General features: G+C 37.8%; 1 pseudogene across 1 annotated transcript; it reads right to left on the reverse strand.

Moving 5' to 3' along the window:
* Window positions 1-68,761: 68,761 nt before the first annotated feature.
* On the reverse strand, window positions 68,762-206,931 carry LOC309826133 (small ribosomal subunit protein uS17-like; annotated as a pseudogene). The gene is made up of 2 exons: window positions 206,463-206,931; window positions 68,762-69,024 (listed from the first exon to the last, which is right to left on the reverse strand). The product of its transcript is annotated as a small ribosomal subunit protein uS17-like (transcript).
* Window positions 206,932-288,358: the final 81,427 nt, after the last annotated feature.

Below are 288,358 nucleotides of genomic sequence, written 5' to 3' on the forward strand. Positions count from 1 at the left end.
AGAAGTTGGAGCCTTTAGCAATCTCTGACAGCCCACAGCCTGGCAGAGAGAGATGAGTAAATGAATATCACAAACCTCTCTCTTCTGCCCTCTCATCTCCTGGTGGCATCTTCTATTGGCTAAACCCAATCAAAAGCCAGATGGAAAAAGACCCTAGTCAATACAATCCAAAGAGTACGGCCTCTCAGCTTAGAGTGCAGAATGGAGAAGAGTAGAGAAAAGGAAAATGCAAATGAAGACTTTGAGCATAGGCTGGGGTCAAACAAAGTTCAGATCCAAACTTTTTCTTTTAGTAACTATGGGGCCCTGAGTAAGTTGTTTACTAATTCAAAGTCTTCATCTCTTCATCTGTAAAATGAGTCTCTTAATAACACCTCCATTATGGGGATGTAGGGATTAAATAAGAACATCTTTAAAGTGTTTAGCATAGTACCCAGTCCGGTAGATGCTTAATAAACATTACCTTATACTAGATGCTTGTGGAATTCTACAAGATGCAGTCAGTACTCTCAGTACTTCCAAACATAAACCCTATTAGATATTCATTCATCAAACATTTATTGAGTGTCTACTGTGTATCAGCCAGTGTGCTAGACCATGGGGTACAGAAATGAACAAAACAGGTAAAAATACTTGCTTTCTTGGATGAATGAGAAAAAAAATCCCTGCTGTAATGTAGTTTTTAAACTGGCTGGGGGTACAAACAAATAAACAAGAATTTTCTATATAAAAAATAAGCACAAAGGATGTAACGTCTAAGGGCTCTGGAATCAGACTACTTAGCTTTCAATCTTAGATCTTCTACTTACTAAACTTTTTACTTTGGGCAATGTTCCAGTTACAGCAGAACTTAACAGTTTAAAACAATCATTTTATTACACTCACAGATACTGTGATCATGGATTTAAAGAGAACATAATGATAACTTATCTCGAGTCCATATGCTTCGAGCTTCATCTAATAAGTCTTGGAAGCTCAAGGTGAGGATGACTCAGGGCTGAAATCATCAGGAGGTGGGAGTCTTCATTCACATGTCTAGCAAGAGACACTGGCTGAGACTCTGGCTCTGGCTGTTGGCCAGAGCACTATGGCCAGTCCTTTTTATCTCGGCTTTCTCACAGCATTACAGCCTCACATCTTTTATCTGGTTACTGAGAGGTTCAAAAGTGAGCATCCCAAGAGAACCATTGAGAGTCACTGACACAGCTCCCAGTCTAGCTTTAGAAGTCAGAGACTACCTCTTCTGTAGTCACAAGCCACCCAGAATCAGATATAGGAAACACAGACTCCATCTCTCACAGGGAGATGATTTAAAGTCACACTATAAGAGAGCACATAAGATAAGGAACATTGTTGCAGTTAACTTGTGGAAAATACAGCCATGCTTAACCTCTCTGTAAATCTGTTTTCTTCATCTATAAAATGGAGATGGTATTAATACCTATTTAATAAGATTATTATATCAAATAGGATGACACATATATGCTTAAATTGTGCCTGACATACAGCACATGATCAATAAATATTAGGTAATATTTTTAAGAACCAGATACTATTGAAAGAACATATATAAGGTCCCTGGACTTGGTGGGAGGTCAGTCAAGTAAGATATCTAAATTTAGACACAAAAAACAGGTAAGAATATCCCAACCAAAGCAAAGAGCAAGGAAAAGGAAGATTTTTATTAAGCAAAGACTGAGATGCTGTAACAAAAAGGCCCAACAATACAATAACATAAAACACAAAGAAGTTTATTTCTCTCTTGCAGATAGTTCAAATGAGAATGCCTAGGTCAGCAACACAGCTCTTTTTCTCACAGTCAGTTATGGACTTGAGTTCTTTTCAATCTTTGCTTCTCAACTTTCTAAGGCATAATTATTGTCTGCTATCATTGTCAAAGCTGGTCATACAATATCTGGGTTCCAAGCAGTGGAAAATGTGAAAGAGGTGTACCCAATATATTCAGACTGAGTCCTAGAAGCAACACACAGCACTTCTTACTTTTTGTTGGCAAATACTAGGCCATGTGACTTTACCTAATTGCAAAGATAGTAGGACATAAATCTAGCTGGGCAGCCATGTGTCCAATAAGAAGAATGGAATAGATATTGTTGGAAAACTATCACTCTTGCATCAAACTAAGGGAAAATAGCCCAGAAGCAAGAGAGATCCTGGTGACTACAACTTAGTAGTTTAATCAAATAAAATGGAGGGTAGAACAAGATGGGAAGAAGAATGACACAAAGTTGGAAGAGATGGAAAGAGTTAGATTACAAAGATCATTATGAGCCAAGTTAAAGAGTTTTTATTTTACATTAATAGGAAGCCAGTGAAAGGTTTTAACATGAGAGAAACGTCATCAGACCTGGAATTTCAAAAATCACTGGAAATCATGTGGAGAATGAATTAATGAAGTTAATATTTGGAGTCACAGAGATGAATTATGAGGATGTTACAGTAAATGGAACTTCATCTGTAGTTCTTAACATGGCATAGGAGAGCATGTCTAGGCAGGATGTACTTACAAAACAGGTGAATAAAAATATTACTTCATTTATTCACTGAATATATTTTTCATGTCTTTCATGAACATAATAAGAAACATTAATTAGGGCTTCCCTGGTGGTGCAGTGGTTGAGAGTCCGCCTGCCGATGCAGGGGACACGGGTTCGTGCCCCGGTCTGGGAGGATCCCACATGCCGCGGAGCGGCTGGGCCCGTGAGCCGTGGTTGCTGAGCCTGCGAGTCCGGAGCCTGTGCTCCGCAATGGGAGAGGCCACAGCAGTGAGAGGCCCGCATACCGCAAAACAAAAACAAAAACAACAAAAAAAGAAACATTAATTAACTGATATCCATATATCAGAATTTATGGCCATATTTAAAAATCTACATTTATTTGTTTTGTTTAAAAATATCTCTACACTCTAATTTTAACATTTGGTAGTACTATAACTGATACTATATATAGTATGTAACCATTCTCTATGAAGTGACCTCCCAGAAATATGACTTCCTTTGAGCAAATACCACATTTGTTTGCAGCCATTGCATATAAGTAAGTTAATATACTTTAATTATCCTGGAATTTTCCACAAAATGAACCTTTTACTTTTCACTAACATTCCTGAGCATTCACATTAACTCACGTATAAATTTGATGTACAAATACAAACTTTATGTTCATTAACTCAAGTAGAAAGTTGACAAAATGACCCTGTGGCAACTATCAAAATGTAATATTAACTGTACAACAGATATCTGAAAAGAAGAATCTAGGTTTGCTTGTAGTAGTGCAAGTGATAAGTAAACCTTACTTAGATCTGGAGATTGAAAAAGGTAAATAAGAGGAGAAATGAAAGTTTGTGCAAGTGAGGAAGGCATAAGTTTTTGAAACAGATATATATGGGGTTTTTAACCTCAGTTTTGTCACTTACTAGCTGTGTTACTCTGAAAAAGTTATCTTACTTCTATAAGCCTATGTTCTTTTATTTAAATTTATAATAATAATACCTATTTTACATGAAATAGGAATATTGTGACTATTAGGTCAATTTATACACACATAAAAATGAGTAACCAAGTACTGTCATGATACACACTTCCTAGAGAAAATCTCCTTCCCTTTTACTCTCTTTTCTGGCATTTTGTTGGCAGCCAATCCCCTGCAACCAAGAGGAACTCTACAAAGCACATGAGTAGCCAAAATGTTGGGGATTTCATCTTTGCATTGAGAGCAATCTGTCAACACAGGAAGAGAACACTGCATAGAAATACAAAATGTAATGGACTTTTAATTTGCGAGAAAGCAATAATTTTAAATAAGGTGATAAAACAAAAAATTGAAAAATAATAATTCTCCATTTTTGGAATGACAGTATGATACAAAATCAATAATATTTTGAAGCCCTTTTATATAAATGCTTTAGAATAATAAACCTACTAAAAGAATAAGTTTAAGATGTGCCCTATCTTTTATTTCTCTTTCTAGAGTGAATTTACTTTTAAATGAATATAGAATGGTATTCAAAATCTGCCCCATATAATGTGTCAAAAATCCTAGAGGATAACAGAAATGCTCTAATTGAAGACAGCAGGAAAGGACTAGGAATATGGGATTTAACAGTAAAGGTAGATGAATCCAAATGTGAACATGTGTTTTAAAAATTCCAGTCTTCAGTATTTAGCATGATTGTCATCCTTTGACATTAAAGACTGTAAATGAAGCCTTATGAGAAGAGTATTCAACATGTTTAACATCTGACCCATGTTTTCCAGGCCAATGTAATAGTGAGGATAACACAATTTTTCCCTAGATAACTTTTCTGTATTACAACTATTCAACTGAATTTAATAAACATTTATTGTATGAATGTTACATGAAAAGTGGAAGTCTAGATGGATATTGGGGGAAACACAGCAAATAAAATACCATGCCTTCTTGATCTCACAAGATAAAGGAGTTAGATCACAGATACATGCTGATAAATTATTTTAAGGTTAACTTCACTTTTAAGATAAAACAAAACTTGAAATCACTTAATTTTCTTTAAAAATAAGAAATTTGGGGGCTTCCCTCGTGGCACAGTGGTTAAGAATCTTCCTGCCAATGCAGGGGACATGGGTTCCAGCCCTGGTCCGGGAAAATCCCACATGCCACAGAGCAAGTAAGCCCGTGCACCACAACTACTGAGCCTGCACTCTAGAGCCCGCGAGCCACAACTACTGAGCCCGTGTGCCACAACTACTAAAGCCCGCGTGCCTAGAGCTTGTGCTCTGCAACAAGAGAAGCCACTGCAGTGAGAAGCCCATGCGTCACAACGAAGAGTAGCCCCCGCTCGCTGCAACTAGAGAAAAGCCAGCACGCAGCAACAAAGACCCAACACAGTTAAAAATAAAATAAATAAATTAAAAAAAAAAAGAAGTTTGGGAGACAATGTATTATGATTACCTGAAGAAAGAGGACATTAACTTTATGGTAAGTGGGAGTAAAGGAAGTGCTTTAAAAAAGGCAGTATTTAATGCTGGCTTTGAGAGATGTATAGGAATTCAGGGGACAGAAGTAGTACAACTGAAAGAATAAATACCACAAATAAGGGCATGAGGAAGTAAATCTTCAGGGAAGAATAAGTCCTCTATGTTCATAGTGGAGTTTGTGTGCTGGGATGAGGATTGGGAAATATATAATTTTTAAAAAAAAATCTGAAAAGGGAGATTTTTTAAAATAACAGTGTACTGAGATATAATTTGGTACCATACTATTTATTCATCTAAAATGTACACTTTATTCTTTTAACCATGTCTACAGTGTTGTTCAACCATCACTGCAATCAGTTTTGAACATTTCATCATCCTGAAAAGAAAGCCTGGACTCATTACCACAGAAGTATGTGAGATTGAAATAATTTGGGAGAAGTTAAGATATGTAATGGTTATTCTCACTTTCTTCAGATTTGTTTAAAAATGTTTTAGAAACCCAAGTATAGAATTAGGAAATGCATTTTGTTAAAGAATAGCAAGGATATTACAGTTTCTTAGTATGAATTTGACAAGAAAAGTATAGCGACAAACCTGCACCTATGACAATTTAAACCCTAGAATACTACTAACTAGTGCATAGACAACCACCACTCTAGAAGCTGCAACTCTTAAGTTGACCATTCCTAATAATAATTAGCTTTTAACTAATAACCAATTCTTTAATTCATATGGTCATCCAAGTAATAAACTTGCTCAGGTTATAAAGGCCATCTCCATGCACCATCTGAGAGCAGTTCTCACAGCAACTTTACAAGGTAGAAAAGCTAAGGCTACGAGAGGTACAAAGATTTGCCCATGTCATTAGAGTCACAGGTCCACTGACTCCAAAATCACAAGGGCATTTGAAAGGGCTAAAACACAGAATGCACATTTTTCTCATTCTCCTAGTCTTCCAAGGGAAGAGCTATTTATTGAACAAGGTTTAGATCAAATTCTATTCCCAATGCAAGTCCTGGGCATTGGACCTTGACCTGACACAAGCTTAAGGAGTGTTTTCTCTCTTTCTAATGTGCCATACCATGTATATTTTAAAGGCTATGAGGACATATTATCTTTCTCTACTCAAGTCCTCTACCTTAACATCAGCCTCCCAACTGCATCAATAGTATTCTTAGTCTAAGATTCCAGCCTCCTTAATGAATGCTTCTTTTCTCTAGGCTAATTGTTTTTCTAACCTGTGGACTTTAATTAGGAGCCTCAGAATCCTGAATCTTTAAGACCTCTTCCTCTTGAGCATTCATAGAAAGCTTATGTGGAGACACGATGTATGGATTCAATGTGGCTTCCTTCACTCTTTGACATTTCCTTATTTTAGTGTCACCCTGATGGTTACAAATTTTGACAGGCAGAGACCATGGTGTTTCACTGACTATGTTTCAAAATGTTGCCAAGTATTTCTTGGCAAACATAAAAGCCAGTCTAAAGAAAAAGGCCCATAGTAAATACATGGGATCCAAACACAGGTGAAGAAGAATTTCTTTGGAGATGATATCCTCCAAAAGGGGTATCAAAGTGATTTAGAAATTAATATTCATGCTGTATAATGAAAGTTCCTACTTTTGCCACTAAAGGAAGGATCACAGGGATGGATTTCTCCAGGTATGCCCCTAACATTGGCAGGAGTACAAATGGAGAGTTGTCTGCCATATGTCTAAATATTTAAGGATGTAAATCAAGCTCACTGTTAAAAAGTGTTCTATCTCTGACCTTTATAATGACCTGGAAGGTCAGATTTAAATTCAGAATTCTCAGATTCCTCAGAGTTATCTGCTGCATGGGGAGGGCTCGCCTGGGCCCAGCAACTTTCTTTATTCATACCTTGCTCCATGCCATTTGGGGGCCCCATCTACATTTGGGGGAGTGACTCAGCCTCTAGTCACAAGTCCTATATAACCCTTCCCAAATAACCTTCTTTGAGACCTAGAAGTCAGGGCATCACTTGCAAATTCCACCCTGGGGGACACATCCAGCCTTGGAAGCTGTGTCAGGTTTAAGGAAGGCAGGGGATTCTTGTGCTCTGATATCCATAGTGTGGTGTAGACGAGGGCATGATATAAGTTTGGGCACAGTTTTGGGGCCCCAGGAAATTATTGCATAATGGGGAAAGGTGTAAACAGAGGAGAGGCAGAGAAGACCCTTTAAAGAGCAGGATGCAAGGCTTGGTCCCCTCCTGTCAGGGTCTAAATATTGTCTCTCCTAGACACATACTCCAAGCATAAAATCCATTAGCTGCCCACCTTGAAAGTCATCATGCAACTAACTTCAGCTTCTAGCAAAAATGGAGCGGTAATGACATTAACTTAGTAGAGATCAAAGACGTCACCACGGCCCTCAATGAGCTCAGTCAACCAGAATAGATAGACAAAGGGATATGAAGTTCCAAACAAATTTAATACAATGATCAAAGACATAAAATAGTGCAGAAAAGTTAATCCCTTAAATTATCAATAAGTGGAGAAATAGCATACCTAGCAACAGATGAGGAGACAGTGATTCAGAGAAGTTAAGTAACTAGCCATGTGTCACAATGATAATCCAGAAGAGATTTAGTCCCAGGTCTGTCCATCTCCAAAACGCCATGGTTTTTCTACTTCTTGGAAACTATCGTTAGATGTATGAAATTTCTATCACAGATAAGTGCTTTCATCTCTTTTCTCCTTTATTTTCCACCAGAAATATTTTAAAGGACATCTTTTTAATAGAGAGTCTCACCTCATATGCACTCTTTATCCCCTTTCCACTGCTTCATTTCAGAAACAGCCAGGAAGAGTTGCTTTAGTTTTGTTCATTTTTCCATTTTCCGCAACCAGTGCTCCCTGTTCTCACCTCTTATCCCTTTTACTTTCTGTCTCTACCAACATAACAGACTTCCAGAACACCAATCTGATCTGTGAAGCTCAGCAGGGAATACTGCTTATCTGGGGCATTTCATAAGAGGGAAGAAACTTGCACTTGAATAGCCAACTCTATTCCCTTCTGCATGCCTCACTTGGCTCATTACCCATTAAAAAAAAAAAAAGTCCTTCCTTGCTAGTTTCGCACTAGGTGATTATGAAAAGAATTAAGTGATGTGAATTTCTTAATCAGTTTCATGCTGAGAGAGGATCAGCAAGTTATAACAGAAAGAGAATTTGAAGGGAATTAATGCCCCATCTAGGTTGAACCTTTCTCTGTATCCACCAGGCAGGCCTATATACTCAACATTGTCAGCAAAAATAAACAATACATCAATGGATAAGTAAAACAGTAATCTTCAGTTATACCTTTTCAAATACTAGCTATCAGAGGCTGTGTATAGAATGATAATGACATTTGCAACTATTCTGGAATATTATATCTTCATAAAGGTAATATAAAATAGCTCCAATTGGTAATGCCCTACTTGGTTCCAGATGCTTTATATTTGCAATTTCTAATCTCTGCATTTCTCTAGTTATTTCTCTCCTCATATAAGAGATGAGAATAAAAGATACTGAGAGGTAGAGAAATTTCCCCAGGTCACACAGCTGATGAGAGGTAAAGATGGATTGAATCCAGCTTGCCATTGAGCCATACTGCTCTTCCAAGGTAAGCCAAGGACAAAAATAACCAAAACTTTGGGAGAAAATAATTCTAAAACTTAGGGGACAACACTTTGTTGTCCTGAAACTGTCTCAGTTTATTCTTTTTCCATAACTCAGAAGTCTCAGTGGTTCCTGGAGTGATAGCCTAACGTGGTAGAAAAGGTGGGGTTCTTGGAATTAGATGGACCTGTGTTAGAATCTTAGTTCTCTCTTTAATTACTTGTGAGATCTTAGACAAGTCACATAATCTGAATCTCAGTTTACTCTTCTGGGAAATGTATATTATATATATAAATTCTAGTCCACTGGGAAGGCGAGCAAGAAAAGTAACTTTAGTAAACTTAGCTAAGTTTCTATAAGCTTTCATTCTGCAAAGAAGGTAGAAACATATCTCCGTCAGTTGGATGCCCCACCCTACTTCCTTCATTTTGGAAGTTGAGAAGGCTTACAAAGGTGTTAATGGTGAACAGTAAAGAGGAGTGATTCTAAGTATCTGTCTGGACCAGCATCCACTAAGGCCAGCATCATCTTGTATTGTGTAGAGACTTTAGTTCACAAAAGTCGTCAGAGAGCCATCTACAGGCTCAGTGACTTTCTTGACTGTATTATTATCACTGTGGAGCACATGGAAATCCTCCTGATTTCAAAACATGCTGGGACAAGGGATCCTCTGTGACACTACAACCTCATCTACCCAGTAGAGCACTTGCCATTTCTCCCGCACAGTCTTGCCTTACTCTTGGGCTCTAACCAGACAACAAGCCAGCAGTGGGCTTGCCTAATATATTTGTGTCTCAGAGAGCTAGTTTTGAAAACTCATTCTTTATACATCAAAATTATTGTCAAATAATGACGAAATGACATGAATAATAATAATGGTCAGAAAAACGCATTCAGTGAAAATTTTTTTATTAAACTTTGTATATATGATCATACCAGTAAAGTAATAAATAATAAATATAACAGTACAAAAGAAAATGTAATAAATTTGTACTTTCTAATTAAACTGATGTTCCTTTGGGGGAAATTTAAATAGTACTCTTCTGCTGTGATAACACTACCATATTTTAATAACAATTACAATAAAGAAGTTGAAAAATCTCTATGTTAAAGATATTTAAATTCAGTAAAATATTTCATACATACACTCAACCAACAAAAATATCATACCTCTCAGTTCATGCTCTATTGAACTCTTTAAAATTTTAAGCACAAATAAAAATTTCATGAGTCACACATTATGGCAGAAGTGAAATAATTCAAGTTCTGTTACTCATCTTTGTAATTACCACGCTATCACTGTTTATTTCAAATATTCTGTTTAAACACAGTATATGGAGTTAACTGCTGCAGAAGGGAGCTGGAATGAGTCTCAAGAGTCACGAAGTTCCTCTAGGAATGCATCTGCTTACAGCTGAGCATGTGGGTGGGGTTCTAGTAGTTTCCTAGGCCTGCTGTATGAAAGTACTTGGCAGTTTAAAATAATTGACATTCATTCTCTCATAGTTCTGAAGGTCAGAAACCCAAAACCAAGGTGTTGGCAGGGTCCCACTCCTCCCACAGACCCTAGGGAGGACCCTTGGGTCTTCTAGCTTCTGGTAACTGTCAGCACTTCTGGGTTTGTGGCTGCATCTCTACCACTGTCTTCATATGTGCTCTCCTCTTCTCTCTGTATTTCTTTCCTGTATGTCTCCTGTAAGTGTACTTGTCATTGGATTTAGGGTCCCCATTCCTCAATAATCCAGAATGGTCTCATCTCAAGAAACTTAATTATATCTGCAGAGATGATTTTTCAAAATTCACAGGTTCTGGGAATTAGGATATGTGCATAACTTTGGGGGGCACCAATAACCCATGCAGAGAACAGCTGAATAACTGGGAGTTCTCTGAAATCTCTGAAATCAATATTTATTAAAGGATAACATATTTAAAAAGTATGAACTAATTGTAAGCTTAGGTATATATTACTAAAACCCCCCAATTACCTTTGTTATCCTACTGCAGGGCACGAGCCTCTCTGTTTTCCCATCCTATAAATGTATCTGATGGCTCACCACCTCTTAGAACGTGTCCCAGGGAGTGGGCACAGGGCCCCTTCCTCTGGGATTTACCCTCAATTCTGTCTCATTTTTTCCCGACTCTCATTTTTCTCTCATCCTAGAAAATCCTTTCCTACTGTGAAGGACAGATGGTAAAGAAAAGATGGGAGCAAGTGAAATTTAAACTTCTCATACTGTTTTCTCTCCAAGTTTTTCCTATATGCCAACAGTTAGATTCCCTTAGGAGCCTAGGTATTCTAAACCATACAGTCATAAAAAGTCTCTTCCTCTCTTGTTTTACGGTTCTCATTTTTTCCTTAAGGCATGCCACTCTTTGGGAGCATTGCTATAGAAAATGAAAATCTTTATCTGCAGCTCTTTTGGGTTATTTACTATGTTCCCCCACTTGCAGAGTAGAGACATCCCCTTAAGGCTCACTTATTTCTCAAGTGCTTCACTTGACCAGAAGTTTAAAATATTTTTCCTTAGGCCTCAGGCTTTAGAATCTGCTTAGCAGAGTTAGCCTGAGCAAGATATGGCTACGCATGAGGTCTTGACTGCACGTTCAATTCCTATATCCACAGTAATCACCATATATATATGGTGATGCATATATATGGTTATGTATATATATGATGTTACCATGTAGGTGTACGCCATCTAGGTTGCAGGTTGATTCCTTTATCCTAATTACCTGTAAGAGACAGGGGTTTATGATGTCTAGAAACTCAGTGTTGCCTTCTCCTCTGCAGCCAACTATCCTCTAAATGCATGCTCCCTCACATGTTATGCCTCCATTGAAAATATACGCTATGAAGCACAGCACAGTTCCTAAACATAAGGGTTGGTGACAAAGAGCATGATTTAATCCTCGGTTCGTGCAGACCAAAGGACACTCAACTGCATCATCCTTCCAAACACTGCTCCCACCCATCAGCGTCTTAGCTGCCTTTTCATATTGTAACTGTTAGATCAACAGGATATGTGCCATACCTTATTCAAAACTAAAAGTATAAAGAATATCTCTTTAAAAAGTCAAGTTTTTTAATTCTGGTAGCCTTCTCCCAAAACATCTGTGAATTATTCTTTAAAAATGAGTTATTAAGCTTCTTCATTTGCTTGCGTTTCATTATTCATTCACCTCAGAGAGAACTAGAGCAGGCGTAATCAAGAATTCTATTTCTACTACTGAGTTTCAGTTTGTCTTCCATAATTTCATTATTATATTTTCCACACAGTTGCAATTTCCCTCTTTCTATACTGAGATTTACTATAAAGTTTCGGAATCATCCTGGATACTGTATTTGCAGAATGTAGTTGTGACAACTTTCATTGAAAGTTTCTTTTATCTTACATATGCTTTCAAGCAAGATCTATATTCTGCTGTATGGGAGAATGGGAAACTGAGTTTGCCAAATGGGAGCTTTCTAAAAAACTACGTTGACGTTGTGGGGAGAGAGTGAGAGGGAGGCTGCAACTGTCAAGATTGTTTCCAGTGAGGAGTGTGCTATGTCAATCAAATAGGACCACTAGTATTTTCTTTCTAATAAAGATCATTCATAGTTCATAATACTTCAGAGTCCAGCAGGAAAAAAAATCTGGAAATTAACGCCTTGCATTTAGAGGAATTATTACAGTTGAGACTGTCCATTTATTTGCTGATTTTTTTAAATTCATGTGGCCTCCCCTACATTAGTCCGTAAGCTTAGTGAGGGCAGGGACTATGCCTCTGGCTTACTTGTCTGTTTGGTTCCACAAAGTACTCCAGTGCCTAGTAAAAAAAAAAAAAGTCTGATACACAATAAGTGCTTAATAAATATTTGTTATATGAATGAACTGTCTTCATTCTTTAGTAAAAAATGACAGCACTGAGATTGGGACTTCTGACTCTGATAGGAAAACTCACTATAATAATTAGTCTGTGGTTTTGTTGCTCATTGACTTCTAACAATTGCTTCAACTCTGCAAGATGGGTTTCTAGATGGTGTTGTAAACAGACATGATAATATGCATACGGTCTGATCTCAGGACCGTTTGGCGGTCCCTTAATAATGACATTTTCCACCAGTCCCAGGAATCCTGTCGTTAATCGGGTAACAGGTTCAAAAGCTCACCTGCTCTATCTACAGTTTGTCATCATTACTCATTCATTTGCCTGATTTGGATCATAATACTGAAACCCTGGGAGCCTTAAAAGAGACCTGGTTCAGCAATAGTGCATATGCAAATTTTCCCCTTGGCATCTACAAATAGAATAACTGTGGTAACAGATGCCTTCTAAATTTGACAGCAAAAATATATAGCTATTTAAATATCAGATGACTACAGACGTTAAAAGGGAACTCCCATTATCTGAGGTCAAACAGCACAGGAGAGTCATAAATTCTACCTTGTTGATCGATTCATGTTAAAGGCCATTGGATCTGCCCACATCTCCCTTTGCATATACACGCTCCCTCCTGCACAAAGCTGTGGTGGTACTCTGAACATTTCTGGAATTAAGAGATGTGTACCTTTACTGGTCAAACTGCCACGTTTCTCCTAGTCCACCTTCCCAGCTTTATACCTCGGCTTTTAAGACTCTCTCTAGAGAAGGATCCTCCCATCAGAGACCAACCACTGAATAAGTAAAAGAATGGCTTCTAGCCAAGTTGATTTTCTACCACTCTAACTCATTATTTGCAACAAGTTAAAGGTAAAAACAAGTTAAATACCAGACTAGTTTAGCATATATTGAAAAGTAATACTTCAGGGAAATTAGTGAAAACAATAAATGTAAAATAAGGTCTTAAGCTGGCATTCAGAAGCAGCGCTGATGGAAGATGGGCAATGCTAGGAACGAACCCACACCCATTATGCAATAAACAAACATCCAACAACACCTTCCTTCACCCGCAATAACCTTCTCTACTGGATGCTTGAAATGCTTCAGAAAGGTATATTCATTATATCTCCATACCTTTCAATAGTCCCTTCGCAATGTCCAGAATGAGGTAATTTTAGAGCCATAATACATGTTGGGATCCACTTGAATGAGGTGAGATTCACATTCCTTCATTATATAGTACAATCAACACAATCTGAATAAACATTTCCAGAGGTCTAAATCTGTAATGCAGACAGGGTCCAGCTTTGTATTACCGATCTTGGGGTTAAGGCTTAGGAAAAAGAGTGAATTTTATTTACAATGAGTTCTAGGTTCACTTAGCTTATTAATTCCCAGAGCTACATATATCAGTGAGGATCAGCTAGATTATACTGCTGAAAAAACACCAAATATCATTGACTTAAAACAACAGTGGTATATACCTCACTTATAGTACCTGTCAACCTCTGACTGGTTGGGCAATCACTCTACTCACTGTCACTGCATTCCACGCTGAAGTGGGAATCATTGTCAGGAAAGCAAACGTTGTTAGAAGGAAAGGAAAAGCTCTGGAGTGTCTTTGCACAAGTAATTAAATTCTCCTACTGGAAGTGATAGGTATTACTTTTGCTTATTACTTGTTGGCCAGGATTGTCACTTGCCCCACCCAAACAAGGAAGTTCAAGAAATATAATCCAATCCAGTGGCTGGCTGTAAAGTGACAAGGCAGAAATGGTTAATAAGCAGCATCAATAACCTCACTTCATGAGCGTTAGAACTTCAAGAGGAAGGAAGGAAGCATTAAAGGGATGAGATGTCAAAACAGTATCCTCCAGTGGAATAAGGCTTAGCAGGGCAGAGTTTATCTCAGTCAGCCTTATTGTAGAGCTCCTATTATTCCAGACCCCTTTGTTTTTGCTTATTTGCCCTTTTCATTATCTAACATTCCCAGTGATATTCTACATTATCTTTTATCTTAGAATATCTTATAGGCTCCATGGGTAACAGACATAGCTGGTTGTCTTTGCTTCCTTTTTATTTGCAATATAGGATATACGACTCCTAAATCATCTTCACTATTGCCTCTGAAATCTGGAGTGGAGGGATACCTGTAACTTAAAGTAAAATATCTGGTGTCTAAAAATCAAAAGGACTCTGATTAAAAGATAATCTTATGTTGATTGACTTTTATATCAAAGCTTCATATGATCACTGGATGATTTCACTGATTAAATATTATGAAAATGGAGAGAATGATTTGTCCATCTCTTCATATATCATGAATCTTTAGGAGAGAGAAATTGCTGTTATTAGAAAAGGAACTGACCAATATAAATGGGAAAATTTATGTCTTTGAGCTGCATTTGAAAGGCTATTTTCTGTCTCCCTATAATATTGGCCAAAAGCACAAGATAAAAGCATTTTCTAAGATTCTGCAATGAAAATGAAGCTTAGTCTCTGTTCTGCATAAATTACTGGGTCACCACAAAGAGTTCAAGGTTACTGAAGGAGTGCAGTATTGACAAAAGGGAAATAGAGCTAGGAGGGGCAATTAAAATAGAGATACAATAGAAGGGAAAAGAAAATACATAGAAGAAAACACAGCAGGTTAAATGCATTATTTTATTTTCATATCAATATTGGCATTGAGGGGAAAAAAAACATTATGCAATGGTTCCCCTGCTACCTCCCCCAGTAAGTGCAGAGAGATGCTACTGAATACCAAACTCTCCACCATAGGTCATTGTATTCAAGGTTCTCTGTGCAGTAAATAGAGAGAAATGTTTGGACCTTTGTCCTGGCTCCTGAGAGGTAACCTCTACGCCCTTGGGAAGCCCTGCCTGATAGGAGGGTCTTTATTTATTTGGGGCCTTGGGCCATACCAGACAGTCTAGGCTAACAATGTGATTTATGGTGGCAGGTTGGGGGGAAGCTGGACTATGCTTATGAGCTCAACATCTAGAGAGGCTGGAGGCTAAGGTCAGCTATGTGTGCAACAAACAATACCCATGTGACTAAGCCCCAATAAAACCTCTAAACACAAAGACTTGGGTGAACTTCCCTGTTGGGAATCAGCTGTCACCAAGATGGTAAGGCTATGCATGGGTTGGAAGTTGATAGCCTCTTGATTGACATGGGCCCCAATCTCTCTTTATAACACACCAACATTTTTTACCAGATACTAAATATGCAGCAAACCAAACCTACTGTTCCCTAAACTTCTCCAATTATACAACTTTCCTGGGAAGCAATCTAACAGGAAAAAATAAATTTACTGAAACCCTGTTTCATTTGCCAAAATATCAATTTGTTAATGACACTATGCCAAATTCACCAAAGACACTGACTTTCTAAAGACTTCTTTCTTCTTGGTTTCTATTAATAACCTTTATGAGAATTTTTATTTAATGGTTTGACAGATTCTAGGATGGCTGCAGAGTTAGAATTCCATGTCCAGATCCCTTGCCCCTTTGTTTCTCTTAGTTCCATGCTTCAGTTTTCCCTCCTTCTGTCCTTTATTCCCTTTTATGTAGCTCCTTGATGTTTCCTGCCCTCTAGGGCTTTTCAACTCCTTGGTCGCCTTTCTCTCCGCCTCTGTTTTCCTATTTTTTTATCTATGCCAAACATCTTCCATCTGCCCCTTCAGATCGGTTTCCTCTTCTCCATTCTCCTCTCTTCCCCAAGACTGACCTGTATGGATGGCATCAGTGGGCTCTGCCCCAAGACTGACCTGTATGGATGGCATCAGTGGGCTCTCTTGCCCTCTGGCTTTCAGAAGGGTTAGGCCAATAGGAAACACTAGCAAGAAAATGAAAGAGAGCAAAAGAGGTTGGGATTATTATGCCTACAGTAGCTATAGCTGGCACTACCCACAGACTAAAAGTCATAGCCCCTGTCAGATAGCTCTCCAGCCAGCTCTCTCATCTACAGACTCCAGAAACTTCTCCCTCCCCTTAAACTTTCAAGACTAGGGGTGGCACACTAGTCTGGGGGTACTATTCCTGGGATACTGTACTGTTTTTGTGGTTTCCCTACACTCTATGGACACCTTTGAAATAGTCCCTTTTTATAGGCCTTTTTGAATTAACCTAATTTGGAAGTGTCATATTTTTTTCTTTACGGAACACTGTCTTTTAGTATCCCTTACTCAATATCCCTCAGTCTTCCACTTCTTCTCTGCTCATAATTTTTCACCCTTGGGGAGGGAGCAGTGGCTGAGACTTGACTATGGACTCATCTTCCTCTCTCTTCTCCAGCTCCCTTTACTTGCATGAGGACGCATGGTGGGGAGGGACCGAGGGATGCAGAGGAAGTCACTAGATGTAGGGAGATAGAGATGGGAAGGGGGTAGAAGAAAGCCTGAGGAGCAAAGAAATAAAAATAATGGTTAGCCTGAGAGGTAGAGAGAGGTCAGGAGGAGAGCAGGAGAGCCCGGAAGCTTGGTAACAACGGAATTCTGGTAGCCACAGCCTCCATCCTGCACCCATCCATTGTGAATGGCTAGAAACTCAAAATGTAACTTTAATACTTTTTTTTTTCATTTGGTAAAGATCATTTGTTGAATTGATGTTTGACCAATGGATGAACTCTTTTTGTTTGCTTATTTTGCTTCATCTTATTCTTTCTCTACTTTTTCTTCTGAAAATACTATTCATTAAAATCCAAAGATCTGGTGTTAAGTGCCTCCAGTATTTTGAAACCTTGCATGCTGTCCCCCAAGACACACGTTCTTCTGACTGTCCAGAGCGTTACCTTAGTGCTATCCAAGTAAAAACTTCAGTGAGGAAAGTTAGAAAGTTAGGAAAATGTAATTGAAGGCTATTGAAATAGGAGAAAGAACGCAGAACGCAGTCTGAACTAAACGCCACTGGAAGAAGGTGGAAGAGGTTTGAAGGAGCTGGAGTGGAGGGGGCAGAGCACAGGCCTTTTCCTTGGGCCACTTCCTTGGGCCTTTTCCTTGGGCCTTTTCCTTGGGCCTTACCCAAAGGAAAAGTAAACTTTCGTCTCTAGGACAGGGGGCTAAAAACATGGAGCAGGAAGTTAGGCTCTTGTCCTGCCCCACAGATCGGGAGACAGGGGTATTATCTTCCGTTGTGATTACATTTCAAAGGGATGACTCCCAAGTCCTTGAGAAAGACAGTCAGCGGTTATAACTGGCCAGTGCCTTTTGATTTTTCTAATGGGTGGAGAGAAGGAAGGGTTACTCGCTGAGGGGGATCTCCCCTGCCCCCAGCCTCCCGCCCCCTCGCAACGCCCACCCTCCAGCAGCCCACGCTTAGAGAGCTTGACTCAGGCCTTGGCTGAAGCATTCGAGTTGATTCTTTGCTCCTCCAGACAGGTAGGTGGAGCGTCACCATTTCTCACCTCCTGCCCTTCATGAGCCACAGCCTGCATGGGTGCTGACACCAGCACTGCAGCGCTCAGAGCCTGTGAGTACTGTGGCCCCATTTAGACCTGAGGCTGCACAGCCAATGGGGAAACCGAGGCTGGCATCATCTCACCCACGGCATGATGCCCCCTTTCAGGCAGGTCAGTGGGACATTCACCTGTCATCCCTGAGCTCGGGCCTTTTTTTTGTATGCATCAGTGTTCTCTCTCTCTCTCTCTATATATATAAAGTCAATCGTTTGGATAGGATTCAAAATTTCAGCATCTGTTTACATCAAAGCAAAGACTTTTTGGCCAGAGACTTGTAGAAAGTTTTATATCACTAAAGGGTAGAAAAAATTTAGGAGTTTTCTAAAGTAAATGCTCCAAGAAAAGAGAGGGAAGAGACCATCTGGATTCTGTAAGAGTCGGCTTATAGGGGAGGGACCTAGAGTCAGGAAGAACGTATCTCAAGTTTAGTCAAACTGATGGAAACATTAAGGCCATCTTTGTCAGCGCTCTATTTTAGAGCCATTTATGTGTCTGTCACATTCCACATATGCACTGAGTTTTGCGAGGGCCTGAAACTTGCCTTGCCGCTATTCATACCTCTCTCATGGGACACTGTAATTAAAAGGTAATTGTATAGTATGTACTGAATCAGCATAAATACTAGACAGTGATAATTGTGCGTGTGAGTTCACGTGTCTGTGCTGATGCAAGGATTGTTTCTGAATTCATCCTATTCCTTCTAAGGAGCTCCTTTGCCCTCTATCATGCACAGAGTTAGAGATGGAATTCTAATAATGCTTGAAGTACTCTGATCTTCTGACCCTGAGATGTGCCAACAACTCATATTAATTGCCTATCTTGCTGACATTTCTCCGGAAGTACATGCCATTTTCTCACAGAAAGGCTCTGTCAAAATGAGGAGGTAAAGCAAGGAAGTCTGGATAGAAACACCAAGAGCATATTTTGATAGGGATACAGACGCTCCACCATCTTCTCAGATGTCAGTCTTAGAATCCAGCCTGTGCAGGGAAAGGTGAGAGAGGGCAGAGATGTGTGCTGAGTCCACAGGATGATTCCTGAGTCTCTGATCCATTGTGTGCTATGACTAATGCACTATCTAAAGGACCACTTAGCAAATAACTCCTACATTGCCTATGCCCTCAAGTTTCCTCCCCAAAGATACTGAGCGTACATGATTTGCCCCTGAAATAAAAAAGCCAGGATTGATAGTCAGAGCTTCTGGAGTCTCTGCACCACAAATGTAAAAATAAACAAAAAATTCAAAGGGTCTTAGGCTGCCTTAAGATTATCCTTTGAATGCAGAGCTGAAAGTGCTTTTCCTCCAGCTCTGATCATTAGTCTTTGCCTACCATAAATGAGAAATCAACACAATGTGCAATAGAAAGTCAGTCACTCTGGAGGGTCCTGCAAATGTGTTGGTCATTGGAAAGGATAAATCATCTCCAATCGCAACCCAGATTCAAGGCAGCAGTAATCTCATTTGAAGCATTCTCATCTCAAAAATGGCAATACACTGAGTTGTTTGCTTAGAAATATGGTAAGAAAGGCTTTGCTCGACGTTTTATCCCTACAGTAAACACAGCCAAGCTTTTCTAAGGCACTAATCCCTCTGGAGCTCTTTGCCTAGTATGAATGCAAATGCAGGAGACCCTTGCCTCCAGCATGACAATAAAACCACCTTCTTTAAAGAAAGGAGCCCTAACCCTTCCTTCTTTGTTTTTTCCCTTTCTGCCTTCCATTAAACAGACTCGCTTGGTGAGTCTACTCTTTGTAGATGTAATCTGGTTAAAAAGAGGTCATATTTGATAGGGTGAGTTTTAATCTAATACGACTGGCTTTATTTCAAGAAGAGAAGACAGAGACACAGGGAAGAGGACACCATGTGAAGACAAATAAAAACACAGACAATGGCCATGTGAAGATGGAGGCTGAGACTGGAGTTATGCTGCCACAAATTAAGGACCCAGGGGGCTAGTAAAAGCTAGAAAATGCAAGGAAGCATCCTTCCCTAGAGGCCCCAGAGGGAGCATGGCCCTGCCAACACCTTGATTTTGGACTTCTGGCCTCCAGAATCATGAACCAATAAATTTATGTTGTTTTAAGCTTTCTAGTCTGTGGTATTTTGTTACACAGCAGCCCTAAGAAGATAATACAAATGATTAATTGCCTTTCAGAAAAGGAAGCTGGGAAGTGTAATATCCAGCACTGAACAAAATTATCGCCTGTCAGAACCTGGGGTTTCCTCCTGGGCTTCGGCAATGGTTCTGCCCAGTGAGAGGAAGGAGCCTGACAAGTCTCCGTTCAAATTCTAACTCTGCTTCTTGCTGGCCGAGTTATCTCAGGTGGGGATGTAGCCTCCATAAGCTTGCTTCCTCTCTGTAAAAATGGGTGTAATGATAGCTACTATGCAATGTTTTGGTTTTGGTTTTAGGATTACAGAAGATGATATATGTAAAACACCTCACATGTTAAACTTTCAGTCAGTCTAGGTTCCTTCCTTTCCTCTCTCCTTTATCTTCCTAGGCATACACCTTCCCAACAACCACCCATCAACTAATCCCCACTGAGGTTCCAGCTGATAATAGCTTCACATTTTATGTATCCCAGAGATATCTGTAATTTAACAGACAACTCTTAAAGGCAGAAAAGCCCTTGAGGTCAAAGCAAAGAATTCTATTAGAAAACTTCAGGCTTTTTGATAGGCAGTGGAGTACTTATCTTTTGAGCTATAGAACTTTGCAGAAGGCAGTCAGAACACACCTAAAAGGCCTCTAGCCCAACTCCTGTGGCTATCCCTGCTTGTTAATCATTTCTTTTTGGAAAAATGATTCCTTATGTTTTCTAATCTGTTGCTTCTTTTTGTGCATTCATTTATTAATCAATTATTCCTTTATTCTTTTATTCATTCTCTCATTCAATTTATTAAGTACATAGTCTATGCAACACTTTCTAAGTTACAAAGATCAACTTAACAAAGCTACTGCTTGCTTTAAAGGAGCTTGTAGGCTAGCAGTCAAGAGGAGACACTCAGAAAAACAGATAATAAATATAATTTAGAAATTTCTAATATTCAGAACTGAGATTTTTATTTTTGTGAGTCCTTTCTAAGCAATCACTTAATCTCATAACTTTGTCTTTTCTCTTCTCTCCTCTCTTCTTCCCTCCTTCTCATCTTTCTTCCTCTTTTGTGTTTATTTTCTACCTTTCTTCATTTTAAATTTGCATTTATAAGTAAAAGCTGATGTGCCTGTAATAAGCCATTTTTCTTATATTTGTGTGTATGTATGTGTGTTAGTGTGTACATCTGTGATAATCTACAAGTGAAATTTGTTTTTCTCTCGTATTAGTCTAAATTACTTATAAAGAGATGGCTCCTCCATTCTCTATTTTCTCTAGTCCATGCAGCAAACAGCTGACAAATTAATCCTTTTAAAACAAGATTTTTCTATTGAAATGATTGCTAGACTTAGAATCCATATATCTGAATTTATGCTCTACCTCTATTCTTAAATACTTGTTAAGTCTTTTTTATCAGGAGTAGTAAGACTAATAAGAATAGTAGTAGTAGTTTATAATAGTAGTAGTTTATAATAGCTGACACTTATTGAGCACTTATTTATGTACTACACACTGTGACAAAACTCAAGGAGAATTAGATTTCTATGTCAGTAATTCAAAGGGAAATATATTCCTTTTTTCATTTTTAATATAAGCTCTCAAAAGTTTTATAAGAAACAACAGCTTTGAAAGTCAAAGTATTGGATTTGCATGAAGCATGTGTTTCTGAGAAAAGTCTATTGAAAAACATAAAGGAAATCCTTACAGAAAGCAAGATATAGAGTAGATGCCTTAACAATAAATTGAAAAAGAAAATAAAGAATTATGTCCAAGGGGAACTAAATGAGGATCAACCAGCCTGGGAAGGGGCAGAAGACTGGAATATGAAGAGGCATGGTCTTGGATACCTAGGACAATGAGAGTGGACCTAGAGGTTGGAGAGGATCACATAAAAGGGAAAGAGTCAGGATTGAGAGACAGCCCAATGTTATCACTGTGACCAGAAAATTGCATATTTGAGGAACAATAGCTATGATAGTTAATTTTATATGTCAACTTGTCTGACCATGGGTACCCAGACTAAACATTCTGGATGTGTCTGTTAGGGTGTTTTTGCATTTGAATTGGTGACCTCCCCAGTGTGGGCGGGCATCACCCAATCCACTGAGGGCCTGAATATAACAAGGTGGAAGAAGGAAGAATTTGTTCTTTCCTGCCTGATTACTCGAGCTGAGACATCCATCTTTTCCTACCCTTGGTGTTCCTGATTCTCAGGCTTTAAGACTCAGACAGAATTACAGCACTGGCTTTTTTGGGTCTCCAGCTTGCAAGACAGTAGATCGTGGGACTTCTCAGTCTCCATAATTGTATGATCCTATATATAATCTCCTATTGGTTCTGTTTCTCTAGAGAACCCTGAAAAATACAAGGGCTATAATTTGAATGAATACATGTTTCCATGTTAGCTCTTCAGATGCCAGTGTCTTCCCTCTTTAGCTGCCTGCAAGCCAGCCCTGGCTTTCTCGGCAGAAAAAGCCTACGTCTTTGATGACTTCCTTCCAAACGGATCCCCAGAAACATCCCTCCTTCCAGTAGCTCAGAAAACTTGTTAACACGTCAAACACACCTGAAGCAGTTAAGATGCTTCAGAAGAAAAGACTCCAAAATCTATAATTTAAACAGAATGGGCCTAAGTGGCAACTTACCACTAAAAACCAACGTTGATTTATGTAGGGATAGCACCTGTAATATATTAACCGCTGAATTATCTGGGCATAGTTTCAGACTCTACCCATGTTAGAATGCCTCATGAGTAGAGCAGCACACCTAGACTAAAACTAAATCAACCTCCCACACACTTCAGGATCTTTCAGGATGGGTTCCACAGCGCCAGAATGTGCTCTGGGATAAAGATCATCCATCTCAAACAGTTTAGCAATAAAGATGGTGAGAAGAATTAATCCTGAATCACACAATTTTCTCAGTGGCTTCTAAATTTATGGGGACATATTTGAGAGTTCCCCTATCTCATTGAGGAGGGGGGCGGGGGAAGATGAGATGAAGTGGGGATTAGATTTTCTAACAATGACCACAACAATATATTACATTCTATATCTAATACAGTCTTCTGCAGTGTGACTTTGCCATGCTGTTTTAATTGCCTTCTATTCATCCCATCGGTTAGGGAGGGATTCCCACCCTTGAAGATGGCTGAACACACAATACTCAACAGTGGACAGATGAGATCAATAGCAGGTTATCAGTCACATATATTCATAGCCCCAGGGAAAGGGACACCACGTGGTATACACTGCCACCTGGGGGTTGCACTTGGGAACAGAGTGAAAATCCAAGGGCTGTGAGAGGCAGGCTTTGTAGTACCAAGAAGGTGATGGTGACCCCTGGTTCAGGCTGCACAGTGTGACTGGCTTGTTTAAATAGTTCTGCAAGCTGTCAGGAAACAGAAACAAACTACTCAGAAATAAGTAGGAACTGTGCCTGCTCCCCTTAATAAGGCGGGTTGTTTGGTTAGGACACTTTATCTGTGAGAGCAGAGTAGGGAAGGAAACTTGCAGTTAGGCCGTTCAAGGTGAGGCCCTGGTTTTATCAAATGTCAAGACAGCATATAGCATTGGTCCTTAATTTTAAGCCTTACACAACATGTGCCTCCCTAAAGGGGAAGTGTCTAATCCTCTTGTAATCAAGAGAATGTGGTGAAAGTGATACCATATAACTTCCAAGAGGGTAGGTCACAAGAAACATGCAGCTTGTTGGAATGCTTCTTCTCTGGACAGTCTTCTCTCGGAATCCCTTTTGTGATACATAGAAGAACAGATGAAGGTGGCCAGTTGAGAGTCCCTGGGTGTTCTGCCTGTATGGACTGCCATTTGGAGAAAATAAAAAGAAGAGGAAAAGGGAAAGAAAACCTAATAACCTAACCATATGAACAGAGCATCTGTTTAAACCCAGAAGATATTAACTTATCCTTATATTGTAAGATGAGATAGAAGAAACCAGCAAGAAAACAGAAGAAATTTTACTTTTTTTTTGCACATCTAGTTTATGCTGAGGGAAAATATACTTGCCACTTACGTTTCTTCAGTCTCAACATTTAACAAACAATTAACACATGCCTATCATGTGGCTGTAACATCCCAGTGTGGAGATGTCCTTGGGGTCTGGAACAAAGGGAGCAGAGCTAGGGACACCTTCTAGGAGCCCACAGCTGACCCTGCTGGGCAGGAAAGTAACTGGAAGAATACAATGCATTGTAAGAGGTTCTCTTAGGTGTTTGGCATGGTGGTGGAACAGAAGAGAGGCCCTCCAGTTAGGCTGGAGGGCCTCTCTTAACTGGAGAGTCAGAAAAGGGAAATGGAAGTGGTTAAAGCAGATTGATTATTTGTTCCTCCTAGTACTCTTAATACCATTAATAAGCTGCCAGGCATCCTGTAGATGTGAAGTAGAATAACAGAATTAAGAGATCATTCTTCTGCTCCTTCATGAGTCATCCCCCCACCCCACAGTTTCCAGATTGTCTCTACTTATAATCTCAGTGTTCATCTTCCATTACTCCTGGAGCAGGCCTGAGTTTTATACAGTCAGAGGGCTGTACCATTCCAACATCAACTTCCTTTCTATTAAAGTTTGTTTCCTTGCTCTCAGATTCAAGAAACCAGTTTCGAAAGACCACATAGGGGAAAAGATTTGCCATAGGTTCGCTAACGTCATCCTGTCTAGGGTAAAACATACTTCCCTTAAAATGGGCTGTTCGGGCAACATGGTTCTTAAAGTCCCTTCTGCTCTAAACTATAAACCTGTGAGATATTTAATAGAGAGAAGAAGAGAAAGCACTGGTATATTTGATTTGTCAGGCTTATACACATGGGAACATTTCTTAATTTCTCTTCACATTATATTTTAATCTTGGTCTTTGTAAATTGGGATTACTAGTGTCAATATTACTATGTTTGTATCAATCTTGGTTGCAAGTGATAGAGAACAAATATACTTAATGTAGCAGAAACGTAATCTACTGCAAGTATAAAGGGTAGTTCATAAAATGAAGAATCGTCAGGAACGAAGGAAAGCTCCCCAGTTATCAGAAAGTCAAGAATGGGCAGAATGCTGAGGAAGCTAAAGTCATTAGTACCACAGCTATGGTCACACTAGCACGGGAACTGCGTGGTTAATACTGGGAGCCACCACTAGCCCAGATGTCACGGGCACCACAGATTCTGGATCCATCTTTGCTTTCTAGCACTGAGCATGCTTCATTGTATTACTGGTTCCACTTCAAAGTGACAGGGAGAAATATCCAACTGGCCAAGCCGAGCTCATATGCCTACACTGTACCTATAGAGGAAGGAGAAAAGGAGTCTTTGGACCTCTTTATTTCTGTAGTAGTGGGCTATGTTTTCGCCAGGTCTCTCATATTGGGAAGCCCCCTACAAATAAGTCATTTTTGCACTATAACCTTATGAGAAAATTCCAGAAGTCAAGTGTGGTATGTCATGCCTGGCAAACAGTAGGTACACAGTTCCTGGGGGCTATATTTAGGAACTGGGCTACCCTGGCTGCCTACCCCATAACTGGGGTGTTAAAAGTATCTAAGTTCATCAAGGATGCTAATGAGACCCAAAATACACAGTCTCATGATTCATGAGAAGCAAACACAGCCAAGTGTCTGAGCTCAGCACGGGCCAGAGAGCGCTGAGGCTCAAGGTTTTAACAGCACTATGGCAAAAGCTGCCGCTTTCCATATCCCAGTCCCTGGTGGAGACTCCGCTTGGTAACCCTCCTCTCTCTAAAGCCTGTCAGCAGAATCCGCTTCAGAGACGGTGAGCAGCTGGCCACTGGGGTAAGAGCTCTATCAACTGCTCTTGGTAACTGCTGCCTCTAGGGAGCTGGCCTAAAGAAGCTATTCATTTCCTCCTCTGTACATCCTCAAACAAAATGCTTATGGTAAAGAGGTTTCTCCTTTTTTTTTTTTTAATTAATTAATTTATTTATTTTTGGCTGTGTTGGGTCTTCATTTCTGTGCGAGGGATTTCTCTAGTTGTGGCGAGTGGGGGCCACTCTTCATCACGGTGCGCGGGCCTCTCACTATCGCGGCCTCTCTTTGTTGCGCAGCACAAACTCCAGATGCGCAGGCTCAGTAGTTGTGGTTCACAGGCCCAGTTGCTCCGCGACATGTGGGACCTTCCCAGACCAGGGCTCGAACCCATATCCCCGGCATTGGCAGGCAGATTCTCAACCACTGCGCCACCAGGGAAGCCCCTCTCTTTTTTTATTAAGGATCGTGATAGCAGTAGAATCCACAGGATTTTTTTGTTTTAAGAATTTGTGAAACACTTTCATGTGTATTGTATAATTTCAACCTTACAATATCCGTGGGGGAAACTAATACTCAGAGAGAAGTAACTTGCACAAGGATGCTCAAAGGGGCAGTTGGGTAATGAAACATAGGGCTGTGTGACCCCACAGTCCTTATTTTCACTCTACCACTTTCTAAACCTATCACAGTACATAAGGAAGTCACATAATAAATGTCTAGAAGGTCAGAGTTTAAGGAAATTTTTTTTATATATGTATAATCTATATTCTTTTTTTGATTCTTTTCCACCATAGTTTGTTACAAGATATTAAATACAGTTCCCTGTGCTATACAGTAAATCCTTGTTATCTCTTTTATACATGGTAGTGTGCATCTGTTAATCCCATATTCCTAGTTTATCCCTCCTCCCCTCCTCCCCTTTCGTAACCATAAATTCATTTTCTATGTCTATGAGTCTGTTTCTGTTTTGTAAACAAGTTCATTTGTACTATTTTTTAGATTCCACATATAAGTGCTATCATATGATATTTGTCTTTCTGTCTGACTTACTTCACTTAGTATGATAATCTCTAGGTCCATCCATGTTGCTGCAAATGGCATTATTTCATTCTTTTTATGGCTGAGTAATATTCCATTGTATATATGTACCACATCTTCTTTATCCATTCATCTGTTGATGGACACTTAGGTTGCTTCCATGTCTTTTGCTATTATAAATAATGCTACAGTGAACACGGGTGCATGTATCGTTTTGAATTAGACCTTTTGTCTTTTCCAGATACTATATGCCCAGGAGTGGGATTGCTGGATCATATGGTAACTCTATGTTTAGTTTTTTAAGAAGCCTCCGTACTGTTTTCCATAGTGGCTGCACCAATTTACACTTTCACCAACACTGTAGAGGCATCTGAAAGGGGAACTCTTAAATTCATTTCTTAAATGAATTAGCAAGTGTTTGAGAATGAAGTCCCTGGAGATTACATTATTTTTCCATAAAATTATCTAAGTACAAGGACCACCTTGAAATAAGGCTCTGAGACTAATGCAGTGCTACAAGACAATCTGCACAGTTGGAGCTGTTATGTTTGTTGGTTTGTTTTCAAATGGAGACTGCATTCATATACTCTGCGATCTAAGGCTCCTAACTTGGAATCCTGGTCTGCGTCTTCTCTGCCTTCTCAACTGCTTGAAGCCTCAGTTTTCTTATCTGTAAAGCCTACATTTGGGGTTTGCCATGGTTGATACTTATCATGACAACTTTTCCCTCTATAGAGCCTCCTGTCCTCTGGATTCCAGGGAAGTCTACTATGAATTCCCTAATTACCTGCAGAATACAAGAAGGCCTGGCTTCCATCCATAGTATGTGGAGGTGGCTAATTTCCTTCTGATTTTGACCCTAAGTTCCATCAACTCCAAAGCAGCACAGGCACCTTAGAAAGAAGGAGGGAGGTAGATGTCAAGATATTCACTCCACTCTGCCCGTGTCTGAATCAGAGCCAAGCAGCAGTATTACCAACTTTCATTCTTTTTGCACAAGATTTAGGAGTTGTCTTCATATTGACTTGATATCAACTTCCAAAGCTAGATGGTGTTCCTATAAGGCCATACAAATGGGGCCACGGAGGATTCAAGAATAAAGCAAGCTCTACTAGGGGGTTCTATGCATTTCAACGGCTTTGATTTTGCTAGAGATTTGAAGGTTTTTGAACTACAAAGGTAACTGAGATCTTCCTTTATTAGCTGAACTTTCTGGAGAAGTTCATGGGAATTCAGAGTTGTTTGATGAGCTGATGTAACCTGTTTCTTGGAATATCACAACCACATGGGACAAAGTTAAAGTCAAAGACATCAGTCATGCATTCTTTGCATTCTTCTAGAATCTGAACTTGAGGTGCTCAATACGTAAGGCCAAAAAGAAGTGAGTAAACACAGGAAAAGGGCAAGGGTAGAGGTAAGGACATCTTGATGTGGGAGCCAAGAGGAATGAACAAAGCTCATGTTCTGATGATCTCAAGCTGCTGACTTGTAGTGCAACTTTTCTTTGCCACAAACTAGTCTAGAGAATGGTTATCTTATCAATTCAGGTCCCTTTCAACCATGGGAACTTCACACTTTACAACGGAGCTGACAAAGGCCTTGAAGGATGAGTAGGATGTCTGTCAGTAAGAGATGAGGGAGCATTCAATCAAAGGAAACAGCCTAGGGGTATGAAAATATACATTGTGAACCATCAACAAATAACTGGGTATAAGGCAACTACCATTTAGTGAGGGGAAATGACAGAGTTATAGCCATAATTCAATTTACAAATGATATGCTTTAGTCATAAGATATATCACATCTAGACCTCAAACATGATACACTTAAACTTTGGTGCTTTTGTATTTCTTACTACTTACTCTACTTATTAAAACGTTTTAAGTGTCCTATCTTACACCATACATAAAAAAATAACTCAAAATGGATTAAAGACTTGAAAATCTGAAACCAGAAACCAGAAGCCTAAAACCCATAAAACATGAAACACATAAAATGGAACCCTTGTAAACTGTTGGTGAGAATGTAAATTGGTACAACCACTATGGAAAGTAGTATGGAGGTTCCTCAAAAAATTAAAAATAGAACAACCATATGATCCAGCAATTCCACTTCTAGGTATACATGTAAAGAAAATGAAAACACTAGCTCAAAAAAGTATGTGCATTCCCATGTTCACTGCAGCATTAGTTACAATAGCCAAGATATGGAAACAACCTAAGTATCCATCCACGAATGAACAGATAAAGAAATTGTGATATATTGAAGGAGCACAGAATATGCCACCCCAAAATATGCCATTTTGGCATATGGATTATTTTGAGCAAAAGGCAATGCAGCAGACTCAGGAAAAACTTTGACCTCTCCCCTAACTACCTAAAAGAATTTAGATAAAGGGCCTGCACCAGAAGAAAAGCTATTACCAGAGGTAACTTTTTTATCTGAAAGATCTATCTGCATGGCAGGGCAAACTTCTAATTACCAAACATCTGTTCTTATCATTCAGTGAATCATTCTCCTCCCCTTTGAAGCCCCAGAATCCTATCTCATTCCTTAGCTCAGGATGGCATATAAGCCTCAATTGCCCAATTTGCCCTTGAGTCTCATATCTTTGGGTCTTCTGTGTGTATAAAATTAAATTTGTTTTTTCTCCTGTTAATCTGTCTTATGTTAATTTAATTACTAGACTAGCCAAAGAGAGGAAGGAAAATTTTTTGTCCCTACAATATATATACAATGGAATATTACTCAACCATAAAAAAGAACGACATCATGCCAATTGTGACACCATGAATAGACCTTGAGGGCATTATGCTAAGTGAAATAAGTCAGAGAGAGAAAGACAATACTGTATGATCTCACTTACATATGGAATCTAAATACGAAAAAAAAAAAAACCCTTATATATAGAGAGAGAACAGATTAATGGTTACCAGAGATGGGGGGTGGGAGGAAGTATAGATTCTGAATAAATTTATGTAAACTTTAATAAAAATGCAATCATAGATCCTATAATAAAAGAGGTTTTAATTACCCATGGTGTTATGCTTGGGTGATTAACTATGACCCCAAACCTGAAAAAACTGACAGTCTAAGAGTCACACCTGTGAGCCATTTGCACTGTGAATGTTGTAGAATCTTAGGTAGGGAAGTAGGGACATATCAAGTGCCATAGCCTAGCACAGTGGTTCTCAAAGCCTGAATTCTAGGCCAGGAGTAACAGCATTAATTTGGATCTTATTAGAAAGTTAAATTCTTTGGTCCCACCCCAGACCTGCTAAATCAGAAACTCTGGGGATGGAGCCCAGCATTCTGTGGTTAACAAGCCCTCCCAGTGATTCTGGTGTGTGTTAAAACAGGAAAACTACTAGGCTGGTGGCTAGGGATACAAACTTTCTCAATTCATAGCTCAGATCATAGCTCTGCTATTAACAGCTGAGTGAGCATCGGGCAAAATAATTTCTCTATGATTGTTTCCTTATAAGGGGGATAATATTAACACATGCCTCAGAGGCTTATTGTGAGAATTAAATGAGTCAACATTGCCTGACCCCCTACTAAGCACCATCTAGCTCTTGCCTTTAGGGTAGAAATGGCACGAACTTTCAGTTCTGCCTTGACCTCTCTTTTAGACCTTGGAAGCACTGTTTTTTAGAACTGTCTGACTATTTTCAATTATACAATGAGAACAATCACCTAGGTCCCTTTAACGTTTGAAATGGATTCTTCAGTAAGGAGCTGCTTTTCTGTCCTTAATGGGAAGAAAAATATCCCTTATGTTTCAATGATGAAAAAAATACCCATTATATCTGATCTACTCTTACCACAAGCCTCAGGACACAGTTTCCAGAGTAAATTATAAGAGCCACAGGCAGCAACTATTGCTTTTCAAGCAGCTCCGTAATCCATCATTCTGCCTTCACTTATATTCCCGCAATTCACCTGGATGCAAAGAGGTTTCTGCCTAACTTTTAGCAAAACATTAGGAATTCAGGCTCCGAGCTAAAATCCTTGTCTTCATTTTGTTTAATATTTTGAAGAATCTGACTCTTTAGTATTGATTGACTGACCAAGCAGACAATCAAGATGCTTAATCAATAACAGTCACTCATTTGGTGCCTTGTTGTCCTTCCAGAGCAACAGGTGGTTGAGCTCCTTTGACCTTCTTTTTTAATTAATTCCAGACTTTATTAATAAGCCCCTTACAAGCCTCCAAAGCCCGTCAAAATTGCATCTCTCAAGAAGGAACTGTTCCCCCTGGATTTTCCTGAAATCAATGAGAGTGAAGCCAAAGCCACAGGAGGCAAAACTGGTGTGATGGCAGAAGGACAAGGGGGAGCTGGGTATGTCCCATGAGCTGACCTGACAGCTGATGGATGGAAGCCAGACCCTGAGGTAGAGCCCTGGAGAATGCCCCCACCCCTGCTATTTGGCTCAGGGCAGAATACAGGAATGGCTAATTGGCATTGCTTCTGACTTCATCGCTTTTGCCCAGAAGCAAAAGTCACTGGAACAGGAAAAAGTAATTTGGGTTCCCAGAAGAAGCACATGTAATTCTGTACGGTGCACTCAACTAGAAGTTCAGAGAATCGACTGCCAAGTGGCTGCCCCTGCATGGACCTCAGTTTCTTCATCACTCAAATGACAGGATCTTCCTGGATGGTTTCTTGAGTTCTCTACCTCTGATCTTCCATAATTACTTCATTTCTCAGAGCTACTTCTCTCACTGCAGACATAATCACCAGGGCAAGACTTGTGTAGATCTGGGTCCTCTGGACAGACGCCAAATTCCATTCCTTTATGAATTGTTTCACGGCCCATTACAGATGTTCCACGCAAGTGACCATATTTGCCTCTTCTAGTCAATAAAAACATATTCAGATTTCAAGGGCTAAAAATCCAGCATTATATATATTTAATTCTATCACTTAGAATCTTATTTTTGGACAAATAAGATTAAAAGTAAGAATGGTATAACCTATAACTGTACACACCACCTAAAATAGACAATAATTATATTTTGTAAAATTTGCTTCATTTCTTTTCTTAAATTATGAAAAGATACACTTTGTAAATGAACTTACAATGCACTCTGCTTTATCTACAATTCCGTTCTAGCAAATTTCCTTCCATCCCCAGGCAACCATAAATTTTATGTGCATTATTCTAGTACATTTTAAAATACACATGGATATATTAATGGATTGATAGAAAGATGGATAAATTCATGAATGCATAACAATTCCTGATAGATATGGATAGGTAAATAGACACACTCATTTATATATATTTGTGTATAGTATTATCTATGGTTTTAAATTTGCATATATATTTATTATATGTATCATTCTTCAAATAGCCTATTTCCCTCAAAACTTATGTTTTTGAGATGACCAATGCTATAAAGAAGTCTAGTTCATTCCTTTTAATTGATGTCAAGTATTGAATTATACAAATATATCATATTTCATTTTCCATTTTTCCAGTATTAGATTTTGATCATTTGTAGCATTTTCCTATTATTGAAAATGGTGTCATAAATACCCTTGCACAAGTCTCCTATTGCACATTTTAGAGAATTTCTATAGAATATAATCCCAGAAGTACAACTGTTAGTTGTAGGGTTGCACATTGACAATTTTAGTAAGTAGTATTGTAAAACTGCTCTCCAAAGTGTTAACATGATCCTGTGATTCCATTTTCCCACATCTTTGTCAACACTTGCTACTGTTAAACTTAACTTTTGCTAGTCTAATGGATGTAAAATGGTGTCATATTTGTATATTTCATTTTGTCTCATGTTTGCAGTTCCTAGATCATTGTAGTTGAAAATTGTTTCATGTTTAATGACATTTCAGGGTTCTTCTTCTATTAATGACCCATTCTAACCCTTGTTTTCTTATTCAAGTTATTTTATTTAATGACTTTTATGAGCTATATATATACATAACCTATAGCTGTACACACCACCTGTTATGTACGTTGTAAGGTAATTTTGATTCAACACAATCTTTGGAGAAACATAAAGGAACTGTTACTTTGCTCTTTCTTGATTGTTAGTTTCTTCAAAGAGTCACCTTATGATATTTGAACACACAATATTTTCTTCCTTTAAACTGATCTCCTAACTCCTCATGCCCACAACTGGGAAAAACAAAAACAAAAAACCAACCTCCCTGACATTGTTAAGACTCATATTGGAAGTTCCAGAATCTAAAATGTACCATTAGGCCTTTAAACATTTTCATTTCTTCCTCTAATCCACCAACTGTTATGTTCATAATTAACTGACTATAAATCCTTTTGCCAGCACCCAAATGGGTCCCAACTGCAGTAAAAATTAGAGAAGGGAGACTTTATATAGATAGTCACTACCCCTAATTTAGTCGTTTTAATGTGGATGGGTGGATGGGAAGTATCACACTCTTGACATAAAAGTGAAGTGAAGGAAAAGGGGCATACAGAAGGAAATTAAATTATTGAGCTACTACAATATTAGCACTTTGCTGCTGTGCACTCACATTACCTTATAGGAGCACTTTAATGGAAGTAACATCATCCCCATATTATAAGATAATATACTGAATTTCAGAAAAGTAGTTTATGTGTTGATGGTCACAGAGCTAGAAGGTGGCAGAGTCAGATTTCGATTCGATTCCAGAAGACTCCCTTAACACACTCTTGTCTGTACACTTGTGTCAACTGATCAGGAAGTTTGAAATCTGAGCCATATTAGCACAATGGAAATAGTAAAAATAAGCATTTTCAACATAAATGTGAGGTTTAGTGCTTTTTATTGTTTAACCTTTACAATGTGTTTTCCATGCATACTCTGAAATGATAATCACATCAATGTCATAATACATGGGTGAACATGTATCCAAGTTTGCCTGAAATACATGCCTATTGTCTTGAGTCCTGTTCAGTTCAACATTTAACCTAGGTTTTTCATTTTTTAGTAATGTATTATTAATAATAGTTGCATTAAAATTTTACTTTCAGCTCCTGCCATAATCTTGTATAATAACGGATGAAACTCATGTGCAATGAACAGAGTTCTAACTTTAACATGTGGCTATCTGGAAGATTACCAGTGTGTTTTCACTCTTCTTTTCCAGATATAATATCTCACTTTTGAGGGCAGAATGCAAAAATTTTCTGATAAAATAATTATAATAGGACATGTAGTGTGTGGAGTCAGCGGGTATATAGGAACTCTCTGTACTTTCTGTTCAATTGTACTGAAAGCCTAAAACTGCTCTAAAAAAATAAAGTCTATAAAAAAAAATGGGTATGTAGGAAAGAGCTACATTTTTCAGGTATAGAGGAGTAGAAGTTTTTACTGCCCCTGCTGGTCACTTGGAATACCAGCCATTTATGTCAAGATTTGTGCCATGACCTTTGAGAACTAGAATCCATGGAACCTCCAGTTAGTCAGGTCATTGTGAAATTATAGGTTGATGTGTGCTTGAAAATGATCAAGAAATAATAGCTGTGTTGTCCTATCAAAAATTGTAGTCTTAATGTTCTTCTTAAGTGGTTTTGATATTTATTTAATGTTGCATATCTATATATATATTTATCTAATTTATTGTTTGGTAGCATTTTATTTTATTTTTTGCAATAAATCATTTGATATAAATAAATATAAAAATTTACTTCCAGAGTTTCCATTTCTTAAAAAGTTGGTAAAAGTTTAACTTGAATAAAATATTAATTGGTGTTACCATCTACTCTCAGGAGAGAAAAGCTAGAGGACACAGATCTGCAGATGTAGCATCAGTATTTATTTAAAGAATGTTGTCCATTTAAAGTGAACTATACTTGAGATGACAAATGTGTCCAGCTACCCAAGGGAGAGTAACATATCATACTGCAAACTATGACTTTTCATTTAGATCAATTGACTTTCTCTAAGTGAATACATATCCAACTTTTCATAGGTAGATAGGAAAAGTGAAGGAATAGATGACAATGTTGACTCCATCAACAGAAGAACTTCACAAACAACTGAATGATATAAGTGTTGTATCAGCACATGCTTCAAACAGAAAGTCAGTTAAGTCCAATAATGGTTCAACTTTTTTCATCTAATTCATAGCATCAAAGTAAAGTTTTACAAGTTCATTTTCTTGAAAGCAGCAGTGTGAACACTATTAAAACACTCAACATTGGAGTTAAATATTTTGTTTTTGCAAGGATAAAAATATGAAACACTAAGTTGTTAGAGTACAGTGTTATGGTGAAAACAATGGTCTTACTAAAGTAAAAAACCTATTTATCAAGAAATATACCTAGGGCTTCCCTGGTGGCACAGTGGTTGAGAGTACGCCTGACGATGCATGGGACGCGGGTTCGTGCCCTGGTCCGGGAAGACCCCACATGCCACAGAGCGGCTGGGCCCATGAGCCATGGCCGCTGAGCCTGTGCGTCCAGAGCCTGTGCTCCGCAACGGGAGAGGCCACAACAGTGAGAGGCCCGCGTACCACAAAAAAAACAAACAAAAAAGAAATATACCTTGAATTTCTTGTGGTACACAACTTAATAATTGCACTGAAATAGCTGTAGTCAAAATTTGTAAATACTTTATGCACAGAAATAGAAAAACAACTATAATTTTTGTGTGTATATGGTTGATGTTGCATTAAAACATATTTCAACATGAATTTATCGGGGCCTTCTCTTTTCTGTCATCATCAACTGGATTTTAGCAATGTTTAAATATTTCAAGAATTACTTGGAGGGCTTCCCTAGTGGCACAGTGGTTAAGAATCCACCTGCCAATGCAGGCAACACGGGTTCAAGCCCTGGTCCGGGAAGATCCCACATGCCACAGAGCAACTAAACACAACTACTGAGCCTGTGTGCCACAACTACTAAAGCCGGCGTGCCTAGAGCCCGTGCTCCACAACAAGAGAAGCCACTGCAATAAGAATCCCGTGCAAGGCAATGAAGTGTAGCCCCTGCTCACCACAACCAGAGAAAAGCCCGCGCACAGCAACGAAGACCCAACACAGCCAAAATAAAATAAAATAACAAAATAAATTTAAAAATAAGAATTACCTGGATATCAATTTAAGTGTTCTGCAATGGTATTTAACTTGTTTTATAACCAAGACTTTGCATTCCATTCAAAATCAATTGAAAATCTTTAATCAGTTTATTCAAGAAATAAAAGAACAGAAATGTTCAGCTTCTTAAGATTTAATGAATTGCAATGACTAAAAATAAAGCTTGCAAACAGGGAAAACTTGAAATTTACTACTTCAAAGGTAACAGTGGATTTGAGCAAATTAATTGTGAGAGTTCAAATAGAATACAGGTTTTAATATTAAAACTCTATAGTTTAATTTTATAATATTTCAACTTTGGAAAGCATATATTCATGGAGATCTTGCTTTCAATTTTAATCATTTATTTTCTACTCTGCAATGGAATGGAACTGAGAAGACCTATAATTTTCACATCTAAATCTGGTAAAATATTCAAAACAATTGAGACACATTTTTAACAAGTATCGTCATGTAAAAACATTTGTTGAAGACAGCGCTCTGAATGAATATCAGCAAAAAGACAATGTAAGCAGAGTTGAAAGGAGATATAAACTGTTTTGGAATCATTATTTGGCTCACCTTCAAGCCTCTTCAAAGTTTTATTGTAATTTCAGGTATGTGAGACTTTGTATCTCCTTATTTTTTTTAAAACAAGTTTGAGTTATATTTTTTTATTACTGTCATCAGAAAGAATCGTAACCATGATAAATGATATACATGTTTTTCTTATTATGATATCTGAATAAGGAAACGTAGTTTCACTAGTTGTCTAAATTATTACCATTAGAGTTTTTTTTTAATTCCACTTCTCCTCAATCACCAAAACTATAGAATCTGCTCATTAAGTGTCACCCAATTTTCTAATTTCCGAACAATCACCATCTTCCTAGTTTCAACTTTCATCATGTTTTTCTGATTCATTTTAATAACATCTCTCCAATTCATCATCCACACATCTTTAGATTTCTCTGGAGAAAATCTGCTGTTATGGGTTTGTTTAAAAATTCTTTGTTTCCCACATCCTTCAGGATGAAATCCAACATACTTGGTATGTTTACAAAGACCCTCACATTGTTAGTCCCTGCATGGTTTTCCTGGGAAAATTTTCAATAAGCTCCTCCCTTTCCACTGTGCTATATCCTTCATGCATAGCCTGTATCCGAGTGCCACAAATTGCTTCCCATCTCTCAAACAAATGAATTTTTGGAGATATAAGTGTTTTCACATGGGTCTTTTCCTCTTCCTGGAATCTATTTTTCTAACTTGTTCATCTGAATACTTTAAAGATACAGTGCAATATTATTGGCATCGTAAAGTTTTTTTTTTCTTAAAAGTTGGATGAACTCTCATCTGATCTTCTACAATACTTTGTGACTATTATTAGAGCATCATTCACATTGATTCAATATTAAATTTTAGTCAGTTTCTTCCAATAAAAGATATGAATCTTAAGTGACTGTGCTTAACTCACCAGTGTATCCCCACCACCTGAGATCATGACAGACACGGGGAGGTGCTTATTAGCTACTTGAGGAAAGAAAATTTAAATAACTGAACATACTTTGGATGAATTATTTATATATTATTAAAATTCTCATATTTTGGAATGCTCCTTTCCTTATAAAACATTGATCTGCTTCTGTAAGCTGCAAATCATCCTCAAAGCACAGTGTTTCTCAGAGTTATATAACCTAAAGAATAACCATTTCCATATCCCACAAATATTCACGCATGCTTTCCTATAGTGGAATTAGCCCAGACCGAATACCATACTGAGAGCATCTATTAATATAGATTAGTCAGTTTTACAAATGGACTATGGTGTATTTACTAACATACTACAGAGTCACATCAAGGTAATTAAAACTGAATCTATTAAATTAAGTGTAGCCAGGGCTGTACCATTCTTGCTTTTAAATAATTTCTTTTTAATCACTAGTCAACCAGAAAATATGGTAATCATCCATGGGTGTATTAGTTTTCTATGGCTGCTGTAACAAATTACCAGAAACTCAACAGCTTAAGGCAATACAGATTTATTATCTTATAGTTCTGGTGGTCAGAAATCCAAAATGGGTCTCAGGGCTTATAGCAAGGTATCAGTCGAGCTGTGTTCCTTCTGGAGGCTCTAGGGGAGAATCCATTTCCTTGCTTTTTCCAGCTCCTAGAGGTCACCCTGGCTCATACCTTAGCTCACTGTCTTCTGTCTCCATTTTCAAAGTCAGCACCATCTGTCTAAGTTCTTCTAACACTTCATTGCTCTGGTTCTCTTTTCTGTCTCCCTCTTCCACTTTAAGAGCTCCTGTGATTACACTGGGTTCATGCAGATAATCCAAAATCACCTCTTCATTTTAAGTTTAGCTGATTAGCAACCTTACTTTCATCTGCAACTTTAACTCCATTTGCTGGGTACTGTAACTATTACAGGTTCTAGAGATTAGGATGTGAACATCATTCAGGGGCTATTGTCCTTTCTATTACAATGGAACTATTCAGGAGCAACACGGTTTTATTTGATCTGAAATAATGATGAGTCCCTCTGAGGAATCTGCACAGAAAGACTGGATTCTATCGAATGAACTGGGAATTGCGTAAGTGGTCAGACTGCATACATGGAGGCTGGGCCTACATGATGAAGGGTTTAAAACTGTTTTCTCCCTACCCTCCTCTCTCTTTTTCCTTACCTCTTATTCCTGAAATGTTTACTAAAAGACTAGTATGCGTTAGGCCCTGTGATAGTTGGACATAAAACAACAAAAGAACACCAAATTCCCATGATTGGAGAGCTCACAGTACAACATACAAATTGACAATCAAATAATTATAAAATTACATGACAAGTGGACTGTCAGGCTCTATTATGTAACCTTTCCTGTTCTCCACCTAACTTCCTTACTCCTATCACTGGGAGGTTTACAATGCACATCAGCATATTACAAAAGCTGAGACTTCCTGCAATAGGGAAATCCTCTACAATTTAGTTGATTAAAAATAAAATCTTTTTTTTTTTTTTCTGTAGTGGGCCTATTTGCTTCCCAACAAATCTGTTAAACATACTCTGAGAAACACTCTTTTAAAAGAAAAGAGACACAAAAATTATTAACTTTACTTGGTGTCATTCAGAGGTTGAGCAAGCCTACTGGAAAATGGAAACAGCTAAGTTGGACTTAGGCTGCAGGCGTCTTGGAAGAAGAGCCACACAACCCCCAGACCCAACACCGCCGCCACTTAAATGTGCACGTCACTCCGCACATCTCCCTCCTACGGAGAAGAGAGCTTACTTCCCCTCCCTGTGAACCCAAGTTGGCCCTTCAACTATCTTTGACCAAGAGAATGCAGCAGAGTGATGTCTGGAGCCTTAAGATGACAGGCAGCCTCCACTTCTCTCCCTTTTAGTCAAGTTGCCATGCTACAGGAACCTCACGCCACGTGGAGGGGAACTAAGGTGCCCCTATGACTGGCTCCAGATGAACACTCAGCTGACAATGAGAATTGAGGTCTCAGATATATGACCCAGCTTGATCTCCTCCTGAGAGATGAGGCCCCAGCTCTTTGAGTTTCTCAGGCTGACACTATGTTAAACGGAGATGGGCTGTTCCTATTGAGTGCTGCCCAAATCGCAGATTCATGAGTAAGTAATAGAATGGCTTTTGTCAATAATTAAATTTCTAAGTGGTTTGTTACACAGCAGTAGATGATTGAAAGATATACCTTGAAAAATGAATAGAAATTTGGCAAGTATTCCTAATATAAGGAATACCACAAGTGAAGGCATACATAAAAATGAGTATGGCATGTTCCAGAAACAAGTAGCTCAGTGTGACTGAAATGGTGGGTACAGGAGGAGAAGTAAATGACCTTCAGGGCTATAGAGGTAAATAGGGCACAAGTAGTAATGGTTTGGGGACTAGCATAACACTTTAATTAAATCATCCTGAATATATTTGTGTCATTTTGTCTGCTCTGGATTTTTCCTTTCTTCTCCTGGTAAGAGCCCTCTCTTTTTCCCTTTGGGCCAGTCTCAGCGTATATGTCTTGGGTGGTGCAAACCTATATCAACACTCTCAAAACCCAAAAAACGCACACTCATAAGAGGCACATGTTTGACCAGTCAGATCGTCCCATCCTTCTGGCTCCAGTGCAGCTAAGGAATGAACCCATGATTCAAGCTGAATACCTGGGTTAATCTTGAAATTTTGTTTGGGTTACCACAGATGCTAAACTGCTAAATAGCAAATCTGAAATTTCAAGAAAGAATTAAGCAAAATGGAGAAATTAGGGTAAAACTGGAAATAAATAGAATCCTATGGAATCCTAGATCCAGCTCAGATCTGTTATGTTAGCCAATTGAAAAAAATTTTTTTTTCATTTAAACTGGTTTGAGTTGAGTTTCCGTCACAACCAAAAGGTTCCAGATTAAAAAATAGAAACATAAACAAGTTTTTAAATATGCACATAATATGATTGGTTGAGTTCTAGAAAAACAGCTCTAGCTTTAGTAAGGAGGAAATGGCAAAACAAGGGCAGAAATTGCAGACAATGAAGGTAATGAAGACTTTCTCAACCATAACATGAAGTGAGGAATTTAATTTTTAGTCTTTCCTTCACATTGAGAAACTAAAGACAATCCAAGGGAAAATGAGGACATAACTGAATTGTCAAGGAATATAAGTATATAATAATTCACATTTTAATCAGTGGTCACTCACTCATTTTATTCATTCAATATTGATCTCTAACTCTGACCATAGATTCTCAGTCCTGCTGCTTATTAAATCAGATTTCTGAGGTTAAGCATGACTATTAGCATTTTTTAAAAGATCGTCAGGGAATTTTTTTGCAGCTAGGATTGTACCTGGATAAGCATAAAAATTTTACAATAACTTCTTTAAAACACTGATTCAACAGCTCCACCACATTAACACTCTTATTCAGTAAGACTGGGACAAGGTAGAGAATCAGTATTTTCCAAAACACATTAATAATAACTTCTACCTACCAATTTAGCACTTCCCCATTCCTGAATCAGTCTTAAGCAATCTATCAGTAAATCAATTTCATATCTGTTAGCTTAAAAGGATCTTGCCCTACTTCTGAAGATACAGTAGCAAGGAAGTGGGAGGGATCATGGGAATTTTTGTGCCCATTAACTAGCCCCCTTTTGAATTGGTCTACTTTATGCAACAAAGCACAGACTTACAGGCACCCCTTTCTAGACCTTTAACAATTCAGATATCAACAATAATAGCAGCAGTTCCTTTAGTTAATTAACTGGGTCCTGGCAGCTTACTTTTGTTTGTGCCAAGAATTCCCACACTGAGAAAGTTCCTAGTTTAAAAAAGAAAAAAAAAAAAAAAAATCACAGCAAGATGACCACTGTGACTGAAGCAGACTCAAAGAAAAAGAAAATCAAGAAATTAGATCAAAGAGTCTGCAGATGGCCAGATTGTATAGGGCCTCACAGGTTAAAGAACTTTATTCTGAGAGCAATAAGACACCATTGAAGAACTTTCCCTACAAATATAACTTCATCTTACTTTTAATAGGATCTTTCCAGCTGTTCTGCTTAGTAGACTACATAGGGCAAAGAAAAAATATAGAGACCAGTTAGAGGGCAATTACAATAATTTGTACAAGAAATGATGATGACTGTAGGTTTGTCCAAAGTGACAGTGGACATGATTAGAATTGGCCAGATTCTGCATATGTTTTTAAGGTTGAGTGAACAGACTTTGCTAATTGATGGAAGAGGTGGTGTAAGAATATAAGAGACAGGAGTTAAGTTTGACCCCAGAATTTGAGAATCATGTAGATAAAATGAGGACTCTAATTGAAATAGGGAAGACTGGCAGAGGAACAGGTTTTAAGTTGAGAGATCAGAAGCTAATTTTTAAGTCTGAGATTTCTCTTAGCAATACAAACAAATATATTGAATTTTTAGTTAGATATCTGACCCAAAAGTCCAGGGATCAGTTCTGGGCTTAGCCTATAAAACTTAGACCGATAAGCATACAGGTGGCATTTGAGGCATGGGACTGGATGAAGTCACCATGGTAGGGAGTAAGATGGAATCCAAGAGAGGTCTAAGACTGATTCCTTAGGCAGTCCCACATTAAGACAGAATATGGGAGAAAGAGGAGCCGGCAAACAAGACTGAGCAGACTGCCTTCAACACAGCAAGAAGAAACCATTAAGTTGTAGGGTCCTGAAATTCAAGTGAAGAAATTGTCATGGAGGAAATAATGGTCACCATGTCCTAACTGCTGGTGACATGTCAAGTATGGATGAGGACTGAGTTTTGTCCATTTGTTTTTAGCAATATATCTGCCAGTCACTGCCTTAATGAGAGTTATTTTGGAAGAATGCTCGGAGCTGCAACCTGGCTGAACTGAATTCAATAAAGAATAAGAAGGGAGAAATTTGAGACAATGAGTAGAAAACTCTTTTGAGGAACTTTTCTGTGAAGGAAAGTAGAAAAATGGACATGTAATTGGAAGATATTATAAGGTCAAGAAAGGTTTCTTTGTGTTTTAATCGAGAAACATACTTTTTCACGTATACTTTAAAAAATTATAAAGAGAAGAACTGATGGTCTAGGAGAAGGAAGAGTGAATAGCTAAAGGAAATTGATCCTTGAGAGACGGGAGACAAATGAAGTGAACTTTACTGTGATGGCTAATTTTATCTGTCAGTTTTACTGGACTAAGGAGTATCCAGATAGCTGGTAAAACATTATTTCTGGGTGTGTCTGTGAGGATGTTTCCAGAGAGATGAGAATTTGCATCAGTAGACTGAGTAAAGATTACCCTCACCCACATTGTGGCCATTATTCAATCCACTGAGGGCCTAAATAGAACAAAAGTTGAGGAAGGGCAAACATGGATCTTCTCCTGCCTTCAGACATAAGTGGTCCAGATTCTTAGGCCTTGAGATTTGCAGTGAAACTATACCACTGGCTTTCCTTGGTGTCCAGCTTGCAGATGGCAGATCATAGGACTTAGTCTCCACCATCATGTGAGCCAATTCCTCATAATAAATCTCTTTCTAAATATCTAGCTAGCTAGATATCTAGCTATCTACCTAGCTAGCTAGCTAGTTATCATCATCTACCTATCCATCATCTTCTACTGGTTCTGTTTCTCTGGAGAACCCTGACTAATACAGTATGAAACTGAATAATGGGGATTTGCACAAGTAAGGGAGGCCAGTGAAAGCTTTCCAGAGGATACCTCTGGAGAGGAAATGTTTGGAATTAAATGAAAAGGAAAGATGGCCAGGATGGGAAGGGCTTTCCACAAACAGGGAGCAGCCCATGTGGGCTTACAGAAAAAGTAAATATTGTTGTGTGGGCCTATAAAAGCCAGTGTGGTTGAAATGCAGAAATCAAGAAACTTGGTTATAAATATGGGATAGAGGTTGTTAAGACTTGTTAAAGAAACAATTTTGTTTCTCTATGAGCACTAGAAAATCAGTCAAGGATTTCAGGGGCCATGCAATGTAGAGGTTGAAATGATTGGATCTATGCTTTAACAAGGTAATTCTGGCTGCAATGAGGAAAATGGATTAAAGAAACACCAGTTGTTATGGATAATATATTTCTTAGCCCAGTATTTTCTACTTGACCATACTCCATTTTGAATTATTCCTTACCCCACATTCCTAAGTCTTGCCTTTTCAAGTAGATTTTCATCTATCCTAGGGAAGGCCATTGAATTTTTATTTCTTTTTTCCCTATATAGCCACCAGGGAAGACTTCAAAAAGCTGAGATTCAATCTTAGAACACTGGTGCTTAAAATGAAGTCCGTGGCATTTAGGAGATAAGAGAGGACTTTTATGATCCACCAGATGTTAGGTTTACAGTTTTATCTTTTACCACTCTCTCTCTGTATGTTGTATTTTAATTGAATTAAACTACTTATTTTTCCTGAGAAACACCATGCTCTTCTTCAGCATTTTTGTAAATTTTACTGTTTATTCTTTCTTATTTTTATTTGAGAACCCACCATTATGCCAAGCACACAGTAGGGTTTTAACAAATATTGTTTTAATTATTTTGTTTTCTTAACCATTCCTAGTTCAACAGTGGACACAGCATGTTTAATGATGACAACAAGCAGAAACAGAGCACACAAAGGAACAAGGAAAAGCTGTGAACGTCTCTGAAAAGTTGTGACAAATACAGACAAGAAAATGTTACTAGGGGTGAAAAATTACATATTTTCTAAATGATTGGCAAATTATACACATAAAGTATTAGAGCAGATACCAAGAGGGTTATGGATTTTGTGCTCTGGAATAAGAACACTCAAACAAAGATATTTAGAAAAATAAATATTTGGTTAACTAATAAAGGATGTATTTGTACTCATCTTTATAGTGAACTCGCAAAAGGGAATGTCAATATTAGCATTCAGGATATCTCCCCAGACCCAGCAATTTCCCAAGCCACCTGGAGATCCTTGTAGGCTGTTGACCCTGATGACTGCAACCTGGACAAAGTGGATTCACTTTTTCTGGGAAACTCATTATGGCTAGGCTCTGTACATTTGATTTCATAGGTGTTTATTACTCGATATTATGTGGAAAATCTGCCAGACAATGTTCCAGGCTAACTATTCCTTCTTTATTCCTCAGTTATCAAAAGAAGAAAGGAAAATAACTGTCATAACACTTAGATCAACTCATGGACAGAAAGTTCATAGAAAATTTTCACCTTTTGAGTATTTCTATTGGATGAAATATTAATGAATATTAGCTGTTTAAATAACATATTCTCAGATGTGGTACTTCCTATAGTATAATTAGGGGATGGATCATTGATAACCCATTTCCTAAACAGACCATACGTACCTAATAAATTTAAGATTCTGGGACAAATTGAAATGGATAAGATATTCAGGGTCTAAAATATGAGATGACCTCTAAGTGCTTTTTTAATTTTAATATTTTCAGGAACCAGTGACTCCAGATATACACCTTAAAATATAAGGTTCAAAGTTGAGCCATGTTGATAATATATACCTCTGATGTTATGTGATAAAAACGACACTTAATCCTGTGGTCTTCCTCCCAAGAACACATGACCCCAATATAATCAGGATAAAGACGACAAATCCCACTGAGAGACAGACTAAAAAATACCTGACCAGTACTCCTCAAAACTTTGAAGGTCATCAAAAACAAGGAACATCACAGAAACTGTCACAGCTAAGATGAGCCTAAAGAAACATGACAAGTCAGTGTAATATGGTATCCTGGGTGGCATGCTGGAATAGAACAAGATGCTAGGCTAAACTAAGGAAATCTGAATAAAATGTGGACCTCAGTTAATAATGATGAATCAATATTGGTTCATTAATTGTAACAAATATACCATACTAAATAGGATGATAACAATAAGGAAAAATGTGTGTGGAATGTATGGAAGCTCTCCCTATTACCTCTGTATTTTTTCTGTAAATCTAAAAGTAAAATATCTAAAATAGAAAGGTTAATTTTTTTTGAAAAAAGGACGCAGTTACATTTGAATTTCAGATAAGAAACAAGTGCTCTTTAGTATGAATTTGCCTGGTGCAATACGTAGTGCACACTTACGCTAAAACAAGGTTTTTCATTTATCTAAATTTCAATTTTAACTTTATCTTGCAATCCTACATCTGGAATAGCTGCATCTCAGAGTAACACTCATCTTCTACAAGTTCCTCCTCCAGTCTTCCTCATTGCCTCTAGAACCAAAATCCAAGTCACTTTTAATACAACCTAAGCAGGGAAGTGTGAACTTTGCCCCAGGAAGAAACAGCCTACTATTAAAGGAGTTACAGTACCTGACAAACGTGTACCAGCATGAACCAAGGTGAAGTGTAGAGAATGTTGTACTAGTGGGGCTGTGTCACGGACAGGGAAGCATTTATTGGTACCATTTAAATCAATTATGATTTAGGATTTAGGATTATGTCAAGAACAACCAGAGCTGCTTCTAATGTTTATTAGAATAGTTCTTTAAAACGTAAATAGGACAGTGGTTTAGTTGAGGTGGATGTTCCAAGTTCCCCTGGCAGAGTACGAAGGAAAGCCAGAAGTTCAGGAAATTGCGGCTGTTAGAAATGATTTATCAATTAAGACTTAAGAACCTACCCCTTGAACATTTTATCCAGAGAATGCCTACAGTGGTGGCTCTCAAAATTTAATGTGCATCCAAAGAACTGAGGGATTTTGCTGAAATGCAAATTCTCATTCAATATATCCAGGTTGAGCATGAGATTATTCTGCTGGTGTGGGAACCACACTTCTAGTATCAAGGGCTTAATAGACACTCCCTCTATTAAGGCTTTGTGAAATACAGTGTACAGGGGGCACCAGCCTATCTGAGAAGCTTGATGTTACCTATCCTCTGAAGGCTATGGTTGACAGTGAGAGATGCTGCAAGGTAACTGGTATTGCCAATATTATGGGGACGATAAGATCTCAGGATGACAGACTGCAGCTGATGATACTTAATGGACAACCAACCAAAGTAAAAAAAAAAAAAAATTGCCTTGACCTGTAGGAATCTAAGATGATAACTAATAGATAACGATGCTACTATGAAGAAAATATATTGGTACTCAACTATTGTGTTTGATTTATATAATCACCAAAAAAAAAAAGAGAGAAAGAGAAAAAGAGGCAAAGGAAGGAATGGAGGGAGGGAGGCAGAGAGAGAGAGAGAAGTGGTTGGGGGAAGAGGGAAGGACAAAGAATGTTTAAGCATGCTTAAGGAAACACGTGAATATACACACATTGCCACAAAAATTAAAAATTTGTATTTTACTTTTTTGATTCTGATTTATCTTTATCCAAGATAGGAAGTTACATTGTTATCACTCTCTATTATGGCACTAATTTAGTTCTAAACAATTTCTAAAGACTTTGTAAGCAGAAATCTTCCTTCATTATATGTAGATATTTACTTCTACCCATTCTTGGACTTCCTCCTTTCTCAGTGTCTTGACTTACGTATTCTAAACACTCAACTACAAAATAGTTTAAAGTTCCTCCTCTGAGTTCTCCTACTTTACGCAGAGCTTAAATCATTCATGAAATGGTATGTGATTTTCTTTAATAAGGTAAGATATAGTTGGTATGTGTGTTACTTTTTAAAATTTGTATTGAAGTTTAACATACATAATGAAAAGGATACATATCCTAAGTGTGTAACACAACGGATTTTCACAAAGTAAAACACATTCCTGCAGTCAGAGCCTGAATCAAGAAACAGAGCACCACCTGCATCCCAAAAGTCACCTCATGCCCCATCTCTGTTACTAACCACACAAGAGTAACTGCTATCTTGACTTCAAGGGGAAAAAATAATGTTCCCTCTTTTTCAACTGTATGTGAATGGAATCATATACATGTACTACTTTTGTGTCTGGCTTCTTTCCTTAGTATATTGTTTATAAGATTCATCCATCTTGCTGCATGTAGTTGCAGTTCACTTACTTTCATTACTGTATAATATCTCATCGTATTTATCCTTTCTATCACTGATGACTGTTTTCATTATCAATCTATTACACATAATGCTGCTATAAACATACTTGTATAATGCTTTTGGTGAACATAACTATGCAGTTCTGTTGGGTATACGCTAAGGAATGGAACTGCTAAGTCCTAAGTTATGAGCTAGTGCAGTTTTAGTGCATCCCGACCAACCATTTTCTAAAGTGGCTATTATCTCAATTTATACTCTCACCAGGAGAGTATGAAGATTCCATTTGCTTCACATCATTACTTAACATTTGAAACTGTCAGACTATTTTATTCATTTTAGTCACTCTGGTGGTTTCAATTTGTATTTCCACGATGGCGTATAAAGTTTAGCACATTTCCTAAGTTTACTGGCCATTTGGATATTTTTAAATGAAACGTCTGTTCAAATCTTTGCGCGCTTTTGGTGGGAATGCAAAATAGTGCAGCTGCTATGGAAACAATGTGAAGGTTCCTCAAAAAATTAAAAACAGAACTACCGTATGAGTCAGCAATCGCATAACTGGGTGTTTACCCAAAATAATCGAAATCAGATACTAGCACTCCCATATCCATTACAACACTATTCTCAATAGCCAAGATGTAGAAATAACCTTAACGTCCATCCACAGATACAGTGTTCAGCCTTAAAAGGAATGAAATTCTGCCACATGCGACAAACTTGAGGACATGATGCTAAGTGAAATAAGCCAGTCACAGAAAGACAAATACAGCATGATTCCACTTATTTGAGAAACCTAAAATTAGTCAAATTCACAGAATCAAAGATTAGAATGGTGGTTGCCAGGAACTAGGAGGAAGGGCAAGTGGGAAGTTCCTGATCAATGGGCATAGTTTCAGTTAAGGAAGATGAGTAAGTTCTAGAGATCTGCTATAAATCACTGCACCTATAACCAACAATATACTGTTGTACACTTAAGAATTTGTTAAGAGGATATATCTCATATTAAATGTTCTTACCACAATAAAATAAAATTAAAAAAACAAAATTTGTTCAAGAATGTTGTTCATTTTTTCTATTGACTTATTGTTTATCTTATTTATAAAGTTCTTTATTCTAGATATTATTTTTGACAGATATATGCAAAAAATATTTTCTCCTATTTGAATTTACTTTTCACACTCTTAATCATGTCTTTGACATAATTTTAATTTTAATGTAATCTATTTATCAAGTTTTCTCTTATTATGAGTAATTTCTGTTCTTGTTTAAGAAATCTTTGGCTACCTTAAGGTAATAAAGTTATTTTAATATTTTTTCTAAAAGTTTTATCTTTTTCTTACATATTTAGATCTAGAATCAATTTTCATATATAATTTAAGGAACAGGATAAGATTTATTATTTTTCTATATGAATTTCCATTTACAAAAAAGACTATTCTTTTCCCACTGAAGTGTAGTGTTTCCTTTGTAAAAATTAGGTAACCATAGATATGTAAGTAAGTAAGTCTATTCCTGGATTTTCTCTATAGCTTCAGTGGTCAATTTGTCTATATTTATGACAATTTCACATTGTCTTAATTACTAGTGTTATATATAACAGGCCTCAATATGATATTAATCTAGCTTGTTTATTATTATTCTATAGTGTGTTAGATATTTTGTGTTCTTTGCATTTCTTTGTAAATTTGAGACCCACTTCCTTAATTTTCACACACACATGCTTGCAAATGCATGGACAGGCATGCACACACACACAACCCTGCAGGTAATTTTATTTAAAATGCATTTATTTTTCCGGATCAGTTTGGGAAGAATTTATATCTTTAAAATATTGAGTCCTTCAATCCATGTACATGAAATGTCTCTCCATTTTTAAAGTTAACTTTACTGTGGTATAACTTACATATAATAAACTGCATCCATTTAAAACATACGACTCACTAAATCTGACAGATGTATGTACCCATGAAGCCACCACTACAATCAAGATATGTAAAATCTCTCTCTCTCTCTAAAGATCCTCACATTCCTTTGCAGTCTGTTCCTCCTTTAGCTCCCTTCCCCAGGTAACAACTGATTGGCTACTTGTCACTAGAAATTACTGTGCATTTACCACTATTTAAAATACATGGAATCATACACTATGTACTCTTTGTATCAGCTTCTTTCACTCAGAGTAACTATTTTGATATTCATCCGTATTGTGTGTATCAACAGGTAGTTTCTTTATATTGATGTGCCTTATTCCACTGTATGGAACTAACACAATTTTTAAAAATCCATTCATCTGTTAACAGGAAGTCTGGTTGTTTCCAATTTGGGTCTATCCTGGACAAGTTTCTGTAAATATTCTTGTACAACTCTGTGTGAACATATGTTCATTTTTAGGTGAACACTTAGAAGTTGAATCTCTGGGTTATGATAGGTATATATTTGTGTTTTTAAGAAATCATCAAAGAGTTTTCCAAAGTGGTTATGCCATTTTATAGTCCAGTAGAATGCAAGAGTTCTTGCCCTTTAACACTTTTAAATAAACAATTGTTATATTTTACCTGACTCTCATGCTATTATTGGCTACAGTATAACCTGCCTACTATACAAGCAACAGACTATTTCACTTAATCTTCACAAAATATACTGGTATATATATTATTATATTTTTACATTTTATGAAACTCCTGTATATAAAATTTGAGCTGAGTGCCTAAATGTTCACAGCTAATCAGTGGTGGAATTGGGATTTGAATTCATATGTTACCACTAGGGTTTGATATCTCTTATTACCCCATGTCGTTTTTTAAAATACAGTCTTTTGTAAGATAAAGATTTAAGGATTTAATTTTGAGGAAGCATTGTAATCTTAGGTAATTTTTCCCTACTGTACTGTCAGAGAGGCAAAGTAGCATTGTGCCTATGAGAAGCTCAGTTTCTGGATTTACATCTTAGCTTAGCTGTTTATTAGATACATACAATTGGACAGTCTTTTAAGACTCAACTTCCTTACATTTTAAATGGTTGGAATAATAGGACTTTTCTTACTTGGCTGTTGTGACAATGCAATGTGATTAATGAAGGTAAGTGCTGATCATAGTTCCTTACACATAGGAAAAACCAATAAGCATTACTGCCTCCAATACCCTAGTGCTAAGTGAGTAAATAAATCAAGAGCAGAACAATCACATCAAACAACAGTGAAAATAAGAGGACAAAAACTCTCTTGAAGAACTAATTTATTTTATAAAATATATAAGATTTTAGACTCAAATATTAATGTTAATATCAAAATATATAATTATATTCTTTAAGTTCTCCTTTATAAAATTTAAATTTTAGCATGCGCTCCCTCTGAAAGTAAGAGCTGTAACTGCTACATAATCCTAGATTTGCAAGTGGGTATATTCCTCATCAAATGGAGAGAACCATATGTAGAATAAAGCCAGAGAGAAAAAAGATCACTCAGGACGTGGTGAACAAGATGTAATTGTCATTGTAAGTGTACCTGAAACCAGCCTTAACCTGAAATGGATTTTTTTGTTTCTGAGGTAGTTTGCATTAGATTTCTATAGGTTATACTCGAAAGAGATTTACCTAATACACAGATTCAGTATTTTTGCTGTATGATCAAACATCCCTTTTCCGAGATCCTTTTTCTCATTTTAGTTTAGCTATGCATTCCTTTAGGAGCTCTCACATTTTACTACAGATGTAGGAATTATCACTGAAAAGTTATTAATAAAGAAAAAAGTTAATAAATAATACTTAATTTGCTTTGAGGTAGACTTTCAGGCATCTCTTTCCCAACACAAATGTTGGGCATGACAAGTCACTGTGCTGACAGATCAGGCCCTATCTCATCCTGTCACTACGTGCCTTTCCACTATTCCAGTAGACTTTTTTAAAATATTGTTCATTATCATTCATTTAGAATGCTTTTGTGTGCGGAGTATTTCAAATACATTCTTGATGTCATGTTTAACGGGAAGTTAGAAAGGGGAAGTTTCAATGCTCTTTGATAAGGAAGTCATAGGAGACAGTAATAAAATCACATGTTCTCCATTAGACACATCTGAGCCCAAAAGGGCAGGACTTAGTTTTTGTTTTTTCCAGTTTTTGTTTTGTCCATTTTATTTATTGATGCACTCTTAAAACCAAGAACAGTGACTAGAATGTATTAGGCATTCAATTAATTTTTGTTGAGTAAATAAATGCTTTAATCCAAGTTTCGTCACCTACTATGTTTCATTAGACAAGTTACTTAACCTTTCAAAATGTGTTTCCTCCAAATGTGAGACTTAGAGTATTCATGAGAAATTGTTGGAAGATGCAGGATTCTTTAAAAAATATGCACAGTAGGGCTTCCCTGGTGGCGCAGTGGTTGAGAGTCCGCCTGCCGATGCAGGGGACACGGGTTCGTGCCCCGGTCCAGGAAGATCCCACATGCCGCGGAGCGGCTGGGCCCGTGAGCCATGGCCGCTGAGCCTGCGCGTCCGGAGCCTGTGCTCCGCAACGGGAGAGGCCACAACAGTGAGAGGCCCACGTACCGCAAAAAAAAAAAAAAAAAAAAAAAAAAAAGCACAGTAATACTAAAATATAATCCTTGACCTACTTCTTGAATAAGGATTTCAGTGAGTGAGAGGATTTGGCTTACAAGAATGGAAAAGAAATGATGTACCAGCCAGGAGATCTCACATGTGTGAGAGCCTGAAAGTATAGGGATCTAACCCCTTATTGGATTTATCAACCTTCAGAAATAATTCTGCTACACTTTTGGACAATATTTCTGGATAGATGTTGGCAGGTGTTTTGTCTATATCCAGTATCTGCCAGCTTCAATTAAAGTCCATTTCTAGGACTAGAAGGAGAAAAACAATTTTTTTTTTAAAATTTATTGACAGTCCCATAAGTCTATACTCATGTCCATGGACTCTAATATCCTGAAAAAAGAAATATGAATTATCCCAAATCCTGTTTTTTTTCTGTGTTAATATTTATATACCACAATCAATTGTTTAGCAAGGAATTAATTTGGCACTCTCTCTATAACTGTATTATTATTCTTGCTGCCCGCATCCTTTGTATGGTCTAATTTTTTTGCAGTCCAGGCCAATAGGATATAATGATGCTTATAAGATAACTTTATTCTCCAAAATAAATGATTTAATTATTTGCTGAAATATACAAAACTGATATCTAGTTTCTAGGTTTTCATTAAAAGGGAAGATCCTTCTTTATATTCTTTTCTCTGAAATCTAGTTTGTCTGGTATTAATACAGCTGATTCAGCTTTCCTTAATGAGTATTAGCATGGTATATATTTTCCCATCCAACCAAATTACTTTAAATTTATTTATGACAATTATTTAAAATGTGTTTCTTATAAGCAGCACATGCTTAAGTCTTTTTTTTAACATCTTTATTGGGGTATAACTGCTTTACAATGGTGTGTTAGTTTCTGCTTTACAACAAAGTGAATCAGTTATACATATACATATGTTCCCATATCTCTTCCCTCTTGCATCTTCCTCCTCCCACCCTTGAGTCTTGATTTTATATATAATTTGACAATTCCTGTCTTTTAATTGATATGCTGAGATCATTTATGTGTAAGGGAACTACTGATATTAGTTTTAAGTCTATTAGCTTGTGATGTGTTTTCTATTTTCCCCTACTCTTCTTAATACCCTTTTTTAAATTTATAATTCCATTTTATTTCTTTTGTTGGGTTATTATTTACAACTTTGTATTTTTCACATTAGTGTTACTTTCGGATTTATAGTATACATCTTTATACCAGTATACCTTCAAGTGATATTATATCACTTTATGCAAGAAATAAATATTAAAATTTGTATACTTTCATTTCTCCCCTCCCAACTTGCATGCTTTTTTAGACATTTTATTTACAAATATGTTATAATTCTCACAGTAAGTTTTTATAATTTTTGTTTTAAAAGTCAGTTATTTTAAAGGGATTTTAATTGTAATAAAAAATCTTATATCTTTACCTACAGTTACAATTTCTAATATTCCTTATTCCTTTGTGATGATCCATATTTCCAACTGGTACTATTTTCCTTTTGTCTAAAGGACTTCCTTTAAAATTTTATGACATGAAGGTCTACTGCTGATGAAATGTTCCATATGTCTGAAGAAGCCATTTTTCACCTTCATTTTTAAGAACTACTTTCTAGGTTAACAGTTTTAATTTCCTTTCAGAGCTTTGAAGATGTTGCTCTACTATCTTCTCACTTGCATGTTTTTCTGCTGAGAAATCATCATTATCTTTGTTCCTCTCTGTCTTTTTACTCTGGCTGCTTTTAAGATATTCTCTTTATCATTGCTTATGAGCAATTTGATTAAAATGTGTCTTCAAATAGTTTTATTCATATTTCTCGTACATTGGTTTTCTTAGATTTATGAGTTACAGTTTTCACCAAATTAAAACATTTCTGGCCATGATTTCTCAAATATTTCCTCTCTTTGGGGACTCTAATTACATATATACTAGGTTTCTTGAAGTTCTTTCATAGCTCACCGACAGTATCTTTTGTTTTTATTTTGTTTTCTCTGTGTTTCATTTGGAATGGTTTCTTTTGACATGCCTTCAAGTTCACTAATCTTTTCTTCTGCAAAGTCTAATTTGCTAGTAATCTCATCCAGTGTCTTTTTCATCTCAGATATTATAATTTTCATTTCTATAAGTTCTATTTGATTCTTTTTTACATCTTCCATATCTCTACTTAACTTTTTGCACATCTGGAACACAGTTATATTAACTGTTTTACTATCCATGTCTGCCAACCCTAATATCTGTGTTATTTCTGAGTCATTCTTTTAATTTCTATTTCTTCTTTGTATGATCTTTATTTTCCTACAGTTATCTAGTACTCTTTGATTAGCTGCCACACATTGTGAATTTTACTTTTTTGGATGCTAGATATCTATATGCCCAGAAATATTTTTGAATTTTGTTCTGTGACATGGTTAAATTACTTGTAAACAATTTGATCTCTTTATACTTGATTTTAAGATTTGTTGGGTGGGGGCAGAAGACCTAAGTAGACATTTCTCCAAAGAAGTCATACAGATGGCCAAGAGGCACATGAAAAGATGCTCAGCATCACTAATTATTAGAGAAATGCAAATCAAAACTACAATGAGGTACCACCTCACACCAGTCACAATGGTCATAATTAAAAAGTCTACAAATAATAAATGTTGAAGAGGGTGTGGAGAAAAGGGAACCCTCATAAACTGCTGATGAGAATGTATATTGGTGCAGCCACTATGGAGTTCCTCAAAAAACTAAAAATAGAGTTATCATATGATCCAGCAATCCCACCCTTGGGCATACACCCAGACAAAACCATAACTGAAAAAGATACATGCACCCCTATGTTGACAGCAATACTATTTACAATAGCCAAGACATGGAGACAACCTAAATATCTATCAACAGATGAATGGATAAAGAGGATGTGATTGATATATATATATATATTATATATATATATATATAGGAATATTAGCCATAAAAAAGAATGAAATAATACCATTTGCAGCAAAATGGATGGATCCAGAGATTATCATACTAAGCAAAGTTAGTCAAAAAGAGAAAGACAAATCCAATATGATATCACTTACGTGTGGAATCTAAAACACGGCACACATGAACATATCTATGAGACAGAAACAGATACACATATGTAAAGAACAGACTTGTGGTTGCCAAGGGGGAGGGCGGATAGGGAAGGAAAGATTGGAAGTTTGGCATTAGGAGATGCAAACTAGTATATATAGGATGGATAAACAAGGTTCTACTTTATAGCACAGGGAACTATATTCAATAACCTGTGATAAACTATAATGGAAAAGAACATGAAAAAGAATATATATATATGTATAACTGAATCACTTTGCTGCACAGCAGAAATTAACACAACATTTTAAATCAACTATACTTCAATGAAATATTTAAAAAATGATTTGTTGGGTGGGACTAGAGCAGTGTTGGTCTAGGGCTAATTATTCTCCATTAATGAGGTAAGGACCTTGTTAGTATGCTACCTGATGCTCCAATAATCATGAAGATTTTCTGTTTTTCAAGTGGGAACACGCAATATCACCAGTCCTTTTCGTGCTCTAGTAAGCATTGCCTCTGATTATCTCTGAAGGTCTTTCTCCATTCCGGGGTAGTTCATCAAATGCATGTGTGAATCAGAACTCTGCTGAATATCTGAGGAGCGCCTAACTGATATTTGGAATTCTCTCTTTGTGGGATTCCTTCTGGTTTGGGACCATGTCCTATGAACTATAGCTCTCTCCCTCTTGTCTCCTTGAACTCTTAACTCCATCTCCTCAACTCTTGGAATCCACCTGCTTTTTCCTGGATCTCCCTCCTTGCAACCCAGCCTGGAAACTCTCTGAAGATAGTACATTAATAAATTGGGACAACAGTATCTTAGTCTGTTCAGGCTGCTATAACAGAGTTACATAGTGGCTTATAAACAACAGAAACTTATTTCTGACAGTCTTGGGAAGTCCAAGATCAAGGCACCAGCTGATTTGATGTATGATGAGGCCCCTCGTCTTCCTGGTTAATAGATGTCCCTTTTCTCACTGTGTTCTCACATGGCAGAAGGAATAAGGGAGCTCTCTGGGGCCTCTTTTATAAGGACACTAATCCTATTCATGAGGATCCCATCCTCATGAGCTGATCATATCTTAAAGTCCTTACCTTCAAATATCATCACATTGCAAACTAGGTCTCAACATATGAATTTGGGGGGAACACAAACATTCAGTCTATAGTACATACTATACCAAGTAGCCCTTCTTCACAGCATGAACTATAATTGCAAATTGGCATCTGTTCGGGTGGTGGTTTGGTATTTGCCACACACTAGACTCTAAATTCCATGACAGCAGAATCCTTATCTGTTGTCAGTCACTATTTCATAATTAGCAACTAACACAGTTCCTCATGTGTAGTAGATATAAATAATATTCTTAAATGAATGGTCTTAACACACTTTACATCTGTATTCTTTTTTTGGAAGTTTGGACTGTACGTTTCACCATAAGACCAACTCCCCTTTTAGCCTGAGGGAAACTTAGCCTCTGGGAATGGCTTAAACTCCCTATAACAATGAAATGCTGTGTCTCTTGCCCAATTTTAGACATATTAGGAAGAGTTTCTTTAACAAAATTATATCTTGCAAATGAGTTTATTTTTGTTTGGATTGTAGTGATTCTGTAATTGTAGATTAATTGGTTCCATCTGCTCTGTGATTTTCCAATTAACAAGTAATAGCTTTCGAAAGTTAGTTCATTTCTGACATGTGTAGGAATGTATTTAAGATGGTAATTTTTCCCCTTAATGCTCTCTGTTGCTACTTTTCTTTTATTTTTTTTTTTCTCCTTTTCAAGTCCTGAGGCAAATGGTACATTTTTCCTCTGTTAGTTGAGGCCTTTCCAGGACAAATCTTCCTGAACAGGGCCAAAAACTTTATTTGCAATTGGTGTTCTAGGTTCATTTATTATTTGCTGCTGTTCCTAGTACTGATTAATGACAGTAATTTTTAAGGCTAGAGATGTTTTATAATTCTTCTTATTAAAAAATTGACTGGCTGACTGATTAAGTTTCTTCCAGCTGAGTTTTCATACTAATAGAGATTCCTAACTGCAGAATACCTGCTGTAAGTGGATGGGAGGAAAGGGGAGTGAAGGGGAGAGCTTTCAAAATTATCTGAGCATAAATATTCAAGTCTATCACTTCCTACCAGAAAGCTGACCTTGGACATTACATTACATAATTGTAGGTATTATGAAACATTTGAAGTTTCTGGAGTATCTCCTTTCCTCCTCTTCATCATAAATACCACATAATCCAGGTCAAACAATCTCTAGAACCTCCAGGGTGTAATTTATATGATTTCGCTAAACAGTGACAAACTGTGGGGTATAACAGAGAAACTGGTCTAGTAGCCAAAAACTTTCAGTTGGATCAGTGTTTCCTCAGAAAAACAAAAATAATGTACGCTAAAGAATGAGATCTCAGACTATGAAGTGATATTGCTTTATCAATTTATTCATTCAATGAGTATTTTTTAACATTTACCATGTCTAGAAACTATTCTAGGTGGTTGGTGTACCTCAGTGAATAAATCAATCATAGATATCTGTTCCCTTATAAAGCTTTCATTTCATTACAGGAAGGATAAACGATACAGAAAATAAATAAGTAAATTAGAGATTACCACTTCACACCATGACAGAGTAACAGAGACTGGATTTATTTTCCTGCTTAAAAATAGAAACAGACAGAAAAGCAGGCAAAATATAAGAAACAAGGGTTTTCAGACATTGGACAACAGGCAGAACAAAACTGTGATACCTGAAAGTTAAACAAGGTTAGCCCTATGTTTTCACAAATTAAATGTATGGAAGCAGTTTCCAGACCACAACGCAGAGAGGAAGACTTCAAACAGGCATGTTTGCTGCATAGAAGATTCAAAGGATAGACTATTCAGAGGAAGACTGCCAGAATTTTGGGAACAGAGCATTGTAGATGAGGAAGAGACACAGAGAGGGATGCTTGGAGAGTTTCATGGGGGTTCCCTCAAGTCTTTGGCTGTACTGATTTGTATAAGCATGAGAAACAACCCAAGACAGTGCAAGAATAACCAGGAGGAGTAGACCAAACAATTCCAAAAGCTAACATAGCTATGAATAGTTCATGTTTCTTCCAGCTGGGTGAGAAAACTTTGTAGTACATGAGGCAGGGGGTGGACTTCAGGTGGGTATCACTTTCATAATGAGGCTTAATTAATCCTAGAATAAAGCTTGCTCTGCACCTGTTCTCCCAAAGTTTAAAAGCAAGACTTTAAAAGATAAAACTGATTCCAAACAACTTAATTGTGTGTCAAAAAAAGACCCACTATTATGTAAAGGAATATAGCAAAATCTAGCACTCAACAGCATAAAATTTACATTTGACATCTAATTAAAAATAATCAGGAATCCAAATGAGGAGAAAAATTTGAAACTTAACCAGGATAATGTCAATACAAACAGATCTAGAAAGGATAGATATGACAGAATTTGCAGACAAACATGTTAAAACAGCTATTATAAATATCTGCATATGTTTAGGCAGGTAGATAAAAATATAAAAATGACTATAAAAGAAATGAGAAATTTAACAAAACACCTACATGAAATTTCTGAAATTGAGACATAAATATCTGAAATGAAAATACACTGAAAGAGATGTAATGACAAATTTGAATGCTGCAGAAAAAAGATACAGCTATAGAAACAATTAAAAATAAAGCACAGAGTTAAAAATAAAAGATTGAAAAAATTTTAAACCACCTGTGGTAAGTGGTTAAATATATGCGGAACTGGAGTCTCAGAAGAAAGGAAGAAAGACAGAAAAGATATTTGAAGGAATAATAGTCAAAAATCTTTCCAAATTTTATAAAAATTACACAACCACAAAGATAAGAAGGTCAATGAAACACAAACTAAATAAACATAGCAAAAACAAACCAGGGCAGAGAATAATCAAATTGCTGAAGACCAGTGATAAAACAGACAAACAAAAATAAATAAAAGCAGACATAAGGAAGGGTAACAGAAGAGCAAAGTTAAGAAAAATAGTAGATATCTCATCAGAAACTATTCATGCCAAAAGACAAAAAGGGGAAACATCTTTGTACTATAAAATAAATAGAACGATATATCCATTGAAAACATCTTCCAAAGTAAAGGTGAGAGTCCCTCCACAAACAGGCTATGGGATGGAAAGTAAGGGGTGGGGTAGTGGAGGTTGGAGGAAGGGGAGAAAACTTCATGGATATTTTCATTTCTTCTCACACTGCTGTATCTGTTAGCAGAGGGGTCAATGCCTCCTCCAATAAAGAAAGGGAAGAGTGTGATTCTCTTGGACACCTGGAACAGATCACTGAGGAACTGACCTACTAGACTTCATGGTCAGCTCTGTGGCTCTGCCACTGTAGATTCTGCTCTATACAGACAGCATGCACAACACAATCTTGAGCCCTGCTCTCAGTGGCAGAGGGAGATCATGAATGTGATTCGGCTGGTAGCAAGGTGCATTTGAATTCAAATGCATTTGAATTCGGTTGTTAAGGCATATAAATATTACATAATAACAAAGACCCCATTCCTGTCTTTCATAGTGAGTAGGTCCAGGAGCAAAGTGCTCACACGTAGAACTCATTTAGGGCGCAGCACCTGAGACAAAGTATCAAAGCCCAACCCTCATCTCCATCCAGAATGGCAAACAGCAGCCAACTGTCATGACCACATCAGTGTGCAGTGACTTGGGCCAACTTGTACCCTTCCCATTCGATGCCTTCATAAGCACAATTAGTTTGTGGAGAAAAGAGCCAGACAGCACCTCCAATCCACCATGCATGCACCTGCCATTTCACATATTAAACCAGAGGGTGAGACATGGGAGTTCATTCTTGGGAGTTCTTTTCCCCAGATTCTCTGAAAATTGGGGACAGCCTTAAATCAGATGACATGACCAAAAGCCAGGAAGACGGTACTGTTATGCTTGACCAGTATTTCAGTGCTCAAGAAGATGTCTAAGGGGACCAGCTCCTGTGATACCAGTACTGATAATACGGCACAGTTGCCCATGGCATCACAAGCTGAAACAAGTTTTGTGCAGAAAGATGCATCTGAGAAGAGTAGTTTTTATTGTGAAAATCTTAAAGTTGGCCTCTGAGAAAAAGCACATGAGAATGGTGGCCAAATCAGAACACTTGGGTTCCCTGAGCCTCAGGAGAAAGAGAACAATGTGGGCTCCCAGCAGAAGGCAGGGAATCCGGGGGGGTGGAAGGAGTAGTGGTCAGTGCTGAGAAGACAGACCTCGGAGTTTTTCAGTTCTCCAGCCTGGCACTGGCAGAGTAGATCACATTCATATATCAGAAGTTACAAATACCGTGGAACATAAGCCTACTTTCAGCATTTCAAATTACTTTAAAAGAGCAGAAGGAGTAATATCAGCACAGATCAGAACAGTGACAATAATATAAGTCACTAGTGACTTCAGACAGGAGTGTGAGGCATTTTGTTTCTTGAATCCAGAGGCTGGGTCTACAGGTTGGTTGGTCCTCATGTATCCCTGGATCTCATGTGGAAAACCTGTTCAATGAACTTACAGATTCCATTTTGTTAGGCCTATGAAGGAAATGGTGGGCGGCCATGAACAGTTTGGGATCTATTTTGCTAGGTCTGACTAGGCCTCCAATTTTCTACCTACAGGATAATGATGGGTTCCCCAAGGAGAGGAGTCAGTAACATTCCATAACATCACCTCAATGCAAGTTGTAACTTCTGTCAAGAACTCTTAGATCCTGAAAACTCTGCTGCATCCTCATTAGAACATGGTCATACTTGCCAGCTTGGCCTTCCACCTACAATGAGGGCATCTGTTCCCTGCATTCCTGGGCAAAGGTAACTGTTAACTGCATATCTGTGATTATTATAATCAATGTTAATTTACTAAAAAACAGGTTTGATCATTGTTGTTTATCTAAAAACAACATATGCAAAGGGATTCACTGTTTGAAAATATCTCTATGGTCTTGGTGAAATAGGAATTAGGAACAGATTCTAGATAAACAGAAACACGGTCCTGTCATGATTCACACATGAAACATTAAAAAAAAAAAAAACTGCAAAAATGGAGACTACTTCAGTGCTTAGGTTGACAAGAGACAAGGTTCAAAACGTTTGCACTCCTATATAGTTTGTGTACCCCAGACGGACAATAGTTTCATGGATGTATTCTTATCTCATAACTTATTAAGTTGTATACATTAACAATATAATTTTTTCTTTTAACATCAATCATACCTCAGTAAAGTGGATTTTTTAAAAAGAAATGAAATGCAATAAAAGGGGAGACATTCTCATTAAGAAGTCAGTTAAACGGGGCTTAAATTTTTCCCAAATCTATTCTCAAGCATCTTTACCTGCCTAGGATTCCAAATGAATGGTCACCTCTTTACACATGGGCAGAGAAATTGAAAAGTCCAGTTCCCCAATTGAGTTAATGTTATATTGGGTTCTCTTGCTTAGTTCAAGTCACCAATGTGGTAGAAACTGGGCAATCACAGACGTGCATTAATGGGGTCATTACCTATAAAAGCATTTGTAAAGTCAAGAAGAAGTGGTCACTTTGTCCCTTTGGGGAATTTTATTCAGACAGTAGAGGAAGCTTATTAACTTTATTTTTGGTTTCTTTCTAATCAGACTGTGCCTCTTTGTTCATACCTGCTCCTTGATGTCAAATCTCAGGAGTGAGAGGAAAAAGGAAGGGGTAACCATCATCTGCTTAACGCTTTACACCATAGGAAGCCAGCAAACGTGGATTGAGAACTAAGATTCTTCTAAAACCACAGAAGCCATAAATAGGTATGGACAGCGTCAAGTTTCAAACTCTAGATTGTCAGAATTCCAAGACTTCAAAGTCCATCAGGTAAAAGGGATTCAGAATCACTTAAGACAGTTAAAATGCTGCTTTAAAATGATTTTTCAATTTAAGGTATTTTGCAGTCTTTATGCTTTTCATCCTTTGCATCAACAGAAAAGTGTTGTTGGAACTATTACCTAAATTTCATCACTTATTTAAAGTGCCTCTTTTTTTTTTTTTTTTTTTTAAGAGGACCAATGCTGTGAGCACAGTGATTTTCTTCTTTTTTTTTTTTAAAGAAGATGTTGGGGGTAGGAGTTTATTTATCTATTTTATTTTTGCTGTGCTGGGTCTTCGTTTCTGTGTAAGGGCTCTCTCTAGTTGTGGCAAGCGGGGGTCACTCTTCATCGCGGTGCACGGGCCTCTCACTTCCGCGGCCTCTCTTGTTGCGGAGCACAGGCTCCAGACGCGCAGACTCAGTAGTTGTGGCTCACGGGCCTAGTTCCTCTGTGGCATGTGGGATCCTCCCAGACCAGGGCTTGAACCCGTGTCCCCTGCATTAGCAGGCAGATTCTCAACCACTGCGCCACCAGGGAAGCCCCGAGTCACGTCTCTTTTTATTTTTCTTCTGTAAATCCATGAATGCTTTGTGGTGATGACTTCAATACAGAGATCGCATATGGAGTTGGTGTATTCATCATTTGTCTCCCTAAGTCATACAAGGCCACTCAGAAAACTTGCTTGTCCTTCTTAACTACAACCAAACTGCCTGACTTCTATTTCAATTAATATGTGCTTCTGTGTTGTCTGAAGAAAAAAATCAGTAAATGATTTATGACACTAATAATAGAAATAATATTTTGTCATATTAAGAGGTGTTATTTTTGATATTTACCCCCAAAAGCATCATTTAGAAAGGATCACCCATGATTTTTTTTTCTTTTTCGTGTGTTCAAAATAAGATGGACTTTGACAAGTTTTATGTGTGTCACAAATCAAGTTTCGAAAGAGTCATTTTAAAGATTCATTTAATAATTCATGGAACTATGAAAGGATAGCAATTAGGGAAAATATAAGTATATATCATATCCAAATAAAATTAGACTAGATAAAATAATTAAGTTGATCAAATCATTGGAAAACTCAGTATAAAAGAGAATATTTTGCACATCTGGGAAGAATAATTTTGAAATAAATTACTCAAAGAAAATATGGAAACTTCTGACTATATTATATATGTATATATACACAATTAAAATAGAACTACATCTGTAAAAATTAATAAACAGAAAAGCACAAATGTTCAGGCAGTTCAAGGTCTTTAAGAACATGTTCTGAACCATTAACAGCATCTATGGGAGTACAACTATATGGAACTTTTACATTTTAAACCATACATTTACAGATTTCACTTTTTATAACAGATACAAAATTTTGTAATTATAAAATAAAAAGATTTTAGTTAGATTATATAAGAAATGTAATTTGATATCTAAAATAAGGAAGGGCATTTAGAGACCCAAATCTTAAGGTTGCGATTCTCTTTTTCTTGTGAAATAATGTTGCTGAACTTTTCTTGACATCTTAAAAGACCCAGGTTTGCTTTGATGTTTGGGTGATGACTGGGTAAAGACTCATATTTGATCTGTCATTTCCACTCTTTTAATTACTGTGGAAGATGGCTTACATACTGAGAAGAGAATTCTTGTACAAACAGGGTGGATATTTGAAGAGAAGCAAAATTTGGCATCAAGTGAAAAACCACAGATTCTTAACGTTATTTAAATCACTTTTTAGATTTAGTCCAATGAAAACATTTATGTGAAACATTAAAAAAGCCAACACTTCAAAACCAGGGAATTTGCTTTTGATCCCTTTTGCTGGAGTAATTATTGATACTTGAGATTACAAGGAGTCTATGAAAAATACTCTTTATCTATATTTGCATATTAATGAAGGCAGATGGTATTTCAGAAAAGAAAGAAAATAATCCTACACTGAGTGATCTTGTCTAGATGCATGTTGGGGTTTTTTTTCTTTGCTTGTTTAAGGTCAAATGCTCTTATATTTTGTGGTTGCATTTTTAAACCAAAAATGCATGTTTAAAATTTCTGTAAAACCCAGTCATTTCTTTGCAAGTAAACCATCAAATTCAATTCAAGTGCCCGCTATAAAATAGAATCTCTGCAATATTCTGTGGTTATAAAGATGGTTAAGACAGAGTCCCTGACTTCCTGAATTTAATTCCCATCATTGTAGCTAAGAAGCTACTACAAAGATTGTTTTCAATTCCATCTTTTGTGATCTAAGATATTGTTAGATATCTGATCAAGGTATTGTTAAAAGCACACTCTTCAGGGTCACTCCTGTAAGCTTCCCTTTCTTCTTCTTATCATAGATTTTGAAGGCTGGATGAAAACATTAACTTTAATAACAGCAAAAGAGCAATGGCAATAATATCTATGGAACACAGGAACTGTGCTGAAGAACTGAAGACAATGAAATGATCTCATCCTATTAATAATCCCATGTCATTTCTCCAGAGAAGACATACAGATGGCCAGTAGGCACATGAAAAGATGCTCAACATCACCAATTATTAGAGAAATACAAATCAAAACTACCATGAGGTATCACCTCACACTGGTCAGAATGGCCATCATTAAAATGTCTACAAATAACAAATGCTGGAGAGGGTGTGGAGAAAAGGGGACCCTCTTACACTGTTGGTGGGAATGTAAGTTAATACAGCCACTATGGAAAACAGTGTGGAGGCTCCTCAGAAAACTAAAAATAGAATTAACATATGATCCAGCAATCCCACTCCTGAGAATATACCTGGACAAAACTATAATTCGAAAAGATACATGCACCCTTATGTTCACGGCAGCACTATTCACAGTAGCCAAAACATGGAAACAACCTAAATGTCCATCAGCAGATGAATGGATAAGGAAGATGTGGTACATATATACAATGGAATACTACTCAGCCATAAAAAGAATGAAATAATGCCATTTGCAGTAACACAGATGCAATTAGAGATTATCATACTAAGTGAGAATGAAATAATGCCATTTGCAGTAACACAGATGCAACTAGAGATTATCACACTAAGTGAAGTAAGGCAGAAAGAGAAAGTCAAATACCATGTATCACTTATATGTGGAATCTAAAATATGGCACAAATGAACCTATCTACCAAACAGAAACAGACTCATAGACACAGAGAACAGACTTGTGGTTGCCAAGGGGGAGGGGGGCAGGGAGAGGGATGGAGTGGGGGTTTGGGGTTGGTAGGTGCAAATGATTACATTTAGAATGGATAAACAACAAGGTCCTAATATATAGCACAGGGAACTATATTCAATATCCTGTGATAAACCATAATGGAAAAGAATATGAAAAACTGTCTATATGTGAATAACTGAGTCACTTTGCTGTACAGCAGAGATTAGCACAGCACTGTAAATCAACTCTACTTCAATTTAAAAAAAGATATAATGTTGGAAATGGAAGTATCAGGTATGAAGCAAATGATTTAACAACAATTTTACCATCAACAATGGAGGAAGGGGGACAGTAAGAATTTGTCAGCATTTATTTTAAAGAAAGACATACTTTATCAAGTCACCATGAATATGTCTAGCACTGTTCATGTCAATCCTGTTGGATATTTATCAATACATTGAATTAAACAGAAAAAGAAACTGTGGCCTTTAAAAAAAATAATCCTATGTCAGAGGTGCTCTATGTGTCCCCATTTTACAGAAGAGGAAACTGAGGCACAAATAGGTTAACTAACAAATAGCAGAGTAAGGGTTTTAGCCAGGAGCCATCTGACTCCAAGGACCTGATACAGCATCTCATTCAGTTTCTTGCCAAGGCTGGTAGTACTTCATGTAGTTAAAAGGACAATTTTTGGATTTACTTATAATTTGTTCAAACCCCTAACTGCCCCTTGACATCTGTGTGACTCTGACCAAAGCATCTGATCTCTCTAAGCCTTGTTTCCTCCTGTATAAAATGAGCACTCTAATATCTAGTTAAAGAACTCCATGAGAAGTAGAAGAGATGGTATGTGTAAAACACTCAGCACAGTGTCTGCACGATTTTAAGCTCTGCATATGTGGTAGCAGTAATTATTATTATTTTAAACATGATTTTATAGATAGCCAAAATGAGTCAAAGAAAAAAGAACTACTCACTCAGAGTTAGGTGGTATCGGAACTTGAACCTAGGTCTCTTGAAAGCCAGATATATCTCATCTCTCAAAGCAGTTACAAATTCCACGTGGTCCACAGCAAAAACATCGTATGTCTGGAAACATATATAAAACTCTTTATTTCCCTGTCAGGCAGTTTCAGATATTCATATTCTTAAGGCTGATATCTGTCAACAGCTGACTAAGCTGATCGTCCAGGGTTCCATCTGCTCAGGTGGAGTCTATTCAGTAAACCAGACCCCCCCCTATTCACACGTGTTCAATCTGCCACCACTAGATCTCTTTGACTCTCCTGTCCCAATTATGAGTCCATCCCCCTGTTGGGTTTCAATACAAATCACCTCCTGCCTGCCTTCATATTTTGAACTGGCTTCATTTCAGAGAAAATAACGTGCACCATTTAGGTGAAGGATCATAGAGTTTACCATTATCTGGGGAGATTTCTAAGCCCCAGTTAAAACTAGTACTAAAATTGTGCTCAATTTGGAAGCAAAGGTCTTAAAAATAGAGTGTATCAAATCATCATCATTAGAATAATAACAATAGTTGTGACTGGCAAAATAGTAGATACTGTTCAAAGTGTTTAAATATGCATCATCTCATCTGGTCATAATAACCAACTTGCATATTACCTCTTTTTGAACAAGAATGAAACCAAGGCTCAGATACTTTAAGAAACTTACCTGAAATCACACAGTAAGAGATAGGGCTGAATCTCAAATGCCTGATTGGGACTTTTTCTAATTTACTGTATTCTGTCTTTCTTTCAAGTGAAATGCTTTCATCTTTAAATGTACATCTTAGGGCAAGGCAAGAGTTCCTACCCATGAGAAGGGGTTATCTTCACAAGACATCATTTTACTTGGCCCAGAGAGAATTTGCTACAACCATTAATAGAAACAATTAAGATTTCCTGTTTTGAAGTCTGTGATAAAATATATCCTGTGGCCTTTGCACAAAATTATTTAATGTGATATAGATATTTGTAGTGAATTTAAATCTTACTTCAGCGATTTGGGTGAACTAATTTCCATTTTGAGTCTCCTCACCTCCTTTGTTTCCCATGATTATGGCTTAGGTATTTGTGTTGTGTTAAGAAACAGGGCATGAGGGCAGGGAAGAGGTTGATTTGGTCAGTTTCATCTGACCATGTGGAAACCCACTAAGATATACACATCCTTGGTGTTTAGGTTTCATTGGCAGCACAAAGGCATCACCACTTCCTGTTCTCTTGGCCACTTTAGACTCAGCTGCACTTCCTGCCATGTTTCTGGCCATCTCAGGTATAAGAAAATCATCAAATCATTTCCCTGCTTAGGGGATGATGAATTCTGTAAGTATATCTAAGGTCTGATCTGCCAAATACCTCCCAAGACATATTTTCTCCAGTTGCATTCCTTAGTCTTAGAAATGGAACACAGGTCTTCTTGTTCTCACATTCCACAATTGTATCTGAATATTTAAGTGCCTCTCTGGAACCTGTAGAGGAGGTTAGGCCTCTTTCTCAGGGACTCACCAATCACTGCATTCTCCTGGCTCCTTCTCTGATTAGCCTTCACTACCATGACCTCTACCACTTACCTCACAGCCTGGACAATGCTTTTCTAGCATAAATTATGTAAGAAATTGACCACTCTTCATGTACTTTCCTAAGTAGTTTATTTAGGATGATTGTGTTTTTACAACTCAAAGCTAGAAAGAACCTCATCTCTTCTGTTTGTTGTCAAATCCCTTCTTAAAGGCGACGAATGCAGAATGGCCTTCTGCTCCCTGTGTGGGATTGCAATGGGGGAAGCCCAGGATGTTAATCAATATTCCCAGAGGGCAACTTTCCCCTGGATATGCACTGAGAGGTATAAAGCTCTATATGACAGAGAAGGAGAATTATTGGTAGAACGTCAGAACTAAGAGTTGGGCTTCCCTGGTGGCGCAGTGGTTGAGAGTCCGCCTGCCGATGCAGGGGACGCGGGTTCATGCCCCGGTCCGGGAGGATCCCTCATGCCGCGGAGCGGCTGGGCCCGTGAGCCATGGCCGCTGGGCCTGCGCGACCGGAGCCTGTGCTCCGCAACGGGAGAGGCCACAGCAGTTAGAGGCCCGCGTACCGCAAAAAAAAAAAAAAAAAAACTAAGAGTAAGTGAAATGTGGACTGTCAATTAAAACAGGGTGAGCATATTAATAAAAAAAAATCTAATAAGAATTTTTAAAATTTTTAATTTTCCCTTAGTGAAAGGGGAGTGGTGATGCCGTAGGGTATGTCTTAGTTTCACAATTTACCCTCTGGATAACGCTGGGACACCTACTTATCTTCTATAAGACGGAGCTTCTTTCATAAACAGACTATATATAGGGCGCTTTGGGGACAGTGTATACGCAGAGGCTACACTACTAAAGAAATAGTGTCTCCTAGAAAATAGGTATAGATGTACTTGCATCTTATATAAGATATATATATCTTACAAACTTAGGTGAGGTAATATGGGGAAGTTACCTTATAACCTAGGAAACTCTGACCCTGTGGAGACGCAGCAGATTCGAAGGAAATATCACCGAACCAGGTCGATCCGCCAGATGCCCAGTGAGGCAAATGCTGAGAAGCCGAGGTTCACAGCCCACAGAGAGGTTACTTACAAGGCAGCCAAACGAAGTTAGGGGAGAACAATTCTCAGGTCTGCCTCCCCCAAGGTGAGGGGGTTCGGATATGTATGGATAAGCAGGGTGCTCTCAGGCATTGGAGAAAGGCGACAAGGAGAAACGAGCGAGATACTCGGTGCTCGGAGCAGGCGCATCTAGGAACCACGCTTCTGCACATTCAAAATGGCGGCGCTTAGCGTCCGGAGAGGGTGGAGTTTTCCTGCCCTGTGAAGTCAAAAGGCCATTAAAGCGACAGCTGCGCAGGCCCAGTTTTAGGGTCGGCGGTCCCAACCACGCCCTAGCAGGCTTGCACCGGGCAGCAGCTGACGCCGAATTCCTAAAAAACTGCTGGGCTGCGTGAGAGTGGGAAGGTATGCAATTAAAGGGAGGGGAAAAAGAAACAAAAATCCCCCTCCACCACAAGACTAAGGCAGTTTACAAGCAAATGGGTTTTAACAAGCTGTTTCCCATATTGGTTGTTCTGTAAGACAAGTTCAAGAACTTCTAATAGTTATCAGCTTCTGTGAGCTCCATGGGGCACAGAACCACTCCATGGTTTCATCATCTGTAAAAATCCATCAAAGAATATTTTTAAGAGTGAAAAAAGTGATACATGGAAATTATATATATAGCTATAGAGAGAGATATGTCTGTGTATAAAATTTAGCCTTTCTGGAGGTAAACATCCAATAAACTTAGGAATTATGCTTCTTTTTTAAAGTAAATTCCCTTTTGAGTTGTTGCCTTCAAATTCCACGTCATCCATATGCCTCTTTTTGTCTTTTTCTTCTAGATTAACATGTCTCAGAAAAGGGAGAAGGGAGCTTCCAGAACACATCCTATAAAGTTGTAACCAGTGAATCCTTAATATCTTCCAATCCCGGTGGAGCTGGATGGCATGTGTAGCTGGGGAGCAGTTGCTTCAAGCCCTTGTTCTTGGCACTGAGCTGCCTGGTTAGGCTGCATAGCTGGGAATTACATAAAGTGACAGGATTCTGGCCTACGTCCTTTCCCCTGTCAGAGTCATCCTAACACCATACACAAAAATAAACACAAAATGGATTAAAGACATAAATATAAGGCCAGACACTATAAAATTCTTAGAAGAAAACATAGGCAGAACACTGTATGACATAAATCACAGCAAGATCCTTTTTGACCCACCTCCTAGAGAAATGGAAATAAAAACAAAAATAAACAAATGGAACCTAATGAAACTTAAAAGCTTTTGCACAGCCAAGGAAACCATAAAAAAAGATGAAAAGACAGCCCTCAGAACTGGAGAAAATATTTGCAAATGAAGCAACTGACAAAGGATTAATCTCCAAACTTTGCAAGCAGCTCATGCAGCTCAATATCAAAAAACAAGCAACCCAATCCAAAAATGGGCAGAAGACCTAAATAGACATTTCTCCAAAGAAGGTATACAGATTGCCAACAAACACATAAAAGGATGCTCAACATCACTAATCATTAGAGAAATGCAAATCAAAACGACAATGAGGTATCACCTCACACCAGTCAGAATGGCCATCATCAAAAAATCTACAAACAATAAATTCTGGAGAGGGTGTGGAGAAAAGGGAACCCTCTTGCATTGTTGGTGAGAATGTAAATTGATACAGCCACGATGGAGAACAGTATCGAGGTTCCTTAAACACTAAAAATAGAACTACCATATGACCCAGCAATCCCACTACTGGGCATACACCCTGAGAAAACCATAATTCAAAAAGAGTCATGTACCACAATGTTCATTGCAGCTGTATTTACAATAGCCAGGACATGGAAGCAACCTAAGTGTCCATCGACAGATGAATGGATAAAGAAGATGTGGCACATATATACAATGGAATGTTACTCATCCATAAAAGGAAACGAAATTGAGTTATTTGTAGTGAGGTGGATGGCCCTAGAGTTTGTCATACAGAGTGAAATAAGTCAGAAAGAGAAAAACAAATACCGTATGCTAACACATATATATGATATCTAAATTAAAAAACAAAATGTCATGAAGAACCTAGGGGCAGGACAGGAATAAAGATGCAGACGTAGAGAATGGACATGAGGACACGCGGTGGGGGAAGGGTAAGCTGGGACGAAGTGAGAGATACTACCAAATGTAAAATAGATAGCTAGTGGGCAGCAGCCACATAGCACAGGGAGATCAGCTCGGTGCTTTGTGACCGCCTAAAGGGGTGAGATAGGGAGGGTGGGAGGGAGGCACAAGAGGGAGGAGATATGGGGATATATGTATATGTATAGCTGATTCACTTTGTTATAAAGCAGAAACTAATACAACATTGTAAAGCAATTATACTCCAATAAAGATGTTAAAAAAAAAGAAAGTATGTCTATTTTTCTTAAGTCTGGAACTGGAAAAAGAAAAGAAAGTCAGCTCAGATAAGCATTCCCTGTACTTGGCACTAGTGTGAACCCTTCAGAACAAGGATTTGCATCCACTGAAATTTCCAAATCACTAAGAGCATTTCATTATCCCTTGTTTAAAATTTCTCCCTTCTGCTCCAATATTGCACAGGAATTAAATTTGGTTTTGGAATCGTTCTGTTTTCAAATGTAAATGAAAATGCCATTTGCTGTCAATTTTGATAAGTCATTTATATGTAAAATCTCCCTCTCTTCAAGGTATGGCAGCTGTTTGGAGATTTGATGAATCATTTAACAAGAAAAAACAAGTAGAGTGAATAAATGTTCTTTTCTTTCCAATCTTAAAATATGTGCAATTATTTTCATTACAGTGTTCATTTGTGTTGTCTTTCATCACTAATTTCATTTAATGTTTATTAATACCAACAAAATAAACATGAAGATAGACATTTAGAAAAAAAATATTTATGATATAGGTTTTAAAAGGCAACCATTTTGCAGATGTGGAAATAGAATTCCTGGTATTTTCATCTATTATTTTTTGATTACCAAATAAATGTGGAAACCAGTGAGAAGTCATAAGGACTTCACTACAGGAATTCACATTCTAAATCAGTAGTTCTCAGAATTTGGCATGCCTCAGAATCACCTAGAAAGCTTAAGAAAAAAACATAGATTCCTGGGCCACATGTCAGTTTCTGATTCAGTAGGTCTGGGATGGGATGTTACAATTTACATGTCTATAAAATTCCCAGGTGATGCTTCTGTTGCTACTGGGGGATCTCTCACTGAACACTACTCTAACCCATTTTCATAAGCATATTAAAGTAATATGAGTGAGGAAAAGGAAGACTATATATTAAAATTTTGCTCTGAATCACTCTGTTCTCACAATAATAGGCATTTTTGTCTTGTTTGGGAGGTATGCAAATTAAGGCTAAGGCGTGTTAAGCAACATTCTTGAAGCTACCTAAGAAGGGACGCAGCTGGAATTCAAAGGGAGGCCAATGGGATTCTAAAACTGGTTGGAAAATTCAAAACCCTTTTTAGGGAAATGCATTTAATGTACTTAAGAGAAGTCATTCTAATGATACATGGCTACTGCTACTCAGCCCCAGCTTCAGGGAGATAATAGGAAGCAGTGGAGATTACGGTGACCTTTAGAGCGAATCTCTGGCTCAGACAGTGTAAATTGTTACCATGAGGGTTATTATAGAACTGTGCCACCCCCCGCCCCCAAATTATATGCTGAAATCCTAACCCCCAGTACCTCCGAATGTTACTGTATTTGGAGACAGAATCTTTAAAGAGGTAATTAAGATTAAATGAGGTCATATGGTGAGCCTAACCTAATACAGCTGGTGTCCTTATGATAAGAGAGATTGACACACAGAGAGATGACCATGTGAGGACACAGTGAGAAGGTGCCTGTCTGTAAGTCAAGGAGAGAGGTCTCAGAAGAAACCAAACCTGCTCACACTTTGATCTTGGACTTCTAGTCTCCGGAACTGTGAGAAAATAAATTTCTACTTTTTAAGCCATCTAGTCAGTGGTATCTTGTTATGGTAGGTCTAGCAAACTAATATGACTACTGTGTGTTAGCCAACTACATCTTCAGATTGTTTCAGAGAAGTCAGAAATCTGGAATATATGTAAAATCTTCTGATTTTTAAATCTTGGCAACTAAATCAAATTTATTTAAAACACTGCAAGACAAAACTCTGCAGGTAAAATAAAACAGGGTTAATTTCCATTGTCTGTATGGAGGTTGTAGCACATAATGATTGTTTAAAAAATATTAGCGTTCCTTTCCTCTCAGGCAATAGTAAAATTTTGTGGCATTGTTAGAAATATAGTCATTTATCTTGGAGAGTTTCTCCTGGAGTTTTGGGTGTAGAAACCACCTAAACTTGCTGTGTTATCTTCCTTTCTTGTCCTTCCAATTTGAAGCTGATACTAGAAGACTCTCTTGAGAGAGTTGAGATTTAGAAATGTGGAAAGGGAGTCAATTTCTGCAAATTTCTGAGAAACAAAGAAAAGCACCAAAAAGAAAGCGAATTTTTGGCAGGTAGAGAAATTTTGTTTTCCAATGAAGAACTGCAACATGGTAGCCATGGTTGTTGTGCCTCTTTCATGAGACCTCAGTGGACACTTATCAGAAAGATACAAATGGACAAAAGCAGATCCTAGTTACCCATTTTCCAAAACACAGGCAGAATGATGGGAAAGTTGATGGAGAGATTCTCATCTCCTTCCGAGTAAAGGATGGATTTAAGAGGCAATGTGGGGAAAGTACTAAAGGTGATATGCAGGAATCTTAGGACAAGCTCAGTGGGAATTTGAAGTCTTTCTGTCTTTGAACAGAAAAAAAAAAAAAGAGGCAGCAATTTAAAAAGTCATTCAACAACAGAATCTCTGATACTGACCACCACATTGCATTCATCAAGTCTGAGTCTCCCTGCTGTCTGTGTTTACTGTAACCTTGGAGAAAAGACATTTCCTGCTACAACGGAATCTCATTAGAGTGGTTCTCGAATTTTTTGACTGACACCCCCAATAAACATATTTTTACATTGTTATTTAATACACATATACACATGAATATAACTGAAAAAAATATTTTATAAAACAATGAAACATTTCATGAAACATTACTATGTATGATATCTCAGTATTTGCTTTTCTATTTCATGTTTTTAAAATACTGGTTACAGTCACCAAATTGATTTTATGACTCTCTAAATGGGTGGTAATCCACAATTTAAAAACTTAAGATATTGGAGAAACTGCTTTAAAAAATTTAAGAAATTGAAAGTACCAAGAAGAGTGCATAGTCTGATAATTCAGTCTGATCTGTGCATATCCATAGAAGTTATTCTTAGATTGGTGTAACAGATAGACTAAATGTTAAGATTCAGGAATAAGTTGAGAACATACCACATTCCATGTACTTTCCTAGGTGGCTGTATAAATGAGCACAAAATTGTAAATAAGGTCCCTTCATCATGGACCTTTCTTCTTGCAAAGAAACTATTAATAACACATAACTTCATAATATAATGATGGGTTGTAATAAAAACCATGAATAAAAATACAACTTCATGAGACAATGGAAAATCACTGGTAGGAGTATGTTTTTAGATAATGTAGTCATAGTAGAGTTTCCAAAAGTGGTGACTTTTGAGAAGAGACCCGAGTAAAGCAAGGGAAAGAGGCATATGAAGATTGGTCTAGTAAAGAATGTTGAAGGCAGGTGGAATAACAATGTAAAGTCCTGGAGGCAAGAATGAGTTTGGTGAGTTGAAAGAACAAGTCTAAAGGTCTAAAGTAGCAGGAGATAAAATTGGAAGCGTACACAGGAGCCAGTGATATAGGAATTTTCAAACATATATATTCAATTTTCAGAATAGTATGGAAAGCCATTGCAGAGTTTTGAGGAGAGGAGTGGCATGAGCTATCATAAATTTTAAATGTTCACTCTGGTTGCTTTGAGGATAATTGACCATAGTGGGGAAGCTTAAAGACAGGGAGACCAGTTCAGAGACCTTAATCCAAGTATTAATGATAGATAAAGATAGTTTTTATTATAGTGGGGCAAATAGATTCAAGATATATTTTAAAGATAAAGCTGGCAGAATTTTCAGATTTACTGGAATAGGAGTATAGTTAAGAAATGAGAAAAAAATTTAAATGACATCAAGGATTTTGGCCTGAGTAGTTGAGTACATGGTAGTGCCCTTTACTAAAATGAGAAAGACTGAGAACGGAAAAACTGGAATAGAAATCATGAGCTCTGCTTTGAAAATTATATATTTGAGCAGTCAGTTATACTTGTAAGGGGCTAGGGAGTGAGCAGCCTAAAGCTTGAGAGAGAGTACACAGCTAGAGCTACATGTTCAGCATTTGGATAATATTTAAAACCATGAAATTAGGTAAGGTCGCCTCAGGGAGTATTGAAGATAAAGGAAAGATGAATTCCAAGACTGGTTCCTGAAATATCTAACCTTTATCATTCAGGAAATGGAAGCAAGTCTAGCTGAGGATAATGAGAAGAAACTGTACATAAGGTAGAAAGAAAATCAGGAGAATTCTGTGTCTCAGAAGCCAAGTGAAGAAAATGTTTCAAGAAGGATATTCATTATGTAAAATGCTACTGAGAGGTCAACAAAGACTAAGACGATATATGACTTTGGCAAGATGGTGGTCTCTTATATCAAGGTAATTTCAGTGAAGTTGTGGGGAAGAAAGCCTGCAGTGAATGGGTTCAGGAGAAAATGTGAGGTGAAGAGAAGAAGACAATTAGCATAGACTATACTTTTGAGAACTTTTGCTGTAAAATAGAGAAGAAATGATCAGAAAATTGCCAATACTTTTTTGAACAATGATTCTAGACATGTTGTTTTATTTTTGATGGAACCTATTATGGTAGGCTTGCATTCTGAAGGACATAATCCAGTAGGAAATTCTGTGATGACACAGGAAAGGGGATACTTAACTTCAGAAGCAAAGTTTTTGCCTAGGTGACAATGTACAATCCAATAAACAAGTGTAGAAATATTTTGATAAGAATGTAGAGTCCATTCATTTTAACAGGAGGGAAGACAAATTTATTGGCACAAATGCAGGATCACTGATAGACCTTGTGGTGGGAGGACAAAATAGTTCACTTACGATTGCTTCTATCTTCTCAGGGCAATAAGAGGTAAGATACCAGTCAACGGCGAGAAGAAAATGAGAAAGCAAATTGACTAGTAGGCTTCCCAGAAGTACTGAGATCTCACTTGCAGCTTATGGTCTTAAATTCCAAGACTAGAGGGCATAATATGTTTTTCTCCAATTATGTTCTGTAAGAGGAAAAGAATAGTTGGAAAGTTATATTTTGCCAGATGAGTAAAATGAAGAAAGGGAAGGGAAGGAAGATAAGGAGCTGAAGTGTGTGTGTAAGGGAGTGATTTTCATGATGGACTACAGAAAGTAAACTGTGGATTGGGAGAGTTGAGGACCCAACAGTGTTCATGGTAAGTAAAATAATAGTAAGTTCAATGAATTAGAGAAAAGATGGGATTGAATAATTACTGGAGTAATTATTACTCCAGAATAAATTAGTTGGAAGTGTTATCATAGATTTTGATGTTTGAAACTAAGATTTTAGAGGTTGTACAGCTATAGATAATAATAAGGTCTAGTCTACACTTATTGAAAAAGTAGCCAAGGGATAGAGAGGAAAATAGAGCTTGAATTAAGACAATCAAACACTGAGACACTAAATTGCTGGATGGATCACCTCTGGAGATGTTCAAGCATCAAGAATGAGGGTGACCAAGTGCTGAAATCTTCAGTGATTAAAGAATGTACAAGATGTCTACAGATGACTTCATATAACAGGAGTACTACGGGGTATAATCTGATGGTATGTGCTTCAGAAGAGCTGTATTTGTCCCAAGAATAAGGAAGAAAAGTATTTCTTAATATAAAATTATGAAACAAGGATACCTACCCCAAATCTAGGCCGGGTAGTAGAAAGAGTTTTGCATCATCATCAGTATTTGTGGTAGTGATAGCGTTGGTACTGGTAACAATACCACCACCACATACACACATGTTTCCTTATTTGTTAAGTAAGGTTCTCCAAAGTCTCTTTTAGATCAAAATATACTATGCCTTCATGAATCCATGATTCCACCTAAGGAAGAAGCACATACACTTAGAAGATAACTGGTTGAGATGAGTGCATAGAAAACCAGGAAGAAAAGAGCTCCTTTCTTTCTATTTCCTATCAAACCTCTACCTAGGACAGCACCTGACAAACAGTAGGAACTCAATACTATTTTTGGGAGGAAATACAGAAAATCAGAAAGGAAGGAGGAAAGGTTGCATATTAGGCACTCGTGCCGGCTCTGTCATGTCCACAGCTCCAGGAATACATATCCCAATTCTACCATGTGAGGATGGGTAAGGTCAGGGCAGGGAGCTCTCATATCAGGCAATGAGGCAGAGTCTTCATACAGAGATGGAAATGAAATCTCCTTGGTCTTAAAAATTCCAAAGCTCCATAGTGGCTGTGCTTATTTTCTCCTAATTTTCTAGGGAAACAGGCAGTAGAAGGAAATTGTGTTCCTGACTCAGTGACATTTAGCCATGGCCACTCCCAAAGTTTTGCCTGCTTCAAAGAAAGTTATCTTAGGGACTTCCCTGGTGGTCCAGTAGTTAAGACTCTGCACTTCCACTGCAGGGAGCGTGGGTTCGATCCCAGGTCAGGAACTAAGATCCCACATGCCGCGTGGACAATAAATTAATAAATAAACAAATAAATAAATAAGAAAGTTATGTTAGACTATTTTCATAAAGCTTTGTCTCCCTGGAGTAAGCTGCTGTATCCTGGGGAGAACCTCTCCTCCATTCCACTCTGCATTGTTCTGCAATACATTTCTCAAGCAGCTTCCATCCCAGAGGAACCCACAGCCATTGCTTCAGGGCCAATGGCACTTAGCATTTCCATGGTACTTATCTCCTTGAAGGAACTCTGCAAGCATCAACTAATTAGTCCATAGAAAGGCACTGTGGGAAAAGCATGCTTATTCACTTTTAGGAAGTGGCAACTTAAGTGAAGAAGCAATACCAATGCATCCACTTACAAGGTTACAGAGGGAGTTGGAGTAGGATCTAGAGCTTGTTAGAGAGTGCTCCCAGAGGTTGTGATAAATGATTACAAATTAACAGCATCATAGTTAAACAATGGTGACATTCCTTGAATCCCTTGGTGAAAATGATTATATTTAAAGAAATAGCATATGAGTTAATATAAATAAGGAAAGAGGACCAATTTGATACTAACAGGTAAATAGCTCTAAAAGGGTAGCTATGTAAGCGTGAGACTCATTAATCTGTGCTAATGCTTTGTGAAGTTGAAAACCCTCTCTCTTTCACACATTGAACATGAAAAATAAAATAACTTTCCTGGCCATACTATTTCATGTCAGTCTATTTAGACAGTGTCTTTTACAGTCATATTATCTATTATTCTACCTATTTATGCATTCATCCAAGAATGTGTACTGAGTGCTTGATATATACTAGATATTCTGCTGACATTGATGGTAGTGTGGTGTGTAAGACAGGAAAGGTCTTTATCTTTAAGGTGTTTCCTGTTTAGTGAGAAGACAGGAAACTAAATGAGCAATTACTATGAGATTTGTGATTCTATGTCAGAAGAATAAGATACCATGGATGTGGTTAAAGATGGATCAGAATCAATCCCAGAAAAAGTAATATTTAAGGGATACATATTTTATGCATATGAGGCAGATAAAAGGATGATTTTTACCTAGATTTCATAACAGTAATAAGACCTAACTATTGACATGTATACTGTTTGATTATTTACACTGTATCTTCAAATTTATTGTCAAATTAGATGTCCTAACCTCCATGAGAGAATTGGGATTATTGTCAAGTGAAAGACCTAAGAGAAAAGAAGCCCAGAAAAGGTAAAGAAGGCAAGACTTGAAAACTGAAAAGTGTCAGAGGTCCAACTTAGGGTCAGGATTTGAATTTTGTTTACAATGATAATCCAACAAAACCTGATGAAGAAATCAGCTCACCCATTCTCAGGCCTGATTTAACCAGAAAATTCCTTCTCTAGGAAAGTACATTCTATGAGCTATTTTAACCAGATGCCTAAGTTTACATTTTGCTCAAAATTAAAGGGAATTTTTTCTTATGCAAGAGAATGTAACATCAATAGAAGTATGGGACTTTGCTTCATAAACAAGTGGTACTCTTACACACTGGATAATAAAAGCTCCTAAGAGGACATATCAGACCTCTTCATCGATATAACCAGGTAACCATGATTTTCTCAGCTTTGAAATCATGGAGCAGCAGCATAAAGTGCTAAGAGTAAAAAGGCTCTTATTTAAAACACAAATATCTGTGACAGTAGCAGCAGTATGTAACATAGAACTGGCCAGGGGAAGTGGTTTTTGAATAATTGTTTCTAATGCATTTCCCTGCACTGACAGTATTAAATATCTGTCTGGCAGAAACTCACAAGTAGTCCTGTGTCTTGAACATTTCCATAAATCAGCAGTATTGCCTTGGAAACACTCAGTTTCCCAGCACCCTCCATTACAGTGAAGCAGATTGGGGCTGAATAACAGGCAGTTAACTGGAACTCTGGTCGTTTGCCTCATTCTGCTACCCTGCACCAAGCTTTTTTTGTTTGAATCAATTGCCCATCTTCCAGCGCTGAAATAGAAATTGGGGTTTCCAAGAATCTCTATGACCAAATCTCTATGTTTGCAGAGATGGTGATCGCTATATTCATGGTTACATACACCAAACAAAACATTTGTCACATTCATTAACAGCATTTATTGAACAATTATTTAGCTTCTCCTTTTGCCAGGCTTGGTGCTTCACATGGAGACAGGCACAGTCCCATATTCTAGAGAATCGATTTTGATCCAATAGTCACACAAATACATGTAGAGTTCTATAAGACATATAGTTTTACAGTGTCTGGTGTTTAATCCATTTGGAGTTTATTTTTGTGTATGGTGTTAGTGAGTGTTCTAATTTCATTCTTTTACACATAGTTGTCCAGTTTTCCCAGAACCACTTATTGAAGAGGCTGTCTTTTCTACATTGTATATCCTTGCCTCCTTTATCAAAGATAAGGTGACCATAGGTGCATGGGTTTATCTCTGGGCTTTCTATCCTGTTCCATTGATCTATCTTTCTGTTTTTGTGCCAGTACCATACTGTCTCGATTACTGTAGCTTTGTAGTATAGTCTGAAGTCAGGGAGTCTGATTCCTCCAGCTGCGTTTTTCTTTCTCAAGATTGCTTTGGCTATTTGGGGTCTTTTGTGTTTCCATACAGATTGTGAAATTTTTTGTTCTAGTTCTGTGAAAAATGACATTGGTAGTTTGATAGGGATTGCACTGAATCTGTGGATTGCTTTGGGTAGTATTGTCATTTTCACAATGTTGACTCTTCCAATCTGAGAACATGGTATATCTCTCCATCTGTTGGTATCATCTTTAATTTCTTTCATCAGTGTCTTATAGTTTTCTGCATACAGGCCTTTTGTCTCCTTAGGTAGGTTTATTCCTAGGTATTTTATTCTTTTTGTTGCAATGGTAAATGGGAGTGTTTTCTTAATTTCACTTTTAGATTTTTCATCATTAGTGTATAGGAATAGAAGAAATTTTTTATCTGAATAGCTTATTTATCTGAATATCTGCGGATTGAGCTGACTTTCATCACAGGCCTATGCGACAATACCATCTGGGCTTATTCCTCAGTTCTACTTTGTTTGTTGGCTTCATTCTCAGACAGGCTCACTGTGTTACACTTATGCTTATGTGCCATGTTCTTTGTTTTCGTCGTATTTTCAAATGAGGTCTTCACACTTCAAAAGTCTAAGGACTGCAGATCTAAAGATGGAGGCTCTGCATAAACTGAGAGAGGTGTTGTGCTGATACAGAAGAATTGAGAAGTTCCACAGATACCTGGGTAAGTGTGCTTCTTCTCATTCAATAATCAGTATGAAATGGATGGGAAATCAAGTAAGTGCTGCATCTTTAAATCACATTGTGAGTTCTGAGAGACAAACAACCCAGGGTATTTTTCATAAAACCTGGAGAAAACTTTCATGTTTTCCCCAATTAGTTGTAAAGGGCTTCCTGATTTGTCAAATTTAGCAATTCAGGGCTACCATTTCTTCTTCTCTCTCTCGTTCCCTTCTTTTGTTCCTTCTTCCTTCCCTTATCAATGTGTATTGATGTAATGTTTTGCTTTCAATAGCTGCATAATATTTTATAATATTATCAATTATTATATATAATTTATCCACTGTTTCCTTATTTATGTATAATCTTAATTTATTTTGCTGCCATAAAAATACCAAACTAAATACATTTCTTTATATATAAATCCTGAAGTACCACTGTTATATCTGTAGGTTAGATTTGCCACATGAAGTTTGTTGGAAATATTGCTTGAGCAGGACAACATCCTTTCACAAAGACTATATATAGTTTTATTAAAGTTATGACTTCCTTTCAATAAAATGTTGTTATTTCTTAAACTCCAAAGAATTTAATTTCCAAGGATGATCCAAAAGATGATTATTTAGAGTCAATGAGGTGGTTTCATTAGAGTGTTCTAGCAAAAGTTTCAAACTGGCTCTTTGCTTATTGCCGGGCAAAGGGTATTAGCTCTCTTCCTTTTGACACTTTGCTTCAGGATCTGACCAATTTCTCACTTTGGACAAATAAAATAAATGAATGCTTGTGGGGTTTTTTGTTTGTTTGTTTTTGTTTTTTTAAACTTAGTGTCTTTCTTAGGATAAATTTATTTTAAAGAGGGGATCATTGTACCATTCACCCATTTCATGTGAGATTGCCTTGTATGCTCATATCACAAAATTCCATACTCTCACATGTAATTCTCAGAAGACAAGCAGCTCAGATTATCCAGCTCCTAACTTCCATGCCCATTCCTGATGCCCTCATCTGTTTTGAATACTTCATTTTTCTCCCATAATACTAATGATGCAATCAATATTTGGAACACTTCACGTGCTTATCTCATTTCATCTTCTCACAACAGTTATCTGATACCGGTAGTCTTACAATTCCCAGTTTAAATGTAGGAAGATTAACACAGTTATGTAATTTGCTCAGGGTCAGACTTAGTAGGCTGTGGAGCCTGGATTAAGCACATGAAATATAGGCTAGAGCCTCTACACTTAATTTCTAAGAATTGCTGCTTGGAACAATGTTGACTTCCAGTAGGTGCCAAAAATCAGCATCATTCAGAGAGGCTTGAGAAAGGTTTACATAATTTGCAATGAAGAAGGGCAACAGGGACCTCTCAGCTTATAAAAACAATCCATGTCTCCTTGGTCAGTTGGTTTTGAGATGGATGTGGAGAAAGATAATTTATTAGGTCCCAGCCTCCATCAGTTTGTTAAGTGTATAATCACAGATCTGCATTTCTAGGGCTACCATAGATAGAACTTGTAATTAGTCTGGATTGACAGCAACAAAATGACCTTTTTTATACCTTCAAGAGCCAATCCACCACTGTCCAAACCCAAGAGGGATCATGAAAGGGTGGGCAGTTGCCAAACAAAACCTGATCTAGAAGGAAGTTAAGTAGGCATTTTAAGTTTTCTATTGCTTTGGTCTTGAACTACTTGGATTACCTTACTCTGGTCCTGATTGAACAAATGCCCTTCCACTCAGATTAAGGCTTATTTCTGGTTATTAAAAACCACAACACCTCTTGGCTCTGTTGTAGCCTCAATTTCCAAATTCAACGTTTCTCTGGACATTTAAACTTTAGCCATACTGCCCTGTGCCTCTGTTTGGACTTTCAGCTGCTATACGGTCAATTATTTCTAGTTGCTGCCAATAACCCAGTCTTAGGAGATGACTGTGCAAAGACTGCTGACCTGCACTATCTGGTCCTCTTAGGTCTCTTACTCAATCCTGATTTCTAGGTACTCCAAGCAAAGCTTCTCAGTCGGTGAACACATCTACGTGCTGAGAGAGTGGCGTGCCCTAACTCTACAGGGACAGAGCACCTGTTCTCAAGACACTTCTGGACCTTGCCCTATGAATCTCTTCATCTGGCTGTTCATTCATAGTCTTTAGCATATTCCAGAATTCGTGCTAAGAATTTAATAAGCACTGTCACATCTGATGCTCAGGAAAACTCTGTGAGGTCAGTTCACTCATTATAACCACTATGAAGATGAGAAAACTAAAGGTCAGAGATGTTAAGCAGCATTTCTAAGGTCTCACGGCTGGTGAACAGTGAAGCAAGAATTTGACTCCAATACTCTCAACCTTGACATTTACTCAGGACAAGGAATATGCATATATAATTTTCTACACATAGATAATATATAGGTCATTCTAAAAAGTGTATTTCATTCAAAAAATTCCATCTCATAAGTTAACAAAGCTTATGAACCCAAAATAGGTATTTTTAAGGAAAAGTATTAGGGAAAACAGATACCCCCAACTTTGCAGTCCATGTCTTGGTGCTCAGGCATCCCTTACTTGGCCACAGAAGAACGTTAAAGAGAAATGGAAAACCCTATTAGTTGGCTAACTAAATTTTATCTAGTGAATTAAATACAGTAAATAGATAGTATTTAACTTCTAAACAATAACAAAGAGATTTACTTATGGTTGTTCGAAAGGCAACACTTGTAGACATCAATGTAAGATCCCAGGAAGACCAAGAAATCTGAAAAAAAAAGGTCACATTTTAAAATAAAACCAGAATATCCAAAGCTAGTCCACAAACCTTGATGACTTCTTAGGGCTTCAGGTGTTGGATAATTACCTGAGGAATCCAATTAGCATAACCACCCAGAGGGCTATCATTTGAATTGTCTAAAATTTGATACATTCACTTTTCTTAAAGTTTGAGATAAAATGAAACAGAGTATTGTGAAAAAAAAAAATCTCTAATAATTTCCAATTACCCCTTTGGACAAAAACTCTGCTGCAGAAGGGAATAACAGTTTCTTTATTCCCACATTGTATTAATACTGCAGGTGGGTCAGTTAAAAAGAGCCAATCGCACAGTAATTAACGTTCTTAAGAAGCCAAGTATTTCAGACTTCATTTCAGCTCGGGAGAATGTGCCCATAATAAAAAAGTTCCATATGCTGGCACATGGAGTAGGTCAGGCACTTTGGAGGCAAAAGTCCAAATCAGCAGGTGTGTTGCACATTTTCTATTTAACACATTTTTTAAACATGACTTCTCGTGAACTGTCTTCAATCTAATGCTCTATTCACTACTCCTTCTGATTTTGATACGGGTTTGAGTACAATATCTGTGTTGTGTTATGAGGCACATCCAATGTTTTCACCCGTCTTACACGTCTCTTACAATGGATAAGGCTTAATACCATCAACAATGGCATTTTAATCTCTCCTGTCCAATCTGGATTAAAATGTGCTCTCATCTTTCACCCATATTGCACTAGCTATATGCTTTTGTCTTTCATTCCTCCAATATTGGAAAGCAGGGCACATGTTCTCTTATGATTAATTATTTTGACAATATTTCAGTGACCTCACAGAGTCATTGAAATCATTGCATTCCTGTTTCTGTGTCACTGTGTCACTGAAATATATGTACCTCAATTCATGATTGGGGAAAACAAACAAACAAAAAACTTCCTAACTCAGTCACCATCAGACAACTCTTCTCTGAAGCTCTCAAATCCTATTAAAATAACTGTCCTTTTTTTTTTTTTTTTTTTTTTTTTTACTGTAGCCACTTCAAACACACCTCCCCTAACATTTCTTCCTGAAATCAGTAACAGTGAGGCCGTTTAGATGCATTTTTTTAAGCAAAAGTCCAGAGGGAGCAAACTGGAGGAATCTATACAGGAAGGAAATACAGAATCTGAAATCACATTTCACTATGACTCATATGAAAAAGACCCAGAATCTTCAGTGAGCAGTTAACAGGCTGCTTAGTGAGTGTTTATGACACGCAGAGCTTTGTGCCCCATCATATACAATCCTCTGGTGAGCCATGCTGCTCAAAGTGGGTCCTGTGTATTGGGGCAGAGAGTTGGTAAGGAGATAGGCATAGAAATTGAAAGTTAACACTAGGAACTCTTATATGAATGTAACAGAAATTTTACCTCACTTGAATCTCAAAGTTTTTAAATACTTATATTTTAAACTCTTTGTTGTGTCTTTTTTTCTAATAATTCATTTTTATTGTATTTTATAAACTATTGTTCTGAGAGGGAGTGGAAGAAAAATTGGTCCTTACCACAGATAGTGGGAAAGCACTACAGAGAATCCGGAGTATTTCTTAATCAGCTTCGTAGTCCTTCACTGCACCCTGAAACACATTTAATAATATGTATTTAATAATAGTTTTGAGAGCCTATTACGTGCCAGTCTCCCTTGATATTTACCACGTGTTACATCATTTTTACTTTATCTCCTATACATCCTGCGATGGTTAATTTTATATGTCAGATTGACTGAGCATGGGATGCCAGATTAAGCATTATTTCTGGGTGTGTCTTTAAGAGTGTTTTTCCAGATAAGATTAGCATTTGAACTGGTGAACTCACTGAAATAAATCACCCTCCCCCAAAGTGGGTAGACATTATCCAATTCATTGATGGCCTGAATAGGACAAAAAGTGGAAGAAGGGAGAATTCCTTCTTCCCTGCCTTCCTGCTTGAGTTAGGACATCAATCTATTCCTGCCCTTGGATTGAGATTTTTACCATAGGCTCCCCTGTTTCTCAAGTAGATTGTAGGACTTCTCAGCTTCCATTATCATATAAGCTAATTAATCACAATCAGTCTCTCTCTCTCTCTGTCTCTGTGTGTATATATATAGTGTATTAATTATATATATATTAATTCTTTTAATTCTATTAATATATTATTAATAATAAATATTATTAATTCTGTATCTTTGGAAAACCCTAATACATATCCCAAGACAACAAGGAAATGAGATGGCTAGAACGCAAGGTACCATTTACATTCATGCCTTGTCATTCCAACATCCTCATCTCTTGCTGGATGAATGAGCTCTACTGATCAGTAGCATGAGAATCACCTGAGCACTGGTTAGAAATGCAGAATCTTAGGGCCCATTCCAGACCTGTTGAGTCTGTATCAGTATTTTTCAAGATTTCCAGGTGATTTGTATGTACATTAAACTTTGAGATGCATTGGTTCAGACTGTTGCAGGGACTCTCAAAAAATGAGACACGTCATCGTCTCTAAGAATGAAACTAACATTAAAAATTTTTATTGCAACGTACAGTGTATTTCATTAGTCAGGGCTTCAGCTCACAAAGAAAAATGCCAGCATACACCTAAGTCCCTAATTTTGATTCATTTCGATTCTAAACGTATTCTCAGCAGTCTTTTGCTACTTGTTTGGCAGAACTTGAAGAGAACAAGAGGAAATCCTAGTGCTTGCCTGGAATTCATATTGGAAGAGATTCAGATATAAATCACCCTGGGCACTTTCAATTTAATATAGGCAAATTCAGTTATTCCATATGAACCCTGATATAAGATAAGAGGGAATTGGGCAAGAGACTTCTCTGGTCAGATTTAGTATTAATTTAAAAAACAAAAAAAGAAGAAAAACAGGGCCTAAAAACCAGTGGAATGAGCATTTGCTTGAAGAGCTCCTAATTCTAGATGTCAGCTACAGAAGATCTTATAATGAAAGAAAGGTTCATTCTTTAATCAATTCATACACGAGGTGTTTTTCTCTCCAACAGAACTAGGAGCTCTTGAAGGATCATGCTAAGTATAATATGTTCCTAAAAACCACTGACTCATAACACCTATTGCTGGTCTCTTCTTCCCCTAGGCTAACTCGTTTCCTTGAATATGTTTCTGCTGTTGCAATTTTCACATCTCCCAGAGAGGCAACATGACATGGGGAAAAGAATATACAATTATTTCTAGAGACAGACAACTTTGGGTTAAATTACCAGCTCTGAGACTTACAAGCCATGAGTCCTTGAGCAATTTGATTAACCTCTACGAACTTCTGTGGTTACATGAATACCAAACTTGCTACGTTGTAAGAATGGCAACTAACACAACAAGATGTTTGGTAAATGACTATGCAGTTACCATATATATATATATATATATATATATATATATATATGCTTTTTGGCTACACTGAGCTTTGAATTCCACAAATTCTTTATCCCTAAAATCTCTGTTGATTTACACAGCACTTGGATTGATTGTGGAATGGAAGTTGGATGAATAAAATAATGAATGAATAAATGAATAAATGGAATGGAAGGGCTAAACATTAACTGAATTACTCTGATAGAATATAATGCCCACCATTCTTGATTAGTCCTGGAGGTTATCCAGTCTCAGGTATGTTGTTATCCTTACAGTTGTAACTTGATTATAATGCAATTTTACAGTTCCAGTTTATATGTTAACTTCTCCCATTTGAGAAGCCTTTTCTAACCAGGTCAACCATCTTGTTTTTTCCTTCCTGTAAATCTGCATAATCCATATATCTCAAATACTCATTTCATTTCATTCATGTGAATTCAACAGTTATGCTAAACATTGTGTTCTGGGAGTTCCTTGAGGTAGGCTCATTACAACCTTCTTGAAAATAAACCTCAGTGCAAACAGCTTTTCTCTGGGGAATTAGAGCTGTTGATGTTCATGAGTTAGGTACATCTTCCACCTCAGGAAATGGCAATAGCAACGGTCTCTTGAGAGTGAAATACCCTAAGGTTATTACAGCCCAATTCTTGTAAGTTATTTTAAACATTGACTCACAAGCTCAGAAAAATCTTGGCAAGATAGATCAGAACGAGAGTCAGAGTTTGTGTAGGATGTAGCTGTTTGAAAATGAAGAAGCTCAGATAAGATGTAATATAGAGAAAAAAAAAATTCACAAACAGAAATCCTGATGATGGGTGGGAAGTAAGGAATGGGTGTTGAGGAAAGCAATGGAAAAGGTGAGGAAGTCTTTTTGTAGCAAAGTACTTAGGAATGACAGACTTATATTGACTAAGCAGAGTAAAAGGTGTGATACACAAACAGCAACTAATTTATGATGAGAAATAAGTAGCAGATAAGGGGCTGTTCTTTGCTATCGAAGCAGGTAGCTGTGCATCTATTTTTGGAAACTTATACTCAATTTTATCCAGCTAATCTCTCACTTTTATTGCCATTATTTTCAAATGTTTTTGAATAAAATATTTAAGAACTGGCTGTAATTTGCCTTTCTTGCTGTGGAGGAGGAAGAAATTTTCCTCTACACTTCTAGATTCTTCTGGCTGGTCTAAGAATTAAATGGGCATGAGCCAGATTAACAGGAGAAAATCTAACAGAAGTTTAACAATGTGTATACATGGGAGAGACCCAGGAAAACTAAATAACTCACCAAATACGAGAGACCAGGAAAACTAAGTAACTCACCAAACTAAGTTTTTGTGTGTGTTTTTTTGTTTGTTTGTTTTGTTGTTGTTGTTGTTTTGGCCAAAATGGCCAAAGCCCTCACCTTAAACACCATCATCAGCTAAAGATAAAAGAGGATGTTGGCAGGTAATGGTTTGGGACTTCAAAGGGGAGGAAGGCAATTTACATGGAGATGGAAAAACAAAGGTTTGGTAAACAAATGTTTGTCGGGCCAGTCAGAGACAATGAGACACAGGGAGGAACTTTAACACACAGAGTTTGCTAGGTTCCTCCCTGTCTACACACCTAGTTCATACTAGAGCTCTCTACAGTCATAGCTCCCTTCTGGGGACATGTTCTCCATCTACATTATTTTAGGCAGTTGGAGGAAGGTCAAAGGCTCATCCTGAGTCTTTGGGGCTTGAAAAATAATCAGCCTAAATAAATCCTGTGCCAAAGAGACACAATTTGAGGTGGTAAATTTTGCTTCCTACATCTCCTCAACTCCTATCCTTCACCACACACTCCCCACCCAGCCTGAAACTATATTTGGTGTCAATTTCAAGTTATTGCATTGCCTTAACTGACCACACTCTTTTATTTCCCCTTGGTGCTAAATACTGTGATAATTAAATGAGGCAATTAACTGCTTAGTTCATTGTCCTTTGTATAGTCCAGGAGTTGGCAAACTTTTACTACATAATAAACATTTTAGTGTATGATAAGGGCCTAAGGTCTTTGTTGCAACTACTGAACTCTGCCATTGCCATGTAAAGGTAGCCATCAGCAATATGTAAACAAATGATTATGACTGTGTTCCAATAAAGCATTGTTTACAAAAACAGATAGCTAGCAAGCCTAGCTCGGATATGACTCAGATTCTCTGGTTTACTGACCTCTTGTATGGTGCCTGGTACATAATAAGTGCTCAATAAATATAAACTCTGTGCGCTACCAGTTCCCTCCTTTAGAATGGTATTCTCCCCCTGTCTCTCCTGTTCTTCTAGGGAAATCCTACTAATTTTTCTCATGTGAATCCTTTCTCCAGGTAGATTTTCCACTATTATTTTTATTATTATAACCCCAAATTTAATCCTATTTATTGATGTTTTCAATGTGCCAGGTACCATACTCACTGCTTTAAAAGTATTATCTTAATGCCATCTTCACAAAGCACCATGCAGTTAATATCATGACCATTTTCACAGAAAAAGAAGTTATTGTGTAGAAAGATTAAGTAATGTACCCAAAGGCACTCACCTTGTAAATACTCCTTTCTTTGTGCACCCACTACCAAATAAAATGTGTGTTATCTATTAATTACATCGGTTGGTCATTAAGGTAAGTTTACTCTCTCTGTCTTCTTGGCTGTGTCTGAAGGCAAAGTTCTCAGTTTGTGTAAATGAATTTTGACATTTGTTTCAAGATTTTTCCCAGTTCCTGATTTCTCCCCATTCAAGGTCAAAAGCTCCTGAAATCCATAATTAAATACATAAACTCAATTAGGGTTTTCCAAGGAATAACAATAGAAAATACAAAGAAAGGTTATGAGACAAGAAGGATAAAATGAGAAGATCTAACATGCATCAAACATAGATATGCATAGAATAAAATGAATGAACGTGGGAGAGGCAATATTTTAAAAAGAGAGAGAAAAATTAGAAGAAAATTTTTAAGAACTCATAAAAGTCCTTTATCTTCTAATTCAGGAATCATAATGAAATCTAAAGTAAGGACAATAAAAATAATCTACAAAAGATTTATTGTAGGAAATGTTCAAAACCAAAAGACAAAGAAAAACTCTTATATGAAGGGAGAAAAAGACTGATTATATATAAAGCAGCAACTATTAAGCTGATACACATTCATCAAGTGAAAAATTTTAAACCAGAAAGTAAAATAATATTTTCCAATTGCTGAGAGAAAATAACTCTCAACCTAGAATCGTATCTTCCAGCTAAAATACGATTGGAGAATAAAACGAAAAGAAAATGATCTGAGAAGTTAGGTATTGACTGTACAACACTCTAGCAGTATATTCGAATTTAGGACTTTGCAACTTATAAAAACCTGAAATGTTGAACAAAAATAGCATGTATGAAGGGAATAAGAAGATTGAAATTTAGATGTTCAAAATCCTCATATTATTTGGAAGCAGGATCACAAAATTGAATACATTTAGACTTTGTTAAATCAAATATCCATGCTCTCATTTTAATAACTAAAGAAATAAATAAAATAGTAAATAAAAATAAACATGCATAACTTCAAAATGTATAAATGGGAAAAATTTAATTAAAAATTTCAATTCAGTATAAAGCAGAAAGCAGAAAAGAATATACAAAATAATTTCTACTACAAATGGTAGTCACAAAATGAGTCTGTCCTAAATCCTCATCTCTTTTGCTCACTTTTGACCTGCACTGGTGTATCTCAATGGCAAATACTTTTTCTCCTTTCTCCTTAGACATCAGGAGCAAACCTTATGCTAACTGGATCTAGCTTCTGCTTTGCTTGGCTCAGGCTAGTCCATCCAGCTCTAAATAATTAAATATATAAGTTCCAGAGTCACATAAACCTTAGAGGATGTTGGACACTTAAAGCTTTGTAACAATGAGGATTGAGATCAGAAAGCTCCTATATTTTCTCATCCACTTTAAACTCTGAAATTCTATCTCAAAGATTCCTTCACTCAGCAAAGGGGAAATTGACAGGATTGCTGTCAAGGTCTATTCCAGGGAAGGAAGCATTTTCACCTTTTCAAAACCTCTTCCTCGTGTTAAGTGAGTTTCTTCTTACCTCAGAAGTTGGCCTAATTGATATTTCTGCAGCACTCACATCATCTCTCCTTTTCTCTACTTTCCTCCATCCTAGAAACCTTTTGAGAGGCAGGAGAATGATGAAAGAGAAGGGGCCAGTACTCTCAGAGATGGGTTGAGGCAATGGGTAAATTTGAATTTAGATTCTATTTTTCCCAGACCCTATGCTCATTTTACCTCTTCTGGCTTCAATCCCAGCTCCTTGTTCTTGTTTTATTTCCCTTCTGCTGTTTCTTTCCTTGAGTTGCATTTCTTATGCCAGGTGGGAACAACAGCTGAGCACCGTGGAGGCATGAGATATGGAGGGCTGGATGAGGCTGCTAATGATGTACTCTGGCAAAGCAGTTCCATTCCAGCCTCAGTGATGGCATAGCTGGAGAAAACCCCACAAAAGTGCTCAACTTTTCTCATGAGTCTGCAGTTTCTTCTGAAAAAGTGAGATTCGATCAAATGGTACAGTAAGACATCTGTTTCCTCCAGCAGTGACTTCCAGACAGGGTAACATAATATTGATATTAAATAGGGCGCAAGACCAGTTCCTTACTGAACTGATTTAAGTTCTGATTGCAGTTTTTAGTCTTATTTGAAAGTGTATGCACACTCCAAGAAAATTCAGGGAGGATGTGAAAGGTCATGCATTTGCTTGTCAACAAATATTTGTGAATATTTACCAAAAATGTCATGAATTTGCTTAGCAATGAAATGTCTATTATGTACCAGGCAGTTTGCTAGGCTCCACCATCATTATTTATTTGCGGGCCACAGAGAATTGTAGCTAAATTCGTGTGCATGTCTTCCTGAGTTATGGGAAATATTTCCTATGAGATTCACATTTCTCAAGAGGAGAATGGCATACAATGCAATCATTAAGTTGCTGAAGCCACTTGAACATCTATCTGCAAGATGACTTGCACATGACAAGGGCATCAATGACACATCATGGCTTTGGGATAATGTCCTGGGACATTTACTGGTTGTCATGTGCAGAGATCTCTTATCAACTTAGTGGTGATATTAACAGAAACATAAGGAAAAGTAGTGCACTTATTTTTCTAAAATAAAGTTTATAGAGAAATGACACAGTTAAATCTAAATGATGAATAAATAATAACTCTACACCATTTTGCCTATTGACATTTCAAAAGCAACTTACTTATTTAAACTGGACTCATTAGAGTCTTTTAGAATAGCTAACACATATCAACAACACCCAAAGAGTCATAGGAACATTAAACCAGAAGTGTAATTTATCTTGTGGTCAAGTTCAACCATACCATGTCATTCTGTACTTGATAGAGAAGCTGAATATTATGTAAGTTTGTAAAATGCAATTGTATTTTATCAATTTTTAACAGCAAGATCTCCAGAGATGCCAGGATGAATCAGTCCTTCCCAGACATGTCAAAGTCAGTCTTTCAAGCAAAGAACTGGGTCCTGATTTGGGGAATGACCAACATGCCTATTCCTATTTGGCTGCTTCTGTCTCAGAGTGAATAGTAGTCCAAGAATTTGAGATGATGCTGGCATATGACTGGAATTTCTCTGCTAAAATTTGCTCTCACAGAAAGATCTGAGATTCATTCACACTCTATTAAGTAACTAAAGAATATTTAAAATGCTAGAAAACAGATTATAGACTTTAAAAGTGTATCCCTTAGTTTGCAGGTCCGGGCACCAATTAGTTTACCTTGGAGTTATAAAAATCAAATATATCATGAAGGCAATCTCATATCTTTAAAACAGGTAACAATTGGTTGGCCCTGGGGAGAGAGAATTAAGGAAGAGAAAGAAAAGGAAAGAGAAAAAGAAAAAAAAATAGGAGGGATGATTAAAGATAGCATAGGGACACAGTACAAATTGAAACTAAAACCCCCAATTAATGTGTGGCCATGATGTTAAATTGTATGTAAAAGAGATAAATTGCATTATCTGTCATGTCACTGGAATGTATCCTTCTCAATCAAAATGACCTCTTCTAACCCCCTTGGCCATTTTCCTATATTCCTTAGTTTGCTATTCTCCTGGCCTTTTCTCTTCATTATAATGTTTGAGGCATACTTTTTTGTTCAAGAAAAAGAGAAAGGATCTTTGAACTGTACCTTGAGGTTTTCATAGGAAAAGTGTGAAAGAAACTCAATGGATATGCTAAATAAATACTGCTTGAGTGAGCGGCTTGAGGTTGTGCTCTCAAACTTTAACTGAATAAGACTTTTGCAGGATAAACCACGAATTAATGCAGTTCTTTCCCAACTGAAGTATAAGACTATATTTGTACTTGAGTGTTATAGATATTTCCTTACCTCTTTGGGTTTTCTTTCTTAAAGAATATTAAGTTTCTGATTCATTATTTTAATTTTTTTTCAACATTTCTGAGACCAGCGTTTCAGATCAGCTAAATCAGTGTAAACATGCTTTTTCTAAATTCCTTTACTGGAAAATTCACTAGTGTCTTGGTAAGTGACACACTTTAGGATAAGACAAGTTTCAGTTACAAGCTATGCTCCTTATTAATTATATGAATTTAGATATATTATTAACTTCCTTAGGTACAAGTTTCTCATCTATAATTTGGGGTATTAAATTAACTCATCTCATAGTGTTGATATGAAGACTAACAAAACAGGGCCTCAACAGAGTAGTTACTTAAACCCTGAGCTCGCTGTCTAGTACAGCCTGACTTATAATGCAGATTTGAATTTGCTGTAATTATCCTGAATGGAGATCTTCAGATATGACCTAGTGGGAACAGCACATCATAAATCCCATATGAGCAAAACGGGGTCTTCTGCTAGACAATCTGCCTCCACGCAGCCCAGGGCTTACCTTTTTGATAAGACTGGAAGCCACCAAACAAACAGTGTTCTCAGCTGTTCTGCTATGTCAGAGAAGGTTTGGGTTTCTTGACTTTAAAATACCTACCCCTTTTTCCCATCTCCATATATCCTCCCTTAAAGCCTTAGACTGTGTTATATTGGATTCCTTGTCTGGAAATTAATTTAAAAAGAAAAATTCTTACACTCATGATTCAAACAGTAAATAATAGCTACCTACTCTGGCTCCTACTCTGTCGAACTATATAGTCTGCATGAGTTGTGTTTAGGCTTCATGACACGATTTGTTTAAAGAAAGATTGTCTTTTAGTATCTAACCACCTCCACAAGGGCTCTTTCATTTGAAAATCTCAGAGTCAGGGAAGGCCCAGTCCATATTTATACCCCAGGCAGGCTAGTAGTCTCATACCCATTTAAACTCTTATTTCACTAATATTTTTAATACTTATTTGGAGGGAAGGATAAATGCTATGTGGAGTAAAGGCAGAGGGTGGCAAAAGAGGACAAGTACTTACAGTTTGCAGGCTCTCTTTTATTTCACTGAGAAATTCAGCTCAGGTTCCAAAGTTGCAAACTCACCATCTAATCAAACACTCTATAGTTAGCTGTATCTAGTCTCCTCAGAAGAAAATTTAACAGTGTTTGTTCTCAGTATACAACTCAGGGAGTCACCAACACCCCTCCCAAAAAAGCAGCTTACCAAAGTAGTACTTCCAACCATTTGAGAAGTCCATCTTGTTATATTTCCAATATTTATGTGTGTGTATGTATGTCCCTGTGTGTGTGTGGGTATTTGATCACTGTCCCTTTGGGTATTTCTCTGGTGCGCAGAGTACATTTTGCCTCCAGAAAGCTATGGAATGGAACATTCCGTGCACGTTAATTACATCACCCACAATCCCACACTAAACTCAAAAATAAAATTCATGCCTTTTTAATTCCTATCTCAAATTAAGTCCAGCCACATTCCACTTAAAGGCCTTCAGAAGTTGTACAGTAAGATTAACTGATAAAAGAAGATACTCATCATAAAATGTCTATAACAGAGATACCCCAAAGTAGAAATTAAATCCCTTCCTCAAATCAAATTACTGCGAATAAATAAATTCAATATTAAATCCCTTTTCTGTTGTAAATTCAAGTCCAAAGGAAATTATCTTGTTCTTATGTGTTAAAGCACAAAAAGAATTCAACATTCTTAAATTGTCTAAAGAAATTTAAATTCTTGCCTTTTTTTTTTCCTGCTTTTTCTCAGCTAGATGTCATCCTCAGGCCTGGGTGGAGTTGAAGTTTTGCCATCACTGCTCTTTCCAATGTCTTCTATTGGAATAGGTATATGTATTCATTTTCTGAGTTGTCATAACTAAATATCACAAACTGGATGGTTTAAACAACAGAAATTTATTTACTCACAATTCTGAAGGCTGGAAGTTCAAGATCAGGGTGTTGGCAGGTTTGGCTTCTTCTGAAGCTGCCTTCCTTCCCACTGTGCCCTCATATCATCATTCCTTTATTCATGCATATGTTGGGTATCTCTCTGTCTCTGTGTTGAGGTATCTTCTTCTTATAAGGACACCAGCCATATTGGATTAGGGCCCACCTTAATGACCTCACTTTAAATTAATCACCTCTTTATGACCTTATCTCCAAATGCATACACTCTGAGGTACTGGGGACGGGGGTGGGGGGGGTTGGGGGGTGGGAGGGGTGGCGGTTAGGACTTCAACATGTCAATTTTGAAGGAACACAATTCAGCCCATAACAATGCAATCCTTCAGGATTTCAGAAGTGTAATGAATTCCATGCCAATTCTCTCAAGGGTTCAAAGCACCATTCCAACTCCCTGAAAAAAATAAATAAATAAAATAAAATAAATGAAATAAAATAAAATATATTTTATTTTATCAGCTATAATAGTTCATCCAAGAATCTTTATTCCTGAAATTTAGCATTTGATGTTGCCAAAGTCTATTGCAGTGACTCAGTGATGCTCACTGGTGGCAGGCAGAGAAACCCTTCCTTGTATAAGCTTTACCAGAATGCCAGTCAACTTAGGTCTCCCTGGAGACCACCACCTGTTAGTTTATTGTCAGTTGGGAGACATCTTCCATCAGTAGGTTATTTCCATTTATTTTACCATTTGTCTGGGAAAAAATGCAACCGTGTATAGGATCTCTTCAAGCAGAGTGACTTTCAAGACAATTGTATTTTATTAATCCTTAAAATTTGCAAAAGTGGCAGCCACTTATTGAGGTATAATATATTTTCATCCAGAGTATTAAAAGTCTCTTGGTTTTCTTTCTTTTTTTTTTTTTGGTCCCATATCTCTGGCAGCTTCATGGTGAGCTGGGGGAAACTTTACCTGGTAAAACTATCTGCTCATTCTCTTGTGAGTAGGCATTTTATAACTGGGCCAGCAGCTTTTGCCTCTTGCTATAATTGCTAAAGCCTATGTTTCCTAGGGAATTCCCAAGCTGCTGTTGATACTTTGGAAACTAGGGGCACCCTGACCACAAACGTCTCTGCTTATGCTTTGCAGACGCTGTCATTCTTCAACTTTTGAATGTTCCAGACACTCACTGAGCAGCATTTGCTTTGGCTACATCTTTTTCGTAAGTAGTGGCAAATGCCTCTAGTATTCTGCTTTCTTATTTTATTACTTTGTACTTTCAGAAAGTTCACCCACTTGACTTCCTAAGAGTTGAACCTGCTTATTAAATTTCATCTCTTTTTGTCTTTATTTTATATCTGGCTAGGGCTGTTTGCTGGAAGTAAGTGCTTTATTTTTGTTACTTTCCTTGGTTTTCTGGCCCTGACATTTGTTTTTCTAACATGCTTCTTTACAATTTGCCTTATGGTAAGATTTAGTAAAAATTCGTAAGTAATTGATATGAAATTAATGAGTTCTGTCAAAAGCATCTATGCTCACCTTAGTGAACTGGATCAGCCTACCCAGTGAGTAGTCTCCTGTCAGAGAGCCAATAATCCAGACCTATAGGTGAATAAAACATTCTCCAAGCATTAAAGAAGAGAGACACTTTTATTAACAAAAGAGCAAAACCAAGCTGGTCACAGATTTCTCCTGAACAGAGCAGGAAACTCCAATGCTCCGATGCTCCAACTCCCAAATATATTAAAGAGCTAAATGTAGAATAAAATGTCTGAAACCAAAAACCTAGGAGTTCTTTAGAAGTGCTAATAGAAGCAATGCCTTATATTGTTTTAATTTAGGTGGATGAGATGAGACAATATATGGAAAGGACTTAGAAGTACAGATACATAATGACAGAGGTAGTGGTAAAGGATGTGACTTCAGAGGCATGTTTTCTCTTTTTAGGATGGGGAAGGTAGAATTCATAGGAAAATTTTGCTAGATTTGGTTCCATGTAACACTTTATAATTATTTCAATATTATAAAATAATTATACCAACTCGAAGAGGCAAATGGCAAATTGAAAAAGGTGTGCGTATTTTATTTAGCAAGTGATTAATATCCTTCAGCAGCTATTTTTGGGAGAACTACAGTATCTAGGTAATTCAGAGACTTCTGTCTTTTACTATCCCCTCTTCCTCTCCTTCCTGGCTTTCATGGGGGAGCAGGGGGGAGGAAAGCTTTTGAATGTGAGATTAGAGTTTTTTAAACTAAATAAACTTTTCATTAACTATTTCAAATATGAAAGACTGTCCAAGGTGCTACTAAGGGATGTACTATCTTCTAGGGATAAAAGAGTTAACATGACTTAACTGGGGTAACCACTCAGTAAAAATCAAGCAATTCCTGTTTGTGTCTGAACTGATTCAGATCACAGAATACATCATTTTATATACTTCATGCATGAACACATACATCAAAGAGGCTGGACAAACTATAACAAACACTGAATGTTAGCCACAGCTGTCTTTAAGTGATAAGATCCATAAATACTCTTTAATATCTTCCATGCAATTTTCTGTATATTCCCACCAACCATGGTGTGTATGCATTAATTTTAAAGGCAGTGAACCAAGGTGTTATAAAAAATGTGAGTGGGTGTATGCAAAAGGCACACTTTATGGTTTATATATATATATATATATATATATATATATATATACACACACATATATATTCTTTTTTTTCTTGCAACCACTTAAAACTTCTTGCTGCCAGGCAAGTCTTGGCACAGAAAAACTTTGGGAGTTACCAGCAAAAACCCACCCTCTGCCAATCACTCCAATCAGGCTGCACAAACAGCCCTTCTGACACCACAGACCAGCAACAGTGAAGATGTAGGGGCATTAAGGGAGAACCCAGTGACAAAAGCCCCAAATACATATTAGGTAACAAAGCATATTATGGGAGTAGTGTGGGAGAGAAGAGAATTCTGCTGAACTTCAAATGCTCCCATTAGACCAGGGGGCTATGAGTATTTGTGCAAAATTCTCAGTCTCCGGCTTATCATTAAAATAGAGGCTATGTGGTTTAGATTTTCTGAATACAGATTTTAAAACTAGGCAGTAACATATCAGCTTTGTGAACTTGAGCTATTTGTTTCAGCTCATTGTTCCTCAGTCTCTGAAAATTAGTACTGTAGAAGCAATGTCTTAGAATGTCTCAGTTTTGAGTGAATTAAATGAGATAATACTTGAGAAGAGTTTTGAGGTGAAGTTATATAATAATAGAGTTAGTGGTTAACAAAGTGACTTCAGAGACTCATTGTCTGGATTTTTATCTCAGCTCCATCACTTGGGTAAGTTTTTAAACCTTTCTGTGTTTCAATTTCCTCATTTGTAAAATAGCGATAGTAATTGTACCACTACGTGGGGTTATTGGGAAGATAACTGAGTTCATACATAGCAAGGTTTAGAAGAATGCCTAGCATTTCTATAAATGTCAGATCTTTTTCTGTCACCATTTTATAGATGAGAAAACTGAGGCACAGAGAGAAGTTAAGTAATTTGCTCAATGTCACCAGTGAGTCAAATGGAAGAGTTTGTGCTCAAACCCAGGCATCTGGCTTCATAGTTTATTTTCTTAACTATTGTACTGACTGTGTTCAATATATATTAGGTATTATTTTTATTGTTAGTAATTAAGTCAGAGGTGGCACACAAGTATGGCCTCAAAACATTTTCTAAAAACTAGAAAATAAAGGAAGATTAAGAAATGAATACTGCTCATTTCTTGTATAGTGGCTATTGCTCCTATGTATCTACCCATCTATACATATCACATATAATCCTCCACCTCCACGATGCATGTAATATGATTCCCATTTATAGATGAGGAAACTGAGCCTGAGGAAAGCCATGCCTTAATTATGGATGAAACTGGCATTAGAATTCCAATCTAACCTCAAAGCCTGGGTTTTTCTATTACACGACACTACTCCAATGTCTTAATATTTGTTCTGATGTTCAGTTTGCCCCCAGCATAGTCACTATACTCAGAATCTAGGGTTTTTCCATATTTAGAGTAACCTGCAGAAGACGTGTCCATTGCCTTGGTTCCCCTGCAAGTCTCAGACTCTGAGGAAAGCCAGAAAAGGGGGGGGGGCGGGCGGGGAGGGCGGTCAGAAGATGACAAAGTGAAATAATCATGACCTTCTCTGCTCAAAAGAACACTTTCCAGAAAAACAGAAATCCATCTTGGGTTCATGATAAAAATAATACAGTAGTTCCCATCTTCAAAGCCCTTTGATATTGCTAAGGGTTCTATTGGGCAGAAAACATCAACACTCTTTATTCTCCTTTGATCTGGATCTTGAATTATTTGACATACCGGTGCCCAGAGTTTGCAGTCTCAAGGTTTTCAGGGTAGTCACTCCAAAGGGATACTGTCTACGCTTCATTTCTGGGTAAACACTTCAACGTCATGCAGGATAGACAGGATTGCATCTGTGTAGGCTTTTATTGGCTGCCTCCTCAGCTTCCATTTTTTCTTCCAGCAAGCGTGGAATTTCCTTTTGGTAAATTACTTCTCTACCGTTGTGTTACAACCTTACTTTTGGTGGAGACTGACCCCATTCCTAGCTTCAAGTGTGGAGCCTTATTGGTCTAAGCTAATCCTCATGTTGCATCCCCTCCAGCTACAGTAGTTTGTTCAGGAATGGATGCAGGATCCAGTTTGGGCCAATGAAAGAGATGGAATCTCAACATCTGAGCACCAGTCTGCTGGGACTCTCCTCTCTCCTTCCTTGGAGCTGTATGGGTGGGTGTGCAAAACATTCTGGAGCCTGGAAATGAAACAGACCCTGACAAGACATTGTGAGGATGTCACTGAATGGCAGTTACAAGCCTCAGTAGGGACCAGCTCTGTCTCCAAACTGTTTCAGTTTTGTGAGCCAATAAATCCCACTTGCTGCTGATGATTTGGATTGGGGTTTTTCTGTTACTTAAAGCTATAGAGAGACGTCAACAATAATGTATGTCATCAGAACATGGGTATCTGATCCAGCAACCCCTGCAATCCTAATTAATGGTTTTTATGGAAAAATGAATCAAATATCACACAAATTAGAAATGCAAATCTTCTCTCACAGAAAAAGGAACACACCTAAATCTTCTTAGTTTCAGCTGCAAATGACTAATCTACTTCTTCTAGTAATATAACCATGAGTGGCTACAGGGTAGACTGCCTCTCGTTTCAGGTATTATGACACCAAAGCCATGGCACAGAGTAATACTGTTCCTTCCTTCCCTGCTTTAGAGAGTCTGCTGAAAATACTGGCCTCTCCGAATGATCATGTTGCTATCCTGTGCCCAAGTGATGCAATAACATTATAAACTAGTCTCAGGTAGATAGGGTAAGCCCCGGGCTCTGAGTGTGTGATAGCCAGTATGACACTAGACTAAACTGAGAGAAGTTATGTGAATTGCTAAAGAGAGAAACTGATATTCTAAATATTGTTGTGGTCTAGTTATAATCATTATGCTTTTGGATTCCTAAAACCTCCATTTTCAACATTTAGAAAAGTGTGAAAAATCATACTTGAGTAGCACCTACTGTGTATACTAGACATCACCAAGATAGAGTCTACACATATTTGTAATATGTGTGTGTGTGTGTGTGTGTGTGTGTGTGTGTATACACAGGCACTGAAATTTTTCATAAATACTTAGTGAAAGACTTTTATCTTTTTAAAATATGAAGAACATTAATTCAAAAAGATATGTGCAACTCCAAGTTCACTGAAGCATTATTTACAACAGCCAAGACATGGAAGCAAACTAGGTGTCCATCAGTGGATGAATGGCTAAGAGAATGTGATATATAATGGAATATTATTCAACTGTTAAAGAGAAGGAAATCTTGCCTTTTGCAACAACATGGACGGACCTTGAGGACATTATGCTAAGTGAAATAAGTCAGACAGAGAAAGACAAATCTCTATAATCTCACTTACATGTGGAATCTTAAAAAACAAATAAACAAACAAGCAAACTCATAGATACAGAAAACAGATTGGTAGTTACCAGAGGTGGTGGGATAGGGGGTGAGCAAAATTGGGTGAAGGTGGTTAAAAGGTACAAACTTCCAGTTATAAATAAATAGTCCTGGGGACGTAACGTATAGCATGGTGGTTAATATTGTATTTTATATTTGAAAGGTGCTAAGAAAATAGATCTTAAAAGTTCTCATCACAAGAAAAAAAATTTGCACCTACGTGTGGTGATGGATGTAGCCTAGCCTTGTCACAGTGATCATTTTGCAATATACACAGATATCAAATTACTATCTTATATACCTGAAACTAATATAAGGTTATATGTCAATTATATCTCAATAAAAAATAAAATAAAATAAAATAACAAAATGAAATAAAAAGGGTCACCAAAAAAAGACCAAACCCTAAAACTGATATCGCAAGCAGTCTGAAACAGTTCAGAACTTCTCAAGACAATCTCTGTAACAAAGTGACAGTGGTGGAGTTAGGACTTCAGGAAATTTTAGTATACAGAGCCAAGATGACTCTGAATCCCCAGAGATATCAGTAAAATAAACATGCTCTTATTTGCCTTAATATTGCTGAAAAACATTGCTGCATCCATGATCTGTTAGAAATAATGTAGTAAGGATTGTGAAATGAAAGTTTATGGTGAGCACAGGTGGTCTGTGGTAATCAAATGGTCAGGTAAATCACTCTCTCCAATCGCATGCTTCCATTCTCTTTTTGCTACCCAGGGACATTGCTATTATCATGAATACAACTTGGAGTTTGGGAAACTGCTATTTGCAACTTTAAAGTCAGAAGACAATCCATTCACAATTCCAACCAGTGGAAATTGTGCTGTATGCAGTATATTTCAAAGAGATCTGGCTTTGGAATCAGAAACATTGGACTTAATCCTGGACATGTATCTTCTGTTAGCTGCTTAGTCTTGGATAGGTTATTTAATCTTAGAATGCATAAATTTCTCCATCTATAAATTCATATATAAAATATGGTATGAGTATTAGATATATGCTTATCAAATTCCATGAGAAGTATTTAATGGGTAACTCCATAGTTTAGTCGTTCAATGCTTAAGGCCACTGGGGCCCTCCACTGCCCACCATAGCAAAAAGCAGCTATTAATTCAATAGAGAAATTCTAGTGAAAGCAACTTGTTTTAAAGATGGTGGGTGTGCTGATCAGAGGGTGGTCTGGCTAGACCTAAAAGTATGAAAATATGTTTCAAAAGAGTATGAATTTCTTCCCCTTGTTTAATTAGAAAACACTGCTTACTAATCCATACCTAATCACCTTGATCTTGCTTATTCAGTTTAAACTTTTTTTCCCCCAAGCTAGGAGAATGCTCACTATTCAGAGAAGCATAGGGGTCCCTTAATTATTGAAAAACAATGTGGAAAAAAATCAGAAGACACTGGTTTCAGAGCAGCCTCTACTAATGCTGAATACTTTCCTTTCCTCATCTGGACCATAAAATAATCACCAGGTCCCAATCAGGTATAAATTCCTGTTGCTGCCTCTGTTCACCTTGTAAAACACCCACTTCATTCACTGCTATTGAACCAGAAGGACATTTTAGAAGAATGATTTTAGCTTCATTGTTCAAAAAGACCAAATTGCTACTGAATAAGCCACTGATTAAGAGTTGCTTCTAGTCTTTGCCATAATTCACACCATGGTTTAAAAAATCTAATCACTATTAATTATAACACAGATGTAAAATAATAATAACAGATAACTTTTCTTGAGTGTTTTCTTGTGCCAGGGACTGTTATAATCAATTTACATATATTAACTAATTTAAACTTCCCAACCTAGTCTAATTGGTTAGGTATTACTATTATTATAAACCTCATTTTAGACGTGAGAAAAGGCAGGCACAGAGAATTAATGCAACTTACTCATGTTTTTTTCACTAGTAAATATTACAGCCTGGATGGGAATGCAGACAGTCTGTCTCCTGAGTTCAGTCTCCTATTGATTGCAGGACACAGCAAAATATAATTGTTACCTCCTCATTTTTCCCATGCATCTTTTGTAATATTAGCAGAACCATGTTATATATTATAGCTTAGAAATATCAAATCACAAAACTCTGCCCCCATATTCTTTTCTGCAAAAAAAAAAACTATCAAAAATTACAGGCAGTATGTAGACAGTCTAGTTTATGAGAATACCTAACGAATAAATAGGAAAATTATAAAATTGATTTTAAACGTTTATTGTGGTTTTAGGGAAGTCCTCTTTTATTTTAATGTTCACTGAAATGATCCAAACATCTGAATACAAAAAGTTCAGGACCAAAACCAAACAAACCCCAAAACACACAAAACAACAACAACAACAACAAAACAAAACTAGAAACTAAAAGACATTAAACTATTAAGAAGCAAATTTATTGTTTGCTTGTAACTAAATGAAAGAGTAAACACAAAACTGTATCCAGGCTTCCGGGAAGTTGGCGGAAGAGTAAGACGCGGAGATCACCTTCCTCCCCACAGATACACCAGAAATACATCTACACGTGGAACAATTCCTACAGAACACCTACTGAATGTTGGCAGAAGACCTCAGACCTCCCAAAAGGCAAGAACCCCCCACGTACCTGGGTAGGGCAAAAGAAAAAATAATAAACAGAGACAAAAGGATAGGGGCGGGACCTGCACCAGTGGGAGGGAGCTGTGAAGGAGGAAAGATTTCCACACACTAGAAGCCCCTTCGGGCAGAGACTGTCGGTGGCGAAGGGGGAAAGCTTCGGAGCCACGGAGGAGAGCACACCAACAGGGGTGTAGAGGGCAAAGCGGGGAGATTCCCGCACAGAGGATCCGTGCCGACCAGCACTCACCAGCCCGAGAGGCTTGTCTGCTCACCCAACGGGGTGGGCGGGGCTGGGACTTGAGGCTCCGGCTTCGGGGTCGGAGCGCCGGGAGAGGACTGGGGTTGGCGGCGTGAACACAGCCTGCAGGGGATTAGTGCACCACGGCTAGCCGAGAGGGAGTCCGGGGAAAAGTCTGGACCTGCCGAAGAGGCAAGAGACTTTTTCTTCCCTCTGTTTCCTGGTGCACGAGGAAAGGGGATTAAGAGCACTGCTTAAAAGAGACCAGTGCAAGCCGCGGCTAAAAGCGCGGACCCCAGAGACGGGCATAAGACACTAAGGCTGTTGCTGCCGCCACCAAGAAGCCTGTGTGCAAGCACAGGTCACCATCCACACCCTCTTCGGGGAGACTGTGCAGCCCGCCACTGCCAGGTTCCCGGGATCCAGGGACAACTCCCCCAGGAGAACGCACGGCGCGCCTCGGGCTGGTGCAACGTCACGCCTGCCTCTGCTGCCGCAGGCCCGCCCCGCACCCCGTGCCCCTCCCTCCCACCCGCCTAAGTGAGCTGGAGCCCCCGAATCAGCGGCTCCTTTAACCCCGTCCTGTCTGAGAGAAGAAAAGACGCCCTCCAGCGACCTACACGCAGAGGCGGGGCCAAATCCAAAGCTGAGCCCCTGTGAGCTGTGAGAACAAACAAGAGAAAGGGAAATCTCTCCCAGCAGCCTCAGTAGCAGCGTGGATTAAAGCTCCACAATCAACTTGATGTACCCTGCCTCTGTGGAATACATGAATAGACAACGAATCATCCCAAATTGAGGAGGTGGACTTCGAGAGCAAGATTTATGATTTTTTCCCCTTTTCCTCTTTTTGTGAGTGTGTATGTGTATGTCTCTGTGTGAGATTTTATCTGTATAGCTTTGCTTCCACCATTTGTCCTAGGGTTCTATCCTTCCATTTTTTATTTTTTATTTTTTTCTTAATAATTATTTTTTATTTTAATAACTTTATTTTATTTTACTTTATCTTCTTTCTTTCTACTTCTACTAATTCTTTCTTTCTACTTTTTCTCCCTTTTGTTCTGAGCCGTGTGGATGAAAGGCTCTTGGTGCTGCAGCCAGGAGTCAGTGCTGTGCCTCTGAGGTGACAGAGCCAACTTCAGGACACTGGTCCACAAGAGACCTCCCAGCTCCACATAATATCAAATGGCGAAAATCTCCCAGAGATCTCCATCTCAACACCAGCACCCAGCTTCACTCAACGACCAGCAAGCTACAGTGCTGGACATCCTATGCCAAACAACTAGCAAGAGAGGAACACAACCCCACACATTAGCAGAGAGGCTGCCTAAAATCATAATAAGTCCACAGACACCCCAAAACACACCACCAGACGTGGACCTGCCCACCAGAAAGACAAGAACCGGCCTCATCCACCAGAGCACAGGCACTAGTCCCCTCCACCAGGAAGCCTACAAAGCCCACTGAACCAACCTTAGCCACTGGGGACAGACACCAAAAACGACGGGAACTATGAACCTGCAGCCTGCAAAAAGGAGACCCCAAACACAGTAAGATAAGCAAAATGAGAAGACAGAAAAACACACAGCAAATAAAGGAGCAAGATAAAAATGCCCCAGACCTAACGAATGAAGAGGAAATAGGCAGTCTACCTGAAAAAGAATTCAGAGTAATGATAGTAAAGATGATCCAAAATCTTGGAAATAGAATGGACAAAATGCAAGAAACATTTAACAGGGACCTAGAAGAACTAAAGATGAAACAAACAACGATGAACAACATAATAAATGAAATTTAAAATACTCTAGATGGGATCAATAGCAGAATAACTGAGGCAGAAGAACGGATAAGTGACCTAGAAGATAAAATAGTGGAAATAACTACTGCAGAGCAGAATAAAGAAAAAAGAATGAAAGGAACTGAGGACAGTCTCAGGGACCTCTGGGACAACATTAAACGCACCAACATTTGAATTATAGGGGTGCCAGCAGAAGAAGAGAAAAAGAAAGGGACTGAGAAAATATTTGAAGAGATTATAGTTGAAAATTTCCCTAATATGGGAAAGGAAATAGTTAACCAAGTCCACAAAGCAAAGAGAGTCCCATACAGGATAAATCCAAGGAGAAATACCCCAAGACACATATAAATCAAACTGTCAAAAATTAAATACAAAGAAAACATATTAAAAGCAGCAAGGGAAAAAGAACAAATAACACACAAGGGAATCCCCATAAGGTTAACAGCTGATCTTTCAGCAGAAACTCTGCAAGCCAGAAGGGACTGGCAGGACATATTTAAAGTGATGAAGGAGAAAAACTACAACCAAGATTACTCTACCCAGCAATGATCTCATTCAGATTTGATGGAGAAATTAAAACCTTTACAGACAAGCAATAGCTGAGAGAGTTCAGCACCACCAAATCAGCTTTACAACAACTGCTAAAGGAACTTCTCTAGGCAAGAAACACAAGAGAAGGAAAAGACCTACAACAACGAACCCAAAACAATTAAGAATATGGGAATAGGAACATACATATCGATAATTACCTTAAATGTAAATGGACTAAATGCTCCCACCAAAAGACACAGATTGGCTGAATGGATACAGAAACAAGACCCATATATTTGCTGTCTACAAGAGACCCACTTCAGACCTAAAGACACATACAGACTGAAAGTAAGGGGATGGAAAAAGATATTTCATGCAAATGGAAACCAAAAGAAAGCTGGAATAGCAATTCTCATATCAGACAAAACAGACTTTAAAATAAAGACTATTAGAAGAGACAAAGAAGGACACTTTGATCAAGGGATCAATGATCAAGGGATCAGTCCAAGAAAAAGATATAACAATTGTAAATATTTATGCACCCAGCATAGGAGCACCTCAATACATAAGGCAAATACTAACCGCCATAAAAGGGGAAATCGACAGTAACACAATCATAGTAGGGGACATTAACACACTACTTTCACCAATGGACAGATCATCCAAAATGAACATAAATAAGGAAACACAAGCTTTAAATGATACATTAAACAAGATGGACTTAATTGATATTTATAGGACATTTCATCCAAAAACAACAGATTACACATTTTTCTCAAGTGCTCATGGAACACTCTCCATGATAGATCATATCTTGGGTCACAAGTCAAGCCTTGGTAAATCTAAGAAAATTGAAATTGTTTCAAGTATCTTTTCCGACAACAATGCTATGAGACTAGATATCAATTACAGGAAAAGATCGGTAAAAAATACAAACACATGGAGGCTAAACAATACACTACTTAATAACGAAGTGATCACTGAAGAAATCAAAGAGGAAATAAAAAAATACCTAGAAACAAATGACAATGGAGACACGACGACCCAAAATCAATGGGATGCAACAAAAGCAGTTCTAAGAGGGAAGTTTATAGCAATACAATCCTACCTTAAGAAACAGGAAACATCTCGAATAAACAACCTAACCTTGCACCTAAAGCAATTAGAGAAAGAAGAACAAACCCCCCCCAAAGTTAGCAGAAGGAAAGAAATCATAAAAATCAGATCAGAAATAAATGAAAAAGAAATGAAGGAAACAATAGCAAAGATCAATAGAACTAAAAGCTGGTTCTCTAAGAAGATAAACAAAATTGATAAACCATTAGCCAGACTCATCAAGAAAAAAAGGGAGAAAACTCAAATCAATAGAATCAGAAATGAAAAAGGAGAAGTAACAACTGACACTGCAGAAATACAAAGGATCATGAGAGATTACTACAAGAAACTCTATGCCAATAAAATGGACAACCTGGAAGAAATGGACAAATTCTTAGAAATGCACAACCTGCCAAGACTTAATCAGGAAGAAATAGAAAATATGAACAGACCAATCACAAGCACTGAAATTGAAACTGTGATTTACAATCTTCCAACAAACAAAAGCCCAGAACCAGATGGCTTCACACGCGAATTCTATCAAATGTTTAGAGAACACCTAACACCTATCCTTCTCAAACTCTCCCAAAATATAGCAGAGGGAGGAACACTCCCAAATTCATTCTACGAGGCCACCATCACCTTGATACCAAAAGCAGACAAGGATGTCACAAAGAAAGAAAACTACAGGCCAATATCACCGATGAACATAGATGCAAAAATCCTCAACAAAATACTAGCAAACAGAATCTAACAGGACATTAAAAGGATCATACGCCATGATCAAGTGGGGTTTATTCCAGGAATGCAAGGATTCTTCAATATATGCAAAACAGTCAATGTGATAAACCGTATTTAAAAATTGAAGGAGAAAAACCATATGATCATCTCAATAGATGCAGAAAAAGCTTTTGACAAAATTCAATACCAATTTATGATAAAAACCCTGCAGAATGTAGGCATAGAGGGAACTTTCCTCAACATAATAAAGACCATATGTGACAAACCCACAGCCAACATCGTCCTCAAGGGTGAACAACTGAAAGCATTTCCACTAAGATCAGGAACAAGACAAGGTTGCCCACTCTCACCACTCTTATTCAACATAGTTTTGGAAGTCTTAGCCACAGCAATCAGAGAAGAAAAGGAAATAAAAGGAATCCAAATCAGAAAAGAAGAAGTAAAGCTGTCATTGTTTGCAGATGACATGATACTATACATAGAGAATCCTAAAGATGCTACCAGAAAACTACTAGAGCTAATCAATGAATTTGGTAAAGTAGCAGGATACAAAATTAAAGCACAGAAATCTCTGGCATTCCTATATACCAATGATGAAAAATCTGAAAGTGAAATTAAGAAAACACTCCCATTTACCATTGCAACAAAAAGAATAAAATATCTAAGAATAAACCTACCTAAGGAGACAAAAGACCTGTATGCAGAAAATTGTAAGACACTGATGAAAGAAGTTAAATATGATACAAATAGATGGAGAGATATACCATGTTCTTGGATTGGAAGAATCAACATTGTGAAAATGACTCTACTACCCAAAGCAATCTAGAGAGTCAATGTAATCCCTATCAAACTACCACTGGCATTTTTCACAGAACTAGAACAAAAACTTTCACTATTTGTACGGAAACATAAAAGACCCTGAATAGCCAAAGCAATCTTGAGAACGAAAAACGGCGGTGGAGGAATCAGGCTCTCTGACTTCAGACTATACTACAAAGCTACATTAATCAAGACAGTATGGTACTGGCACAAAAACAAAAAGATAGATCAATGGAACAGGATAGAAAGCCCAGAGAGAAACCCACACACATATGGTCACCTTATCTTTGATAAAGGAGGCAGGAATGTACAGTGGAGAAAGGACAGCCTCTTCAAGAAGTGGTGCTGGGAAAACTGGACAGGTACATGTAAAAGTATGAGATTAGATCACTCCCTAACACCATACACAAAAATAAGCTCAAAATGGATTAAAGACCTAAATGTAAGGCCAGAAACTATCAAACTCTTAGAGCAAAACATAGGCAGAAAACTCTATGATGTAAATCACAGCAAGATCCTTTCTGAGCCACCTCCCAGAGAAATGGAAATATAAACAAAAATAAACAATTGAGACCTAATGAAACTTCAAAGTTTTTGCACAGCAAAGGAAACCATAAACAAGACAAAAAGACAACCCTCAGAATGGGAGAAAATATTTGCAAATGAAGCAACTGACAAAGGATTAATCTCCAAAATTTATAAGCAGCTCATGCAGCTCAATAACAAAAAAACAAACAACCCAATCCAAAAATGGGCAGAAGACCTAAATAGACATTTCTCCAAAGAAGATATACAGACTGCCAACAAACACATGAAAGAATGCTCAACTGCATTAATCATTAGAGAAATGCAAATCAAAACTACAATGAGATATCATCTCACACCAGTCACAATGGCCATCATCAAAAAATCTAGAAACAATAAATGCTGGAGAGGGTGTGGAGAAAAGGGAACCCTCTTGTACTGTTGGTGGGAATGTAAATTGATACACTCAGTGTGGAGAACAGTATGGAGTTTCCTTAAAAAACTACAAATAGAACTACCATATGACCCAGCAATCCCACTACTGGGCATATACCCTGAGAAAACCATAATTCAAAAAGAGTCATGTACCAAAATGTTCATTGCAGCTCTATTTACAATAGCCCAGAGATGGAAACAACCTAAGTTTCCATCATTGGATGAATGGATAAAGAAGATGTGGCACATATATACAATGGAATATTACTCAGCCATAAAAAGAAACAAAATTGAGCTATTTGTAATGAGGTGAATAGAGCTAGAGTCTGTAATACAGGGTGAAGTAAGTCAGAAAGAGAAAGACAAATACCATATGCTAACACATATATATGGAATTTAAGAAAAAAAAATGTCATGAAGAACCTAGGGGTAAGATAGGAATAAAGACACAGACCTACTAGAGAATGGACTTGAGGATATGGGGAAGGGTAAGGGTAAGCTGCGACAAAGCGTGAGAGAGGCATCGACATATATACACTACCAAACGTAAGGTAGATAGCTAGTGGGAAGCAGCCGCATAGCACAGGGAGATCAGTTTGGTGTTTTGTGACCGCCTGGAGGGGTGGGATAGGGAGGGTGGGAGGGAGGGAGGGAGGGAGACGCAAGAGGGAAGAAATATGGAAACATATGTATATGTATAACTGATTCACTTTTTTATAAAGCAGAAACTAACACAGCATTGTAAAGCAATTATACTCCAATAAAGATGTAAAAAAAAAAAAAAACTGTATCCAAAACAGACAATAATTTCTAATTTGTTATTTGTTTAATTTATAAATTCTGAGGAATTACTTTTAATAATTATTTAAAGTGATATTTTATTTTTATGATATATATATATTTTTCATATTTAGAAAAAGCCAACAGTCCTTCTGGAATCAATGGGACTGGGCTGTCCCTCATCTTTCTTTTATGCTTCAAATATATTTTATCTTCCCCACCTCCATTCTAAATTAGCCTGTTATTTTATCCATCTTGTCAAATCACTGTTCTCCATCTTAGAAAGGAACAGAAAAGCTAAAGTGATACATTAATTCCTGGTAATGAAAAGGGGTATATTTACTGGCCTTTTTTTTTTTTTTTTTTTTTTTTGGCGGTACGCAGGCCTCTCACTGTTGTGGCCTCTCCCATTGCAGAGCACAGGCTCTGGACGCGCAGGCTCAGTGGCCATGGCTCACGGGCCCAGCCGCTCCGCAGCATGTCGGATCTTCCCGGACCGGGGCACGAACCCATGTCCTCTGCATCGGCAGGCGGACTCTCAACCACTGTGCCACCAGGGAAGCCCTGGGCTTTTTTATATATAATGTAATCACTTTATGTCTCTAAAGTCTAAAGAAAGGAGTGACAACAAGAACAGTCCTAGAATAATAAGTCCAATTAAACAAACAAAAGAAGGCAAAAACAGTAAATTTAGAAAGCAAAAGAAGAGCTTTTTACATTATTCTTTCTTCCCTGATTCTGCTTCATTTTCAGTTTTTCAAAACAGAAGGAAAGAAGGAAGGGAGGAAAAAAGAATTCACATAAAACCAGACGTTCCATAGTCCAGGGAGATGGTGGGTAACATGTTTTCTTAAAATGTTTCTACTTTCTCACTTATGTTCTTCACTTTTGGCTTTTTTTTTCATCCTCTCCAGGCACCTGGGCTTTGATGGAGAGGCAACTCAGTAGCTCCCATGAATCCAATGCCACACGTTACCTATATAATTAGAGGCCACATCATAATTACTGTCATGTATATAATCAGTGTTCCTGCACACACTCAATTACTCAAGCCCTATTGCTGATTGATAGGCAGAAATATGTTTTGTCTTTCATTTTATGAGACAGGCAATGGATGTAAATTTACTGTTTTGTGCAGATGCGATCTCATCATAACATAATTAGTCAATTAATGAACAAATATTACTGAGCATTTAATACGACTCCAGAATGTGACACAGGCTTGTTGCCCACGGCTAAGTGGATAGAATACATTTCCTGATGATGTAGTGGCTAGTACTAATTTTAACTTTTGCCTGAAATAGAGTAATGTATTACAAATGAAAATGCATGTTGCATGTGTAAGTTTTGCTTAAATACTGATTTGTAATTCTAAAAGAAAAATGGAAGATGACTGTAATAAATTATCAAAAATATGGGAAGTATGTATGTTGTGAACCTGCTTTATGTATCAAACACTGGTTTGGCCTGAATGGGTGCCCTTTGTGTGTAATTGGACAGAATAGTTGAAGATCTACAGATGAACCTGAGCATCGGGGGTACTGTACTTAGCATATGGCTGGTAACAAACTTATCAGAACCAGTCACTGAGATTCACATTACACAAGAGAGGAAATGCTATGGATGCAATAACATTTAGATTCAAAAAAACTTTTTCTTTGCACCAAAATTAAGCATAAGATATCTTCCCAAGCCACATTTTCTGTATGTAAACAAAATGCCTGAGAATCCAAGGCCCCGATATTGTTTTCATGTCATTAGAACAATGTTCATCTTTTACAATCTTTAAAATTGACTCAATAGGTAATTTTTCCTAATCTCTGTTATTAGAGATTTGCTGGTCCTTGAAGCAGTATTGCAGAATGAGGGTCAGAATATGGAAACTGGAGCCTGACTACCTGCCTTCAAATCCCTTTCTGTCATCTATTCATTCCTGTAAATGTAACTTCTCTTTGTCAGTTTTATCATCTGTAAAAGGATCATGATAATAGTATTATGTACCTCCTAACTTTTTGGGAGAATTAAATTAGTTAATCCATAGAAAGTGCTTAAAACAGAAGTAAACCCTAGATATAGTTTTAGCTATTATAAAATGTATTTTGTCCACCCAACTGGGGTAAAAGGAAAAGGCTGAATGTTGAGTAGGGGGTGAAAGATGCGGGGTAAGAGAATGGAGAGAAAGTACATAAAAATACTTTCTAAAGGTCAAAATAGCTCTTTCGTTAGTCACTGGACAGATATTGTTTTCTTAGAACTACAGGTCTTGAATAAACACTCCCTAAGACAGCAAGATGAAAGACCCCAGGCTATGGAGAATAGACAGCGGTGGGGCATCAGGAGTGAAAAAGGGAAAAAAAAGCTGGTCATTTTCACCGATGCGACAAGTTTGTTTGCAACATAAAGTATTTGACTTTAGCCTCATATTTTAAGCCACATGTTATATATTTATTTAACAGACGAGTAGATTGTAGCGCAAATTCATCTTTTGTGCTTTCTTTTACGTGTTTCCTAAGCCATATTGTAAAGTCATACACTAAAAGTGCTTCCTCTTTTTGAAATGAAGATTTTAAGATAAATGAGAATTTTTGTCACAGATATTATCAGCATAAATGAGACAGAATAAAAAATGTTTTTTCTTTGTTTTCCTTTGAGGATGGTAAAAATAAAATAAAGATGACTTGCACAAAGACCGCATCAATAAAAAATATTGCCAGGCATCCTGGGTTTAAAGTCCTTTCTCAATGTGTGATCTTAATCAAATTGTTTAATCTTCCTAAAATTTGGTTTTCCTATCATAAAATGGGGATCATAATAGTCCTAGTTTGTAGAATGTTTGAAACATTCAAATGAGTATATACAAAGTTCATAGAACTGTGCATATAACTACCCACCAATGTTTGCCTGTCTAGTGTCATCATCAGCAATTGTGAATGCGGTTGAGCACTTTTGTGGGTAACATTCCATGAACTTGTCTGGTGTCCCACGCTCTTGATCTTAAAGTCAAGTCTACTTGCTCCCAGCCAAACCCACGTGCCCTGGATGCATTCACAAACACAGCAATAGACAGAGGGGCTTACTGCAGCCATCTTTCTGGAAAACTACCAAACTATACTAACAATAAAGATACTCATTTTGAAAAACTCAATATTTGCCCTTACATTTTTTTTAAACAAGAGGATTTTAATGCAGGGAATTGTTTACACAGGTGAAGAGGAGCTGAAAAGCCAAAGGGGGAACAATGAGGTAACCCAGAAATTGACAACAGCCAGAAATGTCTACCACCCTCTGCTAGAGACCCAAGGGAGGGGGCTCAGAAACAGAGCCCAGAGGCTGAAGTCCCTTGTTGGAAGTTGGATCTATGAATGGTTTATCCTGTGGGAGCTGAAACCACCAGACACATGCAGATGCTTCTGGAGGTACCACCCGGACAGAGAGGGAGGTGGAGAAACTCCCAAGCTTCACCCCTCCTCCCACCACCCATCTCCACCCAGTGGCCCCCATGAGCCAAAGTCAGCTGACATGGGAGCCTGGGAAACTCAGGCTGCAGGGGATCTAAGAATCCTTAGATCTAACGCAGACATAGAGAATGGACTTGAGGACATGGGGAGGGGTAAGGGTAAGCTGGGACAAAGTGAGAGAGTGGCATGGACATATATACACTACCAAGTGTAAAATAGATAGCTAGAGGGAAGCAGCTGCATCACACAGTGAGATCAGCTCCATGCTTTGTGTCCACCTAGATGGGAGGGGTAGGGAGGGTGGGAGGGAGACACAAGAGGGAGGGGATATGGGGACATATGTATAAGTATAGCTGATTCACTTTGTTATACAGCAGAAACTAACACAACTTTGTAAAGCAATTATACTCCAATAAAGATGTTTAAAAAAAAAACACAAACAACAACAAAAAAACGAAAACAAAACACAAAACGAATCCTTAGATGTAAGCTGAGGATTACCCCCAGAACGAAGTAGATAATAAAGAGAAAAAATAAAAGTATGCTCTGGCACAAGGCCCACGCTTCAGTCTCTACCAACTTACCAAACTGGTCTTCGGTTTCATGGCTGATATTGTAGTAAGCACAGATATCGAACATCTAATGATTGCTAATAGAGATTTCCATCTTCCTTGCCCTTACTTTCAAGGCTGGAAGTAACTTGGAAGGCTGGGGGGACAAAAAGGAAGCAAAGATGTGCCTTGTACGTCTCTGATCTGAGATCTTCTCTGGTGCTTCACATATTGTCTCATGTGACATGGCTTTAGCGTCTTTAAATTAGTTTAGCTTTTAGATATTTTACCAAGTTAAAACAATGACTGAGTTATGAGTCAGGATACCTGGGGCAGGAGAAATGTCCATGGTCTCTCTCACCCTTGGAAATACAATAGCAATGAAAATCATTTTCTTTTCTGAGGGAAGAGACATCTCTTTTTCATGATAAAATAAAAAGTGGAATTTATACAGCATTATTTATCCTATAGTCGCTGCAATTAGGAATCCCAGTTAGCGGAGCGATACCTTGGTTCAGAGAAGCATGGGTTCTGCCTTTTCAGGAGACTAAGTTTCTGTTCAAACCTTTTCCTTTTAGACATCATTTTGCATGAGAATGAACTTGCTCTGCTTCCCCTGCTACACTTTGAGCTCCTGGAAGCCAAAGACCAGGCTTTGCTGTGTGTTTTACTCCCATTCTCTGTTATCAGTATAGGTCCTTAATTTTAACAAATCAATCAATCAATCAATTAATAGATTGATTCAAGAAGTTCTGAAACCTCTTCTGAACAGTCCCACTCAGATCATATGATCTTTTGCTATATTTCCTAAGGATCAGATATGACAACTATACAACTAAAATCTTCCAGAACAGTCCAGATTTTGAATAATCTATGTTACTATTATATCAAATGTCAGAAAATATGTGTCAGCTTTTGGCTTGAGAAATATCAGTGCAGGGGATAAACTTCATACATCTGGGTCCAAAAACTCTGTAACTTCAAGACCCTCTACTCACCCTTAGTGCATTAGGCAATGTGACACAAAGCAAAGAGTATAACTTTTGTAATCTAAGTGTCCTGGGTTCAAATCCTTGTTCTATTCTTTATTAGAGGTTTTCCATGATTCTTGTTGCCTTTGGAAAACACTGTTCAATCAAAATCTTACATGGAAACCAAATACATATCATAGATAAAGGTAGAATTTTCTCCTGGGAGCAAGATGAAAGACCCAGACCTCAGCCCACTTGGTTTTCCCTCTATCAGGCCTAACTCACTGCTGTTTCCCACTGGGCCCACAAGGGCAAAGTTCTGTGGGACAAAGTTTGAAAACCACTGATTTTGTCTTTCAGAATTTGAGTTTCATCATCTCCAAATTGGGAATGAAAATACTTACCTGAATCAAGTGTGTTTATCATGAAAAGTTTTCACAGCCACAGCACTGATTTAGTCTTTCATCTTCAGATGCTGTCTTACTCTTGGAAGCTTTTTCTAGCTGGGAAGAATAGATTTGTGAACAGTACAGTTTTCAATTCAATAAGTCCTGCCTCCTCACATTTTCTCCAAATTCTGCTTGCAAATTAAACAGTATTTTCTTTAGCTTACTTCTTTCTTCCTAGAGCTTGACATACAGAGCTAAAAAATTCAAGGGGAAGGGAGTTAGACTCCAGTTTTTGATGTAAAGTGGACCATGGGTGTAAGAGATGAGTGAAATGGATGGGGGCCATCTTTGCAGACAATTTACCACAGTCAGACACAAGATGACCCTAGGCAACAGTTTTACCCGTTGGTTCCCACACACAAAACATGGATCACCAGTTTTGCAGCCTCCGATAGCAGTTTGAAATATTTCCAGCCTTCGCTAACAGTTCTTGCCAACCAGTCTCAAAGCCAATGAAACATATTTTCAGTTTTTGTTACCTACACACAAGTTCTGCTACTAATTTCTATATCAATTACTTATTGATACCTGAAAAACCACCCCAGAAGCAAAAGGTAAAACAACAACTATTATATTTGCTTAGGATTCTCTGGGCTAGCAATTTGGGTTGTGTTCAGCCAGGTGTTTTTTTTTGCTGGTTTCACCGGGAATACTTTATGGACTTGTACTTTTATGCTCGCTCAGTTGTGACCACACGATCTACAATGGCCACACACATGTGCCTGGTCTTTGTCAAACTGTCAGCTACGGCGTCTCTGTTCTCTTCATTTCAAGATGGCTAAGCCAGGATCATTGCCATTTGGTCATAGTGTTCCCTCTACCAACAAAAGAGGCTAAGGCCAAGTGTGCAGACACCTGTCAAACTGCTGCTTATGGAGCATTTGCTACAGTTGCAATGCCAAATTCAAGCACAGATCCAAAGGTTGAAGAAATGCATTTCTTCTCTTGATGGGGAGTGTGCCAAAGCCAAATTGCAGAGATGTGTGCATACAAGGATGGGAAGAACTACTGAAGCTCTCTTTGAAAGCAGTCTTCCACAGATTTATTGTAATCAATTGTGAGCTGTTTTTAGAAAATGTATTTTTGTCCTGATAATTAAGTAATGAAGCCTAGGAAAGTCTCATTTATAAAAATGAGTAATAATGGATTCAAAGTTGTTCAGGAATTGTTTCTCAATGACTTGAATTTAGAAATACTTTCTTAGAGGTGAGAAAGGAATGTGAAATTGTATCTTATATCTTGAGAAGTATTCCTTATCCTAGGGTCTCTTGGCTGAAGGCTAAAATATCCTTGGAAGAATACTGACAGCTCACAATTTCTTGAGAGACTATAGAATCAGACTTTAAAACTTGTAGGAACAGAGACAGCTAAAAAGAATATGAAGCAAAGAACCCAACAGTGGTCTGTTAGTAGGTATAGTGCAGCCTCTACTAGGACATAATGAAATCTCAAACATTCTGAGTATATTTGCCTCTCTACCTCAGTTTTAGTTTCCAGAGAGCAATGATCTGAAATAACCTACCTTTGATCACATACTGTTCTTTACTCAGCTGAGGGCCAGGCAAGTGGATATGGTTTTCATGAACTAAATCCAGTATGAACTAGATATTTCTTCAAAAGGTGTTTATGGTCTCATAGGGAGGAATAAACAGATGCTGGTAGCCAATAAGCAGCAAATGTTACTTACTGTGTCTAATGAAGGTGGTCATGCTTGGGGTAGAGGTATCTGACAAGTCAGTCCCAAAGGGGCAAGCAAAAGTTTGATAATTGCTTCTTTAAACTGTTGAAAAGCATATGATAATTTGCCCTGATTTCGGGGACAAGAGAAACGTCTTCATTTTCCTTCTGGATCAACATTGAAGACTTTAGGTCTTGGCATGGAGCATGTGACTAGAGTGAACAAACAACTGAAAACACTTTATTTATCATAAGTCTGTGGATCATTTTCTGTCCTTTGGGATTCCTGTCACTCAGGAAAGGGAAAGAGGCAAAGCATCCCAGGACCTGATGAATTAGCACACTGTCTCTTGCAGCGTCATCCCCACGTGCCTGTGTTACCTGCCCTCTCAGCAAACCCTGCAGGGCTGAGGTCCATAACTCCACCTCCAGATGTGGCTGTCTGTTGTGTGGTGGTTTGGAATCTGATGACTCGACACCATCATCCCAGGTAACAGCTGGCTGTCTTTGGATTTCTGTCATCTCCTAATGTTCCATTAGCCTCTCACAGCTGGCCTCCCTATGCACAATCAGCAGTTTGGCTAATCTCTCCCTGATCTCTCCCCTTCCTGCAGGATGTTCATCATTAATGCATCCTTGCTCTGCTCCCCCCCTCCTCTCAGCCTACCAGTGCTCTCTATTAGTGCATGCTGTGCCAGAGGCAACCCATCCGCTGTCTGCTCAGCACCAGCTTTGCTGTGTTTCAGCACTGTTGGGCCCTAAGGCAGAGTGTGCCCAGGACCATTAGATACTGGGTTGGAAGCACTGTTAGGATACCTACTTGTGTATGAATGTGAGCTCTACGAGAGCTGAGCCCTCATTCCCTCATTGACCTGCTAACATGCTCTTGTTCAGACTCCAATATTTGTAAGTTGATGCTCCCTTGCCTGGCTATACCTCAAATTAATTACAGTAATAAAAACCACAGCAACAGTGGTTAATACAATAATAATTAAAGACAATATCATTGGGGCTTCTCTGGTGGTGCAGTGGTTGAGAGCCCGCCTGCCGATGCAGGGGACACGGGTTCGTGCCCCGGTCCTGGAGGATCCCACATGCCATGGAGCAGCTGGGGCCCGTGAGCCACGGCCGCTGAGCCTACGCGTCTGGAGCCTGTGCTCTGCAGCTGGAGAGGCCACAACAGTGAGAAGCCCGAGTACCGCAAAAAAAAAAAAAAGACAATATCATGATAATAACAATAGTCAATTTCATGTCTAGGGTGTTAACTGTTCTGAATCTGTGCTCAAAGCTAGTCTCCGATTAAATTCTAACATCTCTGTGAGTTAGGTAATGCTGGTGAGGATATACCAGGTCACAGAACGTTTAATAAAGCTGCCCAAGGCCATCCCACTGGTAAGAAAATATTGCACTTGATCCTGACTTCCCTATTTTCTTTAAAGCTTAAACTTTTAACCATTATGCATAATAATAGAATAGCTACCAGGTATGTTGCTTGGGCTTTTACCTGTATCAACATTTCAAAATTAAATGTTATCTAGTATTCAAACCATTAGAAAGGTTGATATAAATTAATTTGGTCTATTTAAATATATAGTACATTAAGTTTGTGTGGATTTAAAAATAAAACATCAAAAGGAAACATCAAAAGAATTTCCAAGTGTAGTTCTTCAGATAACCAAGGACACTTCCTCCCTCTCTTCTATTTTGAAGGGCAGTGTAAGTGGAAAGGTTTAAGAAGCACTGATGTTTTGAGACTATTTGATTAATAATTATTTCCTCAGTCAGAATAAATTAGAGTGTAACCTGCAAGAAAATTGGGGTCATGCCTACTTAGCTGTCACAATGCTTAGGATAGTACTTGGCACATTGTGGATACGCATAGTTGTTTAATGAAGAAGGGAAGAAAAGAAAGAAAAAAGAATGATGGAGGAAAAGAGGCATCTCCAGTGTTGACAAACCCATTCCTATCAACAGTCAGTACAGACAGTTCACGTCCATGCTGGTGGTTTCCCCATGTCTCTCTGTCTGAGGGCATTCTTTGCAGATAGGAAAGTTTGTCCTCTAAACTGGGTAGCTCAGAGTCCAGAGAGTTGAATCCCCAAGAGGTTCTCTTACTGAGTAATTCAAGTTTGTGGATAAATAACCCAATTTCTTAACCCCTCAATGAATGACTCTGAGTGGAAGGAAGAAAGAAAGAAAGTAGGAAGAAAAACAATGAAAGAGAGAATAAATGAAGAAATAAAAACAGAAAGAAAAAGAGCAAAAGGGAGGAATGGAAACAAGGAAGAAGGGAGGGAGGGAAAGAGAGAAAGGGAAAAAAATGACAGAAAGGAAAAAAGAAAGAAAACGAAAGAAGAGGAGAAGAAAGCTAGAGGGGAGAATAGAAGAAAAATAAGTGGAAAGGAGGGAAGAAAAAAGTGAAAAAAGAAAAAAATGAGAGGCCCACAAGGAAACAAGGAGAAAGAGACTAGGTAGCAAGTAAGAAAGAAAGGACCTTAAATATTTATAAAAAGAAAAAAAAAAGGGTAGTGATTTTGAGCAGAAGAAACAGGGATTTAGAGACTCTGATGTGGGGAGACAAAACTTTTTCCTGAACAAACTGAAATATCATCGTGTTTCTGTTCTTTGGTGCAAAAGAACGTTTCTTCACGTCTAGTTATGATGGCTAGCTCAGTACTGAAGAGCATATCCTGGATTATAGCAAGAAGGTCTTGTTTGTCTCTTGAAGGACTGCTTTGCTTGTCTTCCTGTACACATGCCAAATTTCCCCTATGTATGCATGTGTCTGGGGTTCCTTCGTTATTTCCCAAGAATGGCAAGCATAGAAAATACTGGTTGGGACAGCTGTAGGTTAAGCAGTCACCACCTGGAGCATCTCAGTGCATTTCAGGAGACTGGGGACAGGTGTAAGGTACGTTCCCTGTATCAGGGAAAACTCAGAAGTCAGAAACAAATTTACTGAACAAGACAAATTCCTGTCATTGGCATGATATTTCCATGATGTTAAATATATTCTTATTTATGAGTGAGAAAACTTTATCTGTCTCAAGATAATTGTTTATAGCCCAGCCCTCAGGAAAATTATTTTTGTTTTCTTTTCAAACTTTTACACTTTAAGTACTTATTTTATTTCCCCTAGACCGGAAAGATTGACCCAACCTCAAAGACAGGAGTGAGAATCAAGAATCAACCGTTTAGAGTCAGCTCTGCCACCAACTTGTAACATGGCCTGATGAGCTACTTCATTCCCCTATGTCTTCCTCCAGAGAAGTCTGGATAAATTCTTCAGTATTCCAAGTGAGCTTTTTAGAGCACCTTCTTGGGCCTCCAAGAACTGGGGAGATGGAGAGGGAGCCAGACCCTATAGCCATGCTTCACCTAAAGCAATCCTGATGATTGATTTCTCCATGTTGAGGTTTGAATAAGTTTTCATTCAAGGAAAAGTTTCTGCTAAAAATATAAATAATGTTAATATTAATGTAATATTAATTACAAAATAATAATATTAAAAATATTTAAGGTCCTTTTTGAGTTTTATTCTATCAATAAATTCTAATTCTATAAACAAGCAAATAAACCAAGATAAATATCCTGTAATAAGAATTTAAAGCAAAAATGGCGTTTTCTTTAAATGGAAGTGGACAGAATTATTTTAAAGTAAAATGTAAGAATATATTAAATTATAGCGACACTTGTAGAGACACCTGACAAATATGTTTCTGTGGGTTTGATGACTCTTAAAACCCCTTGTCAATTTCCCCAGCAGACTAAAAGGAGGGCTGCTGAGCTTTCTGAGAAGCACTGCAAAGGTATGTCTTCAGAAAGGTAGTTTAGGGGATGTGCCGCCTTCCCATCTCTGTGCTCTTATCAAAATGTCAGAGGAGCACACATGCTGAGATTTCTTTCCCCTTCCACGTGCATTAGCCCTCAGTTTGTGGATTAGATGGCTATCACGGAGACTGAGAGTAGAAAAAGATATTAAAATATTTCTTGCCTTAAGTTCCCTTTGTGTTTTGTCCAGGCCACAAGGGAAGACAAAAATGCTTCTCTCCAGGGTTGGCAGTTTCCAAGAGATCAAGCAGAGCGTGGGTCAAGGAAGAAGCAGCTTCTCAGGGACCCTCACGCTCCAGCAGTTTTCTTGATCCGTCTATTAAAGAAGCAGGAAAAGGTGAAAGGTATTAAGGAGATGAAATGTCAGGGTAGGTGGGAGTTCCTTGCTAACTTGGCAGCTCCAAATTGGTTTAAGAAAGGGTCCCTGGGTAAGAGCAGCAATTATGTGAAAATGGAAGTATTCCTGGGTATTTTGAACGCCATCAAATACTTCACCATTTCTATGACTCCTAGGGACAGCAGACTGTGTTTTGTTTGCTCTGGGGTTTACAGTCATAGCCCCTTACATCAGGCTTCAATTCGCACCTGCAGATAAGACATTGTTCTGGGCCTCTCAGGCTCCCACAGATCTTCTGAGGTAGATGGAAAACTTTATCCCCAAAGAGAGAAAACTGTCTCTTTGCAAGTAGACTGTTCTTATCAAAGAAAATAAGACACTTTATTGTAAACAATGATCAATTAAAAATCCTGGCTCTACCCTTACTAGCTGGGCGACCATAGGCAAGTTACTTCATCTAAGTCTGTTTTCTTATCTGTAAAATATGTGTAATAAAACTTAAATCATGGGATTGTAAACTTGCAAAGAGCTTAACACATTACCTAGTACATAGTTTAATTTTGTTACTAACAAAATTCAAAGCACTCTAATAGTGTGGTATTACACTATGGGACCTAAGGAAAAGACACAATTATAAATGTTACCAGTTACCAATTGGTCCTTTTATTTTATTTTTGGTAATAAGTTATTTAAAGCAGGGGTTCCCAAGCCCCGGTACTGGTCCGCGTCCTGTTAGGAACCGGACTGCACAGCAGGAGGTGAGCGGTGGGCGAGTGAGTGGAGCTTCATCTGCCGCTTCCCATTGCTCCCCATCGCTCCCCATCGCTCCCCATCGTTCCCCATCGCTCCCCATGGCTCCCCATGGCTCCCCATCGCTCCCCATCACTCACATTACCACCTGAACCATCACCATCCCTGCCCCCCACCACCCCGTCTGTGAAAAAACTGTCTTCCACGAAACCGGTCCCTGGTGCCAAATTGCTGCGGACCGCTTATTTAAAGTGTTATCCAATCCTCATTGTCACTATAAACAGTCTGTATCTATTGTCGGTATGTAACAATAAACATTAAAAAAGATTTGAATAACAAGCTTTTTTAAGTAATAAGGAGCCGTTGAATGTATTTGAGCATGGGATTTGTTAATTCCTTGAACAGATATCTAACACATGCTTGCCATGGGACAACCACTCTTCTAGAAAACAGTGACAAAGTGATGCAACAGACAAAGCTCGTAAAGTTTACATTCTCCTGGTGATAAAGTGAGGAAGGATGTTCTATAATAAATGATAATCTGGCAAAAAAGTTCAGGGATTTCACAGAGTGAAAAGAAAACTGAAGAAGGGGTGGTGCTTAGAAGACTATTCCACTAGTCCAGGTAACAGACAATGTTTGCTATACCAGCGTGATGGCAGTCAAAGAGTCAAGGAGGAAATGCGGGGAGGAAGGCTTAGATGGATGGAAAGGTGATAGGAAGCAAAGGGGAAATGTTGATTTGAAGGGAGGGTAAAGCTTTTGGTTTCAAAGTATTGACAAAGTGTCCCGTTACAGCAGCCATAAATGGGAGACGGTAGCTCAGGGGAGACTTCAATATTTTAGCTTAATTTAGACTTCAATATTTTAGCAAAACAGGATAGTTCTGAAGTTGACAACATCATAAAAGGGCAGAGTAGAATGAAAAAAGAGAAAAGCAATTAAATAATTTTATATAATTCATCACCCTCAAACAATGAAGAAGGTAAATGAGATTACCCAGTAGAACTTTTGGGAAAATCAGCATGTTGGAAACGTCTACATTGAAAACTGCTTAAAATTCCCAAAACACCTTTTCTGTTGTTTTACCAAAGGGAAAATATGTCACAATCCATGACAAGAATTAGAATTGCCTCTGAATGTGCCATGGAAGAAACAGCTATTTACTCAGCCAAAGTAGTTCAATAACCGTATTGCTTAGAAAATGATTGTTTCTTCTCTGTAAAAATGATTTTCCATTTTTGCAAGAAATCCAGGGAACTGACTCAGTTTCTCTCAGGTAAATACTAAGAGAGGTCTGAGTTTACCAAACAAGAGTCAGTGCCTCACCTTGAGAAGGGGGGCATGTTGAATTGAGCTAATAAACATTATTCATGTATTCCATTTTAAATCGTCACCAAATATGCTGCTAGGCTTTTGTAATGGAGAAATGTAAAAAGAAAAACTAAGTCCATGCATTATTTAAATATAAAAATATAACACTGTGAACAATACTGTGGATATACTGGATACAAACAAAATGCAAAATGTCAAATGTAGGAGTATAATTAAAAAGAAACTTAACACATAAATGCTGAATGCAGTATATGTGTATGTGTGTGTGTGTGTGTGTGTGTGTGTGTGTGTGTGTGCGTGTGTGTATATATATATATATATATATATATATCTCTTTAATTAAGACAAACTTTAAATTGCCAAGTAAACTATCCAGTCTTTTTAAAGAAGGTATAGGTCACATTATGATTTAATGATGAGGGAGCACTTTATAGAAGTATTATTTTACCTTGTACCTTGAAAGGTGGGTATAATTTGTGTAAACTTGTAGAGAAAACAAAAAACAAAAAAAACCAAAGTGTCCTTGCATATTGATTTTGCTTAAGTGAAACTGTAGAGGCCAAAAAAATGTGAGATGTGGGTAGGGGACAGGACATGGTAAATAGATTTGACCTTTGACATCTGGTAAAGACATGAGCATCTTGGATGTCTGGCTGAGGTCTGTCAACTTTATCATGTAGACCTCCCAGAGCTGTGGAAGGCTTTTGAGCAGGAAGAGAAGTAGAGTTTAAGGGGAATAATATGGCAAAAGTGCAGATAATAAGTTGGAAAAGGGAATGAATGGAGTTAGGACAAGCAGCTATAAAGTTCCTTTCAGAAGGTTTGGCTTGAGACAGAACACAAAAAGTATTCCAATATTTCAGATTTCAAATTGTGACTGGAAGTATATACATGAAATGTGGAACCTTATACAAACTGATGTTAGCTGGGTTATCTGGGGACATGGCTCCCTCTTTCCACCTAACTCCTGAAGGATACAGCAATCTCTCTCTGTAGTTGGTGCAAGAACACTGAAGAGTTTTGACTACTGCTAATGCATCCTAGATGTCTATCTTTCTAGCTGAATAAACAGCTTAACCTCTCCATGCCTCACTTTCTCACTCTATAAAGTTGATTTAGTAATAGTTCAATAACTGTAGGAAAAGCTTAAATTAGTTCACCTATGTAAAGCAAACAGAATAGTGCCATGTACATAGCAGATGCTGTATGTGTTTTAGGTACTTTTATTATTTGTTACCAATAAACCAACACATTCATTAGACCCATGACCACCTTTTGAAGTCCAAACCATGCAAGGGCCATGATCCAGGGCATGACTTAAAAAGTGATTATTGTGACTATATCTTTGTGCCCCCAACAGGGTTTTTATTCAATGAATTATATTTTTTCTTCTAAATTTTACCTACTTGTTAAGAGTAGGGTGATGACATAATATTTGATAGTCCCTAACCTCCATCTATAAAGATACTTTAATTTTTTCCTTCTGCGGTTTCCCGCAAACATAAGTAATTTAAACAGAATGTCTATGCATTTATGCAAGATACGTTGATTGTAATGAAAACAAACATAATGCATTAATAAAGAAGGGACTCAAATTTATGGCCCCTGATACTTCTAGACTAAGGATTTATCTAGTAACGCATTCTTTGCCTTTGCCAATAACGCACAGCCATGGAAAATCCATATATATACTTATTTTGGCCACTTCTCTTTTCATATAAAGAAGATAAGAAGTTACACTGCAGGAAGCTGTGCCCATTGGGAGGATTTCCCATCTCTACTGTCTTTAAGGACCACTCTGTATGGGACTGTAACACAGCCACCATCCATTTCTGGCTCATACAACATACCAGGCTTATATAAACCAAGCTCATAATTTTTCTTCCTTCTCTCACAAAAGGAATCCCATGTTACCAATGGGTTTGAGCTGAGGGAGCAGCCACAGTGTGATAGTGGAGACGTTATAGGGTTCTGGGCCAACTCTTTGTGCACCCTGCCTGTGTTTCCAACCCAGCTCTTGCATGATCCTGGCTCTACCACTTTCATCTTATCATGTATTGTTGCTGCTCTATCTCAGCTGATAGAACTAAAAACTACAAAACTTTTATTAAAGAATATTTTTAAACACAAATAATTTGAAAGACATCCATTTTCATGAATTGGAAGACTTACTGTTGTTAAGATGACCATACTAGCCAAAGTAATCTACAAAATCAGTCAGTGCCTATCAAAATCCTAGTGGCATTTTTTTTTATAGAAATAGAAAAACAATCTGAAAATCCATATGGAACCACAAAGGACCCTAGAAAGCCTAAGAAATCTTGAGAAAGAAGAGTAAAGCTGGATGCACCACACTTCCTGATTTCAAAATATATTACAAAGCAACAGTAATTGTAAGAGCATGATTCTGGCATAAACACAGATATATAGACCAATGGAACAGAATAGAAAGCCCAGAAATAAAACCACACATAAACAATCAACTGGTCTTCAACAAGATTGCCAAGAATACACAATGTGGAAATGATAGTCTCTTCCACACGTGGTGCTGAGAAAATTGGATATCCATACGGAGCTGTTTTTTTTTTTTTAAAGTGAGTAATTCCTTGTTGGAAATGGATTTTTTTCAGCTTACATCATAATTCTCATTGGGAATCTTGCTATAAATTTATAATGTTTTTCCTGTCACAGAGAGTTTTGTACCAAAGGGTTTGCTCAGCTTTATGGCCCAAGCAACAAGTATGTTTGCACTAAAGTCTTCTTGTCACTCCATATGGAACATAGTTGTATTTCTAGGTATGGAATATGCTGCTTCTAGAAGCTGAAGATATTGCCAGACATTATACTTTCTTCTTATTGGTGGGATTAAGAGAAACAGTAATTTGTTCTTTATTTTGGATGAGATTTCCTGATATAATCTCCAAATCTTCATAGGCTTTATCTCCCACTTTTGGATCCAATATTCTTACCAAGGCCCACAATCTACTTGAAACTTCTTGCTCATACGATTTGATTAACATTGTGTTGGTGGTACACCGGGCCAAGGTAAGGTTATGTGGAATAATCAGATAGTCATACAATACAATACAATAACAGTACAGAGGGTGAGGGTATTCAGCATGACACTGGGAAAATGTAAACGTATATTGTTTTCTATCTTCTATGATGATAAACTGCTTTATGCCCCCCCTTCTTGGTAGAGATGGAAAAGAACTTCACTGCCAATCAATGACTATGTGCATTTGAGATCATGTTAATCTCTCCTGGCAAGTAAACATTTCATATTGACAGAGCAGCTGCAATAAGAAGTGCTATTTGGTTGAGTTTGGGGAAATCTATTTTCATACTCTAGAACTGGTCTGATTTCTAAAGGGAAGATGTAGAAAGTTAAATGTGGACCACACCATTCATCCTTTAGGTCTTTAAGAATACCATTAATCTCTGCTATTTGGGGGTGAGGGAGTGTGATTATGCTTTTGATCTGCTATCCTGGTTGAGGATTGGAGAGGAGGCAATTTCAGAGGATTTCACTTGACTTTTCTTACTATAATAGCTCTTAGGCCATAGGCCAAGGAATAATGTAAGTGTTGTGTAAATTATCAAGTACGTCCATTTCAGTCAGCCCTTCTGAGACTGGGAAATAACCACAGGGTAACTCCATAGACCTAGTGGATCACTGTGAGCTGGATATAGATAAAGATTACATTTATCACCTGATTCTCATATTATTCCACTCTAATAGCATCAATTAATAGCATCTGAGTACCAGTGAAAACTCAGCCCCTGTGACCAACAGTCCTTACATTGTCTGGTCATTCTCTTTTCTTCAATGTATGATCTTAGTTACTGAACAAGGGGCGAGTCATTACTAAATATATTTGGTGTTGCAAATTCTTTCTTCCTGATGAGACAGGTTCATCTTCAAACTGGGCTCTAGATCTGAAAAGTGCCTCAGATCATAAAACGAGTCAGAGGATCTCTGATTTCTGTTATTTTAGTGTTCTGTCATCTCCAGTGGTATCAAAGAACCCAGTTCTGTTACACAAAGCATCTTCTGCTGTATGTCTAACTTGGAGAACAGAGCCATCACGGAATTTCCCATGCTTCTAGCACCCTCACCAATGCATTATTTTTTTCCTAATACTTTTATCTAAATTTTACTTATTTATAGTTTTTATTTATATTTTTGTGAGAACACTAAAGTTCTACTCTCTTAGCAAATTTCAATTACATGATACAGTATTATCAACTACAGTCACCAACTTACACATTATATCTTCAGACTTTATTCCTCTTATAACTGAAAGTTTGCACCCTTTTCTCAACCTCTCCCTATTTCCCTCACCCACCCTTCCAGCCCCAGCAAATACTTTTCTACTCTGCTTCTATGAGTTCAACTTCTTTTTCTTTTTTTAGATTCCATGTATAAGTGACACCATGAAGTACATGTGGTATTTATCTTTGTCTGGCTTATTTCACTCAGCATAATGACCTCCAGATTCATCCATGTTGCTGCAAACGGCAGGATTTCCACCTTTTTAAAGGCTGAATAATATTCCATTGTGTTTATATTATATTAATTTATTATATTATATTAACCCATATATGTGTGTGTATGGATTATATATATTACATATGTGTGTATGGATTATATATATTACATACGTGTGTATATATATAACACTTTCCTTATCCATTCATGCATTAATGGACACTTAAGTTGGTTCCATACCTTGGCTATTGTGACTAATGCTGTGATCAACATGGAAATACAGATATCTCTTTCACAGAGTTATTTCATTTCCTTTGGATATTTATCAAGAAATGGGGAAAAAAAAAAGAAATGGGGTGCTAGATCATGTAATAGCTCTATTTTTAAGTTCATTAAGAAATCTCCATACTGTTTTCCAAAATGTCTGAACCATTTTATATTCCCACCAACACTGAACAAAAGTTCTCTTTTCTGCACATCGCTGCCAGCACTTGCTACTGTGTGTTTATTTTATAGTAGATATCCAAACAGGTTGACATACTATCTCATTGTGTTTTTTTTTTAACACCTTTATTGGAGTATAATTTCTTTACAATGTTGTGTTAGTTTCTGCTGCATAACATAGTGAATCAACTATACATATACATAAATCCCCATATCTCTTCCCTCTTGTGTCTCCCTCCCATCCTCCCTATCCCACCCCTGTAGGTGGTCACAAAGCACCAAGCTGATCTCCCTCTGCTATGCAGCTGCTTCCCACTAGCTATCTATTTTACATTTGGTAGTGTATATATGTCCATGCCACTCTCTCACTTTGTCCCAGCTTACCCTTCCCCCTCCCAGTGTCCTCAAGTCCATTCTCTACATCTTTATTCCTCTCCTGTGCCTAGATTCTTCAGAACCTTTTTTCTTTTTTAGATTCCATATATATGTGTTAGCATATGGTATTTGTTTTTCTCTTTCTGACTTACTTCACTCTGTATGACAGACTCTAGGCTCATCCACCTCACGACAAATAACTTAATTTCGTTTCTTTTTATGGCTGAGTAATATTCCATTGTATATATGTGCCACATCTTCTTTATCCATTCATCTGTCAATGGACATTTAGGTTGCTTCCATGCCCTGGCTATTGTGAATAGAGCTGCAATGAACATTGTGGTACATGTCTCTTTTTGAATTATGGTTTTCTCAGGGTATATGCCCAGTAGTGGGATTGCTGGGTTGTATGGTAGTTCTATTTTTAGTTTTTTAAGGAACCTCCATACTGTTCTCCATAGTGGCTGTATCAATTTACATTCCCACCAGCAGGGTAAGAGGGTTCCCTTCTCTCCACACCCTGTCCAACATTTATTGCTTGTAGATTTTTTGATGATGGCAATCCTGACCAGTGTGAGCTGATACCCCATTGTGGTTTTAATTTTCATTGCTCCAATGAGTAGTGATGTTGAGCATCCTTTCATGTGTTTGTTGGCCATCTGTATATCTTCTTTGGAGAAATGTCTGTTTAGGTCTTCTGCCCAGTTTTGGATTGGGTTGTTTGTTTTTTTTGGATATTGAGCTTCATGAGCTACTTGAAAATTTTGGAAATTAATTTTTGTCAGTTGCTTTGTTTGCAAATATTTTTTCCCATTCTGAGGGCTGTCTTTTTATCTTGTCGATGGCTTCCTTTGATATGAAAAGGCTTTTAAGTTTCATTAGGTCCCATTTGTTTATTTTTGTTTTTATTTCCATTTCTCTAGGAAGTGGGTCAACAAAGATCTTGTTGTGATTTATGTCATATGATGTTCTGTGTTTTCATTTAAGAGTTTGATAGTGCCTGGCCTTACATTTAGGTCTTTAATCCATTTGGAGTTTATTTCTGCGGATGGTGTTAGGGAGTGTTCTAATTTCATTCTTTTACATGTAGCTGTCCAGTTTTCCCAGCATCACTTATTGAAGAGGCTGTCTTATCTCCATTGTATACTCTTGCCTCCTTTATCAAAGGTTAGGTGACCATATGTGCCTGGGTTTATCTCTGGGCTTTTTATCCTATTCCATTGATCTATATTTCTGTTTTTGTGCCAGTACCATACTGTCTTGATTGCTGTAGCTTTGTAGTATAGTCTGCAGTCAGGGAACCTGATTCCCACAGCTCCATTTTTCTTTCTTAAGATTGCTTTGGCTATTTGGGGTCTTTTGTGTTTCCATGCAAATTGTGAAATTTTTTGTTCTAGTTCTGTGAAAAATGACATTGGTAGTTTGACAGGGATTGCACTGAATCTATAGATTGCTTTGGGTAGTATTGTCATTTTCACAATGTAAATTTTTCCAATGCAAGAACATGTTATATCTATCCATCTGTTTGTATCATGTTTAATTTCTTTCTTCATTGTCTTATAGTTTTCTGCATACTTGTCTTTTGTCTCCTTAGGTAGGTTTATTCCTAGGTATTTTATTCTTTTTGTGGCAATGGTAAATGGGAGTGTTTTCTTAATTTCACTTTCAGATTTTTCATCATTAGTGTATAGGAATGCCAGAGATTTCTGTGCATTAATTTTGTATCCTATTTTCCAAATTCATTGATTAGCTCTATTTTCCAAATTCATTGATTAGCTCTAGTAGTTTTCTGGTAGCATCTTAAGGATTGTCTATGTATAGTATCATGTCATTTGCAAACAGTGACAGTTTTACTTCTTGTTTTCCACTTTGGACTCCTTTTATTTCTTTTTCTTCTCTTATTGCTGCGACTAAAACTTCCAAAACTATGTAGAATAATAGTGGTGAGAGTGGGCAACCTTTTCTTTTTCCTGATCTTAGTGGAAATGGTTTCAGTTTCTCACCATTGAGAATGATGTTGGCTGTGGGTTTGTCATATACGACCTTTATTATGTTGAGGTAAGTTCCCTCTATGCCTACTTTCTGGAGGGTTTTTATCATAAATGGGTGTTGAATTTTGTCAAAAGCTTTTTCTGCATCTATTGAGATGATCATATGTTTTTTCTCCTTCAATTTGTTAATATGGCGTATCACATTGATTTTTTTGCATATGTTGAAGTATCCTTGCATTCCTGGGATAAAGCCCATTTGATCATAGTGTATGATCCTTTTATTCTGCTGTTGGATTCTGTTTGCTAGTATTTTGTTGAGGATTTTTGCATCTATGCTTATCAGTGATATTGGTCTGTAGATTTCTTTTTTTGTGACATCTTTGTATGGTTTTGGTATAAGGGTGATGGTGGCCTTGTAGAATGAGTTTGGGAGTATTCCTCCCTCTGCTATATTTTGGAAGAGTTTGAGAAGGATAGGTGTTAGCTCTTCTCTAAATGTTTGATAGAATTCACCTGCGAAGCCATCTGGTCCTGGGCTTTTGTTTGTTGGAAGATTTTTAATCACAGTCTCAATTTCAGTGCTTGTGATCAGTCTGTTTATATTTTCTATTTCTTCCTGGTTCAGTCTCAGTAGGTTGTGATTTTCTAAGAATTTGTGCATTCCTTCCAAGTTGTCCATTTTATTGGCATATAGTTGCTTGTAGTAATCTCTCATGATCCTTTGCATTTTTGCAATGTCAGTTGTTACTTCTCCTTTTTCACTTCTAATTCCATTGATTTGAGTTTTCTCCCTTTTTTTCTTGATGAGTCTGGCTAATGGTTTATCAATTTTGTTTATCTTCTCAAAGAACCAGCTTTTAGTTTTATTGATCTTTGCTATTGTTTCCTTCATTTCTTTTTCATTTATTTCTGATCTGATCTTTATGATTTCTTTCCTTCTATTAACTTGGAGGTTTTGTGTTCTTCTTTCTCTAATTGCCTTAGGTGTAAGTTTAGGTTGTTTATTTGAGATCATTCTTGTTTCTTGAAGTAGGATTGTATTGCTATAAACTTCCCTCTTAGAAATGTTTTTGCTGCACCCCATAGGTTTTGGGTCATTATGTTTTCATTGTCATTTGTTTCTAGGTATTTTTTGATTTCCTCCTTGATTTCTTTAGGGATCTCTTGGTTATTTAGTAGCATATTGTTTAATCTGCATGTGTTTGTATTTTTTACAGATTTTTTCCTCTAATTGATGTCTAGTCTCACAGAGTTGTGGTCGGAAAAGATACTTGATACAATTTAAATTTTCTTAAATTCACCAAGGCTTGATTTCTGACCCAAGATATGATCTCTCCTGGAGAATGTCCATGAACACTTGAGAAGAAAGTGTATTCTGCTGTTTTTTCATGGGATGTCCTATAAATATCAATAAAGTCCATCTTGTTTAATGTGTCATTTAAAACTTGTGTTTCCTTATTTATTTTCATTTTGGATGATCTGTCCATCGGTGAAAGTGGGCTGTTAAAGTCCCCTACTGTGATTGTGTTACTGCCGATTTCCCCTTTTATGTCTGTTGGAATATGCCTTATGTATTGAGGTGCTCCTATGTTGGGTGCATAAATATTTACAATTTTTATATCTTCTTCTTGGATTGATCCCTTGAGTATTAATGTAGTGTCCTTCTTTGTCTCTTGTAATAGTCTTTATTTTAAAGTCTATTTTGTCTGATATGAGAATTGCTACTCCAGCTTTCTTTTGATTTCCATTTTCATGGAATATCTTTTTCCATCCCCTCACTTTCAGTCTGTATGTGTCCCTAGGTCTGAAGTGGGTCTCTTGTAGACAGCACATATATGGGTCTTGTTTTTGTATCCATTCAGCCAGGCTGTGTCTTTTGGTTGGAGCATTTAATCCGTTTACATATAAGGTAGTTATCAATGTGTATTTCCTATTACCATTTTCTTAATTGTTTTGGATTTGTTATTGTAGATCTTTTCTTTCTCTTGTGTTTCCTGCCTAGAGAAGTTCTTTTAGCATTTGTTGTAAAGCTGGTTTGGTGATGCTGATTTCTCTCAGCTGTTGCTTGTCTGTAAAGGTTTTAATTTCTCTGTCGAATCTGAATGAGATCCTTGCTGGGTAGAGTAATCTTGGTTGTAGGTTTTTCCCTTTCATCACTTTAAATATGTCCTGCCATTCTCTTCTGGCTTGCAGAGTTTCTGCTGAAAGATCAGCTGTTAACCTTATGGGGATTCCCTTGTATCTTATTTTTTGCTTTTCCCTTGTTGCTTTTAATATTTTGTCTTTGTATTTAATTTTTGAGAGCTTGGTTCACATGTGTCTTGGCTTGTTTCTCCTTGGATATACCCTGTATGGGACTCTCATTTCCTGAGCTTGATTGACTCTTTCCTTTCCCATATTATGGAAATTTTCAAATATAATCTCTTCAAATATTTTCTCAGTCTCTTTCTTTTTCTCTTCTTCTTCTGAGACTCCTATAATTCGAATGTTGGTGCACTTAATGTTGTCCCAGAGGTCTCTGAGACTGTCCTCAATTCTTTTCATTCTTTTTTTTCTTTTTTCTGCTCTGTGGTAGTTATTTTCACTATTTTATCTTCCAGGTCACTTATCCGTTCTTCCGCCTCAGTTATTCTGCTACTGATTCCTTCTAGAGAAATTTTAATTTCATTTATTGTGTTGTTCATCATTGTTTGCTTGCTCTTTAGTTCTTCTAGGTCCTTGTTAAACGTTTCTTGTATTTTCTCCATTCTATTTCCAAGATTTTGCATCATCTTTATATCATTATTCTGAATTCTTTTTCAGGTAGACTGCCTATTTCCTCTTCATTTGTTTGGTCTGGTGGGTTTTTACCTGCTCCTTCATCTGCTGTGTGTTTCTCTGTCTTCTCATTTTGCTTAACTTACTGTGTTTGGGGTCTCCTTTCCGCAGGCTGCAGGTTCATATTTCCCATTGTTTTTGGTGTCTGCCCCCTGTGGGTAAAGTTGGTTCAGTCATTGTGTAGGCTTCCTGGTGGAGGGGACTGGTGCCTGTGTTTTGGTGGATGAGGCTGGATCTTGCTTTTCTAGTGAGCAGGACCACATCCGGTGGTGTGTTTTGGGGTGTCTCTGAAGTTAATATGACTTTAGGCAGTCTCTCTGCTAATGGGTGTGGTTGTGTTCCTGTCTTGCTAGTTGTTTGGCATAGGGTGTCCAGCACTGTAGCTTGCTGGTCGTTGAGTAGAGCTGGTTCTTTTTATTGAGATGGAGATCTCTGGGAGAGTTTTGGCCATCTGATACTACATGGGGCTGGGAGATTTCTGGTGGACCAATATCCTGAACTCGGCTCTCCACCTCAGAGGCTGAGGCCTGACACCCAGATGGAGCACCAAGACCCTGTCAAGCCACACTCTTCAGAAGAAAAGAGAGGGAAAAAAAAGAAAGAAAGGAAGAAAAAGAAAGAAAGAAAAATAAAATAATATAAAATTATTATAATAAAAAATATTATTAAAAATTAAAAAGTAATTTAAAAAACAAAGAAAGAAAAGAGCAGCCAAACCAAAAGACAAATCCACCAATGATAACAGCACTAAACACTATACCTAAAAATAATATATATATATGGACAGACAGAACCCTAGGACAAATGGTAAAAACAGAGCTATACAAACAAAATTACACAAAGAAACATATGCATACACACTCAGAAAAAATATGTATATATTAAAAAAAAGTAAGAGTAACCTAATCAATAAACAAATCTACCAATGATAATAAGCTCTAAATACTAAATTAAGATAAACATAAAACCGGAAACAAATTAGATGCAGAAAGCAAACCCCAATCTACAGTTGCTCCCGAAGTCCACTGCCTCGATTTTGGTATGATTTGTTTTCTATTCAGGTATTCTACAGATGCAGGGTACATCAAGTTGGTTGTGGAGATTTAATCCGCTGCTCCTGAGGCTGCTGGGAGAGATTTCTCTTTCTCTTCTTTGTTCACACATCTCCTGGGGTCCAGCTTTCTATTTGGCTCCACCTCTGCTTGTAGGTTGCCTGATGACATCTGTTTCCTGCCCAGACAGGACGGGGTTAAGGTAGCAGCTGATTAGGGGGCTCTGGCTCACTCAGGCTGGGGGGAGGAAAGGATATTGAATGTGGGGCAAGCCTGTGGCAGCAGAGGCCAGTGTTATGTTGCAACAGTCCAAGGCATGCTGTGTTTTCTCCCGGGGAGTTTGTCCCTGGATAATGGGACCCTGGCAGTGGAGGGCTGCACAGGCTCCCAGATGGGGAGGTTTGGATAGTGACCTGTGCTTGCACACAGGCTTCTTGATGGCTGCAGGAGGAGCCTTAGCATTTCATGACCGTCTCTAGTGTCAATGCTGATATCTGCAGCACGCGCCTGTCTCTAGAGCTCATTTAGGTGGTGCTCTGAATCCCCTCTCCTCACGCACCCTGAAACAATGGTCTCTTGCCTCTTCGGCAACTCCAGACTTTTTCCCGGAATCCCTCCTGGCTAGCTGTGGTGCACTAGCCCCCTTCAGGCTGTGTTCATGCAGCCAACCCCGGTCCTCTCCCTGGGATCTGACCTCCAAAGCCCAAGGCTCAGCTTCCAGTCCCCACCCATCCCGGCAGGTGATCAGACAAGACCCTCAGGCTGGAGAGTGCTGATCGGCACCGATCCTCTGTGCAGGAATCTCTCTGCTTTGCCCTCCGCACCCCTGTTGCTGCGCTCTCCTCGGTGGCTCCGAAGCTTCCCCCCTCTGCCCACCCCCTGTCCACACCCTGTCCCCACCAATGAAGGGGCTTCCTAGTGTGTGGAAACTTTTCCTCCTTCACAGCTCCCTCCCAGAGGTGCAGGTCCCACCCCTATTCTTTTGTCTCTGTTTTTTCTTTTTTCTTTTGCCCTACCCAGGTGCGTGGGGTATTTCTTGCCTTTGGGGAAGTCTGAGGTCTTCTGCCAGTGTTCATTTGGTGTTCTGTAGGAGTTTTTCCACATGTAGATGTATTTTTGATGTATTTGTTGGGATGAAGGTGATCTCCATGTCTTACTCTTCAACCATCTTGAAGGCCATTTGTCTCTCATTGTGGTTTTGATTTGCATTTCCCTAATGATTAATGATGTTGAGCACCTTTTCATGTACCAGTAGGTCATTTGTATATCTCCTTTAGAAAAATTTCTATTCAGGTCCTTTTCTCATTTTTTAATCAGATTTTTTTTGTGGGATGGGTATTGAGTTGTATGAGTTCCATGTGTATTTTGGATATTAACCCCTTATCTGACATGTAGTTTGTGAATATTTTCTCCCATTCCATACTTTGTCTTTTCATTTTGTTGATGGCTTCCTTTGCTTTGCAGAAGCTTTTTAGCTTGATGTAGTCCCACTTGTTTATTTTTGCTGTTGTTGCTTTTGTTTTTGGTGTCAAATCCAGAAAATAATTGCCAAGACCAATGTTAAGGAGCATACTCCCTATGCTTTCTTATAGGAGTTTTGTAGTTTCAGGTCTTATGCTCAAGTTCAAAACCTATTTTGATATTTTTTTGTATTGTGTAAGATAGGGATTTCACTCATTTGCATGTGGATGTCCAGTTTTCTCAACTCCTTTTATTGAAGAAATGATCGTTTCTGCATTACTTATTCTGGGAGACTTTGTAGAAAATCAATTGACCATATGCATGGGTTCATTTCTGAGCCTTTTGATATGGTCTGAAATCAGAAAGTGTGATGCCTTCAGTTTTGTTTTTCTTTCTCAAGATTGCTTTGGCTATTTGAAGTCTTTTGTGGTTTCATATCAATTTTAGGATTGTATTTTCTATTTCTGTAATAAATGCCATTGAAATTTTAATGGTAATTGCATTGAATCTGTAGATTATTTTGGGTAGTATAGACATTTTAACAATATTATGTTTTCTAATCTATGGACATGAAATACCTTCCCATTTACTTGTGTTTTCTTCAAATTATTATTATTTTTTTTGAGTGTACAGATCTTTCACCTCCTTGTTTAAATGTATTTCCAGGTATCTTATTTTTTTGATGTGATTGTAAATGGGATTATTTTCTTAATTTCTCTTTTCAGTAATTCATTGTGAGTATACAGAAACTTGTTCAAATTCCCACAGTTAGAACATTATAGCACTGGGATTTAAAAACAGATTTTTCCTTTTGAAGATTGGGCTACTAACCAGACTGTGGAACTATCTCCTTTCCTCTCAAATGGTAAGCTTCTCTCTTCTCAGATGGTGACCCTTTTAAGGGCAAGATACTTGTTTCTTCCTGCGTTCTCATATCCTTGATGTCCTAAACCACCCTGCTTTGAAGGGGCTCCAGTCTAACAATCCAAGACTTTGAAGAGCTTTAGCAAATGCTATTTGATCATCATTATTCCCTCAATCATTTCATGTCTCATATTTAGTAGGTATTGCTTATTTTTCTTTACTATCCTTCTCTGAGGAAGCAGAGGCTATGTTTTGTTCACACAGATATGCCCAATGCCTAGCAAAGTGGCTGAAATATTTTGATCGTTCTGTGTATACTTGATGAATAAAGGAACTCTTTTAAGTTCCAGCATTTCATTTACTTTTATCATCTTGTATCAGCTTAGGACCATGACTCACAACACAGGAGTTCAAGTCATGATTCTAACATTCTCTAAACATATATCATTGGGAAATTTACTGAAAATATTTGAGCTCCAGTTTACCATCTGTGCAATGACACATCTACTTTAAGACCTTAATCTAGGGATAACAGGAGATAACATATATGAAAAAGTCTTATAATTTTAAAGTATACATAAATAAAAAAATTGATTACAAATAACTAAAAATAGGATACACTCTTTAATCAAGGATGTTTCTGGAATCTCCTTTAACTTCTCGTCTATACGAATCACTTATCATTTTGTTGTTAATTTGCTTTTCACAAGTCTACATTTTATTTCTTCAACTATAAATGGTGACTTAAGGGTTAGACTCTGTCTAGTTATTCCCTTGCATTTTCTTCTGGATATATTCATAGAGCAGTGCTCATAGTACATACTCAATAAAACTCTTGAGTGCTTTAGAGTTACCTCAATTACTTTTTTTTTTTTTTTGCAGTACACGGGCCTCTCACTGTTGTGGCCTCTCCCGTTGCGGAGCACAGGCTCCGGACGCGCAGGCTCAGCAGCCATGGCTCATGGGCCCAGCCACTCCCTGGCATGTGGGATCTTCCCGGACCGGGGCACGAACCCGTGTCCCCTGCATCGGCAGGCAGACTCTCAAAGACTGCGTCACCAGGGAATCCCCTCAATTACTTTTTAAAACAAAATCCATTTGAGACTTTTATTTTCTTTGCTAATATACAAAATGTCACCATCCCTATGTTCTTTCAGATTGTGCTTCATCTGGTTATTTCCATCCATTAAATATTCTTATTCTTTACATATTGTTTTTCTTCTGGAATTGTCAAGTCTCTCTTCCTTAAAGCTTTTGACTGATTGGACTTTGATCCCCAAAGGGAGAGAGTGTGGGTAAAAAAAGAAAAGTAAGAAAAGCATAAGTAAGAGATAGTAAGTCACAGGTAATATTGACTGAGAAGGAGCAGAGGGATTTTTCTTTGCCTTTCAAAATTGACTCAAATTTACTTTTGAAGTAATTTTCAGCGGGAAATAGATTACAAACATAGTTTTCTCAAGAGATCACCTACTTGTTTTTATCCTTTGTGCTTTTCAAGGAAACACAATAGATGGGTGGGACTCATGAAGCCAAAACTACTTTCTTAAGCAGGAGGATGAGCTCAGAAAAGGAGGTTCTGCACTCAGGAAACTCTCCAGTGCCTTGAAGATTGCAGTTTCCTGAAGTGATGTTTATTTCATCTTGGGATTTAAACGTGCTGAAAAAGAACCACTTCCTGAATATACTGCCAAGGCACATGGAACAATCCAATGCACATGTAATCGAAGGTGAATGAAGTGCAACTTGGGAAAAGATCTACAGGGAGCAAAAACTACAACTGAAGCAAAAATTCTTTGCTTTGATGACAACTGAGTTTGTACCAGATGGTCTCTCAAATGGACAGTGGTCTGCATTCTTTTCTCTACCACTCTCGTTTTCCTGAAATGTACTTTTATTTACAGGAAAGTTAGGATGTGGCTGACCCAGTAACTTGGAGGCAGAAAAGCAAGACACTAGAGTAAGTGCACTCGAGCATCATTCTTCTTAAAAACTGGAATCATCTCTTGGGTGATGTTTGTTGTCATCGTCATTGAAAATGTATTCTGTGACCCCCAGCTCAACACATCCAGAGCAGAATCAGACAATGCAGGTATTCGGATAGCGTTCAGAAGACTGATCCAAAGTTTTCTCTTTTTGAAATTGGGACTGTGTTATTCAATCATTGCTTTACCTACTTTTGCCAAAAACTATACAGGGTACACAAAATTGAAGCAAATACTGATTAAAAATCTAAACATAGATCGAATTCTTAAAAGTGGCACTTTGCCTGCTAGTCACATGACCTCATGCTAGTCCTAGTGTGGCATTAATTTGTACAGTATATAATATAGTATAGACCTTTGCCAAAACACTTTTTTTCTCTAGCTGTAAAATAATGGAGGTCATAAAATCATGAATGTGAATTCAGAGATCTTTATAGGACCTTTCAAATTTCTTTGGGTAATAGACTCCTTTGAGGGTCTGATAAATTCTCTAAAAATATACAAGCACACAAAATTTTGCTCTCAAATTTAAGAGTTGATGTACCTGTGCTCTGAAGAAAATAAAAGAGAGAACTCCTTTTCTGAACTCATCTAGTTAAGGATACAAAATATGTACAACTGAAATGACTTGAGAAGTATATAAAGTTACAGTTACAAATTCAAATGTGACTATAGGAATGTCAGGCAAGAAATATAAATGTGTAAAGGTACAACGAGTCAATGCATCCCCATTATAAAGCAATGATATTCATAGATATATGGATACATAGATAAATATAAAAATGGACAGACACATATATATATACATGCATGCATATATACATGCATGCATATATACATAAAACATGCAGAAAAAAGAGTAACATTTCAGTGATTTCTACCACTTTGTGATCTTTGAAAAAGAACACAGCTATGAAGCAAATAATGCCATTGCAAATGAGGCCTGGGTAATGCTCACTGGAGTTAGGAAAAGGGTTAAGACACAGTCTTATGATGCAGAGGTTACAAAACCAGGCTTTCTGATGCAGTGTTAGAAACAGTCACTGCAGTCAAGATTTGCCCACATTTTATAACATAAACAGTGCCTTAGAAGACATTGATATTCATACATATGCTTTGAAAAAATGCTTTAATTCCTAGAGGAATGGCCATGTTTTCCAAAATCTATGTCTTATGGGAACATGCCTGCTTTCCAGTGTGTGTGCATCTGCTCTTACAATGGTGGTAGAATTACTGCCTCTTACTCTCTCTGCTGCTGCTGTTCAACATGCTTTGGCTCCACACTCGGGCTTTGAAACTAGGGTTGTTTGTGGATTCTGTTGGGTTTGATGAAAAAGAGAGCGAGAGAGAGAGGAAGAGAGAAGCTTTAACCAAACAAAAATTCAAATCTGCAAATGAAGTTCCAATTGCCCCAAGTGGAAGCAGATAGTCACTAAGTATGACAAGGAATGTATTTTTATATTATATTTAGGAAATTTGTGAATGCTGATGAGGCTTTTCCATTTGTTTCCCTGGACAATGACATTGCATTGCCGTGAATGCTGCATGAACATATATAGTTCTTCTTTTTCCTCTTGTCTGGATTGTAAGTTTATGGACTATTTATCCTGATCTGAATAGTTATAGAAGGTACCTGTGGTTTTTAATGGAGGTTAATCTCAGTGACTGCTTGGCCCAAGGTCATCCCAAGTCTAGTGAAGTTGTAAGTTGGCTCTGGAAAAAGGTAACATGTTTGCATGCACCTCTGTTGCTCTCTACCCAGGTGTGTCATCAGGGGGAGCTGTTTAACCTCTCTAAGTCTCAGTTTCCTCATCTATAAGGCAGAGATAATAATAGTACTCCCGTCATATTATTTTGGGAGAATAAAATAGTCAAAATAAATTACTTAGCATAGTACATGGCAAATGGCAAGGTCTGAAAAATGTTAACCACTGTTATTATGTCTTGTTAATTCTTCTTTGGAATCTGCCCTAACCTTAACCATTAAGCTACACATATCAACTTGTGAAATCCCGCAAACGCTTCTAGAATAGCAACTCTAAGTCTATGCCCTAGTTCTTGTGTGTCAGTAGCACTGCCTTTCGATATGAAAGACTGTATCTATCAATGTAAACTAATCAATCAAGGCCTCAAAGTCATAAGTTTAACTTTAGGAAAAGATAGGCTTTATCAGGAGTATGATCAGATTCTATTTACATCAGCTACAAAAAAATAAAAAAACAAAATATTGAACATTACAAAAACATTCATATAACCAAAAGAAATATATACATGTGTGCATATGTGAATATATCATACATGTGTATGCATGTGAATGTACAAATAATCACACATACAATATATACATTTATGTGTGTATAATATATACATACACCATGTGTATGTGTATATCAGACACACACACAAGCATGCCTACATGGCTTAAATAAAGCATGATTGAGAAAAATAAATGCTGGTTTTCCATTTCATCTCTGAGTAGTGATTCTCATAAGCCCTTCCTTATGACTCTGCTTTCTCACTGTCTTTCTCCCACTCTCTCCCATGGTCACCACCCCTCTTCCCAACCAAATCCTGGGTATGAATTTCCATACGATGACAAAGTTAACTTGGGATCCTGAGATAGCTATGTTGACTACACATTAGTTTTGTTGAATTTGCAGGTAATTTCTTTTTATGATTTTTAATTTTATTATTGAGAAGGTTGCCTGTTTTAACATCTTTCCAGTGTCTTCTTCACTCCACTTAACTTTTGTGCTTCACAGCAAAAAACCATGTTCCCCAGGGAAAAGTAACTTTTGGTTTTCTAATCATACAAATTAATGTGTGATTTAGCTCAGTGGCACTCTTGGTAGGAAGCATCCACCCCTGTGGGTCATGTTAGAAATTAGTATTGGGATAGTATCTCTGCTAATAGAAGACAGGAGTGGCTCCATTTCATCTGATCAGCTGGAAGTCTCCATTTTTCAAAAGTGCTTAATACCAAGATATGCACACCGTTCCTTATTATCCACATTCAACGGCACTTAGGGGCTGAAGGGACATCAAATTATAAAATCCCATTGCTCTTTTCTCCCATGGGCTCTGTCTGCTACAAAGTGGACTGCACTGAGTGTGTGTGTGTGTGTGTCCATGGGCTCTGTCTGCTACAAAGTGGACTGCACTGAGTGTGTGTGTGTGTGTGTGTGTGTGTGTGTGGTGACATGGAGGTTGCTGTCCTTTGCACAGACTATGTGAAATTGTTCAGGTAAATAACATTTGAGGTTAGCTGCTTAGTTAGTCTGTTTGCTTATTTATGTGTTGTTTCTGTCAATTGGATAGAACCTATATGCCCTGGGCATCTCTTTTGGTGACAGCTGTGTCTTATTTATTTCTTCAAGGATTTTATCTAGATGCCATTTTAGTTCTTCCAATAAATGCTTCTACTTTATTTATATCACTGAGAGCTACGTCTTGGGCACACATTGCTCAGTAAGAGTCTTCTGTGTAGCTTGTTCTTTCATACAGAGCACATTGTAGCTAAATGAAGGACTTAGGGGAAGCCTACATTTTAAAAATACCCCCTCTGTTATATTCTATTATTACAAGATATTGGGTATAATTTCCTGTGCTATTCAGTAAGTCCTTGAGGCTTATCTAGTTTATGTATAGTAGTTTGTATCTGTTGATCCCACACCCCTAATTTGTCCTCCCCTCCCCCTATTTTCCCTTTGGTAACCATAGTTTGTTTTCTATGTCTGCGAGTCTGTCTCTGTTTTGTATATAGATTCATTTGTATTATTTTTTGGTTCCACATGCAAGAGATATCTCAATGCATTCTCACATGAAAGAAAAAGGACAGCTTTTTTTCTGGACAGCTCTCTGGGAGGTCCCTTTTCCAAGGGCACTAATCCCATTTGTGAGAGCTCTACCCTCATGACCTAATTACCTCCCAAAGGCCCCATTTCTGATACCATCGCATTGGGGACTAGGATTTCAACATATGAATTTGGGGAGGAAACAAGCATTTCAGTCCATTGCAGACCACTTCTTCCTCAATCTTGGTTTTTAATAGGATATCTAATAAAACTCTGAGTAGAGTATACTTTGGGAATTGACGTCCAGGAATAAAATTTTCATATGAATGAAAGTTAAGTATACTTATAATTTTTAGTTAGCCAGAAGAAATGAATAATTGCAGAGAACAAACAGTTAATAAAAGTGCCCAATAGTTGTTTAGATCATATGAAGAATGATCTAAGGATAGGAATCCTTTCTGAGGAAAACCTTTTCCCATCATAGCCGAGGCCCACCTTTCTGTGTCTCCCCTGAAATAGTCAGCTGAGACAAGATGGAGAAGACCATAAGGAGACATATTTTGTCTTTGTTTATTTTGCTCTTGTCTATTTTGTTATGACGTCCTCTCTTTCTCCCCAAAACACAGAATTGCAGTTAAGACCTCAACAAATACATTTCAATATCACTCTCTCCACTAATATCGCTGTCATTATTCCTGGAGTTCTCAATACTCAAATGGATGCTTCTTTCAAAGTCCTAGCCTCTCATGCCTTGATCTCCTCTCTAACATTCTTGCACTCCCCTCACCTGGGACACTCATTCCCTTGTTATTGCCAACGATTGACCCATCTCCATCATTTAGATTTCAAGCCTTCCACTCTGAGCATCAGTTGCATCTTCATATACACTCTTTCTACTAACATAGATTCAGTATGTCTTCATATTTATTGGAGTCTGTACTCCATTGCTCATTCTCAGTGTTAACTGTCTCTCCAATAAGTCCTCACGGTCCTTCATGTATAGCTTTGCCACCATGCTCCATTGTACCACTGACTGTCATACACTTACTCTCTTGCCCTTCTCTTCTTTTTCAGAATGACTGAAACATCTCTGAAATAAATTAACATCTCCATTTCATCTAGCTTATTCGGGGTGACTTATTTCATAGAACAAAGCTACAATTAAATGTGCTTACAGAAAAAAAAAAGATGTACAAGTCTTCAGAATAATTAAAGCATAATTATATATATATATATATATATATATATATATATAAAAATACAGTATGTGTACACACACACACACATACGTACTTATAGCAGAACTAAGGAATAGCAGGCATCTTTGATGAGAGGGAGAGGGGGCAGACTGGGAGAAAAGTCTAAGAGAGAAACATACACTATATCATATAGACTATATTATATATATTTTTATACTTGATGAATTTCTAACCACACATATATTATCATCTTGAAAATAAAAGAAAGAAGTCTGGGGGAATGGAGACTTTTTAGTTAGTGCATGGAAGGATTGTCTTCTATAGGCACTTAGAAAGATCATAAAATGGTGATTGATTTTCAGAAATAAAATAAATATAAGAGGGAAACCAGATGGACATTTTGAACATCTAAAATACTTCAGGTTAGAGGGTAATGTCCATAAGTAAATGTCACTCTTGCCTGGGATCAGGATGTTTTATTCGTGTTGGATTCCAAATACCCAATAGAGCATATAATATCTAGTAGCATCTAAATAAATGCTAGATGATTAAATGAGTGACTATAAATAGGAACATGGTTTTGAAAATTAGATTTGGCTCTCCTAGACAGAGTTTAAGGAAATATTTATTAAGCAAGCAAGCTCTACCTATTTGTGTAAACTTTGGCATGCCATTTAAAACCTTTATCGTTGTTCCACATATTGGACTGGCCAAAAAAGTAATGAATATGTTGTTCTATAAAGTTCTTGATGAAAGTGAAAAATGTGTCTTTTATTTTTACTTAAAGCAGAACAAACATTTTGGCCAACCCACTATTTTATCTATGAAATACAGTTGATAATATAATAGTATTTGCTTCAGAAGGTCTTCATGAGGATTAAAGGAGTTCATTTATTTAAAGCATTTCAAAAATACCAGATGTATAGCAAGTCCTCAATAGTTGTTCCCCCTTGTTATCTTTACATAGTTCTTTCTTTAAAAGACATTGGTGAAAAGAGAGAATGTGGTTAAGGTGGAGAGCAAAGAACAGCCTCATCTCCCAAGATGAGTACAAGGTAACGGGATAACTCATATGCATGTGTGAATTTGGTCAGGTAATTTATTCACTGATAAATATACTTTGGATCTTTGGAAATAGCTTAAAGACAATTACATGTTAATTCCAATTTTTACTGAAAAAGAAGTTGTCAATGTTTATCTCTCTTCAACCTAAGAGCCCTTAGATGCTGGAATAAAATACATAGCCTGTAAAATACTATGGTGAGAACCAACTGAGGCTGTCTCTGAGCAACTATTCTTTAGATTAGTGCCAAGTGGGCTGGGTTGGTACAGGAGCAGAATCAGCTTTGAACTGGGAGGAAGCATGAGAGGATGGAAACAGTCAGGAGTTTGAAGCTTGGCAGGTGAACAAGGCAATCAGGCTGGTCATCTGATGTCTGCATCCCCAGGGCAGGATCCCTCTTGGCCCCCAGGCTACCCTCCATTCATGTTCCTCCTCTAAGAAGAAAACACAGACCGATGTGGCAATATGGTCTGAAATAATGGGAGAAGTCAGAGAGCCACCTGGCACACAGGTAATGGCATAACGTGTATTTCAAAGGCACATGTGCATACACATACTTTCCTTTAAAGAATTAATAAGTGATTTTCAGATGTTGGCCCGCTCCTAACATACAGTGGTAAGCGCTCATATTGTAGTAGGTGGAGATAGGCATTAACAGAAGGGCTGAGATGGATCAGTTTGCCTCTGCCAACTTTTCCCTGAGCATATATATATATATATTTTTTTCCTTGTCAGAGATTAACTTTTTGTGACACTTTACACATGAGCTTTAAAAAACATGTGATGTTCAGCATTCATAGTTTGCTTGAAAAGTACTTAGATATGTATGGATTCTACTCAGTTAAATTCTAAGACAAAATGAATAAAGACCTGGAGCACACAACTATTGTTTTAGCTTGGCTGTCTCTCATTTCTTCTTCTTTTTCTCTTCCAGTTTTATTGACATACAGCACTGTGTAAGTTTAAGGTATACAGCATAATAATTTGACTTACATGAATTATGAAATGAGGACCACAATAAGTTTAGTGAACATCCATCATCTCATATAGATACAAAATAAAAGAAATAGGAAAAATTTTTTCCTTGTGATGAGAACTCTTAGGGTTTATTCTCATACGACCTTTCATGTATAACATACAGTGGTGTTAATTCTATTTATCATGTTTTGCACTAGATCCCTAGTACTTATTTATCTCTTAACTTGAAGTTTGTACTTTTGGACTACCTTCATGCAGTTGTCCCTCCCCGCAACTTCCACCTCTGATAAACACAAATCTTATATATTTTTCTATGACTTTGTTTTTGAAATATAATTGACCTACAACATTATGTTAGCTCCTGGTATACAACATAGTGATTTAATAGTTCTTACATTTCAAAATGATTACCATGATAAGTCTAGTTATGATATGCACCTTACAAAGATATTACATAATTATTGACTATATTCACCATACTGTACATTTTGTACCCATGACTCATTTATTTTGTAACTGGAAGTTCTTACCTCTTAATCTACCTCACCTTTTCCTTTCATCCAGCTCCCTCTCCTATGGCAACTACCTGTTTGTTCTCTGTATCTATGACTATGTTTGTTATGTTGGTTTATTTGTTTTTTAGATTCCACATATATGTGAAAACATATGGTATTTGTTTTTGCTGTCTGACTTATTTCACTTAGAATAATAGCCTCTAGGTCCATCCATGTTGTCACAAATGGCAAGATTTCATTTTTTTGATGGCTGAATATATTCCATTTGGGGTGTGTATATATATATATATATATATATATATATATGTACCTATATGCCACACTTTCTTTATCCATTTATCCACTTATGCGCACTTAAGTTGCTTCCATATCTTGACTATTGTAAATAATGCTGCACAGAATATAGGGGTGCAAATATCTTTTCTAATTAGTGTATTTGAGGGTTTTTTTGTAGCAGTAGTAGTCCAGTTTGATCCTTTTGCATATAACTGTCCAGTTTTCCCAACATCATTTATTGAAGAGGCTGTCTTTTCCCCATTGTATATTCTTGCCTCCTTTGTTGTAGATTAATTGCCCATATGAGTGTGGATTCATTTCTGGGCTCTCTATTCCGTTCCATTGATCTATGGGTCTGTTTTTGTGCCAGTACCATACTGTTTTCATTACTGTAACTTTGTAGTATAGTTTGAAATCAGGGCATATGATACCTCCAGCTTTGTTCTTCTTTCTCAAGATTGTTTTGGCTATTCGAGGTCTTTTGTGTTTCCAAACAAATGTTAGAATGATTTGTTCTAGCTCTGTGAAAAATGCCATTGGTATTTTGATAGGGATTGCATTGAATCTGTAGCTTGCCTTGGATAATATGGTTATTTTAACAATATTAATTCTTCTAATCCATGAACACAGTATGTCTTTCCATTTGTTTGTGTCATCTTCAATTTCTTTCATCAGTGTCTTCTGTTTTTCCAAGTGCAGGTCTTTACCTCCTTAGATTTATTCCTAGGTATTTTATTCTTTTTTTATGTGATTTTAGATGGGATTGTTTTCTTAATTTCTTTTCTGTTATTCTGTTGTTATTGGATAGAAACTCATCCATGAATTTGGTAAAGTTTCAGGTTACAAAATTAATATACAGAAATCATTCCTTCTTCTTTTGGTAATAGCACCACACTGTCCCTTCAGAATCTATTCATCAGTTCATTCATTTGGCACATATTCATTTGTGACAAAGTATCAGGCACTATTCTTGGTGCTTAGGATACAGCAATAAACCAAGTGTGGGGGGCTGTGAAATCTCCTCAGGGAGTTTACATTTCAGGGCAGCAGAACATGGACAAACTAAGACCTATAAAATATGTAGTGTGTCACATAGTGGTAAGTTCTGTAGAGAATAGTATAGAGCAAGGAAGATGTGTGGAGAGTGTGGGCAAGGGCAGTGTTATAAGTTTATGGAGTGTGTAGGAAGGTTTGATGAACTCTTGGTACTTAACCATGGACCTGAAAGAGGTAAGGGAACAAACTGATACATGAGTTGTGTGAATCACATTGTAATCTATGTAAATTGCACTCTCTGGCAGGGGACACAAGCTGGGCTAAATTACTGTTAAAATAAGACCTTTTCTGAAAGCTAATGTATAAACCTGAGCTCTTGATAGCTGTCTTGGCTAACATTTTGGAAGAATGTACCTAAGAATTACAGAGGAAATCAAAATTAATCTCAAGGCTCTTGACTCAGCCATGACTTTAGAAATTTCTTAAAAGTATTCTTTTTATGCACACTAGTTTGAACTAAGTTTCTATCACATACAAATGGAAGAGGCATGTCTTACAGCTACTACTGGATAGGTTTATTTATTATTAAAGAAAATGTAAAATTTATGTATGTGTGTGTATCATATTTCCTTTCTCAATTCATTTGTCTGTGGATACTTGTTTCCATAACTTGGCTATTATAAATAATGCTGGAGTAAACATGACTGCAGATATCTCTTCAAGATACAGGTTTCATTTCCTTTGTATATCTACCCAGAAGAGGGACTGCTGGATCGTATGTTAGTTCTATTGTTAATTTTTTGAAGAACCTTCATACTGTTTTCCATAATGGCTCTACCAATTTCCATTCCCACCAACAGAAACTTGCTGAGTAGAACTAACTGTTCTTAACACACACACACACACACACACACACACACGGTACTTATAAACAAAATGTAAAATAGAAAACACTAATGTTGCTTAACCTGAAGAGCCTAAAACTCCAGCCCCCTGATTCTTAAGAAGCGAGCATAGATCCAACATTTGCCTTATTCTGAGTGAGTTATACCCTAATACATTGCAGTTAATTGCCTCTTCTATTCTGACCCTATAATCCGGCAGCCACACTGATTTTTTATATCATTGCTATGTTGCTGTAAGGATCCTACTCCTCCTACTATAACACACTGCAGTCAAGAGAGCCAAATAAATGGAAGACAGGTATAGCAGCATAATAAATCTTGGTACAAATATCAAGGTATGCACTCCAACTCTAAGGCAACCTGCTAACAAACTATGCACACCATCCTACTCATTCTGAACCATCGAACTTAAAGCAGCTTATTCTAGAGGTCTGCAGGTGATGATGACTAAAAATTCCAGGTTGAGTTATAAGTGCAGTGGTGGGAAGCTGACATGCCTTTGAACAGTGAGACTTCTAGGTCCTGGAGAGAATAGGATCTGGAATGGATAAACTTTGATAGGAGTGTACAAGTAGGGATGACTCAGGGTGTGAAGCAACAAAATTGTTCTGTATGCTGGAAAGAAAGGTTCAAAAGCTCAAAGAGCTTTTTTAAAGAAAGAAAACTAAAAAGGAAAGGAGTGATATTGTAAGGGAATGAAGTGAAATCCACTTATTAGTTTTTTTCAGAATCATTCAATGTGATTTAGCATTTATAAAAAGTGGGAAGCATATTCTGAATAACTGGACACAAGAATAGATTTCCACTTTATGTTTGTCGTTATTTAAACATTTCTTTTGAAGATAAGATAGGAAAACAAGGAGAGAAAAATACTCTTAGAAAAGAGGAAGTGAACAGTTACAATTTTGTTCTCCTAAATGAAGTATTACATTTTCCCTCCTAATCTGTATGAGAGAAAAGCTTCAAAAGGCCCTTTAGCTTTAGCTCAGAGCACATACTGCTCTTCCTCAGTGGGGTTTGAAAATTCAGATCAGCAATTATTCCTATTAAGTAATCACCCCTTTAAATATTTCATCAAGATGTTGGTTGCTGTGCCCATCTGTCTTGTCCATATTCAATTACAGTGGCCATGATTCTTTTATGGGGAGATGTGTGTAACTTTTCAAACTGCCTTAAATTTTTCTCCTGTAAAATTGACATTTTATGGGATTTTCATAGGATACAAGTCATAGTAGGCATTGAAATTCTGTCCCTTTATTCTCTTTCTCATTTTTTAAGTCAGGGCCATTTCCACCTACATACACAGAAGTTGTTAAGAAAAGAGGTGTCATGTACCAAAATGTTCATTGCAGCTCTATTTACAATAGCCCAGAGATGGAAACAACCTAAGTGTCCATCATCGGATGAATGGATAAAGAAGATGTGGCACATATATACAATGGAATATTACTCAGCCATAAAAAGAAATGAAATTGAGCTATCTGTAATGAGGTGGATAGACCTAGAGTCTGTCATACAGAGTGAACTAAGTCAGAAAGAGAAAGACAAATACCGTATGCTAACACATATATATGGAATTCAAGGGAAAAAAATGTCATGAAGAACCTAGGGGTAAGACAGGAATAAAGACACAGACCTACTAGAGAATGGACTTGAGGATATGGGGAGGGGGAAGGGTAAGCTGGGACAAAGTGAGAGAGAGGCATGGACATATATACACTACGAAACGTAAGGTAGATAGCTAGTGGGAAGCAGCCGCATAGCACAGGGAGATCAGCTCGGTGCTTTGTGACCGCCTGGAGGGGTGGGATAGGGAGGGTGGGAGGGAGGGAGACGCAAGAGGGAAGAGATATGGGAACATATGTATATGTATAACTGATTTACTTTGTTATAAAGCAGAAACTAACACACCATGGTAAAGCAATTATACTTCAATAAAGATGTAAAAAAAAAAAAAGAGAGAAAGAAAAGAGATGGCAGGCAATTATGTTGCTATTTCTATTTGCCAATCTGATATGTAATAAAGCATTCAGTAACAATTAAATTGTGAAACTTCCCAAACACACAAAATGACCAACTTAAAGATTAGAAATTTCTTGCTTATCTGGAAAACAAACAAAGAGTAATTCAAACATAAATAGACCTGAGGTTCAAGCGCTGCTTTGTGAGGAGAACCACACCCACTCCATAACTCATGCATGTCCTTTCCACTGTTTCTTACTTCCTTAGTAAACTGAAGTCAAAGCAACCTTGAACTAATCCAAATCATCATTCTCATGCTCACTGGAAATGCACATTAGGTTTTAAGATCTAGCCAACATATCAGAATCTTCCATTCTTCTTTTTGTAAAATGTAAACAACGGCCGCTTAATGGATTTCTCCATGTTAGGAATTCTAGCACACGGATTCTTTTCATACTCAATGACATTTCACATGTTGCATTTTTTTTCCAACATGAGGCATTGAAAGTTTAAAGACTTAAGAGGTTTCGGGTGCTGCAAGTGTTCACGATATGGATGGGAAGTCACCCAGGCTGACAACAGGAGTCAGAATAGTAAGGAAGGCTGAGGCAGCTATCCTTGTCTTAAACAGGTGAAAATGAGCAGGAATGAGAGGAAAACCAGTAGATGGCAAAGAGGAATAAAGGGAGTCCTAGGGAAATGCCTGGGATTTAATCCCCTCGGGTATAAATCTAGTGACCATGCAATCCTAGTGCTTCAGGGACAATTCTAAGGCCTGGGAAATGCTTTCCAGATGCACACTAGTCTAGAAGACAGGAAAAGTTGGCATTTTTATGTTATGGTTACTAATGAAATCTGTCCAGGCTAGTAGGAAAGGGAAAAACACTCTAGACAGCTTTTAAAAATCAACATTAGTTGTCCTGCTAAATACTCTGGAAAAAAAATTAGAGCCTATTTTGCATGAATTGTTAACTTCTAAAAAGAAATGGATGGGGATCAAAATAACTCAGTAGGGATTGTTCTCTATTAAAGAACTCAAGAGAAAAATAAAATGGAAAGGAGAGAACAGGTAGTAAACACAGGCAATAGAACTCTGAGTCTCTGACAGAATCTGTGTTTTATAACTCTGTTTATTTATCGGCAGCCCAGGTGGGATCACAGCAGAATACAGTCTCAGATAGCGCATAATTTATTACGAGATTTAATTTCAACCTCCCTCAACAGTGTGGGGTTTTATCTCTGAAAAATCAGCAATGGGAGGATACATATTAACTAGAGCAGCAGTTACTACTTGTTGATAATTTTAAAGCCTGTAGACAAGGCTATTTATTCCCAGCCCCTGGATCTGTAGCAATGGACATCCTAATAATTGATGCTCATCATTAGTTGTTGACTGTGAGTGAAATGTGTTGGAGGTTACTATCCTTTCTCATTGGAAGATGAAGCTACCTTTTGTGCTGGAGAAAGCCATCTCCTGTGATGATTCAGAAAACCTGGATTTAACTTTCAGACCTTCTGCAAAAATCCAAACCGCTCTTAACATAGATTCTCAAGGCAAAGAGAAATGCAGAAGAAAGATCAAAGGGTTGAATTGACCCTTTGCTCAGTGGAGTTCTTATACAGCTCAGTCTGCCAAGGGAAAGCATGTGACAAAATGGCTCCCCTGTCTCAGGTCCTACAGCTTATGTTTATTTAACTAGCAGAACAGGTCCCATGGTCCAGTACCTCCTGACTCCCTCCATGGACATCACTCCAGTCCGTGCCATCAACATTCCTTGCCTAGATAAGGCGGTCGTGTCCTGATTGGTCTCATTGCTTTCCTTCTTGCTCTCCCTAAGGTCTCTTTTCTATACAGCAGCTAAGGAGGTTCTTTTAGAGAGTAAACCTGATCACATCACTCACCTGCTCAAAACCCACTGGCAACTTTATTTCACATTCATAATAAAATCCAGACTTTTGGCATGGTCAACAAAATCCTATACAGCCTGGCTCCTGGTTCTTGATTATTCCTCTGATGTCACACTTACTGGCTGTTCCTTCACTCACTACAACCAAAAGACTGGGCTTCTGCCTATCAAACAAGTTCTGTTCAGAATAATGATACATGCTTCTGCCTATGCCTAGAAGACTCTTTCTTGGATACGTCCAAGTCTTGCTCTATGGCTTAACTCATATGTCTTTTTTTGGACGCCAATCTCTTGAGCCAACAGATGTAAAATAGAGATATCCTGGTTGCCACTTGCTTGGTTTTTCTTCACAGCTCTTATCATTTTCTGAGTTTAGTTTCTATCTTCCCGCTCCTTTGAGGGCAGAATATTATTGCTGCATTTCTACTGCTTAGAACGCTTTCTGATGCATAGAAGACACTCAAGAAATATTTGATCAAGGGATAAAAGAGAAAGAAAGGGTGGGAGGGAGGAAGGAAGGAACATAGAACCTAAATTAAAAAAAAAAAACCTAAGCAATTCAGAGCTTATCTCCTTTTATAATTTATTGCCCAAGACTATGAAATAAAGAGCTTTATTTAGCATACCAAAAGAGTACGTGTAAATCCCCAACTCCTGAGATACGTAAGACATGCAAACCTATTTTCCTCTATTGAAAGAAGCAGATATTTGTGGTAGGAATGACTGTGTGATGATAAAGAGGAGAAGCAGTTTTAATAGTTGCTGATTTGTTTTGTTTCATTTTAGTTGACTAACAATTCACTGACAAATAAACACACACACACACACACAACCTAAATTTAGGGAGAAAAAAAAAGCTAGAGAGAATGGAGATTGTCAGTTAGCACCATCTGGCCAGCTGTGAATCAAAGCTTGTAAATTGTGATCAATTACATTAAATAACATGGATCTTATGCTGCAACTATCAGGGCTCACACTGATTGTTAGGAGAGAACTTACTGCAGAAACCTCCTTATTGATACTATTCATGTGCCTAATTTACTTATCTAGTGTAAAATCCAACAAACAACCAGAAACATCTGTATACTGTGGATAATTTCTTCCCAGTGTCAAGCATTGGAAAATAAAATCAGAGCAAATATTTTGTTTTACCTCAACTCACCATCTAGTGGCAACGTAGATAAATGCAGGCCTCTTGTTTAGAATAATGTCCTCGCCACAAACATTTGTTTAGTGTTTACGATGTGCCAGGCACTGTGTCTAGTACAATACTAAGCCTGGGTGCTTGATACTTAATGACAAACTTCAAAATGGGTATTACTGTCTCATTTGTAGATGAGGAAAACAAAGCTGAGAGGAATGGACACAGGAAGTAGCCCAGCTGAGAGGTGAAAGAGCCCATATTCCCATCCAAAAGTGTCCCTGCCCTTACCTATCACATCATAATGCCTCTCATTAAATTGGAGGTATAATCTATGGCTACGTAACATTTTTTTTTCTTCTGGATAATTAGCCGAACTTGGCACAACTGACAAATAAATAGGCATGATATAATCTTAGTAAATTTCGATTTCCAGAACAATGCCACTTGGGCCACCTGGTTATTAATCCAGAAGGTTTAGGGGATAATTTCTGGTGTCTGCACATAGGATGCAGACTGATGAACCTTAAATAATGGGAACTTGAAGAAGTCAACAAATAACAATTGAGTTCAGTTCTCTACAGAAGTATCTTCCACTAAGCAATGGACATATTTCTGGTTTAGAGACCAAACACATTTTAGTTAAAGTGACAAAACAAGAGAATTTGAATGTGTATCATTAGCAAATATAAATAAAACCACATTACAGACAACTGGTAAAACAATATGCAGATGGGAAGTGTATATACAAAAGCTGAACTCGAAGAGTGAGAAATTGTTAATGTATTTTGGGACACATTAGGGCTATTTACCGTACTCCAACTCTCATTCTTTAAGGTGTGGAATATGTTTGGAACGTTCTGTGCTTTGCAGTCAGGCATGGCCATCTGTCTTTCTTTAGCCAATGGTGTATGAGAGAAAGCTCTGCATTTCCCTTCCCAGGGCCAAGCAGTTCAAAGCTAAGTGCACAATTCACTTTATCTCCTTTTTCCTGGCACAGTGATGGTAAAGCTCATGACAGTGGAGGCTCTCATCAGCTTGGGTCCCTGATGAAAATAAGGAAGACCAACTCCACATGGATGTGTGGTTGAGTGAGAAATAAACCTGTGTTGTTTTAAGCTATGGAGATTTGGACATGGCTTGAAACACATGAGCTTGAAACAGCTCATCCTGGAAATAAAAGTCCAATCTGACATTATTTGGGACAGAGGGTCCTCTGAGTATGACCATTTCAGGTTCATCTACGAAATGAAAATAATTTCTTGGGTACTCATCTTGGTACAATGAGCCATTGATATTGCTTAATTAACTCATCTGTATCTGATTATTCTTAACCAAAATACCTTCCAATGAGAACTTTTCTTACCATGTAACCTGCAGGAAGATGGTACACTAATATGAAACATCTGCCCTGCTGGTCAATTATATTTCTTCATTATTAAACTGATTCCTTGGCATCCTAAAGTATTCATCAGAGTTCTATCTGTTCGGTTAATATAGCTCTGGCCCTGAGAGGCAGACTGCATGAGTGAGGGTCCAATGGCTAAAATAGGTTTGAGGAACAACCCAACTGCTTCTGAGACAGAGATGGAGAAGGAGAAAGAGAGGGAGATAAATTGCCTAGCTATTTCTAACAAGATTCTTGTTTAAATTCTGGTCTCATGAGATGACCAATTGCTCCTTAGTCCTTCTGAATATGATGAAGCAAAACACGTTCATAATACTATGTCTATACTTTTAATCAGTGCCATTCAGACATTTATTTCTGGTCAAGAAGCCAGGTGGGACAGCAGGGATTGGATTTCCATATTGCCTCATGTGCTTGGATATATTGTTGAACAAATAACCTCCTCCATCAAATTGACAGGTCTTTTTGGTTAACTTGTTTCCATAATAAATGTTCCATCACCTACATCTATTTTTATTAAACAAGGTGCAGTGAGGAAAGAGAAAAGGTTTTATACAGTCAGTGGGCACTTCTGTTTTCAGCAGCTATTGTTTTTTTAATTCTTGATTTTATATCCTGTTAGGATAATGTGCACCAGATTATGAAAGTCAGGCTTGTAATAAGATTATTTTCTATTGTCATCCATTTTCATAGGATTTCACAGACAGGTTATATTGGTTGAGACCCACAAGTATTTGACAGCACCTGACTTATAAATTACTCCATTCCTTCAGTTGTTGATTGATTTCTGGACATAAATAACAAAGGAAATGCCAGGGTAATAATTCATCCATTCTTTTTGGTCACGACATGTGTTTCAGAAACATTGTTTATTTTGGTTGGGTTCTGACTGGACTTAAGATTTATCTGGCCCTCTGCACAGAGTGCTTTTGCTTTTGTTCTTTCAGATTATTGTCCCCAGGAAGGAACAGCAAGAATCACACCAAGTCCAAAGCTCTATACACTAATGACCACCAATTCTGAACTGAATTTGCTAGAAAGAAGCCAACTCTTGAAAGAAAGCATTAGCTAAATCCATTCATCTGTTGGATTAATTGCAAACCCCTCAGCCTAATATGCAAGACTTCTCATGGCGTTGCCTTTCATTTGTTCATTGCTTCCCGACCTTATTTCCATCATCCTTTCCTCCTTCCTTCCCGGCTCCCTCCTTCCTTCCCTCTTTCCTTAATAAAGCATTCATTACTGTCTAGAACATGCTTCTTAAGCTCAACTGGATATTTATCACACTCTAATATTTCATTTTTCTCAAACTTTTTGCTCTTGCTAGTAATTTCTCTATGTGAAATGCTCTCTTCCTTTCATTTTTGATGAACACCATAAGTAGTCTCTATTCTAAAGCTATTAGGTATATTCCCTCTTCCGCTACGTCTTCAACAAACACATGAATCTGTATGTAACTCTTTACTTGTACCTCTCTCCTATGGCATTTACCAAAGACTTCATTATTTTAGAATTATTTGTATGCTCTATGCTCACTTTTTTAAACCATCTAGGTTGTTAGCATGCTAACTGCTTATGGGAAGAGATTTTGTCTTAACTCTGATACACCTTCAGTGCCTTCCATTGAACATATAGAAAAAAAAAAAAAAACTACATGAAACCCCAAATGATAACAATAAATACTAGAGAAAGGTCACAACACTAGGGTGCAAATGTATCAGAGTTTGAGACTTCCCTCTGTAATTTATTGACTTGAAATTCTGAAGACCCCTTTGCATCTCAATTGCCTGCTGTACAAAGTGGAGATAACTACATTTTTTTTTTCCTTGGAGCATTTATAACTTCAAAATTTACGACCCTAATACATACCTTCTGTTAAATGATTCAACATCAGATAAATCAGAGCATCTTGCTATCACAGGCAGAGGCTTTAAAACATGCAGGGATAATTTTACAGACTCTCTGGATAAAAGATTCAACATATCAAACCTCTTTAATGTAATAATAGCAGATACTCATTATTGAGCACTTCACAAATGGCAGGTACTGTGCTAGGTATTTTAGATTATACTCTCCTATCCTCACCAGAACAAATAAACAAATAAAAGCATGTAATGGTAGACTTTATTGCACTTACTTTACTCGGGAGAAAACTGAGGCACAGTTAGGTTAAGCACTTGGCCCATCCAAAGTCAGAATTCAACCAACATCTCTCTGATACTCTTTCTGCCAAATACACAAATTAAAATTCTTGTGTAGTCTATACACATACATTAATTGGTATCAATACATAATATATTTTGGTGCTTTTGTTGGCACAGAGCGTAATTAATGTTTTTGAGTACCTCGGGTGAGTTCAATTTCTTTCAATTAACTTTTAGACTTGAAGGTAAAGACCTTTGTTATTGCCACCGCTAATAAGTGACATTTTTATTAACTCTATAGTAGCTAGTGACAGTGCCTGAAGGGGCATGGAACCCACAATGCACTCTCTATTTCCGATCTCCCTAGCCCAATACAGCCCTACTGCTACAGCTCTGACTATGAGTTGTATTTCAGGTAGTGGATATTGTTTGCACAGAATCCCCCATGCTCTGTTCTTTTCCAGGTGCTACATGGTATAAGTCAGAAGCCTGGAATTAATGATGCAGGCTGAAGCCATGGAACACAGCCAACCTAGAGACAAACAAGAGGATGTATATCAAGTCCTCATGCAAGGTCCTGTCATTCTAGCCTGTGACAGTCCAGACACAGGGACCAAGACAAATTCTCTATGTTTTATGGAATTCTCTCCTAGAAACAGCTCAGTCATCCTATTGTAGAAAAGATGAACCAACGCTGCTGCATCTTTTTATGTGCATAAATGCCAGTGTCAAAAGCGCACGTGACAACTGACAAAGCATTCACAGCCACTTGTTTGATCCTAAGCACCCTCTGAATGAGGTATTTCTCCTAACCTCTTCGTTACGGCAAATGGTTGGTGTTCTCTTAATTCAATCTTTTATTTCCTTTTAAAACACTTTGCACCTTCATTTTTCTCCTTGTAACTATTGTAATATTTTTATAGATACCCACTAATTTTATAAGTAACATGCAGTCTCACATTGTGTATGTATTCTTATTTTACATAAATAAACAGTGCTGTACAACAGACCACATTCTGTACATATTTTTTTTCCTTCACTGCTGTATTTTTAAGATTGATCCATGATGCTGTATGTACATCTACCTTTTTATTTGACCTTAACTGATGCATAATTTACAGCGTGTGTGTCTGTTGTATATAAATTTTCCTACCCTGGTGATAAACACATAGACTGTCTACCACTTCATCCTTTTCCAAAGAATACTGTACTGAACATTCTTATACATACACCCATGTGAGCCATTCTCTAGGAGATTATCCAGCCATAGAAATCCTCGGAGAAAATTTGACTAAATATTGCTTTAAAGATATCTAGAATTACTGCAACAGTCTGGGCTCAAAGAAGCAATGTTCAGGATTCCTGTAATTCCACACTCATTCCCAAACTTGGCGTTACACAGCTTTCTAATTTCTCCCAATCTGATTCATGCAAAGTGATATTTAATTTCTATTCTGTTTGTATTGAATCTGAAATCATATGCCTTCCATAAAGACAGGGATTTTTGACTATGTTTAATGATGTATCCCTGGGGGCTACTTTTGGCAGGGTGTATGTTCTCAGTAAATGTTTATTGAATCATAAACTGATGATCTGTTTGTGCATTTACTACTACTACGACTACGACTACGACTACGACTACGACGACGACTACTACTACTACTACTACTACTATTATTACTACTACTACTACTACTATTACTACTACTACTACTACTACTACTATTACTACTACTACTACTACTACTACTACTATTACTACTACTACTACTGTTTTTATTACTATTTTGTCTGTTGGGTTTTCTGCATTTTTCTCTTGACTTGTGTCAGTTCTTAAGATATTCCAGATATAAATGATTGTAAGTTTTATTTAATCTTTTCTCCCAATCTGTTACCTTTAAAATTTTTTCACACTTCCTTACCATAACAAAAATCCCTAATTTTAGTATAAACAAATAAGTAAAATGTTTGCCATGTGGTCTATTCTTTGGTATGATTATTATTGTAAAAAGCCTTTTCCAACTTATAGATTATAAACATGTGCTTCTCACTTTCTTAACTTTAGTAGTTTTACATTTCACACTCTGTTTTATAATCCGTCTGGAATATACATTTATATGTGGTATTACAAAAGACCCCACTTGATTTTTTTCCCCCATATTTTGAAGCACATTTCACAACACTATCTGTTAAAAAGTCTGCCTTTTGCTCATTGATTTATAGAGCCATATTTATCTTATAGTAAGTTTCCCTAGGTACATGGCTCTGTTTCTGGGTTCTCTATCCTACCTCATGTATCTTTCTGCTACTTTTTGCACCAGAAACATACTCAGTCTATTATTTTTTATACATGGCTTTGTAGTATATACTTTTCTTTTTTCTCTTTAAAAAATTTTTTTTTCAAAATTGGCTTAGCCGTTTGTGTACTCAATTTTTCATGTAAATTTAAAAACAAGTTTTTCAAGTTCATAAAAATTGGATTTTGATTGAAATTATACACATTTTAGAAATTAATCTCGGGACAATTGACATATTTATAATATTGGCTAATTTTATGCAAAGCATACAATGTCTCCACTTATTTTGATTTTCTTTTTCTCTTTTAGTAAAACTTTAATTTTTTCTCCATACTTTAATGAACTCTTCAATTCCTAGATATTGTGTGTTGGTTTGATTTTCTATCTTCTAATGGAACTTTAATTTTTTCTCTGTTACTGTCATGAATTCTTTATTAATTCCTAGACATTGTGTGTTGGGTTTTGTATAGTATTTTTATTATGTTTTCCGTTTATTTCTGTAAGTTGATCTTATACTAGCGACTTTCTAAACTGTTTTATTCCTTAGTTTTTCTAAGGTATTTCTGTCTTCTGAGAATAATGGAAACCTTATCACTTGCCTTTCAGCCCATATCATTGGCAGGTCTACCAGTAGTATACAAAAGAGTAGTCATGATAGTGTCACTTCAAAGACTTGTACAGTTTCTGTCTTGCTTAGTCCTCTGTAGCACCACACACATCTCAGTCTACATGAATGGTGTCCTTGGAGTTGTGCGTGGTAATGACCTGCTCTTCTGTAGATACTGTCCCTGAGCAACCTTGACTCATCTTCAGTTGCAAAGACAGTGCCTGAATTTTCCATTTGGAATAATATTTGCTGCAGGAATTTGGTAAATAGCATGTAATCAACTTAAGGAAGTTCCTAAAGTGCAAAGAGTTCTTTTTAAATGCTTTTTCTTTATTGAAAAAAGAAAACATGATTTTTATTTTTCTTCTTTGGTTGATAAACTAGGGAGGGACTTCCCTGGTGGTGCAGTGGTTAAGACTCCACGCTCCCAATGCAGGGGGCCTGGGTTCGACCTGGTTGGGGAACTAGATCCCACATGCATGTGGCAGCTAAGAGTTCTCCTGTCATAACTAAGGAACCCACGTGCCACAACTAAGACCCCGTGCAACAAAATAAATTAAATAAATAAATAAACTAGGGAAATTACATTGATTAATTTTCTGATAAGTGAAAAAAGTCATGGGTTAGATATGACTTGATCACATGTGTTTTAATAGATTACAGTTTTTATTAAGTAAAATTTTATTAAGTATTTTTGTATCCACATTCTTCCAAAATAGCTTTACTATTGTGCATTCCCACCAGCAATAAATGAGAGTTCCTGTTGCTCAATATCCTTGTCAGCATTTGCTATCGTCAGTGTTTTGGAGTTTGGCAGTTCTGCTAGGTAGGTAGTGGTATCTCGCTGTTTTGATTTTCAATTCCCTAATGGCCTATATATGATTGTAACTTTTAGTATGCTTATTTTATATCTGTATATCTTCTTTGGTGAAATACCTGTTCAGGTATTTTGCCCAATTTTAATCACACTGTTGGTTTTCTTCATACTGAGTTTTAAAAGTTCTTTATACATTTTGAATAACAGTTCATTATTACATGTATCTTTTGCAAATATCTTCTCCCAGTCTGTGGCTTATCTTTTAATTCTTTTAATTCTCTTGTTTTTTTACATACCAGAAATTCTTCATTTTAATGAAGTTCAGCTTCAATTACATCTTTTGTGGATCATTCATTTCTTTGGTGTTGTATCTAAAGAGTTAACATGATACCCAAGATCTTCTGTTTTCTCTTACATTATCTTCTAGGAATTTTATAGTTTTGCATTTTACATTTAGTTATATGATCCAATTTAAGTTAATTTTTGTGAAGGATATAATGTCTGTGTCAAGTTTCATTTTTTGGCATGTGAATGTCCAGTTGTTCCAGTACCATCTGTTGAAAAGACTATCTTGTTCCATTTTATTGCCAGTTCTCCTTTGCAACGATCAGTTGACTATACTTATGTGGGTTTATTTTGGGTTCTCCATTCTGTCACATTGATCAATTTGCCTCTTTTTTCACCAGTACTACACTGTCTTGATTATGGTAGCTTTATACTAAATCTTAAAGTCAGTTAGTGTCAGTCACTTGTTCTCCTGCAACACTATGTTGGCTATTCTGGATCTTTTGTTCTCCATAGAAACTTTAAAATCATTTCAATAATATCTTCAAAATAATTTGCTGCAATTTTGATTGGGATTGTGTAGACTCTATAGATCAAGTTGAGAAGAACTGACATCTTCAAAATATTGGGTCTTCCTACGCATGTGCATGGAATATCTCTCCTTCTATTTAGTTCTTTGATTTTTCTCATTAGAGCTTTACAGTTTTTCTCACATAGAGCTTGTACATATTTGTTAAATTTGTACCTAAGTATTTCACATTTTGGGTGCTAATGTAAATGGTATTATGTTTTAAATTTCAAATTCCACTTGTTCATTGCTAGTATTATAGGAAAGCAGCTGACTTTTGTACATTAACCTTGTATCCTGCAACCTTGCCTTGTTTCTGACGTTGCTAGAGAGAAAGCTTCAAGTTACTCACCATTAAGTATGATGTTAGTTGTATGTTTTTTGTAGATATTCTTTATCAAGTTGAGGAAGTTCCTTTTTATTCCTTGTTACTGAGAGTCTTTATCATGAATGGGTGTCAGATTTTGTCAAATGCTTTTCCAGTGTCTAGTGATATGATCATGTGATTTTTCTTCTTAGCCTACTGATGTGATAAATTACATTAATTGATTTTCAAATGTTAAAATGTCTTTGCTTACTTGGGACAAAATGTGCTTGGTCATGGGCTTTTTATACATTGTTGGATTCAATTTGCTAATAAAAATCAACAACTCTTCTTAGATCCTTCAGAGAATTCAGGTCACAAGGCAAACTGCTGCCTCCCAAACTGGAGACAAAGAGAAAATTACAGACAATTACAACTTACCAAAGCAGAAACCCAGGAGCAGAAACCCCTGGAGGACCAGTGCCAAGGTAGGACAACCTCAACTAGAACTGACAAACTGCTGGGGGCTCAGTGTTGAAAAGCTTGGGATTTAAAAACTCCAGAGGAGCCCGGTCATAGAAGGATGCCTACACTTCACGAGTTTTATGTCCAGGAGTTGACCAGGTTCTCACAGTGAATACTGAAGAAAAATCTCCCTGTGTTTCATAAAGGGGAGAGGAAAAGCAACCACTTGAAATAATCCTGAACAGTCTGTTTTTCTTAATAAGACCTGCCCTAGGAGAGACCGTTTTATCAGAGCCTAAACACGCACACTTAATTTAGTCAAATGAAATGTAATATAGTCCTTGGAACTCAATGGAGACAAACTGCTAAGTAGGCAGTGATGATCTTAAGAACTCTCCAGAACTCTCTTCTCAGTTCCCTCTCCTCTATTCCTACTAATAGTTGATCTATGTTCTTTTCTTGCTCCTAACTGTTACAGATTGCTCTACAAAAATATTATTAAGTAAAAATAGCATAGCTCATCCAAATTTGATTAATTTCCCAAATCTTTACCAAGAAATATATCTCTAAGTTGAACATTAGAAAAGCATGCAGGGTAAGTTTAGGTGAAGGTTCCTTTACAGTGCCCAGAAATCATGTAATCATAGACAGAGCCAGCAAGCTTATCTTGAAAAAAAAGAAGTGGATCCAAATAAACAAACAAAAACAGTCCTGAGTTTTTTCTATATGGAATCATGCATTATTGATTAAAGGCACAAACTACGTGGAAATGGATGCCAGAAGATAAGAAAATGAAAACACTCCTAATAATGGGCTCTAGGATTATATGCTTAAAACATTTCTCTCTCACCAGCTTATCAGACAACCAAAAAATTGAAAGGAATTTACATTGGAAACAGAGAGACACTTTTTGATGGTTACACTCTATGCAGCATTCTGGAAAAACCAGTTACTGGGCAGTTATGTTGCTCATTAGATGATCAGCGTAAACAAATAACATGGTTCAGCATCAATCACCTGCTTCTCCTAGAAGCATAAGGAGCTTGGTACATGGGGAAGGAGGAAGCGTTCTGGACAGGACTGCCTCTTCTGTGTCAGCTTTTGAAAGCAGCTGTTATTTTACATGACATATATACATGTGTTCATTTGAGAGGCTATCAAGATGCCCTCAGTGACACATTGAAGGGTAGGAAGAGGGAAAAAAAGAGGAGAACTCCATCTGTAAATCCTTCATAATAGTTTCCATGACATAGTAAGCACAGGAAGATATTGGCTATCAGAGCTGAATAAAGATAGTGAGAGATAAAAGAATTCTTATCCTTGGTAAAGAGTAAAAAGAGGGGGCTTCCCTGGTGGCGCAGTGGTTGAGAGTCCGCCTGCCGATGCAGGGGACACGGGTTCGTGCCCCGGTCCGGGAAGATCCCACATGCCACGGAGAGGCTGTGCCCGTGAGCCATGGCCGCTGAGCCTGCGCGTCCGAAGCCTGTGCTCCGCAACGGCAGAGGCCACAACAGTGAGAGGCCCACGTACCACAAAAAAAAAAAAAAAGAGTAAAAAGAGGGACAAGAGGCAGAATCCTCCAGGTTGGATGCCTGCTATGGTCAAAATGTCCTTGCGCATGGAACTCAGGAATTACGTCATTCCCACTATCACAATGTGACCCTTTACACAAGCACACACTCACACACATTATCAGAGTTTCTTCTCCCTAATATAATATCCAAGAATCCTTAAGGGAAAAACAGTGTGATTGTCTTAAATTTTATCTAACCCATTATATCAGTATTTCTCAACTGGTAGTAATTTTGCCTCTCACCCACTGGTACCATTTAGCAATATCTGGAGATAATATTGGTTGTCACAACTGAGAAAGGTGTTATTGGCATCTAGTAAGTAAAGGCCAGGGATGCTTCTAAACATCCTCCAATTCTCAATAAACCTGGAAAGAAAACAATATCCTTCCATACACAGGACAGGTCCCTTCTAACAGAAAATTATCTAGTCCAAAATATTAATCATGCCAGAGTTGAGAATCAATGCAATACATGACAGTAGATGAAATCAGCTGTATGTGAAAGATAGATCCCTGTCACTGTTTTGTTTGATTTCCTGACATTATATAAGAATCATAAGCTTTCACTAATAGATATTAGAAAGAAATCTTAAATAAGATGTCATCTCTCAGGGACAGATCTAATACTGAAAAGAGTGCCTGGTCAGATTGTACTTCTCTCAACTCCATAGAATAATGCTGCATTGTAATCATCAGCATCATATATTTTAGCAAAGCAACATAAATCTATTCCTGTTTGTCACTTTGGAGAAGATGCAGTGGAGAAGTTATAGTTATCTTATCACTGAGATCTTTGCCCTTCTTCTCTTAGAACTTAACACTTTAATACTTCAATGATCAGGGGCACAGCATTGCTGGAGAAAGTTAAAGGGATTCATATATGCCTTCTCTACAACTAAGTAAGCTTTCACCAAGACAACTGGTATAAAGTCCATAGGCCCTCTGATTTAGTCATTAATTATCTCAAGATATGTATTGACCTACCTCATACTACACATTTTGCTAGACGCCAGAGCATCGATAAGAGGACAAATACCATCCTTTTCCTCAGAAAACGCATATGGTCTGTGTGTTGCTGGGGTGAAGAGAGGGAGGGGAGACAGTGTTCACAGACAGGTAAACACGATTATTGTGACAGGAAGAATAATCTTCCCTCCACCAACAGAAGTCTACTACCTAATCCCTAGAATCTGTGAATACATTATCTTACACAGCAAAAGGGAAGTTGGTTAGTGGATAGAATTAAGATTGTTAATCAGCTGACCTCACAATAAGGACTGGATTGCCCATTGAGACCCATGGGGGTGTTTTGACCTCCAGAAATGTAGGATAATACATTTCTGTTGTTTTAAGCCTATACTTATGTAGGGATTTGTTACAGTAGCAATAGGAAACTAACACAAATGCCAAGCGCTTTGAAGAGGAAATACAGAGATGCACCTAAGCAAAGCAAAGGTATGAGGTGTGTGTGTGTGTGTGTGTGTGTGTGTGTGTGTGTGTGTGTGTGCATGCGCGTGTGTGCATGGCAGGGTCTCTGTGGCGGGGTGGCAAAGGGGAGGTTAGGGAATCTGTCAAGAAAAAATTTCCAGATGAAATTCTAAACTGGATCCTGGAGGATACATATGTGTTGGTCTTTTGAAGAAGAGTGGAACAGTGTTCCAGGCAGAAGGAATAGCAGCAAAGGCTTGGAAGTGACCCAGAGATTGTGCTTCTGGAGAAGTATATTACATTGCTCAGTTAACAGAGTAAGAGGAATGCAAATAATGAGAGAGAAAGCAGCAGAGATAAAGGTCGGATGATTGAGTGTTGTAGACCAAGTTATTGAGTCTGCATTTGATTCTAAGAAAAATAGTCAATAATGACTTTTAAATAACGGAATGGCATGGTCTAATTTTAGGGGAGAAGAGTGCTCTGGTTGCTGCATGAAGAATGGGTTGGAGAGAGACAAAAGTGGAAACAGGGAGACCCGTTTAAGGGAGTTGCCAGCAACCCCTGGGAAAATGGTCACCCACGAAAAGCCATGGCACTGGAAATAGAAATAGATGGGTTAAGAAAGGTAGGATCAGAAGAATTGGTTAGAACATACAGACAAAAAACTAGGTGTCGATGGTGATGAAGAGGGGGAGGCAAGGATGAAACCCAAGTGTGTAGTCTGGAAAACTGGGTAGATGGGAGTCTTTCTCTAGAACAGAGAGACATGAGCAGTAGAGGGTTTCATTCAGAAAAAAAAGATTGGTTTTAAATATGTTTATGTCACAGGGTCTGAGGAATATAAGAGTGGATAGACTGCCAGGAAAGTAATTTGCAGGCCTCCATGGCTCTGTGATTTCTTACAGCTACATGTTCCTGTGGCACCCTTTGCTAGTGTCTGAATTCTAGAGTGCATAGGAAGGTAGTCAAGGGCAGATTAGTTTCTGGATGACTCACCTCTAAGCTTGGCAGTCTGGTTTTTGTTTGTGTTTTAATCTTGAAACTGGCCTTTGAATCATAAATAAGAAGCAGTTGTTAACAGAAGATAGAAACAAATAAGCCAACAAAATTCATCTTTTAAATTACTTTCTTCTGAGTCAAAAGCTTCTGTAAAAATGGTGAACAGTAGGATCATTATAGAAATTTATGGTCTTTTACTCACATACATAAATAGATATCTAGATTTGATTAAGACTTGTGTAAAAAGGAGAGAGGGCAGGGAGGAGAGAGAGAGAGAGAAAGAGAATAAGAGAATGAGAGAGAGAGAGAGAGAGAGAGAGAATCCTTTTCCTAAAAGACAGCTTTATAGGGAAAAAAAGATTCCTCTTCTTAAAAGATAATTGAATAAAATATATCCTTGCAATGACTTTGAATAGCTCAGGTGGTTCTGGTGCAATAAGTATACACTTCCAAGTTATTAGTGATTTGCAAACATTATTCACCTGAGGCTGGATTTATGAGCAACAAAACATTGATACATGAATTTGTTTCTGAATTCCAGCAGATCCTAGTGAGCCAGGGGACTATTTACAACCCCTTGCATTCTTCTAGGTGTGGGTTGCAGATGTTTTGTTTCATTGTTGATAATATGCATTCATAAATATATATGTAGGCAGAGACCTGAAAATTTGGAATTCAATATGCCTCTAACCCTTGTCTCTCCGCAACATCACTCTTTTCACTCCTGCCTTTTTTTCATATCTGTATAATCAGCTTACTTGCATTCTTTTCCCACCTGATCTTGTCTATATTGAGCTGAGGATTTTTTAACCTCTATGGATCCCAATCTTGTTCATTTTCCTTTTCTTCTACCTAAATTTATATTCCAACGTGGTATTTATTTTTATCAAACTCTAGCTAGGAGAGTAGGAAGAGCATACTTAGACGGAAATACAGTTTCCTTCGTTTATTAGCTGTGTGACATTGGCAAATTACTCTCTGAATTTCAGTTTCTTCACTTGTAAAGTGGGGGTAATATGACCTACCACATAAGTTTATTTTACAGCTTAATAATATGCCCTTCCTTGTTCTACAAAGGAGTTAAGTCACCATTAGTTCTCCTTTTTCCTTTTATTTTTTGCTCCTGGTTAATTTGCTTCTGAGAAGATAGCTGAATGTGGAGATGTGTAGAGTGTAGCAGGTTATGTTGCAGAGACGTGCTCCCCAGTGATAGCCACCACACAAAAATGTAGCAAGAAATACAGAGAGAAGAGGAAACATAGTTTTACATAACAGTTTTACTTAACATCTTTTTCTATAATTCCAGATATGCCAATCCATGAACCTACAACTTTCAGGACAACATCTTTTGACTGTCCTGATGCTTTCAGAAGCCCAAGCAGAAAATAAAATACATTTTAAAAGAAATTGTTAACTGAAATAACTTTAACTTCTCCCATGTATTTATGTAGGTGTTACCATCTCCAGGATATAAACCTGGTATCTTTTAAAGTCACTAACAAGGACGACATCTCTTCCATCAGATTTCATTAGCTTGCATCCTTATCTGTGCTAAACTAAAAAAAAAAAACTATGTAAGAGATTATTTAATGCAGTATATGCTCTAAGCTTCCTTTCACACCTGCCCAAAGTATATGTGAACATATGTGATTTAGGAGCCTTTTTCCTTCTCAATGACTTCCTGAATCCTAGCGTAGCCCCCAATTTTTTCCTGGTGAGCCTTTCAGGAAAATAAGAATTGTGGGTGCCTGGTAAGTAATTTCCATTTAAAGACTCATTCACTTTCCATATAAACTTTTACTGTAAAAGGCCAGTTAGTAAATATTTTAGGATTTGAAAAGCATGCAGTCTTTGTGGCACCTACTCAACTCTGCTATGGTAGCAGAAAATCAGCCATGGATGAAATGGAGACAAATGAGCACGGCTGTGTTGGAATAAAATTTCATTTACAAAATAGGCAGAGAGCCGGATTTACCCATGGGCCAAGTTTGCCGACCTCTGCTCTAGATTACATGGGGTTAATTTCTATGATCTGATATTATTGCCTTTGAACAGGTCAAGATTAAGATCCAACATCAAAGTGTTGAGATCAAAAGGCAATTAAGGAATATGTCCAGTGAGATGAGGGGAAATGGGAACAAGAGAAATAGCAACACACACAGAAGTTCCGACTTCAGTTGAGAAACTGATGTCTATAGTCTAAGCACCCTGGGGCGGAGGCACTGGGTGCTCTCAGGTTATCTGTGGTAAAGAAACAATTCTTTTCCAATCCATTATGGATTAGAAAATACAAAATCATGTACTTCAATGCCAATGGCAAATTGTTTTGAAAAATTCCTAAATGTTTAATTTCATTTTCTGCATTCTTCTCAGCGTAAACCAGTAGCAACCTGATAAGGACCAGCAGAGGTCCATGGACCATATTCTGAGGATGCTAAGTGGTGTGTGAAAAGGGAAGTCCCTGCCTGGATATGTTTCAGCCTGAAAGTCTTTGTCACACTTGTTCATAAGATTCTCTGCTGCATTCCTGGACAATAAGCATGCATGTTATCCTAGCATCCAAGGTCTTTCGTAATCTGGGTCCAGTCATATTGTTTTGGCAGCACCATCTGCTGCATCCACATGGATAACTTCCTGTGCCCAAACACATCTTCTCTGTTTTTCCACATCTTACCTTTGCCTATGCTATATCCTAGTTCTGTAATGCTTAGGTAAGTCCGTCTTCAACATCATGCAAAACTCTTCAATGAAGTCATGTTTCCTCTTTCCTGGATGCAATTTGGTCCTCCATTGGACATCCATAAAACATTGCATGCTTTTTCTCTGTTCTTGCTTTAAATAATATTGTAATGCCCTCTGTACTTGTCTTATCCTAAGACTAAATAGTGAGCTTCTGGAACTTGAGCTATAGCTTATATATGGGGCTATATCCCTCAGAGTACTAAACACAGTATCTTTTATAAAATAGAGGTTTCTTACAAATTAGTCCACCAATGAATGACACTGAACCCACACCATAAACAATCTGTTACAGATCCCCTTTGAAAGCTTTTAGAAATGCATTCCTCTGTACCTCTGTCTTTCCTCTCTTCCACGTAGGACAGAAATGCTTATCAGCAAGAGAGCTTGGGTTTATAAAACCACAGGACACAGCAATCTGTGGCATCAAAAGCAAACGAAACAGATGCGTGACTCATTTATAGAATTTGTAAAATGGAGCCTAGAGAATGAAAATGCAATTTATAGCTCATTTGTACTATTCTGAATGTCACTGTAAAACACACATTTCATGGGGCAGAATGAAGCCAGCCATGATTAGCATTCATTTCAGCCACAACCCAGGGCAACTATTTGTTTCCACTGTGATCTGTAAGACTTTGCTCTAAGGATGAAAACTTAATTGGATATACTGAAGGACAGAACTGCCATTGGTGAGTAAAATTTTATAATCCCCATCAAAGTTACGTACTTGTAGAATTATGACGCCAAGTTGGTATTTACCCTGCAATTGATTAACATTCTAAATTAAAAAACATAAAAACTGACAGAATTAAGCTATGTTAGTGACATATGGGGAAAAATACTTGAAGATCCACTCAGGTATTTTATTATCATTATTATTATTGTTGCTACATCTGTAACAAATTAGAAGTTTTATGACCATCCTACTATCCTACATTTTATTGGTTTGCCTCTATATTTAATATATTTGTAAATGAGCAAAATTATGATGAATATTTTCTTGGTGCAAAGTTATTTCATCTCTATAAAACTTCCTTTCAGATACGAACGTTCACCGTAAAAGTAAGGAACTGTGAGTAAGCCTTATTTCTCAGAGTGCATCCCAACTTCCATGGTATTAAGGAAAGAGCCAAGGGAAGGTAGACAGTCTATAAGAGGGGCTTCTTTGCTAGCACATACCATAATTTCTTCTAGAGAATCTTTCCATGACAGCCTCTAGGAGGAGCAGACCCCCATACTCTGTTATCTTGGCCTCCTTTATCTCACCAGGGATGACATCATTGATTGCCAGAAACTAATACAATCCTTTCTTTTGATTATTTTAACTAAAAGAACGGAGCTCTCTAAATGTAGAAAGCTCAACAAAGGGTCGGCCTGGATAAGGGCCAAAGGCAGAGTGATGGCTTTTTCTGACATGTCAACTTGTCAGGGCTACTGTTCCATTTATTCAAATGCTCATCCAGTTATTGCTGTAAAGGTATTTAATAGATGTGATTAAAGTCCAAAATCAGTTGACTTTAGAGAGGGGAAATTATCCTAGATAATCTGGGTGGGACTGATTCGATCAGGTGAAAGGCCTCAAGAGCAAAACTGAGGAGTCTCTGAGGAAGAAGAAATTCTGCCAGTGGGTTGCAGCCTCAGCCTGTCCCCTAGAGTTTCCATCTGCCCTTTCTGGCGGCCCACTCTGCAGATGGCTGACTTGCCCCATAACCATATAAGCTAATTCCTCGCAATATCTCTCTTAATACGTAGCTCCTACTGGTTCTGTTTCTCTGGTTGAATGCTGACCCATACGGGTGGTGTTCCAGTAAACCAAAGGACCGGGGACTGAGTTATAAGTGGAAGAAATGGTGAACAGAAGAAAGTGGTCTCCTTAGAGAAGCAGCAATGAGCAGTCATATCTCCCTAGAAGAAACACGACAGTCACATTCTTAAATCCTGAGTTTTAGTGCCTGAGTCCCAGTCCTATTTCATGCCCATGAGATGTGGCTGTCTCCTTGAATTCATTGTTGTGTGAACTTGAATGTGCTTGTTGTAAACAAAGGGCCTTGACAAGAGCAGTTATCATGTGCCTAATACATTCTGAAGAGGGTAAAATCTACACTTTGGGAGACATTTATTTTGCTATTCATTCAATAAAAATTTATGAATAATCTACAAGTTTTAAGATATACTGTAATAGGCACAGTGAAGATGCAAAGGTGAATCACATGGAACCTGCTTTCAAAAACAGTACAGTCTGATAACAAAGGCGTCTGTTCATAAGTATCCCCAGTTCACAAATAAAAGCAACACATGGAGTGGGCGAGTCAAATGGGAGTTTAGAGTGGCTGAGGGGATCCAGAAGGGCCCGTGGGATTAGAGGGCATTTGATCCCTGCCCAGATGTACCATGTGCAGACCTGGGACAAGAATTCAAAAGGAGAGCACATATGTCTGAATCAAACTAACACATTTAAATAACCTATGTTGTACCTACCTTGGCAAACACACGTTTGACACAACATGGAAAGTGAGGATTTAACTTAGGATGATTGACACCTAGAGCTTTGTGCTCCTTTTCTTCTTATCTCTGGTTCCATCTTACAGCACAAGCAGCATCACTTGCTTGTGGACCCCACTGCCTGCACACCCAAGCTCCACCCACGCCTCTTGCAAACAGCAGCCTTGTGGCCACCACTTGTGCCAGGCGTACACACGTCGGCAATGAAGCCCACCCTAAGGAGGACGGACTAAGGAAAGAGGCCACTGAGGTGGTGGGTCTAGGGCAGCTTGGAGTGGGACTTCACTGGGTATTCCTCCTTGGCTCAACTGACTGCTCCCTTACCCCTTAAGGAAAGTGCCTGAATGGGAAGCCCTAAAATTCAGGCACAAATCCGAGGCTCCCATCATCTGAATATAACTGTTGAATTCTTTGGGCAGTTAATTTAAATCCTCCAGTACTTATTAAGTACTTTATATTCATAAGTGTAGAATTTTCAGTAAAAAGACACAGTCCTTTCATTTAAGTACGTATTCTGGAAGAGACAAAATATCTCATTTACCCTATTCCTATATATCCAGATTTGTAACTGCTGAGTGATAATTTGTGCAGTTTTAACCCACTTTAAAAATGCAGAGGATCTATCCAGGCGATGGTGATGGGGTCAGGAGAGGAGTCATACATGAAGAGGGGACATTAGCAACAAACAAAAGCAACAGAAGTAGGTCAGTGTGGCAAGAAGGATGACTCCATGAGGAGGAGAAATGGGGAATAAATTTAGAAAGCAGGTAGAGACAGTATTATGGCGGGCTTAGAAATCCTGAGGCGAGCCAGTCTAAATCCTTTCAGAAGGAAGGAAGGAATAAAGGAAGGGAGGGAGGAAGGAAAACAGGGAGGGAGGGAGGGAGGAAGGGAGAGAGAGAATGGGGGAGAAGGGGGGAAAGGAAGAAAAAGAGGCTGGCTCCTGTCCCTACACAATGATATTTGGCAAAGATACCTTTTAAAGTTTGGTCTGTGTGTCCAATGACATTTTGCACTGGGAAAGTGATTAAACCATCATTACGGCAGAGAAAAATGTGACCATCACTTTCCATGTGAGATACAGGAACCCTTTATTTCCTTTCCAGCAGAGTCTTCATTTAACATTTATATATATAGATATAGATATATAGATATAGATATATACACACACACACAAAGTCGAGAGTAAGGCATAATAAATGGAAACTTCATCTAACCTCCTGAGTGCCTGCAAAAATCGACGGTGACTATGAACTGCTCTACACATGTTAAAGCTAAGGCACGGTCTTCCCTCTGGGCAGCTGAGTCGACTTAAGGATTCAAAATCTTCTCTCTGACCTCAGTGCTCTGTGTGTGTGAGCACATGCACCTGTGAGCAAGTGGGTGCAAACATGTGTTTTCTCAGAGAGAACTTAAAGCTGGTGAAAGATGCTGCGTTGAAAAACTTAAAAGTTAACATTCACTTTAATGTTGCTCCTTTATCCATGCTTTCGGTTGCTCTACTATCTCTGTCCAGGGATAAAGTATCTTTAAAGGTGAATCCTCACTATGTCAAAAAAAGATGTTCACTCAAAATCCAAGGAGTGAAGAGTGTGTTTATGTGAAAGAGGTGAGGTGCAGAGAGTTTGCAAATTGATTGTATTCACATACATGCTATTTTATAAGGGTGAATTCGAGGCTAATGGTAAAAATAAACTATTTTATTGAGCAGTGACTATGCTTCAGGAATCATGCTAAACATTTTACACGCCTTAGCACATTGAATAGGGAGAACAACCCTAGGTAGGAGGTTGTATTATTATCCTAATTTTACAAACGAGGGAAGTGGGACTTGTGAGAGTCTAATAACTTGCCCGAGGTCAGAGGGCAAGTAAGTGGGGACTTAACTGTTCCTCTAGCCTTAAACCTTGTTATTTTGTAGATGAGAAAAATAAAACCCAGGGATATGAAGTGACTTAACTAAAGATAATGACATGTGTATAAAAAGTGGGACTAGGGCTTCCCTGGTGGCGCAGTGGTTGAGAGTCCGCCTGCAGATGCAGGGGACGCGGATTCGTGCCCCGGTTCGGGCAGATCCCACATGCCCCGGAGCGGCTGGGCCCGTGAACCATGGCCGCTGAGCCTGCGCGTCCGGAGCCTGTGCTCCGCAGCGGGAGGGGCCACAACAGTGAGAGGCCCGCGTACCGCAAAAAAAAAAAAAAAGTGGGACTAGAAACAGTACCTTGAAATCTAGGTGTTCCACGGCTCTTTTTCAATTCCCTCCTATAATACAAGTTATCAGATCCCAGAGAGTTCAGTATAATCTGTGTTCCATGAGACTGCTGGCAGCATCTGCTGTGAGCCCAGTAGGTTTCATTAAACATAATTGGCAAGAAAATTTCAGAGATACGGTCGACATCGCACTGCTCTCGGTGATCCCTTACCTTACTGGTTCCTAAGCTCAGAATGAAAAAGCAGGCTCGATGCTTTTACGTAGATGCCTTCTTCCACGAAGACCATCATCTTGTTTGGTACAGGAGCTCTTGGGGAAGCATTAGGAAAGACAAACCCAGGCAGTTAAGATTATGTCGTTTATTACTAACTAGCCAGCAATTAAAAGCCTGGTCAGGGTTGTTATGCTTACCTGCAATAAACCGAGAGAGAAAGAGAGAGAGAGGAAAATAATCCCAAGCCCCAGGAAAACTTGGGCCTATGCGAAACTCTTACCCTGATGATCACACCGTCCTGACTATCAGCACCATTTGTTGAGCATTAATATGTAAAACAATATTAATAATTTAGCACTAGACTAAACACATTCTGTGCACTATGTCTTTAAATATTTTATACCTTTTTTTTTTTTTTTTTGCAGTATGCAGGCCTCTCACTGCTGTGGCCTCTCCCATTGCGGAGCACAGGCTCCAGACGCGCAGGCTCAGTAGTTGTGGCTCACGGGCCCAGCTGCTCCGCAGCATGTGGGATCCTCCTGGACTGGGGCACAAACCCGCGTCCCCTGCATCGGCAGGCGGACTTTCTACCACTGAGCCACCAGGGAAGCCCTATACCATTTTTGAAGGTTTTAATTATACATTTATTTAATTATGGTGAATATTTAGTTCTACAGTTATCGTCTGGCTCCCCAGGCAATATGCTCCATGAGATGAGCAATTTCTCTTTCTCTCTTTTTTATTTCCACCATTGTACCTTCAACATGTATCCCACTAACTAGTGAATCAATAAACATTGATGCCTAATAAATGTTTGTGAAATGAGTGAATAACAAACCCTCCCATAAGGTAGACATAATTTTTGCATTTTTTTTTTTTTTTTTTTTTTTTGCGGTACGTGGGCCTCTCACTGTTGTGGCCTCTCCCGTTGCGGAGCACAGGCTCCGGACGCGCAGGCTCAGCGGCCATGGCTCACGGGGCCAGCCGCTCCGTGGCATGTGGGATCTTCCTGGACCGGGGCACGAACCTGTGTCCCCTGCATCGGCAGGCGGACTCTCAACCACTGCGCCACCAAGGAAGCCCAATTTTTGCATTTTTTTCATGAAGAAATTAAAGCTGTAAACTTTTCCCCCCAAATGTTTGCACTAATGGTTCTCTTCAATTTTTTCCTATTCTGAATGTCCACACACTAAATGAAATTAATGCTTGCAATTATTGTTCAATGAAGGTATTTTTGCTTTTTTTCTATGGGACTTTACTTGGGGAGATACACACTCCCATACAGTCTCAGGCTCCTAAGTCAACCTTTTCTATCTTCTAGTTCATGAGGTACATCACACCCCAGAAATAAGTAACTATACCAGCACACTGAAGGACGTTAATCTTGATTCATTTCACCAAACTTTGATTCCTGAGAGATAAACTAAAAGTGAAGAGATGGTCAACTGAACAGTCTTCTATATTGATTATTGTTAGCAACTGTTTTTCGCTATGTGACAAAGAACCACAAAATCTCAATAATATAGAAGAATAAGCACTCATTTCTTGCTCATATGCCTATGGGTCTTGTTGGTGACACTGTTTTTAGGGTGAAGGTTTAATGCAGGCTTGGTTTAGGGCTAAAGATTGGTTTGTTTTGCTTGTGTTCTTTCTGGACCCAGGTTCAAGGAGTAGTGGCTACCCCATGGGGGAGAGGAGGTGGATTTCTTCTCATAAAGGATCACTGAAGCCCCAAAATAATACATGCAACTCCACAAGCTTTTGGCATGCCTGCTCATATTCCACTGGTCAAAGAAATTCCCATGGCTAAGCCCAAGATCAATGGATTGATGGAACAGGGAAGTGTGCTCCTGTCATAAAGATGGGAGAGAGAGCGAGAGAGCGAGCGAGAGAGAGAGAGCGAGAGAGAGAGAGCGAGACGGAGGAGAAATTGCTTACTGGCTGAAGATGATTAGATTCACCCTAGTCGTATCTTATTTCTGGAATCTTCATTCCTTTTGTTCAACGATTAGGCTGAAAATTATGTAAGAAGTGAATTCAAATCTTTCTTTTATCTTCATTAAATCTATAGTCGAACTTCTCTAGAATTTAACCATGCTTCTGCCCCCTCTAGAAGGCCACTTTGAAGTTTTTTAGGACAGTTACCTCTATCTTACTGAGTATCCCTCAGGTTCACCTGGTAACTTCTCAGATATTTAGCAGATACAATCAGGACAACTATGATGGTAAAGATGGTACTTTCCTGTCTTTAAAGAATTAGCCAAGAAAGAAAATCACTAGGCCAGGGCAAGTGGTAAATATTGTCACTATAAGGGCACATGGCATCAGTATAACATCGGGTAAATTACCAAGCCTTAGATTTCTCCTTCATAAAATGGGGTTAATAAAAGCATCTATTCCGTAGACGTGGGAGTTAAATGAGGGAATGTTTTTAAAGTACTTAATACAGGGTGCAGAGGTAGTTCTGCATTTTTAAGTGATCAGAAGGTTATTTTATGAGTACTACTGTTTTTAAGCAAGTATGAGTCAGTCTACACAGATGTATAGGACATATAAAATTCCATTTTCCTTTTCTTTTTTACCCCAAAGTACAATACAATAGAATTTTATTTTCTAGACCTCACCTGTCGAGCCAAGGCTGACTCCAGGGTTGTGCCATGGCTTCAAACCTTAGTTGCTATCAAGTAGTTGGGGCAGGTCTCCCATCTGGTCCCAGGTCATTGATGATTCATTTGTTACTAAGACATGTACTCTTCCATTTACATGCCTCTTCCGTCTACTCTCTGCAGTGTCAATGTTACTCTTAAGTATATGTCCATATATCTTAAGTATATGGAACTCTTTTCAAGGCTGCCTATTCTCCCACCACCTAACCTTCCCAAGTGGTCATTTTCTCTCTGGGGTCTCACTGCCGCACCCCACATCTACCCCCTCACCATCACACCATCCCCCAAGCAGTGACTGCTCTCTCTCTTCTCTCCCTTCCTTATGTCAGTGGGTGTAATTTCTAAGACATTTTATCTATATCTTAAATCCTCTCCCTTCTCTGGTTCTTGGGTTTTAAAATCAAAAGTGCAAGATTTCTGCTTTTAGCACTGCAGCCTCTCTTGATTGAGGAAAAAGCACAGGAGGTAATCTCTGCTGGAATACAGGTACAGGAAAGAGAAATTCAGGAAGAGTACAACAAACAAACAGGAGTTGCCAATTCAAAATATTGCGCTACTGTCATCGTCGTCACCCTCATGCTCACCATCATGCTTACAGTTATTAATATTGACATAATCGCTGGATCTCTGAGTCTTCATTAACACTTTTTCTCAGAATCCTCAGGCCAGAGCAAATACTTCATAAATGTTGTCAGTTTGTTATAGAAAAAAATTGCACAGCTTTGGAACTCAAACAGATAAGGGTTCGAGTCCCCAGTCCACCGTTCACTGTCCTTGGGTAAATATCCTTGGGTATCTACTGTGTGTCTGAGTTTCTTCATCTCTAAAATGAGGATGAGGATGATTGAGTTCCATGTCTGTGGAGAGTAAAGATCACTTATTTAAAGCACCTGATGCAATTCCAGCAATTATTTAATAAATGCCGGGTAGATATTATTGGAGAGAAAAGGATTAGCCCAGATCTTCCCGTAGGCCTCTAATTTCCAAGAGCTCCCTCTGAAGGAAGGCTCAGGTTCAGGAAGCTAGAATGCCTCGTGGATCAGGGTTATTCTGTGTGCAGTCTCTTAAAGCAGCTACAGTCGATGCCCCCGGCCTTACTGCCTTATTTAACATAATCTGCCTCTCGCAGAGAACCTTGGAAAGTAAATGCCAGAGGCTCTAGGATCGGCAATTAATTACAGGAACCGCAAAACCCAGGAAACTGGTTGGCAGGAGGTACCCCTGTAAAATGGCGATTTGTCGGCCACTGCTGGAGAAATGAAGAGAGTAAGCTCAACAGCCACTTCCTTCCCCCATGGCTTGGAGCACGTGGCTTTCATTTATAAGGCCATTGGGTTCAATTAAGCCTCTGCATAACAAGTTGTCAGTCACCTTCAAGGCACCTCCTGGATACACGTCAGAGCAGCCTCTCCCTTGTCACTTCAATGTCATTCTAGAAGCCTGTGAGCAGGATTTCAAGGAGCTGAGTTGGTGCATATTGTATAACACTCTGTTTTCCTCCCTTTCTAACCCCGCTCTTTTTCCAGAGACTTCTGCCATCGCAGGTCAGGCGTGCAGGGAGCCCAGGGGTGCCACAGGCTCATGAGTCCTCCGGGAGTGCCCATCTTGCTGAGCTTTGATAAGGACATCCTTCTGGGAGACTGCAGCAGCAGGTCGATTAGAATAAGCAGCTCGGGCCTTGGCTTTTCTGAGGGTTCACGTGAACCCAGCAAAGATGAAAAGCAGGGCACTAATCCCAAAGAGCAAACAAAAGTACTGAAAAATACTTTCTGGGTGGTAGGCTGAGCTGCTAAGAGGTTGGCTCCACTCTTTCCACCTTTGAAAGCAGCTGTCTTTAATTTTTTTTCTGTATCAGAGGCACCTGACAGCTGACATCTGTATATGTGGCACTCATTTGCAATTTCCCAAATTACCTCAACATCGCTCTTTTTCCAACCATTCAAGAAAGTATATCTGAATACAAATGAGGGAGAGAACTGTTATATGGATGACCTTGAATCTGCTTCCTTTAAAAAAAAAAAGCATGATATTCACAAACTTTACTGCTCTATTATCAGTGACAAATTATTTGGACACACCTTATAGTAGATCAAGGGATACTACTGTATGATGATGCTGTGGATAAAAACTTTTGGTTTTTAATGTTTCAAGATACAAAAACAGATTCTTCTTGTTTCCATCCATTTCACTAAAGCACTACAGAGTGAGGATCATGCAGCAAGAAGCACGCGACGGTTGCTCCTTCATGCCCCGTCTTGCCAGATGCCATGAGAATTCCATGACAGGCAGACCTGCTCTTCTAAGAAAGGAGCAGGACACTGGACTCAAAGGACCTGATTTGTGCATCCCTCTTCCCGTACTCTGTGACCTCGGAAAAAATTCTGAGCTTGAATAACTTATGACTTTCAGTTTCTTCATCTGTAAAGAGGTATGTGTAGCTCAGAGTTGGTATGGGGATTGCATAATAATTGCTAACTGCATGCTAGGCTCTGCACAGATTCTTTTACTGTTCACTATATGTTTGGTCCTTTGTACAGATGAGGAAACTGAGGCTTAGAGACCTTGTAATAATGTGTCTGTCTGAGCCTGGATTCAAACCCATGCAGTCTGATTCTAGAGAAATTCATCTGCTGAATTATCCTGCTATATTGTCTCCATCAGTTTAAATGTATAGTTGTTGGTCATTCCCTGAAACTGAGCAGGAATTTGTACGTGTAATGGAGAGAGGATGTCAAGAAATAATTGAGTAAAAAGAATAGAGATATTTCCTATAAAATGATATGTAAATTGCACATACACGGTTTTTGCTTTTCATGTACTAAATAAGGAACTGTAATTTTTAGTGTTGGAAGAAGCTTTAGAGACTTCTTATTCCAGCAATTTACAATCAGCACATCAGTTAAGGTCCATTTTTAGATTTTAGTTCTCCATGGATGCAGCACTTCTAGAGCTTTCCCCACCAAAATTAGATTTACCAAGTGGAGTTCACTCCTCAATTTAAAAAATGTAGGTGTATATACACCTACACAACACTCACATGCACATACATAATGCCTAAGTTATGACTGAGTATACAGAAATGTCATCCAAGCTGATCAGTAGGACCAAGGTATTCTTTAAATTTCTCTCTATTCAAGCCTCTATTTAAATGGATTATTTCAGAAAGGCTTTGCCTGAGTTATAGGCTAGGTTTAGTTAATTATATTTTCTTTTTCTTAACAACCATCACTCATAATAGTTCTTACTTCTTTGTCTATATTCAGTGTTAGACTGTAAGTGCCTTGAGAGTGGGGCTGTGTAAAATTGTTTCCCAAGGCACCCATATAATCCAATGGTATCTGCATAATCCAATGATATCCATATAATCCAATGATATCTGTATGATCTAGTGGGACTTCCTTCCTGGAACATCTGTCTGTGTCCTTTCTGGAACATCTGTCTGACCTTCCTTCCCACTTCATTTAAAAATACAATAACAGTAAGTTCTCCAAGAACAAGATGGAATAAAGGCATCATTGTACTCTTCATGCTTTGATGAATAGGTTGTTTTCACTGCTAAACATTTATTCCCTCCCACTTCTCTGAACTTGGATTTATTTAAGACCAATTCAAACATCACATCTTTTCTGACTCTTCCAGGTGAACTTAGTTGGAATCTCTTCCTCATCTCCACAGCTATTTGGTGTCTCCTTTGGAACTAATCCTGAGGGCCGGAGAAGTCATCATGTTTTTTGGATTATTGCAAACAGAGAGGGATAGATCACCTTTTCTTGCTTTGCCCTCCAATCTGCTTTTCCAGTTCATCAGCAACTCTTTTGAGGGGCAAACGGGAGTTGCACTGTAGACTCTGAGTTATAGCTACTCAGAGGAGGAACTCTGAGTTCAAATATTCCCTCTCTTCAACCTCAACTTTAAATGTAGACATATATTTCATAGTATATAATCTTAGGGCTTTAGGCATTTTGAGGTGACTCCAAATCACTGCTTCAATTGACTTTTCTGAAAAGCTTATTTGGAAAATACTCTTTCAGGAAAGGGGGAGTGAACTACAAAAGCAGTACATATACTTCTGGCCATAGAATGATTTATACTTTCTCTAAAAATTGACTTCTTTGATGGCTGAGTCAGGAGAAAATGCATACAAGGAGAGGGACAATGAACCCATTTGTCAGTGACTATAGTATATACCATGAGTTAAGCCCTTACTCTATGATAGATATTCTGATCAATATTTCAGATATGTCACAATTCAAAGACGTACTATTTTTCCCTCTTTGACAGATGAGGAACTAATAATAATAACAATAAGAATAACAACAACAGCTAACATTTATTAAGCACTTTCATTGAAATTCTTTTCTAACTGGATCACATGTAGTAACTTTTTACATGTTAACTAATTTACTCTTCACAGTAACTTGTAAGATAGGTACTCTTGTTATCTACATTTTGTAAATGAGGAAACTACAAGGTTGAACAATTTATCTGAGGTCACACAGTTGGTATGAGGCAGAGCTGGGAACTTGAACTTCTTCAGCTCTAGAATCCACACTTGGGAAACTGGGGCTCAGAGAGGTTGTGCAAAATGAACAAAATCACCTTTCTTGGTCTAGGATGCTGTGTCTAGAATCCAGATATGTTTAACGATTGCCTTATAAATTGTGTCATTAATGTCATTTGTTTTTCTGCTTACCATACTAGATACTATTATTTTCTGCTTGCCACACTAGATAGTATTTAAAATGTGTGATCAGAGATAAAAATAAAATAGCTTTAACTTATATTATTCAAGAGAAAAATTGGCCTGCATTGCCTGGATAGTGACCATAAGTTCACATTTTCCTTAGAACCGCCTGTGACCTTAATAATACATTCCTTCTTGTCCCTTTGATCAAAGGCAATAGTTGGGAACTAGCTCAAAGATGGCTGCCCCATCCTTCTCAGAGTTCTGTAGCAGCAAACCCGAAGCCTCCACTTCTTCTCTGTTCAATGAAACTGCCTTGGGCTAAAGTTGGTTTTTCACGTTGCCCATCCTCACTGCCTACTGCTCCCAAGTAAGTCCCTTATAATGGAAATAATTCCACTGGATTAACCAGAGAGCAGCTTCAGAGCCCCTGACATTTCATCAAGAAACAAGAGTTCTTCAGTTTCTCTTTTTACAATTCTATCTCCCCACAGACAAAAATAAATAGGAGAAGGAGGTGCTTACTTAAAAGATGCCTGATTAGCACTTTCATTTTAAGCCCTATGTATAGGCAGACAAATCCAATTCAGCTTAGTCTTGTTGAGTGACATTTAGCTGCCTTTCAGAGACTTTTCCAGGCTTAATTGTATGCCATCAAGTGATGCCAGCTTCCCAGAAATTCTGGCTGGAAGACCCACAAACCTGTGGTCAACTTTCATATTGGGACGCATCAGATTTCTATGTAGGAGCTCCTTGCCACCATTCTATAAGAGGAAAATGCTTCAGCATTCTGAATAAAAAGATAGTTCAGAGTTCGCCATATTTTTTATAATGCTGATCTGATTACATTCTGCTTCTATGTTGTGTTTACCCAAGGTTAAAATAGTGCTAAATTAATTGAATCCAGCTGAGACACCTGCCACCTAAATGACCTGGAGTCCCATGAGTCAAATCCAATGTGATTAATCAATTAAATACTAGTAAAGATGCTTTGGATTAGGTGAGATTTTGTATTTTGCTTTAGCTTTCAAGGACATTAGGTAACCTACATCAGGTTCTAATTGAAATGTTACCTGGTTTATCATACAGGTTAATTATCAGGTGGTAGCTGAATAATTACCTAGCAATTGGCATCTTAGATTAGTGTTATAATTATTTTGGCCCTCTTCACCAAAACACAGATTGTCCTTGCTAATTGCTTATGGATTCACTGAGCATTATTGAGAGGAGCCCTGTTAAAGCCCTAAAATCAAAAGAAATAAAAGAAGTTTCACATAACAACCCAAAATTTGGTGAGTGCTTTGTCTTGGATCTATTGCATATTGTTTTATTTTACACAGCATGTGGGAAAGTACTGACAGCCAATAGGGCCTTAAGTTGATTATTTAAATTTCAGTGGTTCCTGTAGGAAGAAAGAAAAGCAATAAGGAAGAAAGAAAAGCAATGGAGAAGAAAGGAAGAAAGCAAAAAAAGAGGAAAGGAAGGACAAAGGGAAGACAAAGGAGGCTAGGGAAAAAGAAAGATGATAGATACAGATAAATAGCAGGAAAGTCAGAAGATAAGGGTTGAAAGGCTAAAAGGGTAGGTTGCTAAAAGTTAATGAAAAACAGAGTCATTGTGGTAAACTGAATATACCCCTCCCCTAAAAGATATTTACATCCTAATCTCTGGAACAGTTGCCTTATTTGGCTAAAAAGAACTTTGAGAAATGATTATGTTAAGGACCTTGAGTTGGGGGGAGTATGCTGGAGTCCCCAGGTGCGCCCTGAATGCAATCACGTGTATCTTTTTTTTTTGCAGTATGCGGGCCTCTCACTGTTGTGGCCTCTCCCGTCACAGAGCACAGGCTCCGGATGCGCAGGCCCAGCGGCCACGGCCCACGGGCCCAGCCGCTCCGCGGCATATGGGATCTTCCCAGACCGGGGCACAAACCCGTGTCCCCTGCATCGGCAGGCGGACTCTCAACCACTGCGCCACCAGGGAAGCCCAATCACGTGTATCTTTATAAAACGGAAGTAGAGGGAGATTTGAAACAGACAGAAGAGGAGTAGGCAATGTGACCATGAAGGCCGAGATTGGAATGATGTGGCTACAAGCAAAGGAAGGCCAGCAGCCGCAAGAAGCTCAAAAAGACAAAGAATAAAGTTTCACCTGAAAGCTCAGATTAAGCGTGACCCTGCCTATACCTTGATTTTGGTTCAGTGATACTGACGTTGGTCATCCGGTCTGCAGAACTCTAACAGAATAAATCTACGTTGTTATAAGCTATCAGGTTTGTGGTAGTTTGTTACAACCACCATGAGAAACTTATACAGTCACTTAGCCATTCACAGTTTTTATTTATTGCTTCTCAGTACCAGGTGCTGCTCTGAACACCGGGAAAAAAAGAGATGCCCAAGAGGAGAAAAACACAAGCAAGCTTAAGCCATCACATAAGTAAAACAAGATTCTTTCAGGTGGTGATAGGCTTAATAAAATACATACACAGTGGGGCTTCCCTGGTGGTGCAGTGGTTGAGAGTCCGCCTGCCGACGCAGGAGACGCGGGTTCGTGCCCCGGTCCGGGAAGATCCCACGTGCCGCGGAGCGGCTGGGCTCGTGAGCCATGGCCACTGAGCCTGCGCGTCTGGAGCCTGTGCTCCGCAACGGGAGAGGCCGCAACAGCGAGAGGCCCGCGTACCGCAAAAAAAAAAAAAAAAAAAAAAAAAAAAAATACATACACAGAGAAATCAGAAAGAATGTGATAGAAAAGAAGAGGTGAAATGAGGTGGGATCGGGGGGAATATTTGAGCCAATCACATGAGGAGAACATAGTCTAACTTCTTTGAACTCACCATCACTTTTCATTCTCAAAACAATCTTTGGAGATGATAAGAGTTACCCACATTTTACAGAAGCTTAAAGGACTAAAATATCTGACCCAAGGTTACAGTGTTATGACTGGTAGAAATGGGATTCAAACTTGGGTTGGTCTCTGCTAAACCTTACACCTTTTCCATGTGATGTGTGGGTAGAAAGAATAAGTGCATGGCATCGATTAAAATGTCACAGAAGGTTTTCCAACTATCTTGAGTGAAGATATTAGATTTTCTATTTAGACCTACATAATTTGACACTTCATGTTTTCTTATGTCGTCACGCACCAAGTTCTAAATGGCATGGACAATTACCCATGCAGACAGGATTCTCTGTGGTTTTAAGAGCAAAACCTGCTCCCTCCCTGGGAAAATGAGAATCCATCTCGAGTATCACAACCCCAAAGACTCATCCTCTTTCCCCTCAGTTTGACTCAGCTCTCCCTGAAGAATCTTCCTGACGCTTAAGTGCACATATCATATGCAGATGAATGTGACAGGCAGGTTAAGGCCCTGGAGTCAGCAGGGAAAAATAAGTTCTACAGCTGAAGGCCTAAAGAATCCTAATTTGATAGGGACTTGGGCTTGATTAGGCCTTTCAAGAGAGATATTCTGTTCTGTTGTGTCAGTTTGCAGACTCCAGGGAACAGCTGGCTGTGAGGCAAGGGCCTGTCTGACTTGTAACCAGAGGACAAGAGCCAGCGGACAGCACTCACACCATGATTATTAATGGTGGGGCTCGTCTGGCTACAGAGACTCCCAGGGGGAGACCACAAGCCTGTCAATGCTTGTCAGGGTCACTGTGACAACTGGACACTCCAGAAGGAGCTGTGGGAAAGCGGAGCAGCAGATAACGAGGCCACCTTGTGAAGTCCTATGCTTTGAGCACCTGGGGAATACCAGGAAGGAAAGTCGAAATATGTGGCTCACGTTCCTAGCATTTGACCGTGGGAATGTCATGAGTGTTGATACCACAGAGGATGCATGTCTACCAAAAGCAGTTCTTGCCAGAGTCAAGAAAGGGTTTTAGATAATGAGACTCTGATCACAGCCTGTGTTGCCTTAGAGAGAAGTAAACACAACAACCACAAGAGCAACGACTATAACGATAGCTAGCATTCATTCTGTCATCTTACCTGCCAGGTTCTGTTAAGTGATTTAGGCATAGTAATTCATTTCATCCTTACAATAGCCCTATGCAGTAGACATTATTATTATATCCCTTCTGTACTTCAGGAGAATCAGAAAGAGGCAGAGCACTAAAATGAAAGCGTCATTAACTTCAAAAGGATTAAGTCACAGGTGAAGTCAAGGAGTGCACCATTACCTACACTGTGGTCCCAAGTATTTTTAGAGGAAGATCGTAGGCATCAAGTCCAGCTAACCCGAATGGAATCCTGAGTCCCCCACTAATTAGTGAGATAACCTTGAGCAAACTAACCTCCCTAAGACTCAGTTTTCTTAACTGTGAAATGGAGATAATAATATCTGCATTTCATGATTGCTTGGTCAATAGAATAAGTAACTTAGAACAATTTGTTATAAATAACAGTTTCTCATCAAGTGGTCATTAAAACTATTGCATCAGAGATGCCTAAATACAGAGTCTTGCTATCCAAACTACTTTTACTTTGTTTGCTCATTTGTAAACTGAGGCTATTTAAGCCTGTATTATAGACTATGCAATAGAATCATAGCTGATCATTTGTTTTAAAGCACTTCGTAAAATACCAGACCCTATTGAAATATTCGATAACCTCTCTGATATAATTCCATCGTCTTTAAAAGAGAAATAAAAAGTGCTTGGTTGTAAGGTCAGAGTTGTGAAGATCAGACAAGTAACATGAACCATACCTAACACCTAGCATGGTGCCAGGCACATCACCTCCACTGAATTAATGACAGTTCTCATTTTTAATTGACTGTGATTACCGAAGAACCAGTGCTTTGGAATGCACACCACACCTTAATCTCCATTGGGTGTTTCTTTTCTTTTTTGTTTTTTTTGGCTCCGAAAAATGAAAATGATGTCATTGCACTGGCAATCAAATTACTGCCTTGTTAAAGATCTTACAACTACAAGCCAATGGAACAATATTTGGCCAAGCTTTAGCTGTCTGGTCAATTTCCTCAGGGAAAAAAAAGGAAAAAAAAAAAGCCATCCGTGGAGGACATCATTACACAAAATTGTTAAACCTGTTCATCCTCTGACTTCTAGAAGGAGCATGACAAGTCACAGCTGAAAAAAATGAGTCGGGAGCATGAGATTTCTGGTAAACATTAATAATTCATGGATCATTCTCCTGTGCTGCAGCTAATTTGAGATGGTTGGGAGGAGGTTGCTTTGGGTTGTTAAAAGATACAAAAAACACCCTCTTTGAGCTGACTGAGTGTGCCACAAGCTAGGTCATCTTGATGTTCAACTGAAGAAAGACATCCAGCATTGTCTGCTTGCTACTTACTGGGTGGACAATCCCCAGATGAAGCTTTTAGAAAAATCAATAATCGCACACAGTGGTTGGTCTTTGGAATCCCAACCTGCTCTTCAAAACCAGGTAATGGGATGAGTGCCTGTGATGTGGATAAAGTTAGAAACAACTCATTACTGCAAGAGATCCTGTTGAGAAGTCTTGGTCACTGGCTTTTTATGACAGCAGCTCAAGGGAATCTCTTTCCAAGCGCGCTGAAATGTTGCATAATATATAATTTCATCCATTCTGATCAAGGACTGATTAAACCAGGGAAGAGCAGAATACTTGTGAAAACAAGGATGCCTTTTCATAAAACCAGGACCTCAGTTATTCTAGATGAGGTGGAGGCTCTGACTTTCAAACTGCCATAGTTGACTAAGGGATATGGATTGTGAAATAACATTATTGAAAAGAGACATTTTCTATTTGATACAGTCTTAAGCACCATAAAATTCCAGTTACTTTCTCATCACCTTCCCTTATTCACATATCCATTTTATTTATTTATTTTTAATTTTTAAATTATTTTTCAAATTCTTTTCACATTTAGGTTATTACAGAATATTGAGCAGAGTTCCCTGTGCTATACACTATGTCCTTGTTGGTTACCTATTTTAAATATAGCAGTGTGTACATGTTAATCCCAAATATCCATTTTAAAGAGGAAGAAACGGAGGCCCGCTATATGAGTCACCAGCCCAAATTCACACAGCAACTGAATAATAGAGCTAAGACATGGATGGATCAGGTCCTCAGAATCAAAGTCCTCTTGCTCTTTCCACTACAGCAAGTTTGCTAACTCCTTAGTGATCACTTAAGTCGTATGGCTTATTTTACACATGTTCAAACACAGGCCCAAGGGGTTTAAATGACTTCCCTAGAGTCTGGAGTTGTTGGGAAAGGATTTCTGATGTGCCTGAAGCAGCTGGTATTTTACAGTACAGACTGACTATCTTCTTTCAGAGACAGTTCTCCAAGCACTGTGTTTACCAAACTACTTCCAACATAGCAAGATTCCTTCCAAGACTTTATGAGTCAACGCAGACTCAGATTTTTCACTATTCATGAAAATGAATGTGACAAATTCTAAGCTGGTGAGAGTACAACAGGAATGTCATGTACACGTCTAGCTATTACTCAAAAAAATCAACTAGAGTATGCCCAGAAGACTGACAACAACAGGAAGGGTGACAAAATGAGAGCCAAGTTGTAGGAATTCGGAAAATTCTCATCCTGCAGAAGACTTATCAGAAACGCTAAGCAAAGTTAATAATAGTGATCTTCCCAAAGGAAGATTAACCTCATTCTTTATGACTCTACATTTTTGGGAATCAATGGACCAAGAAGATTTCAGAGAGATAAATTTGGGCTCGTTATAAGGAAAAATGTTCTAATAGTCAGGGTCAGCTATGAATGCTTCAAGAGTGAGCACAGAGATACAGAGAAGAAACCACTGAACCCAGAGACAGGGATCAACCACTAATGAATGTGTGGCCATGGGCTGGTCATTCATCCTCTCTTGGCTTTAGTTTTCTTCTTCCTAAAAATGTGGTGTCAGAAGAGCTTTTGGGGCTTACTTTATGATCTAAAATTTTAATTTTAATTGTAGTTATAATAATTGATGTGTTTGTGCAGAGGGCAGACCACTATGACTTGGAAGTATGATAAGAGACTCAAACATCAAACGTAAGATGGAATTTACTTTGAGATTTTTTTCTAACTCTAGGATTCAACTGATTTAACCCAGACTTGCCTCTTAACCCTTTTTTAAATGAGATTTTAACTAAGGCATAACATCATTTCACAGTTACCATCTAAATCTTAATAAAAATAGAGTAGAAATGTGTAATGAGAGAGAAAGAAAAGGAGAGAAGAAGAGGAGAGAAAGAAGGAGAAATTTTATTCTTTTGTATAGATTTTTAGATGCAATTATTTTAATATGTTATAATACATTGGCGTTCTTGACCTAGAGTTGTTTAAGATAACGTGTGTGAGGCATGCATGTAACTTGGTAAGGACAGCCATGAAGAACACTAAAAATTATACCAAACTTGTAGTGATGACAGGATGAAAATCCTGCTGAGCATAGGCACCACAGCTTGCACGACCAAGATCTCAACACAGGGCACTGGATTCCACCATCAGAAGTTCTGCAATTACCGCATCTAGAACTTACATAGAGAGGCGACCTCTGTCATCCTTTGTCATCTGGACCAAATCTGTGTATATTTGGCTAGTTTGCATCACTGATTCTGATTTAAACTCTAGGGCTGATACATATGAGTGTGGGAATTAGACATGCTCTTGTTTCCTAGCTGCCAAAGAGGTTGATGAAGTGAGTGTCTGGCACTTCAGTTTCCCAAATGGTGTAAGGACACTACCTCAAAAAACAGGCTTCTCCAAACAGAGGAAGGGGATCAACTGCTAAGCAACCAAAAAGAATGATGACTATCATTGCAGCCATGGAAGCCAGAGAAAGCAAATGTTTTAGGAAAAACGAAATGGTCAGTGGTTTCAAACACTGCCGAGAGGTCAAAGGAAAGGAGAACTGAGATGACGCTTTTGAGTTTTGCAAATAGAAAGTCATTGAAACACTTTATGAAAGCTGTTTCAGCAGAGTGTTGGGATCCAAAGCTAGATGTTGTGGGTTTAGAAGTGAGTTTGACCAGAGGAAGTATCATAAATAGTGAATACATATCCTCCCTGAATACTGATTAAATTCTAGAGTGAGCAGGTACCATATTTCATTTTCATCAACTCACAGGCAATTGGCCCTACTGCCTAGAGGTAGGTGATTGCTGTGCTCAGCCTCTTTCGTGGAAAGAATCATTGATGGGAATGGACCTCAAGTGCTTCAAATATGAGTGATGCTACCACCGTATTGTACACTAATCAACCATGCTTTGTGAGCTTTTATTTGATTCTAGTTACATTTTTAACTCTATAGCTTCAGCCACCTTAGTAATGGCTCATTCTCTCTGTAATAATACAAAGGAAAGAAAGTGGGTGATATGCCATAGAAGGATGCTGAGCAACAACAGGTCTATGGAATTTGGCTGCTTTTGTCTAAACTCATTTCACATTCTTGTTACTGTTCTTCCACCAGCTCTGCCACTAACATCCTCTCTGCACACCTTAGCATCACGAGATAGTTTCAGGCTTTTTCTATTTTTTCTGTTCCATTTTGGTGATTCTTCAAGTAAATCATTTCCTTATTCTCTTTTCACCTCTTCAGTCTTAGACGTTGACGTTCATTTTCAACAGGGACTCAGGGGACTTCCCTGTTTGTCCAGTGGTTAAGACTCCACACTCCCTATGCAGGGGGCCTAGGTTCCATCCCTAGCTGGGGAGCCAAAAAAAAAAAAAAGGGGGCTCAGATATAATCCCCTTTGCTTCTTAATCTAGAACCAGAGGTAAGTCTTGCCCATTCTCTTATCAGTGCCAGTAACCAATGCCCTTGAGCTGATGGGTTTCTGGATTTCTCCCATGAGAAGGTCAAGCAAACTCTTGATAAGATATGCAATTATTCAATATCTCTGTCATAATAGCATTCATTCATTCATGTACTTATTCATTCAATAAATGTTTTTAGAGGACTTACTGTGCGTCAAGCAATAATCCTGTTGATTATTCCAGTTTTGTACTTTTCATGATATATCACAAGGAGAGTGTATTCAATAATATTATAGTATTTTATATATATATATATATATAAAATAGTTGGCCATAAATTGAGGGATCATATTCAATACAGAGATTGTATACAGACAGATATTTTGGAAAAATAATCTAATTTTGCACATTTAGTAGCATCAGTTAATTATGTGAAATAAATTGTGTTCACCAAACATCACCCCAAAGTGTATTTAACAGACAGATTAATACATTAATGATACAGACAGAAACATTCTTGCATGCTTCATATTGATGCTATGTGTGGGGACGAAATGCAGGCATGAGGCAGCCACTGAAATTCTCACAAAATTGTAGATGTCAGAAAGTGAAATGTCTGATGTCAAGCAGAAAAGGAAGTGTCTGTCAGAGCGTTCTGATGAGGGTTGGTTGTCTGCTACTGGCAATAATAATGAGCTCAATGGGGTCTCAAAGGTCAGAGTGCCAGAAGGAGAAACACCACTTAGGAAATAAAATATATTTAATGAAAAAGAACTAAGGTCAGCAAGTTATTAGAATGCCAGGGATTTAGTCCATGAGAAAAAGAGCAAGGAAGCAGAATTATTTAACAAAACCAACAGAACAGGAGATAGAAAACAATCAAATCTAGCTGTGCATATTAACATCTTTGTAACTAAAGCATGAAGTGAATTCTCAGTAACTGGTGAATCTGAACTGGCAATGATTTCATGAATATGATACCAAAAGCACAAGCAACAAAAGCAAAACTGCAGAGATGGGACCACATAAAACTAAAAATCTTCTGTACAGCAAAGAAAACAATAGAGTAAAAAAGCAACCTATGGAATGCAAGGAAATATTTGCGAACCATGTATCTGTTAAGGGATTAACCTTCAATGTTTATACTGAACACCTAAAATCCAATAGTTAAAAAACAAAAAAAATAACTCAGTTTAAAAAATAGGCTAAGGACTCGAATAGACATTTCTCCAAAGAAGACATAAAAATGGTCAACAGCTATATGAAAAGAAATGTTTAACATCACCTGTAATAAGGAAAATGCAAATCAAAACTATACAAAGAGATGTCACCTCACATATGAAGAAATGACTATTATTAAAAAAAGAAATTGGACCACAAATGTTGGTGAGGGTATGGAGAAACTGGAAATCTTGCACACTTTTGCACCATTGTTGGGAGTAGAAGTGCTATGGAAAACAGTATGGAAGCTCTTCAAAAAATCAAAAAAAGAACTACCATCTGATCAATTTATCCCACTTCTGGGTTTTTACCCAAAAGAATTGAAATCAGTACCTTCAAGAGATATAAGCACTCCTATGTTCATGACAGCAATACTCACAATAGCCAAGATGTGGAAGAAACCTACATGTCCATCTACAGATAAATGGATACAGCAACTGCGGTTTATGCATACAGTGGAATGCTAGTTAGTCTTAAAAATAAAGAAATTCTGCAATATGCCATAATGTAGATGGACCCTGAGGACATGCTAAGTGAAATAAGCCAGTCACAGAAAGACAAATACTGTATGATTCCATTCATATGAAGTATCTAAAATAGTCTAATTCTTAAAATTAAAGAGAAGAATGGTGGTTGCCAAGGGCTGGGGGAGAGGGAGAAATATGGAGTTAGTAATCTTTGGGCATAACGTTTCAGTCAAGCTTGCTGAATAAACTCTGGACAGCTGCTGTAGAACATTGTACCTATAGTCAACAATAGTAATTGGTCGCTTAAAAATTTGTTAAGAGGGTAGATCACATTCTAAGTGTTCTTTCAACAATAAAATAAACAGAGAGAGAGAAAGAGAATTGGCACAAAAGAAGATATTCAAAAGGCCAGTAAGCAAATATAAAAATACTAAACATAATTAGTCATGACAGTAATGCATATTAAAACCATAATTAAATACATTCCACACCCACAAAAATGTCTAAAATTTAAAAGACCAACAATACCAAGTGTTTGAAAGAATGCTGAAAAGTTGATACCCTCACACATAGCTATTTGGAATTAAAAATGTTCAAGAATATGAAAACAGTTTGGCTATTTCTTAAAAGTTAAACATACACTAACCCATGACCTAGTAATTCCACTTCCAGCTATTTATTTAAGAGGAATGAAACCATATATCCACAAAATGACATGTATCAAAATGTTCATAGGGGCTATATTCATAATAGATCTAAACTGGAAACAAGACCAACAGGTGAATGAATAAACAAAGCATGGTATATTGATAACTCTCAATAATATTTAGAGACAAACAAACAAAAACCTGTGGATACATGCAAACAACATGAATGTTACTCAGAAAAGTTTTTCTGAGCAGAGGAAAATACAAATGACTACACACAGTGTAATTTCACATATGAAATTCTAGAATAGACAAAACTAGTCTTTAGTGGCAGAAAGCAGATGATTGGCTGCCTCAGGCCAGAGTGTGGAGGACTGACAACAAAGATCATAAGATAGTTTTTGGAGTGATGGAAGTGTTCTATATATTGATTATAGTAGTGACTACATTGTCACAGTATTCAAAATGGGTGTGTTTTAGTTTCTGTAACTTATATCTCAAAATTATTAATTTTTTCAGTTCTTTTCCTCAGCATGATTGGTATGTTTTACCTCTTTGCAGTTACCATAGGTGTACCTGCCATCCATTTGTTATTGAGCTCCTTTAATCCATTCTCGGCACTTAACTAGAGTGGTAATTGTGAAATGTAAATTAGACCTTGTCCCGTCCACACTTAAAACATTTCAAAGGCCTCTCACTGAATTTAGGATTAAGCGTTAAGTCCTTTACCTGGTCCACAGGCCCTGTGTTCAGGCTCCAACCTACCTGTCCTGCTTCACATGCACAACTCTTTACAATAGCCATTCTGTGTTTTGGAATCTCTCATCATGGGGCCCTTCTGTTCATCTGCCCAGAATTCTTTTCCTCACCACTATCCTTCCTTTGGTTGGGTACCTCTACTATTCTTATGAATGTCAGCTCAATTACACCTCCTCTGGAAACTCTTTCATGACCTCTTAGATTATTAGACCCATTCCCCTTATGTGCACTTTCATAGGACAGCGCCTAAAAGGACAACTCTTATCAAGTTGGTGAATTGACATAAAAAAAAATCATCAGGGCTTCCCTGGTCGCGCAGTGGTTGAGAATCCGCCTGCCGATGAAGGGGAGACGGGTCCGTGCCCCGGTCCGGGAAGATCTCACATGCCGCGGAGCGGCTGGGCCCGTGAGCCATGGTCGCTGAGCCTGCGCGTCCGGAGCCTGTGCTCCGCAACGGGAGAGGCCACAACAGTGAGAGGCCCGCGTACCGGAAAAAAAAAAAAAAATCATACTCTACTAGGTTTTGAACCACTGAGCTAGAGTCTCCCCAAAGTCCTGTTAGCTCTAAAATGCTATGATTTTATAAGTTGAATTACTTTTACTTGAATTCTGTGAGAATCTTGCAAGACAAGATACCGTATTCCAAAAAGATTACTGTAATTCCTTAAATTGTCTTAAGGAATTATTATTGCAATAATATTGCAAGTATTATTTGCAATATTTATTTCCTTCTTATTGTCATCACTATTATACTTCTGAGCAATAATGTCATCTGTCTATACTACCTACTCTGTGTCATATGAAACAACACAGTTGAATTAGAATTAAAAGTTCCCATTGTCTCAAGGCTTTCTCTTGAGGGAGTCAGGCAATCTTGGACTGGAGCTTGCTCTTGTATATTCGCTATCCTGAAGTACTGAGGGAGTTCATTCATTGATTACTCCTTCCATTTCTACTATTTGTAAAATTAGAATAATATTATCTATATTATTAGCAATATATTTCCTCTATTATTACTAAAATATTGTCTCTTATTTTTACAATGGATGTGAAGTTGAAGTACCTGAACATAATAGGCATTCATTCAATGAACAGTAATTATTAAAGAATCCAGCAGTGGCGAAAAAGGTAGATTATTTTTTTCCCATTTACTGGAGCCTAAAGTGTCAGTTCAGAATATCAATACAAGCCACGTCCTTAGGTCTTGAGGCATAATTGAGTTAAAACACTTCTGTCCCCATCTGCAATTCTACTAATAGATGCCAGGCGCTTAAATCAATGTGTCCCAGGCCTGCCTGTTTGCACAGGCACACACCTCTTTAAAGAAGAGGCACCTACATTTGTATGAGTCAGAGGGTATCACAACTGGGGGACTGAGAGTCAGCATAGACAGAACCAGAGTTACTATTCTAGGCCTAGAATCCAGCCAAGTTAATACTACATTAATGTTCTTCCAGAGTGATTAAAGGAATTCCATTTCTATTTCTGCCTCCCATTTCCCATACAGACTTAACACCATCCCAAGTTTATCACATAACCTTTTGTGAATTTCCACAAATCCATTTCTCAGGAGGAATTTGCAGGTAACCTCTCCAGATGTGTTATAAGATCAGGCGACCCAGAAAAAACAAATGCCTTAACAAGTGATCTTAGCTTCCCTACCAATTCTGTTTCTTTGGACACAAATACCCAAAGTAAAGTAAATGAAATTGCTAGATTTGAATGCAATTTTGGCACTTGAAGCAGACAAGCATTTCACGCTTCAAGACCAGATGGACACTGATTATTACTACAACCAGTACATCAAGATGACTGTGAAGCATTAAAAACAACCAGCACGGATTTGCAAGAGTTAGATGAAATAAATTTCAAGTCTGTGAATGGATCCAACAGAATAAGTTACACATAAGAAGGAATTAGGGGCTTACCCTGGTGGTGCAGTGGTTGAGAGTCCGCCTGCCAATGCAGGGGACACGGGTTCGTGCCCCGGTCGGGGAAGATCCCATATGCCACGGAGCGGCTGGGCCCATGAGCCATGGCCGCTGAGCCTGCACGTCCAGAGCCTGTGCTCCGCAACGGGAGAGGCCACAACAGTGAGAGGCCCGCGTACTGCAAAAAAAAAAGGAGGAATTCGTTCAAACTTCTAGCCAAACTGGACTTCTTTTTTATTTATTTATTTTTATTTTTTATAGATTTTTACAGTTTCATTGAATGCTTATAGTTAACAGTAGAGTGTTCTGCCAAACTAGACTTCTGACATCATGCTTAAACACCAACAATTCATGTGGTTTCCCCAAATTGTTTTGTTTTAAACATCTTTGTTTTAAACGTTTCTGACACACAGAAAAGTTAACAGTATAGCACAAAATGTACTCATATACTCTCGATCTGCATTCAATGATTGCTAACTCTCTCTCTCTCTTATCCCACACATACACATAAACGCATTTTGATGACCTTGTGAAAAAAATTCAATCATCCTGACACTTCATGCCTACTAACTTCCAGTTTCTAAGACAAGATGGGATATTATAATTATGATAAGATGGGATATTATGATTTATAATAAGAAATGCATATTTGGTCTTCATCTGCATTCCTGGCACATAGCTCCTTTTAACCCTTATAATATGCCAAGGTGAGAATCTTTGATCATAATATTTGGTCTTTTGTCCTCAAACAGTTCCAGCTCCTCAAATAGTTTCAGAGTGATAAAGGTGAAAAGAGTGTCTTGTTATCCACAACAAACCTTTTCAACTGTCAACCTGAATTTGTTAATGAGGTGACTTTGGGAAAGCCCCTCAGGATGGGGGCTGGTTGCCAGGGGAGCCATCCATGAGATCAGAAGGTTGGAACTTTCCAGCTGTCTTTCCAACCTCCCAGGAGGGGAGAGGGACTGGAGGTTGAATTAATCACCAATAGCCAATGATTTAATCAATAATGTCTATGTAATGGAGCTGCCATGAAAACCCTAAATGAAGGGGTTCTGAGAGCTTCTGGGGTTGGCAAACATGTAGAGATGCTGAGAGCGGTGTACCCAGAGAGGACCTGGGAGCTCCACCCCCTTCCCACATACCTGCCCTATTCATCTCTTCCATCCGTCCGTTCCTGAGTTATATCCTTTTACAATAAACTGTTAAAAGTATGCTCTTTTCCTGAGTTCTGTGAGCTGCTCTAGCAAATTAATCAAACCTGAAGAGGGGTGGGAGCTTATGATTAATAGCCCGTCAGTAGGAAGCACAAGGAACAACCAGAACTTGCAGTTGGTATCCGAAATGGGGGTGAGGTGGGAGTGGTGGTGGAGGAAGAAGCAGTTTTGTGGAACTGAGCCCTTAACCTGTGGGAGCTGACTCTATTTTCAGGTAGACAGTGTCAGAATTGAGTTAGATTGTAGGTTGCCCAGCTGGTATGGCAGAATTGTTTGGTGTGGGGAAAACCCACACATTTGGTTATCAGAATCAAGTGTTGGGAGTAAAGGAGACACACAGGAGGTGTTTTGTTTTTTGTTTGTTTGTTTTTTTCCCTTTACATAAGGACATTTCATTACATAATTACAATAATGTTATCAAAACTAAGGAAATTGTCAAGCATTTTCTAATATCATCTGATCTCTAGTTGATGTCCATATTTCTCTAATTTTCAACAAGTATTTCATGGTTTATATTTCCATGGTTTATTTTTATTGTATTGATTCAGGAATAAAACAAAGCTTGCATACTATATTTTGAGTCTTTTGCCTTTAAATAGACTAGCTTTCTGCCATTTCCCTACGTCCCTTTTACAAGAGTTCAGGCCAGTTGTCATAAAGAATGTACAACATTCTGGATTATGGCATAATTTACCTTGTCTTTCAATCTTCTGTATTTCCTACAATTTGGAAGCTAGATCTAAGGATGTGATGAGTTTTAAGTTAAATATATTTGGCAAGATAACTTATTTTGTAGGTGATATCAGAAACCTCACATGGAATCAAAACAAGGCACAGCTATTGTTACAATGTGCCAATATTAGTGATGTTAATTTTTATCTCTTGGTCAAGGGGTATATTGATTAGTTATGGAATGCTGCTTAACAATGTTACCACAAACACAGTGAATTAAACCACCACATATTTATTACCTCACATTTTCTCTGGGTCAGGAGTATGGTCATGGCTTAGCTTGAACCTCTCTTTCAGAGTCTCACATGGGGCAGTCAGGACACAGGTCAGGGGTGTGGTCTCATCTGAGGCTCAAATGCGGAAGGAGTCACTTCCAAGCTCATGTGGTTCTTGGCAGCATTTAGCTTCCTACAGGCTGCCAAACTGAGGGCCTCAGTGTCTTGGGGGCTGTTGGCTAGAAGCAGCACTTAGTCTTTTGCCATGTGGCTTTGTCCCACAGCACAGTTCACAAATGGCAACTTGCTGCTTCTAACCCAGCAAGGGGAAGAGGTTTTCAGTGAAACAGATATTACAGTACAGTAAGTCCCCTACATATGAACGAGTTCCCTTCTGAGAGCATGTTCATAAGTCCAATTTGTTCATTAAGCCCAATAAAGTTAGCCTAGGTACCCCAATAACACAATCAGCTGTATAGTACTGTACTGTAATAGGTTTATAATATTTTACACACGAATAATACATTGAAAAACAGAAAAAATAAAGAAAACATTTTTAATCTTACAGCAGAGTACCTTGAAAAGTACAGCAGTCCAGTACAACAGCTGGCATATAGGGGCTGGCACTGAGTGAACAGAGAAGAAGAGTTACTACTGACTGGAGGAGGGAGAGGAGGTGGGAGATGGTAGAGCTGAAGGATCGTCAGCAATAGGAGGTGGAGGGCAGGCTGCAATTTCACTCACGCCTGACGTGAAATTGAGTTTATTTTTGTGTATGGTGTCAGGGAGTGTTCTAATTTCATTCTTTTACATGTAGCTGTCCAGTTTTCCCAGCACCGCTTATTGAAGAGGCTGTCTTTTCTCCATTGTATATCCTTGCCTCCTTTTTCATAGATTAGTTGACCGTAGGTGCGTGGGTTTATCTCTGGGCTTTCTATCCTGTTCCTTTGATCTATATTTCTGTTTTTCTGCCAGTACCATATTGTCTTGATTACTGTAACTTTGTAATATAGTCTGAAGTCAGGGAGTCTGATTCCTCCAACTCCGTTTTTTACCCTCAAGATTGCTTTGGCTATTTGGAGTGTTTTGTGTCTCCAGACAAATTTTAAGATTTTTTGTTCTAGTTCTGTAAAAAATGCCATTGGTAATTTGGTAGGGATTGCCTTGAATCTGTAGATTGCTTTCGGTAGTTTAGTCATTTTCACAATACTGATACTTCCAATACAAGAACATGGTAAATCTCTCCATCTGATTGTATTGTCTTTAATTTATTTCATCAGTGTCTTATAGTTCTCTGAGTACAGGTCTTTTACCTGCTTAGGTAGGTTTATTCCTAGGTATTTTATTCTTTTTGTTGCAATAGTGAGTGGGATTGTTTCCTTACTTTCTCTTTCTGATCTTTCTTTGTTAGTGTATAGGAAGGCAAGAGACTTCTGTGCATTAATTTTGTATCCTGCAACTTTACCAAATTCATTGATTAGCTCTAGTAGTTTTCTGGTGGCATCTTTAGGATTATATATAGTATCATGTCATCTGCAAACAGTGACAGTTTTACTACTTCTTTTCAATTTGTATTCCTTTTATTTTTTTCTTCTTCTCTGATTGCCATGGCTAGGACTTCCAAAACTATGTTGAATAATAGTGGTGAGAGTGGACATCCTTGTCTTGTTCCTGATCTTAGAGGAAATGCTTTCAGTTTTTCACCATTGAGAATGATGTTTGCTGTGGGTTTGCCTTATATGGCCTTTATTATGTTGAGGTAGGTTCCCTCAATGCCCACTTTCTGGATAGTTTTTCTTATAAATGGGTGTTGAATTTTGTCAAAAGCTTTTTCTGCATCTACTGAGATGGTCATATGGTTTTTATTCTTCAATTTGTTAATATGGTGTATCACATTGATTGATTTGCATGTATTGAAGAGTCCTTGCATCCCTGGTAAATCCCACTTGATCATGATGTATGATTCTTTTAATGTGTTATTGGATTCTGTTTTCTATTTTTTGGTTGAGGATTTTTGCATCTGTATTCATCATTGATATTGGTCTGTAATTTTCTTTCTTTGTAGTATCTTTGTCTGGTTTTGGTATCAGGGTGATGGTGGCCTCATAGAATGAGTTTGGGGGTGTTCCTTCCACTGCAAATTTTTGGAAGAGTTTGAGAAGGATGGGTGTCAGCTCTTCTCTAAAGGTTTGATAGAATTCACCTCTGAAGCCATCTGGTCCTGGACTTTTGTTTGTTGAAAGATTTTTCATCACAGTTTCAATTTCATTACTTGTGATTGCTCTGTTCATATTTTCGATTTCTTCTTGGTTCAGTCTTGGAAGGTTATACCTTTCTAAGAATTTGTCCATTTCTTCCAGGTTGTCCATTTTACTGGCATAGAGTTGCTTGTAGTAGTCTCTTAGGATGCTTTTTATTTCTGCAGTGTACATTGTAACTTCTCCTTTTTCAGTTCTAATTTCATTGATTTGAGTCCTCTTCCTCTTTTTATTGATGAGTCTGGCTAAAGGTTTATGAATTTTGTTTATCTTCTCAAAGAAACAGACTTTAGTTTTTTTGATCTTTGCTATTGTTTTCTTTGTTTCTATTTCATTTATTTCTGCTCTGATCTTTATGATTCCTTTCCTTCTACTAACTTTGGGTTTTGTTTGTTCTTTCTCTAGTTCCTTTAGGTGTAAGGTTAGATTATTTGAGATTTTTCTTGTTTCTTGAGGTAGGATTGTATTACTCTAAACTTCCCTCTTAGAACTGCTTTTGCTGCATCCCATATGCTTTGGATCATCATGTTTTCATTGTCATTTGCCTGTAGGTATTTTTTGATTTCCTCTGACTTCCTCAGAGATCTCTTGATTATTTAGTAGCATGTTGTTTAGCCTTCATGTGTTTGTGTTTTTTATGCTTTTTTCCCTGTAATTTATTTCTAATGTCATAGTGTTGTGGTCAGAAATGATGCTTCATATGATTTCAATTTTCTTAAATTCACCGCAGCTTGATTTGTGACCCAAGATATGATCTATCCTGGAGAATGGGCAATGAGCATTTGAGAAGAAAGTGTAATCTGATATTTCCGGATGGAATGTCCTATAAATACCAATTAAATGTACCTGGTCTATTGTGTCATTTAAAGTTTCTGTTTCCTTACTAATCTTCTGTCTGGATGATCTGTCCATTGGTGTAAGTGAGGTGTTAAATTCCCCCACTATTATTGTGTCACTGTTGATTTCCTCTTTTATAGCTGTTAGCATTTGCCTCATGTATTGAGGTGCTCCTATGTTACTTGCATATATATTTATAATTGTTATATCTTTTTGTATTGATCCCTTTATCATTATGTAGTGTCCTTCCTTGTCTCCTGTAACATTCTTTATTTTAAAGTCTATTTTATCTGATATTAGTATTCCTACTCCAGCTTTCTTTTGATTTCCATTTGCATGGGATATCTTTTTCCATCCCTTCACTTTCAGTCTGTATGTGTCCCTATGTCTGAAGTGGGTCTCTTGTAGACAACATATATACAGGTTTTGTTTTTGTAACCATTCAGTGAGCCTGTGTTATTTGGTTGGAGCATTTAATCCATTCACATTTAACGTAATTATTTATATGTATGTTTCTATTACCATTTTTTTAATTGTTTTAGGTTTTTGTAGGTTCCTTATTTTGTGTTTCCCACGTAGAGAAGTTCCTTTAGTATTTGTTGTAACGATGGTTTAGTGGTGGTGAATTCTCTTAGCTTTTGCTTGTCTATAAAGCTTTTGATTTCTCCATTGAATCTGAATGAGATCTTTGACATTGAGAGTAATCTTGCTTTTAGGTTCTTCCCTTTCATCACTTTAAATATATCATGCCACTCCCTTCTGGCTTGTAGAGTTTCTGCTGAGAAATCAGCTGTTAACCTTATGGGAATTCCTTTGTATGTTATTTGTTATTTTTCCCTTGTTTTCAATAATTTTTCTTTGTCTTTAATTTTTGTCAATTTGATTACTATGTGTCTTGGTGTGTTTCTCCTTGGGTTTATCCTGCCTGGGACCTCTCTGTGATTCCTGGACTTGGGTGGCTATTTCTTTTCCCATGTTAGGGAAGTCTTCAACTATAATCTCTTCAAATATTTTCTCGGGTCCTTTCTCTCTCTCTTCTCCTTCTGGGACCCCTATAATGTAAATGTTGGTGCATTTAATATTGTCCCAGCGGTCTCTTTGGTTGTCTTCATTTCTTTTCATTCTTTTTCTCTATTCTGTTACATGGCAGTGAATTCCACCATTCTGTCTTCCAGGTCACTTAACCGTTCTTGTGCCTCAGTTATTCTGCTATTGATTCCTTCTAGTGTATTTTTCATTTCAGTTATTGTATTGTTCATGTCTGTTTTTTTGTTTTTTAATTCTTCTAGGTGTTTGTTCTTTAATTCTTCTATCTCTTTGTTAAACATTTCTTGCATCTTCTAGATCTTTGCCTCCATTCTTTTTTTGTGGTCCTGGATCATCTTCACTATCGTTATTCTGAATTCTTTTTCTGGAAGGTTGCCTATCTCCACTTCATTTAGTGGTTTTTCTAGGGTTTTATCTTGTTCCTTCACCTGGTACATAGTCCTCTGCCTTTTCATTTTCTCTATCTTTCTGTGAATATGGTTTTCATTCCACAGGCTGCAGGACTGTAGTTCTTCTTGCTTCTGCTGTCTGCCCTCTGGTGGATGAGGCTATATAAGAGGCTTGTGCAAGTTTTCTGATGGGAGGGACTGGTGGTGGGTAGAGCTGGGTGCTGCTCTGGTGGGCAGAGCTCAGTAAAACTTTAATCTGCTTGTGTGCTGATGGGTGGGGCTGAATTACCTCCCTGTTGGTTGTTTGGCTTGAGGCACCCAGCCCTGGAGCCTACAGGCCCTTTGGTGAGGCTAATGTCGGACTCTGGGAGGGCTCACACCAAGGAGTACTTCCCACAACTTCTGCTGCCAGTGCCCTTGTCCTCACAGTGAGCCACAGCCACTCCCCGCCTCTGCAAGAGACACTCCAACACTAGCAGGTAGGTCTGGTTCAGTCTCCTATGGTGTCACTCTCCTTCCCTCTGTGTCCTGATGCACACACAATCTTGTGTGTGCCCTCTGTTTCCCCCAGACCTGTCAGAGTTGTGCAATCAAATCCCGCTAGCCTGCGAAGTCTGATTCTCTGAGAATTCCAACTCCCTTTGCCAGACCCCAAGGCTGGGAAGCCTGACGTGGGGCTCAGAACCTTCACTCCAGTGGGTGGACTTCTGTGATATAATTGTTCTCCAGTTTGTGACTCACCCACTCAGTGGTTATGGGATTTGATTTTATTGTGATTGTGCCCCGCCTACCACCTCATTGCAGGTTCTCCTTTGTCTTTGGATGTGGGGTATCTTTTTTGGTGAGTTCCAGGTTCTTCCTGTCAATGATTGTTCAGCAGTTAATTGTGATTCTGATGCTCTGGCAAGAGTGAGTGAGCACACATCCTTCTACTCCGCCATCTTCAACTAATCTCCCAAACTTACTATTAACAATAATCCCACTAAGCCATATCTATTTTTTTTCTTTTTCCCTTTAAATATATCATATTAGGGATAGAGTATTGTGTTCCACAGTTTCTTGAAATAATTACTGCCTTTAATGTGTTTATGTTGTTAATTTAAAGTGCAATTATGTTTATATGTTGATATCTGAATTCAATTTTAAGGTTTATTGTATTTCCAGATAATTCTAGTCATTATATCTTTTCATTTTATTCACACTCATCCTCAGTGTGTAGCCATTTTCATTTATTACTTCATTATCTAGTACATCAAAATTGGCCGATAATTATTTTTTATATTTATTTCCTTTTCTTTTATACAAAAGTTTGCATATTATGTACACTGTTCTGAACCTTTCTTTATTTCCTTTTTCACTTTAAAATATGGACTGTCTCCATATACTTCATAGATATCTTCTTTATTCTTTTTGATTGTTTTGTGGTACTGCCTTTTAAGGGTACCATAGGTTATTCAATGAGCAGACCAGCCTTGCTAATGGCATTTTTTTCTTACAATCACTGCTGAAATGAATGTTTTGTGCCTATCTTGTTTCCTACTTATTTGGGTGTATATTCAGGTAGCATCATCAGTAGAAGTCCCCAGGAACCCTGAGATAAAGAATAGCATGCAGAAAGTTTAATAGGGACTATTCTTAGTATTAATATCTGGAGGGAAAAGAAAAAGAAAGCAGGATTGAATGCAGGGAGAAGTCAGGCTGCAATGCAGTATCAATTAAGGCCTCAGACAACCCTACAGGGAGCTCTGAACCTAGGGTAGTCCTTCAGGGTCGTCACAAGTTAAGGTGAGGGGTCCAGCTTTATACCACTGAGACCATCAGTAATCGGAAATAGGATACCCCGCAAAACGGGGTTAGTCAACCTTCCTAACCTGATAACTGAAAGTTGTCAGCCCACAGCCTGATCAGTAGTTGGGTAACTATATCAGTCCTAAAAGAGAGATCCATGTAGCACAACACAGAGTCTATCAAAGCCGATGCCTGAAGACATTTGAATTCACTTACATTATATCACTTCAAGGCTCTGGGTGGGCCTCTTCTGCTGGAAGAAACTCAGAAGTGGGAGATTAGGAGGATGAACTGCAGCCCCTGCTGCTATAACTGGGTCTTGAACCTACAACTGATTATCATTATCTTCATCCAATACTATCCATTCTAGATTCCCTTCACTGTCAGCTAGCATCACTGTGGGTCTTGGTGGTTCACCATGTGGAATGAACAAGACCCTCATCCCTGAGAAGTCTGTATTTCTGCTTTCCATGTCAGTCGAAAGCACTGACCACTAAACTTATCCATGTATCATCAAAATTGTACAAGGGAGAACTAAGAGATATCCAAGTGGATAATTTGGATGTCTAACATATTTCTTCCTGCTCCCATTGTGTGACAGCAGCCCTACCTCCTCTTCATGATCCAGGTCAATTACGCCTACCAAGATTGTGAATTTTATTCCTCCCTGTTGGTCCCTTGGCAGGAGGAGCCCACAATGCGGTCTTAGCTCAAAGTTAAATGGATCTCTTGCTGATTGCCTGGGGGAAGCATTTCTCTTTCTGGAGACCATAACTTCTAATCTAGAAGAGCACAGAATTAAGGGGATTTGAGTGACCACAAATTCCCCAAGTAGAACATTGGAAATAATGAAAAGTGCAGTCTTCTTGCCCATATCTATTATTTCTCAGACCAATATTCTCTATCTATTGGAGGCAGCATCATATGATGGATGTTGATATAAGGTACATGTAATGTCCTAGAGCAGGGGTCCCCAACCCCTGGGCCGCAGTACCAGTCACGCAGCAGGAAGTAAGCGGTGGGCAAGCCATCGAAGCTTCATCTGCTGCTCCCCTTCTGTCCCCTTTGCTCGCATTACTGCCTGAACTGTTCTCCTCTCCCTCTCCATCTGTGAAAAAATTATCTTCCACAAAACTGGTCCCTGGTACCAAAAAGGTTGGGGACCGCTGTCTTAGAGGATGACACCCCATCTTCACAGCATATTGTCTCCAAGTTGGTGCCTTAGCTGTGCCTTTAACAACTCAGTATACTGCTGTATTAGGCCAACAGCTTCTGGGTGGTGTGGTATATGAGAGGACAAGTGGATTCTATAGACATATATAAACTTTCACACTGCCTTTGCCATAAAGTGGGTCTCTTGAGCCTCTACGACATTACGTTGTTGATACGTAAAATATTCTATAAGGCCTTAGATAGCAGTTCTGGCAAACAAATGGACTGACTCCAGTCATTCCAAAACGGCAGTCTGACTGACACCCAAACCCATGCTCTTAGATAGATACCACTCTATGTTTATTCCCTCACGATTCAGATAAAAGCAGAGGGCCTAAGATTATACCCAAGCAAAGGAAATAAAGTTGAAACCTTGAGAAATATACAGCAAAACAAAGAGCTCACTTTAATTCTAAACACAAAGATAGAGAGGGGAGGACAGTAGTTTTCATCCCATTCCCATATACACCTATGAATAAACACAGGTAATATTTACTGAGAGCTTACTCTGTGCTAGTCATTGTTCTAAGTACTTGGCTTTAATTAACTCTTTTAAACTTCTCAACAAACATATGGCTATCCCATTTTAGTGCTGAGAACACTGAGGCACAGACAGATTAACACACTCCTTTCTTTCGCTAGTAAGTGATGAATCCTGCGTTCTAAACTGTGTGGTCTGGCTTCAGGGTTTTTACACTTAAATGCTACACTATATCACTACACTACACTATATCACTTCTAAAAACAGGAAAGAGGGAAAGAAAGACCCAGGGTGCAGTTTTTTTGTTTCTTTGTTTGTTTTTTGACTGGGAAAATAAATTATTTTGTTTGGGGCAGTGGGCAGTGGTCCAGTCTTAGAACTGCTGGAATGCTTCTTGGTGCCGTCATCCTCGTTGACCTTGAGCATGTTGAAGTGCACCATCTTGCTCAGGGGCCGGCACTCGCCCACTGTGACACTGTCGCTGATTCCGACATCCCTGAAGCAGGGGGAAAGGTGCACAGACATGTTTTTGTGGTGCTTCTAGAAGCAGTTGTACTTTCGGATGTAGTGGAGGTAGTGTCGGTGGATGACAACGGTCTTCTGCATCTTCATCTTGGTCACCACGCCAGAGCGGATCCGCCCTCGGATGGAGACATTACCAGTAAAAGGGCATTTCTTGTCAATGTAGGTGCCCTCCATGGCCTCCTTTGGTGTCTTGAAGCCCAGACCAATGTTCTTGTAGTATAATGGGAGCTTCTCCTTGACAGTTTCTCCAAGCAGGACCCTCTTCTTATTTTGAAAGATGGTCAGTTGCTTTTGGTAGGCACACTCAGTCTGAATGTCTGCCATCCTCCCAGCTGCCTGAAAAAAAGCCAGGGTACCCTTTTTTTTTTTACAAACTTCCCTAACCATTCAATATCCTTACTGCCCACCAGGTAGTCATATAAACCTCCAGTACCAGCCTATAAGGGAGAATAAGAAGAAAGGGTGTGTTTCTAGTAAAGTGACAAGGATATCATACTTGGATTTGAGCATTGTGTCAGCCAGTTCTGGCTGGGAGACCACAGAAACTCTTAGCCCTTTGGGCTTCAGTTTCCTCTCAAGTAGGATTAGATGCTTTCTCAGGTTCTTGGCTATTTCATAACCAAGAAATAATTATCATACTGGATTATGTTGAACTACCTGGAATTTGGGAGAATGGGTTCACTTTTCCACATAAATGGAACCTCAGCTGCTTACCTGAGAATGTCTTTACCATCACAGCTTATCTGGAGAAAACATCAAGGTGAATCTTTTAACCTTGAGCTCTAACAGTACTTGTTTGACTGAAAGGTACAACCTTATCCTAGAAGCTAAAACCTGGTGACAAAGGGGCAATCAGCTTGAATCACAGTGAAGGGACATTCCTCATTTCAAAGCTGAACCTAAATGCTATGCTCTGTGACAAGCAGGTGAACTCTCAGAGGCCCTGAAAAGTTGGTGAATCCATCAGCATGGGGAATTGGCTATCTTGACTGCAAATGACTCATTCTGGCACCCCCTTGACAGCTGCTGATTTGTTTCCTTAAGACAACTCTTTTATTAGAGAAAGATGTGTAGGTATGAGCTGCATGGTTTCACATGAAGAGAGCAAACAGAATGAAATCTAGGTTAAGAGAGCTCCGCCAATACACTGAAGCAAACAAGCCATCTCTGCAAAAATAACCACCTCTCTCTTTCTTCTTTCACAACACGGTAGCGGTAAGATTATCTAAAAGTTAAGCGGTAAGATTATCTAAAGTTAAGTTAGCGGTAAGATTATCTAAAGTTAGCGGTAAGATTATCTGAAGTTAAGTCCCATCCTTTCAACAAGCATTCCACTTCTCAAACTGATGCACCACATATGTCTATTGTCTATTAAAATATCACACACACACACACATAGGCAAGGAGAAGTCTAAAAAGAAGGTAGCATATGTATTCATTTAATCAGTTATTCTACTGAAAAAGAGTTGTTAGTACTTCTCTATATATCATGTTATGCACTGGAAACACAGATGTGAAAGAGGACAGATCTCCTTCCAATGAGAGAGGTTATAATCTAGCAGAGGAAATAGAAAATCACATCCACAATTACAATAGCAAGTGAAAAATATACTGATCCTTGCAAACACGGGTTGCTCTTCGAGCACCAGAGGGACATCTTAATGCCTTGGGGCAATCAGAGAAAGCTTCTTGGAGGTGATGTCATAAGTTGAGCTTAAATGGTAGAGAGATTTTAGTTGAAGGAACCAAAGTTCATTTTCAGGCAGAGAAAGAAGCTTATGAGAAGGTATAAAGGTCTACAAAGAAGGATTTGCATGAAGTGGGAAGTCAGACTATAAAATTTCAGAGTTTCCCAAGTTTAACATTTTATTGTTCAATTTTTTGAAATGGGCTTTATCAATGTAAAATCAAACCAGTAAATATATAAGCGATAGCTTAAAACAAACAAGCAAACTTGCTCTCAGGTCAAACATACATTTACCATGGTGACTACTTTCCTTTTTGAACATTTAATCCTCCATCTCAGAACAAGAAGATACAAGGCACAACTAAGAAACGTGTGTGAAGGAGACTTTCATGGGAAAACAATAAGAAGAGGGAAACACAGAGTGTACAGTTAACAAATATTTAGGTGATAGTTGTACATTATACGCAGTGAGAAAAACACACACTAATGAAATAAAGTAGCCTGATTAAATTAATTACAATACATTCATACTATTTAATAAGATATAGCTTTTTAAAAAAGTGTAATTTGTATATATTCTCATGGGAGAAGATTGATTTGAGTGAATAAAACAGTTTATGAAAATTTATGTATACTAGGATAACATTTTTGTTAAACAAAACAACAATAACACTCTGTATGTATTTGAGTGGGTTTAGAATATGTGTGTAAAAACATAACAATTGGGGACTTCCCTGGTGGTCCAGTGGTAAAGAATCCACCTTCCAATGCAGGGGGCATGGGTTCAATCCCTAGTCGGGGAACTAAGATCCCATGTGCCGTGGGGCAACTAAGCCCACGCACCGCAACTATTGAGCTCACGTGCTCTGGAGCCTGCACTCCACAACTAGAGAAGAGAAAACCCGCATGCCCCAACTAGAGAGAAGCCTGAGCACTGCAACAAAGAGACTGCACACCGTAATGAAAGACCCCGTGTGCCTCAAGGAAGATCCTGTGTGCTGCAACTAAGACCCGACACAGCCAAAAAAATAAGGAAAATAAATAAATATTAAAAAAAAATAACGATTGTTAACTGTTATTGTTACTGATGGAGAAATGGGGGGATGGAAAAGATTGTAGGAACCATACTATTTAAAAAATATTATATGAATCCTTTTTTTACAAAATCCTTTTTTGAAATGTTTAAGTATAAAAATTATTTTGTTATATATACTTTATATAACATAACATCGATTCATGTATATTTGTTTTAAATAAATTTATATGTGAACATATGTTATCTATTCATCTATTTATTTTTTAAGTCTTTTAATTTCTCAGCTGCTTCCAACATATTTCACATGGACGTCCCTTGGCTTTATTTTTCCCTTGGCCCATGTGATGACTTTTATGGGCACCATATCTCATCCATTCTCTGGCCAGTTTTATGTGACATGCTAAGCACAAGGGTCAACACTTTTATAACAACTGACCACAGTCAACCATGTCCCTGAATCCATCAGTATCTGTCCACCTTGTCAGACTGGCCCAGTTAATTCAATGCAGCTATCAGTTCAACACAATCTGCTCACTTTACTTCTTGTCCACAGGAATTTGCAACATTTTATACTATAGGAAAGAAAAGATTGACTCTGAATCCTTGTTTGACCATAGCCATGTCTCGGATAAGGCACTTTCCTTCTCTACACAATGTTATCCATAGGGGTAAGCAAAAGAGACAACATATGTTGAGTTACTTTGAGAGAATTAAAAATTATTTAATATTACATTAATTATTTTATCATTTAAATGATACAGGGAACTTTTAGAAGGCAAGTTTATTACTAATGACCCTGGGAATCTCCAGCATCCATTTTTTCAACCAGTATTTATTATTAACTGTGTTCCAAGCACTGATTGAGACACTGGGGGAAATAATATAAAACCATAAAGAAATCTGTACCCCACTGGAGTTTACCTCATAGTGGAAGGAGACACACCACAAGCCAAATAAATAGAGATATTAAAAGAGCAAAACAATGTGCATTTTAGGGTTAACAAAATGTAATTCTACATATTTTAAATATCTCTGAAATCAGGATGAATTTTACAGTCAAGTTTTACAGTCGTAGTTTAATTTTTTTTTGTTTTCTTCTAGCACATACACGATGTTTCTTCTCATAACGTTGATGTCTAAGAGTTGATAATACATAGTGTAGTGTGCGGGTAAAAAGCATGAAAGAGTTACCATTCTGGAAAAGATAAATTTAAGTAAGGTAAGAGCTCCCTAGAAATGTTATATTTGAGCAATAACCAGAAGGGGGTGAAAGACCTGGCCATGCATATATATGGAGAAAATCATTGTAGGTAGATGGAGAAGCAAATGCAAAGGCCCTGAGGCATTATGGCCTGTGTATTTGAGGAGCAACAAGAAGATAAGTATGGCTGGAGCAGAGGGAGGGAGTGGAAAGAGTATTGGCTGAGGTTCAAGAGCTGTAGCCTGGGGCCATATCCTGTGGAAACTTACATATTACAGTAGGAACTTTGGCTAGTCTTCCAAGTCAAATGGACTTTGTGGAAGGATGGAGATCAAGGGAGTGGCATGGTTATAAAAGAGGTTGGATTCTGATATGTTTTGAAGGTAGAATTTTCAGGATTTGCCTATAGAGTGGAGGGAAGAATGAGATAAGGTTGATGGTGGGAGTTGCCCAAGGATGATGCCAAAGGTTTTGGTATGAGCCAGTATACCATCCCTACAGACAGACTTCAGTTCCCAAAGGTATTCATTCCTGAAAGACTACTTCCTGAGCTTAGAGATGATGGTGAAGAGTTGATTTGGTGAAAGGTTTTGTCAATACTATATGGTGTTTCCTTGCTTGAAGAGAGAGATCCAAGGAGATGTCAGACTTAAGTAGGAAACAGACATCTTACAGGGTGTTTGAACTTCTAGCAAAAAATTGGCAGGGACCTGCCCACAGGTGTCTTGAAATACTGGTCTCAGTCATTCTCACAAAACCTTGGAGAAGAAAGCTCTGCCATGGTTTGCCTGAATCCCTCTTCAGGATCTTCTGAATGGTAATTATTCATAAAGAATTTAACCAAAACTTGATTAACTCAGTCTTTCCAAACATTTGGATTTTTAAAAAATTATTACACTATTAGGAGACATACCTAATCACAAGACACTAAGACACCAGATACATACTTTTAAAAATTGTGCTAATGTTACCATTTATTAAGAGTCAACTCTTCATCTGGCAGTTTTCTTTAAAGGCATCATCTATAATTCTCACAACCCTTCAAGACAGATGTTATCATACCTATTTTACAGATGGGGAGACACAAAACATGCAAAAGATACACGAGGACAAGCATAGCATAATATATTCGACTCTTCAGAGCTATGTCCACAAGCTATTTCCACATTGGTGTCTATGATCCTTATGGACCTTGACAGCGGTTCTGACACCATGGTATAGTTTCCTGTGTTATCAGGGGGAAAATCCAATCTTATCTAAGGTCTTTTATATGCTTGGCATTGCACTAGAGTATTTCATAGCAACTTCAGCCAACTATGTTTACCAAAGCAAGGAATAGGCCCTTGCATTTTAGAAAGAGTGGGAACAATTATACTTTTTAAGAGGGAAGGGTGGGGTTGATTGATCATCCAATAAATTTATTATCTAAAAATCCTAATACAAGGACAGACATGTTAGTCAAAATTACACAGTATAGGAGAGAACAAGAGCTTTGGAGTGGATAGATCCAGATTCAGACTCTAAATCACATCTCGTATTTACTATACACAAAGGATTCAACTCCCTGACCCCTTGTTTTCATCTGTTAATAACAGAGAAGGCTGTCTACTTTCAGTGAATACCAAGTGTAACATATGTAATAGACACTAACCTGGTCTATAAAAGGTAGCTAATATTATTAAGGCAGTGTGGTATAATGGTAAAAGCTATACGTCTTTGTCCATTCTGGCTGCTATTAACAGAATGCCATAGAATGGGTGGTTTATAAACAGCAAACATTTGTCACAGTTCTGGAGGCTAAGTCCCAGGTCAAGGTGCCAGCAGATTCAGGGTCTGATGAGGACCCTCTTCCTGATTTATAGACAGCCCTCTTTTCATTGTGTCTTCACATGGCAGAAGGGGCAAGGGAATGCTCTGAGATCTCTTTTATATGGGCACCAATCCAGAGCCCTCAGGACGTTATCACCTCCCAAAGGTACCACCTCCAAATACTTTCACACGTGGGTGTTGGTTTCAATGTATGAATTTTGAGGGGACACAAATCTTCAGTCCATAGCACTGTTGTAGGCAAAATAATGGCACCCCCAAAGATGACCACATCCTAATCTCTGGAACCTGTGAATATATTATGTTATATCAAAAAAGGGGAACTAAGGTTGAAGATGGAATTAATGTTCTAATGAGCTGGCTTTAAGATAGCAGACTATCCTAAATTATATGTGTGAACCTAATATAATCACAAGGATCCTTAAAAGTGGAAGAGAGAATAAGAAGAGAAAACCAGAGAGATGGCAATATAGGAAGAACTCAGCATGGCATTGCTGTTGCTGGCTGGGAAGGAGGGAGAGGACCAGAAATCAGGGAAAGCAAATGGCTTCCAGAAGCTGGAAAGAGAATGGATTACCTATTAGAGACTTGAGAAGAAGTTTCAGCCTTGATAAACCATAACGCCTTCATCTTAGCCCAGTGAGACTCAGAGTGAGACTCCTTTTGGATTTCTGACATCCAGAAATGTAAGATAATATATTAGTATTGTTCAACCTACTAAGTTATAATTTGTTACAGTAGCAACTGGAAACCAATACAAAAACTAAGAGCCAGGAGGCTTGAGTTCCCGTTCCTGCCCTGCTGCTGACGAGTTCTAATATATCAACTTTCTTAACCACTCCATGTCTCATTCTCCTCTTCTGTGAAATGCAACTTATAATGCTAGCTACCTCATCATCTTAGGGGACTAGAAGAGTTGATACCAGTTTATTCATTCAGAGTAGTGTTTGGCTCATGGCAATTACTTAGTGTATATTAACTATAAGCACTTTCTTAGGGGCCAGGAATAATGGTCTCAGAGATATGGTTTCTATTCTTTTAATGTTGTAAATATGCAATATATAATTTGTAATTACATGCAATATATAAATACGCAAACATTTACGTACTTACATATTGCATGTTATTCGCAAAAGATGTAATATGTAAATGTGTAAACATAAAATGCTGGACACGTCTACATTTCTAAACTATTTGTTGTATAACCCTGGAGAACAGTTAGTAGAGTGTAGAACCCACATCCAAGGATGAAAATTGAGGCCGTGCTGGTAGCGAGGGGCAGAGGCGAGGAAAAAGAGTCTTCAGCTGTGATAATGAAAAGAAAGTCACGTATGTAAAGAGCTCACAGCAATAGCAGATCGGCTGCCATTTTTAACCTAACATTTTATCACTTTTTCCTTTAAAGAACAACCCCGTTGCTTTCAATCATGGGTGTAGAGAACGCACATAATTATTTGGCATTTCAAAGAAATAAAATTTAAAAAGAGCCACTAAAGTTATCCATCCATCTTTTCTAAACTCGAAACATCAAAAATAGATGTCCCTGGCATGATAACACACTGAAGTCATTCTGAAAGAAAGTTAGAATTTCCATTCCTCATTTTCCTTTCTCCCCAGTAAGGTTTTCAGCAGATGGGAATATCAATTTAGTTACTTGACATTTAGAAGGATAAATGACTTAAGAGCTTTATGATCCCCTCTCATTGAAGCATATTTGATAACATCTGCCCAACATCTTACACTCACATCAGAGCCAACATGATTTAACAAGAAGAGAATGGCTAGAATCCAGGACCCCACCGTTCTATCCCTGGTCCTGATATAAACATGAGCATTGGGTACATAGACCTGATGATAAATAAAGCTTTTTGTTCTGTGGTCAACTTGTGTATTAACACCTTAGCTAAGATGTAATTATTAAGACTAACAAAGACGTTAGAAATGGGATTTGTAATAATATTTTCAGGGAGAAAATGGGACAGGGTTTCATTCTAAACTCTAGGGGAAAGAAAATCTGTCTTACTTTAGATTGTATTAAAGGTCTTATTCTCACAGAAGAAAAGTTTCCCTACTCTCATTATTCTTTTTTAAAGACAAGTTGCCATCTTTACTAGAAATTCTGATTTTTCTTTGATGTAATAAATTATAGTATTTCATTTATGTTCTTACCTCACTAGTTATCAGTCTTAAGTCAAGAACATAAAAAAAATATAGTCTGATCTTTCTATTTTATAGTGTCCTTTTAAAGAAAAGAAGGGGAATGTCATCCCTAAGGCATTTATAAAGACCTATTGGGCAACCTCCAACAGCTAAGAGCCGTAAAACAATTAGCAACATGCATCTAAATCACTTGAACAAATAGACAGCAAGCACCTCCGAACTTGGTATTCACATCTAAGTGAAATACAAATCTTTCCTGATACCTGGTATTCGGATATTGACTAATGAATAGTTTTCATTCCCTCAAAATTATCCTCTCTTGCTATTATGGGTAAGTCCATTCAGGCTCTGTATCCTGAGAAAACTATGCAAACAGTCAGGACTTAAATAATCGCTAAATGAACAAATGGATTAATTTATTTATTTTCAGGGCTCTTCCATTCTATTGGCTCGGCTTATAAAACTAAGGATTTTTCTGGTACTGTATATTTGATCTCAGTGGAATTTAGCTTGCTAAGTCCCTCTATTACATAAATAATGATAATGAAAGATAGAATTCTGAAACTTGAAGGGATAGTAAAGGTCAACTGATTCAATATCCTCATTTTCCAATTTGTAGAATGATTTTAGCATTTCAGGGGCCCTCAACAGGTCATCTAGTCAAGAGTTTGACAAAACACTTCATGAAAGAAGGAAATACATTTTATGCGTTGGACTTGAATTAAATGCCAATGGTTTAGTTTAGGAAACAAGTTAATGTTACATTTCACTTGCTTAAATATATGTATATTTATAAACTATGACTCTGGAGGAACCTACAGCTAGTTAATTGTCTTTACTATCTAAAGTTCTTTATCTAGATGTGTGATACATTTATATAATCTGCTCCAGAGGTTACAATTAAGGTCAGTGGGCTATTAAAGAAATGGAAAATTTTGATTCAAGGGAAGAAAAAATAATTCTAATAATCAAACTACATGATGATAGAATGATATGCCCTTATGATATTGATTTAGCTGTGACCTGGTATATTCAATTTAATAATTAAATTTAAAATGATATATTTACTTGGGGTTTTCTTAGTCAATGTCTGTAGAATACAAACTTGAGAAGCATGGGCATTAAATGTATTCAACTAGTAGATCATCAATAATTAACTAGTAAAACAACGAATTAAAACAATAACTAAAGAACGACTTGGATATTTTATTACGACACTCATCCCTGCTGTGAGATCCAAACACAAAAAAGAAGACAGACCGAGAGCATTAAAGGAGCGGAAAGAAAGTCCAAACTGTGGCAGGAAGGCCGGCCTTGTGATGTGTTTTTAAGTCGACATGGTACAAAGACTTATGAACAAAATATACCTTTTTTGTTCTAATTTAAATCTGTATCCTCTTACCCTGACAAAATGTAATTTTGTTATCTTTAAAAGAGATCCTTTCCACAAAGTTTTTATTTTTAATTAAGCATAGTTGCTGTACAATATTATGTAAGTTATAGGTGTATAATACAGTGATTCACAGTTTTTAAAGATTACACTCCATTTATAGTTATTATAAAATATTGGCTATATTCCCTGTGTTGTACAATATATCTTTGTATCTTATTTTATACCTAATAGTTTGTACATCTTACTCCCCTCCCCCTTTATCCCCTCCCCCTTCCCTCTCCCCTCTGGTAACCACTAGCTTGCTCTCTATAACTGTGAGTCTGCTTCTTTTTTCCAACAAAAAAATTTTAATTGCCATTTGATGTTTACTAGACAGTAAAACCACCCATTCTCTTTTCTTGTAGTAACAGCATACTGTTTGCTTTGGGTACCACTTGTATCCCACCATCGGATTCAGTTTGGAAGTCCCATCATGTATGGCACACTGCGCATCAATAACTAAGATGTGGGAAGGTGGCCCAAGCTTGGAGAATTGTCAGCTCTTTCTCTGGAACTTGTCAGCAGCAACCAAAAAACTGAAAATGTTTGGAGTAGATTCATAGCAATGATAGAAACCAAACACACTGCCCAACAATTTCTGCAATTTGGCTGCCCAGGGCTCCTCTGGTTCTCAAGCTTTCCTTTACAGTAATTTCCATATCAACCAGAAATTAATTTTCTGCTTATATTAGTCATAGGCAGTTTCTGTTGCTTGCAAGCAAGAAATTTTAACTGATGCAGAGTTCAAGTGAGGACTTTAGAATTCCCATATCTAGATTTACATATTTGATCTGTCACTTACCGACTATATGATATTCAGCACATTCCTTGCTCTGCCTAAGCCCCAGTTTCCCTACCTGCAAAATGGAGATAAAAGAATTTGCCAAATAGAGTTGGTATAGGAATTAAATTAAATGGTGTTTGTGCAGTATCAGACATTTAGTAAATACTCAGTAAATGTTTGCAGGCTAATATGAGTATTTTAAAAAGTAAAATGACTCTTCATAGACATATTGTAATTCAGGAATAATAAAAGATAAAATTGCTCTTTCTCCAAGAGTTTCTACTAAGGACCTTTGTAAGAAGCGTTAGTCAGGCATTGATACAACATTTCCTAGATTTTAAGATCCACAGATTTTTAAAAAAACATTTCCTAAACTGGGCATCTGATGGTCCATGTCTTTATTTAATGAGTCAGTGCTCCTCTACCCCTTTTTCTTTTCTCCGCTCCAAGTTCTTATTAACTGGTGATGCAGCTTACAATCAATAGGGTCCTAAACCAGGAAGTATGGTGACTAACACGATGGGTCCTGAATCACCCATGCACAACCCACAGTGCAAAGGACCACATCCCTTGCACATTTTCTCAGCTCTTATTCTCTAACCTACACTTCGTGGAGAAAGCAGACATCGTAATCTTACTAATTACTTGTGCTGACCTCCACTTGTCTTAAATAGAAACCAAATTCTGGTTGGCGTTCCAGGAAGCTCTGTGTTCAGCCTTCTGTAGTTGTGACTGTCGTAGCTGAAGCATGTTTTCTATTGGGATAGCAGAGAGCTGTTAATTAAAGCACATGCTTACTGACCTATGGTCTTTCTTCGTGTTTACTGCTGCTACGATCATGATCTTAAAGGGAAGAAGAGAAAAGGGCTCTCCTGTTCGAGCTGACTTCTGCTCCCTATATGAGCAATGTTAGCAGTCACTGAGAGGGACCGATTTTCCTTTGCGGGTAGAGGTGCATGGGTGAATCTTTTCACTTGCCAAGTCACCTCAGTTTACCAACTTATTAAAAGAACTAAATACTTGCTACTGTGTAGAAGGGATAAGTCTGATTGATTAATTGTTATAAAAGGCCTGGAGATCCAGGGACAGCAAGGAGTAAAATGACGCAGTGCATTGTTTCGTTGGTGTTTTTTTTATTAATGTTGACTGAGGAGTATTGAGCCAGCCAAGCACACAGTGTTGTATTAATTTTCAAAGTGAGCACTTAACTGATGCATCAACATTAAATCTAAACATAATCCTATCGTGAGAAATAAAGCATGAGCTCCCTCTTCTAGCCAGGTTTCTTTGATGTAGGGTTATTTGAAGCATGATGGCCTCGGTCCCATTAATGTCCAGAATTGCTCAAGTCCAGTGTTTAAATAGGGGATGCTAGAGTGCCAGCAACAGGCTTAGCAATCGTAATAGTTTATTTGAGGGATGCCAGAACTATGTGATGATTTTGAAGCATGGAGAAGGGAGAAAATGAATGGATTAATTTTAAAAGTAGTGGTTTTGGAGTCACACAGAGGTGGATTCTAAACCTTGACCGTTGGGTCATTTGTACATTTGTACAAGTAACTGGATATCTTCAAATCTCCATTTCCTTATCTGTAAAACTGAGATAACCTTACGAATAACCTTGGACTACTGCAAATTTTAAAAATGTATGTAAGTTAGGTACCTAACTGCAAGTTGGAATGTAATAAATATTTGTTCTTTTCCTTCCCTGTTTTAAAAACAGACTAAAAGCTCTTGGCTACAGAAAGAAATACTTTCTATAGATTACAAGGGGGGAAATGACATTGAAATAAAGGCTGTTTGGGTTCCATGAGCACAAAAGTCCTTAAAGCATCTAGAAAACTACAAAGCCCATTCAAATCCACTTTCCTTTTCTCTGTCAAATTACAAAATTATAACCAATAGAAGGAGGTTAGATTATTTCTTCAGAGATAATTTCCCAGTACCACTTATGCAGAGGTGATAGATAATTGACTTCTATGAGCTTTATTCCCCAAATGCAGCATGAGTGGCAGTAGTAAGTTACAGGTGGAGGGCACTGCACGAAGCAGGGAACATTCAAAAATGATAATGGAATAAAATATCAGTAACTGATATAAATAAGAAGAGAAAATAGTTCAAAGGGGAGAAAGTATTGTGCTATTTTAGATAGGGAACAGGGAGGACCTCTCTAGGGATCTGCCTTTTGAAGATACCTGGGGCAAGTGAAGAAGAGAGCCTTGGAGATGCTTAGGGGATGGCATTCCTGACAGGGGGAGGAGCAGAGCAGGCTTGTGTAAGATGGGGGTGAGGGGCGGTGTGTCTGGGGCGTGGTGCACAGGGTGGCGAGGTTAGAGCTGAGACCTGAGATGGGGTCACAGTAAATCCACTGGCTTTTGTTCCAAACACAAGGGGCAGTCACTGGAGGTCTGAGCAGAGGAGAGATGTATCTGACAACTCTAGGGGTTAGTCATGGTTGGTGCTTCAGAAGAAGACAGGGAGCAATGTCTTTTTGGCCTCATCTCACTTCACAGCAATGACGGGGAACACTGTCCATACTGACGAGGTCTGCACATAGCAACGAAAAGGATGAGGGAAACCAACATCTTAGGAAGAAGTAGTCACTCCTTTGGAGCACTTACTCTATCCAAAATAGAAATAGCTTAAAGGAGTGATTAAACATATTGTGTCACTCTTCTCACTATTTATGATACCTTGAAGTGAAGTTTCTAGGACTAGCTTTGAATTTTGGAGTATTTTACTAATAATTTTGTGTTTATCCTTGAGGGCAGACACGGAGTCTTAGCTTTGTATTTCCAGCGCTTATTACAAAACATGACACTTTGAACAAATTCAATAAATGTTCACTAAATTAATGCCTCATAAAACTAATATTTGTCCATATACTACTTCCAGTTGCCAATTCAATTGTCTCCACATTTATTATCATCTTATCTGACCCTGATGGTAATCCTGAGAGGGGGGCTATGACATCTTATGACACCCAGAGATGTGCCACAAGATGAGTTGAGATCACCGATGCTCACGGAAGTTAAGCAGCAGCTGAAGCCACATAATTAAAAGTGACAAACGTTGGATATAAACACTAAATCACATTATCTCTTGCCAAGATCCTATGCCACATTTGCTGCAAGTGTCCTTCTAATACCCACCTTCTGAGCTAATCCTTTACTCCGTCAGTCTATATCCCAGTTAAAAAATAACTACCATATCTCATATGTATGTAAGGGCTGAAAGTCAATGCATATTAGAAACATTATCCCGGGATCCGAAAACAACTGTATGCAATAAGAGACTGGGTGAATTTTCAGACATTAGCAATGCACATTTTTCACCTTTAATGTATTGGAACAAGGATTCTTCAGAATTAACTGAGCATAGGAGGCACTGAATGAAGACTCTAATTTGACAGATTGATAGCCATCCAGGGTATTTATCCATTTATGCCATGGTCTAGAGTTTTGAAAAGGCTTCTTATTTTTAGTGGCAGGTAAGAGATCGAATTACATATCAATCTCTTGACTTTATTCTATTCTGGCAAAACTGCATGCTTCTTTCACTAAGGTTTTTGTCATTTTACCAGACCCCCATCGTTGGTCAGTTTCCATTTACAGCGATCAAGTTAGTTTCTCCCACTGGAAACGTATCCCTGCCTTTTAATAAACCTTACAAAATGCCAAACTAGCTCTTGGTTCATAATTTAAACCCAGGGAAATCAGACTTATTATGGAATGGACATTTAAGCAGGTTTTTAACTACCAGGAATCTCTGGAGACAAAGCCATCACCTCATCTGATCTACTCTCCTCTCCATCAGTGACTCTTGGGGTCTCATTATCTTATTTGGTATTTCAAAACTGAAACAATTGTACTAACACCAAGGGCACCACTCATTGCTACCAAGTAAAAAAGGCAGCAAAAAATGTACCAGTGTCAGCATGCAATGAGTGTCCAAAAAGGAAACAAATGCACAAATGATTCATCATCATCAATAGGACCTGTCAAGGTGAAGTGAAAAGGGAAAAAAGTTAGAAACTCCTTCCAGTGTGCTAATGATACCACTGTAGGTCACTGAAGGGGAGCACATTGCTCCCAATATCAATTAGATTTTGTTATTTGATTTAATTTTGTTAACTGCTCAGTTCAGAGGTAAATAGGAGGAGAGTTGTTACATATCTGTTTAGCACACACTTAAAGATCATTTACTCTGTGCCCTATTCTGTATTATGAGCTTTATGAATACTTATTTAAATATCAGAAATTCTTGGCCAGTTTCCTTTCTGTACAGTTTCTTCCCCTTCTCTTTCTTTCTCCTTTCTCTTCTTTATCATTAGTATATAATATTTCTACGAGTTTCCTAATTTCAACCTTTACTTTAAATAATAGTTGACCTCCTGCCCTTACTCTAAGGGACATTAAGGAAAAAAGAATCCAAAATAAAATATTTATTTTATGATAGATTTCTAAAATTTAATTTTAACTATGTCACTATAAAATCTTATGCACAGAAACCTAATGATTTCTGCAGAGAAGAAATTTTTTCAAAGTTGGGGAAATTGTGCAGTTCTTCCTCTATAAATGCCAAATCCTTGTTAGCATATTTCCTCCACTACCAATGAGGGGGAAAATAGTAACCCAAACAACTAGTATAGCAATAGTTAGAGTCTTTTTTATTAGAAAACTTCTGTTTACCAGAAGAAGAAGGCAATAAATGCACCTCTCGCCCAATGAATAAGTGATTTTTCTAGGCATCTGCTGGAGAAAATAATAATTCATGTTTTTCCTCTTTATTTATTGAAATCACCATTTGTTCTGAGTAGTAAATATAAACAAATTAAAGAGAAAGAGTGAGTTAGAAGAAAGCTAGTCCAACTTTTTCCCCCAACCTGCAGAAAAAGAGCTTGATACTGAAATAAAACTGTAAATCAATTAATGACAGTGCTGGATTTTGTGAGAGATTTAGCTTCTCAGCTAATGTGTCTCCTGTTGTAGTGAAATTTCAATATGACCAAGTGACTATTTTTCCTCTTATTTCTCTGGCAAGATGAGGGGAGGGGTGTGAAGGGTGAGAGTTGGTATAACTGCACCCGCTGTAGCAGACACCACAGTTTTCTTGTACGTGAATGTATTGAATTGTAGTGACACAGCTGACAAAGAGTTGTCTTTTCATGAGCTTGTGCTCTTTATTGCTCCCATTAGCTCTTGGAGAAGAAAAAAACAACAACAACAGGTGAATTCAACAGGCTATAAATCTTCCCTGAAGTACAGTGTGATACTGTCTCCTGGTGGAAGAGGAGGTTCAAGGAATACAGAGCACCTCCCTACCATGGATGGAACATGTGTTGGAGAGAGAGGGAATGGCACAATACCTGCAATACCAGAGCTCCCATCTGGCCTCCCCAGATGAGTCTTTCCCTTTGCAGTCCCAAATCATGCCAACAATTAAGAGAGATGATTACAGCCACCAACAGTCTCACTGAACTAATACCTCCTTATTTTCAAGAGGTTAATTCTATTTCTAAGTAAGCAAACCACATTAGGAAAAATATGCAATGCCTTACTTACACCATTTTTTAAAAGGGAAAAACACCAGCCTCCAAAATACTGGAAAATAAATTTAGCTTAATATTGAAGAACACTAGTAATTCTCAATATGCCCTCTAATAAATTTCCTTTAAAATACCCACAAAGATATTAAAAAAAGGGCAAAAGTTAACAACCAGGATATAAATAAAAAACAACATCTAAAGCAAGGTGTGAGGGAAATATCTAATAACATCATCAGTGAAGATGGATTGAGAAGAATATTTTTAAAGTATGTATATATATTTTTCTGAGCCAGAATAGCCCAGATGGCCAAAAGAAACAAACAAAAAAAAAAAGAATTTGATTTACCAACATCCCCCCACCATTCGGCTCCTCTAAGCCTTGGGGGAAGAGGGCTTCCCTAAAAATATTCTTCTTTTTGCTTTCTCTTTTCTTTTCTTTCCCTTCCTTCCTCCCTCTCTCCTTTCCTCCCTCTCTCTCTCCCCTCCTTCTTTCCTTTCTTCCTTCCTTTTTCCCATCCACCCATCTTTCTGTCTACACACACACATATACCTATATGCATATATACAGGCAAACACACATAAACCCATATATGTTTGTTTTTTACTGCATGGAAACTAACTTCTGAACAGCTTTTCTGCCATTCATCCCAGACTACCATCCCCGCAGGCTTTTTTCTTACTATGTCCATCTATTAAGAGACCACATATTTGTAAGCTTTGCTATAGTAACAAATGGCCACAAAATCCCAGTGCTTTATAACAAAAGATTTACTTCTCACACATGTTACATGCCAGCTGCACGTTGATGACCGCTCAGCTACAGCTTTGTATTAAGTTCTTGCCAGAGAAGCAGCAACAATGTGGAGGATGATATTCTTTCAGAAGAGGAAAAGTCAAGAGTTGAGTAGGAGCCGTTCAGCACTGACCCTCCATCGACATATTATAATATGAGGATTACACATTTTTCTTCTTTTAAGCTCCTGAGATTTAGAGGTCATTTATGCAAAAGTGACTAAATAGAAGTTTGTGCCTAGATATGGGGAACTGTCAGAAAAAATAACACCCAAAACATGCGACATTGGCTTCAGGGTTAGGAACAGACCAGTGAGAGAACTGTTCACGGAGATTGGAAACATGACTTCTGTTGGCCTGCATTTCCTTTCTCTTTCCAACTAAGAGTGTTATTCAGTGGCAAAATATTGATATTACTATTGTTTGAGATAATTTGGAAGACAAATATCGTATCTTATGGCTTTAGGCAAAGGAATAGCAAAACTGAATTTTACCAGTTTGCCTTAACTGTTATTGAGTGAATTTGACACGGTGCTAAGACGGAGATGACTCAGAAAAGAACTGGCAGGTTTGCAAATAAGTATTATTGGTAAGAGAGGTAATACAGAAATTCTTGCACTCGAGGGGTAGAAAGATGCAACAATTTCTCGTCACCAATAAATAAAAGTTACAGCTGGAAAAATGGAGTAACAATAAGTCACAACCTCAGGGTAAAGACCAAATCAATAGCCTATCCATAAAGCACATGGTTAAATTTTCTAAAGAGATGAAGGTGGGCCCTAGAAAATTCTTTCATTTGGACAAAATGTCTCAGGAGAAAAAAAAGACTAAAGAGATAGTCTCACAAAAGTCTAATAAGTTCATGGTACTTACAATTAAGTCTAAAGATCAGACACATCAGAACCTAGGTGGCAGTTCCCATGATTCCAAATCCCTGTTATTCACACCCTTTTATAATCACCTCCTCTTCATTATGGGCAGGACTGTAATTTGTTTCTAAAAGGTAGAATATGAAAAATTATTTAATATTTGGCCCTTTAAGAGAAAAGTTTGTGGACCCTTGAATAGAACAAAAGCAAACAAATAACAGTCCTACCTCATCTAATCATAAAATACGTTATTTTATCTTAACACTTGCTTTTCCAAGAAATACATTATTTAAAAATACTTTTCTACAGAGTTTTGAGGGAAGAAAAGTTGGGATTTCAGATATATAATGTAAAAATAAAATTCTCTCATAAGTTTTGTCGATAACCCCGGTTTAAATTTATTGAATTTGATATGATGTGATAATAGAAAATAGAGATAGAAAAAACATACTGGAACCATGTGTAAAATTTCATACAACAAAAAATATATATTTTTGTCTAAGTAAACAAATATTTTTCCTAAAACAATACTCACTGTGGCAAAGGCATGTTGATAAAGATATAATTATATATTGATATGAGTAATTTGATGATATCTTTCAGGAAAGCAATTAAGTAACATGAATAAAATAGCTTTTATTTTCATTTTGCAATCCTTAATGAAATAATTGATGTAAGCAATGTCCATCAATGACTGCTAAAGCCTCTAGAGGAAAAGTAAACAAAGAACTTATTCCAGAAAATAAAATATTACCCCATGAATGACTTGCTGATCATATAAGGAAACATGCAACTTTACAATAAAAGAGCAAGACTGACACTGGGAAATCATCATCTTACCATAAAAGCAGGATGCTGTGTGATCCTGATGAGATGTAATCTGAAAGACAAAACAGCACCTAGAAAGTAGCCTTGCCGAGACTTTAGACTTTACAAGAAGAACAGAAGATACAGAGATAAGCTGAATTACACCATGAAAAAGTAATCAAATGAATCCTGAATGTGTAAGTTCTACTGAGAAACTGACCTGTTTCCTGAAACCAGTTAATGAGACAGGAAAATAAGATGGAAATGTGGACACATAAATTAAAAGTGATTTAAGAAATACAATAGAGGAAAACCAAATGCAGTGAGTGAAACTTGGTGGATTCTGATTCCAACTGACCAGCTGGATAGCAAGACCATTTTTTTTTTTTAGTTTGAATATGGGCTGAGTACTTGATGACAGAAAGCAACTATTGTTAATTTTTAGAATTTAGGTGTTAATTTTTAGGTGCAATAATGATTTAGGCATTATGTAAAGTGTTCATATATTTTTTTTAAAGAAATGCATACTGAAAAATTTAGTAGTGAAAAATAATATTTTGAATAAAATGCTCTGCAAAACTGATAAAAAAAAATAACAAAAAAGGGTGAGGAGAGAAATATATCAAATCTAAGGGGGCAAATTATTGATAACTTTGATGTATAAATGAGAGGTTGATGAAGGTTAATAGACTATTCTCTTTAATCTTATACATATTTGAAAATTTTCAGAATGAAAGGCTGTTTTTTTTAAAATCTCATAGCCTTTTGTTTAACTAGCTCCCTTCTGGGATGAAATGTTATGGCAATCTAAGAAATGTGGACACGTAATTTTGCAAAAAGATACTGATTAAAGCATTAACTATTTTGGGCAGAAAAAGCACCTGACTTTTTGGGTGATTTAGAATTAAACATTAATGAACCCTGGATTATTATGCTTACAAAAAGTTTATAGTAACATTGGAAAAATTCCTACAACATTTAAGGAAAATGAAATTTATAGAAGCAGTCAGATCATGATTACATTGAGAAAAATACAGTGGAGCCAATCTTGGTGTAATCAGTAGAAAATGCCCAGTCTTTTCTGAGATTAGAATTCTAAGACTAAAAAACAAAACAAAACCAAAAAACAGCAAACAAACAAAAAACAGAGTCTCTAAACTTTACTGACTCTTATTTTTATCTTTAACTCTACCTGCTTCCAGTGATGGAGCTGATAGGACAGACAAGAAGATATGATGTCCTAGTAAGAGATCTCTTGGAAAAAGATCCTGCAAACTCCAGCTTATTATTATTTTATTTTTATATCTTCCTATCTGAAATCTAAAATATATTATTTATTTTGGCACTTAATCTTGTATTGTCTCAATTTACTTTTACAGATGCAACATCATGTAAGGAACAGAACATGGATCCTTGATTGAAATCTAGATTTGAATCTGAGGGCTGAAATTTTCTGCCTGTATAAGCCTCAACTTCCTCATTTAAAAAGTGATGATTATATTACTTACTTCAAATTCCTCCTGATGATTGAAAAATATGTCACGCAAAACACTATGATAGTATCTGGTCAATATTCATATTTCAATTTTCCTTTCCACATATATTTGTATTTTCTGGTGATCTGAAGAAATTCTTTTTGAATTACCATGCCAATGACTAGTTAACTTCATAACTAGTTAAGTTCTCTTTGAGAACGGTTGGGGTAGTATTTATCCAGCCAAGTAATTGCAATATAGGGTTTGGAGAAGTTCAAATTAGCTGACTACACACTCTCTTCTTGGTCTTTACCAAATGTCTTAGGTTTTTCAAATTATTATTTTTTAAATCAAGTTATTTCAAAAAATGTCTAGCACCTCTGTTCTCCCATCTGGAATCCAGAGACACTCAAAAGTTAAGATGTAACGGTATTTCAACAAAAGATAGCTTTGCCATTCTGGTTCCTTCAGTCTTTCTGGACAGTGAGAACGTAAGATATTAACAGATATCAGCCAGGTATTTTTTTCTCCTTTGCTACTTCAAGTTTCATATCAGAAAAGACCAGGTTTGGACCTGACATAATTTGGGTTGTTTTTCTAATTCCGTGACCATTTTTGATTCCTTTGATTTAATTTTTTGTACAAGAAACTGTACTCCATACTATAACAATTATTATTTTTTTTTCCTTAATTCTAATTGCAGTGTGTGTGTGGGGGTGAACATTCAATATAAGGGAATCCCTGCCTGTAGAAATAAGCATTGCAAGCTTTATGTCTAGGCTGAGAATTGGAAGTACTGGGAAACATATTCCAGACACACTTTCATGGACTCTTCAGCCTCCACACTATGCAGCTACTTCATTTATATTTTATTCATATAGATATATATTGTTTAATAATTTATAGAGCTGGATACACTTGCTACAAGGTGATGTGATGTTCTCCTTTGATCTACTTTGGTAGAATCACTTTCCGTCAGAGAATTTACTGCAGTGATGTGCACAGTAAATATTTAATAACATTAGAGGCATCAGAGTCTATTTTTCTTTGAAGGGTGCTTAATTATGTCAATTTCCCATGATGAGTTGCTAAAGCCAGTGTTATTTGAATTTGTAGTAACTGGGTGGAGGTGGAGAAGTCCTTGCACGAGGCTCCCCTCCCACAAGAAGTCAATGTGTGTGAATTTAACAAGGCAGTAGAGCAGAACCTCAACCTCATTAATTTGGGCCACACAAATTAAATATTTGTGATACTTCAATTGTGCTCGAGCTAAAGTTTACCTAACCCTACCAGAAAAGATTGGCTAAGCTGCATGGGCATATAAATAACAAAGGGGAAAAAAGTTAAAACTATTTTTACTGTGTCCTCACTATTCATGTACTTGGTGTTTGCCTACGTATTAGATAGAATCATGTTAATATTTGATGGTTGATATAAAAAAGGACAGTTTCATATGGGTCAACTTATAAGCTTTAATCTTTTCAGTACAAAAGCTCTGATGAGAGAGGAAACATCATTTTTGTCAACTCTTTCCAGCTGGTGACGAACCATGCTACCTTCTTGATACATTTTTCATGAATTATCGCTAAAACATCGTAAGCCAAGACCTTAGCTGATGGAAAAGTTGATAGGATAAGCAACCGAGTTCCACTTGGCTTTCCAAATAACTTCATGCATTTGGCCTCAAGAATGAGGCTTATGACTTGTAACTCTTAGTGAAGTCAGAACATATGGCTTCACCATGAAGAATAAACTATAACGTGGCTCTCTGTGCATGATCGCAGCTTTGACTCAAATATCTCATTGCAGTCATTTTTATATCCTCCTAAGAGCAGACTTTTTAAAATGTGTATTTTCTTCTGGACACAAAAAACAATATTAGACTTTTAGGATAATTTCCTTTGGAGAAGTTTATTTATAGAAATATAGTTATGATTAATCTAGAAAACATAAACTTTGTATAAAAAGCACTTTTGTATTATTGAGTACTAAATATTTTGTATTTAATAATAATAATTGAACACAGTATTTTGAAAGAGAGTTATAGAGTTTCATTTGCAAATTATATGTGTACTAACTTGAAGGTTCTTGAAATCCCAGAAGTAAGGGAGTAGATAATATCAAATTTAACAGTCCATATTCGAATTGGTAATTTCTTTACCAGGTGATGAATTCATTTAAGACAGAGAAGGTATTGTACATGTTTTCAGATCTTTCAAATACCTATCAGGCACAAAATCTGTGCTTTACCATACAAATTTATTCCATCAAGTTGTATCCTTTTATGTCATATCTCAGGGACTCATACCTGGCCCATCTGTGCATTTTATACCCTTGACCACAAAGTTGGTGCAACAAGAAACAAGTGACCCACACTGGGTCAGTGGGGCTTAATTATGGGATTTTTGCTAGAACTGTTGGCAAAAAGAATCATCTTCCTTATTTCTTAGTAGGTTGTAGCTCACCATTACTCTTTCAAAGAATATTTGCAAAGCATCTATTATGTGCCAGGCCTTACATACCACAAAAGGAAAGTCTACCTGAGAAGAAAAATGAGAGAAAGTCAAAGGCTGATAACATTACTTGAACATCAGAATTTAGCTGTCACTGAATGCCATCTCTGAAGTTTATATTTATAGTTTAAGATAATTTGTTGAGTTGTCAATGGCAACAAAAAAAGTATCTGAAAAATATGTTTTCCAAACTTACGTTTATTGAGTTTAGTTGTTGTTCACACAACTTTACTGTATCTTACACCCAACTCATCGTTCTGGGGAGATAAGTCTTAGAAATCCCATCACACACGCATCTATGCCTTTGACTTATGCAAATCTAATTACTGGTACATAGACACACAGACACACTCTCACATATACACATTTTACGTATACATGTTTTAAATTGTTTTAAATTGTTCAGGTAATTCTGTCTGTCCCAGCGTGAATGTGAGGTGGCAGTCATAACTCTGTATTCCCACAGATGATCCTAGTATGTGTAGTCCTTTCCTACTATGTGTTTATGTTGATGATGGTAGTAAGTGTTTTCCATACAATATGCTTCATTTCTTGAGGAATTAGAATTTTAAAACTTTCCCTTGCATCACTGAAACTTTGTTTATCACAGTGAAAGAACTGGAGAGTTACATAAACTGCCACTACTTTTGTAAACTACAATACCCCTATTGTCTTTATATATCTATATAGCCTTTAAAAATGAGAAATATACTGAAATAAATTGGTGAATGTTGACTGAAGCCCACACGTTAGTATAAGTATGTATAATCCAATTTTTTAAAGAAAAATAGGTGTATATTCAAACTCATAATATTCACATATAAATTCACCACTACAAACACACACACACACACACAAAGGTCCAAAAGGTACTATGCAAATATGTTTACAGTCATTAGCCCTGGAACACTACTTAGGACAAGATCCAGGAGACCTGACCCCATGATTCAAGATCAGAACGAATTGGCTTTTCATTTTGTATAGTATTATTTTTTCCTATTTACAATTCTTTCCAATTTTATTCCATCAACATTAATCAAAATCCATGCCATAGCAGGCCATCTGCAAAATGTGGGCAGTAAAGAGGGGAACAGGACACTTGATTAAGTTCAAGGCTTATCCCTTTTCTCTCATTGTTTAGATACAACTCATGTTTCTCCTCACCCTAAATCTTTATCATGACCCCAGTTCAATTCAGACCCTTCCATAATTCTGTCCTATCCTTAGCCCTTTGTTGCAGTCTTGCAATTACATTTGACCCTGTTTTGATCTCTGCAGCCGTCCTAACGGTTAAGCCAGTCTTGTGCATTCTGTTAAATGTGTGTACTCCAAGATTCTTACCTTTGGGACTGCAAATGTAGGCCTATGCAGCAAATAATTTGTTTCAGGAAGAATTTTCTAGCACTAAGAAACAATACATACCATGGAAACAACTATTTATTCCATCCATGAACAAGGTTTTAAGTACTTCCAAGAAATCTAAAATTGGCCTTCTCACTTAAAAGATAAAAAAACTCTACTACCATCTATGTTTAAAAACACTCATAAATCTGGTCAATGTCTAGTTCCTCTTCAGAAAAAGATTTAAATATTCAACTGCTACCTGAACATCTCTACCTAGAAAGATGTCCTACACACATATCCAACTCAAATGGTAAACTGAACTCATGCTTTCCCTTATTTCAAATCAGCCCCAGTCCTTTCTTGTATTAAAGATCTCAGTTAATGATGTATCATTTATTCTATCACCAAACCTGCAATCTGGGAGGTAGAATCTTTCTAGGTATCCTTTTCCCTCACGCCTAACTTTATGTTACGTTCTATTTGTTCGTCCTCCCTAATACACTTCAAATCAGTCTTCTACTCTTCATTTCCACTTTGCTTACTTTAGTTCAGAAATGCATCATCTTTCACTTACATCTTTGTCAGTTTTCACTCCCTTTCATTTACCCTCCACATTGTCACCAAGTAGTCTTACTAAAATCTAAACCAGGCTATATCCTTGCCATCTTAAAGTCATCTGGTAGCTTGACAATGCTAAGATAAGCAGCCTACAGTTTTTATACTGTGTACACTGTAAGTCAAAAATAAAAAGAACAAGCACTCTCAGAATATGTCTATTATTTACTTATAAGTTGTATATCCCTGTATTACATATAAGGCATACATTAGAAACCACGCACACAAAATAAATAAGACAAGATAAAAATAAACATAAATAAGTGGTCCCAATATTCCTCCATTAGGCCAGTGGCTTGTCTTGAGCATCTGTGAGGCTGGCTCACTCCACTTTGGAGTCCACTGTTTTAGTGGATAAAATAGAAACTCTTTCCTATTCATTCTTTTGTGTCATTTTGTACTTGTTCTTCATTCCAGCTTATCATGGTGACTTGTGATTTATAGTTTACGTGTGATAAGATGTGTGTAGAAGAAGGATTAGGTTTAAGGTGGAGTTAGACTGAGCCTCTGTGCAGGACAGAGTGCTTTTTTTCTTTTGTCAAGAGCATCCATTGCTTAGAGTAAATAAATTAATAAATTAATGTAATTAAATACATAAGTTAATATATGAACTTAGATTAAGCTATAAATGTTCAATGCATTTGATTGAATTGGTTGTGGTCTGACTGTTTTTCTGCTTTAAGTACAACGTACTCTATAATAATATTGCTTTAAAAAATGGGGAGGGGGGCTTCCCTGGTGGCGCAGTGGTTGGCAGTCCGCCTGCCGATGCAGGGGACACGGGTTCGTGCCCCGGTCCGGGAAGATCCCACATGCCACGGAGCGGCTGGGCCCGTGAGCCATGGCCGCTGAGCCTGCGCATCCGTAGCCTGTGCTCCGCAACGGGAGAGGCCACAACAGTGAGAGGCCCGCGTACTGCAAAAAAAAAAAAAAAAAATTGGGGAGGGGAACTATGCTCACAAGGATAAACAATTGCCTAGTGTTTTCAAGATATTTACTATATAAAAAAAAAGTCCTAATTATAAATGAAACCTCTCTATTTAGTTGTCAAGCACTGTTTAATCTGGAATCCGAAATATTTTGTATACAGGCAATTCATACAACCGTGTGTACTCAGAAAAAAATAAAACTGAGTTTCTTAATAATTCTTCTGCGGTCTGGATTCTGGTTGTCCCCAGAGCATTGTGTTTTCACTTGTTTATGCTCTTAAGTTTCTACAAAATAGAGGCTGACAGGAATTATCATATTTTGAGAAAGATTATTGTTATGTTTTCAACTGTCTAAATCTCTTTAGTTAGAGAGATTGAAGGAACTGAAAGCACGTTTTCATGGTTTACTTCAGTCAAATTTCCGTCATCTCAATGCCTACTGTTTAACTGTCTTTGTGGAGGATGCATAAGAGCCTTCAACCCTGTTTCAGCACTGACTCCCTAGGAAGGACGCGGGAAGCTATGCGGTTTGCAAACTGACACTTGCTCCACGGTTTCAGAAAGTGGCCTCCTCAGGCGAGTTACAAAAAGTTCTCAAGATGGAGGTGGACTTTAGCATCCTGCATTTATCACCACGCATTTTAAAAAACTGGCTTTAGAAAGAAAAAACGTGTTCATCGAGCACCCAAAGGGGGTAAACTTAGAAAAAGAAAACCCACTTACATAAAACTTAATGAATTGCTTTAATTTTTGTGAAAGCAAGCAAAAATTGAGGCCAGATATGAACTAGTGATACAATTTTTCTTCTTGCTGATAGCAGCTACCACTGTCTTTCTGGCCAGATTTCTACAACGAAAACTCATTAGCCTTAGGTTGAGACTCAGAATTCAAGGAGACTTCGCCGTTGAAAATCACATCACCAGTCTCCACCAGCTAACTTTCTGAGTGTACCATCCAGACTCTTTTGTCAGTGTTAGTTAATACTCTGAGACTTCCTACAGGAATGGAAATCACTACTCACTATAGCAGGGAGATTTTTTTTTCCTTCCAAAGTGCTTTAAAAGCATTCTCTAATCCTCGCAGCTAAAAACAAACTTTATTCCCCTGAAGTGTGTAGTAGAGTTTGACATTTGTTTAAACATCATCTTTCTCACTGGACCTAGAGTGGATTTGATAGTCAGCATATGAAAGAGACAAAAAAGACAAAAAGGGGGTTTAGGGTCACAAAAAGAGAGAAGAAATAGAGCATATCCAATGAAATGGGAAGTGTATTATTGAGAAGCTACTGTGCATAACGCGTTGATCCAGACATAGATGCCCGATGCAACCGTGAATGTGACCAGGACCAAGACGGAAGACTTTTTGAACCACCATTTATATACTTAGATATTGGAAGTAAAAGATATTATGAGAATTTGTATGTTGTAGGTAGTCTTGTTCATATTCAAGTATGGAAGGACATAATGGAGGAGGTGGTATTTGAAAAGGTCTGAAGGCTGGGTAAACAGGATTGGAAGCACAGAAGGCAGTCTTGACAGAAAGGCAGACTTGCGTCCGGGCATGGAGGAGGATTTGGGAAAGCACGTCCTGGCAATCGGTGCATGGAGCCGGTTGCCTGGAGGTGTAAAAGTGCTTGGGGTGTGAAGTGGAGGTGAGGCAGCAAAGGAGTGTCTGACTAAATTAGAGGAGACTCTATATTCTAGCAAGAGGAGGGAGGACACAATTCAGTAGGTGGTGAGAGTCCTTGAAAGTGTTTTAGCAGAGGAGTGGCATGATGAGATGTCTGCATTGCTAACAGCATTCTGCTAAAAGCGGAATTTTACAGCTGTGTTGAGAAATGTTGAGGCTTCATCTTAATGTAAAATGTATCCTTCCTAAGGGTTGTAAAAAAAATTCTGACTGAGGTGTAATACAAATGAATCCCACTCTGCCCCAGAGCCATGAAGAAGATCCATTAAGGGGCTCCATTCAAGACCCTCTGTTTATGATGAGGGAGATGGTGTGGCTTTTGCTCTACCTGAAAGTTTTTTTTACAATGACTGATATTGCTGAGCCATCTAATTTAAACTTAACTTGGATTAATCTGGCCTAAGGGAGTTGCTGAAATATTTTAACTGACAAGGTGGGGATTAGAGAGTGATAGAAAAATCAGTCAGGTGTCTTGCCCGAGAGGCAGCCAAGGCTTCAAGCTGGTGAAAAAAGAAGCATCAGTGACGGCTCTCAGAGTACTTCCGGAGGGCTTCTTTTCCTTCCCATGGCCTCGACAGGAGGGTCACAGACTATCTAGCCTAGAGGATCTGATAGAGTCACTGCAGTAGGCAATGCATTGGTGCTCTGTGCTCTGACCATTTTGACCTCAAGTCAGCTTCCTAATGCCCTCCTCTGAGGATGTAGGCACCAGATAATTGGAATAAAATTTCCAAGCCTCTGCAACACCTGCTCCGCCTTGAGATCAGGGTAGATCTCAGATACGGCTATTGGGATATTTTTGAACTGCCCGCCATTTATTTACTTCCTGTGGCTTACATTCTTGACTGATCGAAATCACCTCTTCAGGCAACTCATTTCTGTGTTTACTCTTACGTTCTTGGCTTTTCTGACCAAGAATTCTATAACTATTGATAAATGCAATATCGCCTGCCATGTCAGTAAACAAAGGATGCCACAGTCATCAGCAATTTCAGCCCTCCAACGTGAGCCAGTGAGCCCTGAGGAAACTCAAGAAGGAAAGAATACCTGCCATCTAGCAACCATCAGACTGCAGCCACTCCCTACGGTGTGGGGATACTGAAAAAACTCAGAATGGGGATACTGGCCCCAGATAGCTGAGGTGCATCTCGAAAGAATGATTTCAGTGAGCCCAGACTCCTGCATCTTCCCATACACAGAAAAGGGCTAAATTCCTTAACTTGGGATATCTGGTTTTCTTTAACAATAACCTTTTGACTTTCAGACTACCTGCCCATTGTTGCAAAACTTCTGTATAACTTGGTTCCCCACCTCGCCTCCACAGAGCAGTTCTCTCAGGATTACTTGAAATGCTGCCTCCCCGGCATTAAGTCCTAAAAATTTCCGCTGAATAAAACATAACTCCCAACGTTTAGGCTGTGAATATTTTTTAAGTCGACACTATTCTAATTCTAGTACTTTCCAATTAACCTTCTCTCTTCAGTAAGGGAATCCAACTTCCCAGATCATGTCCTTTCCCAGTCAGAGAGATTTTGATTCGGTAAGTCAGGTGTGGGTCCAAGATTCTATATTTTTGAGAAATGTTTTACCTGGTCCTGATGCAGCCATTCACAGAATCACCACCTTAGATTCTAAATTGCATAAAGGAAGTGTCAAGTATATTTTATTTATCACGATTTTCCAGTGCCTAACAAAGTGCTTCTTACAAAGAAGGGGCTTAATATATATTTACTGATAGGATGAATGGATGGATGAATATTTGAATGAACACATGGGCTGCAGAGCTCTCTGCCTACCCCTGCTGCCTGATCTTATATATTAAGGATCTTGACCTGAGATTAATTAGAATTTCAGCCATATATGTGTATATCTAGTAAAGAGAATGGATAAACATTTAGCATGTGGTTTGCTTAGGATACTTTTTTCAATATGAGAAGAAAGTGACCGTCAGTTCTTTCCTAGAAAGAAGAAACAGTGAAGGGCAGGGCATGATGATGCCAGGGCCTGTAGTCAGAAGGGTCTCAAAGAGAAGCTGAAGATGTTGTTTGTAATGATGGGCATAAGCAGAAACTGAGGATGAGGAAAAAAATCCTGTTTTTTCTGCAGAAGTTAGAACCACCTCACCAGAGGAAGACTGCAGTGAATGTAGGGCTATTTCAGCATCGTACGACTAAGGGTTGGAAATATCAGAGTTAAAAGCCTTGAAATGTATGTGAATGAGGTAAAAGAAGACAGAAATAGCAGTGGCAGTAATAAGATATTAAATGGCCAAGGAAAGCCATGAAAGGATACCAGAGAAGAATAAAATCATGTAAAATAACCCCCGAGAATCCTTATGTCACTTCACTGGGAATTTTGTAGACTTGAGTTAATCAAAAGTGGGCCATGTTAGTGTAATATGATTTACACATGTTGTTATGTGACTTCATTAAGCACCCATAGCTGATGTAGCCTGGGAACACTTGAGTTGCGTATACAGTCACTGGAGACGCAAAGCTCTCTCCCACCTCCGCAAACTTCTCTGGCTATTATCATTTCAATCTCCATTCTGTTTAGTTTAGGTAGTGGATGTGTGAAAATCCTTAGGTAGGTTATATAGACTTACCAAAATCTTCATACGTATTCCCTAAGTCCTCAAGATTTAGGGAGGGGCTGCCGTGCTATGTCAGGCTCCCCCCAGCCAGTCTTTGGGGATGACTAACAAATCCTGCAATGAATCTGCTAATTTGTTCCTATGCTATCGACAGTTCTATGTAAACCACATGTTCTGTTCATCTCTTGGGCGGAAATCAGAATCCTGGCATCGTGAAGTTCTGAAGCATAAGTCCTGGGAACTTATGCTAGCAAGTTTCATGCTGCAGTCTGTGTGGTTACGCCTCTGTCTCCATTCAGGATTTAGAGTATTCACATTGAGAGTGGTCGTAGTATTACCTAGTACTGCTAGCATTACATTAGTAATTAGCAACAGCTTGTTTGATTGCCTCTTCTTCACCCTCTTCTAGGGAAGCACACACCCAACACCTGAAGCTGAAAAGATGAAATGAGCAGGACAGCAGTGTAATAGTCACGTATACTCACAGCCCAGGACACAAGGCCACGTGGGGCCACACACAGGGAGCTGCATCTGGGGACAGAGTGAACCAGCAGAAGCTGAGGAGGCAGGCTTTTTAGCAACAAGAGGGTGACGTGGTCCCTGGTTCTCACAAGAGGATGTGATCGGTTAGCTTAGATAATTCTACAGGGTAGCAGAGAGCTAACGCATACTACTCAGGGGTAAGCGGCGCTCTGCCTGGTCCTCTTGATAGGGAGAGTGGTTTGCTGGGGGATCTTTCTGTGGGAGTGGTATTGGGGTTGGGGAGAGCAGGTGGTGAGGTCGTTTGAAGCCCTCCTGGTTCCAGATGGCAAGGCAGAATATAACATTGAATCTTTATTACAGTTGACACCAATTGAATGCTTACTGTGTACTTAATGCTGGGGTCTAAGTGCTTAGAATGGATTTCTAGTTTTCTCTCTTCATTTTATTTCTATAATATCCCTATACCTATAAGAAAGTCCTGTGAATTTCCTGTTTCTTTAGCACCTGTGGAAATGGTTCTAAAGTTCCCATTGTGAGGGGTAGGGCTAGAATTTGAATACTATGTGTATGGCCTTCCAATAACATCATTAATGGCAGCAAGTTGGCTTGGCCTTTTCAATATAAATTTAACCGTAGAATCCTTGCGTTTTAGAGCTGTAAGGGCCTTAGAGATTTCAGGGTATCCTGGGAAAATGAATGACATAGTTCTTTTGAAGTGGAAAAATAGGACAAGATATAAGATAAAATCACTGTGGGCCACGATTGAACTAATGCTAATTAAAGATAAGCATTTTTTTAAGGACCTGGGGAGCTTATTGATATTGAAATTGAATAGTAATGATATCATCAATATGAAAATGATATGAGTCATTAGAAAGATGTCCTACAATTGAGACGCTCCTACCTAATGTGCTTTAAGTCTAGATAACTCAAGCTCTGCTGACCTCACCAACCTGTGGATATGGATGCAGTAATGTTAATAGGAAGAGCCCATATTTAACCACCTCTTCCTACTTAGTCATGTGTGAAAACAACCCCTACCCCCAAATATTCATGCTGTTACTCAGGAGATGTCTCAGATATTCTCAGGAACAGCACTGCATTGTCAGGGTAGTTCACTGAGCATTCCTCCCAAATAGTTATTCAGCGGTTCTACCATATCCACCTGCCAGGGTCCACCACCTCTGTCAGATACCACAGTCATACCTTGTCAGCACTCGCCTTCTGCCTTCCACCAAGCAGTGCAATGATAATTCTGCAGTACCTAGTGTCCCCGAGCTGCCACACGGTGTGTGGCAATAGGGGAAGGAAACTCTTCTGCTCTCTAAAGGAGATTCTCCTCCTTTCGAATGATTTCAGAGTGGTGTTGATTCTTTAACTTTGTCACAAAGGGGCTCTACTCTTTTGTTTTGTTTTGTTTCTTGTTTCTTCCCGAGAGGGTGTCTCCTCCTTTTATCAGATTTCTGACATTCTTGTTATAGGACCTCTTAACCATGCTATTTTTTAAAGGAAATTAAGCTACAATTTACATAGAGTAAAGCTGATGTTTTTGGTGCACAGTTCTATGAGTTCTGACAAATGCACACAGTTGTGTAGCCACCACCATAATCAAGGTATAGAACTATGCCATCATCTTCAAAAATTCCCTTTTGCTCCTTTATTGTCAGCCCTTCACCTCACCTTCAGCCTCTGGCAGCTACTAATCTGTGTCTGGCCCCATATCTTGCCTTTTTGGGTGTGTTATATAAATATGTGTCCTGGTCCACTTGTTTTTATTTATGACTAGGGTGAACATGGATCCATTTTCCTGGGACTGTTTCAGTTTCTGCATAACTATAAAAGGCATCCTGTCTCATCCTCAAAAGTGTCTAAGTTTAGATCATAAATTAGAGAATTATGCTACTTGTAGTAAGACACACACACACTAGGTAGGACTAGTGTGGACTAGGTAGGACTTGATTGAGGCCACAGGTAGGACTTGATTGAGGTGAGAAAAAAATCTCCATGTTCTGCTCAAGTGTCTCCCTAATCCCTCTATTTGGATAACAAAAAGAAAAACAAGGCCTTCCCTGGTGGCGCAGTGGTTGAGAGTCCGCCTGCCGACGCAGGGGACGCGGGTTCGTGCCCCGGTCCGGGAAGATCCCACATGCTGCGGAGCGGCTGGGCCCGTGAGCCACGGCTGCTGAGCCTGTGCGTCCGGAGCCTGTGCTCCGCGAGGAAAAGGCCATCACAGTGAGAGGCCCGCGTACCACAAAAAAAAAAAAAAAAAAAAGAAAAACAAAATAAACACAAAGACAACTCAACTAATTGGGGTCTCTAAATTTTAATTATTTTTCCCAAAGTAAGATTTATGTGCATGACACACTAACATTGGAATATTCAAGTTTTTAGTGTATAATACAAATAAGATGGACAGTGATTTCTAAACAAGTCCTAGTCCCTTGGCTGCAATGTCCCCATTTTTTCCTTACTCTAAAAACACATAAATGCAGCACAATTCATCAGTCTAAAATTGCTGCCTTAGTATGCTAATGTTCTTAGTTTATTAATACATAAGGAGCTTGTCACTGGAGAGTGCCTATATGAAGACAGATCAACTACCTGGCTGGTCTGTGAAAGAGATTATTCAGGAATGAAAAGGGGGAAAAGGCACTTGACTTTCTGATATCTAAGATCCATTCCAGTCTAAGACAATGGTGTACCATTACTGGAAAGAATGCATAAAGTTAAACTTTGATGAAGTTAAACTTGCGGTTGAATTCTCAATCTGCTACTTCCTACCTCAGCTTGTTTCCTGACTGTCACAAGGATAAAACTTAATTAACACAATTGTTAGAATTAAATGGGATAATGCATGTCATTTGTTAGCATGGTGTCCTGCACATATAAGGTTTTTTTTTAAGTAGCTATTATTAAATGGAACCTGAATATTTATTAGTTGCTTTTTAGAGTTTATTAGTGCTTAGAGTAATAGAAGCAGAAATGGTCCATTGAATAATGCTTGGTGAAATGCAGCAATTCGATTTTGACTTTTGTCTAAGAGAAGTGAGCTATTTTAAGTTTTCCTTTCCTTTTAGAAGCATATAAGGTAGAGCATAAAATTCCACTGGTTGTGCTTTGTGTCAGAGACTGCAGGAGCTCACACAAGTAACATCCCTAATATTTTCAGGGCCCCAGGTAGGAGTACGGGTGGAGGCCCACGTACAACCCATCTCAATGTTTAACAATTATAAACTAAGCTAACAACCTGCTAAATAAAATAAATCCTAGCTTCCTACATTATCAAATACATGCATAACCATATGAACTGCTAGGTTTGAGTTTGAATTTAGGATCCTTGAACTCCTCGGGGTTCCATGCTAGAACATAGCTGCATGAGAAAACCTGTGCCCAGGCCCCCATTCCTCTACCATGGCCTCCCTGTTTCCGGCCCACCTGAACTCCATCCTGTACCATGTGGGGCATCATGCACACCTGGTTTGACTATGTAAGTTTTGTCAGAAAGGGCCAGCCCTTGGCTACCCCTGAGACCTAAGGATATGCACATAGGAGGCACCATCGACCTTTGAAAAGATGAACCAAGGGAACAGCACCTAGCTGCCCCTGGAAATATATAATTACAAGGACATTTTATTTCAGAGAATTCTAGCATCCCAGGTGCCCTTGGACCTTGGCCTTGTACTCTCATTTCCTGCAGGGAGTGGTGCAGCTGGAAGACATACTGAGAGTATGTCTAAAACGCCCAGCCCAGAGCAGATGCCTCTCTTGCTCAGGGTCTAAGAGTGATACTAGTCTTTAATCTTCCTGAGTGCGTGGGTAGATCACATATCCTAGCCTCCCAGTACTTAGGTACAGCTGTATAAGGGCATTCTGAGCGAAGGAATGTGGGAGGAGGTGAAGCAGGCCATTTGTAGGTCTGGTCTTTAAAACGTTTCATGAGATCTTCCCATTTTCTCTCTTCAGTCACCAGCTGGCCAGAGGCAGAGGATCCAGCAGAACATTCTGGGGGTGTAGGGAATGGCAGGGTCATTAAAGAGCCTGAGTCTCTAAATCTCAGCATAAAGCAGAACTCCTTCCCATCTCAGATAAAGAGTTTTTGTGCTAAGCCGTTGTAACTCTGTGTGTGTGTGTGTGTGTGTGTGTGTTAGTAGTTATCACACCCTGCCCAACACATCCACTATCCTTGAGATTTCTTCTGGATGCATCTCTTGCTTAAATGCTCCTATCTGCTTCTAATCCTGCATCTCTTCAATAAACAAACAAAAGGACTTTCACTGTGAATGAATGGATGGATGAATGAATGAACAGGGAGGATTGTGGAATGAATTAATTAACAATTGAATAAGTATCCAGATGCTTCCCATGATAGGCTAAGGCCAGATTCAAGCATATATTGCTCAAAATTTTTAAAAATGGAACCATTTAGCCTTATGCCTAAAATATACCTGCCTGTGGTTTTCTTATTTTCAGATTAATAATTGCCAATCATAACACAAGTAGTAATATGGATACTTACAGTTTTGTCTCTGCCTCCCTTCTTTCCCAGCCCCTAGTTTTCAGGTAACCATCCTGATCATTTTTCGTCACATTTCCCCTTCTCCTTATCCATATAATTAAAAAGGGAACAGCCATGATTTTCCTGGCTGGACTCTGATTCTTGGATACAATTTAGAGACAACAGACAGACAATAGACACTCCCTCCTGGATACAATTTATAGACAACAGACAGACAATAGACACTTGAGACTGGACTAATTGAAAGTCATCCCTGGAAATTTTAAATTGAGGGAATATTAGAGTCTCAGTCTGGCTGAGTGGTGAAGTCATAAACTGAGCTATGTTTGATGGTGGTCATATCCCGCCAAGTGCATTGGGAAACCTGGAAGGAGAGAGAAAACCTAAAACAATAACAACAGATATGCAGAAAGAAGCAGAGATGAAAGATGAAAAAGTGAATTTCCTCAGATCCCTCTCATTTTACAGTCAATGGCTTCAGTCTATTCCTGATGTCCATTTTCATCCCTATCCTTGAGGTTTGTGAAAACAACTTCTATAAAAAAGAGCTCTCTTTTGAATAACCTAGATGCATACAGCTTGTGTTACCACCAATCAAAACAGATCTAAAGACAGAGGCAAAAAGTATGAGATATCTGAAGGGGCAATACCCCAATTTCCATATTCCAGCCCTTTTCCATACCCATCTTGACCATAAACATTTATGTCACCTTGAAATTATTCAAAGCACTCAGCCCCTTTTGTCAAAGACAAAAAAGGCAGAGCATTCCATCTTTGAAGTTATATTGCCTTTACCATTAGGAACACAGAATACAACTACTAAAACATTTTTTCAACAGAGCAACACAATAAAAGAGTAAGTGTCTGTCGGGAAAAATAATGCACGGAGATAATTAAATCTCAGGGGCATTTCTTTTGGTCTAATGCAGTTTTTCTCAGAAAGAAAAACAAGCATCAGGCTGCCCCCAAAGACACTTTCCAACCTGCCATTGCCACTAACATGAAGTTGAGAGATGAGAATTCTGTGCCTAATTTGTTCCTTCTTTTCAAGAAAAAGAGGCTTAATATTCACTGGGGAGACAGAGCAGAAGAAAAACACCTCTGCTGTTACTTTCATGGGATTGAAATGCTTGTTCTCACCACCTAAGGTGTTCGTCTTTACCAAGATGGTCGCTAGGGAGCTAGCCAATTTGAGTGAATATTTTTGAATGTTTATAAAACTAAAGAGGGGCACCATCGGCAAATGCACTTATTGGTAGAACTGAGCCAATTAGTTGGTGCTGCTAAAGTGCGCACAGTCGATTTCACTGAAGGGACAAATGTATAATGTTTGCTTCTGGAGTGTCTAAAACTCCAGATATTTAAGTGTCAGATAAATGTGATGATGTACTCTTCCTATTTCAGGACATTTTTTATTATTTATTTATTTATTTTTTTTTGCGGTACGCGGGCATCTCACTGTTGTGACCTCTCCCGTTGCGGAGCACGGGGTCCGGACGCGCAGGCTCAGTGGCCATGGCTCACGGGCCCAGCCGCTCCGCGGCATGTGGGATCTTCCCGGACCGGGGCACGAACCCGTGTCCCCTGCATCGGCAGGTGGACTCAACCACTGCGCCACCAGGGAAGCCCTATTTCAGGACATTTTGAATGTTTACTTTTGGGGTTATAAAAACACGTAAGAGAGCATCTTTAGGTGATTCTGATACGTTCCCTACTTTTTCTTGTTTAAAGTAAATGACAGGCTCTGCTTTCTTAGAGGCTGGAGATGGGTTTTATAATAAGAAAAGGCCTAGTGATGTGCCCCTTACTTCATTCACTGAGATTGTGCAATTCATCAGTCATTCTCATTTTAATTTTCTTCCACACACATATCCCTATCATTTTTAAAGACAATTCTGAGACTGCCCTGGAGGTCATGTAGTTAAGACTCCGCGCTCCTAATGCAGGGGGTGCGGGTTCGATCCCTGGTCAGGGACCTAAGATCCCACATGCCATGTAGTGCAGCCAAAATAAACAAACAAACAACCATTAAATAAATAACTAAAGACAATGATGACCACTGTCTACATTTATAGGGATAATAATAACTTTTTTAAAAAGCAGAGCAAAATTGTCTATGCGGATAATTCAACAAATAAGCAAAGCAAAACAAGCAAACATTTCCCATGATATGCAAAGATATGGTTCACTGATTGCCCCTGATCGCCCCCCTTCTTATCACATGTCCTCCATATCCCGTTTCCCTCATGATTAGGAAAAAACGTATGTTATCATGAAATGTATGATTAGTGAGTGCCACCAGTTGGGTTCTCTGGGACGTAGACTCTCAGGAATTTAGAGTCTTTAGGGAGATTGTTTAGGGACCAGGTTGAGGGACAATCTGCAGAGAAGGGAAGGAAGCCGGACGCTGCGGAGGATAGCTAGGGCTGCCATGCAATCTCAGTGGAGGCTGCAGGTAACTCTGTGGGGAGTGTTGACTGTAAAAAATGCACAACCTAAAAGTTGAGAGTTACATTTTATTTGGCAGACTTTCTGAGGACGTCACGCCTGGGACACAGCCTCTCAGATTGCTCTGAGGGGCTGCTTCTAAGAGGTAAGGGAGGAGCCAGGATATATAGGAGGTGTGTAAAAAACTTTTCCAAAAGTTTTCCAACAGGTAGTCAGAACGTCAGAAGATTACTGTTAATTAAAGAAGAACAGACATCTCAAGTTAATAAATTTAGTGCCTTTCTATGTATGGGAAGATACAAAAGTCTGGGCTCATTGAAATCATCCCTTTCATATGTACCTCAGCTATTTGGGGCCAATATCTTATGTTTTCCCACCTGTGTCCCCTCAAGATGCACAGCTGGGGGTGACTGACGTGGCTGAGGGCTTGATGGTGCATCCTGTTTCCATCCTGAGTTCCCGCAGGGCTCCTGGTCAGGGCAGCTGTAATATGATGGTTTGATGGCTGCAACATCCTTTGCTTACTGAAGTGGCAGGCAACATTTTTCATTCACAGTAGATCTGAAGTGTGGATGACCCCTCAGAGTTGTTCTGATTGGATCAATGGTATTGGGCTTTTAAACTCCCATGTAAACCAGTCATGGATGCTGGTAGCCCAGGGAGGGAGGGGCATGTTGCCTTGGCCGAAGTGGTTCTCTTCAGTGGAGGCAATGTCTGAAATGGGCCAATAGTCCCACCTCTCTGCCCCTGCACTTTCAGCAGCTGGGAGAATAATTGCGTGAAGCAGTATAGGTAGCTAGACATCTCTTATTTACTAATAACATACTCTGTGTCCAACCCTGCAAGAAGTACAGTGGAAAGAAAATCCAACCAGTACAGGACATTTTGTTTGAAGCACAAATTTACTCATGGGGCAATATCAAAGTACAGGGCAGGACATTACAAAGTTATAGCTGAAGGAAAGAAACTTGGAGAAGATGGTGACAAATATTACTGAAATCAGCAAGAATGAGGGCCAGGATATGGGGTGCATCTTTAAAAACAGAGTTATGGTAAAAGAGACAGGTGGGAATAGGACTTTGTGCAGAAAAAGGATGGTTGTGCACCTCGTGGACAATGCAAGTAGGCAATAATCTGTAAGGGAAATAGTTACACTTGTCTTGAGGCAGAGGAAGACAAATTTGAATAGATAAAAGGGGTATCAGATGACAGAATGACTTGAATGCCAGGTTAAAGAGACTGGATTCTATTCAATATAAAACGCAAAATAAAATAAAATTCAAAATAAATTTAGTCAAAATAAAATAAGTAATTCAGTATGGATGTCATATGATAAAAGGGGGGCTTTTAAAAAATTAACCTGGTGGAAGGATAGACAATAAATTGTAGACGATGAGAATGTAAATCACTGTTTTCTTGACTAAGTTGGCAAGATAGGAAAGGTGGAGTTTCTGAAATTTCAGGCCACATAAAAAGACACTAGGACTTAACAAAGTAACATAATGTAACTTTTCCAAAGTTACAGAACAAAGAAGTAATGGAGCTGGGAATCAAACCCACATCTGCCTCTAAAGTGTCTTTTTTAACACCAGGCCCTGTTGTCAGGATGTTAAAAAAATCTATGTGTAAGGTGATTTTCCCCCGAGTGCTCAGAAAGTAAGAAAACTAAAATGTTGGCACTGATTTGGAGCACAAGGTAGTTTTCAAATTTTGACACTATTTGGGGAATTCAATTTTGTGTCTGTGTCACTCTTTTATATTTAGGAGAAGACAGAGCACTTATCTTGCCTCTAAGAACACTTTCTGAAACTTTTATGTCATCAATCAATGGACTTAATAAATATTTACTGACTGTCTAATCTTTTTCGGAAAGTATCCCTTGTGTTATGGAGAAAGCAGAAAATAAGACAAATTCATATTGTCTTGAAACGTACATTCTACTGGACAGAGACAAATAATAAACATTAATATAAAACAAATAAAAATCATAACTACAAAAATATAATAATTTCAAAATTTGTGTATTTTAGGAAAAAAATGTACAGGGTAATTTTATGAATAGATACTGGGTCAGAGAAGTGAGATAGGGTAATTTGGGGCCAGAACATACAGTATGTTGGTAAATTACAGGACGTATATGGAGTGTTTTATTTTTTTAATGTGCCATCACTTACTAGCTGTGTCCTCTTGGTTAATCTATCTGTGACTCAGTTTTCTCATCTACGTTATATGTCTGTTGCCATAATTGGGTGAGTAAATGCAAAATAAATTTCTTTAACTAGTGAACAGAGTAAGAGCTCAATAAACGCTAGTTCCTTATTAAATATTATTCTTTTTCCTGAGAATGAGGGTTTCATTTTCCCATCTCCTCTCTCCTAAACAGAAGAAGCATTAAGTCATATCTGCCCAGAACAGTTCCTAATGGTAAAATTTTCCTCCTGAGATTATGCTCCGTAAACTTGATGTGAGTTGCCCTCCCCTTCACCCAGTAGCTACTTATTAAATGGCCACTATCTGTTAGATACTGGCTTCCATAAGGTGAATTTAATTCAGAAATTACTAAATGAAATTCCCTGAGTTTACTTTGTTTCTCTGTAAACCCCCCTGCGCTGGTTTATCAGCCTGCAGGAGAAGCAGAAAGATGGCCTCGGGGGATCTGTCAGTTGGGTCCAGTCCAGACATCAAAGAATATTATGAATGTGTGAAATTGCCTTTGGCAAATACTATTTACAGACCCTCTGGTACAGTTATGCTGAAATGATAAGAAATGTCACTGCAGCATACTGCACTGAATAATAAACATTTTCAGCCTTCAATATCAACTATCCACTTACCCAGAACTAGAATGGTTTGCAATCACAATAAAGGGAAGAAGGCAATGGTTTCTATTTTCTTCTCATTAATATGCTGCAACCCTTCCTATTAATTAAATCAGGAGGCTAGCCAGGAGTAGAACTTAGTGAGATTATCTATATTATGCACTTGAAATACAGTTTACCAATTTTAATTAAGTTCTAAATATAATCACCTTTAATTCTTCTACACCCTGACACTAATTAAAAATGAAATTAGTTAACATTTCTCTGTGACATCATTAAAAAACTGTTCATATAAAAATGCAAATACTCCTACAGTATGCTGCATGTTTACTTGGATGTCTCTGGGATGTTGATGACCAGAGCATTAAAATTTTGCATGAATACAAACTTCTGGGCAATAATTTTTTTTTCTCAAATTTCTCTCCATGTCTAGTCATCTCTTTCCTCTTTGTCTCAACTTGGCATGTTCCGGACACTGGCTATAGCTTTGGAAGACTATTAAATGTCATCTTCCCAGTTATACTGTTTCAGAGACTTCATGTTAGGTTGATATGAATATGCCAATCTGTATTCTTTACTTCCTTACATAGCATATATTTAAGACCCTCTCTGTGTGCTGAAGTGGCTAGAGAATACTACCTCAAGAGATGTCTAGAGCAACAGTTAGGTCAATATATGCCCGCTAGTGGAGAAAACAGAAGCTGAAAGAGAAAGGTAAACACAAAAAATAATAGTAGTTGACATCTATCAAGCTCTCTATAGAGATTATCTTACTTTTTCCTCAAGATAGCACTATTTTATCATCCATACATAACAGGAGAAGAAACTGAGATTTAGATCTTATGCCCTGGACACCATGCTCTGCAGATCAGCTGGGTGATTCCTTCCATGTTGAACTGATCACAACATGGTCGGGTCTAGAGATGGAGCCTTCTAAACCCCACTTCTGAGATCTTTGGTGTTCTTTTCCAAGTCTCTGTTTTTAACCCAGTAGAATTCTTCACAATGACAAAAGAGTCATCATTTCAAACTATGAAGTTATTATTCTAATCAAGAGGAGCTTCATAAAAACATGAAGATGATGACCAATCAAATATACTATAAATGAGTGCCCACTATTTGTCAGGTCATGTGCTAGATGCTAAGGCATGGACAAAAGAACTGGGCAAAGCTTATCCGTTCAAGGAATTTATAGCTCAGGAGGAGAAACAAAGCATATATACATGCAAGATGGTATAATTTTTAAAAGATTCAGTTAAGAACAATATTTCTTTGCCCCAATGCCTTTTTTGACCTAGCCTCAGTAGATATGTACTGTCATTTCTACTTTATTCTATTCATTAAGAGCAAGTCACCAGATCCAGGAGAGGGGAATTAGGCTCTGTTTCTTGAAGTGGGAAGTATCGCAGAACTTGTGTACATATTTTAAAGCCACCACACTCTTATATGCTAAATTATAGGTAAGTAGATTTGAGAGACTATCCTCAGATGAGTTTTGAAGATCTATATCTGTCTCATTATGGTGTGTTATGACATCACTTTTAATGAATCCTCAAAAGCTAAGATTTGCCCTACCTTCTCACACCTCTTCTTCTCTACTCTATCATATTTTAAGTTTCTTGAGTGCTGGTAACATTTCTTAGTCTTTTGTGTCTCTGCTGCTTACCTTCTCACATATACACATATTCATTCACTCATTTTATATATATATATATGTTATATATATATTTATGTATATATATATAGAGAGAACCATATTCTAGGGATACAATACTGAGCAAGAAATAGTTACAGCCCTTGTTTTCCTGGAGCTTGTAGTCTACTGAAGGAAAAAAAGATAAAATTTGTAATAGCTAACCTGTTGAACACATACTGTGAGCCAGGTGCTTTTTCTAAATCCTTTACACATGTTAACTACTTTAAGCCCTCACAATGACTCTATGAGGTAGGTACTGCTATTATTCGTATTTACAGAAGAAGAACCTACAGTTTGCTAACTTGTCCAAGTTTAGAGTTAAGAAAATGGAGGTGCCAAGATTTGGATTCAGTGTAATTAACTTCATTTGAGTTCTGAGCTCAAGTTCTTAAATTCATACTATTTACTTGTACATGACACAAACAGAAATAGAAAAAAAATGGCCATAAGTCATTACAGTGTTGTTTTTTAAGTGTATTCACAGAAATGTTGTGGGATTTCAAAGAGTAAATACATCACTGGATGTCTAATTCCTTTTCCTTTGAAATTCATTGTCATTTATCTATCATGGTACAAAAATTAAAAAAAAAAATCCTTCTCTGCTGCCTTCCCACCGCCATCCAAAAGCCTAAACTATCTTAATAGCATACCTCTGCTTATAGTAATACTTCAGCCTTCCATCCAATCCCTTGAAGTGTTCAGTTGAACACATTCCATAGTGATCTTTACTTTCTTCGATTTTTCTATCAAAAGTATTCATTTTGGAATCATTCATTCATTCAACAAATATTTTTTGAGCATTTACTAAACCAGTACCAGATACTGTCCTAGATACTGAGAATAAACCAATGAACAAAACAAACAAATATTCCTGCCCTCATGTAGTTTATGTTCCAGTGGGTGGGGAAGACATATGAAAAACAAAACACAAAAATTACACATACATATTATATATTAAAGAGAATCCAAGCCCAGAAGGCATTCAGGTAAAGTGAGGTGTATGTATGTGCAATTTTAAATAGGATGATCAGAAAAACCTCCATTGAGAAGGTGATGTTTGAGCAAAGAGTTGAAGATGAGGGAGCAAGTTAAGTGGATGTCTAGGGAAGATCATTCCAAGCAGAGGGAACAGCCAGGGCAAAGACCCCAAGAGCGGAGTGTGCCTGATATGATAAAAGAATAGTAAAGGGACCAGCAGAGCTGAAGTTGTTTGTTGGGGTCAATGAAATGATTCGTAGTCAACCCCAAGGGCATATATTGGTACTTGGTGATGTATAAAAGAGAAAAACTATGGAATTGTTTGCTTATTGCTCTATGGATAAAAACAGAAATAGAGAATAGGGGAGAATAATATTGATTAAGCAAATATATGACACACTGTGTGAGGCATCACCTATGTATGACTGCATTTGGTGCTTACTGTCTATCTATCTATGTATCTATGTATGTATCTATCGTCTATCTATTTATCTAGTTAATTATTATTATTATTTCCATCTATAGAGGTAGGAAATGAAATTCAAAGAGTTTAAGTAGATGCCCAGTGTCATCAAATTTATAGAAACACAGCATTCAAAATCAGTACCCTGTGATTCCAAAGTTATGTTCATTTGAACATAACATATTCCAAGTTTCTCTTTAGCCTTGAACATTGCAACACTTTCTATTCTTAAATGTTTAATCCCTAAAAAACAAAATCATTTTTTAAAAAATCCCTGGTATTTATAAGCAAGAAAAAGATTGGAATAATAGGTGTGTTTTTCTTTTCCTACTTTTGTGATGGATTAAGGTTTCCTTTAACTTGACAGAAAGCATAGCAGAGTGGTTAAAAGCATGGGCTGTGGAGTCAGAAGAGTCCTCCTTTCTTATCATTTCTTGACTATGCATGTCTTTGGATGCAATACTGAGATTCTCTGGCCTTCTGTTTCCATGTGTGTCCAATGGGCACATTAATAACACATGCTTCAGAGAGCTGTTGTGAGAATTAAATGAAAGGATGAACATAAAGCACCTAACCAAGTCTTTGCATGCAGTAGGTATCCAATACATGTTACCTACCATCATTTTTACTTGCTAGCTTACTACAGTTGGCCATCAACCCCTACCTCAAAGAAATGTAACTTTTCTAGTATCACTTAGGCCTTACCCACCTACCCCTGCCAAAGTGCAAATGGAAGGAATTTTACATGAATGCGATTTTAAAAATTATTTTCACCTGTAATATACTGCAGTGAAAACTTCAGCCCACTCCCAGAAGTGCTGATTAGAATGAGGCATAATTAAAATAAGAGAACAATCAACAGCAGGAATGTTAGCATAGAACCAAGGAAATTATTAAGAAACTAAACTGAACAACATCACTAAGAAACACCAGAGGCGAGAGGGCAGGCAGCAGAAGCAAGAAGAACTACAATCCTGCAGCCTGTGGAACAAAAACCACATTCACAGAAAGAAAGACAACATGAAAAGGCAGAGGTCTATGTACCAGATGAAGGAACAAGACAAAACCCCCAAAAAACAACTAAATGAAGTGGAGATAGGCAATCTTCCAGAAAAAGAATTCAGAATAATGACAGTGAAGATGATCCGGGACCTCGGAAAAAGAATGGAGGCAAAGATTGAGAAGATGCAAGAAACGTTTAACAAAGACCTAGAAGAATTAAAGAACAAACAAACAGAGATAAACAATACAATAACTGAAATGAAAACTACACTAGAAGGAATCAATAGCAGAATAACTGAGGCAGAAGAATGGATAAGTGACCTGGAAGACAGAATGGTGGAATTCACAGCTGCGGAACAGAATAAAGAAAAAAGAATGAAAAGAAATGAAGACAGCCTAAGAGACCTCTGGGACAACATTAAACACAAGAACATTCTCATTATAGGGGTCCCAGAAGGAGAAGAGAGAAAGGACCTGAGAAAATATTTGAAGAGATTATAGTCAAAAACTTCCCTAACATGGGAAAGGAAATAGCCACCCGAGTCCAGGAAGTGGAGAGAGTCCCATAGAGGATAAACCCAAGGACAAACACACCAAGACACATAGTAATCTAATTCACAAAAATTAAAGACAAAGAAAAATTATTAAAAGCAGCAAAGGAAAAATGACAACATATAAGGGGACTCCCATAAGGTTAACAGCTGATTTCTCAGCAGAAACTCTACAAGCCAGAAGAGAGTGGCATGATATACTTAAAATGATGAAAGGGAAGAAACTGCAACCAAGATTACTCTACCCAGCGAGGATCTCATTCAGATTCAATGCAGAAATCAAAAGCTTTACAAACAAGCAAAAGCTAAGAGAATTCAGCACCACCAAAATAGCTCTACAACAAATGCTAAAGGAACTTCTCTAAGCGGGAAACACAAGAGAAAAAAAGGACCTACAAAAACAAACCCCCCAAAATTAAGAAAATGGTCATAGCAACATACATATCGATAATTACCTTAAACGCGAATGTATTAAATGCTCCAACCAAAAGACACAGACTTGCTGAATGGATACAAAAACAAGACCCATATATATGCTGTCTAGACCCACTTCAGACCTAGGGACACATTCAGACTGAAAGTGAGGGGATGGATAAAGATATTCCACGCGAATGGAAATCAAAAGAAAGCTGGAGTAGCAATATTCATATCAGATAAAATAGACTTTAAAAGAAAGAATGTTATAAGAGACAAGGAAGGACACTACATAATGATCAAGGGATCAATCCAAGAAGATATAACAATTATAAATATATATGCACCCAACAGAGGAGCACCTCAATACATAAGGCAACTGCTAACAGCTATAAAAGAGGAAATCGACAGTAACACAATAATAGTGGGGGACTTTAACACCTCACTTACACCAATGGACAGATCATCCAAAATGAAAATAAATAAGGACACAGAAGCTTTAAATGACACAATAGACCAGAAACGTTTAATTGATATTTATAGAACATTCCATCCAAAAACAGCAGATCACTCTTTCTTCTCAAGTGCACATGGAACATTCTCCAGGATAGATCACATCTTGGGTCACAAATCAAGCCTCAGTAAATTTAACAAAATTGAAATCATATCAAGCGTCATTTCTGACCACAACGCTATGAGATAAGAAACGAATTACAGGGAAAAAAACGTAAAAAACAAAAACACATGGAGGCTAAACGATACGTTACTAAATAACCAAGAGATCACTGCAGAAATCAAAGAGGAAATCAAAAAATACCTAGAGACAAATGACAATGAAAACATGACGATCCAAAACCTATGGGATTCCACAAAAGCAGTTCTAAGAGGGAAGTTTATAGCTATACAATCCTACCTCAAGAAACAAGAAAAACCTCAAATAAACAATCTAACCTTACACCAAAAGGAACTAAAGAAAGAAGAACAAACAAAACCCAGAGTTAGCAGAAGGAAAGAAATCACAAAAATCAGAGCAGAAATAAATGAAATAGAAACAAAGAAAATAGCAAAAATCTATAAAATAAAAGCTCGTTCTTTGAGAATATAAACAAAATTGATAAACCATCAGCCAGACTCATCAAGAAAAAAGGGAGGACTCAAATCAATAGAATTAGAAATGAAAAAGGAGAAGTAACAACTGACACTGCAGAAATACAAAGGATCATGAGAGATTACTACAAGCAACTCTATGCCAATAAAATGGACAACCTGGAAGAAATGGACAAATTCTTAGAAATGCGCAACCTGCCGAGACCGAACCAGGAAGAAACAGAAAATATGAACAGACCAATCACAAGCACTAAAATTGAAACTGTGATTAAAAATCTTCCAACAAACAAAAGCCCAGGACCAGATGGCTTCACAGGTGAATTCTATCAAACATTTAGAGAAGAGCAAACACCCATCCTTCTCAAACTCTTCCAAAAATTTGCAGAGGAAGGAACACTCCCAAAGTCATTTTACAAGGTCACCATCACCCTGATACCAAAACCAGACAAGGATACTACAAAAAAAGAAAATCGCAGACCAATATCACTGATGAATATAGATGCAAAAATCCTCAACAAAATACTAGCAAACAGAATCCAACAACACATTAAAAGGATCATACACTATGATCAAGTGGGATTTATCCCAGGAATGCAAGGATTCTTCCATATACGCAAATCAATCAATGTGATACACCATAATAACAAGTTGAAGAATAAAAACCATATGATAATCTCAATAGATGCAGAAAAAGCTTTTAACAAAATTCAACACCCACTTATGATAAAATCTCTCCAGAAAGTGGGCATAGCAGGAACCTACCTCAACCTAATAAAGGCCATATATGACAAACTCACAGCAAACATCATTCTCAATGGTGAAAAACTGAAAGCATTTCCTCTAAGATCAGGAACAAGACAAGGATGTCTATTCAACATAGTTTTGGAAGTCCTAGCCATGGCAATCAGAGAAGAAAAATAAATAAAAGGAATAAAAATTGGAAAAGAAGAAGTAAAACTGTAACTGTTTGCAGATGACATGATACTATACATAGAGAATCCTAAAGATGCCACCAGAAAAATACTAGAGCTAATCAATGAATTTGGTAAAGTAGCAGGATACAAAATTAATGCACAGAAATCTCTTGCATTCCTACACACTAATGATGAAAAACCTGAAAGAAAATTAAGGAAACACTCCCATTTACCACTGCAACAAAAAGAATAAACTACCTAGGAATAAACCTACCTAGGGAGACAAAAGACCTGTATGCAGAAAACTATAAGACACTGATGAAAGAAATTAAAGATGATACCAACAGATGGAGAGTTATACCATGTTCTTGGATTGCAAGAATCAATTGGAAGGATTATACCATGTTCTTGGATTGGAAGAATCAATATTGTGAAAATGACTATACTACCCAAAGCAATCTACAGGTACAATGCAATCCCTATCAAATTACCAATGGCATTTTTTTAAGGAAAAATGAACAAAAAATCTTAAAATTTGTATAGAGACACAAAAGACTGCAAATAGCCAAAGCAGTCTTGAGGGGAAAAAACGGAGCTGGAGTAATCAGACTCCCTGACTTCAGACTATACTAAAAAGCTACAGTAATCAAGACAATATAGTACTGGTACAAAAACAGAAATGTAGATCAATGGAACAAGATAGAAAGCCCAGAGGTAAACCCACTCACCTATGGTCAACTAATCTATGACAAAGGAGGCAACGATATACAATGGAGAAAAGACAGTCTCTTCAGTAAGTAGTGCTGGGAAAACTGGACAGCTACATGTAAAAGAATGAAATTAGGACACTCCCTAACACAATACACAAAAATAAACTCAAAATGGATTAGAGACCTAAATTTAAGACCAGACACTATAAAACTCTTAGAGGAAAACATAGGAAGAACACTCTTTGACATAAATCACAGCAAGATCTTTTTTGATCCTCCTCCTAGAGTAATGGAAATAAAAACAAAAATAAACAAATGGGACCTAATGAAACTTCAAAGCTTTTGCACAGTGAAGGAAATCATCAACAAGACGAAAAGACAACCCTCAGAATAGGAGAAGATATTTGCAAACAAATCAACGGACAAAGGATTAATCTCCAAAATATATAAACAGCTCATACAGCTCCATATTTAAGAAACAAACAACCCAATCCAAAAATGGGCAGAAGACCTAAATAGACATTTCTCCAAAGAAGACATACAGATGGCCAAGAAGCACTTGGAAAGCTGCTCAACATCACTAATTATTAGAGAAATGCAAATCAAAACTACAATGAGGTATCACCTCACACCAGTTAGAATGGGCATCATCAGAAAATCTACAAACAACAAAGGTGGAAAGGGTGTGGAGAAAAGGGAACCCTCTTGCACTGTTGGTGGGAATGTAATTTGATACAGCCACTATGGAGAACAGTATGGAGGTTCCTTAAAAAACTAAGAATAGAATTATCATATGATCCAGCAATCCCATTACTGGGCATATACCCAGTGAAAACCATAATTCAAAAATACACATGCACCCCAATGTTCATTGCAGCTCTATTTACGATAGCCAGGTCATGGAAGCAACCTAAATGCCCATCGATAGATGAATGGCTAAAGAAGATGTGGTACATATATACAATGGAATATTTCTCAGCCATAAAAAGGAACAAAATTGGGTCATTTGTTGAGACGTGGATGGATCTAGAGACTGTCATACAGAGTGAAGTAAGTCAGAAAGAGAAAAACAAATATTGTATATTAACATATATATGTGGAACCTAGAAAAATGGTACAGATGAACTGGTTTGCAGGGCAGAAATTGAGACACAGATGTAGAGAACAAACGTATGGACACCAAGTGAGGAAAGCGGCAGAGGGTGGGGTGGGGTGTGGGTGGGTGCGGGTGTGGGTGGGATGAATTGGGTGATGGGGATTCACATGTATACACTGATGTATATAAAACTGATGACTAATAAGAACCTGCTGTATAAAAAAAATAAAATTAAATTTAGAAATTTTTTTAAAAAAAGAAACACCAGAGGCTTCTATAAATATGCAAGTAGTGTAGGAGTTGAAATAATACAGAAGGGAAACACACTAAAAATATTTGTGTCTATAGGCATTGCCTGCCTGAGTCTCTGCTGGTTGTATAACTCAAAGGAGCTTCTTGGATGAGCGTGACTTATGACAGTGAATCAAATATTAGATAACATCAAGCCTGGATTTCAGCAGGTGCTAAAGCACAATCTATATTCCTGTGCTTAAATGTAGTAGCTGAACCATTAAAACAACACTCGCTACCCATCCATTTTACATTTTGTAATGTATATATGTCAATGCTACTCTCTTACTTCGTCCCAGCTTCCCTTCCCCCGCTGTGTCTTCAAGTCCGTTCTCTACATCTACGTCTTTATTCCTGCCCTGCCACTGGGCTCATCGGTACCGTTTTTTTGATTCCATATATGTGCTTTAGCATACGGTATTTGTTTTTCTCTTTCTGACTGACTTCACGCTGTATGACAGACTCTAGGTTAGTGGGAAGCTGGTGCATAGCAGAGGGAGATCAGCTTAATGCTTTGTGATGACCTAGAGGGGTGGGGTAGGGAGGGTGGGAGGGAGGCTCAAGAGGAAGGGGATATGGGGATATATGTATACATATAGCTGATTCAGTTTGTTGTACAGCAGAATCTAACACAACATTGTAAAGCAATCATACTCCAATAAAGATAAAAAAAAAAACATTCACCCCACTTTTGAAAAAATAAGAACATTATAAAAATAACCCATGCTTTGTATCCAAAATTTATACTCTTCTTAAGCCACCAAATTTGATTTATGGCATAAAAAGAATTACAAATTATTATGATCACCAAGATGAGTCACATTTGAACTTCCCTGGTAGGATAATGAGTCCAAGAACTTATCAAAGCCATACCTCTGGTGTTGGAGTATTGGAAACCGGGTTAGCTAATGCAGGAACTCCAGGGAGGCTTCGTGTCTGTTTCAGCTCCTGATTTTGCTCATGCAAATCTAAAAAGAACCTCCTCTACAGCTCCATGCTAAGTTTGCCCTCCAATCTGCAACTTGGAAAAGTATTTACTTAGTAGAGACTGTGTCTAGAAAGTAAAATTTTGGCTGTGATGTCAAGAAAAGGAAAATGTTTAGCCAAGAAAAATTTAGTGGCATAAACTTACGTGGAAACGAGCTTTAATGCTGGAAAAACACTGCTGTGTCTGTAGGTGACTGGAAAGTGGAATGTAGAGGGGAGAGTGGCAATGGGGAAATTTTAAAGTGGAGTAAAGATCAAGACACAATGGGCCATGTAGTAAAGAATCTGGGTTTTAATCTACATGCAGTGAGGAGACGTTGTTGCCAAGGGAATGGTTGAATCTGTACCATGATTTATAAGAAGCACTTTGGCTGCTGCATGGGAACAGTCAGAATGGAGAGAGAATGTATGTCCAACTATACAGAGGCTACTAAGGTGGAATGAACCAAGAGGATGAAAGTGGAGATGGAGAAAAATAGAAAGCCATTAGATCTGTTTTGGAGGTAGAGTCAAAAAGCCTTGCTGATAAATGAGATGTAGGTGTTTACAAAAGGGAAGTTGTCAAGAATTTCAAAGTCTCTTGCTTGTGTGATAATAAAGAACTTTCACCGGGATGGGTAAAATACCAGAATAGGAGATCAAGAGTTCACTGCGGGGGGCTTCCCTGGTGGCGCAGTGGTTAAGAATCCGCCTGCCAATGCAGGGGGCACGGGTTCAAGCCCCGGTACAGGAACATCCCACATGCTGCGGAGCAACTAAGCCCGTGTGCCACAATTACTGAGCCTGTGCTCTAGACCCCGCAAACCACAACAACTGAGCCCACGTGCCACAACTACTGAAGCCCGAGCGCCTAGAGCCCATGCTCCACAACAAGAGAAGCCACCACAATGAGAAGCCCACGCACCACAACGAAGAGTAGCCCCCACTCGCCACAACTAGAGAAAGCCCGCACAGCAACGAAGACCAAATGCAGCCAAAAATAAATAAATAAAATAAATAAATTTATTTAAAAAAAAGAGTCACTGGGGAATTGCTAATCAATGGGCATAAAGGTTCAGTTATATAACATGAGTAAGTTCTAGAGATCTGTACAACACTGTGTCTGAAATTAACAATACTGTATTGTGCGCTTAAAATTTTGTGGAGAGTAGATCTCATGTGAAGTGTTCTTACCACAATAAAATGAAAACAAGAAAAGGAAAAAGAAAAAAAAGATTTCAGTGTTTAGCATGTTAATTTAACTTGTGTATGAAGCATGCAAGTGGAGATTTCTAGCAGGCCCTAAGGCCTAAGAGTTTGTCTACACGGTTGTCTTAGTCACCTATGGAGGTTGGGTCATTATAAGCAGTTCTTTGTAGGCTTTATATGCTTAACTGTTTCCCTAGGTCCAAAGAAAGACAGTTACTATTAGAAGGGACATTTCTCAAGATTCAAATAAACAGATGACTTCTGCAGTGAAGGGATTTTGATAAGAACTTGATGACAAGCTGTGTATGCTGCTTCGCAATAGCAATGCAAATAAAGTTTAGCAAAAGTAAAACACCAGATATGGTCCTGTCTGTGGATCCTAAGCATTAGAAAGTTGTGCTAGTGACTTGACTCTTTGGGAGATATCATTATCTTGGCCAAATTCCTACCCACTGAGCTTTCTGAGTCAAAAATAAATTACCGTTAGTAACAGGATATATAGCACAGGACTAGAGAAACTAACAGAATGCTGACAGTAGAGAAAAACACGCCTTCCTTTCCCATAGGCCCAATGAGGACTGAGCTGAGCTGAGTTTTTTGAGAGCCAAGCTAATTAGACCGCAGGGTCCCAAGAGACAGCTAAATCATGACAGTGCCTAAACTGCTTATCTTCAAGCACAGGGTAATAGCATAATGATGCATGAAATGAAGTCATTTCTGATCAAATGGGTCTTTTTATCTGAGCCCCTCTGCCCAGTGCAAGTGACTTGTTCCCAAGCTCCAACTCCAGAGGTTGAGACTGTCCCAACATTACAATATGAAAGTCTACAGTAATTGATTCCAACTCTTGCAGCAGCAAAAGTTGCTTTGCCAAGCAAAGGGATTTATGGATTTGGCGACATTTCATTATTTGTTGCCTTCATTTATTACAGATGCATTTTCCTCCCTGTTTTCCAAGACAGAGTGGATGGAACTGATATGGAAATGCTTTTAGCAATGCATTAGATAAAGAAAAAGAAAAATTTCTCTATAGGACCCTTTTAAAACTAGCATTCATTTTTTGCTCCCTTACTTAACAGTAAAGTCATTTCACTGCAGAAAAAGTTTGGAAATACAGAAATAAAGAAAAAGTGAAAATTATTCATAATCATACAAATAACCATAAAGTTACTATTTTGGAGTTTTTATAAAAGTTCTCTTTCTAAAAATATAAATATTCATTTATTTCTAATAAAATTATAATCAGATAATTTTTATGCTGCTTTTTCCCATGTTCTTTAAAATACTTCAAAAAACATGATTTTTTAATGTCTGCAAAATAATCAATTAAATGTATAACGGCTTACTAAACATTCCATTACAGTCTAACTAATATTTGTTTATGGAGGGCTTTTCAAAAATAGGTTTCTGCACTTATATACTCACAATTCAATAATCCATAATTTATTCTAGAATTCTTGATTTCAAAATTTCTATTAAGAATAATAAGAGAAAAAAAGAGAAGCCCTGACATCTAGAATTATAATCAGCATATTATAAATGTATACTTTGGAATCTTTGATATATCAAAAGGTTAGCAAGTTTAAAGGCAGTGGACTCATTGATATCCTTCTCCCTGCCTCATTTTACTGAATGAACCAAGCTTTCTATGGTACTTTTCCCATGGAATATTAAAATAGCCAGATGAAATGCTCAACTGTTGGTAGGCCCATATGATTCATAAATACTTTCAGATCTTTGTTTCATAGGTTTTTGTATTGCAGCTGATAACAGCAAAGAACCCATGCCTATCTTCTTGAAATAAAGTCTAATTTCTCCCTTCAATTATCCATTTCCATCAATTTATAAAATTTCCTTCTTTATCTATTTTCATGTTACATGATAATATAGGATCAAGGAGTTTATAATTCCTAATGATGATAACTTGTGATCCTAATCCACCTGGGGCTGGGATTGGAGCTAGCTCAGTGAAAGGTTACCTTAGGAACCAGTGTCCCCACCGTTCAGTCTTGGACATCTCATCCTTACATCTAGTCTTAAATGCCCGTGTAGATCCTGCCTGCACTCACTTGCTTTCTTTTCACATTCTGGTTTCTGTGGCACACACAAGGAAAGCTCCTTTCTTCTATAAACTGGGAAATTCTGGGATAAGTGTGCAATTTCCTTGCCATATTCAGGAGTTGAGATATGAAAACATGGAGATTTCTCATTTTAGCCTGGTCTTTTAAGACGTGTATGATGTGTGTAAACTTGCAGACATAATAAAGTGATAAATGTGTAAATGTCCACAACTTTCTCTCCCCCCACTTTTGTCTTCTGAAGATGATTTTATCTTTGTCCTTCTAAGAGGATTTTGGTTTTGGTACTATTTTTTAGGGAATTTGATAATGTGCAAGGAAGAAAAAAACAGAAATGGAATATGAAGATAAAGATTCAAATCAAAATACATAGAAAGCTGAAAGAAAGAGGAATAAGAGAAAAGAGTCCTTTTTAGCATTAAGAGAATCGGTGATGGGAATTGAAAGTAAAGGGAAGAAAAGTTGTGGAAGCCCAAGGGTGGATATGCAGAGAAGTGGGGAGAGAGCGTTTTTAAAAATATACTTAGGAACAGGGTTTCTCAAATTTGGCATTATTAACATTTCGGACTAGATCATCCTTTGTTGTGGGAAGGGGGCTGTTATGTGCATTGTAAGGATGCTCAGAAGCAACCCGGGCCTCTCCCTACCAGATGCCAGTAGCAGCCCTCCGGTCGTGACAATAAAAGTGTCTACGGTCATTGCCAAATACTTGCTGAGGGGACAAATTTTCCACAACTGAGAACCACTGCTTAAAAATGTCTTCTCTCCTTCTTTTCACCCATAACCGCCAACGACCTACATCGCCCCAGCCAACCACCTTTTGCCATATTCTCCAAAGACCAGGTAAACATTAGAATCATTCAGCTATAATTATCTACAGGATTGTTCTTCCTTCAAATTGACTCTACACAAAGACTACACTTTATTGGGTGCCAGTTGTATTTGGTTAGGATTTCCAAATTGATAAGCTATTATATAACATGTATCATTACACTGACTATTAACATGTTATGTATCAACTGAACAAGAAGGAGGCAGAAAGAGGTGGTGGGGTTGAGATCAGGAGATGTTGGTTTTAGTCCTGAATTTATCAAAGATTGGGAGAAATACTTGTATTTATAGGATTTGACATCTCTAAAATGGGGTAAACACCAAATTTCCTTTCAGATTTGATATTCAGTGGTTTGATTATGCTCTAGCTCTATTACAAATACCTTGATGCAATGAAACAGTATTCCTAGTGCTGCATATGTGAGGTCAGGAAATTTCTAGATAGTAGAGAAATGTCTATGGTAAGCAATTCAAGAGTTGAGAGGAACTTTGGTGGACAGGAAATCACAAAGCGGAGAGAGTGCTTACAAACCCTTCAGGTTTGAAAGTTGTAATCTACTGACCCTAACCTCATTCTTACTTCCATCTTATCAGAAGTTGTCGACTCAGTCTGTTGTACATTCCTTTTCTTACATCAGTATATCTCAAATTTGACCACAAATCTCAAAATAAATCTCAAAAACCACAAGTCTCAAAAACCACAAATGTGTTGGTTTTCTGGTGGAGCACTTATATTTCTGTAAGAGAAAAGACATGTATTATGTACATTGGTATTGGGGAATTGCACTGGTGTCAAAGGAAAAGCAGAGGGGATTTTTCAGCCCCTTTATAAATATAACTAGAATTTGAGCTTTAAGAGCTATGAATGCCTTTGTTCTCTTCTTCACTTGTCACCAAATGATGGCAGCAGATTTAACAACTAGGCCAACTTCAAGAGCATTTTAAAAGCTACTTTGTTATTGAAGGATTTGGGGCAAGAATCCCTGTGGACTTGCAATATCGGGAAGGAGAAAAATGGACTGAAGTCATGGAGGATGGGTGTTGTGGAGTGTCACTGTAAAATCCAAGACCCATACTTCATTTAGACATCTTGTTTGAAATCTTTCTTGTATCATGAAAAAAACATGTTTTCTATCTATTAGTTGTCTGTCAGTGGAAAGTGTTACGTTTGGATGACGTTCTGACCCTTGTGTGGTCTTCCTAGTACTACTGCAGTTAGAAGGAGGTTGGAAACAACTCAGAACTTCTCTTTATAATTTCAGAAACAGAAAAGACAGAAAACTCTTCAAAATTGTCTCATAATTTAGTAAATAATCCAATTAAAACCATTTTTAAATAATTTTAATTTTATAGTCTTTCCTCCATTTTTAAAATGCAGAGGAATATTTTATAATTTTTCAAAAGTACTCTTGTTGAAAGGGATAATTACTATTTTTTTTTTGTATTGGAGCATTAGTGAGTCAGAGCTTTGTAATCATTCACGGAACAGCACAGGATTAGCAAGATATGAATTCAGCAGGAGATTAAGCAGAAAGGCTAATAATTTGCCAGAGTCGAATGAATCCTGAATGTTTCTGGAGGTTGAAAAATGTTTGATTAACTCATTTTTGGAAAATTATTTTTAGCTCTTGCTGATGTTTCCCAAGTAGAAGCATTAAGATTCAGTTATGAGCTGGAATCTTCCGCTTTAGGAATTCTATTTTGTTATCCTGTTAACTAGGTACCTAGGATTCTACATATAAAATCTTTCCTGTTGGTAAGGTTTGGATACAAATAGCAAATGCTCTAAATCCCAGTGACTAGAGTATCTGATAAAATGAATTATCAAGGTAGACGGAATGAGTTGAAAAATGATGGACAGAACACTTATTTCTTTTCCTTTCCAAAATGGAAATAAATGATTTATTCTTATTATTAAGAAAGTATTTCATGCTTATGGTAAATAATTATTTCATTACAGAAAAATAAAATCAGGAATGTAAAAATGTCCTGTACTCATTACATAAAGATAGTAATGCTTAACAATTTAGTGTATACAAATTCATAAAAATAAACATTAATTAAAAAAGAAAATGAGGGTCTGAATATGCATTCTCAGTACTTTCATTTTTAACCTAACAACTTTCACAAATACCTTTCAGTGTTTATATAAATCTATATTTTTTCTTTTTTTTTTAATCAGAATATTTTTCCATTGAATAAATACATAAGAACACTGCATAGTGGTTAAGAGCATGAGTTTTGGATTCAGAACAACCTGGATATGAGTCTAGGCTCTGCTAATGAGGAGCTGCAAATCATAGTTTGCTGGTTCTTCTTTTCTCTTTTTTTTTTTGCTCGACAGGAAGATAATGATAATATCTAATTTGTAGGTTGTTGATTGTGAGAATGAAATGAGATTAAAAAGTGCCTTGAATAGTATGCACAATATTTAGCACACTGCTTGGGTTCAACAAATGTTAGGTATTACCATTGTCATAATTTATTGAGCCAGTCCTCTAAAATTTAATGTTTGGAACATTTTCTATGCCCTCTACTATCTCTAACACTTTGAAGAATCCTTGTGAAACCAAATTTATGTACCTGTCTGATTATAAAATATTTTTTTTAGGATTTTGATTCCTCTGGCTAACTTTCTCCATGCTGAAAAGGTGGACCAATCTGAAATCCTATTAGCATTGTATAGAAAGGAAAGATTTGTCTTATCCCATCTGAACAGTTAAGATAGTAATTTTTTGATGATGAGCTATGTAGGTGAGAAAAATCTTCAAACTATTTTTTGAAAATTGAAAAACCATTTTAAGCCACTAAAATACTCCTCTAATGGCCTTAAAAGATTACGATGTCCCTTGTAAAATACTTTAAAATGTGATGAAAGCCATGCTCCTTGCTAAACAATTTCCAGAGAAGCAGACACTTTATATTCCCCAAATAATCATCTCTACAACTCCATAATGCAACTTTTAGTTCTGTTATAAAATTAAGTATACTAATTCTAATGTTTAAGAAAAGCTATCCCTTTCAAGGGTCTATGAATACTGTAGTGGCCCAGGTCCTGCACTAGAAAGAGTATGGGTTTTAGAATCATCTAAAACTGGGCTCTGATTCTCATCTATCACATATGTATTAATTGTGCAAGCTATAAAAGTATAATTAAACCTCTCAGATACTTCATTTACTCGCTTCTACATGGGGAAAATTACACTCTAATAATCATTTCTTCACATTGGCTAGATCAGTAGTCCTCTTCTCTCTTCTGTTTAACAGAATTCCTCTTTCTTTGGGGAACTGCTCCTCCCCCACTTAACATGACCTCCATGGGCCTGTCCATTCCAGTCCTCTTCCAGCCCTTTGTTATAAGATTGCTCACATGATGTAGATTTGACCAATCTTAGTATCCACCTCCCCGGCCACAAAGATTGGTTCAAGGATGCTCACGTGACCTAAGCCAGGGTAGCCAGCATCCTCTGAGCTTCTCCAATGATTTAAGCCCAGAAGCCCAAGTTGCCAATTCTATCCCCACTGCAGTGCAACATGGGGTAATGCTACCACATTAAGAGAAAGAGAGGGGAAGGAGAGGTAGAGAGAGTCAGAAAGGAAAGCATTTAAGATACATTTCCTAAGGCCTGTTAACACTCCCAGAATTCTCAGCTGCATGAGACCCTCAATTCCTGTATATGCTTAACATGGTTTGCATTATGATTCTGTCACTTGCAACAGAAAGAATACAAAAATCTATGCCTTAGGGTGTTGTGTGTGTTGACTGAGATGTAAAGTACACAGCACAAGACCTTCCGAATGTCAGTCTCTTTCTTTTTCTTATTTGAAGCACTCATTCCTTTTGAGTACTGATCAAGTTCACTGAGAAAATGGATGACCTATCTTGTAGGATGAAGATCAAAGAGTCCAGATCCCCTTCCTCAAGGGGAAGACTGTCGGCATATCTGGGAAAGTTCAAGATGAAAAGCCTGCTCAGTGTGTGGAAGTTGCTTCCTCCACTGTGGCTCCTCTTACGTAAAGAAGTAGCCGTCTCAATTTTTATCTCCAGCCACAACCATACCCAAATAAGTACTTTGATCAGACACACAGCATATATGACATCTCTCTCCTGGAATCCTGAATAGTATAGCTCTTACTTCCCTAGGAAGTGAACTAAACTTGGTGCTCTTTCTATTCGGAGAAATGGCTGTACTAAGTCAAAGCAGCTTTGGGACTAGACTGGTTCTTTCTGAAATCGTCAGATGTCTTTGTGGACTCTTGCGGATTGACTTGATTTGGTAAGTAAATTTAACCCTTACTTTTTCCCTTCTATAAGTTCTTAATTATTTAGCAATTAAAGCTTTACTACTTGAATACGGTATCCTGTCAATATTTATTGCAGTATTGTCCAAAGAAAAGGCTGGACTTGAATAATCGTACAAGAACAAAAACAACAACTGGCACCAAAGGGAAGGACTGTGGTATAATGGAATTCCCTTGGAATTCCAGGATTGATGTTGCCATTAATTAGTTGAGTGACCTCAGAAAGTCTCACTTAACCTCCATGGATTCTAATTATAAAATGAGAGCTGGAAAATGATCCCCTCTGGTTCTAACATTTAATGATATTATGATTTCATAAAATAATCATTGTGGAACTTCCAACCTTCTGGATCATTAGGTGGTTGGTATCCGTTTTACTATTCAGACCTCAGACAAGATAGTCTTTCCATGTATTCCTAAGGCAATTCTAGGTGTGCATAGAAAGGAAACTGGGTCTGGCCAAGAGCCTTAGGTTGTAACTTGCTGTGTGACTTTGGGCAAATCTTTTCTCTCTCTGGTACTTTGTTTCCTCATTTGTAACAATGGGTTTGGATAAAAACAGTGGTCTCTATTATATTTCAAGCAAAGAAGCCTTTTGCAAATGTGAAATAAGCGCTGTAGATTGCTCTTGTCCAAGTGGGAGTGGAGGGTGAAGACCTCACCCAGCCCCCCTCCTGCTTCTGAATACGGCCTCAGGCATCTCACAAGCACTAAGTCCTCTCAGAAATGCATTTTGACAAATCTAGAGTCCTTTCAATTATATAATTCTATGGCTTCATGATTTAAAAAAGCTGATTTGGCTCATTTCTTTCTTGTGTCCTCTGTTAGATTAAGGCAATCCACAAAAATTTTAAAGGTGACATTATTTCTCAAGATTGAGCTTATGTAGCTTCTGTCTTTATGGGAAGGCCTAAGAGTATCACATTATATCCTTTAATATCATGACCCAAAGTTTTCAAACTTTAATAATTTAATACTGTTTTTCTTCTTTTCTGCTTTTTTTTATTCCTTTTTATGCTAAACATTCTTACTTAAAGCTCTTTTTTGGAGTAAATGAAATATGATGCCATATGTAACGTGAGCAAAGATTCCAGTTTCCCTGGGACTGTCCTGATTTTAGACCTGAAAATCCGTCACCCAAGGGAACCCCTTAGTCCTCAGCAGACAACGAGAGTTGGTCACCATTATAGCCAGTCATCTCACTGAGAAAAGAAATAGTAGTTTTAAAAAAATTGACAGTGTTTGAATGCTAAAATGATGAAGGAGTAGGCAAGGAAAAGACGCATCTACCCTCTGACTGGTGAACCTGGCCCATTGACCCCATCTGTGTGCGCCTTCTTGCTGTGGCCTGCAGCTCCATCACCCGCTGGGCTCCAGGTTCCCCTGAGGGCATCCAGGGCAGTCCCAAGTCCACTACTCAACACAGGCTGGTCCCTTTCCCTAGGACTACTGCACTTCTGCTCCCCTGTACTCCAGTCCAGGCAGAATTGTAAGTTTGTACCAATTTTCTATTGCTGCTGTAACAAAGTATGACAAATTTTGTGGCTTAAGACAGCACTAATGTATTATCTTTCAATTCCAGAGGTCAGAAGTTTACTGTAGATATCACTGGGCTAAAAGCAAAGTGTTGGCAGAGTTGCATTTCCTCCAGAGGCTCCAGGGAGAATCTATTCCCTCGCCTTCTCCACCTCTAGAGGCCACCTGTATTCCTTGGGTCTTGGAGCCCTTCCTTCATCTTCAAAGCCAGTGATGTTGCGTCTCTCTGTGTCTCTCTTCCATAGTCATATGTCCCTCTTATTCTTTTCTACCTCTCTTCCCCATCGAAGGACCCTTGTGATTACATCGAACACACCCAGATCATCTGCCATAATCCTCTTATTCTAAGGTCAACTGACTAGCAACCTAATCCCATCTGCAACATTAATTCCTCTATGCTACATAGTGTAACATATTCACAGGTTCACGGGATTAAGATGTGGGCACTGCGGGGGTGGGGAACAATTATTCTGCCTGCCACACTGTCTCAAACTTTCTAGTGCTCTAGGAACCATGGTTTACTGTTATTAAAAGACTAATCCATGACACTTGCTACGTATTTAGGGCAACTACATAATTTATCATTCAGATCAGGATACTTGTGTGAAAGAAGCACTCTTAGTAATTCCCACAGAAAGACAGACATAAATTGTTCTAGTCCAAGCAAAGAAAGACACCTGGTGACACTGCATAGTACACATTCCATGAAATTTGTTGAATTTGATGTAATTTATAGACCTTTTGTTGAATGTTCAGTTATATGCTAAGTGGTTTGGGAATCCAAAACATACATTCAAGTTGGGTAGAAATGATTCCTGCATGCAATACTGTAGGTGAGCTAAATTTTCGGATATACTTTATAAAGCATAATTTAGAAAAGACAGAATATCGGTGGAAGCTGATGTTTAGTGGAAGTCACATGGAGGAGATGGGAACCTGAAAATAAGATAAAAATACTGCAGAAAGTTAAATAAAAGGGCACATAATTTCTTGTAAATTAAATTCACATTCCTGTATTTTCTTCTAGACTTATTCAAATGCATAAATATTACAAGGCTGGCACTATTGTATATTCTGCTTCTTTTACTTAAAATCTAAGCAAATCTTCATCTTCCATCATTACTTTCATATATTTCAAGAACTCCATAGTCTCTAATTAAATGATATTGATGTGATTTCCAAAATTTGTCAAGCATAAACAACGCTGTCATGAAAAACATCTGAACTATGGTTCTTTTTCTTTTATAGAATATGAGTAAATTATTAATCCAATCCCAGGAGTGGGAAGATGGGTGTGCTTTAGGTAAATTGAAGGGAAAGAACCAGGGAAGAGCAAAGACATTCCAGATGAGACCATACACAGCTCTGTAGTAGCTGAATAATGGCTCCCCAAAGATGTCTATGTTCAAATCCCCAGATCCTATAACGTCACACTGTACATGGCAAAAGAGACTTTGCAGATGTGATTAAATTAAGGATCTTTTGATGGGAAGATTACCCTGGATTATCTGGGTGGGCTCAATGTGATCACAAGCCTCCTTATAAAAGGAGGCAGGAGAGTCACAGTCAGAGGAGGTGATGTGAAGACAGCAGCAGTCAGTGAAGAAGATGTGACAACATGATGCTGCTGCCTTTGAAGATGGAGTAAATGGCCACAAGCCAAGGAATGCACATGGCCTCTAGAAGCTGGCCAAGTGAGGGAAACAGATTCTCCTGCAGCCCTGTTGACATCTTTGTGTTAGATGAATGAGACTGATCTTGAACTTAAAACCTCTAGAACGGTAAGATGATAAATTTGTCTTGTTTCAAGTCACTAAGTTTGTGGTATTTTGTCACAGTAGTGATAGGAAACTAATACAAGTCCATATACCAGCCACAGAGTTAGGAATGAGGGTGGCCTCATGCAAAGCTGGAAAAAGTTCAGCCCCTGTGAGCACAGTGTTCACTTTGGGGAAGTGAATACATGGAGAGTAAAGATGGGGTGAAGGAAAGGGCTTCAGCAACAGATTGATGGGTTCAAGCCCAAATTCTGCTATAAACTCTGGTAACTTTGTTGTTTTGTAAATACAGAAAATACCATTAGCCTTCTGGATTTTTTCTGAAAATCAAGCAGAATATCCTAATAGTCAAAGCAAGAGCTTTGGAGCTTAGCATAAGCCATTTGTTCAACTGTCAATGATTAATTATGTGGATTTAAGTCTATAACTTACATTTATTTCTAATGTGAAGTTTCCACATTTCTAAATAAGTGTTAGTAATAGTGCCTCCCTCACAGGGCTGTTAGGAGGGTTAAATCTATATTATGCAATATAATGTTAAGCAATGCAATATATAAATGTGTATATATTTTTAATACACGCCAAGTCTCAGTGCTTGGGGGTGTGTACAAGTGTTCATTCATTCATTCGTTATTTATTGGATCTCCACCCTGGTGTAGGTACTTTAAAAGTACTCAGTCTGCAGCAGAGCATAAAAGACAGGTACTCTGCCCTTGTGGTGCGTATGTTATGGTTCTTTCCTTATTCACTGAAAATGAGTCTGGTTTTCAGTATCTTCTGATAAGCTCACCTTCCTGAAATCACTGCTTTACCCTGAAGTATGACGCTCTTCGAAGAAGAGCTCTATTTGTGGTTTGGGGAGCCCTCATGGGAACACGTCACCCTGTTAGGCCACAGAAGTGCCACTGCTCCCTGTTACTATGGCTGTGCACCTCCATCTGACACCAGGTTAATGACATATTAGAGAAAATGACTTTGAAGGCTTTCTCATTTACGATGTAGACCCAGGAATATTTCCTCTGCTTGTGACCTTGGGTTCATGGTACTCACCTAAGAACTAAACAATGTTATGTGACACTTGGAGAAACACAGAGATATTTATTTTCACTGTCCATAGAACTGAAAAAAGTAGTGATTGGGCTGGGCTAAAGAGATCATACTGTTAGAATGAAAGGCGGCTCAACTAGTAGGGGGTGTAATGGATGTATGCCTGAAGTAAATGAATCATTATAAAATGTACACTCCATCTCCACAATGAGTCTATTTTATTAAAATCATCTCTGATATGATGTTATCCTCTCTTGGCTTTCCCCTACTGTGAATCTATCCATGATTCCACCATCACAAATCCTGTCCCCTGAGGACAGATCCATAATGAGAGTGAAAGGTTTGATTAGTTGCTTTTAATGACTCTGCTTCCCAAATGCTACTTAATGCAGCTGAGATTCTATATTGAAGAACATGCCAGAATTATTGGAAGATCAATCAAAATTGGCAATTAATCATAATCACGGCCGGTAATCATAGCTGCAATTACCAATTGATTAATTAGAACAGCTCTTGAAATGCCAGTAGAGATTTAATATCATATTAGATTCAGCCCAATAACCATAAACTTCTACAATTACTTTCCAGCTTACCATTATGTATGTCATATTTCTTCCTATTATTAGTTGCTATATTTATCATTTTATTTGAGCAGGCCAAACTTTTTCACTGTCTTTTTAATGTTGGGAATCTATTAAAAATATGTTTAAGTCATGGCATTAAATAAATCTAGTGTTAGTACCAAGCCAGTATTTGCAAATTTAAGATATCTATTTGCATTGCTTTTTAGGCCAAGAATGAGTTTTTCCAAAAAATGGGATGTAAGGAACATATTCTGCATATTGAAAATTGTGTAATTCTGGTATGTTGGATTTATGTGTGCAAAGCTTCATGTGTTTTATTAACTAACTTTTGCATGCTTGGCACAGGAAATTTTATGCAACCTTCTTTGAATGATAAGCGTAAGGTGAAGAGTAACCGGACCACTTAATATGGGCAATAATCCTAACACTGGTGAAAATACACCTGAAGAAAGTTAGGAGAGGCCTAATATAAATAGAGTAGGGGATCTGTTTAAGAAATTCAGCATATATCCATTTCTTTGTTTTAAGGCTGTGAAATATATTGAATCAATACAAATCACCACTGCTTAAATCATATTTCCATTCAATAAAGAGTTTTTAAACACTTACTCTGTACAAAATAGCATGTTAGGTATTGGGGGGCATATAGAGGTGAATGACACAACTTTCTTACCTCAGATTCATAGTCCAATAAGGGAGATAAGACGTGGACTCCTACATAAGAACAAATGTTAACTGTGCAGCTGAATTTGAAGAATGAGATTTGAACAAGTAAAAAATGGGAAAAAGTCATTTGCCCAGATTTACTGCCTTTTTCGTGGGTCTCAGCTTTTTCAAATCTATTCGCAAAATCAAAGATAAAATTTCAAGTATCTGCATTTTGAAATTGTTTTTATTCCAGGATTAAATCTTCTCTTCCAAACCCCTATGTTAACATCCTTAAATTTGTTTAAATTTGTCATTAACTTGATCTTGCATCTCAAACACAGAAAATTTCTTAAATCCTGATTATAACTCCTGATTATAACTGATGGGACAAAATGACTCTACTTTTATCAGAGGCATAAAAACCAGGAACATCTAACCAGATTTACTTAGCATATTAGTGACAGCAGTAAACTGAAGTAAACAGTGAGCAAGTTTTTAGAGGCATATGTGTTTTTTGTTTTTTAGCCTGAACGGTATTTTTATTTTTTAAATTTATTGTATTTAAGTACAGTTGATTTACAATGTTGTGTTAATTTCTGTTAAGTCAGAAAGAGAAAGACAAATACCATATGATTTTAGGTGGAATCTAAAATATGACACAGAAGCATTGTTTTATTCTGCCATTGAGTTTCTGATAATTAAGAGACATACTTTGTGAGTCTCATACTGTCTGGGCATGGACCATAGGCCCATGTGATGAAGGCATGGTCTATGTGAGTAACTAATGTTCCCTCAGCTCCCTCTCCATTTGCAGCTATACACTGCTATGTTGTGCAGAATAATGTTCGCTCATCTTCAAAGAGGTTAATTCAAACTATGGAATCAGGAGCTGTTGAAAAGGTAATAGACATTTATGATGCCTACATTACAGTGGAAATTTTGATAGCATTGTGTATTACATCCATATTTACGGCAAATTACTTTAGCATGGGTAATGGCATTTCACAATGAACACCCAAGGAATTAGGGACTATTAGCCTCATCCTCAAAAGCACTATCTGCCTCTTAAGAGGTGAATTCTGAAAAATGGAGACTATGAGCATAGTACATCCTTAGACGTTCCAGGGCCGTCAACCCACCCATACTGAGTTCTATCATCGCAGCCTTCAGTCTGCTAAGCCATGCAAATTCCAGCGCTCCCGGGAGCAGAGTAATAGGAGTTACGCATTGTACCGGTGCTGCTGATTCAACTTCCATTTCCCTCGATACAACTCAAGGCAATGTCCGTTCAATGAAACAATCTTTCAAAAAGAAAAGGAGAGAGGTGGTTTTTAAACATCATTCCTGTAACGGATGAGATGTCACGGTCTCCCAGCAAGTGAATACTTCAGTGGCATAGTACTTGGATTTGCAACAGTTATAAAACAGCTATTCCTAGAGCAGAGTTAATTACAGAGAGTAAGCGGTTTGGAGGAATTAATTTGTATTGCAATGATTTGGTTGGCAGGAAAGAGAAGAAGGTTATTGTAAGTAACCCTTTTCCCCAACTCCCCCAATGGGTTGTTGCAAATTCCACAGCAAGTGTTCCATTAGGATACTAACTTAAAGTCAAGCAATGATCTGAACAGGTCCACGCTTTTGACCATGGCTTAGGTATCTAAGACGGCTAGATGGCAGCTGGGGTACGTTGAGGTTTGAGTTGCCATGCAATGTTATATATAGCCAAAGAGTCATGGATAACCACTGTGAATATCACCTGTATGTTGAGGATTCAGATTTACAAACTTTCATGGTTCAATAAACTCAAACAATTCACAACATCATTTTATATAGCACAACACTTATCAACGGCATTGATGATGATAGTGATGGTGAGAGTACGGCAAGGATGTAGGGGACAATCTTGCCCAAAGGAACTGGGAATAGAGATTTTATCATCTAAGCCCTCATAAAATACTTGCTTAGGTGTCTTTCATTTCCAGTAAAGAATGCATAATCCCGGGCTTCCCTGGTGGCGCAGTGGTTGAGAATCTGCCTGCCAATGCGGGGGACACGGGTTCGAGCCCTGATCTGGGAAGATCCCACATGCCGCGGAGCAACTAGGCCCGTGAGTCACAACTACTGAGCCTGCGCGTCTGGAGCTTGTGCTCCGCAACGATAGGCCGCGACGGTGAGAGGCCTGCGCACCGCGATGAAGAGTGGCCCCCGCTCGCCGCAACTAGAGAAAGCCCACGCACAAAAACGATGACCCAACCCAGCCATAAATAAATAAGTAAATAAATAAATAAATACAATTAAAAAAAAAAAAAAGAATGCATAATCCCTAAAAAGCAAAGGCAGAAGAATCCTTCTTATCTATTTATTCCAATAGTTATTTCCCTATTTGGCTGAAGGAGGAGGTTGGATTATAGCTCCTCTTTTCGAGGCAGTCACTTTCATATACAGAAAAGTACTATGCCCACTTGTTATGATGCCCTTAGTATTAAAAAAAAAAAATTCCTTGATAAAGATCAAACTTCTTTCCATGATCATGTGACCTCCCTCTCTTTCTGCCCTCCTAGTTACTGTCCCTTCTCAGCCAAACCCAACTACAAATCAGAGACCATGGAGTCCAAGTCTTTAATGATCGGCCTCACTCACCCTATGCAGCACACAAAACAGGACATAGAAAGGGGAAGAAATGGTGGTGTAGGAGAACAAAATGAGAATAACCAGTAACCCTACCACATGCGTTGATTTGAGAACAAAATTGAAGTATACCAAGAGTGTTTATAAATAGTAAGATACTACATCAGTGTTAGTTACTTTATTGTTGTTAATAGTATTATTATCATCATAGCATTAAGACAAAGTAAAAAGTCTTGGTAACACATAATGTTCTAGATGCCAACTGTAAATTGAAAAAAGGTCGTATCAACTGCTGGAGCTGAGTGAAAGTCCTTCATGATTCAAGGACTTGACAGGGCTGATATAGCCACCAGGAAAGATCATGCCGGACTCCTTTCATTTCTGTACCTTTTCAATAACCATTCACCCCCCTTAGTTCTCACCTCGCTGTTTCCTTTGTTTGGCTTTATTCACTCACAAATAATTTACAAATGTACCAATATGCTGCTACTCATTCTGCTGTCATTCCAACTTCTAATAGGTTCCCGGAGAGCAAAGGAGCAGGGGTTCATAACTGACAGGTAGACATCATTATACTGAGGACAGAGCCTACTTTTTAATAAAAGTTGAATCAAGAGTCACTTTTTCTTCCCACCCTTTCTTTGTAAGAGATGACTCTGGGCTTGAAGAATTTTTCCCTGCTGCCATGAGATTTATTGGACCTCCACTTGGAGGAATATACATTCTCCCACCCTACTGATGTTGGCTTTGATCTATGTAACTTACTTTGGCAATGGGATGTGATTGGATGTGACAGAGGCATGACTGAGAACAAGCTTTAAGACCCATTGAACATTTAAAGGCCAACCATCCTGCTCTTTCCCTCTGCCACAAGAATTCATGTCTCAAATAGGGGTTGCTTCTTTAGCCTGGATCTTGGAAAAAAGACAGTGCATTCAATAGAGAAGAGCAACAGCTGACCTGGAGCCACCAACATGTAACAAGAATGAGAAATAGACTGCTGTTTTCGTAAATCACTGAGATTTTAAAATTATTACTGCTGCATAATTTAGAAAAACCTAATATAATCACAAATCACACTTAAAATATTTAATATTTTTAAAAATAAATTTTCTGAAAGATATTTCAACCTGTTTCATTGGAAGCATTACCAAATCCTTATATCATTTCTTTCCCTCCTATAACTCAACAACTTTTAATCTACTGTTTGCAATCCTAGTTTTCCTTCTCACCCATGACTTACACATTTAGAACCAAGAAAATGTTACCTTCTGAGTATTTCATAAATCTTATCTATGTCTCTGAATTATTTCACCTACCTGCTTTTTCTGTTCCTGTCATGGGGCTGTAGAGTCGTAACGGAGAAAGTCACAAAATCATATATATATATATCTAACTAATTACACATTCTTTATGTTCTAATAAACTATAGTGTTGGATGTATTTTGGATTCATTTATCATCTTTCTATTCTAAAAACCCCAGTTCTTCCCTGTTTACCAAACTTTACTCTCAGAAGCAAATCTAAGGCAAAACTTCAACTTCAAATAATGTGTACTTTCCCAGATATCTGCCTTTTTACCTCCTTAATTCATCATTCCTTTATCTAATCTTCAAATTTTTCATTTGTCTCAGAAAGCAAATTTAACTCTTCTAAAATTAATTTTTAGCCTAAATTTTATTTTTTGAAATTCTTAGACCTAAGATTTAGCTGAATTAATTATGTTGATCTGTTTGTGGCAAACCATCATCATTGCTCCTTGTAAAGTTGCCTTCCTTGTTCTGTTCTATTTTTTCTTTTCTTTTTTTTTTTAATATTTTATTCCTCTCCCTACCCACAAGCATTCATTATAATGCGTTTAACAAGTGTCTTTAAAAATTTTAAGTTATTGTTTCATTTATGTACAAGTTTTTGATTTATATAAAAAAGTGTTATATATCTCATCTTTTAAAGATATATCCAGTTTGGTCAGTGCACATCTAATCTGTTGCTCATGACTATGATATAGTACCTTATGGCTTGTATCCATACCATTTAACTTATCTATTCCCTTTATGAAGGATACCTAAGGTTCCTAATGTGCTGCCGCTAAGAAAACAAAACAAAACACATCAAGATGCACTAGCTTCTACATTTTATTTGAAATCTGTAAGACAGGAGTGGCTATATATTCAAAGGTGGCAATTTCTATGTCATTGAATATTAAGTTTCACCCATCTGATCTACAGAATTTTTGTACCAATTTATACTCTTTCATTTACCTATATTATTGCTAACACAATTTTCTGTTTGACTTGTTATATAAGCATAAAGTTATAACACTGTTATGTTTTTATATTTCTGTTTACTAATTAAGTTGAATATTGTTGATTACTATTTTAAATTACTTTCTGTTCTAAATATCTCATTTTTTTTATGATTTCTTCCTTAATCCACAAGTTACTTAATCTTAGATTTTTAGCATTTCAAGATATATAGATTTTTATCTATTTTATTTTCTCTTAATTTCAAATTTTATTTCATTGTAGTCATGGATTGTAGTGTTATTGTATTGATTCTGTTCCATGTTTTAAGAGAGCACTTTTGCACTATTTGGTAAAAAGAAAGGAAAATTTTATTAATCACGTTATTCAAATAGTCTGGCCTTTATTTTCTCTCTGCTTTATCAGTTTCTGAAAGAACTCTGCTAAAACAGCTTAATAAAAAGTTGATTTTTCCACTTCTTACCTCTAACCCAGTTTTATTGGTTATTGTCATATACATTAGAAGGCTATATTGTTATTACAATATATGGTAATAATTATCTTCTTGAACTTTTTTATCACAAATGTATAACATCAGGGCACTTCTTCATTATTTCATATTTTTACCACATTTTCTCTTTTATCTTTTCGTACCTTTCTTTATAAAGATGTACCTTTTAACTTAATGATTCAAAAGTTATATATTCAATTTTTTATTGTTCTGGTGATGTGGGATAGCCTATTAACTTCATCCATTTATCCATGTGTGTCTTTTCATTATTATAATTTTTAACATGTGCCATAATGTGAACAAGTTTGGGTCACTTTAATTCTGGTTCTAAATTTTTATGGCAAATTTTTGTTAAGTTATTTGATCTTCTTTACTTTTCATATTTCCTAGATTTTTTTTTTCTCTTTTATTCAATACCTTCAAGGATCTTCAGACTATGCCCTCTGTTCTATGGGCCAAACTTGTTTGCAGGCTGTTTTGGTATACCTCCAAACTAAGAATTTTTTTTTTTTAAGTGTTGTAAAAAGCAAACAAATGAAGAAGAATGTGCAACAGAAACTTTATGTGACCTGCAAAGTCTAAAATATCTAGTATCTTGGACTTCACAGAAAATATTTTCAAGTGCCTGGATTACTTCATCTGAGAATAATTTCAAAGAACATTTCAGTGTGGTGAAATTTTGAAGGTCTTATATTTTTGACAATATATTTTACTTTCACATTCAAATGATAATTTAGGTTGATATATAATTCTACGATCAAATTTCTTAGTTCTTTTCCTTTAACAGTTTAAAAAGTATACTTCGTTGTCTTCTTACAACTGTATAGTTGATGGTAAATGCTGACATTAACCTGATTCTTGTTTCTGGGTATGTCATCTACTTCTTTTTTCTTGAGTTTTTTCAAGTCTTCACTTATTTTTCATGCTTTTACTTTTCATTTTATCTCTTTGTATTCTTATTTGATGGTGTATTTTTTTTTTTTTTTTTTTGGCAGTACGCGGGCCTCTCACTGTTGTGGCCTCTCCCATTGCGGAGCACAGGCTCCAGATGTGCAGGCTCAGCAGCTCCGTGGCATGTGGGATCTTCCCGGACTGGGGCACGAACCCGTATCCCCTGCATCGGCAGGCGGACTCGCAACCACTGCGCCACCAGGGAAGCCCTGATGGTGTATTTTTAATCTACTCTGAATGGCATTCTTTGATACTGTTCAAATTTGAGGTTCTACATTTTTAAAAAAATTCAGGGATATTCTCAGACATTATTCAAAAAGTACCTCCCGCTGATTTTCATTTTTATTTCTCTATTTTTGGAGGAACAAAAATTTGACACATTTACTATTCTCTATACCTTTGAAAGTTTTTGTACAGTTTCTGTCTCTTTAGCTCTCTCTTATTTCTTTTGGGTTTATTTGCTTAAAAGTAGTGTTATGGACTGAATGTTTGTGGCCCCCACAAAACTCATACTTTGAAGCTCTAAATCACAGAGTGGCTATATTTGGAGGTGAGACCTCTAAGAAAGTAATTAAGGTTCAATGAGGTCATAAGGGTGAAGACCTGATCTGCTATGATTAGTGTCCTTTTAAGAAGAGACACCAAAGCTCTCCCTCTCTAAGAAGAAGTGAGCACACAGCATGCTGGTGGCAGTCTACAACCCAAGTGGAGGGTCCTCACCCAAACCAACTCTGCTGACACTTTGGTCTTGGACTTTCAGTCTCCAGATCTGTGAGAAAATAAATTTCTCTTCTTTAAGCCACCCAGTCTCTGGTACTTTATTACAGTGCTAGCAGACTAAAACAAGTAGATAATTGTTTTTAGTCAAGATTTTGTTGTGAATGAAAATATTCAGGTAAGCAAGTTACATGTTATAAAAAAAACTACCTTATAATCGAAGGTATATTAGATAGGATGCAAATGTGACAGCAGGAACCAGGGGTGTAGACATGGTAGTTTTGAAGGATTAACACATTTAATTAATACTCTTATCTGTTTCAGTGAGATACTGCTACAATCCAGACTAGAAAATGCTACCTTCTTCTCTCTACCATCCAAATTTAATCTATACCAAAAACTCTGTGAGTTTCCTTTTGAAAAAGATTTTTTTAACTACTGTACAATATGATATACATAATTATTCCCTAATTGGTTCACGTGTTGATTTTGTCTTAATTGTAATGCAAAGAACAGAGCGTAGCTCACCACCCAGTTCTACAAGAATTAAGTCATGACCTGCTGCAGTTGCTGACCTACAGTGCACCCTGAGAGGAATTCAGGATGAAAAACAGTATGGAACACTCCATGCATTGAAAAAACAGGATCCATAGATAGTTAGATGTACACCTCAGGAGGAATTTTAATGAACCCAGATTCTTGCATCTTTTCATATATAGAAAAGCGTTAAAATTATTAACTTGAGATATCTGTTCTTTGTGACTAGCAGTAATCTTTTACAAAGATGTATGCTTACTGCATGTACTCCATAGCCAAGTATCCTACATAAAGCAGCTCCCTCTCCTCCCTCTCTGGAGCAGTTTCCTCAGAACTACTGAGAGGCTGTCTACTGAACTATCGTCCTCAGTAAGACCCTGAATAAAACTCAAACTCGCAACTCTTATGTGAGTTTTCTCTTTGACATCCATAAATCCTTAGTTCATGTCAAATACATATTTACTTTCCCCAGTTACTGAATTAGTCTTTGGCATAAAATAGCATTTGATGTATGGCAGTATAAAATCGTCTGGTTACTATGAATGCCATATCATAAAGCATATCTACCTATGGATCACAATTTACCTGAATATAAAAATCTAAGTGGGAAGTTATAAACTTTTATTCTGAAGTGCATACTGACGGTATTCAGTTTTTCACATCATTATTTTTACAGTAAATATCCTTGATTACACTAGACTTTACGATCTGCATCTAGGGCTTTTTTTGGGGGTGGGGGGGGTGCCACACCGAGTGGCTTGTGTGACCAGGGATTGAACTCAGGCCCTCAGAAGTGAAAGCGTGGAGTCCTAACCACTGGACCGCCAGGGAATTCGCTACGGCTTTTATATCAATGATTTAAAATGAAAATACTTTGTACTAGACTAAAACATAGATTAGTTTGTCTATTCTTATAAGTATAATTACTTTTTAACAAAAACTAAGCAGAAATGTTGTTCTCCCAGAGTTACACAAACCAAGCCTAAGAAGTCATTCCAGGGAATTCTTAGGTCCAAATTCATTTATTACGATACAATTTTTTTTAAAAAAACTTGAGATCAGAGAAAGAGAATCCGACAATCATAACTTTGAACTTGTGTGCAAAAGTATGCATGTAAGTCCCCATGTGCATTTGCCTAGAGAGGAATTTCATAGCGTCTTAGGTTCTCCAAATTGTTTCTCAATTAAGAGTGAGAAATTCCAATTTCAGTGTGTTTCGAGAATTGCACTGTATCACAATTCAAGAAGTTAATGGAAGACACGGTCTTGAAACGTAAGTGTGGAAGGACATCAGACCCAAATTAGGGGCCAAATAGTTTAGAGTTCAAGCTGTACTCAAACTTGGTAATGTTAGGACACCTCTGATGAAGTGAAAAGATTTTTTAAAAATCTTCTTTGAATTTCATCAAAATCTATTAATAGAACTCTGATAAGTGCTCTATAAATCTACTACTATTACATACCTAGAGGGATCCAGATGGCATCTAAAGATGGTCAGCAGCTATCATAAAAGGCTGTCACAAGTAAACTGACTGTAACTGAAAAAGAAGGTAACCTGTGTACAATGGTATGGATGAGTTCCCTCTCTCTCTTTCTCTCTCTCCTATGACTGCTGATAGTTCTAGTTATTCTGGGGAATTTAGAAAAGGAATTTCAAGTACAACTTTCACAAGGATCTTATTCACTGGGATGAAAAATATGTTTGAACATTTCAGAAGTGAACAGTCTTTTATTTTCATTTGCTAAAATCTCAAATCACCAGTAGTTGAACTTCTGTCACTGAGATCCTTATAACATTGTAAGGGAGGAAAAAGAAATATTTTTCCTCTCCTCATCTTAGGTCTCCAGCTGGAGTACTATGAATTAGATTGGCAGAAGACAGATTAACGAGAGAAAAACAAACATAAGTTTATTAACATGTGTATTGAGTATGTACACCCAGAAATGAGTAACTCAAAGGGGTGCTTTGATTTGGGCTTATAAACCTACTGCCTTAAGTTAAACAAAGGAAAGAAGGTTTCCAGCTTCTGGGAAGGGGAGACAAATTGTGGGAAAGTGACCAGGAAAAGTATAGTAAAAAAAGGTTGTTTAGTAAGATTTGTTTTGCAGATTTAAGCTGGTGCGTTCTCCACTGATAAGAGTTAAGAGCCTTCTTCTTCCAGGCCTGAGAGAGGGACACATCTTTACAAATGTAAATTTCCTTTTAAAATGTAAATTTCCTTTATGTGCCCTGTTTTTAGAGCTTCTCCTGCATCTGCTGGTTCTCAATGGCCTTTAGCTCGAAATAAGCCATATGCCAAAGAGGCATATTTTGGGGTGGCATATTCTGGTAGCCTTCAAAATGTTAGTCAATACTTTCACTGGTAACTGACCAGGACCCTATGGGACTTTCCTGGGATAGACCCCTCCCCATGTCCTCTGCCTGCCTCTTCTTTGTAGAAAAGCTACAATCTCCCAAGCCTCCCCAGAGTCACAAAAGCCTGGCTCAAGAATTAATGATGGGGAGGATGTGAATGTGTAGTAATGAAAGTAGCAGTAGGACCAGGAGAACTGGTAACAATTTAAGCAGTAAATCAGCTATACGGCAGTCACAGAATCTTTAGTTCCTCTCTGAAACACCTAGATAACAGTATTTCTTGCACAGTTCCTGAGTTGTTTCACAGATGCTAAAACCCCCAGCAAATGGAAGAAGTTAACTACTTGATGACCGTGAGCGCACAGCCCCCAGACCTACTGGAGCCTGAGGATTGATAATGGTAACCCCTATGACACGACCCTGTTACTACACCATCAACTAATCAGAGAATTGAGCCAGTCACATACCTCATGAATCACCTCCCTCACGTTGCCTTTAAAAAATGCTTCCCTGAAACCCACTGGGTTTTTTTTGAGCATTAGCTGCCCCAGACTCCTTTTCTGTTGCCTTATGATAAATACTGCACTTTCCTTCACCACAACCCAGGGTCGGTAGATTGGCTTTACTACATACAGGCTAGCAGACCTGAGTTTTGTTTGGTAACACACTTATTAAAAACTCCATAAAATAATGTGTCTATACTAATATTGTGTGTCTCTCTAAAAATAAAATTTTATAGTATCATTATTAATTCTAATTAGTTCTTTGCCATATACTTTTAACAAATTTCTGTGTGAGCAGAGCTCTAAACACAAAGATAAAGCAGCTCCTTATATAAAAAAGTTCAGCTTCTAATCGAATTTAGCTTTCAAACCCATAAATCTTCTAGCTCACCAGTATATGTATTGCATCAAAAGAAACTGACCACAGATAAGTGGTTATTCTTTCATTTCTCTGGTCTTCACTGATTAAACATGGTAATTTTCTGTGGTGATTCAGGGAGTTGTGTGAAATGCAATTCCAAAGAAGAGACATAAAGGTCTGTCAGCTGGAAACACAGTCCACTCTCAAGGTGAAATAAATAAATAAAAATAAAGAGGATTAAAGGTACCCAAACTTCAACTGTTAGGGGAACCACTGACCAAAACCGCCTGCCCTGGCCAGGCCTGATAGTAACCACCTGCATGAGTTATCTCACAACAGGAGATCCTGGTAAGGAATGCGGAACTAATGAGCTACCACCAACCGGAAGAATTCGGGTAAGGTCAGAGGGAGAGAGGAAGTGTCACTTCATAGGTCCTACCAACCTCCCAGAATCCTCCTCCCTGGAATCCATCATGGCTGAGCAAGGAGCATACCACCAGAATGACTGGCCAGAGACAACCCAGAAACTAACCCCATTACCATAAAACCCAAGACTGCGAGCCACGTGGCAGGGCAGCTCTCATGGGTTCCCTTACCCTGCTGCTCTCCACCTGGGTGCCCCTTCCCAATGAAGTCTCTTGCTTTGTCAGCACGTGTGTCTCCTCGGACAATTCATTTCCGAGTGTTAGACAAAAGACCACTCTCGGGCCCTGGAAAGGATTCCCCTTCCTGCAACACAGCTACCAGTTGAGACTTTTCTCCTTGGAGAAAAGCAGAATTTCTTGACATAAATTTCAAGTTCAAATGCATAACATCCTGAGGTTTTTAAATATCCCCTATAGAATACTGTTTTTATAGTACCTTCAGTGCAAATTCCCTTCCTAAGTCAAGTATGTAGCTTGCCAGAAGTCTGAAGGAATACACTAGTGACTTGAAGCACAACAGTCTTGTACACTTTCCTCACTTTTCCATTTGGAATATCACATGTCCTTCGGTGCTTGGGTGTCTGTCTGAAACATGCTCATCCACACAGACACACAGATAAGAACGCACAAAGAGTTACTCTTTCAAGTCTCTACACTTAATTAACAAGTTTATTGAGGACAAAGAGGGAAAGGGCAGTGTTCTGGGTTGATGTGTGCCCCCCGCCCCATTCACATGTTCAATTCCTAACCCCCACTACCTTAGACTGTAACTATATTTGGAGAAAAAGTCTTTTAAAAAGTGTTTAAGTTAAAACAAGGCTGTTAAGAGTGGTCCCTAATCTAATCTGAGGAAATTGTTGACATGCAGAGAGACACCAAGGTCTCAGGCACAGAGGAAAGACCACTTGAGGACACAGGAAAAAAGCAGCCATCTTGCAAGATAAAAGACAGGCTTCAGAAGAAACCAAATCTGCCTTGATCTTAGACTTCTAGCCTCCAGAACTGCGAGAAAATACATTTCTCTTGTTTAGACCACCCAGTCTATGATACTGTATGAAGATAGCCCTAGAAAACTAATATAAGCAAAAAAAATTAAAGAAAAATACTGAGGTTTTTGTATCAAGCATTCAAATTATTCTCCAAGGCACCGTGCTGTGCTTAGGTGATAAGTAATTACCTTTGAAAGTGACATTATTGTGTAACTCAGCAAAACTTAGTATTTGGTGTAAATTTAAGCTGTTAATTAATTTATCTGTTTATTCAGTCATAATGATTGTACATGAATTATTTGCATATTTTTTTCCTAAGCCATACTATCTTCTCTGAAGGAGTTTATAGAGTAGTTATGGGGATAAACTAACCAAATACAGTATATATAAAGTGAGGCTATATGAGCAATATAAGACAAGTAAAGTAAAAGGGCTATGTGACTTCAGAAGAATACACGTGCAGATATTTTATTTAATAATATCATTTGTTAAGCAGTTACACTATAACAGGTACTGAGCTAATCCTTATAAATTCATGGACTCATTTAACAGTCACAAAAATTCTGTGACCTGGGCATTAATACCTCCATTTCTCAAATAATTTAACCTGAAACTCAGCATTTAAAGAAATTGCTCAAGACCACACAGATAGTAAATGGCAAAGAGAACGTTAACTGAGGTTAAGCTGGCAACAGAGCTTGTGTTTAGATACCACGCTGTCTAGAGATTCAGCTTTCCAATACTTCAACTACCCATAGAAATATTTTAATATTTTTTCAGATACTTCTCAGTGCCTTAATGTGAAAAATGAAGGCCTTTGCTATTATACTTACTTCATTCTGTCACTGTTATGTATGTTTATTTCTAAATAATTTATCATCATTAAATGATGCTAAGAGCAGGAAAAGATGTTCAAGTTATTTTTGTTCAGATCTCTTTATTTTTGAGGTCCAGAAAAATTACACAAGTCATTCATGTTATGAAAACAGCGGGTGTAAGACAGTGCTACTCCAAGTGCCGAGCTCTTTGTTAATAATTGATGATGAAATAAGCAGCTTGCAATAGAATGTTAAAGAAAATGTAGCTCACTGCTTCCCTCATCGAAAAAGTTTTGCTATAAAAATAGTCAGTAGAACTTTAACACTCTGCTTAGTGTCTCAACTACATTTGCAGCAGTATTCTTATCTCATTGTGGACAATTAGTCTCAAACAAGAAGTACTTTGCAGCCCACACTTCTAGTATGTATCGCTAGAAGACATGTGACTATAACCTTTTGTTTCTAACTTGGCTTCTCTTCTTTTTCCTGTACTTAATAAAGAGGCAGAAAGACTTGAATTCAAATTATAGCCCTTTACCTTATTAGCTATGTAAGTTAATTAAATGTTTGAAATAAAAAATTTTCATCTCTACAGTGAAAAAATAATAACTACTTCATATACAGTCTATCAGGTAAATAAGAGATCATTTACATAAAATATGACACATGGTAGGCACTCGATAAAGTAACTAAAATTAATATGTAAAACCTATGGACAGAAGTTTATTTAGAGCACATATATCTCTGATTTAGTCTATGACAAAATTAGTTTACTAAGGAACACTATTTTTGCCCAGAAAAGATGATGGCATTACTAAAATACTTAAGTCTTCCAAGAGCAGTAGCAGCAGCAGGAGAATATCAGAAACAATATTGATGGGGTTAACCAGTAAAGTTATGGGAACAAAATGCATTCCCACTCTTGTAATTTCTAAAAGCAGCAATAATAATGATGGAAATTCCATCCCCAGCAGTGATGGAATAAGTTGGATCGACTTACCCTTCTTCTCTTAAGAAATTTTTAAAACAAAAAATACTACATATTTTTAAAAAGCTATTTTTTCAGACAGTGGATGACAGCACAAGATTGTGATACTTGAGAATAGGAAAGCAAATAAGATGATCTTTATATTTGCCACAGATTTTTGGCTGGAAGCAACTTCTAAACAGTGATACATTAAGAGAGATCATAAGTAGAAAAAATGGCAGTCCCACTGAGTTGAGGGAACAGAGATAAGAGTTTAGACAAAATAAGGTAGCTGGAATTTATAAAAAGGATTTCAGGAAAGGAGGAGCTATGCAGAAAACAACCCTTGAGCTTTGACTATGAAGCTCCATGAGGCTGGGCAAAGAACAGAGAATGGTAAACCAAACAATTCTGAGAGCTCACACAGAGCTTGAAAAGATTTGACTTCCAACATCTCAAAATTGCCAGTCCTTGTTGAATACCAAGAGCATCCAGGAGAGAGCCCAGAAGTGTCATGCCTTAGGGCTATGGCTGAACTATCTCTAAAGTAAAGACTTCACTAGAATGACTTTAAAAACTTAAAAACAAGTCTGGGAAGGATTAATCCAATAGCGAGTAACTTAACTACATGGATAGAACAAAACTCAACATTCTCTAGAACGATACAAAGAAATTGGACCTCCAACAACATAATATATGACGATTTCAGCATTTAATAAAAAATTCACTAATCATTCCAAGAAGCAGGAAAATGTGACCCAATTCAGAAGAAAAATTAGTAAATAAAAGCAGATCCAGAAATGTTAAAGATGAAATTAGCAGACTAGGATATCAAAACAATTCCAACAATATGTTCAATAATTTACAGGACATCATGAATATAAAGGTGAAAGATTCAAAGGGAAATTCTAGAAAGAAAAATGCAATATGTGAAACGAAAAATTTATTGAATAAGATTAACCTCAAATTAGAGACTGCAGAATAAAAGATTAATGAACCTGAAAGTATAGAAATAGAAACTGTCAAAACTAAACACAAAGAGAAAAAAAAATTGAAAAATATAAAAATAACTTCAGTATCTGTGGGAAAATATCAAGTAGTTTAGCATACCTGTAATGAACATCTCAGAAGAAAAAGTGTAGAGTGAGTAGATGGTATATTTGAAGTTATAATGGCTCAAATTTCCCAAATTTGTTGAAAATTTTAAACTCATGGAACGAAATACCTCAATAAACCCTAAGACAGATAATACCTAATTATGCACTCGTATGTGTATGTACACACACACACACACACACACACACAGAAAAAACAGCAAGCCATATCATAATACAATTGCCTAAAAGTATTGATAAAGGTAAAATTGTAGTAGCTTCCAGAGCATAAAACAAAAGCTATTCCAGAGCTTTCTATATACATAAATAATACACATACTGAACATTTATGCCTGGTATCTATCTAAGTACTTTACATGTAACAATTCATTTAATCCTCAGTATAATTTTGTGATGCAGGTACTAACCTCAACACTTCTCCTTTATAGAACCCAAAAGTGTAAGGCCATCTGAAACTTAGCTCTTCCTGGGACATCTGCTCCCATCTCCTCTGTCTCTGTAGACTTCACTTTCCTTGTTTTTGTTTTTGTTTTTTTTTTCATTCATAGAGAAGAACATGCTCGTGCTTATCTTCTAAGTGTGTATGCTACATTTCTAATATATTCAGAAGCAGCTTCTTAACTCAAATCACAATTTCCAAGGAAATATAAACTGGCCTAAAGATTTTAGAGAATTGGTTGGTGTGTAATGGACTCATATTCTAAAAGGTGTCTGCTTAGTAATAAAGTTACGCGATTAGAATGCACGAATTCTTGAAGACACCAGGTTCTTCATGTGGATATAAGAGTAAGGTAGATGAGGTACTCTTCTGGAGCTGAGGTCTATATACTCAGCTTTTTGGTCACTAATCTCATATGTACCTATAAAAATTTCTTCCATGATTTCTCCAGAAAACAATGATAAAGAATAGTTTGTCCCTATGGGGTAAATTATGTCCCCATGAATTCACTAATAGTGGTCAGAACACACATCTCTGTTTAGTATTTTGAATTATTAACACATTTATTTGGGTTACAGGGAGCTGGACTTCCACGCTCCGTGATGTAAGACATTCAGAAGCCACGAGTTACTTATAGAGCAGAGTTTTCCAAGATAAGTTGACAAATCATTAATCTCTGGAGATTGATTCTGTCATAAAAACAAATCAGGGGATAGCTATGTATGATATACCTCCCTCCAAAGAAACACAGGACATATTAGTAGATAAAAATGGGCTCTAGGCACACGGGCTTCAGTAGCTGTGGCTTGAAGGCTCCAGGGCACAGGCTCAGCAGCTGTGACGCACGGGCTTAGTTGCTCCGCGGCATGTGGGATCTTCCCAGACCAGGGATCGAACCCGTGTCCCTGCATTGGCAGGTGGATTCTTAACCACTGTGCCACCAGGGAAGCCCAACATTTTCTAATCTACAACGTGTGGTGCATCAACTCACTGTTACAATTTAACAATAGGAGATAACTAAGTACTGGCACCATAAAACTGTTAAAATTTGGTTCTTAAAATTCACGGAGATAGTTCTAAAGCACTGAAAATTCTGTTTTAATACCAACCTGCAGCATCAATAGTTTTAAAAGCTATCACCAAGTGATTGGTTCTCATAGTAGCCAATGATTGTATTCCTGGCAACTGTAAGACTTCCATTACTGAAATGGGATGAAATATTTATTGCCTTGAAACCAACTCTTCAAATTAGAATCTGGGAAGAGAATGTTGATTAGCCTGATTTAACCTATGAGCCTATTCCTGAACCATTCACAATATCTCAGGGGGATGGGATAATTAATTAGTATATCCTGGGCTTCCTAATCTATCAATATTAGTTCAGCTAGGCTAGGTTTGGAGGTAAGAAACAACTCCAAAATGTCAGTGGCTTAAAATAATGATGATTATTTCTCACTCATACCATACTCTGCCATTAGATCAACTGCAGCACGTCTTTATGTCATCTTTAATCCAGGATCCAAACTGACTGAACAGTATATCTCCATGGAATATTCACAATGTCGTGAATAGGGAACACCATGCTTCGGCTCACGAGACAGGAGACACATTATTTCTGCTCACCTGTCACTGGCCAAGTGAGTCCCGTGCACAAGCCTGATATTGGGACAGAAAAGTGTAATCCTTTTACAGGGAAAAGTAGAAGATACTTTTAGGCAATAATACTGTCTACCACAGTTGACTTCCTGATCACAAATATTCACACTTCTTCTCCCATGTTCAGAACACTTCTATCACTAATACGGCTGACAGAGCAGCTTCTACATAGAACATTTCTCTTCTCACGGAAGAGGGAGGAATACCACACACTGGCTCCTGAAAGTTCTCAGGAAATTCCGTTCACATGTTATTGGCCAAAGAAAGTCACATGAGCAAGCCTGACATCCAGAGAGTAAGGAAGAGAAATCCTCATTCAGGGAGGAATATAAACATTTTTTTTTTTTATCAAAAATACAATTTATCCCCCCTGGCCTCCCATTTGGTGAGAAAGCATATACTATGTGTGGCAGTTTCAACAACACTGCAGTCTGGGATAAGTATTTGTCTTACTGATGATGTGAGTAAATAAATTCTACGGTAAATTGAGTTTGGAAACTGCTGACGACAGGATCTTTTTCTTGGTAATTTGCTATGTGCACTAACGTACTAAATGATGTCAGTGGTACTGCAATAAAGATGCCTATATAATCTAACTCCAAATTACCCAAATTACTGATTTTGAGGCCTCTTCTCATGCTGGATGATACCATTATGCAGATTTTAGTGCAACTCTGGAAATTTTTGTGGCACAGTGTGAGCACAGCATTCACCAGAAGTATCTCCTGAGAAGTCTGCAAATTTTTAACTTTGGTCATAAGACATTT

This window comes from Grampus griseus (genome assembly GCF_964374135.1).
Source record: "Grampus griseus genome assembly, chromosome: 8".
Classification (NCBI taxonomy): Eukaryota; Metazoa; Chordata; class Mammalia; order Artiodactyla; family Delphinidae; genus Grampus; species Grampus griseus.